This window comes from Elgaria multicarinata, chromosome 14, assembly GCF_023053635.1.
Source record: "Elgaria multicarinata webbii isolate HBS135686 ecotype San Diego chromosome 14, rElgMul1.1.pri, whole genome shotgun sequence".
Lineage (NCBI taxonomy): Eukaryota > Metazoa > Chordata > Lepidosauria > Squamata > Anguidae > Elgaria > Elgaria multicarinata.
The window spans coordinates 34,416,756-34,634,802 of NC_086184.1; the positions used below are offsets into that span (position 1 = coordinate 34,416,756).

Consider the following 218,047-nt stretch of genomic DNA (forward strand, 5'->3'; position numbering starts at 1 on the left):
AACTGCAATCCTGCCCCCTCAACTTGTGCTTTATTTTTTCTAGGGGGGTCATAGACCTGCTTTTGGGAGAAGACTGAGCCAAAGTAGGAATTGAGCACTTCAGCCTTTTCTTTGTCAACAGTTATCAAATTGCCATCCTCATTAAGCAGTTGAACCACCATTTCTTTCCTCTGTCTTTTACTACTCATGTATTTGAAGAACACCTTTTTATTGCTTTTAGCATCCCTTGCTAATCACAGCTCATTCTCAGCTTTAGCCTTCCTGATGCCATTTCGTCACTTCTGTGCTACCTGTCTGTACTCTTCTTTTGTAGCCTGGCCTTCCTTTCACTTCCTATAGATGTCCTTTTTTTGTTTTCAGGTCATCTCCAAGTTTTTTGTGGAGCCACGTTGGTTTCTTCTGTTGTCTTCTATCTTTTTCCTTGTTGGAATTGTTTGTAATTGTTCCTTAAAAATTTCCTTTTGTAAATACTCCCACCCATCATTAGGCTCACTTGCTATGTGACCTTACTTATCATAGTTCTGAGTTTATTAAAATCAGCATTCCTAAAATCCAAATTACGTGTATGGCTACATTCAGCTTTTGCTTCCTTTATAATCAAGAATTCAAGTATGACCTGAGGCTTCATCCCACCAGCCTTATATTGTGCTGCTTCAGCGAATTCTATGCAATGGACTCAAATGATGCGGACGTTATAGCCTGCTGTGATTGCGATTCTTCTGCTCCTCATAACAAAATATTTTGGTCTGCAGAAAATCTGGTTCTTCTGGTCATGTGAAAGCACATCACTCAAACTTTAACATGTATTTTCAAACATCATTTCATTGCGCTGTTTTGTGAGTGTGGTTTTAAAGGGGGTGTTGCTGACGAAAGAGAGGGGTGTGTCAATTGAAAACCTTTCCTTCTCCTACTTCCAAAATCCCCCATTCTCACCTTGTGAGGGAAACAGGACTGGCTAATTCCCAGTTTAACAAGCAAAAAGCAGCAGAACCCTGGATGATCCCAGGATAAACCTTAGGTCTAGCTGTGGCCTTACATAACATTCTACTTTGGTGTTCAGTAATAAGAGAAGCAAATCCCACTCCCTGTTGCCAGAGGGGAAGTAGTCACAACTTCAAACAACTAATAAATGGTAGGAGGAGGTCCAGAGAAGATCTGGGAGGTGGGGATAAGAACATGTGTGAGTGAACATAATGGATCTCCACAACGCACTACAGCAGAGGTGTAAGTTTAAAAGTTTTCAAATGCTATATAAGCACTATATAAGCACTATAAAACCAAAATGGGATAATTTGAGGGTAAACCAGAACAAAAGTATACGTGGGATGAACCTTATGGTCACTATCCCCCAGAGTTCCCATAACTGCCACTTTATCCACTAAGTCATCCCTATTGGTTAATATCGTCAAGGATTGCCGGTCCTCTAGTTCCTTCCTCAACTTTCTGTTGGAGAATTTATCACCCACACATGTCAGGAATTTCTTGGAAAGACCAGTTTTGGCAATATTTGTCTCCCAACAGATATCAGGGTAATTGAAGTCCCCCATCACTACATCACACTTCCTTGAAACACTGGCAATTTGTTTCTCAAAAGTTTCATTCTCCTGTTCTCCTTGATTGGGTGGTCGGTAGTAGACTCCGATTATCATGTTCTTTTTATTCCTTGCCTCACTTATTTTAATCCAGATACTCTTGATGGGGCTCCCAGTCTCTTCCGCCAGTATTTCTGTGCAGGCATAGGTATTTTTAACATATAATGCAACTCCGCCTCCCTTTCTATTTCTTCTGTTCTTTTTGAACAAGTTATATCCTTCAATTGCTATATTCCAGTCATGGGAGTCATCCCACCAAGTTTCAGTTATACCTATCAAGTCGTATTTGCCTTCATGTATTAAGAGTTCAAGTTCATTCTGTTTGTTTCCCTTACTCTGGGCATTAGTATATAGATATCGCAGACCATGGGCTTTATAGTCTGGTTTTGTTCCTACATTGTTGTGGACCCTATTTTGGGGCACTATTGGAGCTGTTCTCTGTATTGTGGTGCATGGGCCTTCATCCATTGTTGCCTCAAAGTTTATGTCTCCTGCCCCCGTAACATTCAGTTTAAAGCCCTCCTGATCAAGTTCTTCATGCTGTGGCCAAACACATTCTTTCCTGCCCTTCTGAGGTGCAACCCATCTCTTGCCAGCAGTCCATCTTCCAAGTAGCATAGCCCGTGGTCCCAGAATCCAAAACTCTCACGTTGGCACCACCTTTGTAGCCAGTCATTCACCCGGAGTACTTTTCTTTCCCTTTTTAATCCTCTTCCAAGAACTGCGAGGATGGATGAGAAAATGACCTGGGCCCCAAAGTTCTTCAGTTTCCTTCCCAGATCTTCAACGTCTGACATGATTTCTTCATACTTGATATGTGATCTCCAGATGTTTCTTTCTTTCTTTGACTAAAATTACCCCCTGGCCCACAGTTTGGAACAGGGCTGCAGCACTTGGTGTGAAAGTGTTTAATGTTACAAAGAAGATGCAGAGTACAAACTAGACACAGAGCTCCATCACACCAGCAGTTCATAGAATCATAGAATCATAGAATAGCAGAGTGGGAAGGGGCCTACAAGGCCATCGAGTCCAACCCCCTGCTCAATGCAGGAATCCACCCTAAAGCATCCCCGACAGATGGCTGTCCAGCTGCCTCTTGAATGCCTCTAGTGTGGGAGAGCCCACAACCTCCCTAGGTAACCGATTCCACCGTCGCACTGCTCTAACAGTCAGGAAGTTTTTCCTGATGTCCAGCTGGAATCTGGCTACCTTTAACTTGAGCCCGTTATTCCGTGTCCTGCACTCTGGGAGGATCGAGAAGAGATCCTGGCCCTCCTCTGTGTGACAACCTTTGAAGTATTTGAAGAGTGCTATCATGTCTCCCCTCAATCTTCTCTTCTCCAGGCTAAACATGCCCAGTTCTTTCAGTCTCTCTTCATAGGGCTTTGTTTCTAGACCTCTGATCATCCTGGTTGCCCTCTTCTGAACACGCTCCAGCTTGTCTGCATCCTTCTTGAATTGTGGAGCCCAGAACTGGACACAATACTCTAGATGAGGCCTAACCAGGGCCAAATAGAGAGGAACCAGTACCTCACGTGATTTGGAAGCTATACTTCTGTTAATGCAGCCCAAAATAGCATTTGCCTTTCTTGCAGCCATATCGCACTGTTGGCTCATATTCAGCTTGCGATCTACAACAATTCCAAGATCTTTCTCGTTTGTAGTATTGCTGAGCCAAGTGTCCCCCATCTTGTAACTGTGCCTTTAGTTTCTATTCCCTAAATGTAGAACTTGGCATTTATCCCTATTAAATTTCATTCTGTTGTTTTCAGCCCAGCACTCCAGCCTATCAAGATCACTTTGAAGTTTGTTTCTGTCTTCCAGGGTATTAGCTATCCCACCCAATTTTGTGTCATCTGCAAATTTGATCAGCATTCCCTGCACCTCCTCGTCCAAATCATTAATAAAAATGTTGAAGAGCACTGGGCCCAGGACTGAGCCCTGCGGCACCCCACTCGTTGCCTCTCCCCTGTTTGAGAAGGTTCCATTGATAAGTACTCTTTGAGTCTGATTCTGTAGCCAACTGTGAATCCACCTAATAGTTGTTCCATCTAGCCCACTTTTAGCTAGTTTGTTAATCAGAATGTCATGTGGTACTTTGTCAAAAGCTTTGCTGAAGTCAAGATATATGACATCCACAGCATTCCCACAGTCCACAAGGGAGGTTATCCTATCAAAAAATGAGATCAAATTAGTCTGACAGGATTTGTTCCTGACAAAAAAAGTTCAACGCACTCTCGCCACACCTGGTATCTGGTTTTGCAGCGCAGGACGTCCATTTTGCCTCTTTTCCTCTATTTTGCATATTATTTTAAGCTCCATCACACCTAATTTTTTATCCAGTTTTCATCCACGGTTTCCCCCTCTTTTTCCTTAGTGAGTCGGGTACTGGGCACTTTCACGTCTGCTGCGCTCTTTCAGCTCATGTATCGCTCAGGTATCTTTTCACCTGGAGCACTACTATGATGGCGAAATCTCCTGCGCCTCCCCCTACATTCTCCTTTCCCCTGCAGTTATTTTTTTTATTTTTAAAAAATATTTATTTCTGCACAAATACAATAGTACAGCAGCCTGAAACTTCTGTTTACTTCTGAGTAAACAGAAGTAAGTTTGCTGTTTCAGACTTTTTAAAAAACCTTCTGAGTAACCACACTATTAAAAGTCAGTTCTATACGTGTTTACTCAGAAGAAAGTCTCTCTCTGGCCTTAGCTGGACCTAAGGATTATCCCAGGCAAATGGAGGAGTCGTCCCTGCCTGCTCCCGGTATACCCTGTGTGTCATTTAGATGTACAGGAATGACCCCGGGACAATCCCAGGATATAGGTCTGGTCTAGCCATGGCCTCTGTTCAATGGGGTTTACTCAAAGGTAAGCATGCATTGGATTTTAGTATGACTTGGAAGTAAATGCAGTTGAAATCAATGGGATTTACTCTTCAGTAAGGGAACCAGCAGATCTCTATTTTATGAACTGGAGATGCACAGCTTTGCATTATCAAAGTAAAAGAAAATTGATCCTCCACAAATGCAAACAGATGGAATTTTGCATTGGTGAACTATCAGGACAATGGCTTAAGGGGGAAAATTAAAAAAAAATCCTAAAAAAATCAAACATGGCATGCCTAAAGTTCTACTTAAGAGCTCTCAAGGTCCCAAGTTTCATCTCTTTATCTTTTAAAAATGAGGGAGCTGTAAGCATTTTGGTCAATTCCCATAGGAGCTCCAGTGAGTGAGGGGGAAGGCTGCCACTTCCATCACAATGTCCATCAAGGACAAGAACCAATGAACTGGAGGGGGAAGGAGAATGGGCGGGGCAAGCACAATAGCAGCGAGAGAGCAAACAAGTGGAAAGAGAGTTCACCGGTATAGCTACGATCACTTGCAGCACTTATGAAATGGAGGTAAAAAATGCGGAGACAAACCGGGCCAAAAAATCGGTGTGATGGAGATGTGCCCTAAAAGCCATCTGCTTTTAGGGAAGGAGATTAATCTTACCCTGTTTTTCCAGTCAGAGGGCATTTCACTATCATACAAATCAAAACAGGAGTCCAAATTATGGCAGATATGGGAAGTAGTTACATCTAAATAGGAGAGGAAGAGAGGTCTAGATGGAGGTTCAGGCTTTTATAAAGCACAGAAATATTTTTGAGTAATGGTGGCAGCAAAAGTGTCTTTTTGCTAAAATGTTGGAAATCACTATATTAGATATTTCTGACCTTCCTCCTTTGAATTCCAGAAAAATCTTCACAGTTTTGTGGAAAGTCCTTCATTGCCATAGTCCAGGTGGCTGCATCCTGGCTCAGCCTCTAGGCCCAGGCCATTTCCAAAGCTCATTAATGATTGTTTGTCTGGGAGGCAGAAGAGGATTCTGGGAAGAGATTAGTACCTAATGAGAGAGGCAGCCCCAAAGTGCCTTGAAAGCTTTTCAATCTGCAGAAGGAATGTTTGATTTATGTGCTTCCCCAACGTTCAATAAAGGGTTTAATGCCCCTCCACACAGCCGCTTCCTGAAAGAGAGATGCCCACAATAGCAAGAAAACAGGCCAGTAAAGTACACTTGGTTTACAAAGCATGCTTCCACCCCTAAAATCTGAGGACGGGGGGACATCATTGTTCCTTCCTTCCAGACTAGTGATTGTAGTTCCAGGAATATTTCCCTTTGCACATGGACATTTTGATAGATGGAAGGGACTTTCTTCTAAAACTGGTACATTTCTTAGGAAACCACACACACACCCTTATGCCAGGCCACCACTCTCCTCAGATTGGGCAATATTTCTGCCTGAAGAATGAACAGAGATGCTTTGTTGGTGACACATGCAAATGCAATCACATTTGGAATATTGAGTACAGTTCCTGTCACACATTCCCCACCTCCACCTCAAACACGGCAAATGAACTTCGGGGTGGGTGGGTGACTCCCATTGGTGAATTTGGTTTAATTCTTAAACCAAACTTTCCTCCAAGATGGAAACAAAGGAAGGGGAGAGGGAGAGAGATTGCTAATTGCAATTGCTAAGAAATTACTGGGGCAGGGTGCAAATGAATTGACGAAGCAATTTCATTTGATGTGATTTGGGTAAGAAATTAATTGGATTGCTTTGACTTCTGTGAAATTTAAATAAATCCTAATAACTATATCTAAATTTCTATATATAAGATATAAATTAGTATATGCAAATCTTTACTCAGATTTGTGTCTTATAGGCTTGGGTCCCAAATCTTTTAACTAGGGGCTGTATGAGAATTTCCATGCAGTTCTCAAAGAATCCAACTTTACCCAATTCCATACCCTCAATGTGAACACAAATGGGAATGCAGCACTTTGAAAAATGTCTGCATATTCCCAAACTTGTGATCACATTTTAAAACACAGACACACTTGTAGAAATGCACACTTTGATATGTTCATTTTCCAGAAAATGTGTATTTTCACACTTTAGTCAACAAGAAGTATGCAATTTTGAAAAATGTGCAAAGACATTTTCCCATTTGAAATGTGGTTCTGCTTGAAAGAGCCAAAACACAGGCCACAAATGAAAATGAGAGTGAGTCAAACAAGGTTTGAACTGAAGTTCAGGGAATTTCAGCCAAGCTCTGGTTCTCCCATCCCTATTTTAACTGCCTAGCAACACCCTGTGTGGAACCTGGGTACTACATGCTGAGGCTGCCCTGTCAGGAGCGGCTCAGGACTTCATGTCTGCCATGACAACCAAGGGTCTGTCCCAAATAATATCTGTCCCCAACTCAAGCTGCTGGGCACACTTTGGACCTTCTTTTCTGTGATGGATGGGGTGACGGATCCTAATAGTTTACTGATGGCGCTTGGGCATTTTCCCGTTGCCTCGGCAGGTGACTCTGTCAAAGCCCTGGTTGATCTCTGGAATGGAGAACTGGCCAGGGTGGTGGACATGATTGCTCCTGAGTGTCCTCTCTCACAGAGTGGAGCCACACCAGCCCCCTGGTTTTCCAGGGAGCTGGCGGCAATGAAACAAGTGAGAGACTAAAGCAACGTTGGTGGAAAACTTGGGGTGAATCCAACTGAACATGGGCTAGAGCCTATTTGAAGGCCTACTCCATGGCAATACGGGCAGCAAAAGAACTTTTTTTCTCTGCCACTATTATGTCTGCAAAGAGCCATCCAGCACAGCTGTTTTCGGTGGTCAGGGGTCTTCTACACACTGGCCCTCAAGAAGAGATTTCAGACCTTTCAACAGCCTGCTGTGACCAATTTGCCCAGCACTTTGCAGACAAAATTGCTCGTACCTGCTCATCTGCTGGAGGTAACTTTGGCACCTGCTTGTCCAGTATTATTGGATACTTTTCAATTTACACAGTCCAATGATGTGGACAGGGTCCTTGGAGAGGTGAGAGCCACCACATATATACTAGATACTTGCCCTTCCTGGCTTATAAAAGCAGCCAGAGGGGGTCTGACTGAGTCAGTAAGTCATTTTTTCCCTTCACCAAGGTAGGGTGCCAGCCTGCTTGAAGGAGTCAGTGATAAGACCCCACATTGAAAAAGCCTTCCTTGACCCCCACTGTATTGAATAATTACCGGCCAGTCTCAAAAATTCAACTTTTGGGCAAAGTATTGGAGCGTGTGGTGGCCTCCCAACTCCGGGGATTCCTGGATGAGACAGATTATCTAGACCCATTTCAATCTGGCTTCAGGCCTGGTTATGGGACAGAAACAGTTTTGGTTGCTTTGGTGGATGTCCTATGCCAAGAACTCAACAGGGGGACTGTGTCCCTGTTGGTTCTGCTGGACCTCTCAGTGGCGTTCAATACCATCAATAGTGATCTCTTCCGGCAGGCCTAGCCAGTGGAATTTTAAGATGTTTCTAAAATGTTTTTAGGATGTTTTTTAACAATGTATATTATGTTTTAATTGAGTATTATGTATTTTATCGTTTATTGTTGTTGCCCACCTCGATCAAAATGGAGAGGCGGGCAAGAAATATTATTATTATTATTATTATTATTATTATTATTATTATTATTATTATTATTATTATTATTATTATTATTATCCTTCTGGGCTGCCTTGCTGGGATGGCACTTGGAGGCACTGTTTTACAGTGATTCCATTCCTTCCTGGAGGGGTGGACCCAGAAGGTGGTGCTGGGGGGACTCCTGTTCAATTCCTTGGCCATCAGCTTGCGGAGTCCCTCAGGGGGCTGTTTTGTTCCCCATGCTATTTAACATATACATGAAACCGTTGGGTGAGGTTATCCAGAGTTTTGGGGTGTGGTGCCACCAGTACGCTGATGACACCCACCCAATTCCAAGGAAGTGTTTTCTGTGCTAAACCGGTGTCTGTTGGCAGTACTGGATTGGATGAGGCTGAACAAATTGAAGCTAAATTTCCAGGGAAGATAGACTGGCTCCCTCCTTGATGTGCTTTCAGAAGTAGGCAAAAACTTCTTTGTTCCGGCAGGCCTTTGGTGAATAATCTGGGCATCCGTCTATGTTAAGGACTTGTAAAATTGCTGTCTATTTTAAATGTTTAATGTTATAATATTGTGATATATTTAATATATTTTAACTTTTGTATATTTCTTTTCATAGTTTTTAAAATGTATATGTTTTAAATTTTGTAAGGCTGCCTTGAGGCCCAGTATTGGGCAAAAGGCAGGATACAAATAAATATAATAATAATAATAATAATAATAATAATAATAATAATAATAATAATAATTTATTTATATATACATCCCTGGGAAATTTTTGGAGCAGATTATAAAGAAATCAGTCTGTAAGCACCTTAAAAACAATGCAATGATTATTAGAAGCCAACATGGATTTGTCAAGAAAAAATCCTGTCAAACTAATCTGATCTCATTTTTTGATTGGGTAACCTCCCTTGTGGACTGTGGGAATGCCGTGGACATAATATGCCTTGACTTCAGCAAAGCTTTTGACGAAGTGCCCCATGACATTCTGATTAACAAACTAGCTAAAAGTGTACTACATGAAACAACTATTAAGTGGATCCACAGTTGGCTTCAGAATCGGACTCAAAGAGAGTACCTTCTGAAACTGAGGGGAGGTAACGAGTGGGGTACTGCAGGGCTCAGTCCTGGGCCCTTCAACATTTTTATTAATGATTTGGATGAGGAGGTACAGGGAATGCTCATCAAATTTGCAGACGATATAAAATTGAGTGGGATAGCTAATACCCCAGAAGACAGAAACAAACTTCAAAGTGATCTTCTTAGGCTGGGCTAAAAACAACAGAATGAAATTTAATAGGGATAAAGGCAAAGTTCTACACCTAGGAAAAAGAAACCAAATGCACAGTTACAAGATGGGGAATACTTGGCTCAGAAATACTACAAGCAAGAAGGGTCTTGGAATTGTTGTAGATCACAAGCTGAATATGAGCCAACAGTGCGATACGGGTGCAAGAAAGGCAAATGCTATTTTGGGTTGCATTAATAGAAGTATAGCTTCTATTCTAGATGAGTTCCCCTCATCTTGAGTATTGCGTCCAGTTCTAGGCACAGCACTTCAAGAAGGATGCAGACAAGCTGGAGGATCTTCAGAGGAGGGCAACGAGAGAGTGAGTGATCAGAGTGAGCGAACAGGGCAGGTCAACAGGAGGTTGACAGGAGGAGTTCAGCAGGGGAGGACAAGGGGGAGGTCTCTAACAAAACAAAACAAAAACAACGGGGGGGGGGGGAACCAAACCAAACAAAAAAACAACAACCAAAAATTATTTTTCTTCTCTTAAGACATACTCATATAGTTGTGCACCTTCAGAGAGGACAGGACCAAGCACAGGCAATTCCACTATAATCAGAAAGGAAAAAACAAAACAGAAATAGACAATATGGACGGAAAGGAGTCTCTAGCAGTGGTGACCTGCAAAGTGTGTGCAATGTTTGTGTTCCTGCCTGAGATCGACATGGTGTATTGCTGCAACAAGTGCAAACTGGTGGCACTATTGGAAGAAAAAGTGAGAGGAATTGAGCAATGAGTGTCCACCCTCCAAGGAATTAGAGAAAGCAAGGAGTTCTTAGACAGAATGGTGGAACTGCAATGACAACAAGAAGCACAAGAGATTGAAGAACAACAGCCAATTGAAGCAGAAGTGGAGTATGCTGAGGTGAGGAAAGCCAATGAAGAGGAAACTCCCTGGAAAAGAGTGACAATTAGGAGCAGAAGAACTAGAAGACATTCTGCACCGGTGTAACCACTAGAGTTAAACATCCGCTTTCAGCTACTGGAGGCTCAGACTGGAGGACAGTCTGCAGAGGAAGAATTACAGCAGACACCAGGCAACAATGAAGAAGAGGCAGAAGGTTGGTTGACCAAGAAGAGAAGAGTAGTCGTTGTGGGAGACTCCCTGCTGCGTGGCATTGAAACCCAAGTATGTTTTGAAGACCCATGGACTCACCTGGTATGCTGTCTCCCTGGAGCACAGGTTAGAGATGTGACTGAAGGATTACCAAAGCTCATAAAGCCCACAGACACATACCCTTTTCTTCTCATCCATGTGAGAACAAATGATGTTGCCAAGTGGAGCTATGAAGAAATCATTTCAGACTTTGAAGCTTTGGGAAGGAAACTGAAGAACTTTGGGACTCAGGTCATTTTCTCATCCATCCTTCCAGTTCTTGGAAGAGGATTAGAAAGGGAAAGAAAACTACTCTGGGTGAATGATTGGCTATGAAAGTGGTGCCAACGTGAGAGTTTTGGATTCTGGGACCACGGGCTACGCTACTTGGAAGATGGACTGCTGGCAAGGGATGGATTGCACCTCACAAGGGCTGGAAAGAATGTGTTTGGCCGCAGCATGAAGAATTTGATCAAGAGGGCTTTAAACTGAGCCTTCCGAGAGCAGGAGACGTAAACTTCAAGGCAACAATGGATGAAGGCCCATGCACCACAATACAGAGAACAGCTCCAATAGTGCCCCCAAATGTACAATGTAGGAACAAAGCCAGACTATAAAGCCCATGGTCTTCGATATCTATATACTAATGCCCAGAGCATGGGAAACGAACAGAACGAACTTGAACTCTTATTACATGAAGGCAAATACGACCTGATAGGTATAAATGAAACTTGGTGGGATGACTCCCATGATGGGAATATAGCAATTGAAGGATATAACTTGTTCAAAAAGAACAGAAGAAATAGAAAGGGAGGCGGAGTAGCTCTATATGTTTAAAATACCTATCCCTGCACAGAAATACAGGCTGATGAGACTGGGAGCCCCATTGCGAGCAGCTGGACTAAAATAAATGGGGCAAGAATAAAAAGAACATGATAATCAGAGTCTACTACCAACCTCCAAATCAAGGAGATGACGAGGATGAAACTTTTGAGAAACAAATTGCCAGGGTTTCAAGGAAGTGTGATGTAGTAGTGATGGGGGACTTCAATTACCCTGAGGGGAGTAATTGTTGGGAGACAAATATTGCCAAAACTGGCCTTTCCAAGAAATTCCTGACACGTGTGGGTGATAACTTTCTCCTACAGAAAGTGGAGGAAGGAACTAGAGGATCAGCAATCCTTGACTTGTGTCGGGGTCCTCAGAGTCCAGCACCTTTGAAGGACATGGTGTAGCTTCTCCATCAATGCCAGAGCTGCCTATGGTCTCACTAGGGCCAGTTCTTTAGGCTCTGTAGTGTCAGGGTCTTTCTCTGAAGATCCATCATGGCCTGGGCTTGGGTCAGGCATGTCACAGGCCAGGGAAAAAGGGCAGCAGCATGAGATCAGAACCAAGGCCAAGGAAGTAAGGCTTCAAGGTAATGAGAACTCAAATAAAGGTGTTGCTCCAGCAGCTAGCAGCTCTGAACTGAAAGCTTATATAGCCAAGTCTCCCAGTCCACTCCCAAGCCCAGCTGCAGCACAGCAGACGGTTCTGGAAGAAGTCCTTTTCATGAGGAGGGCTCTGCTCATGAGGAACCTTTTACTCATAATGCACCTTCCTCTGCAGTAATTTCAGAGATGGTTCTGGCATGTCTTTTGAGATGATAACAGTCGTGAGGGCTAAATTGTTCAGCCTCCATCTCAATGGTAGACCTCTCCTCTACAGGCACCACAGACTTCTCCAAGGCTCCAGGCTCCACCTGGTCTGCCTCTTATCATGGGCTGCTCCTCACTTGTTTTACCTCTAGGAGCTCTAGCTCTGGCTTTCTGGTTACCGCTTGAGCCAGAATTCAATATGCAAGGACAGTACTCTAAGTGCTAACCTGGACCTGGGTGTCTCTGTTGTGGGGCTACTGTGGCTTACTCAAGGGGCTGTTCTACCTTCAAGCTTATGTCTGGGAAGGGGACTGAGTTGGGTAGGGTGCCAAATGCCCCCTGACTTCCATCACCCAGATAACATAATAGTGCATGGCCATGCCCTGTGATGTCATCATTCCCCTGCTAAGCTCCAGCCAGGGTTTTGTGTCAGGGCTGCTTTCCCTGATGGGAAAAGCACTTTGTCCTCCCTATTATCTCCCATTATTGATTGGAGTCTATCCTGTCACCTTCACAAGCCTTCTGTAGCCTCTAGGGGCAGGACTTTGGAAGGCAATGGGGAATCCCCCTGTAGACTCCCATCAATGATTGGAAAAAATGGGGGATGTTCACCCCCTTCCCAAGTGACTGGTAGAAACCAAAGCCTCTGCATGCCAGAGCCTGCTCTCTGGGTTAGCCCCACATGCTGGAGGTTTCCCTTCCCTGGTTTATGTGAACCAAGGTGATCTTACCGTGAGGGAAAGTGAGGCAGAGCTGCTGTTAAATTAAGCTGAATGACAGGCAGACAAATCTCTTGGGCACAGTCCACCATTGGGAAGGTCTCCTGCACAAGTCACATAAAATGAATAGAAGCTGCAAAAATGACATATCAGTATGTCTGTGGACCTTGGGATGCTTAGCTCAGGAGCAAAAGTATCATCGTTCCACTTTGTGTGCCGCTCTTTTCAGTCACTGAGAGGCCAAAGAGAAGTTTCTTGGAAGTTATTAGCATCATTGCAAAGAAAGCAGCCTCCCCCAACCCCCACTCCTACCCCTGCTCTGAAAGCTTTTTAATCTGCAGGACAACACCAGGCATATATTCTGCTCCTGCCATTAAATAAAAGGCTAAATGAAATCTCCTCTGTTCCATACAGCCACTTCCAGGAAAAGAGGAGCCCCAAATAGCAACTAAAGTGCCCAGCCTGGTCAACAAGGCAACAAGGCCTGTTTTTCTGAAACCTGGTGGGCGGTGAGTTAAAGGAAAAACACAACAGCCTGTCCCCGGTGAAGGTTCTCCCCAGTGCTCTTTCTCTTCCTTGTGGACCCTCTGGAAGGAGGTGTTGAGGTCTGGTCTTCTCCCCTTGATGGTCCATTGATTTAGTACATTCTTTTTGACAGGTATAGGGCACCTGCCCTGGTCAATCACTGTCCCTATTCTGTCCCATTTTTGTCCTTTGGTGAAAATGTTATTAATGTGAGTTGCCAACATGGTACAGGGAGTTCAGCTCGCTTCCTTGGAGGGTAAATGTACAAATGCATCTTGTCTCTGGAGATGTGCAGAGTAGAAAATGTGAGGGTCCTTCTTGGATGGAAAGATTCTTCTTTCCCTCCCTCGAAAATCCATGGATTTGGGTTACTCTTTTTATTCCTCCTCCCAGAATTTAGTAATTAAAATAAAGCAAAACAAGTTCTTCCTCTGAGGTTGCTCATGGATGTTGTAAAATTTATTTGTCAACTCTGAGAGAAGGAAAAAGTCAAGGACTTTCTTTTGTTGTTGTTGTTTGGGTCATATTTTGTATAAATATCTGTGACTGTCACAGGTTCAGGTGGGCAAGATAGCCAGGAGGATTTTGGAGACTGTCTTTAAGGTGAGAAAAGAGTCATGTAGTCACATCAGTTTATACAATATTGGGGGTTGGGGTTGGGGTCTAACGGCTGTGGCTGATGCCCTAAGGAAACATCTGAAATTAGCGAGTGTTAATACAGAGGAATTTTTTTAAAACCGCAATTTCTCTGCCCTAAAAAAACACAGAAAATGGAGGGGAAGAAGCGAGATTATTGTATTACAGGCGCAACGTCATGTAAAAATCGCAGGGCAAAAGGGTAAACAAGACAGCATGAAAGTGCAATAAAACACTGGTGTGATAGAGCTATATAATGCAAAAGTCATAACACCCCTCCCACTCCCTTATGCTGTGATCGTAACTCTATCCTACAGGACGGAAAAGACTTTTTTGCCAAACAAAGGAAGGGGCCATGACACACTACCAGAGCACACTGACAGCAGCAGCCTCCCGTGGCTCACTGCATAGGACACGGGGTTGGGAGTCAGGAGAGAAGAGCTTGAGGACAGAGAGGACACGGCCTCAGAGCCCACCCACACTGGTCCCCTCCCTCGGAGACCCAGCCCGAGGCCAGCTGAAGACATCACATACTAGGGTGGGGGACAGGAATCCCCATCTTCCAGGAACAAAGAAGCACCATGTGTGGTAACGTCAAAACCAGTATCCTGAAAGGGACGGCTGTGCTGGGGTGGCATTGCCACACAGGCATGGCTCCATGACTAAACCATCAGTACAGCGCTAAGAATATATGTACATAACAAAACACGTAGGGAATCCCTGGCAGCCACAGGGGCAGTCTCCTAGACCCTTTCACGTGTTTAAACAGACAGTTGTACAACAGGTGAAGTGTAACTGAATGAGGCGAACTGCACACCAACCAATTATACACCTGCTTAGTGTGAGGTCTCAGTAGAGAAAGTTAAAACTTCAATCTAAAAGGCACTAGCAGCACTTTTTGGTTGCACATATTCTAAGGCCACGTTGGCACAGAACCCAAGTTGTTATGAAGGTTGTTCTGGAAGTATGTGTCACTTTCATCACAGTATCCTAGGCCTTCTCCTGGATTTTGAGAGTGTCCACCCACTCCTTTGACATGGTGTCACACTGTTTATTGATTAGTCATTTCATACAGGAGATCAGAGTCGTTTGGCCACCTTTCATGGGTTGAGCATGCTTGTGCACCATACCTGGACTGTCATTATCATCAAATGGCTCAGCATTGACCATTTGAATTCTGACAGCAAAAGAAGATTTCAGATCTTGCTCTGTGTCTCCCTGAGTGTGTGTTCTTAACCATTATAACTGTTAGCAACTAAAATGATTAAAAGGTTGGAGCAACTCCCCTATGATCTGAGCTAGCAATGACTGACCAAGAAAGAGACCTTGGGATTGTCTTGGACACCTCAATGACAAGGTCAACACAGGCCTTAGCTAGACCTAAGGTTTATCCCTGGATCGTCCCGGGGTCATCCCTGTTCCTGTAAATAACACACAGGGGATCCCGGGAGCAGGCAGGGATGACCCGGGGACGATCCCGGGATAAACCTTAAGTCTAGCTAAGGCCCCAGTGTGTGGCTGCTTCAAAAAAGGCAAATTCCATGTTAGCCATAATTAGGAACAAAATTGAAAATAAAATTGCCAAGATCATACTCCACTTGAACAAATCTATGGTGAGACCACACTTAGAATACTGTACCTAAAAAAGGATATTGTAGAGTTGGGGAAAGTGCACAAAAGGGCAACTAAAATGATCAAAGGGCTGAAGCTATGAGGAAAGGTTGCAGCAGTTGTGATTGTTTATCTTAGAAGGAGGCTAGGGGGAGTCATGATGGAGGAGTACAAAATTATGCTTGTTGTGGAGAATGTGGATTGAGAGACATTTTTCTCCCTCTCTCAAAATACTAGAACCTGGGATGAAGAACCATGAAGCTGATTGGCGGGAGATCCAGGACAAATAAAAGGAAGTACTTCTTCACACAGCGCATAGTTAAATTATGGAACTCACCACCACAGGATGTAGTGATGGCCACCAATTTGGATGGCTTTAAAAGGGAGTTGGATACATTCCTGGAGGTGAAGGCTATCAATGGCTAGCAGCCTTGATGGGTGTGTGCTATCACCAGTATTCGAGGCAGTAAGCCTGTGTGCACCAGTTGCTGGGGAACATGGGTGGGAGGGTGCTGTTACACCATGTCCTGCCTTGTTGGTCCCTGGTCAATGGCTGGTTGGCCACTGTGTGAACAGAGTGTTGGACTAGATGGATCCTTGGTCTGATCCAGCCTCAGGACTCTTCTTATGTTCTTAAGACAGTGGGGATATAATAGCATTTTGCAAGAACCTAAAGAGTTGTTACACAGAGGAGGTCAGGAGAACTGCTCAACCTGTTCTCTCGCATCCAAGACTCGAAATCCAAGTCACGAAATCACAGGATTCAGTTACAGGAGGGCAGGTTCGGACTGGACATCAGGAAAACTTCACACTGGCCCGAGCACTCCCACCAGGCACCCAGCTGCCCTTGGAGGTGGCGGGCTCTCTGTCATAAGAGGCATCCATCCAAGACAGAGACTGGACAGTGGCCTGGTCTGTGATGCTTGAAAGGGGTTCTGCCTCAAGCAGGGCCTCACAGCCCCTGCCAGCTCCCCAAGGGCTCGAAGGCCAGCTTCATGGGAATTTGGCCAAGTCGTGTTCATGATTGCGCTCAGTAGAAGCATAAAATCATAGAATATTAGAGTTGGAAGGGGCCTACAAGGCCATCGAGTCCAACCCCCCCCCCCCCCGCTCAATGCAGGAATCCACCCTAAAGCATACCTGATAAATGGTTGTCCAGCTGCCTCTTGAATGCCTCTAGTGTGGGAGAGCCCACAACCTCCCTAGGTAACTGGTTCCATTGTCATACTGCTCTAACAGTCAGGAAGTTTTTCCTGATGTCCAGCTGGAATCTGACTTCCTGTAACTTAAGCCCGTTACTCCATGTCCTACACTCTGGGCTGATCGAGAAGAGATCCTGGCCCTCCTCTGTGTGACAACCTTTAAGTATTTGAAGAGTGCTATCATGTCTCCCCTTAATCTTCTCTTCTCCAGGCTAAACATGCCCAGTTGTTTCAGTCTCTCTTCATAGGGCTTTGTTTCCAGACGCCTGATCATCCTCTAAATACACTCTAGCTTGTCTTCATTTTTCTTGAAGTATGGTGCCCAAAACTGGACGCAATACTCAAGACCTAACCAGGGCTGAATAGAGAGGGTGCAGTACGATTTGGAAGCTATACTTCTATTAATGCAGCCCAAAATAGCATTTGCTTTTTTTTGCAGCCACGTCACACTGTCGGCTCATATTCATCTTGTGATCTGCAACAATTCCAAGATCCTTCTCGTTTGTAGTATTGCTGAGCCAAGTATCCCCCATCTTGTAACTGTGCATTTGGTTTCTATTTCCTAAATGTAGAACTTGGCATTTATCCCTATTAAATTTCATTCTGTTGTTGCTCTTCTGTGCCGAGGCGGGGCCGGGGTGAGCGAGGGAAGGGACCCGCTGGCCTTCTGGGCTCCGCGGAAGGAGGCCGGGCGAGCGAGAGCAGCTGCGGCTCTGCACCGGCAGCGAGGCGCGCGTGCCTTCCGGGGCGGCAGCTGCTGCTGCTGCACGGCAGGTCGGGTCGGGCCCCTTTAAGCCGCCGCCGCCGCCGAGCTGCTTGACGTCAGCCGGCCGCGGAGCGCCCTGCGCAGTGGCCGCAGCGCCGCCGCGGCCCCGGAGCCTGGTGAGTGCCTCGTCTTCGCCCCCGGTGCCAGGCCCAGCAGCGCGCTCTGCCCGCAGGTGCCCGGACAGGCGCTTGGCTCCGCGGGGACCGCTTCGCCCGGAGGCGCTTCTCCGCGACTGCTGGCTGCCCAGGTGGGCGTCCTCGGAGCTGGGGCTGGCGGGCGGCTTCGTCCCTTGGAGCCCCGCGCGGCCTGGCCGCGTCGGCCGAGCAACCCCTGGCGCTGCGCCTCCCCGCCCCTCCCCGCCGCCCGTGCAGCCCCGGGGGGACAGCCCTGGCCAGTAGCGGCGCCCTTGGCCTCGATGCCCCCTTGGGGACGGACCGCGAGCGCCCACGGCTGGCTTCCCAAGTGAGGAGGCTCCGCCCTTCTCCTGATTGCGGCCTTGGCGCTGGAAGCCCTTATCCCTAACCCTGGATGTCAAGGAGACGGGTGGCCGTTCCTTAGTGCTGAGGGAGTGGTGCTCTGCGCGTGTGCAGAGGCAAGCTTTGCATTATCCATGCTGGCTTGGAAAAATGGAACTTGGGACTGGATGCTTGAAAGGACTCCCTCATACCCCTTCTCCCCCCCCCCCCCAATTCTTTGGCTTGTCTTGAGATCGTTGTAGGCCTCTGAAGGGCCAGCAGCACCACCACACTGGAGCGCCACTGACTTCTCTGCATCCAAGGGGGCAGCTCTTCTAGCAAGGCGGGATGGTCCCTTGAGGGGCCAGAGGCGCATTCACACAGCCTCTGGAGGTGCCCGAGCTCCATGGTGCCTCTGGGAAAGGGAACTGTCTTCCAACACCCTCTTTCGGAAGGAGAGAGCAGTGAATAGGACTGTCTCTCTGTTTCTTGTCCGTAGCAGAAATTGCGCTCCTTTTTTGTTCAGCATATCTTACTGAGACAACACTGAGCCTGGTTAGTCCCTCTCAAGAGACTAACCAGGCTAGGTACTTTTGGAGGGTATTTGGTGGTTCCAGAAGGTGGCAAGATGGGCAGGGGCCTGGGCCCCAAGGACAGGGATGGGGGCACTGAGGCAAACTCAAGGCGCTGCAGTAGCGTTTCAGACAAAGGCACCATGTAGTCTTTGCTGTGCACGTAGCCCTAACAAGCCCTTAGTTGAAAGGAAGCTGTGGCAATTTAGATGGCAATGGTCCCATTCATGATGTGACTTGGCTCACTTGTATGACTCGTCTGGGCAGCTGGCTCTGGAATGCTCCCTCAGGTTGTGCATCTCCATGAGTTCACAGCTGCTCCTGGCTTGTGGCCTCTAAGAAGTGGTTGGAGGGGCGGGGAGGCAGGAAGGAAGGCAGTTTCTCCCCTCCTTCATGGTTCTATTTCTCCTTGCAGCCCCATCCATGCCCTGGCGTCTGTGAGGCAGCACACACAGTGGAGATGGCCGGGGCCCGGCCCTTCTCGGAAGGCAAGATTGCCGGCCTCTATGATCTGGAGCGCACACTGGGCAAGGGGCACTTTGCAGTGGTGAAGCTGGCACGGCACGTCTTCACTGGGGAGCGGGTGGCAGTCAAGGTCATTGACAAGAACAAGCTGGACAGCGGGGCAGCTGCTCAGCTCCTGCAGGAGGTGCGCTGCATGAAGCTGGTGCAGCACCCCAACGTGGTGCGCCTCTACGAGGTCATTGATACCCAGGCCAAGCTCTACCTCATCCTGGAGCTGGGAGACGGCGGGGACATGTTTGACCACATCATGCAGCACGAGGGCGGCCTCGACGAGGACCAGGCCAAGCACTACTTTGCCCAGATTGTCCACGCCATCTCATACTGCCACCGCCTCCACGTGGTCCACCGGGACCTCAAGCCTGAGAACGTGGTCTTCTTCCAAGAGCAGGGCGTGGTGAAGCTCACTGACTTTGGATTCAGCAACTGCTTCCAGCCAGGCACCATGCTCACGACCAGCTGTGGCTCCTTGGCCTACTCTGCCCCGGAGATCCTGTTGGGAGATGAATATGATGCGCCTGCTGTGGGTAAGAGCCCCCACACACCGCCGCCCCCCCCCCCCTCCTAAAGCTGGGCTTAGCATTGTCCTAACCGGAATGACAAGGTGGGAGATGGAGACTGATAAATAAACATTCCGTTCACTTCCCTGAGAAGTGACTGTCTCCCTTAGCTTAGGAGATTTTGGTCAAACAGCCGCTGGACACATTCACAGCAGCCAAGTCTGTTAGCTGCGATAGCTGAATGGAAAGAATGCAAAAAGAAAAACTAATTCTTAGAAGTGCCAGCAATTTTTTTTTAATTGCAGCAATTAAACAGTGTACAAAGACTGTGACTCTCTTTCTTGCACCATCTGAGTTTTGCTGATGGTGCAAAAAAGATGACCACAATTTCTATAGGCTGGTTTAGCCTGTTTTCAGAATTTAGAGGCATATGGTTACTCCTGAAGAAGGAGCCTGCGGTTCTGAAACCTGCTGGGCTGCAAGAATGTTCACTTAACATTTTTAAAATTATTTTTTTTTGCATTTTTGAAAACTATTTCTCCCTCCACATTTTTGGTGCCTGCCTTTTGGTTTTCAATAGCTAGAAGGAACTTCCACTTTCAGAGGAGGGTGCCCCCCTGCATGGCAGATGCTAGAGATGTGAGATGCCACAGTGTGATGTGGCTGCAAAAAAATCAAATGCTAGTTTGGGCTGCATTCATGGAAGTATAACTTCCAAATTGCAAGAGTTACTGGTTCCCTCCTATTTGGCCGTGGTTAGGCCTCATCTTGACTATTGCATCCAGTTCTGGGCACCACATGTCAAGAAGGATGCAGACAAGCTGGAGCGTGTTTAGAGGAGGGCAACGAGGATGATCAGGGATCTGGAAACAAAGCCCTATGAAGAGAGACTGAAAGAACTGGGCTTGTTTAGCTTGGAGAAGAGAAGATTGAGGGCTCATATTCACCAAGCAGGATATTCCACTATGAAAGCGGTATATAAAAGGCAGGAGCCACACTACTGCTTTATAGCGGCATTGAAGTGCACTGACAACTGTTGGGGCCCATTGAGACATACCATATACTGCTTTCATACCGCTATATCCTGTTTGGTGTGGCTCCCACCTTTTATATACTGCTTTCATAGTGCAATATCCTACCTGGTGTAGATGAGCCCTGAGGGTTGACAGGATAGCACTCTTCAAGTACTTCCTAAAATCCAGCTTTCCTAAAATCCAGAGTAGGTGGATTTAAAATGAGGAGTTCAGGTATGACGTGGTCACTTTTCCCCAGAGTTCCCGTAACTGTCACTTTATCCACTAAGTCATCCCTATTGGTCGGTATCAAGTCAAGGATAGATGATCCTCTAGTTCCTTCCTCCACTCTCTGTAGGAGAAAGTTATCACCCATATATGTCAGGAATTTCTTGGAAGGGGCACTTTTGGCAGAATTTATCTCCCAACAGATATCGGGGTAATTGACACACACACACCCCATTACTACTACATCGCACTTCCTTGAAATAATGGCAATTTACTTTTCTAAAATTTTATCCTCATCTTCTCCTTGATTGGTTGGTGATTGATTGGTAGTAAACTCCAATTATCATGTTCCTTTTATTCCTTGCCCCATTTATTTTAATCCAGATTATGTTGATGGGGCTCCCAGGCTCATCCTCCTGTATTTCTGTGCAGGGATAAGTATTTTTAGCACAAAGTGCGATTCCACCTCTCTTTATATTTCTTCTGTTTTTTTTTTGAACAAGTTATACCCTTCAATTGCTATATTCCGGTCATGGGAGTCATCCAACCAAATTTCAGTTATATCTATCAAGTCACATTTGCCTTCATGTAATAAAAGTTCAAGAACTTGCAGTACCCCCATTTATATCAAAATATTCAGTCAATTGAGCAGTAATCTGAGATTGAAACCTCTCATCATTTAAAAGGGAAACATTAAAATGCCAAAGTCCAGAAGGTCTTGGAAAATCTGAAAATTGGAGCTCCAAGCATACTGGGGTATGATCTGAAATTACCAATGTATTAATCCTGCAAACCTTTACATACTGCAAGCGAAAACAATTATGATGTACTGGTGAAATGAAATTATACTATCCTCAGGATGCAGCAGTCTCCAAATGTCAGTCAAACCTAAATCACTCATATAGGTCTGAAGAGCTTCTCTCACCACTGTTTGGGTCTAAGGGGTGGATGTATTTCTATCCAAAGAAGGATTTAAAATCTCATTAAAATCCCCACCAACAATCAAATAATCATAGGTCACTTCAAGCAGGTGGCTAAAACATTCATGAAACATAGCAGGAGAATCCGTCTTTGGACCATATACATTTATTATTGAAATTATTTTATCCAAATACTTCCCAAACAAAATTAGAAAACGACCATCAGGATCAGTAATCACTTGCTGCAGAGAAAAGGACAGTTTTTTATGGATTAAGATCACCACTCCTTTAGAACATGTTGAAGTGTCTGTTACAAAAACCTCACCAACCCAATCCTTGTTTATCAAATAAGCATCTTCAACAGTCAAATGGGTTTCTTGTAAAAATGCCACATCAACATTAAGCTCTTTTAGCTTTGAAAGTGCAGTTTTTTGCTTATTAATGTTTCGGAGTCCCTTGACATTCCATGACGTCACATTAAGCATTGGACAGGAAAAGAAACATGTATTTTGCACCTCCATATAGACAAATCATATCAATATTGCAAATATTTCTCACATTTAGATCAAAGACCACATTAAACCTTAGCATAATACATATTGGTCTGTAAAAATAAAAAAAATCCACAATAATATTTGTCTCTCCCAAATCATAATAAAAATAAAGGCAATGAAAAACCACCCTAAAACAACAACAACAAATTCATGCCTTCTGGTTGGGATCACGGTGCACCCCCTCATCCTGCCCTACAATCAGAAAAGGCAAGCATTATTAAAGTGTTAACAGACTGCCTTGAAAAAAGGGTGGGGGGAGGAAGGAAACCAAAGACAAGCCAGTAATTGAAGAAAAGTCGTAATAATAACTTATCTAAACCATTAGTGTTAAAACTTATGCTAAGTACCTTGCATGTAATTAACAAAAGAAATTAATAAGTGTGTATATTTATTGCATTGTAAATAGCAACAGGAACAAGAAAAAATGGGGGGAAAGGGATAAAAAGAAAAGCTGGAACAGAAGTATTGTAAACATAATAATTGGCTCAATGCCTGGAAATTCTTATCAGCAAAAGACTAAACACAAGAGAGGAAGGAAAGAAGAGGGGTGTGGGGAGAAGAAGAAAAAAGCAAGCTGGTGAATAACACTGGATCACACCATTTTTGAGATTTAAGTCCAATTAAGAATGATTCTGCTGATTCAGGGATACGGAACTTGGTGATTTGATCATCATGATGGACACACATTGTGGCTGGAAATTGTAAATAATATTTTAAACCGAGACCTTTAGCTAAGAACCTTGCCTTGGTAAACTTTCTTCTTTGATCTGACACAGCCTTTGAGTAATTAGGATAGATCATTATTTTTATTTTATCTGGACTTCAATGGAGATCACCTTTCTGCCAAGCTGTACGCAGAAGAAATTCTTTAGCTGAAGCACGTAATAGCTGGATAATATCAGGTCCACCTCTGGGTCCCTGATTAGGACCACCTGGAACACAGTAAGCTCTTTCAATATCCATCTGAAAATCTTCAGGCAGTGCAAGCAGCTCACGTAGAAGTTTTTCCATGAAATCTGCTAGGCGCATCTGTTGAGATTGTTGAGGAACACCCAAGAATGCGCAGGTGGGATTTTCGAAAATCATTTTCCAAATGGATGATACTGGCAGATAACACACTATGCGATCCAGTAGTTGCTGTTTCATGAGCAATTACCCGATCTTCCAGCTTGCTAAATTTAGACTTCATTTGCTTGAAACGGATGTACATTGAATCCACAGTCCCCTGTAAAGTACCAATAGAATCCAAGCTCGTTTGAAGCTGATCCAGCCGTGCTGACTGCTGTAACAATATATTTTTCACCAAAACACTCAAATTTTCTTCACCGTCTGTCCGAGAAGTCTTGGCAGACTTTGCAACTGAAGGCTCCGAAGACTTGGGTGGAGTCTCTACAGCTTTTTTGTTTTCGGTGGGGCCATCCTCAAAACCTCCCACAAAATACAGCAAGAAATTAAGCAGAGAGTTAAAGCAAGGAAAACAAAGTCCGTGCAAGAAGTTAATTACATAACAAGGCAGTCAGAAGGCTTTTAAAAGAAATAATGGGAATGGAGCAGAGCAGGAATGATCTGACTACGCCGTCATCTCAAACTGGAAGTTGAAAATGTTTAAGATGACACAGTAAATTTGGTGTAATCCTGAACATGTTTCCCCATCCACAGATTCTCTGTACCCCCAGTTGCTACCCCCAGTTACCCCACATCATATCCTGTACCCTCCCCATTATCTTTTCCTAGTCCACAGGTCTATAACCAAATATTTGAAAGGTGGACACACAGAGGAGGGCCAGGATTTCTTCTTGATTATATGGGCAGAGTGCCTGCCGGACACGGAATAATGGGCTTAAGTGAAAGGAAGCCAGATTCTGGCTGGACTTCAGGAAAAACTTCCTGACTGTTTGAGCAGTATGAAAGGGAACCAGTTACCTAGAGAGGTTGTGGGTGTAAATTTGGTCCTTTTTAACCTCAGGACCTACATCAAATGGGTCCGAAACACCTCAGTGGGGAACCAGTACTAATCCAAATAGACAAACATTTAATCCCAGCCGATAAGCATCACCACAGACATGTTTGTAACTAAGAATCTATTTATTGTAAAAATTGCAAAATGAAACAAATTGGCATGGTGGTTATATAAGTATACAATCTCTCTGTGGTTGCAAGAAAAGAGAGTAAAATGTAAATATCAGATTAAATACAAGAATTGCAATTGCAAAAGCAGGTATTACAAATTTAGCTAATAAGATAACAACTTGAGCTTCTAGCATTATTATGACTTCTCCTCATTATCCGCTTCTGTTTACTATTTGTGGTTTAAAGCTAAACTATACTCTTTCAACTATATTAAAACATAATAGTCAACCTTCTCTATGCTTTCTCTTAGCTTACTATCTGAATCTAAAAGCTATGCTAAAGTTCCTCTGGGCATGTAAAGAGTAAAAGTAAAAGTCAGAGAACGTCTAAGACTGGGAAATAACTCCCAAGTTCCAGCTTCAGAAACTAAATCCAAGTCTTAGAGGCTAATGGTACTCTAAGGCCCAACTTTCAGGAAAATACTCTGAGTCCTAACTTCTAAAATTGTAAAAAGATTCATAATTACCCAGCTCTGTCAAGTTCCAGTCCGAGGTGAGGTTGAAGAGAAAATAAAAAATTCCAAACTTACAGTTCCACTACCTGTGCTTTTATACACTTGTTCTGGCTCAAAGGTGGGGGTCAATGAGTGATGAGACCACCGTCTTCCAATCATAATTGGCATGAATAAGTTATTAGACCACCCATTCACCAGTCAGAAGTTAGGTGTCTCCCCCTTCCCAATATTTCACGTGTTATACTCATGGGGTCCTAGACAACATGGCTGCTATATGGGTGTCTTATCTTGATTGGTGTATAAGACATCTTCTTTGAGCTCGTGTTCCTCATTAGGTCATGATAGGTCATATTCCAGGTGTCCTGTTTGCTCAGTATTGTCACTTCTCATGCCCAACTTCGAGTGAGGACATTTCTTATCAGCAGGTGCCACCACAAGATCTCAAAACAACTTTCCCTCCTAGTGGACACCATCTGAGCATGCTCCGCTTTCTGCCAGCACACTCACACACTCTCACAGCATACTGTGGCCTTGGCCGTACTCTGAGAAGCCGCTTTTTAAAATGTCCACTGTGGTTTCCCGCCCCCCCCCTTTCTTCAAAGACAGCCCTGCACAAGTCTTAGTTATTGGTATAACATTGATAAGCATAGAATCAAACTTCAAGGTCTTCATGTCCATGGCTCAGGAGTCTGGAATATACTCTTGGGGCTATTTCAGATATGAGTCTGGGGTCTTTTTAGGGGTTCTTCTTGTAAATCTCCCCAAAACCCTCACTCAAGCCACCCCATTCCAGATCAGATCATCCATATCTCACTTGAAGTAGCCTCCTTTTTGCAGCATATTTTAACCCTTTTAGCACCAGATTAACAGTGAGCTCTCCTACACTAGAGGCCTTCAAGACGCAGCTGGACAACCATCTCTCAGGGATGCTTTAAGGTGGATTCCTGCACTTAGCTCAATGGCCTTATTGGACTGAATGGCCTTATAGGCCCCTCCCAACTCTACTATTCTATGATCCTATGATTCTATGTCCCTAACCCAAGATATTTTGCTGCCTGGGGCAGGGCAGCAAATGACGCCTCCCAGCCCAGTACACCTTGCCCCAAATCCAGACATTGCTGCTGATTCAAACCCATTTTGCAACCAAACCCACTTCTGTTTTTCCCCAAGGTAAGCAACAGATGAAGAAGGTTTCTTGTACTCCATTTGATATGTCAGCAGCTCTTCCGCTTGTCAGCTTCCCCCTGCCCAAGTCACTAGTGCAATTGCCTGGTAGCAATTGGCTTGTCGGTCTCTGCAGAGGCAGATACACTCTGAGAAGGCCAGGTGAAAGTGCTGCTGTTTGGAAATTTTAGACTCTGAACATTGAAAATAATGAGTAGACTGTGGAAGGAAAGGTGGCTATCTCCCCTCTAGTTTGCAAGGCTAGTGCCATCATTCTACACTCCCTATTAGTCTGCTAAGGCAGTGGGTCCTATAGTCTCCTAGTAAGTACAATACTACTGAGTTCAGAGGGAAGAAGCAGACTTGTATTAAGGCAGGTAATGGCAATTGGGGCAGCTCTAAAGATCCAGGGCCTAGCTCAGAAGATCCAGGGCCTATGCCCAGGTGAGCCGTCCTAACACTGCCCATAGTGTGCACCCCTTTCCCTTGGTGGAATATCCTGGGCTCTTTCTGTCCCAGCTTCTGTCTTGTTACTGGTGGATGCTTGTAAAACCCACAGGAGGCTGTGGCAAGCGCTATCTGGAGAGAGAGGTGAAAAAATTCCTGCCTGCCTTCTCTAGAAGAGGATAAAACATTCTTGGCCAGTTTGCATGGTTGTGGGGAGGGGGGTATCCCAACTGTGTGTTACTCTTGCAGGAGCATTATAGGATATGATAGAAAACCAAAGGAAATTCAGACATGAAATGGATTTTAGATTAATACCAATTTTTTATCCTTTATTATAAGCTTTTTACAGAGAGAGCACAGGGTCTTTCTCACTTCGTATTCTTAGGAGATGCACTGCTACAAACAGTCAAGAATAGATAGAGCGGCTGCTCTCTGTGGCCTGTGTTGACCACAGAATGTGACTTTGTTTCCTGTTTTGCTGCATCCCTGGCAGATGGTTCTGAGGGGAATGCAGGAAGTCTTAGAAGATGTTCTCTGTTTGACCTCCTTTCCTTTGCAAAGCTTGTACCAGGGTGGGGAGCAGCCTGGCCTTGGGTGTGTGTGTCAGGGTGGGGAGAGACACTTGTGCTGATAACACCTCTGTACCATTCACATGTGTGATTTCACAACCCCATGATTGACTGTGTGTAGGAATGTGCGTATTCTGCATGGCCACTACTTAGCATTGTTCTGAATCAATGAAAGCATTTCAAACATGCATTCTCAGTTCTTAAAACAGGCCCTGTAAAGTCGGTCACTTTTATCAGTGTCTGGGAGAGTGTGAACACCATGGGCTTGTTGTGGGCCACCTTCATGCAGAGGTGAGAGTGAACTGGGAACTTCCCGGCTCATAGCTGCCTTCCTTTGCCAGGGCACCCCATCAGATTGGTCTGGTCAGACGTCAGCAAAATGAGGATGTTGTTGTCTTTTAAAATAAATTAACAAGTTCTAGCCCTTTTTGCTATGAAATGACTTGGAAAAAATTAGGGCAGATCTCTATTTTATGAACTGGAGGTGCACTGCTGCCCTTTATCAAAGTAAAGGAAAATAAATCCTCCACAGATTCAAACAGGTGGAATTTCACATTGGTGGACTATTAGGACAATTGCTTAAGGGGATTTTTTTAAAAAAAAAATCCTAAAAAATCAAAGGATGAACCAAACTGATTCAAACTTGGCATGTCTAAAGCCCTACTTAAGACCTATCACTCTGTCGAGTGTCATCTTTTTACCTTTAATAATTACGCAGATGTAAGCATTTTGGTTAATTTCCATTTAAAAATATCCTAAAACTGAAGGGATGAACTGATCTGATTTGAACTCCCTAAAGCCCTACTTAAGAGCTCTCAGGGTCCCGAGTTTCATCTCTTTATCTTTAAAAATGAGGGAGCTGTAAGCATTTTGGTTAATTCCCGTAGGAGCTGCAGTGAGCAAGGGGGAAGGCTGCCACTTCCATCACAATGTCCATCAACGACAAGAACCAATGAACTGAAGGGGGAAGGAGGTGGGGTGGGACAGGCGTAATATCAGCAGGAGAGCAAACAAGTGAAAAGAGAGTTCACTGGTATAGCAACCATCATGAAAGGGAGGAACACTTGCCCTGCTTAAGAAACAGAGGTAAAAAATATGGAGGCAAACCAGGGGGGGAAATAGGTGTGATGGAGCTCAATTGTCTGTGTTTTTTGCATGTTGGAGAGATTGTAGGAGAAGGGGGGAGGCGCCAGCCCACAGCAGAGCCAACATGTTAAAAAGTCTTCTTGCAGCTGCATTACCCCACTCCAGTGCTTCAGCCTAGGAGGATCCCCCTTGGATGCATTGTGGAGGCTGTGCTGAGAAGGCTTTGCATTGCGCATGGGCCTTCCAGGAAGAAAAGGAGAGTCTGCAAAAGAGCCCAAGATCAGAAGGGGCTCCTGGACATTGGGACTGAGGGTCAATGGCAACAACAAAGATGCTCCGGGACAGGCTCTTGCACCATGGAGCACCACCTCCAAAGACTGAAAAAAGGATGGCTGCACAAGTAGAAGTGGTTCCCAGCACATTTCAATCACGTCCTCCTTAGTGAAGGCTACTTTGGACTCATTTTCAGCTGCAGAACACCTCAGCACTGTTGGCCCCACTGCAGTGGAAAACGTGGTGACGCGCTTCGGGAGCCAGATGTGTCTTTGGTGTTTTTCTATGGCTGCTTTTAACACTCTTTTATGTGGCTTCTCTCACACGCAGCCGGACACCATAAGCTGTGACAATTGACAACAACCAGATAGTCCCTCCTCCTATTTAGCAGAAATCTGCTTCCCTGAAATTTCCACCCATCACCGGTTTTACCCTTGCCAGCTGGCCCCTTTTCTGTGTGACAGCCTTTCAGATATTTGAGCACCACAATCACATCTCCCCTTCATCTTCTTTTCTCCAGGCTAAGCAAATCCAGCTTTTCAAGCCTTCCTTGAGGGACAGCAGTGGGCAATTGGTGGCCTTACAGATGTCTTGGCCTACAATTCCCTTCAACACTCACCATTGGCTAGGGCTGATGGGACTTGCAGGCAAATTTAACCACCAGCTGCCCACCCAGATTGTAGGTCTCCGTTTCAAGACCCATCAACATCCTTGGTTGCCCTTCTCTGGGCATGCACTAGCTTGCCAGTGTCTTTAAATTGTGGTTGTCATTACCATCCTGGGCCTCTCCTGTGCTTTATTACAATTTCTGCAGCTTTATTTGTAATGGGAATAATGAGCTATTAAAAAAAGGGTGAAGTTGTGCTATAACCATAGTGGCATAGAACTTGCAGATAAAGGAACTCCCCAGGGAAGTAGGGAACCCCAGGAGAAGTGCATTTAACGAACTGCAAGAATTGGAAAGCAGAAGCCCCAGTAAAGTTGAAGGATAAAAAGCCTGGTGTGGAGAAGCCTTTAGAGTGGAAAAGGGGACAGGAAGGGAGTATTAACCCTTTCTATGCCTGTTGCATTTCTACTCGAAATGAGCAGTAGAGCACTCCACAGGGCAGGGCAGGTAATTTGAGTTGAACTATTGTTGTCCCCTAAGTGAGGGGAGCGGTTTGTTACCCCGGCGCATAATTCCCAATTAAACACACAAGGCTGGAGGACTGAACTTAATCCATTTACTTCCGATACTGCAGTATGGGGTGCTCTCTGGTTCTATGCAAAATGGAGGCACCCAGAACAAAGGGAATCTTGCAGTATATATATGCTCTGATTACACAGGGGGTGTTAGGCCTTAGCTAGACTTAAGGTTTATCCCTGGATCATCCAGGGGTCAAACCTGTTCAGGCAGGGGTGAACCCTGGATGATCCCAGGATAAACCTTAGGTCTAGCTGTGGCCTTAGTTTCTAACCCTTTGATTGATCAGGGCGGGGTTAGCAAGTTAAGTTACATTCAATTACCAAGTTAAGGTGCATAATTTCAATAAGTCGTAGGTTACATTCGATGCTCCATTGGTTGAATTTTTTCCTCTTTGTCTGCTAGCACGTTATGTCCACCATTGAGGAATGTTTGGCATGTGGCCACTTTTGGCAGAGGGGCGGTGGCAGAGGGATGGTTCTCAACCCTTTCCCTGGCACAATTACGTTCTTTCACAAGATGAAATCCCCCCTGCAGCCATCACTATGATACAAAGGGAAAGGATCCTGTCTGGCATCGCCACTCCATGAGGCCAGCCCTCCACAAACAAAGCCGCTGTCAGCATTTTTAAAATCCAGGCTTGGCTCCCCATTTGGCCTTTGGCTTCTTATCCCCACAACATGCCTGCTTCTGTTGGTTTTCAGTGGGAAAGGGAGGCATTTGCCTGCCTTCTTCAGAAGTACTGAGTTGTGTCCATTGCTTCGCAAGTCCCACAGACTAAACCCAATAGGAGAGAATCATCTCAATGTGCTGGGAAAGGTTTTTATTAGTACAAAGCCCGGCACATTTTGGCCTCTTTTGTTGTAAGGCCTCCTTCCAGGGATTATAAAAGGCCTTTGCAAGAAGGGCCTCTTTTCCCAAGCGGAATCAAGGAAGCCTGCCTGCTTCTGGAGAGCTCTGGGGGGAGGCTCTGCTTGGATACTTGAGCCATTTATGGCAGGGTGGCGGTGGCGGTGTTTTGCATGCTTGAGCAGGCTTCTCTTGTTCCTTTTCCTGGCTGGCCTAACGTTCTCCAGGAGCAGCCACTTGAGTAGGGAAGGTAAACGAGGCCGTAAGGGGAGAGGGGAAGCTAAGGGGAAATGAGCTGCTTGCCTTTGCTCTTTAGTCAGAGGGGTTCTTGTTCTGTTGAGTCTTTGGGATGCCTGGCTCCATGCCACGGGTGGGTGGGGGTCATTCTTGACACGCCTCGCCTCAGGCTCTTTCACACCCCATGGTTCTTGTGGGAGTTGGCGAGGGTCTGTGCGCAGGATGGCCACAAGGTCAGTGGCCTGTTCTTTCTGCAGCATTACAAACTTCCCTTGGTGGGAGAGAAGAGATGAGGAGGCCAGAAGCATAGCACTTCACCTAAGAAAGGGGGTGGATGGGCAGAATTGGGAGAAAAAATGAGCTTAGGGGATAAATACAGCAAGTTATGAAGTACGAGGTTCAGTTCATGACAACTGTAGATGTGGACGAGTGTCATTTGAAAGATCATGGGCCTGCAGCAGCAGCTTGTGTGAAGTGTCTGAACAGGGTGCTGTTCCCAAACAGATTATTTCTAACTCTTTTTTAGTGTACTGAAGAATTATTTATCAGATGTAGTTCCATAAAAGAAACAGCATTCCTTGAAACTGAAATAATCTGCCTGGCCTGGGTGCCTTTCTGGCCAGCAGGGGGTATCAAGTTGCCACTCGCCTCTCTCTGCAGGAAGCAACGATGGTGCTTTGGAGCGCCCAGCCAGCCCCAAAGGTGACATGGCATTCATTCCCCCCTTGGTGGGGGAATAAAAGGTGGCCATGGCCAGATGATTGTGGTGGAGCTGTGTTGCTGAGGGGGAATTTGCTTTGGGCAAATGGAAAAAGTCTTGCTCATGCAACCCCCTTCAGCCAGCTGTGACACCTGCTCATGTCAGTGCATGAAGGGGTGGGGTGGGAGGGGTTAATGATTTGAATCTACCCACCCACAGCTCACAATGTCCCACTGAATGAGGGTGTCTTTGCATGTCAAGCAATGCATTAAGTGAATGAGGGTGTGCATGCCTCAGGCCTCTGATGGCCCATCCAAGAAGCCTGAGGCATGAGCCAGGAACCTTTGGAAGAGATCACCTTGCTATCAAATGCAAGGAAACCGCTTTTGGGTTCCATGTGCCTTGCCAGTCTTGCTTCAGAATTTCAGAGCACCCTTTATTCTGTCTCAGCTTCCCTTCCTTATTGTTGAATCATGGGTTGCCATTATGAGCAATCCCTGCACTATGGTTTAACTACAAACAACCCAGAGTTCACAACCCAACAACAAACCATGTGTCCTTTTCCTGGGTTGTTTTTGGTTAAACCAAAGTGCTGACTTCATATGTATTCAATGACAACCCATGCTCAATCCATACACTGAGTTGCCATTACATACAAACCAGGCCATACTCTCTCTTCTTCACCCAGCATGCTGTGCAGATTTCCTGTGGGTTGCAAAACGCAGCCAACTTGTGAGCTGGAGGGGCAAGCAGTCAGGCCTGGTTTACTGTTTGCGATCCATTGTGCCCCCTTTTTATTGTTTTAATCCCTGAATGTTCTTTGGGTGCAGGGAGGAGATGAGGGGCAGCCCCAGCCCCTTTCTGTCTTGGCAGAGAGCCCAGGCCCCTCTGCAGCACCGGCCAGCTCTGTGCTTCTCCTGTCCCCACATGTTCTCTGACCATGCTGTGTATGTCCTTAGGAGCTTATGCGGTCTCCCCCTCCCTGATCCAACTAGTGCGGCATGGGCTGCTCCTCCAGGTCTTCACTGGCCTCCTGTGGTAGCTGCAGCAGGCTGTTGGAGGCCTCTGAGACATTCCCCACTGCATGAGTTGGTTCCTGTCGAAAGGGGGGCACGTGCCCAGGCCCGCCAGGCAATCTCAGCCAGAGTGGGCTTTGTTCTGTTCCCCATTGCACAGCCTTGTTGGCCAGCCCTGGGGGTGGGAGCATTGGGCTTTTGTCAGGGACCCCCCACTACCCAGACAGCACTGCCACTCTTGCTGTGCACAGAGGACCTGAGAAGTCAGCGGCTTTGCTGGACCTGGTAAGCGAAGAGCAGCAAGAGGTTTTGCTGCTACACTGGGGAGATGGGGGCTGAGGCACGGTGGCCCACAGCTCTCCTCCACAAGGAGACTTGCTGGTGCTGAGGGATGGGTTGCTGCCAAAGCCATGTGGACCCCTGTTTGCACAGAGGGGCTCCATCTGGTTCCACTCTGCAAGGAACCTTAGGGTGAAAATAACGTTTGGGTATATGGGCAAGAAGTCCAGGCCCTGCTTCAGCACATAACCGGAGAAGGCGGAATGAATTCCTTGCGGGTAGGAAGAGGGCTATTGATGCAGGGCAATGCTGGCGACAATGCAATCACTCCCGGCCCTCTCCAGTGGAGCCTCTGAGAACAAACTACTCAACTGCTGCAGCTCTGGGAGGAGCAGCTCCTCTGCACTTCTAGCTGGAAGGCCGTGGCAGGCTGATTGCCCTTGCCTAAGCACTCCCCTTTTGGAACTGTGCCCCGTGTGCCACGGCCAAGGGACACGGAGGTCTGCTGCCTGTCCCATTGGCCAGGGGAATGTCTGGGGAGCAGCTGCTTCCTGCCAAAGTCTGCCCACCCCTCTCCAGCTGGAGCTTCCTCGGACATGACCCCATTTCAGGAGAGACTTAACTGTCCATGTGGCAGTCTGCTTGTTCGTTGTTTGGTCTGTCTTGAGGGCTGAGCCAGTTCCAGCTTTGGGAGGTGTGTGTGGGGGGGGGGGGGGAGGAAGGGTCATGGAAGGCTCCCCTGGCTGAGCCGCTGGTGCTGAAACACAAGGCTTCATCCCACCAGCCTTATATTGTGCTGCTGCAGCAAATTCTATGCAACGGACTCAAATGACGCAGGAATGCTGTGGACGTCATATATCTTGACGTCAGCAAAGCTTTTGACAAAGTGCCCCATGATATTCTGATTAACAAACTAGCTAAAAGCGGGCTAGATGGAATGACTATTAGGGTCATTCTAATAGTCAGTTGGCTACAGTGCTTATCAATGGAACCTTCTCAAACTAGGGGGAGATAACGAGTAGGGTGCCGCAGGGCTCAGTCCTGGGCCCAGTGCTCTTCAATATTTTTATTAACGACTTGGATGAGGAGGTGCAGGGAACGCTTATCAAATTTGGAGACTACACAAAATTGGGTGGGATAGTGAATACCCTGAAAGACAGAAACAAACTTCAAAGTGATCTTGATAGGCTCGAGTGCTGGGCTGAAAACAACAGGATGAAATTTAATAGCGATAAATGCCAAGTTCTCCATCTAGGAAAAAGAAACCAAATGCACAGTTACAAGATGGGGGATACTTGGCTCAGCAATACTACAAATGAGAAGGATCTTGGAATTGTTGCAGATAAGTTGCTGAATAGGAGCCAACAGTGCAATATGGCTGCAAGAAAGGCAAATGCTATTTTGGGCTGCATTAATAGAAGTATAGCTTCCAAATCACATGAGGTACTGGTTCCTCTCTATTCAGCTCTGGTTAGGCCTCATCTAGAGTATTGCAGCTAGTTCTGGGCTCCAAAATTCAAGAAGGATGTAGACAAGCTGGAGCATGTTCAGAAGAGGGCAACCAGGATGATCTCTGGAAACAAAGCCCTATGAAGAGAGACTGAAAGAACTGGGCATGTTTAGCCTGGAGAAGAGAAGATTGAGGGGAGACAGGATAGCACTCTTCAAATACTTAAAAAGGTTGTCACACAGAGGAGGGCCAAGTTCTCTTCTCGATCCTCCCAGAGTGCAGGACATGGAATAACGGGCTCAAGTTACAGGAAGCCAGATTCCGGCTGGAAATCAGGAAAAACTTCCTGATTGTTAGAGCAGTACGACAATGGAACCAGTTACTTAGGGAGGTTGTGGGCTCTCCCCCACTAGAGGCCTTCAAGAGGCAGCTGGACAACCACCTGTCAAGTATGCTTTAGTTGGATTCCAGCATTGAGCAGGGGGTTGGGTTTGATGGCCTTATAGGCCCCTTCCAACTCTACTTTTCTATGATTCTATGCTTTCCCTGCAAAGGTCTCCGATGATGTCGACTATGTCCTGTTGTGATTGTGGTTCTTCTACCCCACATAGCGAAATATTTTGGTGTGTGGAAAGTCTGGTTCTTCCAGTCATGCGAAAGAACGTCGCTCAAACTTTAACATGTATTTTCAAACGTCATTTCATTGCGCTGTTTTGTGGGTGTGGTTTCAAAGGGGTGTATTGCCGATGAAAGAGAGAGGTGTGCCAATTGAAAACCTTTCTTTCACCTTCTTCCAAAATCCCCCATTCTCTCCTTGTGGGGTGGGGGAGGACCAGCTAATCCCCAGTTTAACAAGCAAAAAGCAGCAGCAACAACCCTCACAGGACTGTGAGGGAGGAAAGGAAGGTGAGGGGGGTAGAGAGACTCTTTAAATTTGTGTGTGTTTTAATGGAGCCTTTGCTTCAAAGCATGTGGAAAATGCAGCCTCTTTGCCAGCTGCACCCTCATTTTTAAAGATAAACAGATCCAAATTGGCACAGTGGAAGGTCTTTAGGAGTGCTTTCAGTATACCAAATTTTAATCAGATTGTTTCATCCGTTGATTATATATGCTTTTAAAAAATTTCCTCCCTTAAACCCTTACAGTTTATAGTTTTCCACTGCAAAGGAATGTCCATAGTTCCATAACAGCACTATTCAAAGAATTACAAGGCTGGTCAGTTTCACCCAAATGTCTGGTCAGTTTCAAGCAAAGTCCTTTGGCTGCTTCTGAATTGTGCCTGTGTGTGTGTGTGTGTGTCCCCTTTTCCATCCTACTCTGCCTCATTCCTCTACCCCTCCTTGCTCTCCATGGGGGTGGGGCTCCTCCCAACATCACAGACACAGACTGTGTGTCTCTTCCCTTATTGATTCGTCTCCCTAAAAACATGTGTTGCTCTTGTTCTTATTTGAACCGGAGTTGGTGGGGGAAGGACACAGATCGTACCTTTGAGCATGTGAAGCTGAGTGGGGGGGATGGCAGGAGACACAAACGGGGAAGCAGAGATGGAAACTTTCTCCATGGGGGGGGGAGTTCCTGCAACTCCCCATGGGGTCCAGTTTTTATTGGGAGCCCCCACATGGGAAAGAATGGCAACTTCCTCTCACGAATTGTGATTTCCCTCTCAATTTCTGTCATTGGAGGTCCTGGCGCTGCATTTGAAGTCTCCTCCTCCGTACACTGGGAGTTGAGATGGCCACTTCCTACCTCGCTTCACTCCCCCACCCCAGCCGCCCATCCCATTTCCCCCCTTTTTAAAGTTGCGAAAATTGAGATTGCAATCCGAGGGGCTCTAATTTGGAAATGCATTCTGTTGAACTCAGTGGGATTTATTTACTGAGGAAGCATGCAAAAGAGTGGTTCTACTTTGGTGTTCAGTAACAAGAGAAGCAAATCCAATCCCTGTTGTCAAAGGGGGAGTTGTCCCCACTTCAAACAACCAATAAACGGTAGGAGGAGGTGCAAAGAAGATCTGGGTGGGGTGGGGTGGTAACAACATGTGTGAGTGAACCTCAATGGATCTCCACAACGCGTTACAGCAGAGGTGTAAGTTTACAAGTTTTCATATGCTATATAAGCACTATAAAACTGAAATGGGATAATTCGAGGGTAAACCAGAACAAATGTGTACGTGGGATGAACCTCACAGAGAGGGCCACTGAAGCAGCTCTTGCAAGGAGCCTGAGCTGATTACGCACAGGGCAGCAGCTGTCTGGATGCTCCCAGGGGTTGGAAACAGATTATCTCCACCATCTGGGCTCGGCTTCCTCTTGAGCAGGAGAATGCCAGCAGCCTCACTGCCCCTCTGGGCTGCTGCATTTCTCTCCCTCCCTCGCATGGGGGAAGTGAAGGAGCCAAGCCCAGCCAGCGCCTTGTCCCTGTGACCCAGACGGGCTGCCAAGCAAGGGCCCACCTTGGGTGGAGCTGCTGGGACCTCCGGATGGGTGCCGGCTCTCAGGCAGCCACGTAGATGGCTGCTGTTCCTTGCTGCAGCCCTCCAGCAGCTCCCCCCTCCCCCCTTGCTGTTCCCTTCCTCCTCCCCCCCTCCTGTCCAACCCAGCTACAGCTCTGCTCTTGGCCCTAGACAGCCTCCTCCAGTTCTTAAATGAAAAAGTCATGCTAAATCAGTGACATTTAAGTGCACAATTTTGGGGGGAAGCCTGTGATGGGTGTGGGTCATATAAATGAGTGTGGGTCATATAATTTTTTGTGAACCGCCCAGAGAGCTTCGGCTATTGGGCGGTATAAAAATGTAATAAATAAATAAATAAAATAAATAAATGATCCAGGCACCATGGGGTGCACAGGGCATATTGAGAGCCCCCCTACGTACCTCTACAGCTCCATATAACCAAAAACAGGAGACGGGGATTCTGTCTTTGGCAGCATGTTCCTTCTTGCTCTGGTCATGTGAGGACAAATCGCCCACATGGCATTGATTGTGTGTCAGCAATTCATATGCACTTAAACATGTACATTGCCATCATGCAGTGAGAGGCTGGTTAGCATCAAATCTGTGGCAGGCAGGGGGGGCTTAATCCTTCCCTCCCCCAATAAAAATCGGGGGGATATTCACTGGGACAATAGCAGAGAAAGCTTCCCACCATGACCCCAGTGCTGCTTTCTCTCACTCACTCCTGCAATTATTGACATTCTTTAAGTGCATATTAATTGACTAATGCCTGAAGTTTGGCCTTGGCCACAATACAGCTTTCTTTTGATTTTCTGCCAACGTTACAGTTAAGGGTGTGGAACTGAGATGGGGCTATCCTCTAGAGGGACTGTTCCCATTCACACTCCATGCCTGGCTTGATAACAGGCCACTATTTGGGGAAGCAAGTGGAGGCTGCTGCTGCTGCTGCAGGGTGATGCAGAGAGCCTGGGGATCTGGGCTCACCGCTGTTTTTCACGAGGAGAGGGTGCCTGGGAGAATGCTGTATGGCTGGGTGCCTGCCTGCTTGTGGTTCCCTCTATTTCAGCTCCATCTGATCTGCCCCTCTTCCGCTTACTCCTCACAGATGTCTGGAGCTTGGGCGTCATCCTCTACATGCTGGTGTGTGGGCAGCCACCGTTCCAGGAAGCCAACGACAGTGAGACACTGACCATGATCCTTGACTGCCGCTACAGCATCCCGCCTGGAGTCTCCTCTCAATGTGCAGAGTACGAGGCACTCCCTTCCCTCTCAGATGGCGCTGGGTGCCCCACCAAGCCCCTCCAGCACCCTCTGGCTGGAGGTGGCGAGGGCAATGCCACATGCCAAGGGGCTCTTTGACTGGGCTCCCCTTAGATCTGCGTAGGGCGGAAAGGAGAGGGAGGCCTCTTGGCCCTGCCCTCCCTTCCCCATCGCCCCCCCCTTGGCACGTCCCCTCTGTCTAGTAGACATCATGCAGGTGTACAAAACTATGCATGGTGTGAAGAAAGTGGATAGGAAGACATTTGGAGGGGATTGTTCACACCGCACATATTTAAACAAGAGAATTCATTACCACAAGATATGGCAATGGCCAACAATTTGGATGGCTTTCAGAGGCGGTTGGATAAATTCCTGGAGGAGAAGGCAATCAATAACTACTAGCCCTGATAGCGATGTGCTGCCTCCAGTATCCAAGGCAGTAAGCCTCTATGCACCAGTTGAAGGGGAACATGGGTGGGAGAGTGCTGTTTGTTTATTTATTTATTTATTTATAGTATTTTTGTCCTGCTCCCAGAGCGGCTTACAATCAATCAGTGAAGAAGACAGTCCCTGCTCTCAGGCTGACATTCTAAAAAAGACACGATAACCAAGGAAAAGGCAAGGGGGAGGGAAGAGGGGAAACGAAAAAGAAACTAAGGAGGCTGTTTGGCAGGGCTAGTGGGACGGCCCTGATATCCCCCCTCTCATCTCCCAAAGGAGGGGAAGACCAGCAGCTGCTCCTTCTTCTTCCCCACAGGGTCATGAGGGCAGTCAGCCCTGTGGGTGGGGGCTGACTGGCATCAACTGGAACTGCACTCAAGCCCTGCTTGTGGGCTCCCGGTCGCCAGCTGGTTGGCCACTGTATGAGCAGAATACTGGACGAGATGGACCCTCAGTCTGATCCAACATGGCTCTTCATATTTCTGCCATGGTGCCACCAGCTCCACCCCACCCCCTCATTCTGGGACAGTAGGAATTGGGAGGTCAGCCATATAGCCTGGTGCACCATTTGCTTGCCTGTGCTCCCTGCAGCAGCAGCAACAGCCATGGCAGGATCTGGCTCCCCACAGGACTATTGGCTGATTCCCTGCTTCAGTTCTGCCCACACTTCAACCTGCTGTTACCTGGGGTTTCTGCAGAACTCTGCCAGGGCTGGGCTGGGCTGGGCTGGGGAAGCTGGCCAGGAGTGGTGGAGCATGGTGGGACCTCTGGGCCCCTGCTGGTGTTGAGTAACCCCCCCTCTCTTGGACAGCCTGATTGCCCAGATGCTGCAGCGGGACCCCCAGCATCGGGCCTCCTTGGAGCAGATCGAGAGCCACCCGTGGCTGCTGGGTGTGGACCCCTCCCCTGCAAGCCACTGCCTCCTGCCTCTGACATCACACAGGCGGGTCTCGGAGGAAGAGCATGACATCATCATCCAGGCCATGATGTGTGGCAACATTGCAGACCGGGAAACCATCCAGGAGTGAGTGTGCCTCAGCTGCCCTTGCCTGTGGGAGGGGGGAATCTGATTGGTGGGGGTGGAGGCATCATCGGCATTGGTCAAGAGTGCCACCTGAGCTCCAATTAGAATCATAAAATCATAGAAGAGTAGAGTTCGATGGGGCATAGAAGGCCATTGAGTCCAAACCCTCTGCTCAATACCAATTAGCCTGCTGGACTTTGCTGAACTGATAGTGCTGATGCCTTGGCAGCTCTTCTGCGCTCAGATGAGACCAAGGCTTGCTCTTGAAAAGTCCCCTGAAGTTGCGGCCATGGGGCATTTGAACAGAGCGCAGGCTGGATTTAAATGAGGGTGAGGCCCATTTGCCTAGGGCATGGGGTAGCAGCTTGTCTAGAGCTGGGAGCCACATGGAAGCCCAGCTGCTGTACAGAGCCTGCCTCCAGGAGCCTCCACGGTGGGCAGAGGCAAACCAACCAATTCAGCAAGGCTGGTTCTGTGCATGTTTATTTGGACATGAGCCACATGGAGCTCCTGTGGCCCGCATGACTCCGTGCTCCACCCCCTCCCAACCTAGCAAAGGCTCCTCACCAGTCAAGAGGAGATTGGAAGGCAACCCACTTGCTGAAGGTCTCTGGCCAGAGCAATCTGCCTTCTGGACAGAACTTGGCAGGGAGCAAGTGGGTGGAGAATGCTTTGGGGGGATTTGGGTGAAGGGTGGCTGGGCCTAAACTGCACTGGTCCACTGGCCCAAGCAATGGAATTCCTGCCTGTAGCAGGTCTTTGTTTCCAGGCAGGCAAGAGCGCCTCTGCTCTTGTGCCGCCTTCTGTCCAGGAGAGCCCTTCTGACTTTTGCCTCTTGTGTTCCTGCAGAGCCCTGGAGGCCAACCGTTACAATCACATCACAGCCACCTATTTCCTGCTGGCCGAACGGATCCTCCGGGAGAAGCAGGGCCCCAGTGCTAGCCTGGTCTACAACTTGGCCCAGCATGTCCAGAACAGGCAAGTTCTCCCCTCAGTCTGAGCAACCTCCCCTTCGTGCTGGTCTTTGCCTAGGGACGCGGGTGGCCACTGAACTCCTCTCACTCCCTCTCATTTATTTAATGCAGGAGCCCACTGATGCCTGTGAGGGGTCCCAGCCACCCTCCACCTACAGCAGGCAAAAACCTTCAGCCTCTGCCTGCCACCAAGAGTGCACTGGAGAACTTGGCGGAGCATTCTGGGAAGACCCTCCTTTCATTCTCTGCTCTGGGGGGAGACGAGAGACCCTCCAGTTTTCATGGATGCGGGCAGCCAATCCGAGCGCTGATCCGGCCCTCCCTCATTGAGACCCCCATTGCCAAGAGCACCCCAGCCTTGCAGCAGATTTCAGAGGAGGAAGAGGAGGAGGAGGAAGAAGAGGAGGGGAAGCCTGGCCTCTTCCGCAGGAGGACCTCCTCCCTGAACCAGGAGCAAATGAGTGACTTCCAAAGCGCCAAGGCTTCCTTGCTCTTCTGCCGAAGCCTGGCAGCCCACAGCAAAGCAGGGAAGAACCTGGCTGCAGTGTTTGCCAAGCCACGCCCCCTGGAGCTCGGGCCTGAGGCGAGTCTGGAGCGGGCGGCTTCACAGCAGCCTCCAAGGGGCGAGCAAGGCTCTTGCCGAGCTGTGCAGCAGCCAGAGGCCACCAGCACGTGCAGCTTGCAAAGGGAGCAACCTGCCCCTGAGCCCCCAACTGAAGCGTCCCTCCAAGGCTGCATGGAGGGTGGGCAGGGGAGAGCAGGAGCAGGGGTTGGTGAAACGGAGCCACACATGGTCCAGAGAGAGGGCAGCAGCAACAACAACACTCCCCCGATGGGCGGAGACCCTGCTGAAGAGGAGCTCCTGAAGAAAGAGGCTGGGATCCTCTGTGTGCCTGCTAGAGAGGATGCTCTTCCTCAACAGAGCTGCATTCAGAGAGTGGCCAGGGTCCACACGGGATCCGACCCAGAAGACAAGTCCCGGAAGCAGGAAGTGGGACCAGCCCATGGGCCAAAGCAGCTTCAGGATGGCCACAGCAATGGCGGGGGCAGCGAGAGCCTGGCAGACAACATTATCAAGCTTGACCCTGGCAAAGGCAAGAGTGCCAACCTGAAGGACCGGATCCTGCAGTTCCCACTCTGTGAGAAGGCCCTCGCCTTCCGGATGCGACCCACCTCCAAGGACAGCCTCCTCTCCTTGGGGCAGTTCAACTGTTGCCATGTCATCTAGTCATCTTGCATTGTGTCTGCAATGAGAGAAACAGTTGGAGGAAGATGGTATAGATGGAGAGTGCAAAGTACTGGCCAGAGACAAAGGTTGCCTCTGTTCCCATGATCCTCTGCTCTCACTGAATAGCTGTCACCATCCTGGCTGAACAAGGTGGGCACCCGCCTGCCTGCCTGCCCACCCGAGCATATTTTTCAGCTCAAGCTCTCCGTAGTTTTTCTTGAGGTGGAGGAACCAACTGGCTGCCCTTCCTTCCTTCCCCCAATCCTAGCTGAAGCTCTCCAAACTCAGCACTCCCACCCCCTTGCTCACTGCATGCTAGGCCTAAATCTCCTCAGAGGACAGGGCCTCTGCTGGCTGGGCTGGGCTGGGCTGGGCTGGGCTGGGCTGGGGGAACATCTCTGAACAGCAAGGAAGTTGCTCTGTCCACCCAACGTTCTGCGCAGCTCAGCCAACAGAAGTGGGAGAGAAGCCAGTGTGCCTGGAGGGGCCCTTGGTAGGGTGTTCCTCAGCCACGGTTTGGCCTCTCTGTTACAGAGGCCAAGGCACTCTTCTCCCTGGTCTTGGCATAACCCATTGACAGGCATCCAGCAAAGTGTTGCTCTGCATTCTCCAGTACTGTTCCCTTTCCTCCTCCTCCTCCCCTTGGCTGATGCCAGTGGGCAACCTTTCTGTCCCCCACTCCCTATTTTGATTCACTGAGTGGCAAGTGGGCTAGCTTTGCTGCTTAAGGTCAATTCAGATGGTGGCCAGGGAGTTGCCTCTGCTTATTGGCCCTGGAGTTTGGGTTCCCACCTTGCTGCAGCCCTTGCAGGGTGTCCAGATCTTTGCAGTGGTAGCCTGAATCCTGGCTGTGTCCCCCGCACCCCAATTCCTGCCAGGGAAAGCCACCAGTAGCTGCCATCCTCTTGATGGACGGGGCAACATCCATACTGGGGATGTCAGCATGAGGGGGGTAGAGGAAGGGGCTGCAGCCTGGCACCTTTTCAGCCTCTCTGGACCCCCACTCCGTTTGCTTCACTGGACTAGAAAACCCCCTTGTGGAGCAAAGTTTGTTCCCACACACCCAATCCACATTTCACGTGGGGTGTGTGACTAATTTTGATACCCAAAGGGCAGCTGACCCTCCCCCACCTCCTGTTGCTCATCCCTGGAATTGGGGCCAGGCTGGCAGTGGGGTGGGGGAGAGTTCAAGCAACAGCCCTCAAGTAAAGAGGGCTCAGTTGCCTTAAATGCTAATCTTGCCCCCACCACCACACACACACATTGGGCCTGTTCAGACAACACTTCAGGCTCTGTGGTGAGCGAAACTGTGGTTAGCACTAACCACAAGCCGTGCTGTCGTGCACATCACTTTAAGCCATGGTTAGAGCTGCTAAACCTGCTGCAGACAGTCTGACTGTGGTTAGTGAGTGAGCAGGATTTAGCAAAAGGCACCTTAAACCCTGATGCTTAACCAAAAGCCAGCAGGGTTTAAGGTGTCTTCTGAACAGGCCCAAAGACACACACACACACACACACACACACACACACACACACACACACACACACACACACACACACACACACACACACACACACACACACACTTTCTATGTGAACGGGCTAGGCAAGTGCTTCTGCATTCGTGTCTCCTGCAGCCAAGCCCCTGGGGTCTCAGTCAATGGCGGGGTGCAGCCCCCAGGGAGAGGGCAAGGCCTTTCCTTGCTCCTTGACATGGCACATCGAGCCAGAAGGGGCAGGCATTGCTGACATGCCCAGGGGTTGGGGCTGCCTTTTTAAGGGCAGCAGCCCACTCTATTCTGCCATTCATGCTGTGGCTGAGCTGGGGAGATTCTGCTGTCTTTTCTGCCTCCGTCATTTTTGCCCTTTCGTTTATGAACCAGCTTCTGGTAAAGCAGTGAGTCCTTCAGGCCAGCTCTGAGTTGATGTTGTCTGATCCCGCGCTTTTGCGGCCGTTTCCCGAGGAGCATGCGTATTCCTAGCTCTGCCAATCCTGAAGAGGTGAGGTTTTTATAGCAAAATATTTTTTAAAAATAGTCTATTTTAATGTAATCTAGAGATGGTTCTGTATCCCTTTCCCCTCAAGCCCAGATGCTTCTTGGGCAGCAAATGCACTTTTTAGGAGTGAACTAGCCATGTGATTGCCCCCTCCCTTGGCCAGCAGTGCCCCCTGCTTCTTTGCCCCTGCCTGTGGCTGCCCAGAAGCACCTCCGCCAGTAAGGTGCACAAGGTCTCTTCCTCCCTCAGGGCTGGGCAAGGGAGAAGCAAACCAGAGTCCCTGGGCACATGTGACACACACACACTCCCCCCCCCCCGGTTGCTCTTGCCCCACCCCCTCTGCCCTTCCCCTGCTAGGCATCACAACGCGCAAGCACAGATTCACATTCATCCATTCTCTAAACCAAAATGGTCACCCTCAATCTGAAACTTCCAGGAAAATAAGCTTTCTGTGTATTTATCCTTTCTTGCTGGCAAGAAATGAATTGGGAATTTGATTGCTGAGCTCACTGGGTTCTGTATACAGTGCACTGACTGGATCTAAGACAAAGCAAGTTTCATCCAATAAAATAACTGTTCTGGATTTTGAAGCAGTGTGTGGTTCCTTGCTCCAGGGAAAGGTGGATGGATGATCTGGCATTGTCTCCCTCAGGTGGAATAGCTGCCTCTCAGTAGCAGGTTACAGAAGTCATACTTTGTAGCTGACACATGGAGCTTATTTGCCCCATGGTGGCTGCACAGTGGGGCTGCATCAGTTATATGACACAGCTGCCATCTTGCAGCCACCGCGGGCCTTTTCCTCCAAGCAGAGATTTTAAAAAGTCAGGGGCTTACCCCAACTTTTTCCTTTGAAGTAAGATCACCACAACCCTTCCACCGTGTGACCTCACTTTGATGTTGAGCTGGGCGGCATTCTGGGGCGGATGGCGACTGTTGATGGGTCACCAGAAGCCTGGCACAGGACAGGGGGTGGGGCCGACGAGCTGAATGGCCACCGGAAAGCCATCTGGCATGGGGATTCCCCCACCCCCCGCAGCAACAATAAAGATACCTTTATTCTGTAATTTGTTTAGTTTTGGTTTAGTTTGATCTTTATACCCTGCTTTTCTGATAAATTAAAGCAACTTGCAATGAAATAATACAAAAGCAATAAAACCAAAGTAAAATCACATGAGTTAAAATATAACAAAGATCAATCATAGTAAAGAAGAACAAGACATGGAAGAAAGGCAGAGCAGAACTGCATAATGCAGCATAAAACAGCTTGAGAAGTAAAGTGTTACCTGCTGGCAAAATAAAAAAGAAATTACAAAAATGAAATAAAATGGGAGAGGCCAGTGAATCTCCACCAGGAGGCAGCTCTGTAATTGGAGCCACCACTGAAAAGACCCTACTTATTTATTCTTTATTTGATTTATATCCTGCCTTTCCACTAAGAAAATGGTAAGCTAACAATCATAAAACATTTTTAAAAGATAAATACTTAGTTAAAAACAAGAATAAAACATGCTTTTCAAACACAGATAACAGTGCTAAAAATTTACTGGACATATCCAACCAAACAGGCATAAACAGCAATGCCTCGGAGCCACCCTGAAAAGGCTTTTCCCCCAAACATGCCTCTGAAGTCATCGGAAGAAGGACCTTCCTTTCATGAAGGTATTAAAACCCAGGCAAGCTTCTAAGGGGAAAGGTCTGTAACCATGAGCTTGGAAACAGACTGATGTAAGGAGGGACTCATGATCCCTGTAAGTCTGGCCAGTTGAAGTTTCCTAATAGTTTTTCAAAGGCCGCCCAACATAAAGCACGTTGTTGCAGTAGTCCAAACGGGATGTAACTAAAGCATGCATATCTGTGGCCTGGGAACAGGCACAGTTGGCACACTGGCCTCAGCTGTGCCAACACATTCCTGGCCACCACCGAGACCTGAGCACCCAGGTTCAGGGTCTAGTCCAGGAGTACGCCTAAATTGTGAGCCTGAGACTTCAGGGGGATTCCCTGATCTACCTTTTGACTAACCAGGAGCACTTCTTTCTGGTCTGGATTACCCTTCAATTTGTTAACTCTCATTTTGCCCATTACCAGCATCAGGCACCGTTTTAGAACCAGAAGAGCTTCCTTGGCTTTAGATGGAGAAGTGAGATAGAGTCTGCTGTCATCAGCATACAGGTGAAACCAAGCCCCCAAATCCTGGAAATCTCTCCCAGTGGTTTCATGTTTATGTTAAATAGCATGAGGAGATAATATAGAAGACTGAGGGCCAGCAGCAGGATACCATGGTCAATGGTTTTGAAAGCTGCTGATCGTTCCAACAGAATCAACAGGGACACATTCCTGCTGTCCAGTTCCCAGTGTAGTTGGCACACTGAGATGACCAAAGCAGTCACTAAGCTTCTTCAGATGAGCATTTTATCGCATGCTCATGATGACCACTCATGGATCTTTACATTGTCATTTTGACAATGACGTGTTCCTTCAGATGTCTCCTGCTGGCCTCCCACTCCTTCCACCATTCTTTTCGTTGTAAAATAATCCTCCAAAAACTCGACTCTTCTGAGTTACAACATTTGTCACTATTTCCTGCCATATGCAGGAGAAGTTTCACTATAGGATGCCCATTAGAGGGCAATGTCCCACTCCACTGAATGGGCCAACTTGCCACTGCTGTCTTACCCTTTCCCTCTCCCGCCCCTCCCCTCCCCATAGAATCATAGAATAGCAGAGTTGGAAGGGGCCTACAAGGCCATCGAGTCCAACCCTCTGCTCAATGCAGGAATCCACCCTAAAGCATCCCTGACAGATGCTTGTCCAGCTGCCTCTTGAAGGCCTCTAGTGTGGGAGAACCCACAACCTCCCTAGGTAACTGATTCCATTGTCCTACTGCTCTAACAGTCAGGAGGTTTTTCCTGATGTCCAGTTGGAATCTGGCTTCCTTTAACTTGAGCCTGTTATTCCGTGTCCTGCACTCTGGGAGGATCAAGAAGAGATCCTGGCCCTCCTCTGTGTGACAACCTTTTAAGTATTTGAAGAGTGCTCTCATGTCTCCCCTCAATCTTCTTCTATTAAATTTCATCCTGTTGTTTTCAGCCCAGCACTCCAGCCTGTCAAGATCATTTTGAAGTTTGTTTCTGTCTTCCAGGGTATTAGCTATCCCACCCAATTTTGTGTCATCTGCAAATTTGATAAGCGTTCCCTGCACCGCCTCGTCCAAATCATTAATAAAAATGTTGAAGAGCACTGGGCCCAGGACTGAGCCCTGCGGTATCCCACTCCTTGCCTCTCCCCAGTTTGAGAAGGTTCCATTGATAAGTAGATAAGGTTCTCTGTCCTCTGGCTCATTTCCTTCTGCTTTTAAACATGCTACAGTCTCTCCCATTCTCAAGAAACCTACTCTTGATAGGCTATCTCTGTCTAACTACCGACCTGTCTCTTTGTTGCCTTTTGTTTCAAAGATCCTGGAGCGTGTGGTCTACTCTCGCTGTCTTGACTTTCTTACTAGTAACTCTGCTCTAGATCCTTTTCAATCCGGATTCCATCCTTTGCATTCCACTGAAACAGCCCTTACTAAGATCACCAATGATCTTCTTACTGCCAAGTCTAAAGGCCTTGATTCCATTCTTAATCTCCTTGATCTAACTGCAGCCTTTGACATGGTTGATCATGACCTTCTCTTAGATTCCCTTCATGACCTTGGACTTCGTGGCTCTGTCTATAACTGGTTTGCCTCCTATCTAGCGGGTCGCTCCTTCAGCGTGTTGGCTAATGGCAACTCGTCTTCCTCTTTTCCACTTTCAGTAGGGGTTCCGCAAGGCTCGGTGCTTGGCCCGTTGTTGTTTTCTTTATACATGTTGCCCTTGGGTAATCTTATTCAATCTCATGGCCTCCAATATCATCTGTATGCCGATGATACACAATTATATCTTTCATCTCCGAAACTTTCTCCTGATGTTCATGATCGTATCTCGGCATGTCTCTCAGATATCTCAGCCTGGCTGCTTCATCGTCGTCTGAAACTAAATATGGCAAAGACTGAATTGCTTGTTTTTCCGCCTAAACCTTCTCCTCATCTTTCATTCTCTCTCACTGTCAATGACGTTACGCTTACTCCGGTCAAGGAAGCTCGTAGTCTTGGCTTTATATTTGATTCCTCGCTCTCCTTTATTCCTCATATTGAGGCAGTAGCTAAATCCTGTCGCTTTTTCCTGTATAATATTGCCAGGATTCGATCATTTCTGTCTGTCTCTTCTGCCAAGACGCTTGTTCATGCGCTGGTTATTTCACGGTTGGACTACTGCAACCTTCTTCTCACATCACTCCATTGGTTTCTGTCCACCACTCTGCCGCAAAGATCATCTTCTTGGCTCGCCGCTCTGACCATGTTACTCCACTTCTGAAATCTCTTCATTGGCTTCCAATTCACTTCAGAATCCAATATAAACTTCTCCTGTCGACCTTCAAAGCTTTTCACGGTCTAGCTCCTTCCTGTCTCTCCTCTCTCATCTCACACTATTGCCCCGCTCGTGCTCTTCGCTCCTCTGATGCCATGTTTCTCGCCTGCCCAAGGGTCTCTACTTCCCTTGCTCGGCTTCGTCCATTTTCCTCTGCTGCCCCTTACGCCTGGAACGCTCTTCCAGAACATCTGAGATCCACAAGTTCAATCGCAGCTTTTAAAGCTCAGCTAAAAACTTTTCTTTTTCCTAAAGCTTTTAAAACTTGACGTTGCTTGGACTTTATACTGTTAGTTTTACCCTACCCTGTGCCTGTTTACCCTAGCCAGTGCTTGTTGCATTCTCTTTCCCTCATTATTGCTTTACTATGATTTTATTAGATTGTAAGCCTATGCGGCAGGGTCTTGCGATTTACTGTTTTACTCTGTACAGCACCATGTACATTGATGGTGCTATATAAATAAATAAATAAATAAATAAATAAATAATAATAATAATAATAATAAGTACTCTTTGAGTCCGATTCTGTAGCCAACTGTGAATCTACCTAATAGTTGTTCCATCTAGCCTACTTTTAGCTAGCTTGTTAATCAGAATGTCATGTGGTACTTTGTCAAAAGCTTTGCTGAAGTCAAGATATATGACGTCCACAGCATTCACACGGTCCACAAGGGAGGTTACCTTATCAAAAAATGAGATCAAATTTATCTGACAGGATTTGTTCTCGACAAATTCATGTTGGCTTCTAGTGATCACCGCATTGATTTCAAGGTGTTTACAGATTGACTTCTTTATAATCTGTTCCAGAATTTTCCCAGGGGTGGATGTCAGACTGACTGGTCTGTAGTTCCCAGGTTCCTACTTTTTGCCCTTTTTGAAGATAGGGACAACGTTAGCACCCTTCCAGTTGTTCGGCACCTCACCCGTCTTCCATGATTTTGCAAAGATAATAGACAAAGGTTCTGAGAGTTCTTCCGCTAGCTCCTTCATTACTCTAGGATGCAGTTCATCGGGCCCTGGAGGTTTGAACTCATTCAAGGCAATTAGGTGTTCTTTGACCATTTGTTTATCAGTCTCAAACTGTAATCCTGCCCCCTCAACTTCTGCTTCACTTTTTCCAGGGGGGTCATAGACCCGCTTTTGGGAGAAGACTGAGGCAAAGTAGGAATTGAGCACTTCAGCCTTTTCTTTGTCATCTGTTATCAATTTGCCATCCTCATTAAGCAGTTGAACCACCCATTTCTTTCCTCTGTCTTTTACTACTCACGTATCTGAAGAAAGCTTTTTTATTGCTTTTAGCATCCCTCGCTAATCTCAGCTCATTCTCAGCTTTAGCCTTCCTGACGCCATTTTGGAACCTGATCAAGTTCTTCATGCTGTGGCCGAACACATTCTTTCCAGCCCTTGTGAGGTGCAACCCATCCCTTGCCAGCAGTCCATCTTCCAAGTAGCGTAGCCCGTGGTCCCAGAATCCAAAACTCTCACGTCGGCACCACCTTCGCAGCCAGTCGTTAATCCGGAGTATTTTTCTTTCCCTTTCTAATCCTCTTTCAAGAACCGGGAGGATGGATGAGAAAACTACCTGGGCCCCAAAGTTCTTCAGTTTCCTTCCCGGAGCTTCAAAGTCTGAAATGATTTCTTCATAGCTCTGCTTGGCGACATCTTTTATTCCCACATGGATGAGAAGAAAGGGGTATGTGTCCATGGGCTTTATGAGCTTTGGTAACCCTTCAGTCATGCTCCAGGGAGACAGCACCTGGCGAGTCCATGGGTCTTCACGACTTACTTGGGTTTCAATCCCACGCAGCAGGGAGTCTCCCACAACGACTACTCTTCTCTTCTTCTTGGTTGACCTACCTTCTGACTCTTGTTCACTGTTGCATGGGGCCTTACTAGACCTGCCGGCTTACGCCGGCAGGGAGGCGGGGCCGAGGCGCGCTAACGTTAGCGCGCCTCCCCCAGGCTACCACACGTCGGACGCGCAGGGACGTTGCATCCCTGCGGCATCCGCCATTTTTTTTTATTTTAAAGGGGCCGGGTGCGGCCCGAAGACGTAGGACTGGTAAGTCCGGTTGTTTTGGTTATTTTTACGGGGGGGTGGGGGCGAAGGATGGCAGGCATTGCCCGGGCAAGCGCCGCTCGGCTGCTTGCTCGGGTGGTGTGCGGCGCGATCTCACCCGCCTTCCCCCGTGCCACCCAGCCTGCCATCCTTCGCCCTCCCCTCTCTTCCCCCCCCCCACCGATGGGCACAGCGCTCCTATGAGCACTGTGCCAGGCAGGTCCGCAGCTTTTCGCGGCTCCTCGCAAGTAAGCGAGGAGCCGCGAAAAGCCGCAGAAGTCACCACACTTCCCCCGGCCTGAGGCCGGAGCTGGGGAAAAAGCGCGCCATAAGTGCATTCGCTTATGGCGCGTTAGACCAGGCCTCAGCGCGACCTGCCTCCGGATTCCCCTGTGCGTCATCTGGACGCACAGCAGGGAAACCGGGTCAGAAGGCGCGCTAAGGCCTCGTCTAGTAAGGCCCATGGTGTCTCCTGTACTTCTTCCTCTGCAAACTGTCCTTCAGTCTCATCCTCCAGTAGTGAAAGTGGTTGCTTAACTCTAATGCTTCCACTGGTGCAGAATGCCTTCTAGTTCTTCTGCTCCTAACTGTCACTCTTTTCCAGAGAGTTTCCTCTTCATTGGCTTTCCTCCCCTCAGCATACTCCACTTCTGCTTCAGCTGGCTGATGCTCATCAATCTCATGTGCTTCTTGTTGCTGTTGCAGTTCCACCGTTTGGTCTAAGAACTTCTTGTCTTCTCTTATTCCTTGTGGGGTGGACACTCGCCGCTCAAGTCCTCTCACTTTTTCTTCCAAAAGTGCCACCAGTTTGCACTTGTTGCAGGTGTACACCATGTTGAGCTCAGGCAGAAACATGAACATTGCACACCCTTTGCAGGTCATCACCTCTAGGGACTCCTTTCCATCCATATTGTCGATTTCTGCTTTGTTTTTTTCCTTTCTGATTATAGTGGAATTGCCTTTGGTTTGTCCTGTCCTCTCTGAAGGTGCACAACTATATGAGTATGTCTTAAGAGAAAAGAAGATTTGTGTGTGTGTGTGTGTGTGTGTGTGTGTGTTTGGGCAAGATGCTGCAGCATGTAGTGGCTCTTCACCTCCAGGATTTTTGGATGAGAGACTATATAGATCATTTCAATCTGACTTCAGGCCTGGTTATGGGACAATGAGCTCTTTCAGATGGGGAGAAATCAAGTTTCCTTACTGTCACTCTTGCTTCTGCTTCTCTTCCGCAATGGGGACAGGAAGAATAACATGGACGAAATTTTGAGAAACAAATTGCCAGTGTTTCAAGGAAGTGTGATGTAGTAGTGATGGGGGATTCAATTACCCTGATATCTGTTGGGAGACCAATACTGCCAAAAGCGGCCCTTCCAAGAAATTCCGCACATGTGTGGGTGATAACTTTCTCCTACAGAAAGTGGAGGAAGGAACTAGAGGATCGGCAATCCTTGACTTGATATTGACCAATAGGGATGACTTAGTGGATAAAGTGACAGTTATGGGAACTCTGGGGGAACGTGACCACGTCATACTTGAATTCTTGATTATGAAAGAGACAAAAGTTGAGTGTAGGCATACCCGTACTATGGATTTTGGGAAAGCTGATTTTAATAAACTCAGAACTATGATAAGTAAGGTCTCATGGCAAATAAGCCTAATGAGAAAAGGAGTGCAGGATGGGTGGGAGTATTTAAAAAAGGAAATTTTAAAGGCACAGTTACAAATAATTCCAACAAGGAGAAAGAGTGCTCTGGAACTCTCTTCCCGGGGAAGCTAGGCTGGCCCCCTCCTTGATGGGCTTTCGGAAGCAGGCTAAAACTTTTTGGTTCAAGCAGGCCTTTGGAGAATAATCCAGCCCTCCATCTATGTTATTGTCTTATAATTTTGTTGTGTATTTTTTAATTGTTTATGGTTTTGTTTCCCTCCCCCCCATGTATATTTTAAACTTTGTAAGGCCGCCTTGAGGCCCAGCATTGGGCAAAAGGCGGGATTCAAATAAATATAATAATAATAAGATGGGGGATACTTGGCTCAGCAATACTACAAACGAGAAGGATTTTGGAATTGTTGTAGATTGCAAGCTGAATATGAGTCAATAGTGTGATATGGCTGCAAGAAAGGCAAATGCTATTTTGGGCTGCATTGATAGAAGTATAGCTTCCAAATCACGTTAGGTACTGGTTCCTCTCTATTCGGCCTTGGTTAGGCTTCATCTAGAGTATTGCGTCCAGTTCTGGGCTCCACAATTCAAGAAGGATGTAGACAAGCTGGAGCGTGTTCAGAGGAGGGCAACCAGGATGATCAGGGGTCGGGAAACAAAGCCCTGTGAAGAGAGACTGAAAGAACTGGGCATGTTTAGCCTGGAGAAGAGAAGATTGAGGGGAGACAGGAGAGCACTCTTCAAATACTGGAAAGATTGTCACACAGAGGAGGGCCAGGATCTCTTCTCGATCCTCCCAGAGTGCAGGACACGGAATAATGGGCTAAAGTTAAAAGAAGCCAGATTCCAGCTGGACATCAGGAAAAACTTCCTGACTGTTAGAGCAGTATGACAATGGAATCAGTTGCCTGGTGAGGTTGTGGCCTCTCCCACACTAGAGGCCTTCAAGAGGCAGCTGGACAACCATCTGTCAGGGATGCTTTAAGGTGGATTCCTGCATTGAGCAGGGGGTTGGACTCGATGGCCTTGTAGGCCCCTTCCTACTCTATGGGGAAGGAGAGTGGGCATCTGTGGGAAATTGCCTCCTGGAGATTTCCCCATGAATGTCTGTCCACCACCTTAAACTGAACATGGATAAAACTGAAGTCTTGATTTTCCATCTTGAGCACCTTTCCTCCTCCTCCTCCTTACCTCCCCTCTGTTGGGTTGTGTTTATACTCTTTCCTCACCCAAGAGGAAGGAGTCAGCAGATTCAAGCTTACTCCCTCATGCTGCTGTAAAGATAAGTTCTTATGCCAAATAGGTTAATAGGAGTATAGCTTTACTTTTCATCATTGGCAATAGAACAACATACAATTCATTGCATATTCAGATTGCATAGTTCTTCTTCCTTTCTTCTGAGAACTTTTAAACAATCTTTCCTACCAGCAATTAGTCTCTGGGAGTTTCAGTTTTCAGACCTTTTGCTTTGAAGCTTTCCTCCCATGCCAGCCAAACAATGCAGTATCAGCAACCTTGCTTCCAACTCCTTTCTACAGCAATGTTCCTATCAACAATTCTTTTCCTCCTACCAACTGTTTAAGACACTCCCTTTTTAAACTGTTAGCAAACTGACATCAATTAACTCAGGTGTTTCTTGCCTTCATTACAGACACCTGCCTAATTTGCTGCTGCACTTCTCTACTTTCAATCTTTAACTACATCCATTCTTTGTAAAATATACATTTGATTATTTACACAATTTCAAAATATCAACACCCTCGCTCTTCAAGGTCCCCAGTTGGTCCCCAGTACCTGCTGCTGGAGACCTGGGAGTCCTGGTGGATGACCATCTCTTGCTGTGTTCCCTTATTGAGAACATAGCAATGGCCTGCAATTTCCATCTTTTGGTTCTCCAGGTTCACAGATTCCTGTCTCAAGTGACTGTGGACCACTTAGTTCAGACCTTGGTTGTCTCATGCCTGGATTATTGTAACAGTCTTTCTCTTTCCTCTCTCCACCCTTTGATACTGGTCCAGAACAGTGCTGTTAGGACTGTTCTGGACCTCCCCCAATTTGCCCATACCTCCTTCCATTGTAGGGCCTTGCATTGGCTTCCATTAAAGGCCAGGTCCCAATATAAGATCTTACTCCTGGACTTTAGGATCTTTATCCTGGACTGTGAAGGGTGAGAGAGAGAGGGGGCCCATTTAACTCTATGTTCATACTCCTGAGAAGCCATGCAGAAGAAATGTGGGAAATGCACCGGGACAGGGGTGGTGGTGGTGGTTCACCCTGCAAAGCTTCACAGCTAAAGACTTGGTTTTTTTAGAAATGGAGCAAGGCAGTGCACGGTCCTCCACCCTTGTAGTTCGCTGAGTTGGTCCATCATACTTTCGGTCCTCCAACTTGGTTTATAAGGATCCTAGGAAAGTATTGTGTGCTCTTTTTCTCCCCTCTCCCTTCTCCTAAATTTTACAGTGCAACAATACTTCGTTGAATCGATAGGTAGACCAGTCCATGGACACTCAGGGATTGGCTTTCCCTAATCCCTTGATCCATTAGGTACACTATTGCATCATTACACATCTTCACATTATCAAAGTAAAGGGAAATAGATCTTTTGCAAATGCAAACACGTGGACTTCCGCATTGGTGGACTATGGGTTTAGGGGGGAATTAAAAAATTCCTAAAATGTCAAGGGATGAACCGATCTGAATCAAACTTGGCATGGCTAAAGCCCTTCTTAAGAGCTATCACTGTGCTAAATTTGATCTCTGCACCTTTAAAAATTACACAGATGTAAGCAAAGCAAAGCAAAGCTTTATTGTTACAGTCAACAGACCATCAGACATATAAACAGGCAGTTTACAGTAAAACCGTAAATCTACATTTAATTAAAACCACATAGAGTTAGGTTAAAAAGAAAAAGGTCCCATTGTTGGTCTTATCTGGATAACCAGATTAAGAAATTTCACCACCTGCTCGGTAATTGTTTTGTTATAGCCTTGAAGCAGGATAGAATTCAGGTCCTTTATAGAATGGCCTGGGTAGCACTGAATAATGGGGAATAAAAGATCATTTCTGGCTTCTTGGTAGAATCTAGAATAAAATAATACATGGAGGGTAGTCTCCACTTCCATATTGTTACAGGGACAACATCTTTTTGTAAGTGGAGTTTTATTAAATCTGCCCTCCATTACCCTGGAAGGAAGGGTGCTAACCCTTGCCAGGGTAAAGGCTCTCCTATATTTGGGAATAGTCAGCCAGGACAGGTAGGGTGCTGCCCCACCACTAGGAGGGCCTGGTACTCCCATGGACTGAGTGGAGCAGGGTCCACATGCTGCTTGTTGTAGCTCCTGGAAGTCAATGTCCATGCATCGCTGCTTAATTGCTAATTTTGTTCACCCTGGGACCAAAGAAAGTAAATAGGGAGGAAAGAGACCTATACTGAGTAATTTTTGCTGGATTACTTTGGACTGGGGGGGGGGGGGGAATATATGAATCACGCCCAACCAGCAAAATCAGCGAATTTGGAGTAGGTGATATATAGCAGCGCAGCTAGTAATAAAATGAGTGTATCCAGGCTATACATTTTAATGTAGTCAGGCCGGCTTCCTGATTAAGCACAGCATTTGACACACATCTGGGAACTCCAAAAATAGATCTTAAGAAACGTGCTTGGGCAGCTTCAAATGAACCATTAAAAAGGGGGAACCAAATTGGGGCTCCATATAGAAACTGGGGAACAACCTTGGATTTAAATACACGAATGGCAGCTGGAATAAACTGGCCTCCCCTAGAGAAAAAAACTGGGAAAGCTCCGAAAGCTTGTTCCAATTTATCTTTACTGTAGCTCAGGTGCTTGTTCCACCTGAGAGTTGCATGGAACCAAATACCAAGATATTTGTACAAATTGACCCGACTGATTTTTTCCCCACCAATGACCCCAAAAAAGGAGAGCTTTCTCTGGGAAAAAACAAGACATTCAACTTTGTACAATTGATTGAGAGGGCATTATTAAGGCAGAAATCCACAAAGCCGTTCACCAGCCTCTTTAGGCCGAGTCGTGTCTGGGATATCAGCACTGCATCGTCCGCATATAACAGTATTGACACTTTGGATGACCCAGTCTTGGGCGGGTGTGATTGTATCCAGGCTAAAGCAGATGGGAGGTCTGCCACGTATAAGTTAAAGGGGGTAGGTCAAGGACACAACCCTGTCTAACCCCACAGGAGGAGGGAATCTCCTTGGTCAGATGTCCATATTTAGAATAGCGAATCTGTACTGATGTGTTGGAATACATTGTCTGTATCAAAAACAGAAGTCTCGGCTCCATACGTAATACTTTTAATTTTCCCCATAGCAGGTCACGCGAGATTGAATCAAAGGCAGATTTTAAATCAAAGAAGGCCACAAAAAGCTTGCCACCTTTGGGAGCCATATATTTATGCGCTAAATGGGCCAGAACCAAACAGTGATCCAGGGTACAGGAACCAGCCCTAAATCCAATCTGCTCTCTGCCAATGATGGCCTTGTCCTCAATCCACTCTTTGACCTTATCATTCAGTAGGCTTGCATACAGTTTCCCTACCATGATAGGAGACTAATGCGCTGATAATTAGAGGGATCATCCCGCGGACCTTTCTTGTATATAGGGATGACAGTAGCTCTAAGCTATGCCTCCGGGAAAAGCCCTGTTTTGTTGATTATAGAAAATAGGGGTACAAGAATTGAGGTCCACCAACTGATATTGTCTCTCAATATCTCTGGGGGTATTCCGTCAGGACCAGGAGCTTTTCCAGGTTTTAGCTGGAGAATAAGGTCTTCTATAGTATTGGTCTCAACATCTGGCCATTCCAGGGTACCTGGGGGTAATTGAGGAATGAGCACACTCCTAAGTTTGTCAGAGAGGCTAGAGGAGAAGTAAGAATCCCAGACCTTCGCTGGGATGTGGCAGTCGATACTGGCTGTTCATTGACTCAATGCTTTTGAGACAATTTGCCAGAAAGATTTATAATTGTTGGTGTGAGAAGCCCCGATCAGAAGTTGCCACGATTTCCTATTTTCCTCATTTTTTTTCGTAGGATCAATTTCTTATATTCCTTTTTTAGTTCAGAAAGACAGTCGGGGAGAACTGTTGTTAAGCATGGTATATAGAGTGGATACTCCTCCTAAGGTGTGCACATTTCCAATCAAACCAGTTGTTATGAGAAGACACAGAGGTAAGCATTTTTGTTGATTTCCATTTTAAAAAATTCTTAAAATCAAGAGATGAATGGATCTGATTCAAACTTGGTGTGTCTAAATCCCTCCTTAAGAGCTATCACCATGCCAAGTTTGATTTCTTTTTCTTTAAAAATTGTGCAGATGTTAACATTTTGGTTACCTTGGAGCAAAGGAAGAGACCTGACCACCTTTACAAAAGAAATTAGTAAAAATTATGGTTCATCTGTCCACCCTTTGAAACGAGCAAAACAAACATTTGCTCCTTCTTCCTTGTAAACCTTTCCCAAGCCAAGGGGCAGCAACAGTCTTGGCCATACTCTCCCTCCTGCTTCCTACAAACGGCCTCCCTTCCTTGGAGTTTGTTTAACATGATCTTAGGGGAAAGTATAGTGTGTTGCTTTACCGTAATTGCGCAGTTTCAGGCTGCTGTACTATTGTATTTGTGCAGAAATAAAGAAATATTTTTAAAAATAAAAAATTAACTGCAGGGGAAAGGAGAACGTAGGGGGCGGGGGTGGGAGATTTTGCCAGCACAGTGGCGATATAGGTGAAAATATACATGAACTGAAAGTGCAACAGTGCACAGACATGAAAGTGCCCGGTGCTCGACTCACTAAGGAAACAGAGGGGAAACCGCAGATGAAAACTGGATAAAAAAGTAGGTGTGATGGAGCTCAGTGTTTCCAGATTGTCTTTAAAGGCAGCCTCACATACCTGGAGGGAATGAGGGCATGAATAAGCCATGCCAGGTCCATTTCCTCCAAGTAGGACTGCAGCAAGCAAACTAGGAAAAGCTGGTGAATGGCACCCCCTGCCACTCCAGGCACCCAGGGAAAGCTTCCAGTTGAGGACCACCTTCAAGCTGTGCCCCTGCTTTGTTGGGGGAGTATAGCCCAGTCCAGAGCCAACTACATGTCCTCTCCCAGCACATCCATCTTTCCTAGATGAAGTTTCAGTTTGTTCACCTCTACCCATTCCAGAACTGACCTCATGCCCCACATGGCCACCTCCACGGCTCCTTGAGGGGTGACGATGCTTCTGATAAGCAAATAAACAAGACTCCCTCATGGACAACCTCTCTCATTGGTTGGATGGGAAGAAAGTGGAACCTTGTGCTCACCCCCATGAGGGGTTTGGAAGCAGCCCCCCAGCAACACTTCATTGCTCTACATTCACTTCTGCTCTTTGTTCAGAGATCAGCATGACCTTAGTCAACAAGCTGTGTTGAGGCAATAATAGCGTTCCATGAATTAGTTGGCTAATCTGCTTAAAGAGCTTTTTATGCCACTTCTCAGAGCACCCCCCCTCGCCCCAAAGCAGCTTGCTAAAGAGAAACTCACTTCATATACCTAGCAGGGACACCATGCTTCCAAATTCCTTAGAAAATTCACAATGCTTCTGGTCCTGGCCCTGGGGATCTCCCATTCATCCCCTCACCTCTGACCCATTCTGCTGGGCCCATCCTCCACAGTGGCCCCCAGCCCCAGGCCTCCCCCCAGCATTGCTCCACTTCTCTCCTTGGATGGTCCAATGCCTCAAGCTCTCAAACTTTGTTCTAGCAATGGAAATGTTTTGGAATTTGAACAGCACACTCCCTTTCACGTTAAGCTAGTCTGTCTAGACATTCTGTTCTCCAAAACCCTTCCCATGTGCACGGCTGGCAAGAATTTGCAGGTCATAGGGCTGGAACTAAGCACACTGGAGGGGGGCAGCTGCTTCTCCCCCTGGAGGAAACTGGAGCGGCTTCACTGCGGCTTCCTCCCTCTGATGGCCTCTGCAGTGGCTCCTTGTAGGGGGAAGGGAAGGCAGAGGGAAAACAGACAAACAGAGTGATGGATCTTGACTTCCTCCTTATGATGCTCTGAAGCCATTTGCTGAGACCACCTGCCAATATTTCAGACATAGTGCATTAAAAGAACTGACTGCAACTCACTCCTTCAAAGAAAAGGAAACCTGAGATTCTGTCAGGAATCCACTATGTGCCCCTGGTGACATCTTTGTCAGAGGAAATGGATGATAAAAAGGTGTCCTAATTCAAAGTGCTCTGTTCTACCGGATCTTGCTATCTCCACAGGATTCATTCCGTTTGCCTTGTTAAAAATGACATGGTCGAGGCAGCATTTGATGATACTATGCTCCAGTGGACAGTATTCTGCACCCCTGCACTTCTGCTAATATAAACTCAGCAGCTATGAGGTGGTATCTTTTTGTGAAGTGGTATCTTTTCTTCAGTGTGTTTGTTTTACAAGCCAGAAAAGTGTGGAATACAAGCCAGAAAAGTGTGGAATACACCTGCAGCGGATTGCCCAGACACTGAGTGAGAGTGGGTCTTTGCTGCAAACAGATGTTCTGTTTTGGCAGGCTTTTGGCTTGCAAGTAAACTGGGAGGTATGTGGAACTTTGGAAGGGATTGACATATGCACAGGACCCTCTGGCCCCATCTGGCTTTGATTATTCTGGACAGACGTCAGTATCCACCTAGTCAATACAATGGCACTTGTGGGTTGTTGTTTTAAGAACTAGGCCTTCAATTCTGGGAATGCAGCTCACATCCTGCACCGCCTATTACCGGAGGGGTTGGACCCAAGACAGCCCATTTGGGCAGCTCTACACCCAGCATCTGCTAATGATTCCCCACCTTCCCTCCCTTCTCCCTCCCTCCAACTGTGTGCTTGCTACAACAGCAGGCTGCTTGTTAGACACCAGGCTGGCCAGCTGCAGCACACAGCACACTATGGGGAGCTTGGCCGGACCCACTGTGGCTGCCCTGTTTCTTTCCTTCTTCCAGTCAGGAAGTGCCTTCTGGCTTTTCAATGTCCTCTTTCCACCCAGTGCCACCCCAGAAGCTGCGCTCTCCAACAACACCCCCCCTGTGGTGCTTGGTAAGTTGAGCAAAACTGGGGATTGGATGTGTAGCAAGCAAGGCAGGCAAGGCTTCCTTTGCATGGCTTGGTGTGGGGCATCGTGGGGGAGGAGGGATTGGCCTAGCAAGCCTTTGGTAAACCACAAACTGACAGGTGTGGAAATCTAGGCTCTGCCTTCCTTTACTAATCATAGACTAGTAAAGTTGGAAGGGGCTTATAAGGCCATCGAGAGGAATGGCTCTACTCACAGATGGCTCCTGTGCTGGAGTTTTAGGAATCTTCCCTCACCTCATACCACAGCTCACCCATTCAGCAGGATTTCCTGACTCTCTGAACTGATTCACATTCCATGGCACAGGTCCTGGGTTGTTTTATGGTGTGCAAACCAACAAATTGTTTATGGGTTAAACTATCCAAAGTTAAACCAACAACAACCCATGAGCAATTGTTGGATTAACTCTCAGTTGTTTTACTGGGTCCACATATCAGGAAACAATCCAAGAATGGGGATATGTGAACCTGGTCAATGTCTAGCATTTTCAGGGGACTGAAGGAGCTGCCATGGGAAGGAAGGAGCAGGGAAGTCCACATTGCATCCAGTGTAAATCTGGGTTCAACCCATAGATTGGGCTGGCAGATGCCATACTGGGTATGAAGTTCAAGCAAAGTCCATGTAGGTTGCTTGAATACGATTGTGCTCCTCCTAAAACGTTTCAGGCTAAAACCTTGAATGGAGAAGGGTTGAATGGACGGGGTGAAGCATGTGTAGCCCTTCTGATTTGGTTGGACTGCAGCTCCCATCAGCCCCAGCCAGGGATGATGGGAGTTGAAGTCCAGCAGCTTCTAGAGGGCCCCAAGTTGTGTACCCCTGGTGTAGAGATAGGCTGCATGGTTGACCCTTTGCTTTAAGGTCTGCCCCTTTCCTTGACGTGAGCCAGTGTGGAGGTTGCTAAGCATGTAAAAAGGTCTGAGATGGGCTGCAGTTTGGCAAAATTGTGACTGATGAGATGTCACAAACCACTGATGGGTCCCTAAAGTGGAGGAAAGAAGTGATGTCTCCCATGGAGGAAGGAGAGTTTGTGGGGGACCCTCCCTGAGCAAAGGTTGCAGATTCCCCAAAGTCTTTTGCCTTCCTCTCCCTCTCAGCATTCTGAAAGGGAGGTTGGACTCGATGGCCTTATAGGCCCCTTCCAACTCTACGATTCTATGATCCTATGATTCTAGGATCTCTCCCATCTCTGACCCTTGCTGGCAAAACAGTTTTGGAGAAAACAGGTAAACCAACAGCCTCACACACATTTGGACAATATTATAGAATACGTGGGCAACTAGTGCACCCGTACACACTCATGCACACCCAGACTGATCATATAGAAGAGGGCCTACACCCCTGTCCTTGATCAGCTTCTTTCCCACCCCAGGCATTATGCAGAGGCCTTTCCTCCTCCTTCCCAGTGCCTGCTCAAGTGAGGCTGTCACTGGGAATAACTTTGATAGTTCCACCAGCCACCAGGTGAAGCTGCTCCCCTGCCTAGTTATGAGCATCATCATTAGATGTTACTTCCCAGTTGTGTATTTGTCTTTTCCTTTTAGCCCAAACTTGGTGCTAATCAATCAGCAATTTCTAAATTTGTATGTACATTTGAGCAATTCCTCCCTCTGAAAGAATTGGCAACCTCACACAAGATAGAATGGGGAGAGTGGAGCAGAAGGAAATTATGGCTTCGTGAGTTCATGTCTGTTTGGCAAACAAGAACCGGGTGTGAGAGAGAGAGCAGTTTTCATGACTCCACATGGGATCATCGAAGGGCAATGCAGGGAAGGGCAATTTTTGCTGGTGCCTCTAGGTCAGAAAAAGCTGCACTTCCCCTAATGTTCCCCTCTGTGCCTCTGTGAAACGCACAGGAGCTCCATCCCAGACTGAATCTGACAACTCTAGCTTGGCTACCTTTGGCCTCCTGCACTCATGCACTAGAGTCTCTGCTGGGGACCCATGCCTGTTGATCCTGCCTGAGGCAATCTCCTTGCACTACTGTACTGAATGGCACCGACTGGACTTTGGCTTGTTTGCCATCCACTTTGAAAGGTTGCATTTGTTTGCCCAAAGAGCAAACAGTTCAAGTTGGCATGGTGGCCCATGCACTCCTGGGAAAGGGCCAGAGTCTGGAGGGGTGTTGAAGCCCCCCTCCTTGCCAGCCATCTACCATAAAGGGGTCCCAAGAGGGCAATGCTTGTGGGATGGCCTTGGGTGAAGAGGTACTCTTCCTTCCAGAGGTCAGAACTCAATCAACATCTTTTATTAAGGGCACTCTAAAGAAGCCCAAAGGAGAGCACCACAGCACCACCTGTAGTGGATGATAAAAGAAATTATGAAGCCATTGCTGGGGGGAACGTAGAGAGGGAGAGAACCAGGGTTGTTTTAAAATATTCATTCAATAAACAAGAAAAATGCAATAGTTAGCACAACAATTCATGTTACTACCATTTATTCATTTATTTACAAAATTCCTAAACCACTCTATAAGCTCCATCACACCAATGTTATAGTCTGCTGTCACGATGAATTGCATGCAAAGGACTTAGATTACGTCGACCATGTCCTGTTGTGATTGTGGTCCCCCCCCCTCCGCTTTTGCGATGTATTTTGGCAAGCGAAAAGTCTGGTTCTTCCGGTAATGCGAAAGCATACCTCTCAAACTTCATCTGGTTTTTACACCCATCAATTTCAATCCACTGTTCTGTGGGCGTGTTTTCAAGGGGCAGTATTGCTGATGAAAGAGAGGCGGGTGCCTTTTCTCCAGTGAGTGTTTTTAAATTTCAATTCAAATCCTTTCCTCCTCCTGCTTCCTGGCTGCTGGGTTGAATGAAAGAAGGGTCTATTGTACTTTCTTTCTTTTCAGCATGCCCAATTTGAATCTGACTGAATCATCTCTTGATTTTAAGGGATCTTTAAAATGGAAATTCAACAAATTCTTACACCTGTGTAAGTTTTAAAGATAAAGAGATCCAAACTGGCACAGTGATAGCTCTTAAGGAGGGTGTTCAGCATACCAAATTTGAATTAGATTGGGTCATCCCTTGTTTTCTTATGATTTTTTAAATCCCCCCTTAAATTCTTTTCCTCTGTTTTGCATCAGTGTGAAGGATTATAGGATCGATCTTCCATTCCTTTGATCATGTGAAGCTGTGCAGCTTCAATTTCATAAACTACAGATCTGCTGGTTCCCTTACACAAAAGTAAATCCCATTGATTTCAACTGCTAAAGTCACATGCAGGCTTACCATTGAACAGAGAGAGACTTACTTCTGAGTAAACACATATTCCAGTTCTAGACAGCCATGGAGGGCTTGTGTGTGTTTGACAGATGGAGTGTGTATGAGAGGTGCACCGTGCGAGGCAGGGAGAGGAAGGGGGCAAGGGGAACCAGGTTTGCCTGGTGCCCTTTCTGCAGTTGGCTGAGGATACCAATCCTGGGAGGGCAGCAGCGATGGCTTCTTTTCTTATTCCGGGGGGGGGGGGGGTCGGGTCTGTTTTGCATCAAGGGGAAGCAGAAAGGCAATCTTGAGTCAAGCAGTGGGGAAGCAAGAGCCCCGTATCTCTTTCCATCCAGGTGGGCACTTTACTGAAGTGGGATTCTCTCTCTCTCTCTCTCTCTCCATACACAAACCCACACACAGTGTTCTGTGCTCCCAATTCTGCGGTGCTCTTTCTCTTTCCCTGAAGATCTGGCCCCAATCCTAGTAAGGATAGTTATATTTATTACTTTTGGGGGGGAAGCCTTAGGCAAGTCATAAAAAATCATAAAGTCATAAAAAATCAACCAATGACCCAATTTGATTCAAATTTTAAGGCAGGATGCATGGGAGTACTTCACAATAAAAGCAGATTCTAAGGTGGAAAACTTCTGAGTCCTTTGCATGCATTTGTCAGTGACTGCACAGTATAATGCTGGTGTTATTTATCTGCTATAGCAGATAAGATAGCAAACGGGGCGAAGGAAGGAGAACAGGAAGTGGGCAGAGCAAACCCAGCAGCTCTGGGTTGGGAGAGGAAAATTACCGGTAGAACGAGGCACATGAATCTGTAGCCACACTGGAACTAAGAAATAGAACCTGTAAGTACGACTCATTTACAACGTTGGAGACCCAGGGTCACGTGATGCTGTGCATCACAGTAACCCATTCAAAACGTTAGAATAACACCAGTGTAGATTCCCACCAGGTCCAACCACCCAGAGAGCTTCGGCTATGGGGCGGTATATAAATGTAATAAATGTAATAAATAAACTCCCTGCTTGATGCAGGATGCAGCTCCAATGCAGACAACATAAAGGCACAAAACAGCCAAGTCACTACAGGGCATTTAATTTGGTTTAAGGCAAGCTGCCATCTTCTTTTCTCTGGTTCCTTGCAGTGCCTGGTTGCCTTGGGAACCAATTAGAGGCCAAGCTGGACAAGCCCGATGTGGTGAACTGGATGTGCTACCGCAAAACTGAGGACTACTTCACTGTCTGGCTCAACCTCAACATATTCCTGCCCCTGGGGGTTGACTGCTGGATTGACAATACCAGGTATGGGGCCCAGAGCTATTTCATAGCTTTTTCCTGCCATCCCAAAGCAGACCTCCCACAACACCACAAGGCTGTCTGGTCCCTCCTCCTCCCCTCCCCTCCGCTTTCTTTCTTTTTACTGGGCGCAAAGTGTCAACCCAGTCTCCATCTACACACCATCTGTATTTCCCCAGAGTGCTTCACCTGGGCTCTTACTTCACAGCATGCCCAACTGCTCAGGAAAAAACAGTAGAAGCAAAGAAAGAAGGACTAGCAAGCTTGTGGGTGGGCAGGGCAGCTGTAAGGAGCAAGGAAAGGATGAGAGGAACTGGGGGTGGGAGGAGAAGCGGGGGGAAGATTGGAGCCAGGGGGAAGGAAATTTATTATTTATTTATTTATTTTATTACTTTTATATACCGCCCCACAGCCGAAGCTCTCTGGGCGGTTTACAACAAATTGGAGCCAGGGCAGGGGGATCGGAGCTGGGGCAAGGGGATTGGAGCCAGGGCAAGGGGATTGGAGCCAGGGGCGGGAAGAGCAGAGCCGGGGGCAGGAAGTGCGGAGCCGGGGAGAGATTGGAGCCGAGGAGATCGGGGGAGAGATTGGGAGCAAGGGGGGGGAGCAGGCAGACTGATGTGTTTTTTTAAAAAAAAGTTCATGCGCATCCCACTCCTTTAAACTAAAAAAATGTGTTCGTGCACATCCCACTCCTTTAAACTAAAAAAATAATGGCGGACGCGATGGGGCTTTCCTGCAGCCCATCATGTCTGACATGTGGATAGGAGCAACAGCCCACGCTACTTCTATCACAGGCTGGTTGCTTCTCACCAATGGATTATGCAGTAGATCTAGCAAGACCCAGAGAGAGAGAGAGAGAGAGAGAGAGAGAGAGGGAGGGAGGGAGCACAGATAAAGCACTTTCACAGTTAGAGAGAAAAACCTCCTCCATGTACACAGTTTGCTTTTCCATGGGGTCTGGGCAAAAATCCAATTCAATCAAATTAAGAAATAAGAAGAGCCATTCTTGGACTGATCAAAGGCCTTATCTAGACAAACAATCTATTCCCACAGTAGCCAACCAGATGCCCCAATGGGATACCCATCAGCACAATAGCACCCTCTCGCCTGTGTTTCCCACAAACGGGGTTCTAACTCTGACTTTGGAGGAAATACATAACCATCACGTCTAGTAGTTGCTATTGGTAGCCTTATCCTCAATGAATCTGTCTACTTCCCTTTTAAAGCTGCCAAAGTTGGTAGCCATCACGCCATCTAGTGGTAGCAAATTCCTCAGTTTTACTATGTGCTTTGTGAAGAAGGCCTTCCTTTTATCTGTCCTGAAGCTCCCACCATTCATTTTCATGGGATAATCCCATTGGTTTTTTGTATTGTGGGAAATGGAAAACACTTTCTCCACACCATGCATAATTTTGTACGCCTCTATCAGGTCTCCCCTTACTCACTTTCTTCCTAAGCTAAACAATCGCAGACATCACAGCCAGCCCCACTATAAGCGGGGGTGGGGGAATCACCTGCATGAGACGGCAGAGCAGGAAACAGTGGCGAATTCAGCTGCACTCCCCACCCTGCTCCTGCTGGAGATGGAGCCGCCACCTGTTCACTCGCATGGCCAGAGCTGCTCCTTCCTACCAGCTGCCCTGGCCAACCTCTTGTGATAGTTGCTGCACAAGGCGGGAGCAGCAGCCAAGCTGCAGGGAGGAAGGAACACATGGAGGCATGTGTGGGGATGGCAGAGCAGCTGCCAAGAAAAGCAGTAGGCTGCCGCTGCTGCAATTTAGCCCCAGGTTCCCTCCCTGACATTGGCGTGCAGACAGGGGGTTCAGGGGGTTCAGCTGAACCCCCTAATATGCTGCCGGCGCCATGTTTGCCCCGTCCCTGCAGAGCAACTTCAGGGAGAGAGGACAAGCAAGGAGCCGACTCTAGCCCGCTCCGCCTCCGGAAGGCTTTTTTTCAGGGTGCAGCCACTGCACACACACACACACACACACACACACACACAGAGCTCGCTCGTTCTTTCACTCACTCAGCTGCTCCCAGCTGCTCTGCCTGAGCTCTCGCAACAGTTGCTGAACAAGGTGGGAGCAGCAGCCACGCTGGAGCCAGGAAGCAGCACGTGGAGGAGCCGAGGACGGGACTGTTTGTAAGACAGATTGCCCGGAGCTGCGGATTGGGGCCCTCCCCCCTTCGGAGCTGCTGCCCTCCTCTCCCCATCAGCCCTGCAGGTACTGTAATGTTTGGGAGAAAGAGGGAGAGAGAGAAGCTGCATGTTTGCGTGCCTTCTCTCCTCATCGCTGCCCCACCGCCCACCCCAGTCTGGTCTCCAGCAAGAGAAAAGAAAGGGGGAAGGGGGGAGAACTGCAATGCCCCCCCCCCAGGACCTCCTGGCTAAGGAGGGTTCATTCAGCAGCACCTTTTTCAGAATGCATGCTAAAACAATTCCTATCTGCCCTTGCTTATTTTAGGGTGTCCATCCCCTCTTTTCAAGCCATTCTTTTGGTAAACATTGGATGTGTGCATCCTGTGTCACTTTAAAACAGAGCTGCAGCACAATCCTATGTATGTCTACTCAGAAGTAAGCCCCACTGAGATCAATCAAACTTACTCTGAGGTAAATGTTCACCGGATGCAGCCTGAAAATGAATAGAGGATGAAGAAAGGACAGGAGAAAAAGAATTGTAGAAATAGAATAGCAAGGTAACTGGGATATTTAACCATATTTAAAGACAATAAGTACATCCCACACTGGGATATTTAACCATATTTAAAGACAATAAGTACAGCAAAATTAGTGCCCCTCTACTTCAGTCCCAATCAAATAATTACAACAGTGAACCAGCCAGGTCTTCCATAGGAAAACTCTGTACCAGGTGATAGTTATTTTTAAATTTTAATTAAAAATATATTATCCTTTTCTAATAATATATTACAAAATGGTACTTACTCCTAAGTAAGTGTGTCCCACTGAAGAAGGAAATCCTATTTGATTCCTGTATTCCTGTTAGTGTGACATGATAAGTTAAAGGCACAATTTTATGCATGTTTAGACAGAAAAAAGTCCTTCAACTCCTAGAATCCCCTAGCTGGCATGGCTGGCTGGGGAATGCTGAGAATTGTAGGACTTCTTTTCTTTCTAAATATGCACAGGCTTGCACCTTAAATGAGTTTAAAATGTGAAACTCCTCACATGTGTTGAATCATATATATACTATTGGTCTAGTATCAGGAATGTAGCAGCTGTCAGTGTGGAAGATATATCTGCCATTTGAACTGAAGCAATGCATTTTAAGACATAAAGGGGTCTATAAGACTATTACATACGGTTTCTAAAATTGCTTAACACCATTGTAAGCTGCTACCTGATTATGCAGAGAGAGATGCCCAGGCAATTACGATACTTTGCCATTATAGGCAGCGTGGCTCCTGGCAAGGGGAGGAGTGGGTAGACTGGCTGTTGACATGTTCAGTGGAGTGCCAGAGGCCTTCTTTACTTGTTGCTTCTTCCAAGCTGCCCAGGCCCCTTATCTGGGTCAAGGGGGCAGGAGTGGCACTGCAGCAAAAAGGGATATGAGCACCAATGTTTGGACTGGGGCAAAATAATACAGTATGTGGGTATGTGGTGTGGTTTGGCTTGAATTGCTTGTGTCTGGATTTCCTTTCTGGACTGTACTTGCTGGTTACATGACCCAAAGGCCAGGTTGTGGTATAGTCCTCTTCTTCTTTTGTGTTCAAAAGCCGTAAAGTATCCTGTGAGATCTGGAAGACTCACAACTTTATTATGGCATAATAAGCTGTTGTCCACTGGCCTCAAGTGCCAAAATGACTTTACTGGCTTTGCACTGTGAGTTTGGGGGTGGGGTGGGGGGTCATGTCATTTGCTATTCCACTTTGGGCAGCAAAATGTCTTGGGCCAGCCCTGGCAAGAGCTGGCTATAATTTAGATACTGAACAACATGCATTGGGTTTCCTAGGTGTACAGGGCCCAGGTGTCTCAAGCAGGATCTACACTACTTGTTTTCATAGAATCATAGAATAATAGAGTTGGGAGAGGTCTATAAGGCCATCAAGTCCAACTCCCCGCTCAATGCAGGAATCCAGCTTAAAGCATCTCTGACAGGTGGTTGTCCAGCTGCTTCTTGAATGCCTCTAGTGTGGGAGAGCCCACAACCTTCCTAGGTAACTGGTTCTATTGTCATACTCTAACAGTCAGGAAGTTTTTCCTGATGTCCAGCCGGAATCTGACTTTCTGTAACTTGAGCCCATTATTCCGTGTCCTGCACTCTGGGATGATCGAGAAGAGATCCTGGCCCTCCTGTGTGTGTCAATCTTTCAAGTATTTGAGGAATGTTATCATGTCTCCCCTCAGGCTTCTCCTCAAGGCTAAACATTACCTCTGTTTCCTCTCCCCTCCGGGACACTCCTACCTCTCCTGTCTGCACCCTCTCTCCCTCTTCTACCCCCACACATAGGGGCATTTCTCTCTCTTCTTTCCCCAGGGCTCCCCCTACGCCAATCCTCTTCTTCTGCCCTTATTTTATTTAGAGTATTTTTATTTAGAGTATTTTTATCCCGCACCTCAGCCTAAAAGGCTCCCGGAGCGGCTTACAATTGATCAGTAAAAAAGACTGATGTGCCCTTGTGACGGTTTCCCATCCTCTCTTTTCTCCTTCATCTCCTGTCTTCTGCCAATAGCCCCTTCGCGGCCTTCCAGAGATGTCCCTACTTCCAGATCTCCTACACTCCCCCAAGTTCTCCAAATCTTGCCAGCCAGCCCTCTCTTATGCTAGGCTCACAGCCACCCCTCGTCCTCACTATATTCACCCCAGACGTCTCTCTCCTGGACCTCATTCCAAATTCTTTGCTCAGCAGCACAAAGGGCAATCTTTTAAAATCATTATTAGGGGATTTTAGGTATGGTGTATTCTATGTATGGTGCTGGAACTTAAGATGACACTCGTTGTTAATGTGATAGAATCTGTTTTAAATGTGAATCTGTTTTAGTAAGTTTGGATTAGGTCATTATCTGATTAAATTTAAAGATGGTGAAAATTGACTGTATCTTTATATATGCCTGGTTATCACTACAGCAAAAAAATAGTATTCAGAGTCTCCATTTTAAAATGTGTATTTTTAAAGTACAGATTACTTGTTAATTAAAAAAATACAGTTTACTTCAGTTTTCATTTATTTTGTTTGTTTGATGAATGAAAAAAAGTCCTTTATTACTGTATATTTAATCAATGTTTACCTTAAAAAAAATCCCTGGCTGAATCCCCTAATGAAATGTGCTGCGCACGCCTATGCTCCCTGATGCTATCATCAGGAGCTGTCACTTGGGGCCATCTCTTCTCCTGAACTGCTGCCCTCCTGTGCTAATCAGCCAGGCAGCTACTGTGATGTTAGGGGGACAGAGAGAGTCACTGGCGGGGTTTGGACGACATGATAAGCAACAGTTTATTAATTATGCAACCGTATTGTGTCTGGTGGCAGGCAACACACAACGCACACACAACTGAGAGTACATTGTTCTGCCATTTTAAGCAATGGAGAAAAACAACAGGCTGCTCAGTTTATTATCCAAACACCAATTGATTAACGTGTCTTGTGGTGGGCTCTGTTGCCTAATTTCATGCATCGAGTGCACTATTTTGGAAGGCCATAGAGTCCTCTGGCAAGAGCGGTTCCATTCTTTGAGTCCGATTCTGTAGCCAACTGTGAATCCACCTAATAGTTGTTCCATCTAGCCCACTTTTAGCTAGTTTGTTAATCAGAATGTCATGTGGTACTTTGTCAAAAGCTTTGCTGAAGTCAAGATATATGACGTCCACAGCATTCCCACGATCCACAAGGGAGGTTACCTTATCAAAAAATGAGATCAAATTTGTCTGACAGGACTTGTTCTTTTTTATTATTATTAAAAAAATATATTTTCTACAATACTTAAACATACACCATTATAATTAAAAAATATACTACATAATTATTAATTAACATTAATATCTTATCTATATAACATAATCAAACTTAACATATAAGTGCACCCCCCACCTCGGGATCTCATTCCTGGTTCCAAAATCTCATACTTTCTTCTGCTGGTGGTTTCCCACTTCCCTTAGAAAAGACAAATATTAGGAACTGCTTCCAGATTCCTTCAAAATCATTTGTTTTAGCTATATCTCTTCTCACTTTAATATTACAAGTCAATTTGTCATTAATAGCTATATCCCATACTTCTTTGTACCATTCTTCAATACAATAATCTCCTTGAATCTTCCAGTTCCTAGCTACGACCAATCTTGCTGCTGTCAGCAAATTCGATATCAATTCCTTAATTTCTTTTTTACATTTTAAATCTTCAAGTAGTGACAGTAATGCAACTTTTGGTGTTTGCTTTATCTTCATTCCCACAATTTCTTCAATCTCTAAAAACACCATCTTCCACAATTTTTGTACATATTTGCATTCCCACTACATATGTAAATATGTTCCTTTCCCCCCACATCCTCTCCAACAATTTGCTGAATGCTGATTATTTATCTTATTTAATCTAACCAGGGTTAGGTACCACCTCCATATAATTTTAAAGTAATTCTCTTTTATTCTCACTGACATATTTCTCAATGCTCTTTGTTTCCATAGTCCCTCCCATCTCTGTTGTCCTATTTGTACTTTCAAATCTGTCTCCCAAACCATTTCCCCTAAACTATCCAACGGCCCTTTCTCCAACAATATTCTGTATATTTCACTCATTAACCCTTTTGACGCTATTCTTTTTCCTTTATCATTTTCTTTTTTAACTATTAATTCCTCAAATTTCGTCACCTCTCTACAATCTCCATTTTCTCTTACCCACTTTTTGGTCCACTGTTCTAATTGCCAATAATTTAACCAAGTTAATTTTTTATCTTTAAAACCTCTTCCAAATCCTCTCTTGTATTCATTTCTCTTAACCAATCCCTTAATTTCATTTTATTTTTTTCTATTAAAACTTTACTTAATCTACTCTTTAATTCCTACGGGAAATTCTTTAACATTATTACCAGTGATAAAGGGGAGCTGCTTTCGAGCAGCTCCCCTTTATATTTACTCCAAATCTCCCAGTGAAACCTCAAGAGCGGATTACCTATACTTTCAGCCCATTTTTTTCCTCCTTCCCTAAAGAATACATTTTCCAACTTCATCTCAATATTGCTTGTGGTTTTATCCTCCATCCAACCTAAATCTCCTACTCCTATAATCGCTTCCACAATATGCCTTAACCTATTAGCTATATAATATAGGTTAATATTTGGGAGACCCAATCCTCCCTTTTTTTGACTTAAATACCATTTATTCTTGTTTACCCTCGCTTTCTTATCACCATTACAATAATTATTTATGATATTTTGCCAACTTTTTATCTCTAATTCTGAAATTTTTATTGGTAACATCCTGAGCACAAAGTTAATCTTTGCTAAAATCTTCATTTTTATTAATGCAATTCTTCCAAACCAGGATAAATTTAATCTTTTATATTTTTCCAATTTTACTAAAATGTCTTTTTTAAAACTATTTAAGTTCTCCTTCTCAAAACTCTCTATTTTTTTTGTAGTTTTGATTCCCAAATATCTAATCTGTTCTTTAACTCTCATTTCTATTCCTTTTCCTTCCCATTCCTTCTCTTCCTTTTTAGTATAATTGAATAACATCATCTCTGATTTGGACCAATTTATTCTTAACCCAGTAATTTCCTCAAATTCTCTCAGTTGCTGTTTAATTCTTTCCATCTTTCTTATTGGATTTTTAATAGTTAGTAAAGTATCATCCGCAAACATATTCAATTTTTTTTTAATATATATATATCCCCTATTCCTTCTATCTCCCCATCATCTCTTATTGCATTCGCCAATAATTCCATAACTATTACAAACAGGACAGGCGAGAGTGGACATCCTTGTCTTGTCCCTCTGGCTAGTCGTATCTTATCCGTAACTCCATCATTCACTACCACTATGGCTGTATTTTGAGAGTATAGTTGTTCTATTATAGCTTTAAATTTATTTCCAAATCCCATTTTTTTTAAAACCATCTTTAATGCTTGCCAGCTCACACAATCAAAAGCCTTGAAAATATCCAGTGCCAAAATTCCTGCTTTAACCTTAGAGTTTTTTATCACCTGTATTACATTTAAAACTCTTCCCACTAAATTATGCATTTGTCTACCTGCTACAAATCCACATTGGTCTTCCCCTATATATTCCACTATAAATTTATTTAACCGTTTTGCTAAAATAGTTGAGAAAATTTTTGCATCTTGATTTATTAATGAAATAGGTCTGTTTGAATCAGGGACAGTCAAATCCTTATCTAGTTTTGGAATTAAAATTATCAATGAGTGTTCCCATGATTCTGGTATCTTCTCTCCCTCCAATATGGCGTTATACAGCTTCAATAATTTCGGTACTAAAAACGTTTTAAAAACTTTATAATATTCCGGTCCTAAACGTCAACCCCAGGTGATTTACCCACTTTCAAATTCTTAATTACCTCTTCAATTTCTCTCTGCGTTATAACCTTCTCCATTAACTCTTTATGTTCTATTTTTATTCCCTTCTTTATATACTTTTCTATATAAGCTTCCAACTTCTTTTTTTGGATATCCTGTCCCTTATATAATTCTTGATAAAATTCTTGAAAGATTTTTATTTTACCCTTCATTATATGACAATAATTCCCTTGCTTATCTTTCAATATTCCTATCCCATTCCTAGCTTTTTCCTTTTGTGTGAGTCTGGGTAGCAATCTAGAGTTTTTATTACTATTTTCAAAATACTCCCTTTTCATATAAATTAGATTTTTCTGAACTTGCTCTAAATTTATGTTCTCTAATTCTTTTTTCTTTGCTTGTATTTCTATTAATTTATGTTTATTTTTGAATTGCCAATAATCTTTCTCCAAATTCTTAATCTCTACCTCCAACTTTTCCTGCGCTGCAAGCTGTTGCCTCCTTAAATTACACATTTCTCTAATACAAATCCCTCTTGCTACTGCCTTCATAGTATCCCAAACAACTGCCCTTGCCGTTCCACCCTTTTCATTAATTTCCCAAGTCTCTGACAGTTCCCTCTGCATTTTTTCTACCACTTTATTATACTTCAATATTTTTGTATTCATTTTCCACCTATACGCTTCTTTATAATTCTTCCTAACTGTAAACTCTAAACTTAGCAATGCGTAATCTGTTACCTTTATTACCCCCATTTCCATTTTACAAACCTTAGTTGCAAACTCTTTTGAAACAAATATATAGTCTATCCTAGAGTATGCATGATGAACTGGAGAGTAATAAGAAAAGCCAGGATTCGCCCCACTAAGTAAACGCCAACAATCCACATAATCTTTTTCTTTTACCAATTTGTTGAATATAGTAATATTATTTCTCTTTTCAGCACTAGTGGGGTTTGACCTGTCCAATCTATTATCCATAACCATATTAAAGTCCCCAGCTAAGATAACATACCCCTCCTTAAAATCTTCTATTTCTTTAAATAATTCTGTATAAAACTCTCTATGTCTCTCATTAGGGGCATAAACATTGACTAATGTATACGCTTTGCCTTCAATTTGACCCTTTATCATAAGATATCTACCATTATCATCCTTTTTTATAGTTTCTAATATAAATCCACTTTTTTTAAAAATCAAAATAGCCACTCCATTTTTTTTAAGTCGCCAGTGACTTTTCATAATAAACTGACCATTTTATGCGTATTTCGTTTACGCCATCGAATCCCTGGTGTGTTTCTTGCAGCAGGATAACATCAGATCCTTCTCTATTTAACATTTGTTCAATTCTCCTCTTCACGACTGCCCCCAGACCTTTTACATTAAGCGTTGATATTTTATTTTCTTATCCATATTCAACCTTTTGATACTCCTTCCGATCCCATGTGTTCTGCAACTCCAATTCACATACATAAAAACACAAAAACCATAAAACCCCTTCAAATCCCTCCCTCCCACCCAATCAGAACCCCCTCCCCCACCCCCCACCTCTTTACCCCCCAAATCCCCGTAAGTCTATCACTCCGGCCATTGTCTACCCTTAGGGGAGGGGGGAGAGGCAGTGCTCCGCCTGACCGGCAAGACCTCTATGTTTTAACACAATTTATATACTGTTATCTCATTGTCAATTTATCGAGTTTATTACATCCCAGACGCCCCAGCTTCACTTCCGTTCCCACCTGCTTCTTTCAAACTTGCACCATTATACAAACCCAAACTCTTCAGCAACTCCTTGCCCTGATCCAAGGAGGTTACTCTGTATTGCTTCCCACCATGTGTGAACCTTAAAAAAACAGGGTAACCCCAGGCATACTTTATTACATTCTTTGTTAATATTTCAGTTATAGGTTTGACACTGTGTCTCCATTTGAGTGTTTGCTGACAAAGATCGTTGTAAATTTGCACTGAAGTGCCTTTGTATTGTATCAGAGCCATAGACCTCAATTTCTTCATAACTTGCTCTTTTTTGTAGTAGCTGCCAAATTTCAACAGGATGTCTTTAGTTGCTCGTCTGTAGTTTGATTCTCCCACTCTATGAATCCTGTCCACCTCACAGTCCTTTATTTCCAGATCAGGCATCAATTCTTTAAACCACCGCAAAATTACTTTTCTCAAGTCCTCTCCTGATACTTCAACAAAATTCTTAATTCGTAGCGTAGATCGTCGATTCTGGTCTTCTAATTGGATCAGCCTTTTCTCTTGGTCCTGAAACTGTACATTACAGCTTTTTTCAAAAACATCTTGCTGTTTCTCCAATAAATTTACTCCTGCTTCTAGTGTCTTTATGCTCCTGTCATTCTGAGCAATCTTGCCAGCTAACACATCCATTCTCTTGCCTGCCTTTTCAGAATGTTCATCCATCTTTTTAAAAAGTGTAGCGTTGTTTGCTAATATGAAGCTCTTAATTTCATCCATAGTAGCTGGCTCCTTGCCAGCTTTCCCCGCCATCTTGTCACTATCACTACTGCTATCAGCGTCTTCTTCTGAGGACACCTTTTCAAGGCGGCCGAGATTATGATTTGAGGAGCGTTTACAGCATTGCCAGGTCGCTTTTTCAACTTCCCCCCCCTAATGTTTGGCATAGGGCATAAATCGGTTGCTTAATATTCCAAGTAACAATCAGAACAGTCTCTCATTCCATGCAAGTAAACAACTTTTCTCTCTCACTGCTTTCTGATGGTTAAATTTATTACCAATTGCTCGCTCTACACAGATAAGGAGTGATATATCACTGCAATTTAACTCAGCAGTTGCTAGAAGAGGTCCAACAATAACAAAATCTTTAGTTTCGATTTAGGCTCTTCGCTCCGACAGACTGAATTGCTGAGCCCAAAAGCCGCGCTGATTTCCCCACTCCATATACAGATTATACTTTCAAAAAAGCCATCATCACCATCAGTTAAAGGTCATAAGCATTTTTATTAATGTTCATTAGAGATTCATGCCCATTTAAATGAGATAATTGGATTTTCGGCTGTCCCGTCTGGGAGCCTCACAAGAAATCTTATCAGTACATGGCCGTCAGGCTCCGCCCCCCCCCCCCCCCCGGACTTGTTCTTGACAAATCCATGTTGGCTTCTAGTGATCACCGCATTGATTTCAAGGTGTTTACAGATTGTCTTCTTTATAATCTGCTCCAGAATTTTCCCAGGGATGGATGTTAGACTGACTGGTCTGTAGTTCCCAGGTTCCTCCTTTTTGCCCTTTTTGGAGATAGGGACAACGTTAGCCCTCCTCCAGTTGCTTTAGGAGTGACTCCTAAAGTCACTCCACTGGGTGATTTTAGGCCAGTCAGAGACTCTCAGGGCTGCTGTTGTGAGGATAACATGGAGAGGAGGAGGATTATGTATGCTGCCTTGGGTTCCTTGGAGGAAAAAAGGCAGGATATAAATGTAATAAATACATAAATATAAATAAATATGAATCCAGCAACTGGAGTGGCAAGTGGGGTGGCAAGCTCCTTGTTTGGGGTGTGTGTGCTTGCCCCCCTTCGCCCCCCGCCTGGCACTGCCACTGACTGTCCACCAAGAAGACCCTCTGGTGCATCACCACCAAATGCACCTCTGAAGGCAGCAGGACTGAGAGAAGTGCCTCATATTGGAGAAGGTGGCCTTTCAGGTAGCTGGCTGCTTGTAGTAATTTTTAACATATATCAAAGAGATGTTAATTGTTGAGAGTTGAAATCCTGAAATAATGTTTGTGTTTTGCACCTTCCTGGACCTACTTTCTGCATGCAGAGTGGTGTACAACAGGACCACAAGGAGAACATCTAATGCTCCAGGAGTGCACATCCGAGTCCCGGGGTTTGGCAAAACCTACTCTGTGGAATACTTGGATAAGAGTAAACTGGCAGGTAAGAAGAATGGGGACTATTCCCTCCGTTGTTGTTGTTGTTGTTGTTGTTGTTGTTGTTACACATTTGAATTTGTTTCTGTGCTAGGGCCTTTAAAAAGTCCATTAAATCAACTGAAATGTCTTGTCCTTTATACAAATTTGAGTAATACTGGTGAAAAGCTCTTTGTATATCATAGAATCATAGAATAGTAGAGTTTGAATTGAAAAATGGATTGAAACTCAATCCAGACAAGACGGAGGTACTGTTAGCGGGTGGTTCTTCTGTCCGGCGAGGTGATGTTTGCCCTGTCCTGGACGGGGTTGCACTCCCCCTAAAAGATCGGGTCCGTAGTTTGGGGGTGCTCTTGGATCCAGAACTGTCACTTGAGGCACAGGTGAACTCAGTGGCAAAGAGCACCTTTTATCAGCTCAGGCTGATATACCAGCTGCGCCCTTATCTGGACAGAGATAGCTTAGCTACAGTTATCCATGCTCTGATAACCTCTCGTTTGGATTACTGCAATGCGTTATGCGTGGGGCTGCCTTTGAAAACGGTCCGGAAACTTCAACTGGTGCAAAACAGGGCAGCACGCTTACTAACAGGGACTGGCCGACGAGACCACATTACGCCAGTCCTTTTCCAGCTTCATTGGCTGCCAGTCCAGGTCCGGGCCCGATTCAAAGCCCTAAACGGCTTGGGGCCAGGTTATCTGAAGGAACGCCTCCTCCCGTATGTACCTGCCCGGACCCTAAGGTCATCTTCATGGGTCCTTCTCCATGAGCCCCTGCCAAAGGAAGTGAGGCAGGTGGCTACCAGGAGGAGGGCCTTCTCTGCTGTGGCACCCTGGCTGTGGAATGAGCTCCCTAAGGAGGTTCGCTTGGCACCTACATTATATGCTTTGAGACGCCAAGTGAAGACCTTTTTATTCTCCCAACATTTTAACAATCTATAAATTTTAAATAACATGGTTTTAAATTTGTAATTTTGCATTGCTGCTGTTTTTATCTGGTTGAGCTTTTATATTGTATTTTATATTATGGTTTTATACTGTTGTTTTATATTTTGAATGGTTTTAATTTTTGTGAACCACCCAGAGAGCTCCGGCTATTGGGCGGTATAGAAATGTAATAAATAAATAAATAAATAAATTCGAAGGCTCCTAAAAGGCCATCAAGTCCAACCCCCTGCTCAATGTAGGAATCCACCCTAAAGCATACCTGACAGATGATTGTCCAGCTGCCTCTTGAATGCCTCTAGTGTGGGAGAGCCCACAACCTCCTTAGGTAACTGGTTCCATTGTCATACTGCTCTAACAGTCAGCAAGTTTTTCCTGATGTCCAGCCAGAATCTGGCTTCCTGTAACTTGAGCCTGTTATTCCGTGGCCTGCACTCTGGGATGATTGAGAAGAGATCCTGGCCCTCCTCCGTGTGACAACCTTTCAAGTATTTGAAGAGTGCTGATTCCATCCCAAAACTGGGCCTGAAAGGATCCAGATAATCAGTTTCATCTCAACTGCAGTTGAGATGCCACTACTCCCTTGAGCACCTTACTCAAAAACGGGGTGTTTTCCACTGGACAATAATTAGCATAGATCTCTGGATCAAGGGAGGTTTATTTTCAGGAGTGGTCGTAGCAGGGACTGCAATGATACATTCACCACTCCCCCAATCCATCCAGTCAGCCCTCTGAAATTCCTCGAATAAGCCATGACGGTCAAGGATTGAGAGAGCCCATGATAGGTTGAACAGATGCAAGTGTCATGTCCGCATGTTTTGTGACTGTTCTTTAGAAAAATGCTTTTCATTTATGCTGTTAAAGTGGCTTTAGTTTGTAGTGTGTAGAAACGCCCCACCCCTACTCTGTAGATTGCCACCACCAACACCACTACCAGGGCTCTTATGCCTTTTAAAATGTACATAGCAGTCAAAAAATCAACTGATAAAGCTTTTGATAGAGATGTGAGAGAAATTGCCTCCTGAATTTCTACTAGGGGTGCAGTTGTTAAAAGAAGGATTCCTAAACAAATGGACATATAATAAACATGCAAAAGGAAGAAGGGATAAGGGGATCATGTGTACCTCCTTGACCCCCAGTATATGTCCTGCAAAATGTATATGCCCTGAAGGAGGATGTGAATTAAGTCAGGGAAGTAATGTATTACAATGAAGGATGCTGTGTTATTATTTCCCTACTTTCTGGAAGACATTAAAAGGAGAAGGCATCTTTGAAAGAGGCAACATGTATTCTACATAAGCATGATGGCCTCCTGTCCATTTTTCTTCCAAAAGCCTCTTCCTTTGTTCCCTCTTTCCTTCCTGCCAGGGGAGAAAATGCAGCCACACATGTTCAAACTCAGCTCGACCTTTTGTCCTCTTTTGAAAATAACTTTGCTTTGCAAAGGGAAAGTATGTTGCACATGCTAGAATATGGTGGGATCCTGGCAGGGGTTGTGATGGGGAAAAGAGTGTGCAACCTTCCTACTGCCTCCCCATGTACTGAGCTCAACTGCTCTGTAAAGCTTGGGGGGAAGCCAGGAGTTTGGAAAGGTACAACGAGATGAGGTACTTGTGTAGACTTCCTCATATACTTCTCCAAATACTAATCTCTCTCTCTCTCTCTCTCTCTCTCTCTCTCTCTCTCTCTCTCTCTCTAGGGTACCTGCACACATTGGTGCAGCATCTTGTCAATAATGGCTATGTGCGAGACCAGACAGTGCGAGCTGCCCCTTATGACTGGCGGATTGGGCCTAGTAAGTACATGTTGAGGGGCCTGGTGGGACGCAGATGGGACACTGTTCCACTGAGTCCTGCCTTGTTTGTCCTGGCCAACAGCTGGTTGGCCACTGTGTGAACAGAGTGCTGGATACAATGGAATCTTGGTCTGATCCAGCATCAGAGCTCTTATGTTCTTAGGAGAGAGGGCTCAGCCTCCAATCTCCCCTGAAGTGTTCATCATGGGCTGGGAAGTGGTGGCAGAAAAAGGGTGGACCGATGCCTTACTGAGTGGCATAGGGACCCCAGGAGAGTCGGATGGAATTTCCACTGCCCATGTTGTAATGTCAGCCCCACGCCTAAAGACTACAGCAATCAGGAGGATGAACTCCCCTATGCTATTCTGTGGGCAACAGCTGTTTTCAGGGAAATTGCATGAGAGAAGAAGGCCAGTCTCTTCTAGCCCACATCACATCCTGATGCATCTCTCCCTCCCATGCCCACTGCTCTCCTATGGCTTCTTATAAGCAAAGGGAAAAAGCATTCTGAGATCCATGATGGATTTCCCATATCACATCTTGTTTGGCTCTCAGATATGCAAAAGGTTTTGATATTTTCAGGAAGGGAGTGTCAAGAACTGAGACAAAAAGTGATGAAGTTGTAGATCTTGGTCTGGATCCAGAATCTGACTTCAATAAGAGGAAGGGATTTCCTGTGAGAGGAAGTGCTCCACTCATGCAAGGACCCTCAGCCTGATTTTGGGGAGATCCCCACCAAACTACAGCTCACCCCATTCAGCAGGGTTTCCTCAGCTTGTGTGTAGCATTTTCAGGAGGCCAGAGGAGCTGCTGTGGGATGGAAGGGAGCATACTTCTGCCAGCACAGTTGATCTTGTATAAATCTGGATCCAACCCCCTAATAAGAATTTTAAACAAATAAATCACTGAGTTCAGATGATGTATCCATCTGAGAATTCTTAAAGAATTCCAAAATGAAATTGCTGATCTAAACAAAATATGTAAGATCAACCTCTGTACCAGAGGACTGGAAAGTGGCCAACGTGATACTAATTTTTAAAAAGTAGATTACAGTTTGGTTAGATTAATGTCTGTTCTGGGTAAATTGATAGAAAGCATTGTTAAAAATAAAATGATCAAACATCTAGAAGGACAAGTCTTGTTGAAGAAGAATTAGCATGACTTCTGCAAAGGTAAGCACTTTCTCACTAACATTTTTGAATTCATTGAAAGTGTCAAGAAATAGTTAGGGATGATCTGATAGACATAGTTGACTTGGATTTTCAAAGGGCTTATGACAAAATTCCTCACCAAAACCTCCTTAGTACTAGTTAAAAATTAGGAAGCAGAAGTATAATCTCTCGATCCAAAGGGAGAGGCGGGTAAGAAATAAATTTATTATTATTATTTATTATAAATGGAAAGGGATCTTGGGGTTGTGGTGCATAGACTCCCCCCCCCAAATTTATTTATTTATTTAATTATAACCAAAAAGTGACCAGTCCCCTAACAGTTGATGTCTAAACAGCTGTTATATGAAATTAATTAATACAATTTTAGGGGTGGAAACAATACAAAAAAGGAAAGAAAAGAGAACAAAAAAGGGAGGAAAAATAGAAATAACTAAATAAACAATATACTAATTAATAAGTGTGCTGTATGAACTTCATTTGTTGTTATAATGTCCAAATGGTCAAAGCTGAAGCAGGCATATATTTTTCTAAGTCCAGTTGTGATGAATGTTGAATAAATCTCCTGTTTTTCCTTGGATTAGAAGCAAGTCATGAGTTATTTTTTCTGACATTACCACTGACCATATATTTCAGTACCATTCTGATAAGCTCAAATTGTCCACTGCTGTGTAATTGTCTGGTGAGCAGCAAATAATAATAATAATAATAATAATAATAATAATAATAATAATAATAATAATAATACTCTACATTTCAAACTTACATTAGATCCTTTGTAAAAATAATTATAAATAATGATAATAACCATTAATTCTCTATGTACTAACATCCAGAATCCCTGTATATGTGGACAAGTCCACCATAAATGAAAATATCCCGGAGCCTCTCCAACAACGGGGTTTGCCTATTGAAGTAAAATGTGCTAGCTATATTGGTGTGCGATACCACCTGTGCAATATTTTCAGAGAAGTTTCTTGAATCGCTGATATTGACCTAAAAGGTCTATTGTTCCATAATTTATTCCAGGTAGTGTCATCTGATTGCCTTCCAAAATCTCCTTCCCACACTTTCTTCAAGCCCACCATCGAACTCTATTAGGAAAGCATAAACTAAAGATACAATTCCATTCCCTCCTTTATTAGCGTTGCTCATTCTAATCCTGTTAAGGTTCTGAGTGCATGTGTTTTTGTGTTGGAGTCTCTAAGGAGGTGGGATAATTGTACTTCTCGAAGGTATCCTAGGCCTAGATCTCCTAAATCAGCTCTGAGTTGTTCTATTGTTTTTGGCTTATCCTTGGCATAAAAATCTCTCAATCAAAAATATCCCTTTTTCCCCTATTCAGAGATTTTAGTGATGACAGTTGTATCTAAATTACTTGGCTGTATTTGTAATACAACTATATGGTGTGACCACACTTAGAAATACTGTGAAATAGCTCTGATCCCCACATCTCTAGGAGGATATTGTAGGAAAAGATGCAGAAAAGAGCAACCAAAATTATTGTCTCCTGTGATGTAAAAAGGGACATAAGGGACAACATGCTAGAAGTGTATAAAAGTATGCATGGTGTGGAGAAAGTGAATAGAGAGGTGTTTTTCTCCCTCTCTCAAAATACCCAAGGGAGTCACCAAATGAATCTGAATGGTGGGAGATTCAGGCAAGATAAAAGGAAGTAGCCCTTCACACAGCACATAGAGTGTCATGAGATGAGTGTTTTAATGCATTCTTGTTGCTGGGCACTCATGGGTTTTCACCAGTCCTTCTCATGATGTTGTCTGCCTCCCGTGCTTCTCCTGTCCCTTCTACCCTCCTTTGCTAGAAAACCCCCAGTAAGTCTGGCTTATTTTTTGAGACAGAACTTCCTGCTACCTCCTGTTGTGTGCAGGAGAAGCAGCGGGATCAAAACGGCCCACTTAATAGGCCACATGCAGGTTGTTTACTTCATCTTTTGAAAGAGGAAATGAGGGACAAATGTGCGGGTAGAGAAGTGACATTAAGGAAACATGATTTTCTCCCATGCGATGACACTCATAACTGAACTATTGAATTCACTTCCTTGAGTTGTTGTGGTGGCAAAAGTTGCTGAGGTCCAAGATGCAATTGGGACATCTATGTGCCTGGACCGTGCGGCTGGCAGGATTCTGCCCTGCCAATACTCTTTCCACAGATGAGCAAGAGGAATACTTCCAGAACCTGCGCACCCTGGTAGAGGAAATGTATGCGGACTACCAGCAGCCTGTCTTCCTTATTGGCCACAGCCTGGGCAACCTCAACATCCTATACTTCCTGCTCCAGCAGCCTCAGGGGTGGAAAGAACGTTTTATCAAGGGCTTCATTTCCCTGGGCGCTCCCTGGGGTGGAGCAGTGAAATCCATGAGGGTCATAGCCTCAGGTGAGTTGCTTGCCAAGCAGTCATCCTTCCACTCCGCATCCCAAGTGTGCCTACGGCCTCCAGGGTTATCACCAGGCCTCCTCAGGCTCTGTCAGTGCCTTTCCCAAAAGTGTGGTCTCCATGCTCTACTTCTAGCTGATCTCTCATGCCAGAATGATCACCCACTTTCCTAACATGTTCTCCTATGGATTTATTATCCCTGGACTGGCGCCTACCTCTAGGACCCATGGAAAAGCCATGATCAGAGTGGAAAGATGGTGGGGTGGCCAGGAAAACAGGCACCCCTGCTGTATATGCCTTTTCCCCTCTACTGCTAACAGCTCTCCCCACCAGTTTTCCCCCACCATCCCTTGAGTCAAGCTGCAGCTTTAAAGGTTCAATTTTTGAACACCCCCAGTGGTTCACTTTGTTTGGGGTGGGGGTGTTCAAAAATGGAACCTTTAAGTCTGCAGCTTGACTCAGGGGAGAGGCTTCTTCATCCTTTCTTCCCTTTGGGCTATTCACCCACTAAAAATCACCACACCAACAGCTTTTCCCCATTATTTCCTAGGAAAGAGGTACATCCTGTGTAGTTCTTCCCTCACAGGAAACAGAGGATGGGGAAAGTGGGCTATATATGTGTGTGTGTGTGTGTGTGTGTGTGTGTGTGTGTGTGTGTGAAATGTTAGAACAGTGTGAGCCAAGAGGGGATGGGCTTTCCCCCTCTCACTGGCTTCTGCCTCCACACCTTAAGATTTTACCCCTTTCCATAGAGACCCAGAGGAAGAGCTGTAGCTCAATGGTAGAACTTTGCATGTAGAAGGTCCCGAGTTCATCTCCAGGTAGGCCTGGGGGGAAAACTGCCTGAAACCCTGGAGTGCTGATAATAATGGGTCTTGCTCAGGATAAGGCCACTTCCTGTGTTACTAATATATTACACCCAATAGTGCAAAATGAACCATACTCACTTGTGACTTGATTCAATTATTTATTTAATCAATTTATAGGTCGAAAATACCCGAAAATATACCCTCCACAAAAAACAGACGTTACAATCCAAAAACTAAAACAAAACCCAGACAATCCAAAACATCATCATCATCATCATCATCATCATCATCATCATCTTAAACATTTGAAATTAGCAAAGTGGGCAGCCAGGGGAGGTCTGGGTAAAGAGCACGCCACAGCTGGCACCTCTCAAAAGTCAGAGGCGATGATATTCCTTCTTCCCCCTCTTTTTTTTTTTTTTTTTTTTTTTGACTCTAATGAGAAAAGGAGTCCAAGGTGGGTGGGAGTTATTTTAAAAAAGGATTTTTAAAGTCACAATTACAAACAATCCCAACAAGGAAAAAAGATAGAAGACAACAGAAGAAGCCAATGTAGCTCCACAAAAAGCTTAGAGTTGACCTGAAAACAAAAAGGGATACATATAGGAAGAGGAAGGAAAGCCAGGCTACAAAAGTAGAGCATAGACAGGTAACACAGAAGTGCAGAAATGGTAACAGGAAAGCTAAAGCTGAGAATGAGCTGAGCGCACCGAGGGATATTAAAAGCAACCAAAAGAAAACTTTCTTTAGGTACGTGCGTAGTAAAAGACAGAGGAAAGAAAATGCAGGTTGTTTACCTGTAACCGTAGTTCTTCGAGTGGTCATCTGTGCAGTCACACAAAATGGGCTCTGTGCCTGCGCGGAGTCTCGATCGGGAAAAACTTCTATAGCTGAGGCGTTTTTGGCGGGAACCCCTCCCCCATGCACTGAGTGCGCATGCGCAAGCTGAGGGGTTCCCGCCCTGAAGCTCAGTTCCTGGAGACCAACATTGTGGCTTCGGGACCGAGAGTAATAAAAACTGTCAGTATCGATGGAGACATCGATACCAAAAAACAAGTGTTGTTACATTAGTACTATGTGTCGGTATCGATACCGAACAAAAAGCTTCAATAACTCGATATCGATGTACCCCCAATTGTAGCTAAACTTATATAGAAACATCATTAAGAAAGGAAACAAAGTTACTATACATAACACACCGAAGTGGGGATGTTAGGGTGGGTTGTGTGACTGCACAGATGACCACTCGAAGAACTACAGTTACAGGTAAGCAACCTGCATTTCTTATTCGTGGTCTCTGTGCATCACACAAAATGGGAGATTAGCGAGCTGACTTACCGGAGGTGGGTCGGTGTCGTTATGTCAGTATGGATGAAAGGACGGCTCTCCCGAAGGAACAATCGGTTCTCGCTCTCGTATCCAAGCGATAGTGCTTAACGAAAGTCGACGGTTTCGACCAAGTCTCAGCACGGCAGAGGTCAGGGATGGAAATGCCTTTGCCGAAGGCTGTCGAAGTAGCCATCGCCCTGGTGGAATGGGCTCGAACGTTGGCGGCCAAAGGAAGTTTGGCAAGTTGGTATGCCAACTTGATAGTCTCAACAATCCATCTCGCAAGTCTCTGCGATGAAATAGTCATGCCCTTATGTTGTCCAGAGTAGGAGACAAATAAACGGGGTGATTTGCGAAAAGGTTCTGTACGCTGTTTGTAAAAAGCTAAGGTCCTACGGACGTCGAGGGTATGAAGAGTGGTTTCCATCTGTGACGATGGAGAGGGAAAAAACGCAGGAAGAACAATATCCTGGTTCAGGTGGAACTCTGAAACGACCTTGGGTAGAAAGGATATGTCAGGTCTTAATATTGCCTTATCCTTATGGAAAGTTAGATACGGAGGATCTATACAGAGAGCCGCAAGCTCACTCGATCTCCGAGCCATAGTAATTGCTATTAAAAAGGCTGTTTTAAAAGAGAGTAACCGGAGGTCCATTGTGGCCAGTGGTTCGAAGGGTTTTGAAGTTAATGAATTGAGTACCACTGAAATGCTCCAGGATGGCATATGGGAACGGATTGGTGGGGTTAAATTATTAAGTCCCTTCAAAAAACGTTTTGACAGAGGATGTGAAAATACAGTTGAACTTTCTATACTAGGATGGACTGCTGAGATTGCTGAGAGATACACACGTATGGAAGATGTAGATAAACCCTTGTCTGAGAGAGATAGAAGAAACGTAAGAATTTGATCTATGGTGGAAGACAAAGGGTTGAAATTATTGTCTTTGGCAAATTTCTCAAAGATAGTCCACTTCTGTGTATACGATTTTCGAGTGGATGGTTTCCTAGCTGCATCTAGGATGTCCTGTAATCTAGTGGAGATTACGTTGGATTGGCGAACTGGATGTACCATGCTGTTAACCTCAGGGTTTGAAGACTGGGGTGTCTGATTTTGCCCTGTTGTTGTGTCAGCAATGTTGGTGATAGTGGAAGCCATCGGTATTGGCCGTTCGACAACCGTAGAAGTGAGGTGAACCACGTTTGCCTCGGCCACCAGGGAGTGATCAAGATGCAATTGGTCTTGTCGGCAATTATCTTGGTGATTACCCTCGGTATGATGGGAAATGGAGGAAACGCGTAGAAAAGGGCGTTTGTCCATTGCAAGGTGAAGGCATCGCCCAGGGAGGTCCTGCCTAGACCTGCTCAACTGCAAAAACTGTGGACGATCCTGTTTGTCCGTGTGGCGAAAAGATCGATGTCTGGTATGTTCCACATTTGGAAAATTGCTTTGGCCACTTATTATTATTATTATTATTATTATTATTATTATTATTATTATTATTATTTATTTATTTATATAGCACCATCAATGTACATGGTGCTGTACAGAGTAAAACAGTAAATAGCAGGACTCTGCCGCATAGGCTTACAATCTAATAAAATCATAGTAAAACAATAAGGAGGGGAAGAGAATGCAAACAGGCACAGGGTAGGGTAAGCAGGCACAGGGTAGGGTAAAACTAACAGTATAAAGTCTGCGCAACATCAAGTTTTAAAAGCTTTAGGAAAAAGAAAAGTTTTTAGTTGAGCTTTAAAAGCTGCGATTGAACTTGTAGTTCTCAAATGTTCTGGAAGAGCGTTCCAGGCGTAAGGGGCAGCAGAAGAAAATGGATGGAGCCGAGCAAGGGAAGTAGAGGCCTTTGGGCAGGCGAGGCCCTTGGGCAGGCCACAGACCTGTTGAGCTGCCATTCGTGTGCGAGATGATGGGATCGACTTAGGAAATCGGCCAGAGTGTTTTCGGTACCGGCGATCTGGATGGCAGTAAAAGTTACATGCCTTGGGATACACCAGTCGAAAATTCTGATTGTCAACTTTAGCAGACGCTCCGATTTGGTGCCACCCTCCTTGTTCAAGTAGGAAACCACTGTAGTCTTGTTTGTGGTTATCTGTATAAAGTGTCCCGCAACCTGGGCTTCGAACGCAACCAGGGCTCTTTGAACTGCTCTCAGTTCGAGAAGATTTTTGTGTTGTCTGGCTTCTTTTTTGGACCATATGCCCTGGACAGATAGGGAGCTTAAATGTGTGCCCCAACCTCTCATTGAAGTGTCTGTGGTTAATATCTTTGTTGGTTGTTCCTGGCTGAAAGGAATTCCCCGTGTCAAGTGATCGGCTATTGTCCACCATATAAGGGAGTCCTTTACTGATGGTGGTGGGTACAAGAAGAGATTTTTTGAGTCTTTTTGAGGGTTGAAGTGCTTCAGCAGCCAGGATTGAAGTGGTCGCATTTTTAGACGGGCATATTGAACCACTGCAGTGGTAGAGGCCATAAGGCCTAATAACTGTTGCACTTTGAACGCCGATATATGGGATCGACGTCGAAAAGTCTGAGCGAGATGGATGATGCGTGCGCATCGTGTGGCTGGTAAGAAGGCTCGGGCGGCTACGGAATCGAGGATTCCCCCAATAAACTGGATGACCTGTGAGGGGTTTAATTGGGATTTTTCATAGTTGATATAAAGGCCTAATTTACATAATAAACTGCAAGTAATTTGAATCAAATTTTGTAGTTGTTGTTTTGTTGGTGCTACCAAAAGCCAATCATCAAGGTAGGGATAGACTTCTACTCCCTTGAGACGAAGGTGGGCACAGACTGTAGACATACATTTAGAAAAAATTCTTGGGGCCGTGGATAGGCCAAAAGGGAGAGTTCTGTATTGGTAGATGTTATGGCCAATTATAAAACGTAAATATCTTCGGTATGTGCCCTCCATTGCGATGTGGAAATAGGCATCGCGAAGGTCAATAGAAGCGAACCATTGTCCCTTCAATAATAATGGGATAATAGAAGCCAAGGAAAACATTCTAAACTTTCTGGTTGCAATATGTAAATTTAACAAACATAAATCCAAAATAGGGCGAAGTCCTCCATCTCTTTTTGGTACGGTAAAGTACCTCGAGTAGAAACCCTTTTTAAGTTGACTCCATGGAACAGATTCGATGGCACCTTTACCAAGGAGCATATGGACTTCCTGGAGTAAGGGTGTTGTAGGTGGTGTAACCTTTATGTTACCGAGAAGAGGGAGGGTTTTAAATTCTATACGGTATCCTCTCTGTATTATAGAGAGGACCCAGGTGTCGGTAGTGATAGTCTCCCATTGATGGAAATAGTGGGAGAGCCTATCATCAAAGAAAATGGGGAAATCATTTACTGGTGCGGGTAAAAAATCAAAGACGCCGTTTAAAACCTGCGTCGTTCCTCCGAGAGGTGATTCTGCCTCTGTAATTTGAGAATTGCTTACGTGGCTGGGACGCTTGTTGTTGTTGTTGTGGTTGCTGGCGAGGTTGGAATTGTTGGTATTGTTGCCTATTGGCATAATATGAGGAACGCGGGCGGACCCATCGACGTTGGAATTGTTGTTGGTGGGGTTGGTTGAACCCCATACGGCGGGCTGTAGTTCTCGCCTTTTGCACGGTATCGAGCGAGTTGTCGGTGTTGGCATTGAAAAGCCCGATACCGTCGAATGGTAAGTCCTCTATTCTAGAGCGAGCCTCTTGAGAAAGGCCGGCCGAGCAGAGCCAAGCATGTCGACGGAGCGCTATGGTTCCCGTGAGAGTCTTTGCTATGCAGTCAACTTGGTGTTTTGAAGTATGTATTTGTTGACGAAACAGCTGTGATGCTTCGGAATGGAAGAGTCTGGCCAAATGCTTTTTATCTTCAGGTAAGTGTTCCATTAATTTCCCCATCTTGTCCCAGAGTAGTAATTGGTAACCCGACATTGCTGCTTGGTAATTTGTGATCTTTAACCCCAAGGAGGAGGAGGTATATAACCTGCGAGCAAGAAGGTCTAAACGACGTCCCTCTTTGTCTACAGGTGAGGAATGCTGGTGCCTACTTTTGCCCTGGGCTGTCTCGACGACGATGGAGTTCAGAGGCGGGTGCTCATAGAGGAACTGTACATCTGCGTTTTGGATCTTGTACATGCCCTCCAACCTTTTTGAAGTCGGTGGAGCAGTTGAAGGTGACTTCCAAGACTGTTTAATAGTTTCCAGCAAGGCTGGTAACATTGGAATGGCCACTGGTTTAGAGGTGTCGGACGTGATGGAATCGAAGACCGGGTCCTGTACAGTGGACGCGGCTTGTTCGACTTGGAGACCCAATGCCTGAGCCATTCTAATAATTTGGTCAGAGAAATGGCCCAAATCCTCTGATAGAGAGATGCCCCCTTGCGGAGCAACCTCTATGTCTGGGGACGCAATAGATGGTCGTGCTGATGACGAAGAAGAAGAATCAGATTCATAATCGTCATGGGGGGACGACGGAGAATTCACTCTAGGAATTGGCACGTGAATGAATGGTTCTGGTTGCTTTGGTTGGGATGCCTGTAAACTGAGAGGTAGCGATGAAGGCGGTTGCATTGGTTGTGTGCTGGCATCAATAAGACTGGATTGAGGGTTAGGCATTGTAGCTGAAGGTCTAGCTACAGGCTCAGCCTGTGGGTGTCCCGTAGAATATGGCAGTCGGGTGTAATAGGTTTGCGGAGAATATCCCCATTGTCCTTCATAAGGTCTTTGGTAATACATATCTCGACCATAATATTGGTCTCTGTAAGGATGCCGTTCCCATCTCTCATGGTGTGGTGAACGGGACCTGTCTCTCGGCAGTGGTGGTCTATCATAGTAGTAGTAGTCTCTCCCTGAGCGACCCGAAAAGATGGAGTCTGGGGAGTCGTGTCTATAACGTCTGTCCTCAGTTCGCGCCTGTCCAGGCGGTATGGGGGCTGGAGATACATCTCTTATCTCCCCTTCAGATGTTGATGTCAGCCTCGGGGCGTGTGCCGACTGTGGCCTTAGTGACGGTATAGGCAACAGCAATAGCGGCGGCGGTGGTGGTAGAGGCTGTGCCGGTGTCGGCATCGATGCCGAAGGCTCGGCCGCTGAAGTCTGCGGCAAAGGATCATTCCTCGATGCCGAGGGAGATTGTACGGTATCAACCGTCAGCATCGGTATATTAGTCATCGGAGGAGGAGAAGACGGCCGAGTAGGGTTCGGCACACTCTTTTTAAGAGATTTTTTATTTCTCTTTTTCCTGCGCTCCTCCGGATTTGAGGCAGTATGCTTTGCCTTTTTTGCTTTCTTTGCTAATCGTTTGGCAATAGAAAACGTAACACTTCTCCCAGGCGTCACAGGTATCTCCGGCTGTTGCTGTTCCTGAGTCAATAAAGGAGATTTTGGGGAGGTTTCAACAGGCTCCATAGTGCTGGAAGTCGATGTCGAGGGTTTTTCGACTGATTGTAAGGCTTTGCTCCAAAGGAGGGCTTTTAGCCTATCTGACCTGTGTCGTCGTGTTTGCTTGGAAAAGGCTTGGCAAAAACGACAGGTCTCGACAATATAGGCTTCACCCAAACACAAAAGTCACCAGGAGTGTCTGTCTGAGGGGGGAAGTTTACTTCCACACTTGGTACACTTCCTGAACGGGGCCATGCGCCCTTTCGGGCGTTTTCGCTTTTTCGCGAAAATTAGGAAAAGAAAAAATGGTAAAATAACAATAATAATAATAAAGAAGAAATATGAGAAGGATAGAAAGAAGAAGAATAAAACGCCTCTTACAATTTATTTTCTACAGAGAATTTCCCAACGAGGTCACCACAATGGCGGTCGAAAGAGAACTGAGCTTCAGGGCGGGAACCCCTCAGCTTGCGCATGCACACTCAGTGCATGGGGGAGGGGTTCCTGCCAAAAACGCCTCAGCTATAGAAGTTTTTCCCGATCGAGACTCCGCGCAGGCGCAGAGCCCATTTTGTGTGATGTACAGAGACCACGAAGAAGAATGGTGGTTCAACTGCTTAATGAAGATGGCAAATTGATAACAAAAGACAAAGACAAGGCCAAAGTGTTCAATTCTACTTCGGCTCAGTCTTCTCCTAAAAGCGGGTCTATGAGCCCCCTGGCAAAAATGTAGTACAAGCTGAAGGGGCAGGATTAGTAGTCAAAGAACACCTAACACCTCTCCCACACTAGAGGCATTCAAGAGGCAGCTGGACAAGCATCTGTCAGGGATGCTTTAGGATGGATTCCTGCATTGAGCAGGGGGTTGGACTCGATGGCCTTGTAGGCCCCTTCCAACTCTGCTATTCTATGATTCTATGATTCTAATTTCTTTGAATGAGTTAAAATCTCCAGGGCCCGATGAACTGCATCCTAGAGTTATAAAGGAGCTGGCAGAAGAACTCTCAGAACCACTGTCTATTATCTTTGCAAAATCATGGAAGACAGGTGAAGTGCTGGATTACTGGAGGAGGGATAATAATAATAATATTTCTTATCTGCCTCTCCTTGTGGGTCAAGGCGGGAAACAACATTGAATACAAAATACTATATTATTAATAATAATATTTATTTATATAGCACCATCAAAGTTCATGGTGCTGTACAGAACAAAATAAAACAGAATACAAACCACCCTGCCATATGGCTCACATTCTAAAATCACAATAACAAACAAATAAACAAACAGGAAGGTGTTACAAAAACTGTGGATTACAACTTAATTAAATCCAATAAAAGCAATCCGGATGCGTCGTTTCAGGTTCAAAGAAAAACTTTATTTTCCACTTCAGGTACCAAGATATCTCTTTGCACAAAGGTCCCCTCTCCCGTGCCAATCTAGAGGGATAAGGGCATGGAACGGAGAGAGAACTATTTGTACACATACAATTGGTTGCTAGCTCAAATCGCCACCCCTTACGTCACTCGACATGCTCAACTGGGAAGGGAAAGGGTTAATTCTGCACAATCTCCCTTCCTGCCTAACCCCCTTCATGATGTCCCACCTTGCCTACATGGCAGAAACTTTCCTGCTTCACCTCCCCCCAATCTAATCAGTATTCACTATCCTTTCCCAAATTCCCACCGGAGCGTGTGGAAAGGAAGGTGAAGAAGAAGCCCCCAGCCTCCAAAAATGGTGCCTAACATTCCTTTCGATGGGCGAGCTTCCCACCTCTTATGGTTTCCCACCGACCCCTGGAGAAAGGAAAAAGAGGTATGTGTGTGTATGCCAGCTGTGCAAGCAAGTGCCTGGGGATTTTAACCAGCGGCTAGGACTCATCCCTTACACTTGAGTAAGTGACCTTACCCAAATAGGTAAATGGGGCTTTTCTTCCCTACCTGGGAGTAGAGGGTCTACTCTACTCATCTAAAACTAAAAGATGGTAATTCAGGGCAGGGAAGAAGGGAAGGGGAGAAATGGACGAAGGGAATCATTGGAAATTAACCAAATTTACATGACAGAGGGGAAAGGCTATAAAATACCTAAAACTGATTAAAACATATAAAACTAATACATTATTAAAATAACAGCCAGACATCTTAAAAGTCGACTGGGTAGGCCTGCCAGAAGAGATTAGTAGTTTCTTAAATTTGGAAGGACTGTTAAATTGGTGAATCTCTCTTGGCAGGCCATTCCACAGTCTGGGAGTGGCAGAAAATAAGGTCCTCTGAGTAATGGTTGTCAGCTTAGTTTTGGCTGTCTGGAGTATCTTCCAAAAGGGCAGAAAGAAAGAAACTGGGAGCTTGAGACCAGTCAGTCTGACATCAATCCCTGGGAAAATTTTGAATATTATAAATCTGTAAGCACCTTGAAAACAATGCAGAGATTACTGAAAGCCAGCATGGATTTGTCAAGAACAAAGCCTGCCAGACTAATTTGATCTCATTTTTAATCTCCCTTGGGGATGGTGGGGATGCTGTAGTAGGGTGACCATATGAAAAGGACAGGGCTCCTGTATCTTTAACAGTTGTATTGACAAGGAAATTTCAGCAGGTGTCAGAATGACACCTGGTGAAATTTCCTCTTCATCACAAGTTAAAGCTGCAGGTGCCCTGCCCTCTTTTAAATCTGGTCACTCTAGTATAGCTCCTGCAGCTTTAACTGCTGTGATGAAGAGGGAATTTCACCAGGTTCTCCATATATACAAATGACACCTGCTGAAATTCCCTTTTCTATGCAACTGTTAAAGATACAGGAGCCCTGTCCTCATTTTCCTATGGTTACCCTATCTGTGGACATAATATATCTTGACTTCAGCAAAGCTTTTGACAAAGTGCCCCATGATATTCTGATTAATAAACTAGCTAAAAGTGGGCTAGATGGAACAACTATTAGGTAGATCCACAGTTGGCTACAGAATCAAACGCAAAGAGTCCTTATCAACGGTATATTCTCAAACTGAGGAGAGGTAACGAGTGAGGTACCACAGAGCTCAGTCTTGGGCCCACTGCTTTTCAACATTTTTATTAATGAGTTGAATGAGGAGGTGCAGGAAATGCTCAAATTGCAGATGACACAAAATTGGGTGGGATAGTAACAGAGATAAATTCCAAGTTCTACACTTTGGAAAAAGAAACAAAATGCACAGTTACAAGATGGGGGGATATTTGGCTCAGCAATATTACAAGCCAGAAGGATCTTGGAATTGTTGTAGATCGCAAGCTGAATATGAGGCAAAAGTTTGATATGGCTGCAAAAAAGCAAATGCTGTTTTGGTCGGCTTTAATAGAAGTATACCTTCCAAACTGCGTAAGGTACTGGTTCCCCTCTATTCAGCCCTGGTTAGGCCTCATCTTAAATATTGCGCCCAGTTCTGGGAACCAATTTCAAGAAAGATGCAGACAAGCTGAAGGAGATTCAGAGGAGGGCAACAAGGATCGAATGTTAAGATGTCAATCACAATTGCATATTCTCAAGTAGAAGTCTGAAGCCAGCCTGGGCTCGTTTTAACATTTTAATGGAGGTTTTGTTTTTTGAGCTCTGTTCCATTGCTTCATTTGCAGTTTGAGAGGTCTCTGTTATCGTTTTGGTCAAAGTGGCTAAACGTTGCCTAAGGAGTTGCAAGGCTTTAGCCCAGTTCCAGCATGGTGTCTGTGGCCGTTGCTAGACGGGGCTGTAGCGCGCGTTACATACCGTCGTCGTCTTGACAGATCCACATGACGTTCACCAGGATCCGTGTTCATTGTGTGGTGAAACCTCTGTTTTCCCGTGTTTTATGAAACGACTTTAAGCGCGACTTTTCCTGTCGGCGCACGCTAATTTGGATACGGGAGGCGGAAGTGTGGGACGAAATGATGTCAGCGCAGTTTCCAGCGAGGTCAGCACTGGTCAGGAAAAGGTGTGCTAAGGGGAGTGGTCAGCACCTTCGGCCAAACCTCATCCGCCGTTTGCGCCTCATGAGCAGCTGTGGCTGCAGTGCGGCGCCTTTTTTTTTTTAACCAAACGGGTCTGCTTTGCGCATGAACGGAGGGACGAAAAAATGTCTGGGGAGTGGTTGGGGGTATGTGGTGGATGTGTGGGATATGTGCAGCTCGGTACCTCTGTGTGGGTCACTTTTCGGGAAGGAGGGCGTCCAACTGTAATGGGAAGTTGGTGACCCATCGCGGTGGGCAGCCACAGGTACTGTCCTAATGCCGGTGGTTTAGGCTGCGCGGAAGATGTGAAGGCGAGCGGGGAATGAAGGGCACGGTAGAGGCACGCAGGGCTGTGTGCCTATTGGTGTGGGTACGCAGCAGCTGGCTGTAAGGGGGCAACAAGCGAGGCTGGGCGGCCATCTTCCATCGGCCACGTGGCAGCAGGCGGAAGGTCAGGAAAGCATCAGCCCAGGGGTGGGCACGTGCCCTGGGCCCCCCTTGCACTGTGTGAACACACTCCCCTGTCCTACTGACTGCATTTGCCTGGGGGCGGGGAGTAGTGATGGCGGCAGGCTGCTGACGCCGGTTTCGGACCTGTGCTGCTGCAGAAACTGACGAGCCCCCCTTCTTTCTGCTAACGATGCCAATGAGCAGGGTTTGCCCTTTGGGGTAGACTCAGGAAGACTAGACATCGTGCAGTTTGAATGTATTTTATTGAATACATGTGGTGCAAAGGACGTTGGGATGGGGGGGAAGGGCACAGGGCCGGTCATCGCCAGCAAAACTCAGAGGCATGATGGGAGATGTAGGCACAGAGTGCCTACATGCAGACGGCTGTCCTCGGATCACAGTACACCTGTCATCACCCCCAAAAGCAAATGACAGCATCCCTGCCTTGTCAATGTTGCCGCTCAACAATTCCACTCGTTCCCATCCTCCTGCCACTGCTGGCCATGCCCCCTGTGGGTCATCCCCCAATCCCAACTGGCTCCCCTGTGCCCAGAGGGGGGCCCGGCATGGAACAACAGCAGCAGCGCCACTTCAGCCGCCGCTGCTCCTGCTGCGGCTGCCGCCGATCTACACAGATTGCGCTCTTTCACACTTGCGTAAATGGTGCGGTGGGCAAAAAAACCCCAACCACCCGGAAATCAGGCCAGTGTGGCTGCGCAACCCGTGCTCGACCTGACAGCAGCACAACCGGAGCAAACTCCCGCAGCCAGCCCCCTCCAATACCGGGATAATCCAGACAAGGTGTGGACCATGAGGCGTCACACCTAAACAGGAAAATCCGGTTTCACCCCTCCTCAACCATGGAACACCTGGTAGGTCTAGCAAGGCCCTGTGTCTGCTTGTTGCTCTGATTCTTCTCCCCTCTATTGGCCTTTGTGGCCATTTTGAATCTCACAGAGGTTGCTGCTGTCAGATCTTGAGAGGATTTGTTAGGAAAATCCAGGCCTCTAAAGTTCCTTTTTTAGCCCTGCAGCTGCTTAATAGCATATCCCATCAGGGGGTATCTTTAGATTTGCAAAAGGTTGAGTAGTGCTTTATATTTCTCCAGTGTGAGAGGAAGCTGCAGGCTAAGCTGATGATGTCACTATCCCATTTGCAGGATTTGTTCCTAACAAATCCATGCTGGTTTCTAGTAAAACTGCATTGTTTTCAAGGTGCTTACAGATTAACTTCTTTATAATCTGCTCCAAAATTTCCCCAGGGATGGATGTTGGACTAACTGGTCTGTAGTTCCCAGGTTCCTCCTTTTTGCCCTTTTTGAAGATGGGGTCAACATTAGCTCTACTCCATTGTCTGGCACTTCACCCATCTTAGGGTGACCATATTTTGGAAACCAAAAAGGAACACAACATGGCCAGCCCCCAAGGGGGCATGCCCAATCAACATGGGTGGCCCCCAAGGGGACATGTCCACCCAAACATGACCTTGGTCACATGTCTGATTTCACAGCAAACAATTAAGACAAACCTGTTCTTCATAACATCTTAATGTTAATACCACTGAAATAGGATTGCAGGCTCTTCGCATCTGTTCACCTTTCTCTAGCGAGTGCAAGCGCCTCCTGTCAAGAAGAACTGTGCACTTATGAGAACCTGGCCTCGTGGATCATACAACCAGCAGATGTTCTTCTGTAAACCACCCAGAGACCTCTAGCTATGGGGGCGGTATATAAATGTAATAAAATAAATAAATAAATAAATAAATAAATAAATAAATATGCTTTCAGACTCTTGTCTGACACACTCAGACAAGCCAAGACAAGCCACGCTATGCACTAACATATTATCTTGCTGAGATAGAACAATTCTGGGACAATACTTTGCAATTGAGCAGACATAATAGTCATAAACAAGAAAAATACACCTAGCAATACCTAATGACAAAAATGTTGCAGAAAAGGAAGAGAAAAAGAGAGGAAAATATGCACCAAGGGCTATGGAATTTAAAGAACTGTGGCAGCAGGAAAAAGTTACAATTATTGTGTTAGTCACATCAGTCACCAGCATCACATCAAAATTTTTACATAAAACTTTCAGAAACTAAGCCTACCAAAATACATCCACACCAACATCCAGACAGCAGTCTTACTTAAAACATTGCGCCAGCCAAGGGAAAGCACGGATGGCCCATGGGAGGGCTTGTTTCCGCACTTCCAGAAACGAGCCCTTCCAGCCCCTCCCGCCTGGCGATCCAGGCCTTTCTTTGGCCAGATTATTATTATTATTATTATTATTATTATTATTATTATTATTATTACTATTATTATTACTATTATCTGTACCCTGCCACGCGTTGCTGTGGTTCAGTCTGGTTAAATTGAAAAGAAAGAAAAGACAAAGCGGATGTTTCTAATATGTTTAATTTCACAATGCTTGTGGATATACAATATTTTTAGTTGTTCCATTATCTGTGTAGATATAGAGATTGTCTGGTTTGCCGACTCTAGAACACGCAACATATAATTGTCTATGTGAGAAGCAATCTGTGTCTAGATCTAAACCGCACAATTCTAAAGATTGGCCCTGAGCTTTGTTGATGGTGATTGCAAACGCCAATCGAATTGGGAATTGCAATCTCTTAAATTGAAATGGCATATCTGTTGGAATCATAGGAATGCGAGGAATGAGGACATCTTCACCTTTGAAAGGTCCTGTCAAGATTGTTCCTTCTATGACGTTGCTCAGTAATTTTTTTACTGCAAGCCGCGTGCCGTTGCAAAGTTTTGGCTGGTTGATATTTCGCAACATGATAATTGGCATGCCGATTTTCAATTGCAGTACGTGCGGTGGCATCCCTGGCAGATCGAGTGAATTCAAAAATTCTGTTGGATAATTAACTGCTTCATCTGCTTCCACAACAGTGTCGATGGACTTGTATGTGACTGCCTCGCTTTGAATGTTAGATTGAATAATATTGTTAAGTTCGTAGACATTTTTGTTCTTGGCCGCAAGAATAGCTCGTTCACTCAGCCAATCTTTTGAACAAATGTACTAAATTGTGTTTTTTTGTGAAGTAGCTGTTGCAGTTTTGAAACGATGGACCTTTTTATGCCGGTATAAATTCCGCAGCGTGCATTCAATTCATCATTGCCATCACCAATGAAATACATTTGTAGGAATTTATGTTGACTATCTTGAAATGGAAGGAAGGAGCAGGCTTTATGATAAATTTGTCCTTTGACTTTGAAAGTTGGCATAAATGGAGCTGTGATGATTTCTGCACCGAACGACGTCATTTGGAAGCATGAGTTGTATTTCCTGATGTTAGATAGGAAATGCTTTGATTCTGCGGTATATCCGGCAAGCAAAGTTTGTAATGGCTCTGGTGGTTCTCCAAGTTGAGGCAGTTTAATTTTTCCAGCAGCGCAACACATTCCTTTTGTTTCTCCATTAAATTTAAGAGCCTTGCAATAAGGACACACTTCAGTCATAGTGCCGATGAGAACATGCCGCCTCAAACTTATCGGGGTAATGTCTTACCCTAAAATTTAGCAGAGTGCGAGTAGCAGCAGCAGCGTGTAGCTGGAAATGGTTTCAGCTTGGAGTTAGGAACAAAAAATGAGCACTCACGGTCTTTTGGTCAGTAAGAAACTTTACTGACACTAAATAAATTACTTACAGAATAAATGGTCATATTTACAGTTTTCACCAACAGTACAGCAATAACAACCTGACAGCAATAATAACGCAGCAGTAATAACGCAGCAGTAAAGAAGCCTTACAACATGGACTTCTTAAATGCACTTTTCTCCTTGGCCCAATTAACCAATAGTCTCTTCTTCATGTACTTCTCGTATCGCACGTAGGCCAGGGAAGAATCTGCTTCAAACTGGACTTCTCCTGGCAGTGACAATCTAGCCAAGGACACCTTTTTAACTCTTTAGAGTCCTTTTCTTTCTGTGGGTAAAAACCTAACCCCAACACCCTTTCATTTTTAACTACAGAAAAATACAACTTTACATTTCATTACATTTCACCTGTAAGAAAAACAACTTTGCATGTTTACAACAATCCCAACATTGTGTACCCCTTTTTCTGTGTGTTTTAAATTTCCCCAGCTTTATTTATATGTAAGCTTTTCTCTTCTTCTTCTTCTTCCAAGCACTGTTGAAAAACTTGGTGCTTTGGGGCGTTGAACTTCTTTGCAATCTTCCAACTTGCAAACCTTCAGCAATTTTAAAACTTTCTGCTTCTGGCTTTTTTAGGCAGTTTCCCTTGGAAACTTTTCCTACCTCTACACCAAGGCAGCACCTAACTTTCCCCAGAGACTTCAGTTTTAACTTTTCCTGCAGTTGGGCTGAGAATTTTTGAATGTGATCTTGGGAACTCCCTGCCACCAATAGATCATCAACAAATACAAGCACAATCATGTATTCTTCTCCTTGCCCCTTTACATACAGACATGGATCGGCCGTGCTGCGGCTGAAAAACATTTCTTGTTCTAAAGCTTTGTTCAGACAATCATTCCATGACTTTGCTGATTGTCTGAGACCATACACTGCTTTATGCAACAACCAAATTTTTCCATTTTGTTTTTCAAAACCTTGTGGCGGCTGCAAATAAATGACCTCTTGCAGGTTTGCATGTAGATAAGCAGCGTCAAAATCAAACTGATTTAAGCATAAATTTTTCTGTGCTGCCAACTTTAGAATAAGTCTAAAGCTTTCTGCCTTGCACGTGGGTGCGAAAACTTGATTATAATCTTCTCCTTTTCGTTGGGAGAATCCTCTAGCAACCAGTCTAGCTTTGTAAACAGTTTCCCCTGTTACTAAAGTTTTCTTTTTATACACCCAACGAGATGAGATGGTTCTTTGCCCTTCAGGCAAATCTGTTACTTCAAACACTTTATGTGCTTTAAAATTCCTCATCTCAGTTTCCATTGCATGAAACCACTTTTCCTGCTCTTGCTCAGGCAATTTCAACACATCATTGTAACTCTCAGGTTCAGATTTCACGTAATACACACTGAACTCATCTGAAAACTTTAAGGGTGGAATTCCTTTGTTTTCCCTCTGTGAATGGCGAAGCACACTGGGAATTACCTCCTCCCTTTCATTTCCCTCCTCCCTTCTGCTTCTGGGAGTGGAAACACTTTTCTCAGAGATGTGAGGCCTCTGAGAAGTTAACCCCTGAGTTGCTGTTTTTTCCTGGTTGTTCACTGTTTCTAACAGAACGTGGGAACCTTGAATCCTGTTCCAACCTGCCTCCTGAAAAGTAGCAGACCTAGAAACAACCACCTTCCCATGACTTAGGGAAAAACGCCAAGATTTGGATTGCATGCTAGAGTAACCCACAAAATGTAACCTTACAGATTTGAATTCACCTTTGGATCTTTTGGACTTTGGGATATGCACGTATGCCCAAGACCCCCATGTTCTCAAGTGAGACAAATCTGGCTTTGAACCAAAAAGAAGACAGTAAGGCGAACTGCCTGTAACCCTGCTCCAGGTTCTATTACACAGATAGTTTGCGGTTAAGAATGCTTCTCCCCACAAATCTTGCTCAGCGTTTGCATCAGCCATGAGAGAATCTTTTTTCATTTAGAGTACTCCAATTCTTCTCTCAACTGATCCATTTTGGAATGGAGTTTGAGGATCTATTAACCTGTGCGTGATTCCTGTTTTCTTGAACCACTTACAGAACCCTTCTGAAACAAACTCACCCCCTCGATCCAACTGCACCGAAACAATGGGCTTGTTAAAAAACTTTTCCGCCCAAGTTTTCAAATCCCTAAAAGTTTCAAAAGCTTCTGATTTTCGTTTCAGTAAATAACACCAACTGAAACGCGTGTAATCGTCCAGAATTACAAGCACGTAACTGGAACCACCTTGTGTAGGCGTAAATGGCCCTACCAAGTTGATAAACACCAATTCAAAAGGCTTGTGACACCCTGTCACTTTTCCTGCAGATGTTCTGCACCCGGGATTTGGTTTGATGACAGATTGAACAATCTAGGAACTTCTTGCAGCTTTGCAAGTTTAACCCTGTACACACTTGAGGCATGTGACTTAAAACTTTAAAGCTTGCATGACCTAGACGTCTGTGCAATTCATGGACACAATTCTTATGGTCTGGCACGTTACCTGTCTGTGCCACCCTTTCTTTACCTGCACCCATGTAGAACAGTCCATCTTTAACATGTCCCAGTGCCATTTTTTGTCCCTCCTTAATCACTTGGCACTCATCCTTCTGAAACGTAACAACGTAGCCTTCAGACGTTAGAGCGCTAACAGAAAGGAGACAAAACTCTAATTCTGGAACATACAGAACCTGTTCACACTCCTTCTGCAGACACGGAACATAACAGCAGCCAATTCCTTCCACACTCGACGTTCGTCCATCTGCAAGCGTGACTGACTTCACCTTGCTTGGTTCCAACTTCCGAAACGCCTCTGGATTGTTTGAAATTGTTCTTGAAGAAGCCGAATCTATCAGCCACACCTCCTGGGCCTCGTTACATCTCACTGTGGCCGAGACAAATGCATTCGAGCATTCCTTCTCCTCTCGAGCCTGTGTAATTCCTTGTTTAGATTTCTTCTTCCTACAAAAACGCTTAATATGGCCTGGCTGCCCACAAGCGAAGCACTTTCGCACAGTAGCAGCGACTCTCTCTACTCCGTCGCCTTGGAAACACTTATCTTTTTGCATTCTTTCTCCGCTGCCAAGGGCTGACTGCTTAACCCTTTCCTGGCAGTTTTCCTCCTTCCTGGAAAGACTCCGTTTCTCTTCTTGAAGCAAACGACCCGTCAAATAATGAAGAGTGAGCTCATCAGTCTTCATACTTTCCAGACTGGTTGTCAGGATGTCCCAGCTTTGAGGCAATGACCCCAAAATCAGGTAGCATTTATGTTCCTCCGTAAAAACGATGCCAACCTCCTGCAACTGGACAAATAGAGATCTCACCTGTTGGAGATGATTTGCCAAACTTCCAGCCTCCTCCAACTTTAACCGATACAGCTCTCTGGTGAGGCTCAGCCGTGTGCTTGCTGACGCACGGACATAAATCTGTCTCAGCGCATTCCAGCTGTCTCTTGCCGTCTCATCTCTGGTGATATGGACCATTTGCGAGTCCTCCATACTCAAGACAATGTTTGCTTTAGCCCTTTCATTCTGCTCTTCCCACACTTGTGCTTCTTGAGCAGTCTGACCAGCCGGCCTCGGGACACTCACGACGTTCCAACATCTGTCCCGCTTCAAAAACATTTCCATCTTGAATGACCACGTCAAGTAATTTCTCTCATTCAGCCGTTCCACCGGAATACCGGATGCCATCTGGACCTGGGCCATCCTCACCGGCTGGGCTGGAGCGCATCTCACACTGGATACAGACCCGTCTGAGCTCGATGAACTGCCTGAGCTAGACTCCGTCTTTACCTCCAGCGTTCCTCTGCTCTCAAGCTTTCCAGCAACCAAAAATTATGCCTTCCAGACTTTCTCTGGGCGCATAACCTATCGGGGTAATGTCTTACCCTAAAATTTAGCAGAGTGCGAGTAGCAGCAGCAGCATGTAGCTGGAAATGGTTTCAGCTTGGAGTTAGGAACAAAAAATGAGCACTCACGGTCTTTTGGTCAGTAAGAAACTTTACTGACACTAAATAAATTACTTACAGAATAAATGGTCATATTTACAGTTCTTTCACCAACAGTACAGCAATAACAACCTGACAGCAATAATAACGCAGCAGTAATAATGCAGCAGTAATAACGCAGCAGTAAAGAAGCCTTACAACATGGACTTCTTAAATGCACTTTTCTCCTTGGCCCAATTAACCAACAGTCTCTTCTTCATGTACTTCTCGTATCGCACGTAGGCCAGGGAAGAATCTGCTTCAAACTGGACTTCTCCTGGCAGTGACAATCTAGCCAAGGACACCTTTTTAACTCTTTAGAGTCCTTTTCTTTCTGTGGGTAAAAACCTAACCCCAATATCATCATCAGCTGGGTTGTACCGGAATGCAAGGCGATTGTAATCGTGTGATTGTTTACCATGGAGTCGTGTTTGATGCTGATGTGCTGTTTCTCGTTGACATCTTTCAGCCACTCTCAGCCTGTCGCGTTCATTCTGTTGAGAACAAAGCAGATCTGAAGCTGTAGAACGCGATTGCCGTGCTCGCAATCGTGCATCTTCAAGTCTGGCTGAACGTTGCTTGCCTGGTGTAATTGTCACAGGTGTGACATCTGTATTCACTCAGCCAAGGCAGTGGATTGGCCTACTGGTTGGCGATGTCACAATGACCTATAAGAGCCAATAGGAGAGGACATGCAAATAAGAGAGGAGGCAGAGGCAGCGGATTGGCCTACTGGTTGGCGATATCACAATGATCAGCAGGACTGGTTTTGAGGAGGCCTATTTCTTTGATTTTAAGACAAACCTTTGACCCCATATAGAACATAGTTACGTAACAACGCTCGCGTATTCTAATGCAACATTGTGTCAAAATTTCAAAGCAATCGGTGAAGAGCTTTCGGAGATCTAACGTCTGTTTCGAACGGACATTTACATTTTGGGTAACTGTCACAGGTGTGACATCTGTATTCACTCAGCCAAGGCAGTGGATTGGCCTACTGGTTGGCGATGTCACAATGACCTATAAGAGCCAATAGGAGAGGACATGCAAATAAGAGAGGAGGCAGAGGCAGCGGATTGGCCTACTGGTTGGTGATGTCACAATGATCAGCAGGACTGGTTTTGAGGAGGTCTATTTCTTCGATTTTAAGACAAACCTTTGACCCCATAGAGAACGTAGTTACATAACAACGCTCGCGTATTCGAACGCAACGTTGTGTCAAAATTTCAAAGCAATCGGTGAAGAGCTTTCGGAGATATAATGTCTGTTTCGAATGGACATTTACATTTTGGGTAACTGTCACAGATGTGACATCTATATTCACTCAGCCAAGGCAGTGGATTGGCCTACTGGTTGGCGATGTCACAATGATCAGCAGGACTGGTTTTGAGGAGGCCTATTTCTTCGATTTTAAGACAAACCTTTGACCCCATAGAGAACATAGTTACATAACAACGCTCGCGTATTCGAACGCAACGCTGTGTCAAAATTTCAAAGCAATCGGTGAAGAACTTTCGGAGATATAAAAGCATGTTTTTACAGTGAGGAGGTTACTGGAAACTCCTGGCAGTTACCTTTCTTCAGAACGTGTAACTGTCACAGGTGTGACATCTATATTCACTCAGCCAATTGCGAGAGTACATGCAAATAGGAGAGGAAGCAGAGGCAGCGGATTGGCCTACTGGTTGGTGATGTCACAATGATCAGCAGGACTGGTTTTGAGGCCTATTTCTTCGATTTTAAGACAAACCTTTGACCCCATATAGAACATAGTTACATAACAACGCTCGCGTATTCGAACGCAACACTGTGTCAAAATTTCAAAGCAATCGGTGAAGAACTTTCTTGAAATGGAAGGAAGGAGCAGGCTTTATGATAAATTTGTCCTTTGACTTTGAAAGTTGGCATAAATGGAGCTGTGATGATTTCTGCGCCGAACGACGTCATTTGGAAGCATGAGTTGTATTTCCTGATGTTAGATAGGAAATGCTTTGATTCTGCGGTATATCCGGCAAGCAAAGTTTGTAATGGCTCTGGTGGTTCTCCAAGTTGAGGCAGTTTAATTTTTCCAGCAGCGCAACACATTCCTTTTGTTTCTCCATTAAATTTAAGAGCCTTGCAATAAGGACACACTTCAGTCATAGTGCCGATGAGAACATGCCGCCTCAAACTTATCGGGGTAATGTCTTACCCTAAAATTTAGCAGAGTGCGAGTAGCAGCAGCAGCGTGTAGCTGGAAATGGTTTCAGCTTGGAGTTAGGAACAAAAAATGAGCACTCACGGTCTTTTGGTCAGTAAGAAACTTTACTGACACTAAATAAATTACTTACAGAATAAATGGTCATATTTACAGTTCTTTCACCAACAGTACAGCAATAACAACCTGACAGCAATAATAACGCAGCAGTAATAACGCAGCAGTAAAGAAGCCTTACAACATGGACTTCTTAAATGCACTTTTCTCCTTGGCCCAATTAACCAATAGTCTCTTCTTCATGTATTTCTCGTATCGCACGTAGGCCAGGGAAGAATCTGCTTCAAACTGGACTTCTCCTGGCAGTGACAATCTAGCCAAGGACACCTTTTTAACTCTTTAGAGTCCTTTTCTTTCTGTGGGTAAAAACCTAACCCCAACACCCTTTCATTTTTAACTACAGAAAAATACAACTTTACATTTCATTACATTTCACCTGTAAGAAAAACAACTTTGCATGTTTACAACAATCCCAACATTGTGTACCCCTTTTTCTGTGTGTTTTAAATTTCCCCAGCTTTATTTATATGTAAGCTTTTCTCTTCTTCTTCTTCTTCTTCCAAGCGCTGTTGAAAAACTTGGTGCTTTGGGGCGTTGAACTTCTTTGCAATCTTCCAACTTGCAAACCTTCAGCAATTTTAAAACTTTCTGCTTCTGGCTTTTTTAGGCAGTTTCTCTTGGAAACCTTTCCTACCTCTACACCAAGGCAGCACCTAACTTTCCCCAGAGACTTCAGTTTTAACTTTTCCTGCAGTTGGGCTGAGAATCGGTGAAGAACTTTCGGAGATATAACGACAGTAACGAACGGTCTTTTTCATTTTTATTTATATAGATTATTATTATTATTATTATAGCACCATCAGTGTACATAGTGCTGTACAGAGTAAAACAATAAAATAGCAAAACCCTGCCACATAGGCTTACATTCTAATAATGCCAGAGACTTGCACCGGCCAATGGAAGGCCCGGATGGCCCATGGGAGGCAGGGCGATGATTTTTCCGGACATTTGGGGGAGTTTAAAATCTCCCCCCGGATCTTGGAAGGGGAGGTGGGATTTCCGGACATGTCCGGGCATTTCCAGGCATCTGGTCAGCCTACCATAAGTTGTTCTGCCAGCTCCTTTATTACTCTAGAATGCATTTCATCAGGCCCTGGAGATTTGAAATCCTTTAAAGAAATTAGGTGTTCCTTGACCATTTGTTCATCAATCTCAAGCTGCAAACCTGCTCCTTCAGCTTATACTTCACTTTTTCCAGGAGGGGCCATATACACGCTTTTGGGGAAAGACTGGGCCTAAGTAGGAATTGAGCACTTCTGCCTTTTCTTTGTCATATGTTATCTATTTGCCATCCTCATTGAGTAGTTGAACCATCATTTCTTTCCTCTGTACTAGGCACATACCTGAAGATATATTTTTTGTTGTTGCTTTTAGCATTTTTGGGTTGCTGGGCACCTCTCTGCTCATTCAGGCACCAGCTTGCAATGGTATTGTTAAACAATTTTGGATGCTGGATGTAATGGTCTTACATGCATCACTTCAGTTCCACATTGCACAGCTACTACATTTCTGATGAGGAGAGGGCTCCTGTATCTTTAACTGTTGTATAGAAAACGGAATTTCAGCAGGTGTCATTTGTATGCATGCAGCACCTGGTGAAATTCCCTCTTCATCACAATTCCCTCAGGAAGCTACCGAGTGATGCAGTGCAATGCCCTGCTGTCTTTTGGCTGGCTCAGGAGGCAGCGGGTTGGAGTGCTAGGAAGACGCGTAGCTTGGTGGCTTCCCTGGAGCTCCCACAAGTGTCGCAAGATATCCAGCAGAGCTGGGATGTCAGGATCTCCTTGGACATTTTTAAAATATATTTTAAAAAACCCAGATGTCCCAGAAGGGAGCAAATTCCTGGACATATATTCACCCTACTTCTGGTTTCCCCCACATGGCAATCTGCAGGTCACAGCACATGCAGCAAAGCCCTCCCCAATGATGGCGTTGCAAGGCAATTAAGAAATTCAGGGCTCAGGATTCTGGATATGCATATTATATCTATATATATATATATATGCAAATCTAGAAATAATTCCTCAGTTTAATTTAAATTTCACAGGAGATTAGGCCAGCCAGTAAATTTCTCATCTAAATCATCTCAAATACAATAATTCTTCAATTAATTCCAATCATTCTAAATCAATGGAGAGTTTTGTTCTAAGCTTAATTACTATGCAGGGAAGTGTGTGTGTGTGTGTGTGTGTGTGTGTGTGTGTGTGTGTAGCAGCATGTGAGAAGGGGAGAGTTAACCAACCCTTCTTTCCCCACCCTTGAAAATTGCCTACTGCATAGCCATGAAGTGGAGAATAAAAATAACTTCCCACAGGCACTAACGGATACTCAGGCGGTTGGGGAATAGAGCCGGGCACTGGGAAATAGATTTGGGGCCAGGGCACCATTGGGAGAATCCAACTGAAGTTTTACATAGTATAGACCTACTGAAAGTCCCAGGTTTCAATGGGACTTTAGTTGGATTCTACTTCATGGGCCCATCCCTAGCAACACCCTCTGGTGGAAGGTGGTCTTTATATGCCAATAACAAAAACCTTGCATGTGGTTTAGTAATAATAGGCAGTCAATGTAATAGGTGCAGTCAGGCACCCACCGCAGCATCCTGGCTCCTGCCTTCTGCCCCAGATTAATGGGAAAGAGTTAACCTCCCCACCCCATCCCACCTCTGCCCTGATCCAACTTACCCCCAGCTGCTTTTCACAAAAGTTGGACAGATGCATAAGATACATTTACACACCTCTGCCATCACATCCAGTTTAGCCCCTGAAGACTCAAGCTATTCAGCAGCTGTTCTCAGCTGCTGAATAATATCATAAAAAATATTTTTGAGTTACTAAAGAACAAAATTGAGATAGCAAATCAACAAACACAACTCCTAAAGGGTGAGGGAAACAGGGATTGCTGTGTGGGGAAAAATGTACAAATTAACATCACTTGTGGTACAATTATATCTCTGTCAATGCCTATTCCAGAGGCGGGGGAATGTTTAAGAAAAAAATAGATCCGCTTCAAAGATAAGACAGATAGTGAGGACAGTGTGGTTTGAGGGGCCATGTAGATAGTGCAGTTGGCCTGACATGTTGGTTTCCATCTCAGGTGACAACCAAGGCATCCCAGTCATGTCCAGCATCAAACTACGTGAAGAGCAGCGCATGGCCACCAATAGTCCATGGATGTTCCCGACCAGGGCGGCTTGGCCCGACACACACATCTTCATTTCAACTCCTTTGCATAACTACACCTACCGGGACTACCAACGCTTCTTCATTGATGTTAACTTTGAGGATGGCTGGTTCATGTGGAATGACACCAAGGACTTGCTGAAAGGGCTGCCCCCACCAGGCGTGGAAATGTATTGCCTGTATGGCACTGGGCACCCCACTCCAGAGACTTACATTTATGATGACCGCTTCCCCTATGAAGATCCTGTGGACATTGTGTATGGGGATGGGGATGAAACCGTCAGCAGGCGCAGCATGGAGCTGTGCAAACAATGGCATGGTCAACAAAAGGAAAAGGTGCATGTCCTGGAGTTGCCCGGAGTCGACCATCTCAACATGGTCTTTGACAACCGCACTCTCAATCACATCAATGAAATTCTGCTCCGAAGCTTTGAAAATGCAACTGTTGCAGAAGATGAACATGGAGCTGGAGAGAGTCTCCCACCTGCAATCCACCCCAAAGCTAACCAAAAGAAGTAAAGGCCCTCCATAGGGGGGCAGTTTGCGTCTCCTCCTCAGAGTATGAGAACTCATGTGTTCCCACCACACTTTCAATGCTGCATGTACATACACACAGACTATGGGCACATTCCTGCCCTCCCACTGTTTGGGGGGAAAGGCTCGTGCAAATTCCTCACCTTTACAATATTTTTTTTGTCAATGTGATGGGACCCTGAGAGAGATTTTTCCAACCTATTTTCAGTGGGATCCTTTAGGTGAGCAGGTGACCCATCCCAAACTTCCATTCACTCTATGTAGACACCTGAGAAGTAGCAGATGTTTTTCCAGAAGTGCAAAGTGTTCCAATTTTTATGTGTGTTCGGATGACTGTTGACCCTTTGGGGGGCACCCCTTAATTTCCCTGTCTTAACAATTGGGCCACTCCACTGAGTTGTGTGTTGCCACAGAACATGTGCCATAGACTGCTCTATTTTTATCAAGCATGGCCAACCTCTTGAGCTCAGGGGGCTGGAGGAAGAGTATTTGCCCCAGACATGATGTGATTGCCCCCCTTCGCCCCAGACAAGGGGCATCTGCTTCCCTTGGTTTAAGAAGCCAGAAGCAGGTACTCTTTCCTCCAAGGAACAGGATGCCACCTCCAGTGGCATCCTTTTGTGTCCTACTCAGTTTGAGTGCACCATTTGACCTAGTCAGGGCTTTTCTGATGCTTCTCCCAGAGGCTAGAGAGCTGGTTTGATTCTCATTTATGTTTTGCATATGTTCAGAGGTACTCTTCTTTGTGGATCCTTGGCTGGGAGTCAGCTCTAGTTCTCCTGCTGAGGGCCAACTTCCCCCGGGGGATGGGGATTGGCTTGGGTGGCATATACAGTTCTCAAATGAAGGAGAGGCCACAGGTTCCATTGTCAAATAGCTCATCCCTTCAGAACGTTCTTCCTACTGTTAGCCAAAATCTCCTTTCTTGTCATTTAAACTCAACAGTTCTGGTCCTACCCTCAGAAACTGCAGAAAACAAACTTGCTCCATCATCTATATGATGAGCAATGTAAAATTTCCAGAAATTTTGAAGCCATGGGGAAAAAACGTTTTTTTTCCAAGGGTGGTGGAGGAAATTTTCGGGGAAATGCAATATTAGCACTTTTTACAGATTGAAAGATTCCAAGACACACTTCCCCCCCCATATAAACATCTCTAAAAATGGGGTGCGTCTTAGAATCGTGGGTGCGTTTATTATTTCTAACAATCAAAGCTTTTTTCTGTTGGTGGTACTGAAATTAGTGTGCGTCTTACAATCGATGGCGTCTTAGAACTGAAGAAATATGGTCCTTTAGGAACATAAACTGTAATTATGTACAAGTTGGTTTGGCATAAAATTATCACAGTTGGTATATTAAAAGTACAGTGTATTCAAACTATCATTACAAATTGAATTTACTTTTTAATTTTTTTTACCCTTTTTTGTAACAAATGTAAGAAACACCTGAACTGCAAGGAACTGCTTTGGTTTTGCCAGTTTATGAGGAGCAGGCAATTTTTTTAAAAAAAAAAACACCCCAATTTAAAAACCATGTTTTTTTTCTGAATTTTTCCGGGGTAGGTGGGTGGGTTCCGGGCCTTTACAACTCTTTATGTGTTCTTTGAGGATTTGAAGGTGGCCATCCTACCACCTTTCAATAATCTTTTCACACCCAACTCCTTCAGCTGTTCCTCACAGGATGGGGTGTCAACATCTTCGTCACCCTCTGCAGGACACACTCCAATTTGCCAATTTCCTTCTTAAACTGCAGTGCTCAGAACTGGACACATTAATCCAGCTAAAGTCTGGAGGAGGGGAGGAAGGCAGATAGTGAGGCCTTGGTGCCATGAAGGAACTCCTTATCTACACCAAGGCCATAAACCAGCCCAGTGGCCAAGGAAGGTGCAAGAAGAGCCATCATCATCATTTATTATACGGTCACAGACCCAATGAACCGAGGGAGACGTGAAACCGAGGTGCCAGGCTGATGCCAATGAAGGACGGGGTGTGTGTGTGAGCCAAAGATGAAACGAGAAAAAGAGTATATAGGCAGGATCCCGCCCCAAGCCTGTTGTCATGTCTTTTGCCAAAGGATGTGCAGAGAGCTGGAGGGGTGGGATGGGGGGCACGGCAGGGCCCTACTTAGGAAGAAGTAGTAATAGTTAGAATCTTCGTGTTTTACCAGTGTACTGGGTTTTTATGCTATGCATGCTTTTAGTGGTTCTTCCCATATGCACCCTAGCCTTATTCTTAATAAAGTCTTCTCTCACTTTGGTGAGTTGTTTATGTCTTGTTCCTTGGGGTCCGTGCTAAATCCAGTCACTGAGGTACTTGTTCTACCTTTACAACCAGTACTTCCTGCGAACTGGACACCAGCCCGATATCTCGCAACACCCTTGAATCAGAGTTCTTCGTTTTCATGGCACTGTGCAGCTCATTTCAGCGGAGCAAACTCAGGATAGAGCCGAACCAGCAGGAGGGGGCGGAGGTGCACGGCCTGCAGCCGGCTCGACACCAAGGCCCGCGTCCCACCAAAGCTGCTGTTTCCAGGTGTTTGAGATGGAGCGGCCGCCTGCTGCTTCTGCGCCTGGCCGTTGGCTGCCCGGAGCCATCAGGACTAGCCGGAGCCGCTGACACAGCCCGGGGCGGGGGTCTTGCGACATGCGCAGCACACTGAGCGGGTGTGGGTGTGCGGTGCTTTCCAACCAGTCCAAGGGTCCGTCGTCCACTTAGCCGCGGATGAAACAAGGGGATACCGCAGGCCGGATTCTGCCGCAGGCTGCCCGGGGCTTTGTGGTGGGGGCGGGGGTTCTGCGCAAAAGACAACCGGGGGCGGGGGCGGCTTCAGCCGCGCGGCAGGCAGGCTTACCGATGGCCCCCGCCCCGCCCCGCCGCCCTGGCTTGGTGGAGGCAGCAGCCTGACTTGGGCCGGGAGGGGAGCGAGGCCGGCGCTGGACACGAGGCCCGGCGGCGGAACCGGCTCCCGAGTAAGAGGTACCTGCTGCAGGGGGCTGCCCCGCACCGCGCCCCACTTCTTGCTAGGAAACCCCCGCAGGGCGCCCGCGAGGTTGCCGGAGCCCCGCGCTTGCTCGCGAGTAAACAGGCGGAGGAGGAGGGTCGCGGCGCCAGGGGCTGCCCTCGGGGCCTGCATTGGCCCGAGTCAAGGCCGGGTTTCGGGGAGCGCTGGGGCGAGAGAGGGCAGCAGAAGCGCCTGTACAGACCCGACTGGGCCTGCTCGGGGCGCAAAGGCCCCTTCGCGCGCGCCCTCCCCGCTCCAGCTGCGTCGTCGAGGCGGAGTTGGTGCGGCCGCCGGGCAGGTAACGGGTGGATGGCGGAGCAGCGCGGTGGGGAGGGAGGGGGCCAGTAGGCATTCTCGGGGGCCCCGCGCCGGTCTTGCCGTCCCGCGGTCCCTACCCGACTGAGCGCTCCGGCCCGGGGCTGGCTGGGCGTTCTGGACAGGTGCTTGCTTGATACCCAGCGGTGCGAGGTCTGCCCTTGATGCCGCAGAATGGCGGTGGGTGGGACGCCGCCTGGTTCTGCGCTCGGCGCCCCACCCCAGCCCGCTCCTGCTGGCCCTCAGCAGCTCACCGCCACTGATTTCAGAATGAGACCCCACCCCATCGGGCATGTCCCGAGCAGTCTGGGGCACATGCCCGGAGACTTTGCGGACTGGGCTCCCCCTGAAGTCCCGAGACGGTCGCGATGGCCCCTGGGAACGACTTGGAAGGTTACAGCCGACCGCAGCCTCGCCAGTTCCGACCGGTGGAGTGGTCTAGGTAGGGCTGGGCTGCGAGGGCTGCTGTCCAGACGAGGAGGCCTGGACTAAATGCAAACGCCGCTTGTCGGCCCACGGGCCTGGGACGAGCCCCCCTGCCGTTGCTCGCCTTCCATTCCTGGGTGAGGAGTGGGAGCCCGTGGTGACTTCTCAGCTCCAGGCACTATGGAATGGTGCTCATGATATGGAACCACTCCTGTCCAGTTCCAGATCTGGTTTGGGGAATTATATGGGCTTGGTTGCCCTGGCAGATGCCAGGCTCCTGGGAATGGGGTGGGGTGGGGTATTGCAACATTGGCTCTCCTGGACCCCTCCACTAGGGTATCCTTAGGGACTGTTTGCCCTTAGTGAGCTAAGGAAAGCTATCCTTAGGGAGCTCATTCCACAGCTGGGGTGCCACAGCAGAGAAGGTATCTTGGGAGTGGAGTGGTAATACACAAAAGGCAAAGAGTTACGACTTGCTATCACATATTTTCCATCTCTAGGCATCCATACCTTGCCAAAAAATCATATTCAAACCCATCCCCCCAAGTGGTACCGATAATATGGTAGGTTCAAGGCCTATCCTGGCTATCCTCCCATGAACACCATTCTTGTTTAGTCTTTTTCTGATTGTAGATTCTTGGATGTTACTCTGGGGTTCTTTTCGCTTCCTGGATGATGCACCAGTTTGTTTGTTTTTAAGAGATTTTGGTAGGACCTTTTCCATTTGTAGATTATTTGTCAGACAGTGGATTGGTGGAGCCAATTAGAAATGGTTTTGTAACCCTTTCTAGACAGATGAGCAGCAATAACTGCTTTTCCAAGGTCCTCAAATATGTCTTTTTATTGTGGCATGACATGTTTCCACATAATTGTATGGTGAAGACCAAACTCACAATGTTTCTGATCCTTTTATAGGAAGGAGCCTTCTAAACTCACCCTGAAGATTTTTTTAAAATAAATTTTATTTATTTTACAATTGTAATCAGAAGATTATCAGCCCCCTAACAAGTGATGTCTAAACATCTGTTGTATAAGAATAAGAAAAAAAAATAATTAATACAATTTTAGGGCAGGGAACAATACAAAGGAGGAGAGAAAAGAGGGGGAAGAAAAGAAAGAGAGAAAAATAGAAATAACTATATAAACAAATCTATTAATTAATAAGTGTGCTGTATGATCTTCATTTGTTTTTATTATGTCCAAATGCTCAAAGCTGAAGGGGGCATACTCACCCCTGAAGATCTACCTAATTACTTCAGCATCTGATTCTAATTCCTTTAATTGAGCTGATGTAACTTACTTTTGCACATACCCTGACTCTTATGTTTGCCTAATTTATTTATTTCACCTGAGACAGAATTTGTTAATATCAACCCTATTGGGTTTTTAGAAAAGGACTGGTTTTGATTCATAAAGGCTATCATGGTAGAACTATGGAATTTTCATAATTATCATTAGTGTTCACAAACCTTTTCTCACCACTGTAGGTTGGTATGCCAACTGCAACCTTATCTGGAGAGGTGGATGGTGCCTCAGTTACCCATGAACTAGTGAAATCCAGGATGGACTACTATTAGCAGTCCAGGCATGCTATTAAAGACAGTTGTCTCTATGGAGCTGCTGTTAAAGACAGCTCAGAAACTTAATCTGGTGCAAAATGGGGTTGTTTGTTTACTGAGGTGGTCAGATCATAAGACACTCATATTGGACCAGTTACACGGGTTGCCAGTTTATTTTGGGGCCCAACGTCTTTCTTTATTTTACTGAAGGCTGGCCACCCTCCAATGCTATCTTTATTTGGTTCAAAAGAGTGGATTTGTGTTTTGGAGCTCAGCCCTGACTTTTGCCTCGTATTTGGGCAAGTTACTTCTGGGGAATGAGCACTTTGTGACCAGTCATGCCCAGCATGGTGACCATTTTATGAATGAGCTTCCCCTCTGCCAGCCATTTTGTGTGAACAATCACAACACTATTCCTAAATTTCAAATGCTCTCAAAAGATTGGGAATCTGTGCTTTAAAAGGTTTGGGAACAGATCACTTGGGAGACCACGTAATTTGAAATCAGACTGCTGGGTTTGAGGGAGAGGGTGCGGCCCCACTTGTGGAACTCTGTTCCCATTCGGATTAGACAGGCTCCATCATGACAGGATTTAAAGTGGTCATTGAAAACTTGTTTACCACTGCCTTTTCATAATTTTAAGAAATTTAATTGTATAGCTGTGATTGTAGTGTGGCTTTATTTTGTGATCTCTGTTTTTATTGGGTTGAGTACAGTTTTAATGTTATCACTGGCTACTGGTTAATTTGTGTTTTAAAGTATGATATTTTATATTGTTATAAATTTGTTGAATTGGCATGATTTCCAAAGGGGTATCCATGTTACTCTGTTGCAGTAAAACCAATGAAGTACCTCAAAGATTAACACATTTATTCTGGCAAGGTTTCATGAACACTGCCCACTTTATTAGAGGCATGATGTGTTAACCTCAAATTGGCAGATCCATGTACAGATGCATGGAGGTGGGGGGGATGTAACCTTTATTTATTTATTTATTTATTATTACATTTTTATACCACCCAATAGCCAAAGCTCTCTGGGCGGTTCACAAAAATTGTCAGATAGCATTGAAATGCAATGATGATTATCTTTATATTGCTGGATGATAATACAGACATCATTGTGACAGTGAGTTAAATAAAGCATGCAGAATGATTTTAAAAAATACTCTTCTCCTTATTCAGACCACAGGAAATAAAGTTCAATACAACTCTGAGTGCCACTTTTGGTAGAAAGGTGGAGATCAAATCAATCAATAAATTAAATAAACAAATAAATAAATAGAATTGCACCATTTAGGGTGACCATATAAAAAGGAGGACAGGGCTCCTGTATCTTTAACAGTTGTATTGAAAAGGAAATTTCAGACGGTGTCATTTGTATATATGGGGAACCTGGTGAAATTTCCTCTTCATCACAACAGTTAAAGCTGCAGATGCCCTGCCCTCTTTTAAATCTGGTCACTCTAGTATAGCTCCTGCACCTTTAACTGTTGTGATGAAGGGGGAATTTTAGCAGGTTCTCCATATATACAAATGTCACCTGCTGAAATTCCCTTTTCTATGCAACTGTTAAAGATACAGGAGCCCTGTCCTCCTTTTCATATGGTCACACTACTCCAAGTCTTAAAGTCTAGAAATACTTTAAGTCCCAAAGTCTAAAAGCATAGAGATTCTTAGTTATCCAACTCCTTGGGTCCATCAATCCACAAGTCCAAGGGGAAGTTGAAGAGAGAGAGAAAATAAAAAAATCTGCCTTGCAGCTTCTGCTATACTTGTTCTGGCTCAAAGGTGGGGGTCAATGTGTGATGGGACCACCATCTCCCAATCACAATTGGCATGAATAAGTGATTAGACCACCCATCCACCAATTAGAAGTTAGGTGTCTCCCCCTCCCCAATATCATGTGTTATACTTATGGGGTCCAGAAAACATGGCTGCCATATGAGCGTCTTATCTTGATTGGCATATTAATGTCTAGCATATCTTTGAACTCACATTCCTCTTCGGAAGAATATTAGGTCATATCCCAGGTGTCACATTTGCTCAGTATTATGACTTCCCACGCCCAACTTCGAGTGAGGACATTCTCTTATCAGCAGGTGCACACCATGAGATGTTAAAACACTTTCCCCCCCTCCTCTTAGTGGACGTCTGAGCATGCTCTGTTCTCTCATCCAGCTTGCTCACACACTCTCCCGGCACACTGTGGCCTTGAACGTGCTCTGAGAAGCCACTTGTAAGTCCACTGTGATTTCCCCCCTTTTTCTTCTAGTCTTAGTTAATGGTATAACATCAATTAGCACAGAATCAAACTTCAAGGTCTTCATGTCCATGGTTCAGGGGTATGGAATACACCTCTGGGGGTATTTCAGATATGAGTCTGGGGTCTGTTAGAAATGCGATTTGAAATAAAGATTCAAGGACAATGGTGAAAGCACTCTGTTCCTTTCATTGATACAGAATTGCAAGTCTGGGTGCTCTAGCAAAGTAGGCACACACCCCAAGCACATGTGTAGCCATTTTTATACTCTATGCTCGGCCAAAGAGGTCCCTCCCCGTCTCTTTATTGGTCAGAGACTCAAGGGTTACAGCCTATTCTAGCAAGCTTCTTTGTCTCGCCTCTGTTTACTTGCTTTTTTATTTCATTTGATATTCCACCTACTATTATTTACTTATGTCCATATAAAGAATTAATTCTCCATGATTACTCTAATTATTCCTCCCACCTTCCTATTAGCCAAACCACAAGGTCATGAGTTCAGAAAATAACAGATGTTGTTATCAACTACTATTTTCGGTTGATACTATTTTTCATTTCTCTGATTAGCAGTCCTAACCACAAGTTCCTGCTATCTTCTCTTTTACTCCTTCTGAACCATCTAACAGCTCTTGCACCTGTTTGGGGTTTTTCTTGTTCACTAATTATACTTTAGTGAAGATAACAGTACCTTTGGGCTGGGGCTGCTTTCAGCCATATATTTTTAATTATATTATATTTCTTTATATCATCCTTTTAACATATATAACATTGCATCATCATTGAAAAAGTAACATGTCTCTCCATTTCTTACAATCCCTCCTCTTTATTTATTCTGTGTTGTTGTTTTTTACATCAGTATATAAAGGTGTATTCTTGACTGGACCACATGTTCTTAGACCATTTCTTATCTCTGTGCACACACTCTCACTGTTAAAGAATGCTATGGCGTTGTTTTAAGTTGTTTTCTTAGCGGTCTTCATTGAATGGCGCAAAGCCCGCATTCAGACTTTTCATTGCGAGGATTATTATACTTCGTTATCTCAGGAATATCTCTGATCTGAGTTTACAAAGACAGCCATGCTGATTGATCAGATGTTGTTCTATGGAGGGGGCTCTTCAGCAATCTTCTTCTACTGGACACCTGTCTTTAGTGCTCACAGGGGGCTTTCTAACTTCTTGGCAGCTTGCTTCGTCTTTTAACCTCTCGATCAGATTTGGACAACTCTCAGTCTCTGGTACAGATGGGTCATCTGGATCACTTCTATGGCATCTAAGGTTCAGCTTTTCACATATGTTGCTTGGACTTTTTAGATTTGGGCTATCAGTCTGTGTAGGCTTAGAACACAACAGATTATTTCTTCTTTGGTAGAGACAGTCTTACAGCTTTAGATTTTCCAAACATTTCTATATGTGTTGGACAGTCAAATACTTGTTAGTTGTTCATGTGCTTTGAACAATTACAGTGGTCAGTCAGGAACAAGGGTCCAAACTCTCTTGCTTCTAGCTTATAACTTTGTTGTTTTAGTTTGGCATCAGGCAGCAGACCTGTGGCTTCTAGGTCTGGTGCTGTGAAAAACCTGTGAAGAAATCTTCTTGCACACTCATTATTTTGTGATTTCTCGTCAAACAATCTTATGGTTCTAATTATAAATCACTCTGTCTTCTATTCAGTCTATTTCTAAGACTTATTAATACTCAGGAAAGAATTAAAACTAGTTTCTTAGATTCAAGGTGGTACTAAAAAAATCACTTTATACAAAGGTCTCTCTCCCCCCTTGGCAATGTAAGGGAAAAGGCTCAGAACAGTGCTTGTTTAGATCGTCACAACTGATCCTTCTCTCTGCCTTCCTGACATGCTCAGATGGGTGAGTGAACCCATCAACCTTGCAAACTTCACTATCACATGATTCTTCTAGCAATGAATCTTGAGACCTTCTTGTCACATACTCCACCATCCTCAACCAATACTTGTTAACCACTCCCTCCCCGGTTTCCCTTTTTGGCGCTTGACTTTCTTTCTAATGGGCAAGCTTCTTACCTCTTATTTCTCTTCCTGGTTTCCCACTGAGCTGTAGGGAAGGAGAAACAAGAGGTATGTGTGTGTGTCAAGCGCCTGGTGATTTAACCAGCGGCTAGGGCCCGTTCTCACCCCTGAGCAACCGACCCCACCCAAATAGGCAAATGGGACCCCTCTCTCCCACCTGGGAGCAGGGGGTCTATTCTACTCATTTAAATCACTTAGAAATCACCCAAGGGTGGCATTTTGGGAAAGGGAAATGAGGGATCTTGGAAGAAGGACGAGAGAGAAGAGATTGGGCAAAGGGAGTAGTGGGAAATCAGTTAATTTATCATAACAAAGGTAGTTAAGGTAACTGAACATTCAAGTCTCTCTACAGCATTAGTAAATTCAATTACTTTTAAAAACTCTATACATATTACATAATTCTTAATTAAGTCTCAGGATGCAATTGGCTTAACACCACAAGATATCCACACACTATTTTTTTTAACTTCTCCATTTTTCTTTTACAGCTTTATTTTTGAAATTAAGATTCTTTCAAGCAATTTCTCAATGAGAGGGCTATTTGGCCATTGGGCCTCCTACAGCTGTCATGAAATTCTTAGGTTTACAAATTAGTCTAGCTACGTAGCAAATTGAAAAGGAACATTGAACATTAGTGTGGATATTTATAGATAAGCCCTTTGCTTTATTAAAAATAATCTATTTTATGCTTCATACTTGGGACAGAACAAACACAACCTCTATTAGGGAGGTTGTGGTCTCTCCTACATTGGAGGTATTCAAGAGGCAGCTGGACAACCACCCGCCAGGAATGCTCTAGGGTGGATTCTTGCATTGAGCAGGGGGTTGGACTTGTAGGCCCCTTCTAACTTTGCTATTCTATGATTCTCTATTACAAGTATTTACTTCCTCTTTTCTGTCAGCTTGAAGAAACCACAACATTTTTTGCTGTAATTTTTTTCTCTGGGTATGCTTTTTGCAATCTGGTGTTATCAAGGCAACCTCAATCCTGCTTGGGAGTGGTTTTTAAATTTCAACTTTTCAATCATGTGGATCTCAGATATGTTGCTCTCAACAAAGAAAACAAGATACCTGGATTCAAGGTAGTAGATTTATCTGGATTCTCTATGCAATATCTATTCATATCAAGTCAATCTCTGATTTGATAAAAAAAACTTTTTACACACAATGCAGATGCAGCACCTGCTCCCAGACAAGGCGGAAACATGCTACTGGCTGCTGTTGAACAATCACACCACAGCCATGTCAATAAATCATTCTCTGCAAGTTGCAGGAGTTTGGGGTGTTTTAATTCAACTACAATTTCATAACCTTGTTAAATGTTAACACTCCAAACTGGAGGGTGTAGTTTTTGGGGTTCAGGATTGCTCATCTCTAGGCTCTGGGGCTTGTGTCTCAGGACAGTATTTACTTTGACCCCACTTCTCTGCCCCAGCCAGCACTGGTTTTGGAAATGGCTTTTTTTTTATAGTAATAACATTTAGGTCTATCTCCTCGGCTTCTTTGAGGCCCCTCCCAAAAAGCCTGAAGCCGCTGCAACCGCCTAGTTCACAGCTCTGTTTCTAACTGTTCTTTCTTCACATATCATCCCAGCACCTGGGCAGGATCTACACCACTGCTCCAAAGCACCTTAAGGTGCTCCCCAACAGTTCTGACAACTGTTGGGGCCCAGGACACACTGCATATACAGTTTTCAAAAGAACGTTTTCAAAGCGCTTCAAAACGCCTTAAAAGCAGCAGTGCAGATTTCTCTAAAATTTCACTGAAAGGCTCATTCAGGAGCAAATCAGTTATTTGCAGGCATTCTGTGGATCACTTGATAGCACATTTCGTCCAGATCTGTTCTTAGATGTGCTTTCATCTTTAAACTGTTTTGTATCTAGTCAGGGCTGGTGCCAGACTAATTTGCGCCTTAGGCAAAGCGAGCTACTGGCACCCCACGCCCCCCCAATTGGTAACTTTGATTTTTAAGAACAGATGTTTTATAGAGAAAAAAAATAAAAAGCAGAAAATTTGAAACATAAGAACATAAGAAGAGCCATGTTGGATCAGACCAAGGGTCTATCCAGCAGCACTTCTATTCACACAGTGGCCAACCAGCCATCAGCCAGGGATGAGCAAGCAGGACACGGTGTAACAGCACCCTCCCACCCATGTTCCCCAGCAACTGGGGCACACAGGCTTATTATCTTTAATACTAGAGATAGCACACAACCATCAGGGCTAGTAGCTATTGATATATTTTTTTACTTCCAGGAATTTATCCAACTCGCTTTTGAAGCTATCCAAATTGGTGGTTATCAGTACATCTTGAGGTAATGAGTTCTATCCTGGATCTTTTACCACTCAGCTTCATGGGATGATTCTACTGAGTTCTAGTATTTTGCGAGAGAGAGAGAAATGTCTCTCTGTCCATATTTTCTATACTATGCGCCATTTTATACACCTCTATCTTATCTCTCCTCAGCCTCCTCTTTTCTCTTTTCTAAACTAAACAATCCTAGTTGATGCAACCTTCTCTCGTAAGGGAGATGCTCCGGACCCCCAATAATTTTAGTTGCTCTTTTCTCTGCACCTTTGGCAGGAAACATACCAGGGGAGCAGGCATTTCTTTAGTGGTGCTTGTCTCTCCTTGAACACCTTAGAAGGGAAAAAGGGGGGGCTCTACATTTTCCTCCTACTCCATCTCCCTCCTTAAAAACAGAAAGAGTCATGGTGACTTTCTCTCACTCCCAAGGACAGAATCTAACTCATAGAATCATAGAATCATAGAATAGCAGAGTTGGAAGGGGCCTACAAGGCCATCGAGTCCAACCCCCTGCTCAATGCAGGAATCCACCCTAAAGCATCTTGAATGCCTCTAGTGTGGGAGAGCCCACAACCTCCCTAGGTAACTGATTCCACCGTCGCACTGCTCTAACAGTTAGGAAGGCCGCAAGCGATACGGCCTAAAGCCTGCCAATCCCACGGAAGAAGGCCTGGCGAGTCTGCACAGTGTCCTCTTCCGCAAGCAGCCCTTTCTTTGGAGGGCAGCGCTTCTCTACTACACCATCTATCAGGCCAGCCGCCTGTCCTTCTGTGACCTCTTCCATGACCTGGCGCGCTATGTGCAGGATGCTGGTGTGCGGTGGGAGTACTGCGTGCGAGCCAAACGGGGCCAGGCAGACACTTCATGGCCAGGTAACAAATGATGGTTGCCTTAGTGGATGATCTAAGCTTGCCTATTGACAGGGAGAGTTTGTCCCTGCTGGTGCTTTTGGACCTCTCAGTGGCTTTTGATACCATCGACCATGATATCCTTCTGGAACGCCTGGGAGGTTTGGGAATCAGGAGCACTGTGCTTCAGAGGTTCCAGTCCTATCTCTCGGGGAGGTTCCAGGTGGTGATGCATGGGGATAGCTGCTTCCCAAAGGAGCTGTCCTTTGGTGTACCACAAGGTACACCAATGCTGCATATTTTGCACTAGTTGAAGTTTCCAAACTAGGCACAAAGGTAGCCCTATGTAGAGCACATTGCAGAAGTCAAGCCATGTAGTTACCAGCGTGTGCACTACTGTCTTTAGATCTTCCAACTCCAGGATGGGGTGCAGCTGGCTTATCAGCGGAAGCTGATAGGAGGCACATGAAACCACTGGGAGATCACCCAGAGGCATGGGGCAGGGTGCTATCAGTATGCCAATGACAGCCAAATATATTTCTCTATGCCTTCAACAACAGTGTCAGCTAAGGATAGTGTGTCTCCTCTGAATGAATGCTTGGAGGCGGCAATGGGCTGGATGAGGAAAAACAAACTGAAGCTCAATCCAGACAAGACGGAGGTGCTTGCTGTCAAAGGCCAGAACCTGGGTTTGGAGGTGTGTCAACCGGTTCTGGATGGGGTTACACTGCCCCTGAAAGACTGCGTTCGCAGCTTGGGGGTGCTCCTGGATCCGTCGCTCCAAATAACAGTTAAGATAGATGGACAGTGAGAGTGCCTCCTATCAGCTTTCGCTGATAAGCCAGCTGCGCCCCATCCTAGAGTTGGAAGATTTAAAGACAGTAGTGCACGCGCTGGTAACTACACGGGGCTTGACTTCTGCAATGTGCTCTACATAGGGCTACCTTTGTGCCTAGTCTTCAACTAGTGAAAAATATGGCAGCCAGGTTGGTCACCAGTACATCTAGGGGTGACCACATTACATCAGCTTTAAAATGACTCCACTGGCTGCCAATTAGTTTCCGGGCGAAGTATAAAGTGTTGGTTATTAGCTATAAAACCCTACATGGTTTGGGTCCAGGTTACCTGCGGGATCGCCTTCTCTCATACAATCTGAATCCTAGAATCCTAGAATAGCAGAGTTGGAAGGGGCCTACAAGGCCATCGAGTCCAACCCCCTGCTCAATGCAGGAATCCACCCTAAAGCATCCCTGACAGATGGTTTTCCAGCTGCCTCTTGAATGCCTCTAGTGTGGGAGAGCCCACAACCTCCCTAGGTAACTGATTCCACCGTCGCACTGCTCTAACAGTCAGGAAGTTTTTCCTGATGTCCAGCCGGAATCTGGCTTCCTTTAACTTGAGCCCGTTATTCCGTGTCCTGCACTCTGGGAGGATCGAGAAGAGATCCTGGCCCTCCTCTGTGTGACAACCTTTGAAGTATTTGAAGAGTGCTATCATGTCTCCCCTCAATCTTCTCTTCTCCAGGCTAAACATGCCCAGTTCTTTCAGTCTCTCTTCATAGGGCTTTGTTTCTAGACCTCTGATCATCCTGGTTGCCCTCTTCTGAACACGCTCCAGCTTGTCTGCGTCCTTCTTGAATTGTGGAGCCCAGAACTGGACGCAATACTCTAGATGAGGCCTAACCAGGGCCGAATAGAGAGGAACCAGTACCTCACGTGATTTGGAAGCTATACTTCTATTAATGCAGCCCAAAATAGCATTTGCCTTTCTTGCAGCCATATCGCACTGTTGGCTCATATTCAGCTTGTGATCTACAACAATTCCAAGATCTTTCTCGTTTGTAGTATTGCTGAGCCAAGTGTCCCCCATCTTGTAACTGTGCATTTGGTTTCTATTTCCTAAATATAGAACTTGGCATTTATCCCTATTAAATTTCATTCTGTTGTTTTCAGCCCAGCACTCCAGCCTATCAAGATCACTTTGAAGTTTGTTTCTGTCTTCCAGGGTATTAGCTATCCCACCCAATTTTGTGTCATCTGCAAATTTGATCAGCGTTCCCTGCACCTCCTCGTCCAAATCATTAATAAAAATGTTGAAGAGCACTGGGCCCAGGACTGAGCCCTGCGGCACCCCACTCGTTGCCTCTCCCCAGTTTGAGAAGGTTCCATTGATAAGTACTCTTTGAGTCCGATTCTGTAGCCAACTGTGGATCCACCTAATCGTTGTTCCATCTAGCCCACTTTTAGCTAGTTTGTTAATCAGAATGTCATGTGGTACTTTGTCAAAAGCTTTGCTGAAGTCAAGATATATGACATCCACAGCATTCCCACAATCCACAAGGGAGGTTATCCTATCAAAAAATGAGGTCAAATTAGTCTGACAGGATTTGTTCCTGACAAATCCATGTTGGCTTCTAGTAATCACTGCATTGATTTCAAGGTGTTTACAGATTGACTTCTTGATAATCTGCTCCAGAATTTTCCCAGGGATGGATGTCAGACTGACTGGTCTGTAGTTCCCAGGTTCCTCCTTTTTGCCCTTTTTGAAGATAGGGACAACGTTAGCCCTCCTCCAGTCATCCGGCACCTCACCTGTCTTCCATGATTTTGCAAAGATAATAGACAAAGGTTCTGAGAGTTCTTCTGCTAGCTCCTTCATTACTCTTGGATGCAGTTCATCGGGCCCTGGAGATTTAAACTCATTCAAGGCAATTAGGTGTTCTTTGACCATTTGTTTATCAATCTCAAACTGTAATCCTGCCCCCTCAACTTCTGCTTCACTTTTTCCAGGGGGGTCATAGATCCGCTTTTGGGAGAAGACCGAGGCAAAGTAGGAATTGAGCATTTCAGCCTTTTCTTTGTCGTCTGTTATCAATTTGCCATCCTCATTAAGCAGTTGAACCACCATTTCTTTCCTCTGTTTTTTACTACTCACGTATCTGAAGAAAGCCTTTTTATTGCTTTTAGCATCCCTCGCTAATCTCAGCTCATTCTGAGCTTTAGCCTTCCTGACGCCATTTCAGCACTTCTGCGCCACTTGTCTGTACTCTTCTTTTGTAGCCTGGCCTTCATTCCACTTCCTATATGTATCCCTTTTTGTTTTCAGTTCATCAATAAGCTTTTTGTGGAGCCACATTGGTTTCCTCTGTTGTCTTCTATCTTTTCTCCTTGTTGGAATTGTTTGTAACTGTGTCTTTAAAATTTCATTTTAAAGACTCCTCAAAGTCTTGCTTCTAGGGAGACCGACAAGGGCAGGGGTGTCAGGCAGCACCAGTCCCTTTGCTCTCGATCTCCGAAGGGGGGCGTTTCTTCGGGAGCAAGTCCCCCAGACCTGGACAGCCCCTGCTCCCAAGGAGACCAGCCTAGGCGTAGAGGGCAAGCGTCCCCCGCCATCCTGCTTCTTGCGCGCGCACACGCAGTGCCTTACGCGTGTCTCTCCTCTTTATCTTTCTCCTCCTCAGATTGGGTCCAGTGAGCTCCCCTCCCCTCCTGAGGAGGCAGAGCTGTGCAGCCAACCAGCCAGCCAGCGTCTGCCTCGCGAGCCCCCCCCCCGCTGCATGAGAAGGGGGGCCAGGCTGGCGAGATCTGCCGCTCCAGGTGGCTACTTTAGATCATTCTATCCTTCAACTTTCTGTAATTTCTTAGCCACGTCTTGTCAACTCTTGGTGACAAAACTAATTTTAAAAAGACCTTGTGTTACCGGATCATCTGGAGACAATCTAGAATATTGTCTCATTCTTTCTCTCGAACGCTGGAGAAATTTTGGGTTTTAGGTGTGGCTTTTTATTTCTCTTTTCACAAATCTGACAACTGGAGGTCTGCTTCTGTTAAAACACATTCTCCAGTGGGGAAGGGTTTTCTAGATAGACCATAAGGCCTAAGTAATCTCTGTTCAAAATTCTAATTATCAGCTGAATTCCAAAGCTGGTAAGCTCTGACTGGAGCTTGATTTGGGGCAGCAAAATTTTGGCACAAGAAACAATTTAGAGGGAGCATTTTTCTCACTTTTCCTATCATGACTCTTTGGATCTTGGCCAAGGACTCCTAAAGGACAAGTCCAAATAGAATGCTTGCATTTGCTTTTCAAAGACTTTTCAAGCTCACTGTTCAAGTAGCCCATCACATTTGGTTGGGCCACCTGTCCAGCAAATAACCTAGCACTTTTATTTCTGGGAGTTGGCATGTTGGCTTGAAATCTTTTTACTTTTGGCAATCTAACCACAACTGCTGCTAGTACAGGAAAAGGAGAGGGTTTCCCCCCACTCCTTCTAAATAATGTTTCAAGTGTGTGAGCCTGTCTATTTCAAATAAACCTTCGGCAGGCCACAGTAATGTATGTTACTCTGGTGAAGAGTGGCCAATCTTCTTGACTCAAAGTCACTAATCTTTTTAACTTTAACTTAGATGGCATCTTATAAATTTTACATGTTTTCTTTATAATGTTTTTACTATTTCTGGGCAGCCTGACTTTAACTTGGTGAATCTAGCTGCAATGTTCGTATAACCACAATCAAACCACATACAGGGCTCTTGCATATGGCAATTTCTAGGTTTTGACACAGGCACACACCTGGAGTTTCTGTTTCTTTCTCTTCTATTTTTCTCCCTCCTCTTCTGCTCGTGGCGCATTTGGTATTATCCCGCCAGGTTGGTTAGGTATAGGTACATAGGGAGGAGGCAGGCAATTTAAGGGCTCCCATTTAAATTTCTCCCTTGTCTTTGATATTTTAATTGGTTTCTTTTCCTTCTGGACTTTTAGGGACATTAGTTGTACATTATTGTCACTACCTCTCTAACAAGAGGCATATTCAGACTCCTCTTGTGATCTTGGACTTTTATTGTTAATATATATGTTTAAAGTCTGGCACAACCATACTTCATCAGACCCATATTTTGGCCAGAACACACTAGGTGGTTTTATGGTTTTCTTTGGCCATTCTAAACAGCAATATTTAATCATCTTTTTCTTATCTTTCTTTCTTGTACAAGATAAATATTCCCAGGACATCAACATCCTCCCCAACAGACTATCTAGAGGAATGTCATGGGCCAGGATCAAAGACTCATCATTACATGGTCTTTTCCCATTCTTAGGCACTTTATTTCCCATTGTGGACCCCGGGACTAAGCAACAACTGCAAACCGTCTATCTGACTGTCAACCCGGATTGTGGATTTCCTTGGGGCTAAGCAACAAATGCAAACCGTCTACCCGACCGGTCAACCCAAGATATGGATGTGTCACACGACTCCTCAACCGCTTTGTCTCTCTCCGGCCATTTTGCTCGCGGACAAATGGAACCGCGGATCCGAGACTCCACACTCGTTTCGTGCCTCTTGGACACGTCTCAAACACTCGTCAACACACTCCACTCCACAGTCCACCCCGACCACCAAGGCAATACTTAATAGTCAATTTTCTTACCTTGGTTCGTGCACGAAGTTGCTTGGTCGATGTAGTGCTTACATTTGAATCCCTAAGTGGTTTCACCAGTCCAAATGTTCCAGGAGTTTGCCAGTCAGACCACTGGCCCTCGGTGTCGCCCAAAGGGACTGCTAGAACTCAGCAGGATGCGTCTTCCCTGTGTCTGGCACCGATTGTTAGTGGCCACGATGGCTGTATCCCGGACGAGCCCCCAAATTGTTAGAAATGCGATTTGAAATAAAGATTCAAGGACAATGGTGAAAGCACTCTGTTCCTTTTATTGATACAGAATTGCAAGTCTGGGTGCTCTAGCAAAGTAGGCACACACCCCAAGCACATGTGTAGCCATTTTTATACCCTATGCCCGGCCGAAGAGGTCCCTCCCCGTCTCTTTATTGGTCAGAGACTCAAGGGTTACAGCCTATCCTAGCAAGCTTCTTTGTCCCGCCTCTGTTTACTTGCTTTTTCATTTCATTTGATATTCCACCTACTATTATTTACTTATGTCCATATAAAGAATTAATTCTCCATGATTACTCTAATTATTCCCCCCACCTTCCTATTAGCCAAACCACAAGGTCATGAGTTCAGAAAATAACAGAAGTTGTTATCAACTACTATTTTCGGTTGATACTATTTTCCTTTCTCTGACTAGCAGTCCCAACCACAAGTTCCTGCCATCTTTTCTTTTACTCCTTCTGAACTGTCTAACAGCTCTTGCACCTGTTTGGGGTTTTTCCTGTTCACTAATTATACTTTAGTGAAGATAACAGTACCTTTGGGCTGGGGCTGCTTTCCGCCATATATTTTTAATTATATTATATTTCTTTATATCATCCCTTTAACGTATATAACATTGCATCATCATTGAAAAAGTAACATGTCTCTCCATTTCTTACAGGTCTTTTAGGGGGTCTTCTTGTAAATCTCCCCAAAACCCTCACTCAAGCCACACCATACCAGATCAAATCATCCATATTTAACTTGAAGTAGCTTTCTTCATGCAGCATAATTTAACCCTTTTAGCACCAGATTAACAAAAAGGAAAGCTGGGAATCTGGGCCTCATGCTGCCTACACAACTGTTAACCCACACAGCCTTGATGTCGGATTGAGGTCCTTGGTGGTTGCCTCTTTCCATTTGGGAAACAATTCTGACTATCCCATCTGAATTGACTCTGCTGCATCAGGAACACATAGGAGTTTGTTGCGCTGTTACTCATGAGTTCTTGCTGTTCTCCCTCTCCCAACTGCCCATTATGATGACACAAGAATTGTCTTTCTGGGTTAGACCCAAAGCTGCTCAAGGTCAGCATTCTGTTTGCAGCCTCTGCCACCAGATGCCTTTGAGAAGCTCAGAAGCATGCAGGACACATAGCCAACCTGTGTTGTTTGCTTGCCCATGGAGCATCTGAAGTCTGCTGCTCCTGTACAAGGAAGCTTCACTCTCATGGTTCATGGCTCTTGATGAAGCCAGTGTGGCCAGTAGGAATTTCTCCAATTCTTTGGATCATCTGGGTGAATCAGAGCCAGAGTCCATCTAGCCAGGCAGGGTGCAGAGGGTGGGAGGGGAGACAGGGAGGGACAGCTTTCATCCCTTGCCCACCCACCCCAGCATCTCAAATCATTTGTTAACGTTTATCCTTTTTTGTGAGTTGTATTTATTTATTATGTTTCTATACTGTTTTAAATATCTAAAATAAATGTATTGCCTCTTTATTTCATTGGCTTAATACTCTCTCTGAGTTTAAGACAGCTATAAAGACTAGTCTCTTCCGGCAGGCCGACCAAGATGAATTTTAAACCTAAAAATTTTAAGACGTTGTGATTGTTATTTTAATATCATATTTGTTTATATGCTCTTTTAACTAGTTTTATGTATTATATTGTATTTAATGTTGTTCCCTGCCTCGATCCATCTGTCAGGGATGCTTTTAAAGCTTTTAAAGCTCAACTAAAAACTTTTCTTTTTCCTAAAGCTTTTAAAACTTGATGTTGTGCAGACTTCTACTGTTACTTTCTACTGTTAGTTTTTCCCTACCCTGTGCCTGCTTACCCTTCCCTGTACCTGTTGGCATTCTCTTCCCCTCCTTATTGTTTTACTATGATTTTATTAGATTGTAAGCCTATGCGGCAGAGTCTTGCTATTTACTGTTTTACTCTGTACAGCACCATGTACATTGATGGTGCTATATAAATAAATAATAATAATAATAATAATAATAATAATAATGCTTTAGGGTGGATTCCTGCATTGAGCAGGGGGTTGGACTTGATGGCCTTGTAGGCCCCTTCCAACTCTGCTATTCTATGATTCTATGATTCTATGATCCAGAGGGAGAAGCAGGTAAGAAATAAATAAATAAATGTATTATTATTATTATTATTATTATTATTATTATTATTATTATTATTATTATTATTATGCTCCATCTTGGGTGTCATAGCTAATATTTCCCTTGCTTTTAGAAATATTTACCCATTTTATAAGCCATCTAAGCAGTTGGCCACTGCCAGGCTGAGTAGCTCTGATTTCATACAGAAGAGTGTCTTGCTATGTGCGGACTGACATCTTCCTATCTGCCCTGAGCGTCCTGCCCGGCAGCAGCATGGAGAGTCTGGCTTGGCTTTGCAGCTGATTTGGAAGGGGCAGGCGGGCGGGGTGGGTGGGTGGGGAGAAATCCATGGCTCCATGGCAGAGCCCCTGCTATGCATGCAGGAGATTCAGTCCTGGGCAGCATCAACAGTTTCAAAAAGGGGTTGGGCAGCAGGTGACAACAGGGCAGAGAATCTGGCCCTGTCTCAAGCAATGTCTTCTGTTCCAGAAAGAGCCTTCTTGACAGTCCCAGAATTGGCCAGAACAGAAACGTGGAGCTGATTTTCCTGCAAGGAGCACAATCGCCACGTGTGGCTGACAGCTACCTGTTGCTGTCAGTGTTTTGTGCTTACTCTCTCACAGAGGCTCAGGGTGGTGCCTGCCTTGCAGCTTTTTGGGCTTGGTGGGGGCAATAGCTACTTTTCTTTTGCAAATGCTCTTTCAGGGAATCTGACTGAAGGCCGCTTCTTTGTCCTTGCCTGCAGACTGAAGAAGTCCCACAGCTGCCTGGATGATGCCTCTCTGAGTTCTGTCGCAGAGCAAGATGGTGCTGGATCTTGCACAGCCCTATCAGCCGCATCCTGATGTCTTTGGCACAAACCTGCAGCCCAGGAGAGGTGGGAAGACCGGGGGCTCCCCTCCATATGATGAGCTGCTTTACCCCTTCTTGTCTCCTTCCCCTTCTCTGGATTTGGACTCCTCCAGCCCAGGACCAAGGGCCCGCCCACCCTCAAAGCCCAAGGGGCTCCGAAGGTCAGGTGCCAGGCCGCCCTCGGACCTCTGCCCTGCCTTCCAGAGTCCCTGCAACTGGATGCGACGGAGCGAGAGCATCTGTGTGGTGAATCGGAATGGCCGGGGCCAAGGTCAAATCCGCAGCGCCACATCCCTACCTCATCTCTCCAAAGCAGAGGAGGAGGGGGAGACCAGGAGCAGGACAAAAAGCCCTTGTTTGCTGGTGGCCCTGAGGCCAGTGAATGTCGAGGAGGAAAAAGCCCGGTTCTTCCAGTCGTCTTATACCTACAACCCTCAGTTTGAATATGGGGAGCCTGTACCTGAAACAGTGTTGGAGAAATACAAAGAGGCCTCAGGCCAGTTTATTGCGCAGGTAAAAATCCCTCCCTCCCACTTTCATGTTATGAGCTACGGCTGGGTGAAGGGCTTTTCCTCATGCAGCTGCTACTCCTTTCTGCCCACCCTGCTCTGCGCAGTGAAGGGTGAGCTGCATCACTCTGCTTCTCCAAGGGAGAAAAGGTGCAGCCAGAACAGGATTTGGCGGAGTGATATTTATGCTGGCATTCAAAGCACTGTCATTCCAGTCATGTTTGGGGGCATGTATGGGGAGTGCACAATCTAGAAGCTAGCCAGGTTTTCTAGGGTCCAGCTTGGAAGGAGACCTGAGTGCCACCACTGAAGAGAGAGACCCTCTTCCAATGATACACAGACACATGCATACCCTTCCAGGCATTGCTTGAACTCAGAGCTATCAGGATTCGACCTGGAAGTGAGGACAGGCTGCTGTCTGCCCAGCAGAGGTGGCCTTAAAAACTAGCATTTTTCCTAGAGACAAAGGCATAAAGTGCAGAACTTCAGATGGTTAAATTTAGGCAGCATAGCACAAAGGTTTCTCGGGGAGCAGCAGAGATGAGATCAGAGCTTTTCCAGAAATGGAGTTGTATTGAGAAAGTAAATAAAATTGTAATTTAATAATTCTGTGTAGACAGCCTAGAGAAGAGAAGGCAAAAAAAGGGGAGGAGAAGAGATGTGGCACTGAGGATAGGCAGTGATTGCTTCAAGATTATAGGAGGGGAAAGATTGCAGTGGGCATATTTTTATTTTTATTACATTTCTATACCACCCAATAGCTGAATGGAAAAGATGGAGGGGGAGGGGGGGGAAGAATCAGAACCACAGCACAGAGAAGTGAGGATTCTTAGCATCAGACTAAATCCAAAAGGAAGGCAAAAGGAACATTTTTTTATTACAAGTAATGAAAAAAGAGCCCTGGAAGTTAGGATTCCAGATTAAGTCAAGCTATGTTGCACAGCAAGAGCCTATTCTTGAGTCACAAGGTGTTTTGGAGGGGGGGTGCCACAGGTACAAAAACAGATACCCAGTCAAGAGCCCCAGAACTTACATGGGCAGAGTGTGCTAGCAAAGCTGACTCTCTCTTGGAGGGCCCTGGAAGGCTTTGAGTTTTAGGATCTAAGAATCATAGAATAGCAGAGTTGGAAGGGGCCTACAAGGCCATCGAGTTCAACCCCCTGCTCAATGCAGGAATCCACCCTAAAGCATCCCTGACAGATGCTTGTCCAGCTGCCTCTTGAATGCCTCTAGTGTGGGAGAGGCCACAACCTCCCTAGGTAACTGATTCCATTGTCGTACTGCTCTAACAGTCAGGAAGTTTTTCCTGATGTCCAGCTGGAATCTGGCTTCCTTTAACTTGAGCCCGTTATTCCGTGTCCTGCACTCTGGGAGGATCGAGAAGAGATCCTGGCCCTCCTCTGTGTGACAACCTTTTAAGTATTTGACGAGTGCTATCATGTCTCCCCTCAATCTTCTCTTCTCCAGGCTAAACATGCCCAGTTCTTTCAGTCTCTCTTCATAGGGCTTTGTTTCCAGACCCCTGATCATCCTGGTTGCCCTCCTCTGAACACGCTCCAGCTTGTCTGCGTCCTTCTTGAATTGTGGAGCTCAGAACTGGACGCAATACTCTAGATGAGGCCTAACCAGGGCTGAATAGAGAGGAACCAGTACCTCACGTGATTTGGAAGCTATTCTTCTATTAATGCAGCCCAAAATAGCATTTGCCTTTCTTGCAGCCATATCGCACTGTTGGCTCATATTCAGCTTGTGATCTACAACAATTCCAAGATCCTTCTTGTTTGTAGTATTGCTGAGCCAAGTGTCCCCCATCTTGTAACTGTGCATTTGGTTTCTATTTCCTAAATGTAGAACTTGGCATTTATCCCTATTAAATTTCATTCTGTTGTTTTCAGCCCAGCACTCCAGCCTATCAAGATCACTTTGAAGTTTGTTTCTGTCTTCCAGGGTATTAGCTATCCAACCCATAGACTAGTAGAGTTGGAAGGGGCCTATAAGGCCATTGAGTCCAACACCCTGCTCAATGAAGGAATCCACCTTAAAGTATCCCTGACAGATGATTGTCCAGCTGCCTCCTGAATGTTTATAGCCTTTGATTACAAAGACACATAAATGACTGGGGGGCAGGGGAGTCATGGGATGGGGATTTTCAGGTATAAAATATTATTTTGGAGAAAGATGATTGTTTTTCCTACTTGAAAACACACAAGGGCAGCAGTTGATAATGATCAAATAACAAGAGTGCCAGAAGGCACACAACTGCACCGTAAATTTGGCAATGCATTAAAGAATAAGTATACCGAGTCAGACACTGACTTCTATTTACTATAACGATTCAAATCCACAAATTCAAAACCCCTTCATATAATGCTTTCTGTACCAGAGTGGATTTGTTCTGCCTGTTTAGACAACTTACATTAAGAGTTTTTTTGGAAATAAAACATCCGTCTCTTCCTCTTTTTGTCCCTATTCTTCATTCACTCCTGTTACCATCAACCCTCACATTAGGGTGTTTGAACATCTAATTGAGAAGGACTTATGTAAGCTGGAACAATCTTCACTCAAGACATGGCATAATCTATCCAAAACAGACCAGCAAATCGTCCATGAGTTATCCAAAGATAGCTCCATTGTTATTAAGGAGGCAGATAAAGGGCCCCCCATTGTGCTTTTGGATAGGAAGTATTACCTACAGGAGATCTATCGACAATTAAATTACTCCTCCTGTTATAAACCCATCTCCTCGGACCCTACAAAACATGTCTTGTCAGTTATCAGGACTACTGTGGTGGAAGCAATGTTACTGGGCTTTGTTGATGAAAAAACATCTATTTTTTTACAGAACCTTTATCCGTGAGTACCTATTTTCTATATACTCCTGAAGATTCATAAGCCTGGGTTCCCACCAAAGGGACGCCCGATAATTTCTGGGTCAAATTCAATATTGGAACCCTTGTCCAAATATGTGGACCACTTTTTACACCCCTTTGTTTTTCAGATCCCTTTGTACTTAAAGGACACAAAAGATTTTATCAAGAAAGTGGAGGGCCTTCTAATTCCATCTCAATCTGTCTTGGTTACCATGGATGTAAATTCATTATATACCAGCATCCCCCATGAGGAAGCACATACAACTGCTCAACTGTTCCTTGATAAGAGGGAAGATCTTCTCCCTCCAACATTTTTCCTTCTCAGTCTGATGGAGATTATTCTAGAAAAAAATTACTTTAGGTTTTCTGACCAATTCTATTTTCAAATCCAAGGAGTGGCCATGGGTAGTCCTTTTGCCCCCAGTGTGGCTAACTTATTTATGGCACATCTTGAAGAAACTGTCATTTGCAATGCTGAAAATAATCCCTTTTATCAGGAGTTCTTCTTCTACAAATGTTATATAGACGACATTTTCCTGATTTTCTCAGATGAATCCAGGATGCAAGAGTTTTTCAAATGGTTAAATACCATCCATAATAACATTAAATTTTCCTTTCACACACATGAATCACAGATTCCTTTTTTGGACACTATGGTATACCATGAGCAGGACAGGTTATTTATCACAGCGTATACCAAACCAACTGATAGAAATTCGCTTTTACATTTTTCAACTCATTCACCTCAGTTATGATCTAGTCTACCTTTTGGACAGTATTTACGCCTTAAAAGGAATTCTTCCTATCCTGATGAATACACGAAGACCAAAGTAATGATGAGGCAGCAACTTATGGATAGGGGATACCCCAGTTATGTCATCAATAATGCAGAGAGGAGAGCGGCCATGGTTCCATGGGAGACTTTGTTACAGAATCAGGAGCCCAATCCTGTAAAAAGGATTACATGCTCCCTTACTTATTCTCACTTGGCACATGCAATTATGAAGACAATAAAGAAACACTGGCATATTGTAAGAGATATACCAGGGTGTGGCACTAGCAACTTGTGATACCTTTTGGTGCATTCAGACATCAATCCACCCCATGCCACAGGCAGTACAGTATATGCTCATTTCAAATGTGTGGGGGTGCTCTGTCTGTACACTAACCTTACAAACCAAGGCATTTGAACACCCCAGAGATCAACGACTTTTCAAATTGCATCACTTTTCTAATTGCGCCACCAAATGGGTGGTCTACATAATCATTTGTCCTTGTGGACTCCTTTACATTGGTACAACCTCACGGAGCATTAGAACACGCATCTTGGAACACCATTCCAAATTAAAACATAGAGTAGCTGATGTACCAATGGTTCAACACTTCATGGAGAAGTCTCATGGATATGATGAATTCCGGTTTCTTGTTATAGAAATAATATATCTGCACAAATATAATTGGAATGACCATGACAACATTCTTCTAAGAAAAGAAGCCGAATGGATTTTTAAACTTAATGCTGTATATCTCGATTGCTTGAACGTTAGCCTGGAGTTATCACCTTTCCTTGGAAAGTGAATCCAATTTGCAGCTTGATTGTGCATCAATTTGTATTCACAAGACCATAATTGCTTGCTGTGCTTTTAAGCCTCAGATATATAACACCAATGAATAAGCCTGAATGTGCGCAGCTGATGGACTGTCCTCTTGCCTCCTGGAAGCTGATGTACTTTTAGCTAGCGCAATGGTTTGATTTTTAAACTTTCCTCCATAGTAGGTCTCTTTACACTCATTAGGTAGCTAAAGAATTGTTTTGTATTATCTAGAAAGAATTCCCCTTTTCTGTTTGCTGGAATCAACTCAGGGAGTACTATCTCCTGGTGACACCCCATGGCTCATTACAGCACACGGCGGTGAGTGTGTTATCTACGTGTTATACTTATAAGGAACCTGTGTGACTTTTTGAATGCTTTTCTCTGGATGTCTGTTTTAAAAGTTAATGCTGTCACTCAGCCAGTCTATTTATTTAAGTAACGTTTATTTACTTTTTGACAGACCTGAAAGAGTAAACGTCTCAAGAAGTTTTGAAATAAAATGGGAAAATACTGGAATCCTATTACAGTATATTAATCTGTACAGTACATCTGTTGCTACATATTGTATTGTTTAGGTGTTACAAGAAGCAATTGCTTGCCTTGTTTTGTCACTAGTATCATTTCGTGTATTCAAATTGTTATAAAAAACAGAAGTCAGCGTTCTTGACTCTGTAAAAAACAGTACATTTCATCTGTATTAATTTGTGGATTTGAATTGTTATAGTAAATAGAAGTCAGTGTCTGACTTGGTATACTTATTCTTTAATGCATTGTCAAATTTACAGTGCAGTTGTGTGCCTTCTGGTACACTTGCTTTTCCTACTTAACAGAATAGAGCAGTTTAGCCTTTAGGTAAAGTTTGAAGTACTTATAAAAATGTGCCATTTTTTGGCAGAAAGGTGGGAGATTTGGATGAGGAGGTGCAGGGAATGCTTATCAGATTTGCAGATGACACAAAACTGAATCTTACGGGGGTGGGAGACGTAAATTTTGAGGCAACAATGGATGAAGGCCAATGCACCACAGTACAGAGAACAGCTCCAACAGAGTCCCAAAGTAGTGTCTGCAACAAGGTAGGAACAAAGCCAGACTATAAAACACATGGTCTTCGATGTCTATAGACTAATGCCCAGAACATGGGAAACAAACAGAATGAACTTGAACTCTTATTACACGAAGGCAAATACGACTTGATAGGTATAACTGAAACTTGGTGGGATGACTCCCATGACTGGAATATAGCAATTGAAGGATATAACTTGTTCAAAAAGAACAGAAGAAATAGAAAGGGAGGTGGAGTTGCACTATATGTTAAAAATACCTATCCCTGCACAGAAATACAGGCGGATGAGATTGGGAGCCCCGTCGAGAGCGTCTGGATTAAAATAAATGGGGCTAGGAATAAAAAGAATATGATAATCGGAGTCTACTACCAACCACCCAATCAAGGAGAAGACGAGGATGAAACTTTTGAGAAACAAATTGCCAGTGTTTCTAGGAAGTGTGATGTAGTAGTGATGGGGGACTTCAATTACCCTGATATCTGTTGGGAGACCATTACTGCCAAAAGCGGCCCTTCCAAGAAATTCCTGACATGTATGGGTGATAACTTTCTCCTACAGAAAGTGGTGGAAGGAACTAGAGGATCGGCAATCCTTGACTTGTTATTGACCAATAGGGATGACTTAGTGGATAAAGTGGCAGTTACGGGAACTCTGGGGGAAAGTGACCATGTCATACTTGAATTCTTGATTATGAAGGAGACAAAAGTCGAGCGTAGCCATACACGTACTCTGGATTTTAGGAAAGCTGATTTTAATAAACTCAGAACTATAATAAGTAAGGTCCAGTGGCAAGGGAGCCTAAAGAGAAAAGGAGTGCAGGATGGGTGGGAGTATCTAAAAAATGAAATTTTAAAGGCACAGTTACAAACAATTCCAACAAGGAGAAAAGATAGAAGACAACAGAGGAAACCAATGTGGCTCCACAAAAAGCTTATTGATGAACTGAAAACAAAAAGGGATACATATAGGAAGTGGAAGGAAGGCCAGGCTACAAAAGGAGTACAGACAAGTGGCGCAGAAGTGCCAAAATGGCGTCAGGAAGGCTAAAGCTGTGAATGAGCTGAGATTAGCGAGGGATGCTAAAAGCAATAAAAAGGCTTTCTTCAGATACGTGAGTAGTAAAAGACAGAGGAAAGAAATGGTGGTTCAACTGCTTAATGAGGATGGCAAATTGATAACAGACGACAAACAAAAGGCTGAAGTGCTCAATTCCTACTTTGCCTCAGTCTTCTCCCAAAAGCGGGTCTATGACCCCCCTGGAAAAAGTGAAGTAGAAGTTGAGGGGGCAGGATTGCAGTTTGAGATTGATAAACAAATGGTCAAAGAATACCTAATTTCCTTGAATGAGTTCAAATCCCCAGGGCCCGATGAACTGCATCCAAGAGCAATGAAGGAGCTAGCAGAAGAACTCTCAGAACCTTTGTCTATTATCTTTGCAAAATCATGGAAGACAGGTGAGGTGCCGGACGACTGGAGGAGGGCTAACCTTGTCCCTATCTTCAAAAAGGGCAAAAAGGAGGAACCTGGGAACTACAGACCAGTCAGTCTGACATCCATCCCTGGGAAAATTCTGGAGCAGATTATAAAGAAGTCAATCTGTAAACACCTTGAAACCAATGCAGTGATTACTAGAAGCCAACATGGATTTGTCAGGAACAAATCCTGTCAGACTAATTTGATCTCATTTTTTGATAGGATAACCTCCCTTGTGGACTGTGGGAATGCTGTGGATGTCATATATCTTGACTTCAGCAAAGCTTTTGACAAAGTACCACATGACATTCTGATTAACAAACTAGCTAAAAGTGGGCTAGATGGAACAACGATTAGGTGGATCCACAGTTGGCTACAGAATCGGACTCAAAGAGTACTTATCAATGGAACCTTCTCAAACTGGGGAGAGGCAACGAGTGGGGTGCCGCAGGGCTCAGTCCTGGGCCCAGTGCTCTTCAACATTTTTATTAATGATTTGGACGAGGAGGTGCAGGGAACGCTGATCAAATTTGCAGATGACACAAAATTGGGTGGGATAGCTAATACCCTGGAAGACAGAAACAAACTTCAAAGTGATCTTGATAGGCTGGAGTGCTGGGCTGAAAACAACAGAATGAAATTTAATAGGGATAAATGCCAAGTTCTACATTTAGGGAATAGAAACCAAATGCACAGTTACAAGATGGGGGACACTTGGCTCAGCAATACTACAAACGAGAAAGATCTTGGAATTGTTGTAGATCACAAGCTGAATATGAGCCAACAGTGTGATATGGCTGCAAGAAAGGCAAATGCTATTTTGGGCTGCATTAATAGAAGTATAGCTTCCAAATCACGTGAGGTACTGGTTCCTCTCTATTCGGCCCTGGTTAGGCCTCATCTAGAGTATTGCGTCCAGTTCTGGGCTCCACAATTCAAGAAGGACGCAGACAAGCTGGAGCGTGTTCAGAAGAGGGCAACCAGGATGATCAGAGGTCTAGAAACAAAGCCCTATGAAGAGAGACTGAAAGAACTGGGCATGTTTAGCCTGGAGAAGAGAAGATTGAGGGGAGACATGATAGCACTCTTCAAATACTTCAAAGGTTGTCACACAGAGGAGGGCCAGGATCTCTTCTCGATCCTCCCAGAGTGCAGGACACGGAATAACGGGCTCAAGTTAAAGGAAGCCAGATTCCGGCTGGACATCAGGAAAAACTTCCTGACTGTTAGAGCAGTGCGACGGTGGAATCAGCTACCTAGGGAGGTTGTGGGCTCTCCCACACTAGAGGCATTCAAGAGGCAGCTGGAAAACCATCTGTCAGGGATGCTTTAGGGTGGATTCCTGCATTGAGCAGGGGGTTGGACTCGATGGCCTTGTAGGCCCCTTCCAACTCTGCTATTCTATGATTCTATGAATTGGGTGGGATAGCTAATACCCCGAAAGACAGAATCAAACTTTAAAGTGATTTTGATAGGCTGGACCACTGGGCTGAAAAACAACAGAATGAAATGTAATAGGGATAAATGTTCTTCACCTAGGAAAAAGAAACCAAATGAACAGATGGGAGATACTTGGCTCAGCAATACTACAAACGAGAAGGATCTTGGAATTGTGGTAGATTATAAACTGAATAGGAGCCAACAGTGTGATGTGGCTGCAAAAAAAGCAAATGCTATTTTGGGCTGCATTAATAGAAGTAAAGCTACCAAACTGCATGAGGTACTGGTTCCCCTCTATTTGGCACTGGCTAGGCCTCACCTTGAGCACTGTGTCCAGTTCTTGGCACCACATTTCAAGAAGGATGCAGACAAGCTGGAGGGGGCTCAGAGGAGGACAATGAGGATGATCAGGAGTCTAGACACAAAGCCCTATGAGGAAAGACTGAAAGAACTGGGCATGTTTAGCCTGGAGAAGAGAAGATTGAGGGGGGAGACATGATAGCACTCTTCAAATACTTGAAAGGCAGAGGAGGGCCAGGATCTTTTCTCGATCACCCCCGAGTGCAGGACACGAACTAATGGGCTCAAGTTACAGGAATTCAGATTCTGGCTGGACATCAGGAAAAACTTCCTGACTGTTAGAGCAGTACAACAATGGAACCAATGTCTTAGGGAGGTTGTGGGCTCTCCCACACTAGAGGTGTTCAAGAGGCAGCTGGACAGCTATTTGATAGGGGTGCTTTAAGGTGGATTCCTGCATTGAGCAGGGGGGGGGTTGGACTCGATGGACTTATAGCCCCCTCCCAACTCTACTATTCTATGATTCTATGAGATATGCACATGGATGGATGCTCAAAATCTTAGGGTTCTCTATAACCAAAATTAGCTACAGAGAAAGGTTGAGCGTTAATGATTTGAGGAGTTCCAACACCAGTCACTCCCTACCTGGTACCCTCCAGGTGTTTTGGACTACAACTTCCATCAGCCCTAGTCCAGCATTTGGAGGGCACCATGGTAGACTGGGTGGTGAGTTGGACAAACATAGAGGGTAGTGACACTCCATTGTCCATTTCCATAGATGGTTTCATCAAGAAATTTGTGGATTCTAGCTGACCATTTAAGATAAAATTTCACCTTTTGGGCCAAGTGCTCATGGAAAGACACACAATGGAGGCAGCCGGCCCTCTGGCAACAATCACCAGCATAGGCTCTACACTGGGCCCCCTTGTGAGAGATGCTGCTGTGCTAGTATTTCTCTCCAACATAATTGCTGTTCTGCGGGCACATGTTAATTAGCACAACTATATTGTTGTAATTGTGGGAGAAATAAGTGAAGCTTGGAAGGTCAGGCATGTTTTATCATTTGTTTATAGTACGAGCTTATGCCGTAAGCCACAGTATAGTGCTGTTATTGCAAGAGGAGTGGAAGAACATGCTGCTGTTTCAGATTGCTTAAAAAAAAGTGATAACTAACTGCATGTGCAGCTTCATAGCTACATAGGAATACAGGTGTCAAAATAAAGTATGTGGTTATTCACAGCTTTGCAGCTCTGTAAGTGCTCAGTAAAAAAAAACAACAACATGAATTTCCTGCCTGTAAATCCCTCTGAGGCTATCTCAGAGCAGAGGGCTTGGCTTCCTAGCAACCCTGAGTCTCTTAGAGATTAACCTTGTGCTGCTTCCTATCCTGCTGGGTGAAGGGATTGCATTTATTTCCTTTCCTTATTATTTATCTCCTCCCCACCCTTTCCCTTCTTTTTTCATTGGATTCCACTGTGGCGCTTGAAGGAGATGGAGCAGCCTTAGCCCTACTCACAGGCAGGCAGTCTGGCTCTCTCTGGAAATACATGGGGGTGGGGGTTAAGGGGAGGGAAATGATGCAAAACAGATCCTGTAGTTTTTAAAACTACACTCACCTGTAGGAGATATAATAGATACTTGATATGTGCCTAAAACTTCAGTCACTGGAAAAAAATGTCTTGGAAAAACAGAATATTGAGCTCAAAATAGCAGGAGGATAATGGCTGGGGAGTTCATGGTGGGCATGCAAGTAAGGCAGTTGTTGCAGAAATGATTTTAAACACCCTGGAGTAGAACTGTCCTAGGTAACTTCACCTTCTGCAGGAAAAGGACAGCAGGAATAGACGGGTGCAGAACTTGGCCTGGGAAGCTGCTTTAGTTCACCCAGCCAAGTACGGCCTCTTGACGGGCAGGCCGGCCATTCTGTACAGTCTCAAGTAGAAAGGGGTTTTCTGAAGATCCTTTTCATTGAACCTGGGATCTTCTGCGTGCAAAGCAGGTGCTCTGCCACTAAGCCACTGCCCTCCCTTGACAGTTGAGGGGATGGAATCCCCAGGCCCCTTTGAAGAACACCATGGTCTTGCTCGCTCTGTCCAAAGCCCCACTGAGTCCAGCCTTCTCTTTCCCTCTGTGGTCAGCCGGATGTCTCTGGGAAACCGCCCAGAGAGCTTTGGCTATTGGGCGGTACAAAAATGTAATAAATAAATAAATAAATAAATAAGCCCCCTCCCCTTCATGTAGCTACAAGGCATAATGGCTGTATATTTCCTCCAGGATCAGAGGCAGGATGCTTCTCAGTACCAGTTACTGAGGAACATGAGCAGGAGGGTGCTACTGCACTCGTACCTTGCTCATGGGTTTCCCCAGAGGGCGTCTGGTTGGCACAACTCTTGTGTTGCTTACCCTAGGAAACACCAGCCACACCTGTGTCTACTTGATCCTCGTTTGCAATTGCCAATTTGCCAAGTCCCCTTGGAAGTCTGTGCAGCTGTGGTGCAACACAACTGCAGGTTGTTGACTGACGGGCTTTTGAGTGCCATGAGGTAGGGGAAGGACTGGTTTTGTGATGGAAGACTGCCATATATGTGTTGCAGGCTGTTGGAATAATTAATGCTGTCTTGGAAAAATATGGCACCTATGAGAGCTTTGAGGCATCCAATGGTGGGAAGCTGCTCAGTAAATGCCAAATCTGGTCCATCATCAGGAAGTACATGCAAAAGGAAGGCTGCTCTGGAGAGGTGAGTCCAAAGCTGGCTACTGTGCTGTCTAAGAGGTACATGCAAAAGCCCTTGAAATGTCTTTGAGGCTGCAAAAGTGGAATTCTGAGACCATGCAGAATTTCCACCCCAAGCAATAATTGTTTGCGGTTGCATTCTTCGTGAGTCAAGTGTTCAGAGGTGGCTCTTCTGCAGTCAGTGAAAGCTACACTTCAATTTGACTTAAGAGAGGGTCTCCGCTTTTCATTAACATCTGTACAGTGCACAGTGTTGTTGTTTTTAAATAAAAAGATTTTATTAAACCAGACTTGAAAGAAGTCACAGTAATTAAATGCACCTAACAGTTGTTCCAAGTGCATACTGTACATCACCAACCCAAAAGGATTATCTTGCAATCTTATAAATGAAAATGAACATATTTACAGTGAGAACAGTGAGAAAAGGTGTTATTAAACATTAACATCCTATCAAAGAAAGGCATAAGACTTGATTACTACGAGCTTGGAAAGTTACATTAGATATTACATTCCAGGAATTACAAAAAAATGAATAAATGGTTCATTTGTTACTGTGGCAATTCAAGCCTGTATCCAACCATTATTTACTGTCAAATCTTATATCTTCATCTAACAGCTTTTCAAGAACCCTGTACTGTGTAGAAACTTATAACAATTTTCTCTAAAAGTGGCTAATGACAGAATTTGTATTATGCAAGTTAGCCTCTAGAGACAAAATAAAGAGGTTTTATATTTTAGTTTAAGATCATCTTCATATGTTAAATTAATGAAATCAGGACCTATATAGCAGGATTAGGAACTGGTTCTATAAAAATATAGAATTTAATTCTATATACATAATATGCATCCTACAATGCAGTGTTCTCTTGATGGCCTGGGCAGATGCTGAGGTTTGCTGGGGGAAGTAGAATTGGAGGCTGCTCATCGGCTGTTGAATGCCAATCTGGAACTCTGTCTGCAGCTCATCCATTCTGTGTGTGTGTGCAGGAATGCCCCACAGAAAGGCAGTTGCATCAGCCAGACAGCAGGACTACACACCTGAGAAGGCCCTATGTTCATCCCTGACCACTGCATGGACTGGCAGAGACCTACAACCCAGGGCTAGAGAAAGCTGAAAATGAGAGCGTGAGCGCGTGCACACACACACACACACACACACATCCCCCTTGTCTGAACTGCATGGTGTCCAGGGGGCAGGTTTCATTTTCCATAATTGGGCTGTTAGTATTTGAGGATAAGTATTGGTATGTTCTTGGCTAGGTGCCTTTCTGGATACAGTCAATGTGTCTGGAATTTTCATATTTTATTTCAAAATTGCTTGTTACCTATCCTGAGTCCAAGCAGAGCCAAACTGCACTTCCAAGGGCTTGTGAAGGAAGCCTCTCGCAGTGTAAAGCGGTTTAAATTTGTAGTGGAAATGCAGCCCTTCCTTCTGTCTTTTTCCAGGTGGTGGTTCATCTCACAGAGGATCTGCTTTCCCAGGCAGTGATGATGGTGGAAAACAGCCGCCCAACTTTAGCCATCAACTTGTCTGGAGCTCGTCAAAACTGGTTGGAGGGCGTGTTGCGCCATGAAATAGGTCAGGGACATCTCTTATGCCCCTCTGTCCACCCCAGTACTTTGGAATTACATAAAATGAGCCAGCATTAGAGGTGGGGGTTAGAGAATGAAATATCGTGATTTCCCAACTCTGCTGGATTACCCAGATGGAGGGCATGCACGGAATTTTGAAATTCAGAATGTTTTGGTATTTTGATGGGGAGATTTTGGCAATAAAAATGTACTATAAACAAGGAATCGGCTGGCTAGTTCAAATTGATATGTGAAAAAAAGCCCTCTGTTTCCTTTTTCTTAGTCCATTGCCAACTATACTGCACCCTTCCTTTAGCTACTTTGCCTCTGGGTTCCATGCTGCTTTGCTTCTGAACACCCTGCCCCCGCACTCCCGGCAGGACTCCTTTGCAATCCTCAGCCTGTTCCACAAACATATTCCTATGAAAGGCTTTAAATCCAGCTAGATTTGATTCTTTCCCTCACAGGATCTGGACTGCAAACATTCTGGCTCTTTTTTTCCTGAGTAGCTGGAATGTTCATTCCAGCTCAGCCAATCAGGCTTCATTGCCATGTGCAATACAGTATAAGCAGAAATGCCATCTAAGATTTTTTGCTGCAGCACGAACTCTGCAAAGGGACAGCTGAAGGCTATGGATTGACTCTTGATGGCCTGTTCCAGTTTGCTCCTCCTTCCTTTGTTGAAGTGCTTGTTTGTCGTTGCATGATAATGGGGGCATAATATTACATGTGGTGGAGGCTCCTCATATACTTTCCATGCTACAGAGACACACCCTAAAGAACAGAGGAAGCCTGAACATAATGATCACGCCACAAATTTTGCTTCACCTTGGTGGCCAAGGAAAGGATGGCACCTTGAAGTCCATCTCCATGAGGCTGCTGCAACAGTATAGGAATCATTTTCAAAACCTACTGAATGAACTTTGTAACAGTGACTTGGACTTTATCCAGTTTAATGAAGTAACTTTTTAAAAAGTGTTTAATCTGTAATTCATTTCATGCCTTTGAATGTTTTTCCTTTCCAATTTTTAAGGCAACCCCCCAATATTATTTTATTAAAGCCTCCTCAAAAATGAGGCAACATTTACATTTTCTGATACAAAATCCAAACTCTGGAGGAAGGAAAAGTCTGAATTTTGGCCACTAACACTTCCTTGTCTGTGAAGTGTTACTGAGAAAGAATGAGTCGTTTTTCTCAAACAGCCTTACATTTATATTTATTGATTTCTTGGCACTCAAGGCACCCAGCCTTATTCTACCACTTCTGCAGCAATTTCAGCAGGCATGTGACATGAACACAGCCCTGGATGTAGTTTCTGTTGGTGAAGTTTATTGACTTGCAGAACAAGCCGGAAGTGGCTGGTGAATTTGAGGAAAGCCAGTTGTCAAGGAGGAGTACTGTGTTGTAATAATACATCTCCTCTTTCCTAGGCACCCACTATATCCGCGGGGTCAACAATACCCACCAGCCCTGGCACAGCATGGAAGGCCGCAAGCGATACGGCCTAAAGCCTGCCAATCCCACGGAAGAAGGCCTGGCGAGTCTGCACAGTGTCCTCTTCCGCAAGCAGCCCTTTCTTTGGAGGGCAGCGCTTCTCTACTACACCATCTATCAGGCCAGCCGCCTGTCCTTCTGTGACCTCTTCCATGACCTGGCGCGCTATGTGCAGGATGCTGGTGTGCGGTGGGAGTACTGCGTGCGAGCCAAACGGGGCCAGGCAGACACTTCATGGCCAGGTAACAAATGATGGTTGCCTTAGTGGATGATCTAAGCTTGCCTATTGACAGGGAGAGTTTGTCCCTGCTGGTGCTTTTGGACCTCTCAGTGGCTTTTGATACCATCGACCATGATATCCTTCTGGAACGCCTGGGAGGTTTGGGAATCAGGAGCACTGTGCTTCAGAGGTTCCAGTCCTATCTCTCGGGGAGGTTCCAGGTGGTGATGCATGGGGATAGCTGCTTCCCAAAGGAGCTGTCCTTTGGTGTACCACAAGGTACACCAATGCTGCATATTTTGCACTAGTTGAAGTTTCCAAACTAGGCACAAAGGTAGCCCTATGTAGAGCACATTGCAGAAGTCAAGCCATGTAGTTACCAGCGTGTGCACTACTGTCTTTAGATCTTCCAACTCCAGGATGGGGTGCAGCTGGCTTATCAGCGGAAGCTGATAGGAGGCACATGAAACCACTGGGAGATCACCCAGAGGCATGGGGCAGGGTGCTATCAGTATGCCAATGACAGCCAAATATATTTCTCTATGCCTTCAACAACAGTGTCAGCTAAGGATAGTGTGTCTCCTCTGAATGAATGCTTGGAGGCGGCAATGGGCTGGATGAGGAAAAACAAACTGAAGCTCAATCCAGACAAGACGGAGGTGCTTGCTGTCAAAGGCCAGAACCTGGGTTTGGAGGTGTGTCAACCGGTTCTGGATGGGGTTACACTGCCCCTGAAAGACTGCGTTCGCAGCTTGGGGGTGCTCCTGGATCCGTCGCTCCAAATAACAGTTAAGATAGATGGACAGTGAGAGTGCCTCCTATCAGCTTTCGCTGATAAGCCAGCTGCGCCCCATCCTAGAGTTGGAAGATTTAAAGACAGTAGTGCACGCGCTGGTAACTACACGGGGCTTGACTTCTGCAATGTGCTCTACATAGGGCTACCTTTGTGCCTAGTCTTCAACTAGTGAAAAATCTGGCAGCCAGGTTGGTCACCAGTACATCTAGGGGTGACCACATTACATCAGCTTTAAAATGACTCCACTGGCTGCCAATTAGTTTCCGGGCGAAGTATAAAGTGTTGGTTATTAGCTATAAAACCCTACATGGTTTGGGTCCAGGTTACCTGCGGGATCGCCTTCTCTCATACAATCTGAATCCTAGAATCCTAGAATAGCAGAGTTGGAAGGGGCCTACAAGGCCATCGAGTCCAACCCCCTGCTCAATGCAGGAATCCACCCTAAAGCATCCCTGACAGATGGTTTTCCAGCTGCCTCTTGAATGCCTCTAGTGTGGGAGAGCCCACAACCTCCCTAGGTAACTGATTCCACCGTCGCACTGCTCTAACAGTCAGGAAGTTTTTCCTGATGTCCAGCCGGAATCTGGCTTCCTTTAACTTGAGCCCGTTATTCCGTGTCCTGCACTCTGGGAGGATCGAGAAGAGATCCTGGCCCTCCTCTGTGTGACAACCTTTGAAGTATTTGAAGAGTGCTATCATGTCTCCCCTCAATCTTCTCTTCTCCAGGCTAAACATGCCCAGTTCTTTCAGTCTCTCTTCATAGGGCTTTGTTTCTAGACCTCTGATCATCCTGGTTGCCCTCTTCTGAACACGCTCCAGCTTGTCTGCGTCCTTCTTGAATTGTGGAGCCCAGAACTGGACGCAATACTCTAGATGAGGCCTAACCAGGGCCGAATAGAGAGGAACCAGTACCTCACGTGATTTGGAATCTATACTTCTATTAATGCAGCCCAAAATAGCATTTGCCTTTCTTGCAGCCATATCACACTGTTGGCTCATATTCAGCTTGTGATCTACAACAATTCCAAGATCTTTCTCGTTTGTAGTATTGCTGAGCCAAGTGTCCCCCATCTTGTAACTGTGCATTTGGTTTCTATTTCCTAAATATAGAACTTGGCATTTATCCCTATTAAATTTCATTCTGTTGTTTTCAGCCCAGCACTCCAGCCTATCAAGATCACTTTGAAGTTTGTTTCTGTCTTCCAGGGTATTAGCTATCCCACCCAATTTTGTGTCATCTGCAAATTTGATCAGCGTTCCCTGCACCTCCTCGTCCAAATCTTTAATAAAAATGTTGAAGAGCACTGGGCCCAGGACTGAGCCCTGCGGCACCCCACTCGTTGCCTCTCCCCAGTTTGAGAAGGTTCCATTGATAAGTACTCTTTGAGTCCGATTCTGTAGCCAACTGTGGATCCACCTAATAGTTGTTCCATCTAGCCCACTTTTAGCTAGTTTGTTAATCAGAATGTCATGTGGTACTTTGTCAAAAGCTTTGCTGAAGTCAAGATATATGACATCCACAGCATTCCCACAGTCCACAAGGGAGGTTATACTATCAAAAAATGAAGTCAAATTAGTCTGACAGGATTTGTTCCTGACAAATCCATGTTGGCTTCTAGTAATCACTGCATTGATTTCAAGGTGTTTACAGATTGACTTCTTGATAATCTGCTCCAGAATTTTCCCAGGGATGGATGTCAGACTGACTGGTCTGTAGTTCCCAGGTTCCTCCTTTTTGCCCTTTTTGAAGATAGGGACAACGTTAGCCCTCCTCCAGTTGTCCGGCACCTCGCCCGTCTTCCATGATTTTGCAAAGATAATAGACAAAGGTTCTGAGAGTTCTTCTGCTAGCTCCTTCATTGCTCTTGGATGCAGTTCATCGGGCCCTGGGGATTTGAACTCATTCAAGGAAATTAGGTGTTCTTTGACCATTTGTTTATCAATCTCAAACTGCAATCCTGCCCCCTCAACTTCTGCTTCACTTTTTCCAGGGGGGTCATAGATCCGCTTTTGGGAGAAGACCGAGGCAAAGTAGGAATTGAGCACTTCAGCCTTTTGTTTGTCGTCTGTTATCAATTTGCCATCCTCATTAAGCAGTTGAACCACCATTTCTTTCCTCTCTCTTTTACTACACACGTATCTGAAGAAAGCCTTTTTATTGCTTTTAGCATCCCTTGCTAATCTCAGCTCATTCTCAGCTTTAGCCTTCCTGACGCCATTTTGGCACTTCTGCGCCACTTGTCTGTACTCTTCTTTTGTAGCCTGGCCTTCCTTCCACTTCCTATATGTATCCCTTTTTGTTTTCAGGTCATCTCTAAGCTTTTTGTGGAGCCACATTGGTTTCCTCTGTTGTCTTCTATCTTTTCTCCTTGTTGGAATTGTTTGTAATTGTGCCTTTAAAATTTCATTTTTTAAATACTCCCACCCATCCTGCACTCCTTTTCTCTTTAGGCTCCCTTGCCACGAGACCTTACTTATTATAATTCTGAGTTTTTTAAAATCAGCTTTCCTAAAATCCAGAGTACGTGTATGGCTACGCTCGACTTTTGTCTCCTTCATAATCAAGAATTCAAGTATGACGTGGTCACTTTCCCCCAGAGTTCCCGTAACTGCCACTTTATCCACTAAGTCATCCCTATTGGTCAATAACAAGTCAAGGATTGCCGATCCTCTAGTTCCTTCCACCACTTTCTGTAGGAGAAAGTTATCACCCATACATGTCAGGAATTTCTTGGAAGGGCCGCTTTTGGCAGTAATGGTCTCCCAACAGATATCAGGGTAATTGAAGTCCACCATCACTACTACATCACACTTCCTTGAAACACTGGCAATTTGTTTCTCAAAAGTTTCGTCCTCGTCTTCTCCTTGATTGGGTGGTTGGTAGTAGACTCCGATTATCATATTCTTTTTATTCCTAGCCCCATTTATTTTAATCCAGACGCTCTCGACGGGGCTCCCAATCTCATCTGCCTGTATTTCTGTGCAGGGATAGGTATTTTTAACATATAGTGCAACTCCACCTCCCTTTCTATTTCTTCTGTTCTTTTTGAACAAGTTATATCCTTCAATTGCTATATTCCAGTCATGGGAGTCATCCCACCAAGTTTCAGTTATACCTATCAAGTTGTATTTGCCTTCATGTAATAAGAGTTCAAGTTCATTCTGTTTGTTTCCCATACTCTGGGCATTAGTATATAGACATCGAAGACCATGTGTTTTATAGTCTGGCTTTGTTCCTACCTTGTTGCAGACACTATTTTGGGACACTGTTGGAGCTGTTCTCTGTACTGTGGTGCATTGGCCTTCATCCATTGTTGCCTCAAAATTTACGTCTCCCACCCCAGTAAGATTCAGCTTAAAGCCCTCCTGATGAAGTTCTTCATGCTGTGGCCGAACTCATTCTTTCCAGCCCTTGTGAGGTGCAACCCATCCCTTGCCAGCAGTCCATGTTCCAAGTAGCGTAGCCCGTGGTCCCAGAATCCAAAACTCTCACGACGGCACCACCTTCGAAGCCAGTCATTCATCCAGAGTATTTTTCTTTCCCTTTCTAATCCTCTTCCAAGAACCGGGAGGATGGATGAGAAAACTACCTGGGCCCCAAAGTTCTTCAGTTTCCTTCCCAGAACTTCAAAGTCTGAAATGATTTCTTCGTAACTCTGCTTGGTGACATCATTTGTTCCCACATGGATGAGAAGAAAGGGGTATGTGTCCGTGGGCTTTATGAGCTTTGGTAACCCTTCAGTCACATCTCTAATCTGTGCTCCAGGGAGACAGCACACCTGGCGAGTCCATGGGTCTTCACGACATACTTGGGTTTCAATCCCACGCAGCAGGGAGTCTCCCACAACGACTACTCTTCTCTTCTTCTTGGTTGACCTACCTTCTGCGTCTTGGTCACTGTTGCATGGTGTCTCCTGTACTTCCTCTTCTGCAAACTGTCCTTCAGTCTCATTCTCCAGAAGCTGAAAGCGGTTGCTTAACTCCAATGGCTCCACCGGTGCAGAACGCCCTGTAATTCCTCCTCTCCTAACTGTCACTCTTTTCCAGGGAGTCTGCCCTACACACTCAGGTCCTCTGGACAACTGTTATCCAGTGGACCTGCCGCTCCCAGACTGTGGAATGGCCTGCCGGGAGAGATCCAACTCGTCTTTCTGAATATAAAAAAGCAACAAAGATTGATCTCTTCTGGCAGGCCTACCCAGTTGAATTTTAAGATGTTTGGCTGTTATTTTAATAACGTATTAGTTTTATATGTTTTAATCAGTTTTATGTATTTTATAATATTTTTGTATTCTATGTTGTTCCCCGCCTCAATCCAGAATCCAGCGGGTAAGAAATGATCTTTGGCTGGTTGTGGTGTGAGCTACTGTGAAGGAGACCTGGCAGCATCTAGCAAATTTGGCAGTGGCTGTGGTGGTTCTTCATACTGGCTGGGTGTTTAATATTTGTAGCCCTGATGAAACTGGCCATTTGAAAAGTGGTTTCCCAAAGTTCCTTTGCTTTTTTGGATCCTGGTGCTTGTCATTCAGGGCTGCATTCATTTATTGGCTGTGTTCAGATAACATATAACAAACTACGGTGGATTATTTAATCCATCATGGGTTATTGTTTCGTCTGTTGGGGATTTATTTAATCCACAATGGCGTATTTGCTCAAAATAACCCACTCTGATAACCAACGATCTGCAGTAGAAGGTATTTCACCCATTGTGTACTATCACATCACCTGTCAACCACTCTGGAGTATTTTGGTTGCCTAGAGTTGTGCAGCAAGAGCAGTTCAGATTGCTGCTCCTGTGCTCCTCATGGGTGTTCTCTGAAATGGAAACAGCTTACATAGGCTGTTTCAGTAGTGTGTATGGGGTGGGTGGGGATGTGCAATTGGGAATACTTAGGCCTGTATGTCAGCAATGTCTATTGGGGGGAAATGCACAATTCAGGGTTCTGAGGATGCACAAGGTGCCTCACTTTTTCTGAAGAGTTTCTTTGTGCCACCCCCTTTTTGGTGCACAAGGGTTTTTCACTCCTCTATGTGTATCACACAGGGTTTTATTTATTTATTTCATTTAAATAAATAAAATGTTCCTTGTTTTCCTCCAAGGAACTCAAGGCAGCATACATAATCCTTCTCCTCTCCATTTTATCCTCACAACAATCCTGTGAGGTAGGCAGGAATGAGAGTTTGTGACTGGCCCAAAGTCAACCAATGGGCTTCCATGGCCGAGCGGGGACTAGAACCCAGATTTCCTGACTCCCAGTCCAACACTTTAGCCACTACACCACACTGGCTCTGATGATGCATTGGGTGCCACCCAGCTGGGAGAGAATGTGTTGTCCCGATCCTACAAACTTCCAGAACTTTAGAGCCACCATCACCTCTCACTGGGCTGATGCTGGAAGCACTGAATTAAGCCCCTGCATTTTACCCCACACATCTCCCCTCTCATTGAGATGTTGTAGAAAGTTTAAACAGATTGCTGAGATGTTGTCAATGGATGAAACAGCACCACTGCTGGATCAGGAGGGCTTCAGCAGGACAGGGAGGGCAGAGGGTTGGCTCAGATTAAACACAGTAACTTACTTGGTCATGTGAGGGATAACAGTAGCTTATTTTAGGTTACATCATGGAGTAAAGTAATATCTGAACCTGAGCACTGGAAACCATCCAGGGTGTGTTTGTGTTCCACTGCTGGCTGAATTTGGGCTTTTAAAAATCCTAATTGCCATGCATGGGGGAGGGTTAGCCCTCTCTCTCTCTCTCTCTCTCTCTCTCTCTCTCTCTCACACACACACACACACACACACACACGTCCAGTAGTGCAAGAGGAGACTTAAAAAGCACAATTGCTGGCAGGGCCAGTGTGGGACGCCTTGTGGGCTGATGAGTCCGCTACCCTGCTGTAGTTGCATTTTTGAAGGGCACCACCAGTTTTTGTGCTTTGTTATACAATAGGGATTACACTGGAGATGTTCCTGCTAAATACCAACCTTCAGAATTAATTTCCCCTCTACTGCATTTCTTAGTTACCCAAGTCAGTAGCTATAGACTCAGAAGCAGAAAACCTCATACATACACAGCGGCCTTCAGGAAACTCATGGATACCTTTTTAAGAGGGGATTTTGTGTAACACTTTCTAGTCTCCTGCAGCAAAACTAACAAGAGTCTTGTGGCACTTCAAAGACCTGCAACATTTGTATTTTGTGCTAGCTGAGTCATTTCTGGTGGATATCAAATAAAAGCCAAGTCTGAGGTGTCTTGTTTATATCAAACAGGTTGACTGTTCTCCTCTTTCAGGGTGTTTCAGTAAAGATCAAGTGTACCTGGATGGAATTCTCCGGATCCTGAGACATCGGCAAACCATTAACTTCCAGTTACTGGCTGCACTGGGGAAGGTAACACATCATCCTTCGACATCATCTTTCTGTTGGAGCATGTGGGTCCTGTCCATCTCATAGGGAACTTATTTATTTACATTATTTATATACTGCTCAATTACCTAACAGATTCCAGAATGGTGAACATGGAAAGATTAAAAAAGCAAATTAAAATTGTTCAATTTAAAACAAATGAAAATGAAAATCAGTGGCTAGTCAGTTGAGGAAGGTTTTTCGAAACAGTTGTTTTCAGTAGGCGCTGGAAGCAGCCTAACGTTGGCAACTGCCTGACCTCCAGGGGCAAAGAGTTCCACAGAGAAGGGGCCCTTCTCATGGTGGATTCCAATTGGGAAAAAAGGGGGAAAGCACCATGAAAACACTATAAGGAAAAGAGGCTACTAGCTCTGGTGCTAAGAAATGTCAAAAGAAATTTCTTTATTTTTATCAGAAATATAAAAATGTTCAAAAAAAACTTTAAACCAAACTTGTACAACGCTCAACATTTCGGATCCGGAATTGGGCCATAGATCCATATGGAACACCAGGAGCATGCCCTCCGATGACCTCGGTGATTGGGCAGGTTGGTAAGGGAGAAGGCGCTCTCTCAGGTATCCTGGTCCCATGTTGTTTAGGGCTGTGTACACTATTACCAAAACCTTACACCTGCCCCAGTAACCAATAGGTAGTCAGTGCAGTTCTCTCAGCAAAGAAGCTGCATGCAAGAAAGAGGCAGCTCCTGACAACAGCTGAACTGCTGCATTCTGCACTAGCTCTAGCTTTCGAAGCAGACAAGGACACCTCTACATAGAGTGCATTGCAGTAATTCAGTCTTAAGGTTACTAATGCCCATATCACTGTGGCCAACCTATTCCTGTCCAGAAGCGGCCATAGCTGGCGAGCCTCCGCCATCACTCGGGCCTCCAGGAGTACCCCTAAACTATGAACCTGTTTCCTGGACTCGGGAACCACTCACCCACAGGGGTTCCATCTTGCCAGGATTCAGCTTCAGTTTATTGGCCCTCATCCAACCCATTACTGAGTTTAGGCACTGATCTAGGACTTGCACAGCCTCTCCTGATTCAGATGTCACCGGGAGATAGAGCTGTGTGTCATCAGCATACTGATGGCATTTTGCTCCAAATCCCCTAATGATCCCATAGCTTAATTGCCAAGGGGCCAAGAAATGATCATGCAATGTTACTGTTGTTTTTTTTAAAAAAATTATTATTAAACAATATACAACAAACACAAAAACAACAAATAAAATCACTTAATACATAAACATAAAATTGCCTTAATATCATATATTCAAATTTAACCTATTAAACATATTTATAGTAAACATAACAGTGCTCCCCCCACCACGGGATCTCATTCCTGTTTCCAAAAACTCATAGTTTCATCTGTTGGTGGTTTCCCACTTCCTTTAAAGAACACAAATTCTAGGAACTTTTTCCATATACCCTCAAAATCATTCGTTTTTACTATACCTCTTTTCATTTTAATATTACATGTCAATTTATCATTTATAGCAATGTCCCACACTTCTTTATACCATTCTTCAATACAACAGTCTCCTTGAATCTTCCAGTTCCTAGCTACTATCAACCTCACAGCCGTCAGCAGGTTAGTTATCAGTTCTTTCGCTTCTTTATTACATTTAAGTTCTTCTTGCAGTGAGAGTAATGCAATCCTTGGTGTAACCTCTACTTTAAATCCCACAATCTGCTCAATCTCAAAGAACACCATCTTCCACAACTTTTGCACATATTTACAATCCCACCACATATGTAAATACGTTCCTTTTTCACCACAACCCCTCCAACAATCTGCTGAAAGCTGCTTATTAATCTTATTTAATCTGACTGGAGTTAAGTACCACCTCCATACAAGTTTATAGTAATTCTCCTTTATTCTTACTGACATATTTCTCAACACTCTCTGTCTCCATAGTCCTTCCCATCTCTGCTGTCCTATTTGTGTCTTCAAATCGGTCTCCCAAACCACTTTCCCGACACTATCCAACACTTTCTCAGCTAATATATTATATAGTTGACTCATTAACCCTTTTGTCCCTGTATTTTGTCCCTTGTCCATCTCTTTTTTTCCGATTAATTCCTCAAATTTCGTTCTCTCTCCACACTCTCCATTTTCTCTTACCCAATTTTTAGTACATTGTTCCAATTGCCCATAGTTTAACCACGTTAATTTCAAATGTTTTAAAACTTCTTCCAACCTCTCTCTTGTATTCATCTCCCTTAACCATTCACTTAATTTCATTTTATTTTTTTCTTCTAAAACTTTACTTAGTCTATTCTTTAAATTTTCTGGAAAATTCTTTAGCATTATCACCGGTGTTAAGGAGGAATTACTTGAAAGCATTCCCTTTTTATATTTATTCCAAAGTTCCCAATGGAACTTCAAAAAGTGATTATCTAAATCATTAAGCCATTTGCCCTTCCCTTTTTCCTTAAAAAATACATTCTGCAATTTTAACTCAATATTGCCTAATGTATTTTCCTCCATCCATTCTAAGTCCCCTACCCCTAAAATTGCTTCAGCCTGTTTGCTATATAATAGTACTCAAGGTTTGGGAGACCCAATCCATCCTTCTTTTGGGTTAAATACCAATTACTTTTATTAATCCTTGATTTCTTCTCAGCATTACAATAATTATTTATAAGATTCTGCCAACTTTTTAACTCTAAATCTGAAATTCTTATTGGTAACATCCTAAAGAAAAAAATTAATCTTAGGTAAAATTTTCTTCTTTATTAAAGCTATTCTTCCAAACCAAGAAAGATTCAGTTTCTTATACTTCTTTAACTTTTCTACTATCTCTTTTTTCAATCCATTTAAATTCTCACTTTCCAAATCTTCTAAATTTTTAGTAACCTTAATACCCAAATATTTAATTTTTTCTTTACTTTTCAGAACTGAAGCCTTCCCTTCCCATTCCTTTTCTTCCTTTTTGGTATAATTAAATAACATCAATTCCGATTTTGCCCAATTTATTCTTAACCCCGTAACTTCTTCAAATTATTTCAACTGCTGTTTAATTCTTTCCATTTTACCTATAGGATCTCTAATAGTCATCAATGTGTCATCTGCAAACATATTCAACTTTATTTTATTACTGCTACCTATCCCCTCTATCTCCCCATCTTCTCTTATTGCGTTTGCCAACAATTCCATCACCAATACAAACAGGACTGGCGAGAGTGGGCATCCTTGTCTTGTCCCTCTGGCTAGTCGTATCTTATCCGTTATTCCATCGTTTACTACCACTACGGGTGTGTTTTTAGAATATAACTGCTCTATTATTGCTCTAAATTTAATACCAAATCCCATTTTATTTAACACCAACTTTAAAGTTTGCCAACTCACACAATCAAAAGCCTTAAAAATATCTAAAGCTAAAATACCCACCTTATTCTTTGACTTTTTTATCCCCTGTATTACATTCAAAACTCTACCTATTAATGTGTGCATCTGTCTACCTGCTATGAAACCACATTGGTCTTCCCCTACATATTTAGCTATAAATTTATTTAACCTTTTAGTCAAAATAGTTGAAAATTTTTTAGCATCTTGATTTATTAACGAAATTGGTCTATATGAATCAGGGAGAGTCAAGTCCTTATCCGGTTTCGGAATTAAAATTATTATAGAATGCTCCCATGACTCTGGAATTTTCTCCCCTTCCATTATTGCGTTATATAACTTCAACAACTTTGGCACTATTAATGTTTTAAATTTTTTATAAAACTCTGATCTACCCCCGGTGATTTCCCTGCTTTAAGCCGGTCTATGACCTCCTCTATTTCACTTTGCAGTATCTTATTGTCCATTATTTCCTTATGTTCTTTTTCTAATCCTTTCTTCAAAAATTTACCCACATACTCTTCCATCTTCTTCGTTTGGGTATCTCTTTCCTTATATAAATCTTCAAAAAATTCCTGAATTTTTTTTATTTTATCCTTCATCATGTGACAATAATTACCCTGCTTATTTTTTACTAGCCCTATCCCATTTTTAGCTTTTTCCTTTTGTGTGAGCTTGGCAAGCATCTTCGAATTCCTGTTACTATTTTGAAAGTATTCCCTTTTCATATAAATTAAATTCCTCTGGACCTCTTCTAAATTAATATTTTCTAATTCCCTTTTTTTTGCCTGTAATTCTATTAATTTATATTTTTTCTTAGTTTGCCAATATTCTTTTTCCAACTTTATTATCTCTTTCTCTAATGTAACCTGCCTTGCCTCCTGTTGCCTTTTTAGATTACACATTTCCCTAATACAATTCCCCCTAAACACAGCCTTCATGGTATCCCAGACCACTGCAATTCTTGTTCCCCCCTTTTCATTTATTTCCCATGTTTCTGACAATTCCTTCTGCATTTTCTCAATTACTTTATCGTGTTTAAATATCTTAGTATTCAATCTCCACCTTAATGCATCTTTGTAATCCTTAATAACTGCAAAATCCAAACTTACCAATGCATGATCCATTACCTTGATTACCTAGTTCCATTCTACATGTCTTAGTTACAAAATCTCTAGACACAAAAATATGATCAATCCTAGAATATGTATGATGGACTGGAGAGTAAAACGTAAATCCTGGATCTGCCCCTCTAAGAATTCTCCAACAATCAACAAAATTCTTTTCTTTAATTAATGTATTTAAAATAGTGATATTGTTTCTCTTTTCTGCCTCAGAGGGATTTGACCTGTCTACTCTATTATCCATAACCATATTAAAGTCTCCAGCCAAAATGACATACCCCCTCCTTGAATTCTTCTATCTCTCTTAATAACTCTTCATAAAATTCTTTTTGTTTGTTATTTGGTGCATACATATTGATCAGAGTATACATTTTCCCTTCCATTTGACCCTTAATCATGAGATATCTCCCATTCTCATCTTTTTTAATATTCCCACTTCTTATAAACCCACTTCTTTTTGAAATCAAAATGGCCACTCCATTTTTTTTTGACGTCCCCAAAGACACTTCATAATAAACTGGCCATCTCAAGCGAATAACATTGTTTTCATTAAATTGATGAGTTTCTTGCAGGAATATTATGTCAGAACCATCGCTATTTAACAATTGTTCGATCCTTCTCCTTTTCACGACTGCCCCCAGACCTTTAACATTGAGCATTGAGAGTCTTATCTTCTTATCCATATTCAGTTCTTTGATCTTCTTTTCGATCCCGTACGTGTTGAAAACCTAACTTACATACATAAAAATATAACAACCTAAACATACCCCTCCCTCCCACCCCACTTCCCCTTTCCCTCCCAAATCTTTTCCCCCCATTATATCCCCGGGAGTCTAACACTCCGGCCATTGATTTAACCCTTGGAGGGGGGGTAAGGCAGCCAGGAACCCAGAGCCAGCAGGATCTAATATGATTATGCATCTTATCATCATTATATTATCTACTTTACACCCCTCCCCCTGCTGCACCTCTTTCTTCTTCATCATCACTCTTCGCGTCACCACCAGCTTCTCCTTGTGGACCCAAACCTAAGCTCTCAAGAAGCTCCATGCCTTGCTGAAAGGAGAAAACCTTATGATTTTCCTCCTTATATGAGAAACGCAGAAAAATCGGGTATCCCCAAGCATAGGGGATTTTCCTCTTCTTCAATTCCCCTGTTATAGGCTTGACACTGCGTCTCCATTCCAAAGTTTGTTGGCACAGATCATTAAAGACCTGCACTGTTGCTCCTTGGAACTTCAACTCCCCCAATGCTCTTAACTCCCTCATCAGTTGCTCTTTCTTGTAATAGCTTGAAAATTTCACCAGAACATCTCTGGGAGTTGAGCCGCTTCTAAAGCCGCCAACCCTGTGAACGCACTCCACATCTTCTTCACTTAGTTGCAGGGTTGGGACTAGTTCTTTGAACCAGCTTAGGATGTTCTTCCTAAGGTCCTCCCCTTTCTTTTCGCCCATATTACGAACGCGAAGATTTGCTCTTCTCGAATTGTCCTCCAAGGAGATCAGCCTCTTATCATGATTGTTAAATTTCACTTCTTGCTCATTTTGGGTCTTTTGAATTTCCTTAACTTGATTTTTCATCTGGTCAACTTCTGTCTTCAAAAAGCCTAATTGCTTGTCTCTTATAGCCATTTCTGCAGACAAGTCATCAACTCTCTTATTAGTTTTGCTAACTTCCGTTTCAATTTTCATAAATATCTCATCTTTGAGTCCCTTCACCAGGGCTGAAATTTGCTGCATCATCACTTCCTGCCCTGCTGGCTCTGGGCCAACTTTGGCAGCCATCTTAAGCTCTTCCGTTGCTTTTGCAGAATCCTCTTGTTTATCTTGTTGATTATTCTCTCCTAAGTCTGCTTCGGCTACTCTTTGTAATCTCCTAATCGTGTTATTTGAAGCGTGTGAAACCCACCTCGGTTTCGCCGCAGGCTTCTTGGGTGGCATATAGTCTCACAAATAGGCTGGTGTTAGTTAGTTTCGCTTTTAACTCAGACCGTCAGCGAGCTCCGAAGGGGTTTATTGCCGTGTTTAACAATATTTACTGCTTGCTAATGAAGGGGCTATCAATCAGTCTCTCCCGATGCTGGCTTTCAATTAAAGTTCCCTTTAAGATAAGCACTCCGTCTCGGAGATTTCTTATGAAACCGCTCTTTGAAGTTCTTAGAGGAACTCCGCTTGCCCCCCTTGCTTCGCCTTTGAAAAAACGTTCATTACACAGCAAAATGCTTTATTCTTTAAAACCCCGTCTGCAGCTCAAAGCTTCCTACACATTCTTCACCATCTCCAGCCCAGATACTTTAGATGATAAGGTTGTTTTAAAACCTACCGACAGGCAGGAGTAATTCGTCCTACTGCTCCATTGGCTCGCTGGCTCCGCCCCCCCCAATGTTACTCTCTGAAATTGACTCTGCAGGTAGGACCAGAATCACCATAACATAGCGCCTCCAACACCCATGTCACGGAGTCAGTCGAGGAGGATACCATGGTCGATGGTATCAAAAGCAGATGAGTGATTGAGCATGATGAACAGGGTTGCACTCCCCTGTCCCTCTCTCGATACAGGTCATCCATCAGGGCGACCAAGGATAATTCAGTCCCATAACCAGGTCAAACCACAGATTGAAATGGGTCTAGATAATCATCGTCTTCCCAGAGTGCCTGCAGTTGTTCCGCCACAACCCTTTCCAATACCTTCCCTAAGTAACTGGGCAATAGTTGTCTAATACCATTGGGTCCAGATGCCATTGGGTCCAGAGTGAGCTTCTTCAGGAGTGGTCATGCTACTGTCTCTTTAAAGATGTCAGGGATCACCCCTTCCCGTAGAGAAGCATTCACCATACCCTGACTCACCCGGCCCCTAGCTTTTATTAGCCAGGAGGGGCGGGGATCAAGAGGGCACATGGTTGGTTGCATTGCTGCAAGTACCTTGCAAACATCATCAGGCCGCAGCCGCTGAAAGTGATCCCACAAAATCGGGCTGATGGTGGAGTTCCACCTGATCAAGTTCCACTTCGACTGGAACTGCACTAATAACATCTGTCAAGTTTGCTGCAGAGACAAGCAATTTTGTCCTCAAAGTGAGATACAAAATGGTCACAGTGGGTCCTTTGAGGGAAACAGGGCACCATTCGCTGTGGAGAGTGTTAACAACCCCCAGACCACTCGAAAATGCTCTGCTGGATGGCTACTTGAAGACACAATGGAGGCAGCAAAGTAAGCCTTCTTTGCTGCTCGCACCACCACACAATAAGTACAATTATGTGCTCTCATGCGCGCTTGGACATCTTTGTTTCTTGCTTTATCTCTGGTACAGCTCCCAAGTTGGCACAGCAAGACTTTTTGTGTGTTTATACCAACCTTGTGAGTTTGGGGGAGTTGTTGTGAAAAGTGGCGGGGTAGGGAGAACCATGTGTACCACCTCTGTAGGAACCCAAGAAATAACATAATTCCATACAACAGTGCTGTAAAAGAGGCCGTGCTGAGCTTTGTGCCTTAGGGCAAAATTAAAGAAGGGCGCCCAAGTGGTTTCCTTTCCATGGCAAAGAGCAATTTTGGGGTCTATTTAATTTGGGGAGAAAGGCATGTATTTGGGGTGGAAGGGCTCAGCTCCGCTCCCCCAGCCAGTTTTAACTAAAGAAAAAGCAAGACAATTAGGAGGTCCAATCGCAGATCTCCTACATGCTATCTAGTTCGACCGCTTGTGGTGGTCTGAGCCCAGGGAAGTCCCCTCCACCCAACTGGCATTCTAGTTATGCAAAGCTACCTAATCCTGCATCACAAACAAACTGAAACCTGCTCCAGAAATGGTGACTTAATGTGCCGGGCTTCTTTTGACCAGGTCTCCTATGAAGATGTGGATCACCTTAAGAAATATGGGGTACTGGAGAAGGCCCGGATCCCCCACTTCATGCAGGACCTGGAGCGGTACATGCAGCACCTCAACCACATTGTCACCACCAACTGCCTTAATGACGAGGAGCTGGAACAGCTGCTGCCAGACTGAGCAAGTTGTGGGGTGAGCTGTGACTCATACAGCCCTAGCTGGGCAGGTCGTGCTGCAATTATGGAGCCTTTGGCTCCAAAGGACATTTGTCTGGCTGGTCTGCTGAAGACAGTTCGATGGCACACAGCTTGCTATTTATTCTTTATTTATTAGTATGTCTGGTTGAATATTAGGTGATGAACACCAAACTGAGGCAAAATCTGTCAGCTGTTCCAGAGGAAATCCGTTGTAAGAACAGCTGATTGCCTTTTTGCATCTGACATAGGATCATCTAGGTCAGGGGTAAGCAGAAGCTGCATTGGGATCTACTGGTAGATCTCTGGGTGAAATGCAGTAGATTGCCAGGGGGGTCTGACACCCAGTTGTTTAACAATGACAAAAGGGCTTCCCCCTCTTCTAAATTAGGCTGCTGAGGTGGAGGAAAGCTTCAGGAGAAAACCAGGAGTAGTTTATAGACAAGCTGAGAGTTCAGTTCTAGCACTGAAAACAAATTCCTGGGTTGAGCATGTGTTTGAGACACTATATTGCATAGTGCACTTTAGGATTCTAGTAAAAAAAAAACCAAATTGGATCCTGCAAGCAAGCCTTCCCTCATCCCTTATTATGGACAGGGTCATTTCCAGGCACTGACTTATGTATTACTTTAAATCCCTGAATACAGAAAGCTGCCTTCTACAGAGTCAGACCACTGTCCCCAGATAGAAGCAAGAAGCTCCAGTCCTTTGACAAGTTTTTCTTTGTGGTCCATGTGTCTGGTATAATCCATGTGTAGGGTGCATTCTAACAAGGGTGCATTGTGGTAGCTTAAACTGTGTGTTTGTAACAATTACATTTGTTTGTGCCCAAGGTCCTTGGAAGAGTAACAGTCTAGAGTGCAGAGAGATGGTCTTCTAGAGACCACTAGGCAAGGTGGACGCCTGAGGTGAGGATGGGTGGCAAAGGGAGCCAGCAGTTGAAAAAAGGGTGAGAGTGGGGCATAGTCCAGGTGAAGAAAACAACTAACCAATGGCATGAGCCCCAAATGGAACTTCTCTCAAGCAAGAAGAAAAAGAACAAAGCTTAGCACACGCAAAGCAGAAATGATGGGACTGGAGCTGTTGCTTTCAAACCAGTGTTGAAGTGTCAGCTGCCACAGCCTTTAGCTTCAGCTCGCAGCAGCCGCTCCGTGGCCATTAGGCTTAGGAAAAACACATGGAATCTTTTCCCCTCAGCCTAATGGCTGCTTTGGGGGAAGGGAGAAAGAAAACAGGTGGCTCACTGCTTTGGAAGTTCCCACTATCAAATTACAGCCCTCAATATCAAAGTGGTTTCTCACCCCCTGATGTGCAACAGTGGGCAGAAAGATCTCCAGATGGTTTGGATTTCAATCCTCAGCATTCCTGACATTTGGCCATGCTGGCACAGGCTTCTGGGAGTTGAGTTCCATCTACAGATCTACCTTCTGCCTGCCCCTGCTGTAGAATCCTGTCGTTGTCCACATCCTTTAGCCAGGTAGTATTGTTACCTCAGTGGGGGTGATGCGATCTTGATGGGAAATTAGGAGCAATTTCCTTTTTTGTGCTCCTTTGGTGTAAAAAGGATTTTGATCCCTTCAATAAAGACTTCTCCTCTGTGCTTGTTGTGCTAATAGCAGGATTTTTTATGGCCAGCTAAGTTCAGATCCCTGCTCAGGCCTAAAATGGGACAGTTGGTTTTCTTGCTACCTGAAAAGTGCTCTAGAAGAAAGCTTCACATTTGCATGAACCAGCAAATCTATAACTGTTTCTAAACTGCAGTTACCAACATGTCTATTTCATCTGGCATAACTGACGGATTACTAAATTCTGTCCAGATTGAAACTTGTTTGGGAAATGTCTAAAATCAATTAACAAGCAGATGCCTCCTGCTTCCAACATGAGTTCCAAAATGAGTTTTTACTTTGATTAGTTAAACCTCTTTCCAAATGGTTGATGTTTTTCCCCTTATTTACTAATCCATCCAAAGACAATATTGATACTTTGTCAGTGGGAAATGTGGCGAAACTAGGATCATTCAAACCTTTATTTAAACTATTTTGGCTTTATAAGAGATCCATGTTCATTTTACAGACCTACAATTACATGATGAATGTATTCTCTCTTCGAGACCCAAACAGTTCTTAACTTTTATAATGAGTTTTACAGATTCACATTTACTTCGAAGCCAACATCTTTAAGCCAGTATTGCAAATGAACTACAATTATTCTAGTACAAGCGTATGGCAGTATCTTATATAGATACAGAGCTGAACTGCAGCATGCCCTGCCCCCACTCACACTGACACGCGCATCAGGGCCGTCCAGCCAAGCACTGGTTCACCACTTCCAACAAATGGGTGTTCTCCAAAGCAGCCGCCACCCTCTCTTTGTCAGCGAGTTGCTTGTTTACTGTGGAAAACAATCACATGAGAGTTCAGTAAAAATATCTACCCATCTATGTAGCAGAAGGGGCTGAAGAGCTAGTGCAACACTCACCTGCCTATTCAAGTGATATTTAAGATTTTTCCCTTTCAGCATGGGTGTGTTTCTTTGAAAACCTCCACAAGACAGCACTATTTCCATGCTGGGCAGTTTATTTCATTGCAAGTATTGTTCAAAAATTGGCTAACAAAAGCTTTTTACAACCCAACCCCCACATTTAGCATGTGCTACATCAACAGTCTGAAAGAAAAGGACCAACTTGTCCAATTTGCAGAAAGATCCTTGCTTACTTGCCTGAAGACAATATTCACTTGTCACTAGTGTCTGCCTTTCAAATCCTGGTGCTACTCTGCTGCTCAGTGCTGGTTAACAGAATCCATGAAGCAAGAAAACATGCCCTTAAAGAAAAGCATTTACTGCACCTTCTCTGCAGTAGCAGTACTCGTGTTAATTTTCAGGTGCCTTAATAGCAGTCATGAACAGGATTATTTGTGCATTTTTATTTGACAGCTGTATTAGCATAAAAACACACAATGAAAATGGCTGATTTTGTCATCTGATGGAAATACCCAAATTCAAGCTCAAGCAGCATTCAGTATTCTCAAACCCTTATTTCTTTAGTGACACTTTCAATCAATTTACTCACACCAGACATTAAGCTAATCAGCCTGCAATTTCCTGGATCACGCTTTTTAAAAAATGGTGTTAAATTGCCCACTTCATTTTACGTTTTTCTATTAGTTCAGCAAGCTAATGAAAAAGTTACTCAGCAAAGACACATTCTGGGAGTGAGACTGAATTTGGACCTGGGCTCAAATCCAATGTCCATGTCATGAAGCTCCCTGGTGGAACTTGGGCCAGTCTCTCTCTCAACACCTCCTTTCTCACCGGCTTGTATGGAGGATAAATTGGAACAACCCCCTTGCATGCTGTCCTGAACTATTTAGAGGAAAAGTGAGATATAAATGTTACAACTAAAATTGTATCACTGAACAAAGCAGTGAATTCTGATCACAATACAGCAAAGAAAACTTCTTGAAACTGAATCTGCTTCCTGGTCATTTAAAGATGCTGCTACTGTTTGCTGCTGCTGCATCCACAAAAAGTTAGGGTCATCTTCTGGTCTTGTTTCAGCATCAAAAGTACAGAACAGCCTTTCCGTGTGGTTTGCCAAATCCCCCAGAAAAAGATCCAGGTACCCTGGTACTTTTGCTGTACCTGGACTGCAGTGAAGACATGGGGGTGGGGGAAGGGGCTGAAAAGCTTTTTTCATTCATCAACTTTCAGACCTTATTTTTAAGGGCATACTGCTACCAGGCTTCCAGGAACAGTGTGAGATGCATATCTATATGCAAATGTAGGCAATTTATTCTGAGCTGAATTGCCTGGAGAATTAAAGCTTACCTGCATACTCTGAGGCATGAGTCCCAGGTGTTATGTGGACATCTACCTGGAAGGGAGAAAAAAAGACCAACTCATCTGGGTCACCTAGTATAAAATCCAACATAAATCCTACTCAGAGTAAACCCACTGAAATGAATGGAGCTTAAGTTAGTCATAGTCCCCTTCATTTTAGTGGGTCTACTCTAAGTAGAACTTACATTGGATTTTAACCCAAACGTCCTCACCCCTCAGAGCAACCTCAGGATTGGGCTTCTCCCTCTCCATCAATAACATCCTCTCAATTCACCTACGGCATACTTGAATTTTGCAGCTAGTCAATGAACATTTGCAGGCAATCACTAAGCAGAAGGATGGAGACTAGGTTGTATCCATGTTCCCATGCAAGCCCATTGAGCAGAACACGCCCACTGCAAATTTCTAACAGCGAAAGACAGATCTATTCTGTCAGCCTATTTAATCCGCAAGGCTTTCAGGTGGCAGAGAGACAAGAGCCAGCGATCCAGAAAAAGAAATGAGACTTTCCATGTTCCATTCGGATCTGCATGCCTCACCATCCACTTTTCAACTCCCAAGCAAAGCAACTGGCCATGTTTTCTAGTCTTGCACTGTGAGACTAGTAACTCAAATCTCCTGGAAATGTTTCCTTGCCTGCACTTCACATCCCAAGCTTTTCTTCCAGGATCATACAAAGTCTATGGAACTGCCATCTTTCCTTCCATCACTCTTTGCAGAGAATTGCTAGCTTTTTGCATTCCATCATTTTCTGAGTTGTTTGCACATTCTTCTCCCCACCCTGATCTGGTTTCTGGTGCTTTTTCAGAGTCTGAAAACAATTGCAGCACATGACAAAATGCCCTTGCAGCCCCTACCTGAGGAGGGTTCGTGGTGATGTTGTCAGAGAAGAAATGCTATTTCCTGCCTGCCTTGCCAGGAGTCCCCTTCCCCCATTCCTTTTAAAACAGCACCTTTCAAACTCCAGAAGGATCATGGGCTGGGGGAAGCAGGGATGAACACAGTGATTTCTTCCCCTCCTCCACCACCCTCAAGTTTTTTTAAAAAAATAAATAAGCAAGACATGGGAAGCAAACCTTCTTCTTTCACCCCATTTGCCTGTCAAGAGCTTCTGCAACTGGGAGTCTGTGGAAGCAGCGACTGCAGGAGCAAAGCTCTGATTCCCCTACGGCTCAATAAGTGATATAGCCCAGGTACTGTATCATATTATTTTATTATTTTATTTATTTCATTTATATACCATCCCATAGCTGAAGCTCTCTGCTAAGTATCTTAGTCTCACTGATGAGCAACTGACAATTAATAGTATTAAAATACAGTTTCAAAGAGGAGCCATTAAGAACCGATGGTGTTTGTGCTACAGTTCCTCCAACAGCACCAGGGCCAGCAATCCAGCCAAGCAGGGGCTGTGCTCCAAGGGGATGGGGAGGAGAGGGTGGGCTCTTGAATGAGGTCCTTCCTAAGCAGTTCAACCTGCCTGGCATTTCTGTTTGTTGTAATTTCTAGCCACCTCCCCTTCATTTCCTCCTATTAAGTTTTAAGCAGTTTGCAACATTTTAAAATGTGCCAACACTACAATTTGAAATCTTGCTTGATTCAGATTTTAGTCCTGGTGGACTTAGTTCTGAGTAGACAGTGAATGTCATTCCACTCATTTATTACACTTCTATACTGCCCAGTAATGAAAGCTCACTTTGGATCTTGCTTTAAGGCTACAATTCTTAGTCAGTACTATGCCTCCCACTTTCTTCTTTGCCATGAGGGCTAACACTGCAGGTTTGCTTACAGTACTACTGCAGGTGGGATGACAGATCACCCAGAAATAATGCCTCAGCCGCACTAGAAGGCCATGGGACCTACTCTAGGCCACCAAGCTTCATCCAAAGTTTAAAAACATTTTTCCTCCTGCGCCTCATTTGGCCATTTGCACTCACCTTAAACCTTTCAGGAAGGGATCTAATCAGCTTCACTTTGATCGACAGGCCGATTAGCGTTGCCATGCTGCAGTGTGGAATTGTGGGAGTGAACTCCACCGACACGGCACTTTCAGCATCATTCACCTGTAAAACCATCCCACCACCACCAAATAAAGATTTATTAAAGAGAAGTTTGACATTTAGGTATTTAAAAAAGCAGAGGGAGGTGAGCATCCGAAGTAGGTCACAAAGAAGATAAAACAAGTTCTTGAGATGAAAAAAATCAGTTTATTAACAAAAAGCCCAATGCGTTTTGAGGCTTGCTTCAGGGAACTAACATCCCTATCAGGTTGGTCACCAGTACATCTAGGGGTGAGCATATTACCCCAACATTAAAATCACTCCACTGGCTGCCAATTAGTTTCCGGGCAAAGTACAAAGTGTTGGTCATTATCTTTAAAACCCTAAATGGTTTGGGACCAGGTTACCTCCGGGATTGCCTTCTCCCATACAGTCCGCCTGCACACTCAGGTCCTCTGGGGAGAACTTACTTCAGTCAGCCAAGACTAGGCTGACATCAGTTTCCCAGAGGACCTTTTCTTTTGTCACCCTTGGATTATGGAACAGCCTGCTAGAGGAGATTCGTAATATTAACTCTTTCTGTGATTTTAAGGCAGCTTTGAAGACTAGCCTTTTCCGGCAGGCCTACCCAGATTAATGTAAAATCAATAATTTTTATGATGTGTTAATTACTGTACTAACGTTGTTCCCCGCCTCGATCCAAAGGGAGAAGCGGGTAAGAAATAAATATTATCAGGTGTTTCCATGTTAGTGAGCCTAAATCAAGGTAAAATTAACTAGACTGTGTTGCTGTAGCTAGGGAGTGTCTGTCAATCACCCATAAGTCATAGAAGTGGTAAAAATTCTAGATCTAGATCTTCATTTAAACGACATGGAGACAAGAGTTTTTAGTCTCAAAATCCACTCCATTTCCCTTCTTAACAGATGTGTCATCTTTTGTGTTAAGCTTATCCAGTGCCCAAAATTTTAAATCTGTAGAATGCTGTTGCTGTGAAAATATCTTTGGAACAACACCAAACATGAAGAAAGAAAATGGTTTATTCATTTGTATCTTACCAGCTTTGCACTTAAGCAGGGATTTCCTAAAACGTAGCATCCCTCACTCCAGAGGTGACCCAGCAATCTGGGTCTCAGTTCAGCACTCTGTGTCTGATAATACGGCCACTCAGAGTGGGGTGAGGGGGGGGGGAGAGGGCTGGTTAGCCCCTGTGTGAACAGAGTGCTGGACTAGATGGACCCTTGGTCTGATCCAGCATGGCACTTCTTATAATGGCAAAAGCTTTGGGATGTCATGGCTAGTCACCACTTTGATGCCATTATATAAGAAGCCCCATTTGGTGGGGGAGGACAGCATTTTCTTATTTAGAACCTACAGGAAAAGTCAACTGCGGGGTTGGCGCCAGAGCCAAAAGCAGAGTTTGCAGCACTGCAACCCTCTCCAGTAGTGTCCAGTGAGCAAGACGACATTGTGGTCTGCATGAAAAGGCCTGTTCTCCCTGAAGGAGCTGTTTTCCCAAAGGCCAGTTTCCCAATATGGGCTGAAACCCAAATAAGCCTCTTTGGGGTTTTATTGGGCCTCTGGAGAAGAACACTGCACTCATTTCTCTCAGAATTACCCCTCTAGTTGGGATGAGGCTAGGCCACTAACACTCACCTTGACTCGAACTTGTTCCACAACATTCAGCTCTTCCAGAGTTAAGGGATGTTCTGGGTCATTTATGGACCGAATGAGATGTGTAGGAAGTCAAGAAAAGCACCCCCGGTTCTCAATATTGTCGGTGGAGGGGGGTGGGGAAGAGGGGGCAAAGCAACAGGCATTGCGGGGACTCTATTATTCATTTCAGACAGGAGCTTCCCAAACATCCCCCTAGGAGGTCTTCACGAATCTAGTGTCCTGATGTTTTTTGGAGTTCAATATCCCTCAGACCCAGTCAACATGGCCAATGGTCAGGAGTGTTGGGAGTTGCAGTCCAAACTATCTGGAGGGCTAACCAGAGTGACAAAGGCTGCCCTGCAAGAAAAGCAAATTGGCTGAGCCTCCCCGAAGGTAATAAAAGCAGGGAATAGGCGAGCCGCGCCTCTCTAGTGGCCAATTGCATCCCCCTGAGAAAGCATCTCTCACCAACACCCGTCTTCACGTGAGATTGCAGGTGGGCTCCTGCCGCTCACACGGAAGAGGCCACCAGCTTCCCTGTGCTGCGCTTCTGGTGTCGCCCCATGCAGGCCAGGCCAGGCCAGGCCAGGCCAAGCTGCCCATCCACCCCCTTGCCCCGCGGGGAGCGGTCTCCGGCCGCCGCCCTGCAAGGAGCCTCTTTTTCCCTCGGGCGCCCGGCAGGAAAGGCTACAGGAAAGACCCCCGGAAGCAGGCCGGCCGGCCGGCCGGGCCTCCTCCGCCCCACCCCCGCTGGGGCTCGAGGGCGGATATCGAAGATCTCCCGGTCGTCGAAGGCGTCGGGCAGCTCGTCGTCCTCCTCGCGCGCCGTGACGGGCCGCTCGCCCTGGCGCCGGTAGATGAGCGGGTTCGCGTTCTCGAGGACGGCGCCGGCCGGCGAGGAGGCGGCAGCCGGGCCCACCATGGCGACGGCAGCCGCGAACCCCGGTCCGCCGCGCCGGCTCCGGGCTGCAGCACGGCTCCCGCTTCCGGAAGCAGCAGCGCAGCCCGCAGACCTGCGAACAGGGTGAGAAGCCCGCGCGGGCAACTTCCGGGAACACAAGCACTGACGTCGATACTGCCTGGCCTGACGCCCGCTCGCCTCCGCAGCCGCCACCGCGCCCAGTCCCGCACCCCAGACGCTGCGGGTGCAGGGCGGAGGGAAAGGCCGTCGTGGTGTGGCAGCTGGGATCGCCTTGTGCCCTCAGAAACCTCGTCCTCCGCGCAGGGCCGGTGGCAGGCTATTTTGCGCCCTAGGCAAGGCGAGCTAATTGCACACCCAGGCGCACACACCCACACCCAATTGCCAACTTTGATTTTTTTAAAATACTATTTTTATTGATTTTCAAGTAAGGACAAATACAATAAACACACAGAGTAAAAGAAAACACTTAACAACAATATAAGTGTTCCCACAGCACCACTATAAAAAAACATGGGTGTTCATTCCTTCAATAAGCACTTGGTACAGAAAAAGATGCAGGTTATTTATTTATTTATATTTATTTATTTATTACATTTTTATACCGCCCAATAGCCGAAGCTCTCTGGGCGGTTCACAAAAATTAAAATCATCATAAAACAACCTCTGACCAAAAGGATTCCTGAGTCATTGGGGGTCTAGGTTCGCCAGGATTCATATTAATAAATGTGAAAAAGTCCAGCCAGGTTTCCACAAATGTGTCTGATGTTATTTCTCCTCTTGCTAACCTGCTATGTTGTGTCAATTTATCATTTAAAGCTAGTTTCCAAATCTTATCAAACCAGCGTTGATGGTCAAAAGCTCAGCCGCTTTTCCAGAATTGGGCAATTTCCCACCTGGCTGCAACCAGCAAATGGGTGACCAAGGCTTTGGGAATAATGTTTCTATTGGCATTCCTAAAAATAGAAAGTAGAGCCAGTGCTAGGTCAGTTTCTACTTCAACATGAATAATGTTTGTAATGGTTTGGAAAACCCTTGACCAAAAAGTTTTGACCTGTTGACATTCCCACCAAAGATGCCAGGAACTGAGCAACCACGCCAACAGAGTGGGGATATATTACCACTAATATGGTGCAGTTTAACAGGGGTGATATACCACCTGTGAGTGATTTTCAGAGTGAGCTCTTTAACTTTTGCTGATATTGTTTTATATGGTGCTGATTGCCACAAGCTTTTCCATTCACCTTCAGTGAAACTGGTGCACAGATCATGTTCCCAAATCATTTTTAACCCTCTCTTATCTGGGAATTGACAATTCAACATCATGTTGAGAAGCTCCCCCTTTAATCTTTCTAGAATAAGTCAGGCAAGCTTTCTCAAATATAGTAAGCGAGCGTGGAATGTTATGGAATTGATATAGAGCATTTGCAAAAGAGACTATTTGCAGTTTTTGGAGCCAGGTACAAGGGAGTGGGCTCAGTTTTGCCTCTAATTGTTGCATTGATATGATTTTTCCTTGTATAAAGAGATCACGAATATGGAAAAAAACCTTTTTCTTCCCAACCTGCAAATTGTCTATACTTAAATTGATCTCTGAATCGGGGGTGGTCGAAAATCGGGGTTAGAGGGGAAGGGGATGGTGCAAACCATTTTGCCCACTTTGCCCATACCTTTAAATTTGCTTTCAAAAATGGGTTATTAATTGTTTGAATATGTTTTTTCAGTGTTGGAAGGAATGGGATCGCCCTGATCGTAGGGATGCAGGGGGCGCTTTCAATTGACACCCACGGGATTGCTGTCTCATTTCTAATTATTTTGAGTAGTTGCCTCAATTGAAAAGCATCATGGTACAGCCTAAGATTTGGGACACCAAACCCCCCTAGTTTAGTTGGTCGGAATAGTGTCGCTTGATTGACACGGATGCGCTTGCCCCCTCCACTGAATGTGGATAGAGCTTGTTGCCAACGTTTGAACTCATTTCCAGGAATCTCTACTGGCAGGGTATGAAATAAAAAAGACAGTTTAGGCAACAAAGTCATTTGCAGGGCTGCATTCCTCCCTAGCCAAGATAATTTAAGTTTCTTCCACAGTGTCATATCTTTTCTTAGCGCATTCTATAAAGGATCAAAATTGCGTATACGCAGTTGTTTGATTTCCTTAGTGATCTGAATGCCTAAGTATTTTAAACTGCCAAATCTTAAAGTGACTTTTGAAATTTGTTGAATATTTTTCTGTTCAGCCAAAGGGATATTAACACAGAGCAAATCAGATTTGTCATAATTGACCTCCAGACCAGCAACTTCCTTGAAGGTATCCAGTATTGACCGTGGTTAAAAGCCTTGGTTTAAGGTGTCTTCTGAACGGGGCCTGTATGAAAACAATAATAACCTGTTTCAAGGAAGCCATGCAAAACGCACGGATAAATGCACTTTTCCTTATCTGGGTTCAGGATGTGAGATGTTTGTTCCTGTGTTTGGTTTAGCTTGCACATGTGGTTCCTAGGTTTCTGGGCATAGCAGGAATTAACACAAGGGTGTCATTCAGTGGCGATAATTGCCCATGGAGTCAACTTTTCTCTCATCTCAGGCCCATCTTGTCCAGCGGTGGTTTGAACATGTTCAGGAAACCAAGCCAACTATCATGGTGACTTACAACGGAGACTTCTTTGACTGGTGAGAATTGAGCGGACTTGGGTCTTTTGAACCCCACAATACACACACATGCGCACACGCACACACACTCTCCCCAAATCAAACCAAACCCTGCAGATTTCATTGTGGAGAAATGTGTATCCAAATCCGTTCTTGCAAAGAAACCTGTTCTAGCAGCCACGTGGTATACATTCTGCTTTATCCTATACGTCAAGGATGTTCAGGCTCCTCTGGGGCTCCGAATCCAGTCCTAAGGAGTTCCCCAGAAGTCCACAGCCCCTTCCCAGGCCCCCTTCTCTGTTTCCCCAGCAACCCATAGTTTGGTTCTTTCCTGGCTTTTCACGCTTTCCCCATTCTAAAAGGTTGAAATTCCCTTCCTCCGGCTTAGCTACTGCCAGGAGGAGGTTTAAGCTAAAATATGCTGGGTTTGTTTTGTTTGGGCGTTTGGGCTCCTCCCCTTTTGCCCCACCCACCACTGGCAGGAGCTGCTTCTCAGTGGCCACGAAATTCTGACTGACAGCTCGGAGTGAGGGATGGAATGGAATGGAGTATCCTAGGAGTGGGCAGGGCTGGTTGGAAGCCCAACCTGGAGCATTCCATACTGCAACGTTTGATGTTATGTAATGTATTAAATTTATAATACCAAAATTGATGCTCCAAGCAGCTAACAGTAATAATATCGGTCAAATCAAGAACGTTGGTTTTGTTTCAGGTCCCCCCTTGCAATGCTTAGTTTTGGAATCCTCCTTGTAAGGCAGTCTTCCCCCAGCCTGGTGCCTTTGCGACTCCCATCATTCTCAACGGCCATGCTGGCTGGGAATGATGCGAGTTGCAGTTCATCACATCTGGAAGGCATCTGGTTTGGAGAGGTGGTAGCGCCTAAGGAGTGAGAGCTGCTAAGACTCTCGGGTGGTCCTGGCTGAATGATCCATCTGTCTCCAGGCCCTTTGTGGAAACCAGAGCCGCAGCTCACGGGATGAATATGCAGCAGGAGATTGGGTTCCAAAAGGACAGCCAAGGTGAATACAAAGCTTCTCAGTGTATCCACATGGATTGCTTGGAGATGTGACTGTTAATGCTTTCTGGCACTCCTGCAGAATCTAGAACAATTTAGGTTTAATTTAAAATACAACCTAATTTCTAGCTATAGCAAAAAGGTTGGGGCAATTTCTGCTTTAGGCTTAGAAATAAGGAAGCTCTGAGTGGGGTCCGTGGCGGGAGGTGGCTTCTGTTGGTCAGCGCTCAGCCTCAGTTTCTGTCTCTTTGCCTCTATATATCTGTTGCTCCCAGACCATTGGAGAGATGCTTTGTTTGTTCCAGTTGTAGGGTCTGGCTGTGCTACATAATGCTAGATCTCTGCATGTCAGGAAGTGTTGCTTCCTGAGGATTTCTTGGTCATCTATTTTTGTTAAGTGCCTCAGAGGTGGGCAACTAGTGGCTATCCAGATGTTTTTGGCCTACAACTCCCATCAGCCCTAGCCAGCATAACTAATTGTGAAGGATCATGGGAGTTGTAAGCCAAGACATCTGGGGGCAGGGTAGCATGTCTGCCATGGGCAGGCAAGGGGATTGTGGAACATCTGGACAGGAGTTTGGGGTCTGGCTATGGCATGGTCCTATCTTGGCTCTCACCTGCCTCTCACGGTGTGCTGCTGCTCTGTGGCCTGGCAGACTAGATGCCAGACCGCAGCAAGGCACAGGGCAACAGTGTATGTATATAGCGTAGCATGCACCAAACTGCTCCACCTTATCATGCTTTGGTCTGACTTGCACCACACATGCCCCCAAAACGAGGTCAAAAATGCTGTAAAATTAGCCTTCAGTTCAGAAACTGTTTCCTAAGCTCTGAAACCTCCCCTCACCCCCTGGAATAAAATCACCACCTCTGCTAACATCTTGGTGTGGAAGCACGTGGCCAAGGATCCACCCAGGCCTTTTGTTGACAGTGCTGCTAATAAAACGGAAGGCTTAGCTAGTCTTTGGGCCTACAATACCCAGATCTTTTTGTTGGGCTGGGAGGGGTTGTTAATTAGAATTACCTCTCTGCACCCAAATATTCAGGATTCAGGGGACCAGGCCCTAGGAGAGTGAAACTGGTTCCATTCTCTTTCTTCCTGTCCAGACTCTGGCCACCTACTCGGTGTCCGATGCTGTTGCTACCTACTACATGTACATGAAGTACGTGCACCCTTTCATCTTTGCCTTGTGCACCATCATCCCAATGGAGCCTGACGAGGTGAGTCTGGTGGAGTTTCAGGCTTGCTATGGCAGGGAGCGATTGGCCTTCCCACGAAGGAGAACTTCAGCTGAGCTAGCTGAGCCCTTGGCTGTAGCGTAACTATCCCGTTCCCCTGCCTTGTGCCAGTCTCTTGATGTCCTGCCCTGCAGCTCTGAGTTTAAGCTGTTTCAGCCCTGACCCATCCTGCCCAGAAAGTTCTCGCGTGTAAGAAACGGCGCCATAGAAACGGCATATGTCACAATGGTGCCTGTGTGGTTTCTATGGCCTTTGTGCAGGCAACTTGCCATATGTTTGAAATGGCTCTTAGTGGCTCTTGGGTTGTCATGTGATAGAGGAGCAGCCCTTGCCACGTAGGAAGGTGAGGTGGCTGCCTCAGGCAGCAGATTTGGGGCACTGTTTAAGGTGGTAGACTAATAGAGCTGACTCATAGGTATCATGTAGTGGGAAGTTCTTCTGCTTAAGCCCACTGAAATGGATGGGAACTCAGTGGTGCTCCTGCATATCTCCTTCCCAGGGGATCATGGCCCATGTCGATTCACGGGATAAGATGCCATTGTCGGACCAAGGCAGAGCTCTGAAGCTGAAAGCAGAGCTAGGCAAAAGCAGAGGCAGTGGGCAGGCAGGTGGTCTCTAGCCAGCAAGAGCAGGTCTTCTAGTTGCTCAGATTCTCCAGAATAGAGCAGCCAGCCTGCTTGACCCAGGAGTTTTTACAGAGATCAGGAAGTATTACCTGAACCACTGTAGTCTCTCGGTGCAATGAGGCTTCCTTGGCTAGTGTGGTGATCTTCCTGCAGTTCTGTCCTTCAGCCGGATGGCAGTGCATGGGCCGAAACCCTTCCTGGTATTCCTCAGGTCACTCGTTCAAGATCCTCTGCATACTCAGGTCTTAACAGCCATGCAGACCCCTCCCCTCCTCAAATACAGATACACAGTCAAAGCGGAGAGGCCATTGGTTCAGAAACTGAAAAATTGTAAGGCTCCTAGAGAACCATTTTTGCATGCAGAAGATTGAAGGTTCGATTGCTTGCTTTTCTAGAAAAAGTATCTCAAACAGCTAGGGATGGTCTGTCTGACACCTTGGAAGCAGCCACTGTCAGAGTAACCAATGCTAATGTAGGTGGCCTGACTCGGTATGTAGTCACTTCATCAGACCCTGCGGATTCAACATTCACCTGTAGGATGCTGTCGTTTTTCCCGTATCCCAGGCCTATGTTTCTCTCCCTGCAGGTGCTCCGGAAGGGCTTAGGGACTCTGTGTGAGGTGCTGCTCATGGTCCAGGCCTATCACGCCAACATCGTCTTCCCCAACAAGCAAGAGGAGGAGTTCAACAAGCTGACTGAGGATGGGCACTTGCTTGACTCGGAGACGTACGTGGGGGGCCATGTGGAGGCACTGGAGTCTGGGGTCTTTGGAAGTGACATCCCCTGCCGGTTTAAGATGGTAAGAGCTTTGGGGCGAGCTCTCCTGCCAGCTCAGCCCAGCCCTTGAAGTAGGCCTCTCTTGCTAGTTAAGTCACTCGTCCTTTAATGTGGGGATTCATGAGAAAATGCCCCTGTGTTTGCCAAACCTGTGCTTGGCTGCCAGCGAGCTAGTAGACCTAATCCAGGATGCTGGTGCTAGTACAAATCCCGTAATGGCTCAGGTATTTCAAAAACCACTTTCCCCACTACCAACTAAATGGAATTTAAGATCGTCCAGGGAGTATTTGCTTGAGGTGCCCTTGAGGAACGTGGCCCGTGGGGAGCCCACATGTGGCAGGATCTTCTCAGTGGTGGCACCCCAGCTGTGGTACTCCCTTCTGGTAGAGATTTCGCTCCCCCACCATGCTGCTGTCAAGGGTTCTGTCTGTGTGTTTTGATGATTTTAATGTATGTTATGACATATTTGTGATTTCAGGAGTGTTATTTTAATGGTGTATTGTTCTTATACATGTTGTTAGCCATCTTGGGTTCCTTGGACAAAGGACGGGTTATCAATCGAATAAATAAGTAATAAACCCAAAGCAAATGGGTACGACAGAATCCAAGTTGGCCCATGATTTCCAGCCAGCATAACCCTCCAATGAAAAGGGCATGCTTAGAATTTTTGGGGTAGAAAGAACATAAGAACTGCTTTTGAAGAATCAGAGCAAGGTGGGTCCTTCTAGGGCAGCATTGTGTCTAGTCCAGCTAGATGACTCTGGGAAGCTCACAAGAGGTTGTCTGACACCACTGATAATCTGAGGTTCTTCTTCGTGGTCTCTGTGCATCACACATATGGGCTCTGCGCCTGCGCAGGGCCAGCTTCGGAAACTTCTATAGCTGAAAACGTTTTAGGCGGGAACCCCTCCCCCACCGTCCACTGAGCATGCTCAGGGGTTCCCGCCTAATCCCCTCAGTTCTCTTCAACCGCCTGTAGGGTCAACAGCTTGTGGAGACTTCTCGTGTGTGGTATACTTTACCTCAGCTGAAAATATTCTATTTTCCTTCTTGTCTTTTCTCTCCAGTTTTCTAATCTTTTCTATTTAGTTATTATATATATATATATATATATATATATATATATATATTAAAAAAAAAGAAAGAAGAATTCTTTTGTTGTTAGTTAGCCTTGTGGCTTATGGCACATCAAGGCCTCTTCAAGAAGTGCCCCTTTGGGGGCTGAAGATCACGCTATCTGACGGACATTCCCTTTGTTTGCTTTGCTTGGGGGACACACATTGTGGAATCTTGTGTGTTTTGTCTAAAATTCTCGAGGCAAGCGAGAAAAAAACCGATCAGACCGCCTTCGGGCGTTGTTCTGAAAAAAGGCGTTGGAGGTAGTGGAGGTACCGAGAGGATCTCGACGCTCCAAATCTCCTATTATAATGGAGTCTATGCCCCAACCTCCCGTGCGGAGTGAAGCCTTATCGGTTCCCCCTTCCTCCTCTCAGTCCGCATCAACAAAGGCGGCAAAGAAGATTTCTAAGAGAGTGAGAGAGCATTCTGGGGCTGACAACCCCAGAAAGAAAAGAGCAAACTTAAGACGAAAAATGGGAAGAAAAAACCGTTGAAACCGACTTCGTTGGTACCGAGGAGCCCGGTACCAAGCACTTCGGTACCAAGGCATCTGACAGGGCACAGGAGCCCGATGTCAAGCCTTTCATTGCAAAGGTCTCCTCTGGAACCGATAAGCCCGATACCGAGGCTATCGCTACCGAGACCATTTTCGATACCGAGATGGGCAACACCATCCGCACCACCGGTCTCTGCCCCAAGCAGGGCACGGTATTGGCTCACCGATACTTTCTCCGCTGCAGATCATCACGGTACCGACAGATGATCCCAGCGTAAGAGCATCGATTTCGGAAGGCGAAATTAGAGGTTCCTCCCTGGATAATACCGTACCTGATCAGGGTCCCAGTTCCCCTCGGTACCGAGAGGAACCACAGCCCATCGATACCGACGGACATCGGTACCGACAAGTGCCCCAGCAAACGCCGGTCGATACCGAAGGCTATCGATACCGACACACGCCTCACCAGCAACCGCCGGTCGATACCAAAGGCTATCGATACTGACATACACCTCCTTACAGATGCGACCGGGGTCATTCACCGGCTTTAGCTCATTCAGGTCCTCAATATATGACCTATGACGAGCGACATCTGTCCCCTCCAAGAATGTGGGACTATTACGCTGATTGGCAACCTCCCTAGTATCCTCCGTATTATTACGAGGATTGGAGACACAGAAGGCACCAAGATTACTATTATCAGTATCCGTAGGAACGGCAACACGAGCTGTACCCGCGTTTCCGCCAACCACCCTTCAAAGCGATCTTCCCTCCACCCCTCCCAGAGGATGTCTTGGCCATGCCACCGCTGCCTCTACCATCGGTACCGAAGTGCGCTCCGCAACCATCGCAAACCGCAGTACCAACCGCTTCGGTACCGTCGGAAGCATTACAAACGTTGCCTACATCAGACATGGGACTGGATGTTCCATCGGAGGAGGATTACCAATCGGACTCCTCACAAGATACATTACCACCAGATGACCTCGTGGTCACTGTAGACGTGGTGTCCCCTTCAGAGGACTTAGCACACTTTACTGATCAGGTAAAAAGAATGGCAAGGTCCCTAGGGGCTCAAATATCCCAACCTATAGAGAAAATTAATGACCCAGTTTACGATGATGTATACTGTGGGTCATCAACCCCAGTGGCTATTCCATATTTGCCTGTGCTGCTGCGCAAAGCACAACAATCATGGAAGCTGCCCTCCTCTATGCCACAACGTCGAGGAGGCTAGACAACATATATTTATAAGATACAGGACTAAATTGTCCCGTTCCTATTTACATTTCATTTCATTTATTGCATTTTTATACCGCCCAATAGCCGAAGCTCTCTGGGCGGTTTACAAAAATTAGAACTACAACAATATTTAACAATATACTAATCAACAACATCACAATAATACTCAAAAATATACTAAATACAAGTTCACAGCAAAACAAACCAGATAAGATAAAAAGAAAAGAAAGCTTGGTTGGAACAGCGTTTCTCCCCTTCAAGCAGCGCCTCCCAACCTTCAGCTCCAGCCTTGCTTTTAAAGTCTCCGGGGGGGGGGAGGGGAGCAGGTGGAATAGCTCACCCTTGGTGGAACAGCGTTTCTTCCCTTGAAGCAGCGCCTCCCAACCTTCAGCTCCAGCCTTGCTTTTAAAGTCTCCAGGTGGGGGGGAGGGGAGCAGGTGGAATAGCTCACCGTTGGTGGAACAGCGTTTCTTCCCTTGAAGCAGCGCCTCCCAACCTTCAGCTCCAGCCTTGCTTTTAAAGTCACCAGGTGGGGGGGAGGGGAGCAGGTGGAATAGCTCACCCTTGGTGGAACAGCGTTTCTCCCCTTGAAGCAGCGCCTCCCAACCTTCAGCTCCAGCCTTGCTTTTAAAGTCTCCAGGTGGGGGGGGGAGGGGAGCAGGTGGAATAGCTCACCCTTGGTGGAACAGCGTTTCTCCCCTTGAAGCAGCGCCTCCCAACCTTCAGCTCCAGCCTTGCTTTTAAAGTCTCCAGGTGGGGGGGGAGGGGAGCAGGTGGAATAGCTCACCCTTGGTGGAACAGCGTTTCTCCCCTTGAAGCAGCGCCTCCCAACCTTCAGCTCCAGCCTTGCTTTTAAAGTCTCCAGGTGGGGGGGAGGGGAGCAGGTGGAATAGCTCACCCTTGGTGGAACAGCGTTTCTCCCCTTGAAGGAGCGCCTCCCAACCATCAGCTCCAGCCTTGCTTTTAAAGTCTCCAGGTGGGGGGGAGGGGAGCAGGTGGAATAGCTCACCCTTGGTGGAACAGCGTTTCTCCCCTTGAAGCAGCGCCTCCCAACCTTCAGCTCCAGCTTTGCTTTTAAAGTCTCCAGGTGGGGGGGAGGGGAGCAGGTGGAATAGCTCACCCTTGGTGGAACAGCGTTTCTCCCCTTCAAGCAGCGCCTCCCAACCTTCAGCTCCAGCCTTGCTTTTAAAGTCTCCAGATGGGGGGGAGGGGAGCAGGTGGAATAGCTCACCCTTGGTGGAACAGCGTTTCTCCCCTTCAAGCAGCGCCTCCCAACCTTCAGCTCCAGCCTTGCTTTTAAAGTCTCCAGGTGGGGGGGAGGGGAGCAGGTGGAATAGCTCACCCTTGGTGGAACAGCGTTTCTCCCCTTCAAGCAGCGCCTCCCAACCTTCAGCTCCAGCCTTGCTTTTAAAGTCTCCAGGTGGGGGGGGGAGGGGAGCAGGTGGAATAGCTCATCCTTGGTGGAACAGCGTTTCTTCCCTTCAAGCAGTGCCTCCCAACCTTCAGCTCCAGCCTTGCTTTTAAAGTCTCCAAGTGGAGGGGGGAGGGGAGCAGGTGGAATAGCTCACCCTTGGTGGAACAGCGTTTCTCCCCTTGAAGCAGCGCCTCCCAACCTTCAGCTCCAGCCTTGCTTTTAAAGTCTCCAGGTGGGGGGGGAGGGGAGCAGGTGGAATAGCTCACCCTTGGTGGAACAGCGTTTCTTCCCCTTGAAGCAGCGCCTCGCAACCTTCAGCTCCAGCCTTGCTTTTAAAGTCTCCAAGTGGGGGGGGGGGGAGGGGAGCAGGTGGAATAGCTCACCCTTGGTGGAACAGCGTTTCTCCCCTTGAAGCAGCGCCTCCCAACCTTCAGCTCCAGCCTTGCTTTTAAAGTCTCCAGGTGGGGGGGAGGGGAGCAGGTGGAATAGCTCACCCTTGGTGGAACAGCGTTTCTCTCCTTGAAGGAGCGCCTCCCAACCATCAGCTCCAGCCTTGCTTTTAAAGTCTCCAGGTGGGGGGGAGGGGAGCAGGTGGAATAGCTCACCCTTGGTGGAACAGCGTTTCTCCCCTTGAAGCAGCGCCTCCCAACCTTCAGCTCCAGCTTTGCTTTTAAAGTCTCCAGGTGGGGGGGAGGGGAGCAGGTGGAATAGCTCACCCTTGGTGGAACAGCGTTTCTCCCCTTCAAGCAGCGCCTCCCAACCTTCAGCTCCAGCCTTGCTTTTAAAGTCTCCAGATGGGGGGGAGGGGAGCAGGTGGAATAGCTCACCCTTGGTGGAACAGCGTTTCTCCCCTTCAAGCAGCGCCTCCCAACCTTCAGCTCCAGTCTTGCTTTTAAAGTCTCCAGGTGGGGGGGAGGGGAGCAGGTGGAATAGCTCACCCTTGGTGGAACAGCGTTTCTCCCCTTCAAGCAGCGCCTCCCAACCTTCAGCTCCAGCCTTGCTTTTAAAGTCTCCAGGTGGGGGGGGGGAGGGGAGCAGGTGGAATAGCTCATCCTTGGTGGAACAGCGTTTCTTCCCTTCAAGCAGTGCCTCCCAACCTTCAGCTCCAGCCTTGCTTTTAAAGTCTCCAAGTGGGGGGGGGGAGGGGAGCAGGTGGAATAGCTCACCCTTGGTGGAACAGCGTTTCTTCCCCTTGAAGCAGCGCCTCCCAACCTTCAGCTCCAGCCTTGCTTTTAAAGTCTCCAGGTGGGGGGAGGGGAGCAGGTGGAATAGCTCACCCTTGGTGGAACAGCGTTTCTCCCCTTGAAGCAGCGCCTCCCAACCTTCAGCTTGAGCCTTGCTTTTAAAGTCTCCAGGTGGGGGGGAGGGGAGCAGGTGGAATAGCTCACCCTTGGTGGAACAGCGTTTCTCCCCTTGAAGCAGCGCCTCCCAACCATCAGCTCCAGCCTTGCTTTTAAAGTCTCCAGGTGGGGGGGAGGGGAGCAGGTGGAATAGCTCACCCTTGGTGGAACAGCGTTTCTCCCCTTGAAGCAGCGCCTCCCAACCTTCAGCTCCAGCCTTGCTTTTAAAGTCTCCAGGCGGGGGGGGAGGGGAGCAGGTGGAATAGCTCACCCTTGGTGGAACAGCGTTTCTCCCCTTGAAGCAGCGCCTCCCAACCTTCAGCTCCAGCCTTGCTTTTAAAGTCTCCAGGTGGGGGGGGGGAGGGGAGCAGGTGGAATAGCTCACCCTTGGTGGAACAGCGTTTCTTCCCTTGAAGCAGCGCCTCCCATCCTTCAGCTCCAGCTTTGCTTTTAAAGTCTCCAGGTGGGGGGGAGGGGAGCAGGTGGAATAGCTCACCCTTGGTGGAACAGCGTTTCTCCCCTTGAAGGAGCACCTCCCAACCATCAGCTCCAGCCTTGCTTTTAAAGTCTCCAGGTGGGGGGGAGGAGAGCAGGTGGAATAGCTCACCCTTGGTGGAACAGCGTTTCTCCCCTTGAAGCAGCGCCTCCCAACCTTCAGCTCCAGCCTTGCTTTTAAAGTCTCCAGGTGGGGGGGAGGGGAGCAGGTGGAATAGCTCACCCTTGGTGGAACAGCGTTTCTCCCCTTCAAGCAGCGCCTCCCAACCATCAGCTCCAGCCTTGCTTTTAAAGTCTCCAGGTGGGGGGGAGGGGAGCAGGTGGAATAGCTCACCCTTGGTGGAACAGCCTTTCTCCCCTTGAAGCAGCGCCTCCCAACCTTCAGCTCCAGCCTTGCTTTTAAAGTCTCCAGGTGGGGGGGAGGGGAGCAGGTGGAATAGCTCACCCTTGGTGGAACAACGTTTCTTCCCTTGAAGCAGCGCCTCCCAACCTTCAGCTCCAGCCTTGCTTTTAAAGTCTCCAGGTGGGGGGGAGGGGAGCAGGTGGAATAGCTCATCCTTGGTGGAACAGCGTTTCTCCCCTTGAAGCAGCGCCTCCCAACCTTCAGCTCCAGCCTTGCTTTTAAAGTCTCCAGGTGGGGGGGAGGGGAGCAGGTGGAATAGCTCACCCTTGGTGGAACAGCATTTCTCCCCTTGAAGCAGCGCCTCCCAACCTTCAGCTCCAGCCTTGCTTTTAAAGTCTCCAGGTGGGGGGGAGGGGAGCAGGTGGAATAGCTCACCCTTGGTAGAACAGCGTTTCTTCCCTTGAAGCAGCGCCTCCCAACCATCAGCTCCAGCCTTGCTTTTAAAGTCTCCAGGTGGGGGGGGAGGGGAGCAGGTGGAATAGCTCACCCTTGGTGGAACAGCGTTTCTTCCCCTTGAAGCAGCGCCTCGCAACCTTCAGCTCCAGCCTTGCTTTTAAAGTCTCCAAGTGGGGGGGGGGAGGGGAGCAGGTGGAATAGCTCACCCTTGGTGGAACAGCGTTTCTCCCCTTGAAGCAGCGCCTCCCAACCTTCAGCTCCAGCCTTGCTTTTAAAGTCTCCAGGTGGGGGGGAGGGGAGCAGGTGGAATAGCTCACCCTTGGTGGAACAGCGTTTCTCTCCTTGAAGGAGCGCCTCCCAACCATCAGCTCCAGCCTTGCTTTTAAAGTCTCCAGGTGGGGGGGAGGGGAGCAGGTGGAATAGCTCACCCTTGGTGGAACAGCGTTTCTCCCCTTGAAGCAGCGCCTCCCAACCTTCAGCTCCAGCTTTGCTTTTAAAGTCTCCAGGTGGGGGGGAGGGGAGCAGGTGGAATAGCTCACCCTTGGTGGAACAGCGTTTCTCCCCTTCAAGCAGCGCCTCCCAACCTTCAGCTCCAGCCTTGCTTTTAAAGTCTCCAGATGGGGGGGAGGGGAGCAGGTGGAATAGCTCACCCTTGGTGGAACAGCGTTTCTCCCCTTCAAGCAGCGCCTCCCAACCTTCAGCTCCAGTCTTGCTTTTAAAGTCTCCAGGTGGGGGGGAGGGGAGCAGGTGGAATAGCTCACCCTTGGTGGAACAGCGTTTCTCCCCTTCAAGCAGCGCCTCCCAACCTTCAGCTCCAGCCTTGCTTTTAAAGTCTCCAGGTGGGGGGGGGAGGGGAGCAGGTGGAATAGCTCATCCTTGGTGGAACAGCGTTTCTTCCCTTCAAGCAGTGCCTCCCAACCTTCAGCTCCAGCCTTGCTTTTAAAGTCTCCAAGTGGGGGGGGGGGAGGGGAGCAGGTGGAATAGCTCACCCTTGGTGGAACAGCGTTTCTCCCCTTGAAGCAGCGCCTCCCAACCTTCAGCTCCAGCCTTGCTTTTAAAGTCTCCAGGTGGGGGGGGAGGGGAGCAGGTGGAATAGCTCACCCTTGGTGGAACAGCGTTTCTTCCCCTTGAAGCAGCGCCTCCCAACCTTCAGCTCCAGCCTTGCTTTTAAAGTCTCCAGGTGGGGGGAGGGGAGCAGGTGGAATAGCTCACCCTTGGTGGAACAGCGTTTCTCCCCTTGAAGCAGCGCCTCCCAACCTTCAGCTTGAGCCTTGCTTTTAAAGTCTCCAGGTGGGGGGGAGGGGAGCAGGTGGAATAGCTCACCCTTGGTGGAACAGCGTTTCTCCCCTTGAAGCAGCGCCTCCCAACCATCAGCTCCAGCCTTGCTTTTAAAGTCTCCAGGTGGGGGGGAGGGGAGCAGGTGGAATAGCTCACCCTTGGTGGAACAGCGTTTCTCCCCTTGAAGCAGCGCCTCCCAACCTTCAGCTCCAGCCTTGCTTTTAAAGTCTCCAGGCGGGGGGGGAGGGGAGCAGGTGGAATAGCTCACCCTTGGTGGAACAGCGTTTCTCCCCTTGAAGCAGCGCCTCCCAACCTTCAGCTCCAGCCTTGCTTTTAAAGTCTCCAGGTGGGAGGGGGGAGGGGAGCAGGTGGAATAGCTCACCCTTGGTGGAACAGCGTTTCTTCCCTTGAAGCAGCGCCTCCCATCCTTCAGCTCCAGCTTTGCTTTTAAAGTCTCCAGGTGGGGGGGAGGGGAGCAGGTGGAATAGCTCACCCTTGGTGGAACAGCGTTTCTCCCCTTGAAGGAGCACCTCCCAACCATCAGCTCCAGCCTTGCTTTTAAAGTCTCCAGGTGGGGGGGAGGAGAGCAGGTGGAATAGCTCACCCTTGGTGGAACAGCGTTTCTCCCCTTGAAGCAGCGCCTCCCAACCTTCAGCTCCAGCCTTGCTTTTAAAGTCTCCAGGTGGGGGGGAGGGGAGCAGGTGGAATAGCTCACCCTTGGTGGAACAGCGTTTCTCCCCTTCAAGCAGCGCCTCCCAACCATCAGCTCCAGCCTTGCTTTTAAAGTCTCCAGGTGGGGGGGAGGGGAGCAGGTGGAATAGCTCACCCTTGGTGGAACAGCCTTTCTCCCCTTGAAGCAGCGCCTCCCAACCTTCAGCTCCAGCCTTGCTTTTAAAGTCTCCAGGTGGGGGGGAGGGGAGCAGGTGGAATAGCTCACCCTTGGTGGAACAACGTTTCTTCCCTTGAAGCAGCGCCTCCCAACCTTCAGCTCCAGCCTTGCTTTTAAAGTCTCCAGGTGGGGGGGAGGGGAGCAGGTGGAATAGCTCATCCTTGGTGGAACAGCGTTTCTCCCCTTGAAGCAGCGCCTCCCAACCTTCAGCTCCAGCCTTGCTTTTAAAGTCTCCAGGTGGGGGGGAGGGGAGCAGGTGGAATAGCTCACCCTTGGTGGAACAGCATTTCTCCCCTTGAAGCAGCGCCTCCCAACCTTCAGCTCCAGCCTTGCTTTTAAAGTCTCCAGGTGGGGGGGAGGGGAGCAGGTGGAATAGCTCACCCTTGGTAGAACAGCGTTTCTTCCCTTGAAGCAGCGCCTCCCAACCATCAGCTCCAGCCTTGCTTTTAAAGTCTCCAGGTGGGGGGGAGGGGAGCAGGTGGAATAGCTCACCCTTGGTGGAACAGCCTTTCTCCCCTTGAAGCAGCGCCTCCCAACCATCAGCTCCAGCCTTGCTTTTAAAGTCTCCAGGTGGGGGGGAGGGGAGCAGGTGGAATAGCTCACCCTTGGTGGAACAGCCTTTCTCCCCTTGAAGCAGCGCTTCCCAACCTTCAGCTCCAGCCTTGCTTTTAAAGTCTCCAGGTGGGGGGGAGGGGAGCAGGTGGAATAGCTCACCCTTGGTGGAACAGCCTTTCTCCCCTTGAAGCAGCGCCTCCCAACCTTCAGCTCCAGCCTTGCTTTTAAAGTCTCCAGGTGGGGGGGAGGGGAGCAGGTGGAATAGCTCACCCTTGGTAGAACAACGTTTCTTCCCTTGAAGCAGCGCCTCCCAACCTTCAGCTCCAGCCTTGCATTTAAAGTCTCCAGGTGGGGGGGAGGGGAGCAGGTGGAATAGCTCACCCTTGGTGGAACAGCGTTTCTCCCCTTGAAGCAGCGCCTCCCAACCTTCAGCTCCAGCCTTGCTTTTAAAGTCTCCAGGTGGGGGGGAGGGGAGCAGGTGGAATAGCTCACCCTTGGTGGAACAGCCTTTCTCCCCTTGAAGCAGCGCCTCCCAACCATCAGCTCCAGCCTTGCTTTTAAAGTCTCCAGGTGGGGGGGAGGGGAGCAGGTGGAATAGCTCACCCTTGGTGGAACAGCGTTTCTCCACTTGAAGCAGCGCCTCCCAACCTTCAGCTCCAGCCTTGCTTTTAAAGTCTCCAGGTGGGGGGAGGGGAGCAGGTGGAATAGCTCACCCTTGGTGGAACAACGTTTCTTCCCTTGAAGCAGCGCCTCCCAACCTTCAGCTCCAGCCTTGCATTTAAAGTCTCCAGGTGGGGGGGAGGGGAGCAGGTGGAATAGCTCACCCTTGGTGGAATAGCGTTTCTTCCCTTGAAGCAGCGCCTCCCAACCTTCAGCTCCAGCCTTGCTTTTAAAGTCTCCAGGTGGGGGGGGAGGGGAGCAGGTGGAATAGCTCACCCTTGGTGGAACAGCGTTTCTCCCCTTGAAGCAGCGCCTCCCAACCTTCAGCTCCAGCCTTGCTTTTAAAGTCTCCAGGTGGGGGGGAGGGGAGCAGGTGGAATAGCTCACCCTTGGTGGAACAGCGTTTCTCCCCTTCAAGCAGCGCCTCCCAACCTTCAGCTCCAGCCTTGCTTTTAAAGTCTCCAGATGGGGGGGGAGGGGAGCAGGTGGAATAGCTCACCCTTGGTGGAACAGCGTTTCTCCCCTTCAAGCAGCGCCTCCCAACCTTCAGCTCCAGCCTTGCTTTTAAAGTCTCCAGGTGGGGGGGGGAGGGGAGCAGGTGGAATAGCTCACCCTTGGTGGAACAGCGTTTCTTCCCTTGAAGCAGCGCCTCCCAACCTTCAGCTCCAGCCTTGCTTTTAAAGTCTCCAGGTGGGGGGAGGGGAGCAGGTGGAATAGCTCACCCTTGGTGGAACAGCGTTTCTTCCCTTGAAGCAGCGCCTCCCAATCTTCAGCTCCAGCCTTGCTTTTAAAGTCTCCAGGTGGGGTGGGGGAGGGGAGCAGGTGGAATAGCTCACCCTTGGTGGAACAGCGTTTCTTCCCTCGAAGCAGCGCCTCCCAACCTTCAGCTCCAGCCTTGCTTTTAAAGTCTCCAGGTGGGGGGAGGGGAGCAGGTGGAATAGCTCACCCTTGGTGGAACAGCGTTTCTCCCCTTGAAGCAGCGCCTCCCAACCTTCAGCTCCAGCCTTGCTTTTAAAGTCTCCAGGTGGGGGGGAGGGGAGCAGGTGGAATAGCTCACCCTTGGTGGAACAGCCTTTCTCCCCTTCAAGCAGCGCCTCCCAACCTTCAGCTCCAGCCTTGCTTTTAAAGTCTCCAGGTGGGGGGGAGGGGAGCAGGTGGAATAGCTCACCCTTGGTGGAACAGCGTTTCTCCCCTTGAAGCAGCGCCTCCCAACCTTCAGCTCCAGCCTTGCTTTTAAAGTCTCCAGGTGGGGGGGGAGGGGAGCAGGTGGAATAGTTCACCCTTGGTGGAACAGCGTTTCTCCCCCGAAGCAGCACCTCCCAACCTTCAGCTCCAGCCTTGCTTTTAAAGTCTCCAGGTGGGGGGGGAGCAGGTGGAATAGCTCACCCTTGGTGGAACAGCGTTTCTCCCCTTGAAGCAGCGCCTCCCAACCTTCAGCTCCAGCTTTGCTTTTAAAGTCTCCAGGTGGGGGGGAGGGGAGCAGGTGGAATAGCTCACCCTTGGTGGAAAAGCGTTTCTTCCCTTGAAGCAGCGCCTCCCAACCTTCAGCTCCAGCCTTGCTTTTAAAGTCTCCAGGTGGGGGGGAGGGGAGCAGGTGGAATAGCTCACCCTTGGTGGAACAGCGTTTCTTCCCTTGAAGCAGCGCCTCCCAACCATCAGCTCCAGCCTTGCTTTTAAAGTCTCCAGGTGGGGGGGAGGGGAGCAGGTGGAATAGCTCACCCTTGGTGGAACAGCCTTTCTCCCCTTGAAGCAGCGCCTCCCAACCATCAGCTCCAGCCTTGCTTTTAAAGTCTCCAGGTGGGGGGGAGGGGAGCAGGTGGAATAGCTCACCCTTGGTGGAACAGCGTTTCTTCCCCTTGAAGCAGCGCCTCGCAACCTTCAGCTCCAGCCTTGCTTTTAAAGTCTCCAAGTGGGGGGGGGAGGGGAGCAGGTGGAATAGCTCACCCTTGGTGGAACAGCGTTTCTCCCCTTGAAGCAGCGCCTCCCAACCTTCAGCTCCAGCCTTGCTTTTAAAGTCTCCAGGTGGGGGGGAGGGGAGCAGGTGGAATAGCTCACCCTTGGTGGAACAGCGTTTCTCCCCTTGAAGGAGCGCCTCCCAACCATCAGCTCCAGCCTTGCTTTTAAAGTCTCCAGGTGGGGGGGAGGGGAGCAGGTGGAATAGCTCACCCTTGGTGGAACAGCGTTTCTCCCCTTGAAGCAGCGCCTCCCAACCTTCAGCTCCAGCTTTGCTTTTAAAGTCTCCAGGTGGGGGGGAGGGGAGCAGGTGGAATAGCTCACCCTTGGTGGAACAGCGTTTCTCCCCTTCAAGCAGCGCCTCCCAACCTTCAGCTCCAGCCTTGCTTTTAAAGTCTCCAGATGGGGGGAGGGGAGCAGGTGGAATAGCTCACCCTTGGTGGAACAGCGTTTCTCCCCTTCAAGCAGCGCCTCCCAACCTTCAGCTCCAGCCTTGCTTTTAAAGTCTCCAGGTGGGGGGGAGGGGAGCAGGTGGAATAGCTCACCCTTGGTGGAACAGCGTTTCTCCCCTTCAAGCAGCGCCTCCCAACCTTCAGCTCCAGCCTTGCTTTTAAAGTCTCCAGGTGGGGGGGGGAGGGGAGCAGGTGGAATAGCTCATCCTTGGTGGAACAGCGTTTCTTCCCTTCAAGCAGTGCCTCCCAACCTTCAGCTCCAGCCTTGCTTTTAAAGTCTCCAAGTGGGGGGGGAGGGGAGCAGGTGGAATAGCTCACCCTTGGTGGAACAGCGTTTCTCCCCTTGAAGCAGCGCCTCCCAACCTTCAGCTCCAGCCTTGCTTTTAAAGTCTCCAGGTGGGGGGGGAGGGGAGCAGGTGGAATAGCTCACCCTTGGTGGAACAGCGTTTCTTCCCCTTGAAGCAGCGCCTCCCAACCTTCAGCTCCAGCCTTGCTTTTAAAGTCTCCAGGTGGGGGGAGGGGAGCAGGTGGAATAGCTCACCCTTGGTGGAACAGCGTTTCTCCCCTTGAAGCAGCGCCTCCCAACCTTCAGCTTGAGCCTTGCTTTTAAAGTCTCCAGGTGGGGGGGAGGGGAGCAGGTGGAATAGCTCACCCTTGGTGGAACAGCGTTTCTCCCCTTGAAGCAGCGCCTCCCAACCATCAGCTCCAGCCTTGCTTTTAAAGTCTCCAGGTGGGGGGGAGGGGAGCAGGTGGAATAGCTCACCCTTGGTGGAACAGCGTTTCTCCCCTTGAAGCAGCGCCTCCCAACCTTCAGCTCCAGCCTTGCTTTTAAAGTCTCCAGGAGGGGGGGGAGGGGAGCAGGTGGAATAGCTCACCCTTGGTGGAACAGCGTTTCTCCCCTTGAAGCAGCGCCTCCCAACCTTCAGCTCCAGCCTTGCTTTTAAAGTCTCCAGGTGGGGGGGGAGGGGAGCAGGTGGAATAGCTCACCCTTGGTGGAACAGCGTTTCTTCCCTTGAAGCAGCGCCTCCCATCCTTCAGCTCCAGCTTTGCTTTTAAAGTCTCCAGGTGGGGGGGGAGGGGAGCAGGTGGAATAGCTCACCCTTGGTGGAACAGCGTTTCTCCCCTTGAAGGAGCACCTCCCAACCATCAGCTCCAGCCTTGCTTTTAAAGTCTCCAGGTGGGGGGGAGGAGAGCAGGTGGAATAGCTCACCCTTGGTGGAACAGCGTTTCTCCCCTTGAAGCAGCGCCTCCCAACCTTCAGCTCCAGCCTTGCTTTTAAAGTCTCCAGGTGGGGGGGAGGGGAGCAGGTGGAATAGCTCACCCTTGGTGGAACAGCGTTTCTCCCCTACAAGCAGCGCCTCCCAACCATCAGCTCCAGCCTTGCTTTTAAAGTCTCCAGGTGGGGGGGAGGGGAGCTGGTGGAATAGCTCACCCTTGGTGGAACAGCCTTTCTCCCCTTGAAGCAGCGCCTCCCAACCTTCAGCTCCAGCCTTGCTTTTAAAGTCTCCAGGTGGGGGGGGAGGGGAGCAGGTGGAATAGCTCACCCTTGGTGGAACAACGTTTCTTCCCTTGAAGCAGCGCCTCCCAACCTTCAGCTCCAGCCTTGCTTTTAAAGTCTCCAGGTGGGGGGGAGGGGAGCAGGTGGAATAGCTCATCCTTGGTGGAACAGCGTTTCTCCCCTTGAAGCAGCGCCTCCCAACCTTCAGCTCCAGCCTTGCTTTTAAAGTCTCCAGGTGGGGGGAGGGGAGCAGGTGGAATAGCTCACCCTTGGTGGAACAGCATTTCTCCCCTTGAAGCAGCGCCTCCCAACCTTCAGCTCCAGCCTTGCTTTTAAAGTCTCCAGGTGGGGGGGAGGGGAGCAGGTGGAATAGCTCACCCTTGGTAGAACAGCGTTTCTTCCCTTGAAGCAGCGCCTCCCAACCATCAGCTCCAGCCTTGCTTTTAAAGTCTCCAGGTGGGGGAGAGGGGAGCAGGTGGAATAGCTCACCCTTGGTGGAACAGCCTTTCTCCCCTTGAAGCAGCGCCTCCCAACCATCAGCTCCAGCCTTGCTTTTAAAGTCTCCAGGTGGGGGGGAGGGGAGCAGGTGGAATAGCTCACCCTTGGTGGAACAGCCTTTCTCCCCTTGAAGCAGCGCTTCCCAACCTTCAGCTCCAGCCTTGCTTTTAAAGTCTCCAGGTGGGGGGGAGGGGAGCAGGTGGAATAGCTCACCCTTGGTGGAACAGCCTTTCTCCCCTTGAAGCAGCGCCTCCCAACCTTCAGCTCCAGCCTTGCTTTTAAAGTCTCCAGGTGGGGGGGAGGGGAGCAGGTGGAATAGCTCACCCTTGGTGGAACAACGTTTCTTCCCTTGAAGCAGCGCCTCCCAACCTTCAGCTCCAGCCTTGCATTTAAAGTCTCCAGGTGGGGGGGAGGGGAGCAGGTGGAATAGCTCACCCTTGGTGGAACAGCGTTTCTCCCCTTGAAGCAGCGCCTCCCAACCTTCAGCTCCAGCCTTGCTTTTAAAGTCTCCAGGTGGGGGGGAGGGGAGCAGGTGGAATAGCTCACCCTTGGTGGAACAGCCTTTCTCCCCTTGAAGCAGCGCCTCCCAACCTTCAGCTCCAGCCTTGCTTTTAAAGTCTCCAGGTGGGGGGGGAGGGGAGCAGGTGGAATAGCTCACCCTTGGTGGAACAACGTTTCTTCCCTTGAAGCAGCGCCTCCCAACCTTCAGCTCCAGCCTTGCTTTTAAAGTCTCCAGGTGGGGGGGAGGGGAGCAGGTGGAATAGCTCATCCTTGGTGGAACAGCGTTTCTCCCCTTGAAGCAGCGTCTCCCAACCTTCAGCTCCAGCCTTGCTTTTAAAGTCTCCAGGTGGGGGGAGGGGAGCAGGTGGAATAGCTCACCCTTGGTGGAACAGCATTTCTCCCCTTGAAGCAGCGCCTCCCAACCTTCAGCTCCAGCCTTGCTTTTAAAGTCTCCAGGTGGGGGGGAGGGGAGCAGGTGGAATAGCTCACCCTTGGTAGAACAGCGTTTCTTCCCTTGAAGCAGCGCCTCCCAACCATCAGCTCCAGCCTTGCTTTTAAAGTCTCCAGGTGGGGGGGAGGGGAGCAGGTGGAATAGCTCACCCTTGGTGGAACAGCCTTTCTCCCCTTGAAGCAGCGCCTCCCAACCATCAGCTCCAGCCTTGCTTTTAAAGTCTCCAGGTGGGGGGGAGGGGAGCAGGTGGAATAGCTCACCCTTGGTGGAACAGCCTTTCTCCCCTTGAAGCAGCGCTTCCCAACCTTCAGCTCCAGCCTTGCTTTTAAAGTCTCCAGGTGGGGGGGAGGGGAGCAGGTGGAATAGCTCACCCTTGGTGGAACAGCCTTTCTCCCCTTGAAGCAGCGCCTCCCAACCTTCAGCTCCAGCCTTGCTTTTAAAGTCTCCAGGTGGGGGGGAGGGGAGCAGGTGGAATAGCTCACCCTTGGTGGAACAACGTTTCTTCCCTTGAAGCAGCGCCTCCCAACCTTCAGCTCCAGCCTTGCATTTAAAGTCTCCAGGTGGGGGGGAGGGGAGCAGGTGGAATAGCTCACCCTTGGTGGAACAGCGTTTCTCCCCTTGAAGCAGCGCCTCCCAACCTTCAGCTCCAGCCTTGCTTTTAAAGTCTCCAGGTGGGGGGGAGGGGAGCAGGTGGAATAGCTCACCCTTGGTGGAACAGCCTTTCTCCCCTTGAAGCAGCGCCTCCCAACCATCAGCTCCAGCCTTGCTTTTAAAGTCTCCAGGTGGGGGGGAGGGGAGCAGGTGGAATAGCTCACCCTTGGTGGAACAGCGTTTCTCCACTTGAAGCAGCGCCTCCCAACCTTCAGCTCCAGCCTTGCTTTTAAAGTCTCCAGGTGGGGGGAGGGGAGCAGGTGGAATAGCTCACCCTTGGTGGAACAACGTTTCTTCCCTTGAAGCAGCGCCTCCCAACCTTCAGCTCCAGCCTTGCATTTAAAGTCTCCAGGTGGGGGGGAGGGGAGCAGGTGGAATAGCTCACCCTTGGTGGAATAGCGTTTCTTCCCTTGAAGCAGCGCCTCCCAACCTTCAGCTCCAGCCTTGCTTTTAAAGTCTCCAGGTGGGGGGGGAGGGGAGCAGGTGGAATAGCTCACCCTTGGTGGAACAGCGTTTCTCCCCTTGAAGCAGCGCCTCCCAACCTTCAGCTCCAGCCTTGCTTTTAAAGTCTCCAGGTGGGGGGGGAGGGGAGCAGGTGGAATAGCTCACCCTTGGTGGAACAGCGTTTCTCCCCTTCAAGCAGCGCCTCCCAACCTTCAGCTCCAGCCTTGCTTTTAAAGTCTCCAGATGGGGGGGGAGGGGAGCAGGTGGAATAGCTCACCCTTGGTGGAACAGCGTTTCTCCCCTTCAAGCAGCGCCTCCCAACCTTCAGCTCCAGCCTTGCTTTTAAAGTCTCCAGGTGGGGGGGGAGGGGAGCAGGTGAAATAGCTCATCCTTGGTGGAACAGCGTTTCTTCCCTTCAAGCAGCGCCTCGCAACCTTCAGCTCCAGCCTTGCTTTTAAAGTCTCCAAGTGGGGGGGGGAGGGGAGCAGGTGGAATAGCTCACCCTTGGTGGAACAGCGTTTCTCCCCTTGAAGCAGCGCCTCCCAACCTTCAGCTCCAGCCTTGCTTTTAAAGTCTCCAGGCGGGGGGGGAGGGGAGCAGGTGGAATAGCTCACCCTTGGTGGAACAGCGTTTCTCCCCTTGAAGCAGCGCCTCCCAACCTTCAGCTCCAGCCTTGCTTTTAAAGTCTCCAGGTGGGGGGGGGAGGGGAGCAGGTGGAATAGCTCACCCTTGGTGGAACAGCGTTTCTTCCCTTGAAGCAGCGCCTCCCATCCTTCAGCTCCAGCTTTGCTTTTAAAGTCTCCAGGTGGGGGGGGAGGGGAGCAGGTGGAATAGCTCACCCTTGGTGGAACAGCGTTTCTCCCCTTGAAGGAGCACCTCCCAACCATCAGCTCCAGCCTTGCTTTTAAAGTCTCCAGGTGGGGGGGAGGAGAGCAGGTGGAATAGCTCACCCTTGGTGGAACAGCGTTTCTCCCCTTGAAGCAGCGCCTCCCAACCTTCAGCTCCAGCCTTGCTTTTAAAGTCTCCAGGTGGGGGGGAGGGGAGCAGGTGGAATAGCTCACCCTTGGTGGAACAGCGTTTCTCCCCTTCAAGCAGCGCCTCCCAACCATCAGCTCCAGCCTTGCTTTTAAAGTCTCCAGGTGGGGGGGAGGGGAGCAGGTGGAATAGCTCACCCTTGGTGGAACAGCCTTTCTCCCCTTGAAGCAGCGCCTCCCAACCTTCAGCTCCAGCCTTGCTTTTAAAGTCTCCAGGTGGGGGGGGAGGGGAGCAGGTGGAATAGCTCACCCTTGGTGGAACAACGTTTCTTCCCTTGAAGCAGCGCCTCCCAACCTTCAGCTCCAGCCTTGCTTTTAAAGTCTCCAGGTGGGGGGGGAGGGGAGCAGGTGGAATAGCTCATCCTTGGTGGAACAGCGTTTCTCCCCTTGAAGCAGCGCCTCCCAACCTTCAGCTCCAGCCTTGCTTTTAAAGTCTCCAGGTGGGGGGAGGGGAGCAGGTGGAATAGCTCACCCTTGGTGGAACAGCATTTCTCCCCTTGAAGCAGCGCCTCCCAACCTTCAGCTCCAGCCTTGCTTTTAAAGTCTCCAGGTGGGGGGGAGGGGAGCAGGTGGAATAGCTCACCCTTGGTAGAACAGCGTTTCTTCCCTTGAAGCAGCGCCTCCCAACCATCAGCTCCAGCCTTGCTTTTAAAGTCTCCAGGTGGGGGGGAGGGGAGCAGGTGGAATAGCTCACCCTTGGTGGAACAGCCTTTCTCCCCTTGAAGCAGCGCCTCCCAACCATCAGCTCCAGCCTTGCTTTTAAAGTCTCCAGGTGGGGGGGAGGGGAGCAGGTGGAATAGCTCACCCTTGGTGGAACAGCCTTTCTCCCCTTGAAGCAGCGCTTCCCAACCTTCAGCTCCAGCCTTGCTTTTAAAGTCTCCAGGTGGGGGGGAGGGGAGCAGGTGGAATAGCTCACCCTTGGTGGAACAGCCTTTCTCCCCTTGAAGCAGCGCCTCCCAACCTTCAGCTCCAGCCTTGCTTTTAAAGTCTCCAGGTGGGGGGGAGGGGAGCAGGTGGAATAGCTCACCCTTGGTGGAACAACGTTTCTTCCCTTGAAGCAGCGCCTCCCAACCTTCAGCTCCAGCCTTGCATTTAAAGTCTCCAGGTGGGGGGGAGGGGAGCAGGTGGAATAGCTCACCCTTGGTGGAACAGCGTTTCTCCCCTTGAAGCAGCGCCTCCCAACCTTCAGCTCCAGCCTTGCTTTTAAAGTCTCCAGGTGGGGGGGAGGGGAGCAGGTGGAATAGCTCACCCTTGGTGGAACAGCCTTTCTCCCCTTGAAGCAGCGCCTCCCAACCTTCAGCTCCAGCCTTGCTTTTAAAGTCTCCAGGTGGGGGGGGAGGGGAGCAGGTGGAATAGCTCACCCTTGGTGGAACAACGTTTCTTCCCTTGAAGCAGCGCCTCCCAACCTTCAGCTCCAGCCTTGCTTTTAAAGTCTCCAGGTGGGGGGGAGGGGAGCAGGTGGAATAGCTCATCCTTGGTGGAACAGCGTTTCTCCCCTTGAAGCAGCGTCTCCCAACCTTCAGCTCCAGCCTTGCTTTTAAAGTCTCCAGGTGGGGGGAGGGGAGCAGGTGGAATAGCTCACCCTTGGTGGAACAGCATTTCTCCCCTTGAAGCAGCGCCTCCCAACCTTCAGCTCCAGCCTTGCTTTTAAAGTCTCCAGGTGGGGGGGAGGGGAGCAGGTGGAATAGCTCACCCTTGGTAGAACAGCGTTTCTTCCCTTGAAGCAGCGCCTCCCAACCATCAGCTCCAGCCTTGCTTTTAAAGTCTCCAGGTGGGGGGGAGGGGAGCAGGTGGAATAGCTCACCCTTGGTGGAACAGCCTTTCTCCCCTTGAAGCAGCGCCTCCCAACCATCAGCTCCAGCCTTGCTTTTAAAGTCTCCAGGTGGGGGGGAGGGGAGCAGGTGGAATAGCTCACCCTTGGTGGAACAGCCTTTCTCCCCTTGAAGCAGCGCTTCCCAACCTTCAGCTCCAGCCTTGCTTTTAAAGTCTCCAGGTGGGGGGGAGGGGAGCAGGTGGAATAGCTCACCCTTGGTGGAACAGCCTTTCTCCCCTTGAAGCAGCGCCTCCCAACCTTCAGCTCCAGCCTTGCTTTTAAAGTCTCCAGGTGGGGGGGAGGGGAGCAGGTGGAATAGCTCACCCTTGGTGGAACAACGTTTCTTCCCTTGAAGCAGCGCCTCCCAACCTTCAGCTCCAGCCTTGCATTTAAAGTCTCCAGGTGGGGGGGAGGGGAGCAGGTGGAATAGCTCACCCTTGGTGGAACAGCGTTTCTCCCCTTGAAGCAGCGCCTCCCAACCTTCAGCTCCAGCCTTGCTTTTAAAGTCTCCAGGTGGGGGGGAGGGGAGCAGGTGGAATAGCTCACCCTTGGTGGAACAGCCTTTCTCCCCTTGAAGCAGCGCCTCCCAACCATCAGCTCCAGCCTTGCTTTTAAAGTCTCCAGGTGGGGGGGAGGGGAGCAGGTGGAATAGCTCACCCTTGGTGGAACAGCGTTTCTCCACTTGAAGCAGCGCCTCCCAACCTTCAGCTCCAGCCTTGCTTTTAAAGTCTCCAGGTGGGGGGAGGGGAGCAGGTGGAATAGCTCACCCTTGGTGGAACAACGTTTCTTCCCTTGAAGCAGCGCCTCCCAACCTTCAGCTCCAGCCTTGCATTTAAAGTCTCCAGGTGGGGGGGAGGGGAGCAGGTGGAATAGCTCACCCTTGGTGGAATAGCGTTTCTTCCCTTGAAGCAGCGCCTCCCAACCTTCAGCTCCAGCCTTGCTTTTAAAGTCTCCAGGTGGGGGGGGAGGGGAGCAGGTGGAATAGCTCACCCTTGGTGGAACAGCGTTTCTCCCCTTGAAGCAGCGCCTCCCAACCTTCAGCTCCAGCCTTGCTTTTAAAGTCTCCAGGTGGGGGGGGAGGGGAGCAGGTGGAATAGCTCACCCTTGGTGGAACAGCGTTTCTCCCCTTCAAGCAGCGCCTCCCAACCTTCAGCTCCAGCCTTGCATTTAAAGTCTCCAGATGGGGGGGGAGGGGAGCAGGTGGAATAGCTCACCCTTGGTGGAACAGCGTTTCTCCCCTTCAAGCAGCGCCTCCCAACCTTCAGCTCCAGCCTTGGTTTTAAAGTCTCCAGGTGGGGGGGGAGGGGAGCAGGTGAAATAGCTCATCCTTGGTGGAACAGCGTTTCTTCCCTTCAAGCAGCGCCTCGCAACCTTCAGCTCCAGCCTTGCTTTTAAAGTCTCCAAGTGGGGGGGGGGGAGGGGAGCAGGTGGAATAGCTCACCCTTGGTGGAACAGCGTTTCTCCCCTTGAAGCAGCGCCTCCCATCCTTCAGCTCCAGCTTTGCTTTTAAAGTCTCCAGGTGGGGGGAGGGGAGCAGGTGGAATAGCTCACCCTTGGTGGAACAGCGTTTCTCCCCTTGAAGCAGCGCCTCCCAACCTTCAGCTCCAGCCTTGCTTTTAAAGTCTCCAGATGGGGGGGAGGGAAGCAGGTGGAATAGCTCACCCTTGGTGGAATAGCGTTTCTCCCCTTGAAGCAGCGCCTCCCAACCTTCAGCTCCAGCCTTGCTTTTAAAGTCTCCAGGTGGGGGGGAGGGAAGCAGGTGGAATAGCTCACCCTTGGTGGAACAGCGTTTCTCCCCTTGAAGCAGCGCCTCCCAACCTTCAGCTCCAGCCTTGCTTTTAAAGTCTCCAGGTGGGGGGGAGGGGAGCAGGTGGAATAGCTCACCCTTGGTGGAACAGCGTTTCTCCCCTTGAAGCAGCGCCTCCCAACCTTCAGCTCCAGCCTTGCTTTTAAAGTCTCCAGGTGGGGGGGAGGGGAGCAGGTGGAATAGCTCACCCTTGGTGGAACAGCGTTTCTCCCCTTGAAGCAGCGCCTCCCAACCTTCAGCTCCAGCCTTGCTTTTAAAGTCTCCAGGTGGGGGGGGAGGGGAGCAGGTGGAATAGCTCACCCTTGGTGGAACAGCGTTTCTCCCCTTGAAGCAGCGCCTCCCAACCTTCAGCTCCAGCCTTGCTTTTAAAGTCTCCAGGTGGGGGGGGGAGGGGAGCAGGTGGAATAGCTCACCCTTGGTGGAACAGCGTTTCTCCCCTTGAAGCAGCGCCTCCCAACCTTCAGCTCCAGCCTTGCTTTTAAAGTCTCCAGGTGGGGGGGAGGGGAGCAGGTGGAATAGCTCACCCTTGGTGGAACAGCGTTTCTCCCCTTGAAGCAGCGCCTCCCAACCTTCAGCTCCAGCCTTGCTTTTAAAGTCTCCAGGTGGGGGGGAGGGGAGCAGGTGGAATAGCTCACCCTTGGTGGAACAGCGTTTCTTCCCTTGAAGCAGCGCCTCCCAACCATCAGCTCCAGCCTTGCTTTTAAAGTCTCCAGGTGGGGGGGAGGGGAGCAGGTGGAATAGCTCACCCTTGGTGGAACAGCCTTTCTCCCCTTGAAGCAGCGCCTCCCAACCATCAGCTCCAGCCTTGCTTTTAAAGTCTCCAGGTGGGGGGGAGGGGAGCAGGTGGAATAGCTCACCCTTGGTGGAACAGCGTTTCTTCCCTTGAAGCAGCGCCTCCCAACCTTCAGCTCCAGCCTTGCTTTTAAAGTCTCCAGGTGGGGGGAGGGGAGCAGGTGGAATAGCTCACCCTTGGTGGAACAGCGTTTCTCCCCTTGAAGCAGCGCCTCCCAACCTTCAGCTCCAGCCTTGCTTTTAAAGTCTCCAGGTGGGGGGGGAGGGGAGCAGGTGGAATAGCTCACCCTTGGTGGAACAGCGTTTCTTCCCTTGAAGCAGCGCCTCCCAACCTTCAGCTCCAGCCTTGCTTTTAAAGTCTCCAGGTGGGGGGAGGGGAGCAGGTGGAATAGCTCACCCTTGGTGGAACAGCGTTTCTTCCCTTGAAGCAGCGCCTCCCAACCTTCAGCTCCAGCCTTGCTTTTAAAGTCTCCAGGTGGGGGGGGAGGGGAGCAGGTGGAATAGCTCACCCTTGGTGGAACAGCGTTTCTTCCCTTGAAGCAGCGCCTCCCAACCTTCAGCTCCAGCCTTGCTTTTAAAGTCTCCAGGTGGGGGGGAGGGGAGCAGGTGGAATAGCTCACCCTTGGTGGAACAGCCTTTCTCCCCTTCAAGCAGCGCCTCCCAACCTTCAGCTCCAGCCTTGCTTTTAAAGTCTCCAGGTGGGGGGGAGGGGAGCAGGTGGAATAGCTCACCCTTGGTGGAACAGCGTTTCTCCCCTTGAAGCAGCGCCTCCCAACCTTCAGCTCCAGCCTTGCTTTTAAAGTCTCCAGGTGGGGGGGGAGGGGAGCAGGTGGAATAGTTCACCCTTGGTGGAACAGCGTTTCTCCCCCGAAGCAGCACCTCCCAACCTTCAGCTCCAGCCTTGCTTTTAAAGTCTCCAGGTGGGGGGGGAGCAGGTGGAATAGCTCACCCTTGGTGGAACAGCATTTCTTCCCTTGAAGCAGCGCCTCCCGACCATCAGCTCCAGCCTTGCTTTTAAAGTCTCCAGGTGGGGGGGGAGCAGGTGGAATTGCTCACCCTTGGTGGAACAGCATTTCTTCCCTTGAAGCAGCGCCTCCCAACCATCAGCTCCAGCCTTGCTTTTAATGTCTCCAGGTGGGGGGGAGCAGGTGGAATAGCTCACCCTTGGTGGAACAGCATTTCTTCCCTTGAAGCAGCGCCTCCCAATCTTCAGCTCCAGCCTTGCTTTTAAAGTCTCCAGGTGGGGGGGGGAGCAGGTGGAATAGCTCACCCTTGGTGGAACAGCATTTCTTCCCTTGAAGCAGCGCCTCCCAACCATCAGCTCCAGCCTTGCTTTTAAAGTTTCCAGGTGGGGGGGAGCAGGTGGAATAGCTCACCCTTGGTGGAACAGCATTTCTTCCCTTGAAGCAGCGCCTCCCAACCTTCAGCTCCAGCCTTGCTTTTAAAGTCTCCAGGTGGGGGGGGGAGGGGAGCAGGTGGAATAGCTCACCCTTGGTGGAACAGCGTTTCTCCCCCGAAGCAGCACCTCCCAACCTTCAGCTCCAGCTTTGCTTTTAAAATCTCCAGGTGGGGGGGGGAGCAGGTGGAATAGCTCACCCTTGGTGGAACAGCATTTCTCCCCTTCAAGCAGCACCTCCCAACCTTCAGCTCCAACTTTGCTTTTAAAGTCTCCAGGTGGGGGGGGAGCAGGTGGAATAGCTCACCCTTGGTGGAACAGCGTTTCTCCCCTTGAAGCAGCGCTTCAACATTATTACATACAAATAATGCACCAGTGGACAAAGAAGGCCGTAGGTTGCACCGCCTGGGGAGAAGAGTATACTCTTCTACAGCTTTATCCCTTCGTGTGCACAATTACCAAGCCACAATGGCAAAACGTAAGCTCTTTTTATGGGGGAAGATTACATCTCTCCACATTCTTGCCAGATGACCAAACGGAACTGGCAGATGTTTTTGTATTGAGGCGATGAGACTTTCTCGACAATAGCTTAATACAGCACGCCACGCTACGGACTGCACCTCAAAGCCGTGGTAGTTTCCATTGCGCTATGAAGGCATGCGTAGCTGAGGTCCGCCCCAGCAGGCACGCACCCGCATAGAGGATCTGCCGTTTGATGGAAGCCAGATCTAACCACTACTGTTAGAGTCCCCATGGCTGGCCTCCTCGGTAGCAATAATAACTAGGTTCTTCAGTACACTGAAGCCTCTCGATACCGAGACTTGCAACAATATAACTAGCTTCGTCAGTGCCTAGCCTGTGACCTCTCGGTACCTAGACTGCTCTCAATACCGAGATACAATATAACTAGCTTCTTCGGTACCGAGAATGAATCCCTCGATGCCGAGACTGGCAACAATGTAGCTTCTTCGGTACAGACTGGAGCCCTTGATGCCAACAGTGGCAATTACATAACTAGCATCTACAATGCAGACACTGGAATTCTCTATGCTGACACTGGCAATGAACATAACTGGCTTTTTTGGTACCAAGGTGAAATTTTTGGTACTGAAAATGACAATAACATAACTGGTTTCTTCGGTTCCAAGGCTGGAACCCTTGATACCGAGATTGGCAATAACGTTAATAGCTCTTTGGTACAAACGCTGACACTCTTGATACCAAGAGGGCATCTCGCATGCAGCTTCAATGTGAGAGGGTGAGATGTAATATCTCTCCCCTCCAAAGCCAATGGACATCTGTCCACCACATCAGGCAGTGTATACCTTGCAAGCTAACCACCTATTTCAAGGTCCCCATTCCAGAGTCTCTACGCTCTGAGTGCTTTGCTTTCAGTGGAGAGCATTTTATTACCATGATGTCTGATGTCATCATTCTTGGGGTTCTCCCACTCCTTGGAATAGGAGGGCATACAATGTTAAACGGGCCACGTCTCCTGAGAATACCATACAAGCATGGGTACTGGCTTTAGTACCGTCATGGGGATATGTACAACCGTGATCACTGTAATTGCGAGCGATACACAGGGCTCAGCTGTTACAGCAACAATGCGTCAGCACAATTACTTAGCTCTTCCCCATTCCACCCCTATTCCATGGGACATTAGGAGATCAACTTGGGGAAGATGAGTTAGAGCATAAGAATTAGGCATGTGCTCCGCTCCGATTAGAAGCGCAGAAGCAGGAGCGAATTGGCCTGCTCCGCCTTGCCCAGAGGCGGAGTAGAAGCGGACCGCGGACCCCTAGAAGCAAGGCGAAGAGAAGCGCCCATTTTCGGAGCACTCCGGTTTCCGCGGTCCGGTCCGATCGCCATCTTGAAACATTTCGCCCATAGGATTGCATTGCGGAAAAGAAAGGGGCATAACTGTGTTGTTTTTGAAGCTATCTTTCTGAAAATTCTTGTGCTCAGAAAGTCATGGATGGGGGTCATTTTGAGACTACTCTCAGCTCTCTGTGTGGTGCGGTTCGCAAGCTAGAATTTTTTTAAAAACCGATGGGAAAAATACCTTTTTCGAAGGGTTGAGGGGAAGAGTCAACTCCCGGTCATGATCACATGATTCCAAAGTTGGAGGAGGGGATAGGCAAAATGGGTAACTTGGGATTCTGGGAAACTTCTCTTTCTTAGTCTGAACGGACTTTTCCCAGTGTTTTTTAAAACAGTAGCCCCACCAAATGCACAAACACAACCTGAAATCATATACTAAGCCAATAATAAGAGAGCACTGCTACCCACCCTAACTTTGGGGAACAACTGAAAAGATGTGGTGCAAGGGGATGAGCTCCCCTAGGGCATGCCATGTGGACGTGCCCCCACTCTCTCCTGTACTTGGAGAAGTAACATCGGGGCCTGCTCCTGCTGGACTCTTCCCCCCCCCACAGGGCAAACTGCCATCTTGGCCCTGTGGGGAAGAAGAAGGACCGAGGGGACAGGAGCAGGCAGAAGTAACATCGGGGCCTGCTCCTGCTGGACTCTTCCCCCCCCCCCCACAGGGCAAACTGCCATCTTGGCCCTGTGGGGAAGAAGAAGGACCGAGGGGACAGGAGCAGGCAGAAGTAACATTGGGGCCTGCTCCTGCTGGACTCTTCCCCCCCCCACAGGGCAAACTGCCATCTTGGCCCTGTGGGGAAGAAGAAGGACCGAGGGGACAGGAGCAGGCAGAAGTAACATCGGGGCCTGCTCCTGCTGGACTCTCTCTCTCTTTCTTTCTCTCTCCTCCCTCCCTCCCTCCCTCCTTGACTCCTTTTCCTTGTGTGTCATGTCTTTGTTAGATTGTAAGCCTGAGGGCAGGGACTGTCTTTTTTGCTAAGTGTAAGCCGCTCCGAGAGCCTTTTTTGGCTAAGGAGCGGGGTATAAGTATGATAAATAAATAAATAATAAATATCACAGCCCTCCAAAGAGAGTAACCCGGTGGAGCAATGCCTATCACGAGTTGAAGTGAGCGGTCTACTTCTTAGTGGTGGAGCAATGTCTTTCATGAGTTGAACTGACAGCGTTGCTTCTTAAAAGACTGGTCACTAGGACCAGTCAAATTGGCAGCTGCTTCCCCCTCCCCCGGGCACGTCCCCCTGTTACTGGTGAAAGACAGATATAGCCTTTTTAAAAAAGTTCTTCTTGTTTATTCAGCAACACTGCTGCTTTTAATTCCACCCCTCCTTTGTTTATTTATTTATTTATTTATTTATTCCATTTTATATGCATTACTGGCTTATCCTTGGCTCACTTCCTTATGCCCCCAGAAATGTCTGCTGCCTGCCTGCCTTCCCTCCCTCCTCCCCTGCCCGCCTCGCAGGGATGTTGTGTGTGTCTGGCTTTGACTCAGGGGAGAAGTCCTTCCTGCGCTCAATTAGACTTTTGGAAGTTCCAAATCCATTTTTCAAGTGTGGAAGAAGATTCATAGGTTTATCTCTACTCCCCAATTCATGGCATGTTGGGATTTCCTTTGAAATGGCCCCATTGAGATGTCTGCAGGTTTAAGCCCCGCCAAAAATCAGGGGATGATGGGACTGCCTTGAGTCTCGGCATGCGTGTGCACCCCTGGATAAGCTTTCATGGTGGTGAGTTTGAGATTTTTAACGTGCAAATTGACGGAGCAATGGAAAGGGGTGTGAATGGGGTGTTGGATTTTCATAAATTCCCCAAAAATCAGGGGATGATGGGACTGCCTTGAGTCTCGGCGTGCGTGTGCACCCCTGGATAAGCTTTCATGGTGGTGAGTTTGAGATTTTTAACGTGCAAATTGACGGAGCTATGGAAAGGGGTGTGAATGGGGTGTTGGATTTTCATAAATTCCCCAAAAATCAGGGAATGATGGGACTGCCTTGAGTCTTGGCGTGCATATGTATCCCTGGACAAGCTATCATGGTGGTGAGTTTGAGATTTTTAATGTGCAAATTGACGGAGCTATGGAAAGGGGTGTGAATGGGGTGTTGGATTTTCATAAATTCCCTAAAAATCAGGGGATGATGGGACTGCCTTGAATCTTGGCATGCGTATGTATCCCTGGACAAGCTATCATGGTGGCGAGTTTGAGATTTTTAATGTACAAATTGACGGAGCTATGGAAAGGGGTGTGAATGGGGTGTTGGATTTTCATAAATTCCCCCAAAATCAGGAGATGATGGGACTGCCTTGTGTCTTGGCGTGCGTGTGCACCCCTTGATAAGCTTTCATGGTGGTGAGTTTGAGATTTTTAACATGCAAATTGACAGAGCTATGGAAAGGGGTGTGAATGGGGTGCCCGATTTTCATAAATTCCCCAAAAATCAGGGGATGATGGGATTGCCTTGAGTCTTGGCATGCATGTGTATACCCCCATGAGGTGTCATGGTGCCAAACTTGAGGTTTCTAACTTTAACAGAAAAAAAGTTGTATACTTTTTTAGCTTAATGCAAGCCTATGGGGGGGGGGAACGGAGCTCCGATCCGGATCCGGAGCTCCGCAGCGGAGCGGAGCGGACATAGGCGGAGCGGGGGCAGGGCGGAGCGGGCCGATCCGCAAATCGTGGATCTGGAAGAGAAGCGGAGCGGGGGGTCCGTGCACACCCCTAATAAGAATAGACCTGATTCCCTTCAATCCTTTGAGGACTATCAGTCAGTCTCAACATTGCTCTCTTCTGCATCACCTACACAGGGCAGAACCTCCTTTGGAGGACTTATACCACTTCCCGGTCATTGAGGATGACCAGGCTTGGTATTGAGACACATAACTGGGAAAATAAAGTGCAGGGTTTTGTATCTCATGCAGTATGTACTGAGAAGCCAACTCCAGTGTCGATATTTTTCCTCCCAGCACTGCTTCTGATAGTTAAAAATTCCTGGAAGGGCCCTTCTTTGATGGCTCTGACATTGGAAAGTGCAGAATCTTTACATAAGGTCCAGTAATGGACATGGGGTTTTTTCTTTATGCACCCGTGTTCCAATTCTATATTAGTTCTGTTAGCCCCAAGGGGAGTTTTCAGAACATATTCATCTGCTTTGGGCCCCAGAGTCATACATTATCTAGTTATGATGTCCAGATACAACTTTTCCTCTTGTCAGCAACTTACATGACCCGTCACTTCACTGTGAGTTGAGAGCGATGGTGCGCGCTCTTGCGCTTTGCATGCATACCTATTATTAGCAGGTCTCACTCTGTGAACTAGATTGAGGACCTACCATCTGATGGTGAAGGATTGTTCAATCTCATTGCTCATCTCGTTTACTGCATCAGAACCAGCAAATTACGGATGACACACTGTCTTTCTTAATGCCGCTTCTCAACAAGGGAGTAGGTTTGTCCCATACACATAAGTATGCATACTTCCATATAGCCATTCAGAACACTCGCCAGAGGTACCTTGGGGTTATCATAGGAACCGATATGTCCCAGTTTGGGTGTGTCTATTGGACTTAAGTACAGCCCACCGAATGTTTGCAAAATATATGGCAGTTCTTTTGCCTACACAGGGTGAAAGTCTACCTATATTTAGACAACTGGCTTCTCGTGGCATCTTAGAAGAGGATGCTATCGAAGACAGTGGGACTAATCCTCAATTTATTGAGCTCTCTGGACCTCATAGTAGAAACCACAATATTAGACTGTCAATCCTTACCCCCTGATATATGGGACATAATTCTAGCAGCTAAGAAGCTAGCGACTAGAAAATCATATGCTACCAAATGGGAAGATCACTCCTCCTTTGCCCTAAGCAGGAATGAGAAACCCCTTTCAAAGCCTATTTCCACCATCCTCACTTTCCCCTTTTCCTTGTTAAAGGAGGCCTTAAGTTTCCTCACTTAGAGTTTATCTGGCAGCGATTCTGCCTCACATTTATGGATTCAGCGCTGTCCGGTCTTCACTCATCCACTGGTTAAGCGCTTTATGAAAGGGATGAAAGATACAGTTCCACCCTTCATTCCTTTGTTCCGCAATAGAGCCTTTCCGTGGTGTTCAAAGCACTGTCGGCCAAGCCTTTCAAACCATTGGCAAAGACAGATTTGCGTTTACCGACTTTTAAGGTGGCATTCCTTGTTGCCATAACATCTGCTAGACGTGCATCAGAGTTAGCGGCACTCCGTATGGACTCACCTTATACGGGTTTTCATGCCGACAAAGTGGTCCTTAGACCGGACCCAGCTTTTTTCCAAAGGTTGTTTCTCCTTTCACCTTGGGCAGGATTTTACTCTGCCAAGCTTTTTCCTTGCGCCGTCAACTCTTCTTGAGTCGACACTACATACGCTGGACAGAACAGTGACTCTCCGGAGATCCCTAAGATTTTTTGTTTGTTATGGGTCAAACAAAAGGGACTCCAAGCATCTCTGCAGAGAATATCTGCTGGGGGTTTTTCAGTCTATCAAATTAGCCTATGAACTTGCTGGCCCCCCGCTGAAGGGGAAAGTGCGCTCTCACTCCACCAGAGGAGGGGCCACTGCTACAGCTTTTGAAAGAGGTATTGCCATACCGGACCTCTGCAAAGCGGATATCTGGTCGACACCTCTGACTTTTGCCAGTCACTACCATCTGGACATCAGAGTGCGTAGAGACTGTGCCTTTCTTATCGGCAATCCGTTGAATTTTTCATCCATCACCTGACACCACCCACCTCCGGGTAGTCAGCTTGTTATTCGCCCATATGTGTGATGCACAGAGACCACGAAGAAGAAAGACAGGTTGCTTACCTGTAACTGTAGTTCTTCGAGTGGTCATCTGTGCAGTCACACAACCCTCCCACCGTCCTCACTATGGTGTCATTAATTTTTGATCACCTGGTGGTTCTCCTCAGTGAGACTGCTTAGGCGGTTTCAGGAACTGAGGGGATTAGGCGGGAACCCCTGAGCATGCTCAGTGGACGGTGGGGGAGGGGTTCCCGCCTAAAACGTTTTCAGCTATAGAAGTTTCCGAAGCTGGCCCTGCGCAGGCGCAGAGCCCATATGTGTGACTGCACAGATGACCACTCGAAGAACTACAGTTACAGGTAAGCAACCTGTCTTTTTCTGCCTCAGTCCATAGAGGTTTTATAAGACTCCCTCTATGAATTTGTCTGATTCTTCTTTCTTTTTTTTATCATCTAAGCTGGAGGCCATCAGTACTCTTGTGGTAAATGTTTCTTCCCATGATCCAGATGTCAGTGCATCCCTCTGTCCTGCTGACCGTGATGGTAGAGAAGTGTTGTTGCCAAAGGGGAATTAGGATCCTTCTCCCAGGAAGAGATTACTGCCTCACCTCTCTTGGTTCCATGTGTAATTCTCCTAACCTCTGGTAGGAGGTATAAAGAAACCAAAGTTTCATCACCAGCTCTTGTGGGACGAGGCCTTTCCTATCCCTGCTGCTCAAGCTTCCACATTGCTGCTCTCCGGTCTGCTCCTCCTTCAGCCTAACCTGCTCTCTTTTAGGTTGTTGCACTGGCTCTTTGTGTGTCGGATGGACCAGTATTTCTCTTGGGCAACAACTTCATTTCTCCTCCACTCGTTTCTGCTGCACTGGCTTTTGGCGAGAAGAGAGTTTGCCACAATCGTAACGGTAACTTCCTGCCCGGCTGTGTGTCTTTTAGAATCCTGCTGCCTTTGACTTCCTTCTGCAGCGTGTGGAGAAGACTTTGCGCCATGCCATTGAGGAAGAAGAGGGGATACCCTTAGACCAAGTGACCAATTTCCAGGAGGTAACCTTGACTTTGCCTTGTGTGGGCAGAACGGCGTTGCCTGGTCCTGGATAGGAGACCAGGCATTGTTTGGATTGTTTTAGGATGTTTTTTTTAGGATGTTTTAACAATGTATATTGTGTTTTTAATCAGTATTTTATACTTTCTGCTGTTCCCCGCCTCGATCAAAATGGAGAGGCGGGAAAGTCATAAAATTATTATTATTATTATTATTCCATACATCCTTCCCTCAAGTTTGTTTTGACCCATACCTCCTGCCCTGTAGCACAGAACTCCCCTGTTCAAACAGCTCCACTGGCTTCCAATCTGTTTCCAGGCACAATTCAAAGTGCTGGTTATGACCTATAAAGCCCTATATGGCTCGGGTCCGGGTTATCTAACAGACCGTCTCCTCCCTTACGAGCCTGCCTGGGCTTTGAGATCTTCGGGGGAGGCCCATCTCTCAGTCCCACCACCATCACAGGTGCACCTGGTGGGAACATGGGGAAGGGCCTTCTCGGTGGCTGCTCCAGGGCTCTGGAGCTCCTTTCCCAGGGAAGCTAGACTGGTTCCCTCCTTGGTATGCTTCCAGAAGCAGGCAAAACCTTTTTTGTTCTGGCACGGCTTTGGGGAAGAGTCTGGACCTCTGTTTATGCATTGGACTTGTTAAAATTGTTATTTGTATTTTAAATGTTCTAATATTGAAGCATATTTAATTATATTTGTAACTTCTGTATATTTCTATTTATACATTTTAACTGTATATGTTTTTAATTTTGTAAAGCCACCTTGAGGCCCAGTATTGGGGGAAAAGGTGGGGGATGATGATAATAATAATAATAATAATAATAATAATAATAATAATAATAATATATTTCTTACCCGCCTCCCCATTCTGATCGAGGCGGGGAACAACAACATACGGTAAAGTACATAAAACCGAATTAAAATATAATCTACATTGTTAAACTATCCTAAAAAACACTCTAAAATCATCTTCGAATTTCACCGGATAGGCCTGCTGGAAGAGATCCATCTTTATAGCTTTCTTGAATGTTAGTAGGCTGTTAAGTTGACGAGTCTCCTCCAGCAGGCCATTCCACAGCCTGGGAGCAGCAGAAGAGAAGGTCCTCTGGGTAACAGTTGTTAATGTAGTTTTTGCTAGCTGAAGTAGACTTTTCCCAGAGGACCTTATTAATAAGAATAAGATGAAGAAGAAGAAGTTTGTGTCCATGGTAAATCTTGACTTTCCTTCCGGTTGCCCTTCTGCTGTGCCTGCCACCTTCTGTCTCTTCCCCTGCTTCTTCTCCCTTTTTTTCCTCCCAGCCTTAGCTTCTGACCTGCTGACACACTTCGTTGAAGTCTCTGGGAGCCACATGTGGCCCATGACTAACACTGTGTCCACCCCTGGTCTTGTTTGCGGGAGGCACCATGTTTCAGTGGTGCAGCCCCTGCTTTGCATGCAGAAGGTCCCGGTTCGATCCCTGGCATCGGCAGGTAGGGCTGGAAAAACTCCTGCCTGGAACCCTGGGGAGCCACTCCTGCCAGTCACTGTGAACACTGCTGGGCTAGATGGACCAAGGTTCTGACTCGGTAGAAGGCAGCGTCCTGTGTTCCTTCCTTCTGGGTTCTTGAGTGACTTGCATTGCCTTTGGAAGAGCCCAGTGAAGCATTGTATCCCTGGCAAACCAGTGTTTCCTTCTTGCCACAGGTTTGTGATGAATTCAAAGTTAAACTGAATTCCCTGAAGGACGTTCCCAACAGGATTGAGTGTCCTCTTATCTACCATCTGGATGTGGGGGCCATGTATCCGAATATCATCCTGACCAACAGGCTGCAGCTGAGAAGTAGCTCTCCAAAGAAGCAAGGAGTTCGTTCTATGTTCGTATCCATGAGTGTTGGACATCAAGGACTAATTATGTGCTGTAGGAATTGAAATCTATTGGGTGAGGAACTTACAGTTACCTTGGGTCATAGGTGAGTCTACCCAAGGAAATGGGAACTCTATTATGGTCCTGGGGTACCATATAAAAGCTCAAAGTGTTTACCTTCTTGATAAGGAGCGATATGTACGGAAGCCTCCCTGATCCTGCAATGGCTTCCAGTTCAGGTAGGCACTATAGCTGGCTACCTTTTTGCTTCCTTCAGAGGGAACAAGAAGGAAAGTAGCCAGTGCTATAATGATATCCTTCCATAAGAGAGGCTGCTGAGAGGTAAATAGGTGGCCGGTGGCCACTCTTTTCTCTCTGGAAGTGTGCAGTGCGGAAGAGCAGGCAAAGGCTGGAAGGGAAACTCTCCAGCCACTGCTGTGTTTGGAACGGGAAGCGCTACTGAGACAGCGGTGCTTCAGTAGACCTTAAAAGGGTAATGTGAACTGGATGAGCTTGGGGTACATCTTCTTGGCTCGCCGCTCCGACCATGTTACTCGGCTTCTGAAATCTCTTCATTGGCTTCCAATTCACTTCAGAATCCAATATAAACTTCTCCTGTTAACCTTCAAAGCTTTTCACGGTCTAGCTCCTGCCTATCTCTCCTCTCTCATCTCACACTATTGCCCCGCTCGTGCTCTTCGCTCCTCTGATGCCATTTTTCTCGCCTGCCCAAGGGTCTCTACTTCCCTTGCTCGGCTCCGTCCATTTTCTTCTGCTGCCCCTTACGCCTGGAACGCTCTTCCAGAACATTTGAGAACTACAAGTTCAACCGCAGCTTTTAAAGCTCAACTAAAAACTTTTCTTTTTCATAAAGCTTTTAAAACTTGATGTTGTGCAGACTTCTACTGTTACTTTCTACTGTTAGTTTTACCCTACCCTGTGCCTGCTTACCCTACCCTGTACCTGTTTGCATTCTCTTCCCCTCCTTATTGTTTTACTATGATTCTATTAGATTGTAAGCCTATGCGGCAGGGTCTTGCTATTTACTGTTTTACTCTGTACAGCACCATGTACATTGATGGTGCTATATAAATAAATAATAATAAATAATAATAAAAAAAATAAAAGCCCTCTTGTGTTCACCTGCTGCTGCTCTCCTGGGGATGGGATCCAATCTCTTGTGCTGCTTTCCCCCCAACGCGCTTGTACATTCTGCCTCCACTTTCTCCCCTCTTCAGCCCTCGGCGATGGTGGACGAAGCTACGTGCGCCGCCTGTGACTTCAACAAGCCAGGTGCTAATTGTCAGCGGAGGATGACTTGGCAGTGGAGGGGAGAATTCAGTGAGTTTTGGGTTTCTGCCTCCCTCTTGGCTTGGCCCTCTCACAGCACTCTCACGGCCAGGAGTCTCCAGTCCCGTGCTATCCAGAGGTCTTCTCAGCAGTCTCTTTTCCCATTTGCAGTGCCTGCAAGCCGCAGCGAGTACCACCGCATCCAACAACAGCTGGAGTCGGAGAAGTTCCCCTCTCCCTTCCAGATGGGCCTCCCCGGGCGTTCCATGTGCTGTCCCGAGAGGAGCAAGCTAAATACGAGAAGAAGCGCTTGGCAGGTGAGAACAAACTTCTAAGTGCTCCAAGCCGGAGCTGTACGTGAGCGTGGCTTCATGTGTCTGAAGATCCTAAAAGGAGGCTGCCCTTCCAACAGCATTCCATCCAGGTGAGCAAGTCAAAGAACTGCCCCGTCGTACAGAAGATGGAACTTGGGTTGTAGAGAGCTGTCCCGTTCTGTGCTTTGGGGATCTCGGCTTTCTTTTTCAGAGTTGCAACCTTCCAGCTGGTTTTGGGGCACTGTGGATTCTAGTCAAGCTAGGGCTTTCTTTTACTTGATGTTCCCTGTTGTGGCAAAAATAAAAATTAGGGGGAGGGGAGGGATGTACAGCTCTTGTGAGGGCAAAGTCCAAATCATATCCAGAGAGACCCGCTTGAGCAATAGAATGGAGAGGCAGTTAACGTTTGCTGCTTTTCACTGTTTCGTAGGACGTGCCTTGCTAATCCTAGCTTGTAGAGCAGCGGTCCCCAACCGTTTTGGCACCAGGGACCAGTTTCGGGAAAGACAATTTTTCCACAGACCAGGGGTGGTGGTTGAGGGGATGGTTTTGGGAAGCCCCCCCCCCCACTCCAGTGTCCTGGCTTCGCTTCGGCTGGGCAGGTGAGATGGTGCCCCGCACCCAGGTACGCTGGGGTGGGGGGTGGGTGAAATCAGCTCACCTGCGCGGCCCGGTTCCTAACAGGCCACGGACCAGTACCGGTCCGTGGCCGGGGGGTTGGGGACCTCTGTTGTAGAGGGCTCAGCTTAGAGTGCAGCTGTTTCAAGCCCATTCATTCTGCTGCTTCCTGACAGTCCTCTATCCATATTTTGCATGCCAAGAAGCCCTCTTGCTGCCCTTGTATGTTGTTCGCTGATGTTGCGCAGGTCTTTTCTCAAAGTATTACCTTGACAGTTACATCCATAGGCTACTGTTCCTTCCCCTAAAATAATGCCTTGCTGGGTGAAGATGAGAACGTGTTATTTCCTTCTGCAGCATATTGGGAGGAGTTGTGCCTTTCAGAATCAACGGTTTCTGCCACATCTCTTGAGCAGATTACTGCCGCAAGGCCTACAAGAAGATCCACGTGACCAAAGTGGAGGAGCGCATCACCACCATCTGTCAGCAGGAAAACTCCTTTTTTTAAAAAATTTATTAAACAATATATAACAACAACAGAACATCAAATAAAAAATCACTTGATACATAAACATAAAATTACCTTAATATCATATGTTCTAATTTTGCCTATTAAACATTTGTACTAAACATAACAGTGCTCCCCCCACCTCGGGATCTCATTCCTGTTTCCAAAAACTCATAGTTTCTTCTGTTGGTGGTTTCCCACTTCCTTTAGAGAACACAAACTCCAGGAACTTTTTCCATATACCCTCAAAATCATTTGTTTTTGCTATACCTTTTTTCATTTTAATATTACATGTCAATTTATCATTTATAGCAATGTCCCACACTTCTTTATACCATTCTTCAATACAATAGTCTCCTTGCATCTTCCAGTTCCTGGCTACAATCAGCCTCGCAGCCGTCAGCAGGTTCGTTATTAGCTCTTTCATTTCTTTATTACATTTAAGTTCTTCTTGCAGTGAGAGTAGTGTAATCCTTGGTGTAACCTCTACTTTAAATCCCACTATCTGCTCAATCTCATAAAAAACCATCTTCCACAACTTTTGCACATGTTTACAGTCTCACCACATATGTAAATACGTTCCTTTTTCACCACAACCCCTCCAACAATCTGCTGAAAGCTGATTATTAATTTTATTTAATCTAACCGGAGTTAAATACCACCTCCATACCAGTTTATAGTAATTCTCCTTTATTCTTGCTGATATATTTCTCAACACTCTTTGTCTTCATAGTCCTTCCCATCTCTGCTGTCCTATCTGTATCTTCAAATCAGTCTCCCAAACCACTTTCCCGCTACTATCCAACACTCCTTTCTCAGTTAATACATTATATAGTTGACTCATTAACCCTTTTATCCCTATATTTTGTCCCTTATCGATTTCTTTTTTTTTCAATTAATTCCTCAAATTTCGTCCTCTCCCCACACTCTCCATTTTCTCTTACCCAGTTTTTAGTCCATTGTTCAAATTGCCCATAGTTCAACCATGTTAATTTCAAATCTTTTAAAACATCTTCCAACCTCTCTCTTGTATTCATCCCCTTTAACCATTCTCTTAATCTCATTTTGTTTTTTTCTTTTAAAACTTTACTTAATCTGTTCTTTAAATTTTCAGGAAATTTCTTTAGCATTATCACCGGTGTTAAGGGGGAGTTAATTGAAAGCAATTAACAAAATTCCTTTTTGTGGAAAAAATCCAAATTAAATAACATCAATTCGGATTTTGCCCAATTTATTCTTAACCCCGTAACTTCTTCAAATTCTTTTAACTGCTGTCTAATTCTTTCCATTTTACTTATCGAATCTCTAATAGTCATCAATGTATCATCTGCAAACATATTCAACTTAATTTTATTTCTACTACCTATCCCCTCTATCTCCCCATCTTCTCTTATTGCGTTTGCCAACAATTCCATCACCAATACAAACAGGACTGGCGAGAGTGGGCATCCTTGTCTTGTCCCTCTGGCTAGTCGTATCTTATCCGTTATTCCGTCGTTTACTACCACTACGGCTGTGTTTTTAGAGTATAACTGCTCTATTATTGCTCTGAATTTATTACCAAATCCCATTTTATTTAAAACCAACTTTAAAGTTTGCCAACTCACACAATCAAAAGCCTTAAAAATATCTAACGCTAAAATACCCGCCTTATTCTTTGACTTTTTTATCCCCTGTATTACATTCAAGACTCTCCCTATTAATGTATGCATCTGTCTGCCTGCTAACCGCATTGGTCTTCCCCTACATAGTTAGCTATAAATTTATTTAACCTTTTAGCCAAAATAGTTGAAAATTTTTTAGCATCTTGATTTATTAACGAGATTAGTCTATATGAATCAGGGAGAGTCAAATCCTTATCCGGTTTCGGAATTAAAATTATTATAGAATGCTCCCATGACTCTGGAATCTTCTCCCCTTCCATTATTGCGTTATATAATTTCAACAACTTTGGCACTATTAATGTTTTAAATTTTTTATAAAACTTTGGTCCTAGGCCATCTACCCCCGGTGATTTCCCTACTTTAAGCTGGTCCATGACCTCCTCTATTTCACTTTGCAGTATGTTATTATCCTACTGCCCCTATCCCATTTTTAGCTTTTTCCTTTTGTGTGAGCTTGACAAGCATCTTCGAGTTCCTGTTACTATTTTGAAAATATTCCCTTTTCATATAAATTAAATTCCTCTGAACTTCTTCTAAATTAATATTTTCTAATTCCTTTTTTTTTGCCTGTAATTCTATTAATTTATATTTATTCTTAGTTTGCCAAAATTCTTTTTCCAGCTTAATTATCTCTTTCTCTAAAGTAACCTGCCTTGCCTCCTGTTGTCTTTTTAGATTACACGTTTCCCTAATACAATTCCCCCTAAACACAGCCTTCATGGTATCACAAACCACTGCAGTTCTTGTTTCCCCCTTCTCATTTATTTCCCATGTTTCTGACAGTTCCTTCTGCATTTTCTCAATTACTTTATCGTGCTTAAATATCTTAGTATTCAATCTCCACCTTAATGCTTCTTTGTAATCCTTATCAACTGCAAAAACTAAACTTACCAATGCATGATCCGTTACCTTGATTATCCCCAGTTCCATTTTACATATCTTAGTTAAAAAATCTCTAGATACAAAAATATGATCAATCCTAGAATATGTATGATGGACTGGAGAATAAAACGTAAACCCTGGGTCTGCCCCTCTAAGAACTCTCCAACAATCAACAAAATCCTTTTCTTTAATTAATTTGTTTAACATAGTGATATTGTTTCTCTTTTCTATCTCAGAGGGATTTGACCTGTCTAATCTATTGTTCATAACCATATTAAAATCTCCAGCCAAAATAACATACCCCTCCTTGAATTCTTCAATCTCTCTTAATACCTCCTCATAAAATTCTTTTTGTTTATTATTTGGAGCATACATATTGATCAAAGTATACATTTTCCCTTCCATTTGACCCTTTATCATGAGATATCTCCCATCCTCGTCTTTTTTAATATTTTCCAACACAAACCCACTTCTTTTTGAAATCAAGATGGCCACTCCATTTTTTTTTTATGTCCCCATGATACCCAAAATTTTTATACTCATTAACTCTTCCCTTCGTTCCTCCCTTCGTTCTATGTTTTCTCTCAACTCACCTTCTCCGGAGTCATTTTTAATTTCCTCTCCTCGAGTCGCCGTAACGAGCTCACGTAACGTCTGAAATTCAATCTTCTGCGCTCCACTCCTCAAATAATAAACATTACTCTTACTTTGATTCACCACAGCACCCGAGGCTTTACCGTAACCGTCTAGGTGACTTCTTCTTCTGTCCATTTCTTTAGGGTCCGACAAAAAGACATAGACATCGTCCGCATGAGCTATGGCCTTCACCGTCGGCCCTCTTACGTCTTCGCTCAAACTCCCAAATGGCAAAAAAAACCTGATGCCTCCGTCTTGTTGAATCAAAGCCAACAACGGGTCAATCGCCAAGATATACAGAAGGGGACTGAGAGGGCATCCCTGTCGGAGGCCCGATCATAATTTTACTTTTGCTCCTCGCCAACCGTTGATCTGGGGGTTAACCGAAGCCTGCTTATACAAAACTTGCAGATGACTTACAAAATCATCCGGAATGCCCTTTAACCTCAAGGCCTCCCACAAATAAGTCTGATCTACCCGATCGAAGGCCTTAGATTGGTCTAACTGCAAAATCCCCTCTTGACTCCCCGTGACTCTTTCCTGGTGGAAAAATTCCCTAATCAAAAGCAGCGAATCCGACATGCGTCTTCCCGGGACCGCACTCGTCTGCGTTCCCACAACCAATTTTGAAATGACTTTGGAAAGTCTGTTGTTCAGGATTTTTGCTAAAATCCTGTAATCGATGTTAGTCAAAGTGATGGGTCGCCAATTATCCGGGAGCGTTAAATCTCCTCCTTTTGGAATAAAAATTAAAGTCCCGCTATAAAAACTGTCTCCCAAGAACCGAGATCGTAATGCCTCATTGTAGACCTTCGCTAAGGAGATCCCCATTTTTTCTTTAAAAATTTTATAAAAAGAATACGTTAACCCGTCCGGGCCGGGAGCCGCTTTTAATTTCCCTTGAGCGATGACCGTTTGGACTTCCTCCTCCTCGATCGGAGCTAACAACCTCTCCCTCTCTTCTGCTGTAATTTCCCCATAATTGTTTTTATCTACTCTTTTTAGGAAATTTAACATTTCCTCCTTCTCCAACGCCTGTCCTTTGTAAATATCGTCATAATATTCTTCCATTATTTTAAGCATTTCCCGAGGTTTGGTCGCCACCCGATCTTCACTCTTCCTTCTAAGTCCTTTCATACTTTCTCTCGGTTTTGATAATCTGTCGCCTTCCCACTCTCCTTTCTCTATCAGGGGTCCTCTCGCCCTATTTGTTTGTTTTTCCAACCTGAGTCTTCTTTGTCGGTGGTGGTATCCTTCGATCACTTCCACCGCTTTTGCCAATTGCCCTGGGTTCCATAACAAGCCTCTATTTATTTTAAGATGTATTTTTAGAAATTCTTCAGTTCCACCTTATAATATCTCCTCGTGAGATTCAGAGAGGTCGATCTGATGGATCTCTTTAACTCCTCCCACCATAAATTGAGATCCATCTCTCGGTGTCCCCTCAGAATCTCTAACATTTCCAAATTCCTCTCCATTTCATCCTTATATTCTCTAATCTGTAAAGCGGCCGGTGGAAATCTCCAATTGGGTTTACCACGAACCGTGACTTCTCATGAACTACATTCCATCAAAAGTATACCGTGGTCGGACCATGGCGTCACCAAAACATTAGCCGAGTTCACTAGCATTTCTTTGACTCCCCAGATTCTATCTAGCCTGCTGGCAAATTTAGGATGGTAAAAGGTATAAGTCACTCCTTCCAATTTGGGGAAATTACTCACGTAAGTCTTTCGACTCCATACCGGGAAAAAGTCTAAACCGTTTTTAATTTTTAAAGCCTTATCCTCTAACCGTAGATCTTTTTGTAAAAGTTTTTGCAGCTCCCTTTCTTCCGGCGTCAAAGGTCGTTCTTTGTTTTTCCCTTCCCGGGTGACCAAATTACAGTGATCGCTTAATTGGGTTCTGTTATTAAAATCACCCATGATCAACAACGTTTTATTCGTGGTCACGTAATCTCTTAAAGTTTGCCATATTTTTTTCCTATAAGAGACTAAAACCGGTGCATATAAGCCACAAAGTCTGAAATGTTTAGTTTCCACTTGACCGTCCTGTCTTTTAAACTAAAGTCTATTATTATTAAGTATCCCGGTTCCGCTTTAACGGTTCTTTTAATTTCTAAATCCGGTCTCCATCTCATCAATACTCCTACCCCACCCTTCCCCTTCTCGTTATAAGACCATAAGGACGGGCCCCAAGTCCAAAATCACTGCACGAGACTCCGTTCTTTCTCGGAATCAAAATTGAGTTCTTGAAGAACTATAATGTCAATTCCTAATCGTGCTAAATTGGATAATATTTCTTCCCTTCTTTCCTTTTGTTTTAAACCTCTACAGTTCCACGTGGCTATTTTGAAATTTGGCATGGTTTGTAAATTGAATTTTATAAATGTAAGAAAAAATATTAAACCTATGTAAACTACCCTGAATATTATTATAAATATAAATAACTTGAATTATCCTGTCCCAAATTTAAGAAAACTGGAAGATTGACCATTTTCACCCAATTCAACGATAATTATATCTAATTCTTTTTAAGGTGTACAATGTAACACAGAAAGGTGGCCGACGTCCTATTCTTTCTCAGGTCCCTGAGAGCATGACGATCTCCTCCCTGCCAATCGATGATTCTACCCCCTCAATTGCTGGTTGAGGTGTAGCCCTACTTGATGCGGTCCACCGAGGCTCCAAAACAGGATCCTGTAGCGGAGGGGAGCTGTCCGAAGGGAGAGAAGGGAATAGCAGAGGGGAGAAGGCTCCTTTCTCTTCACCCCCCTCCCCTCCCCCGGCCTCCCCTCCATTATTTCCCTTATTTTCTATTCTTTCCTCCTCTCCCCTTTTTAATGTATTCTCATTAAATTCATTAAATTCCTCCCCCTCAGCAACTAGTTGTACTTGTTCCAGTTGCCCTACTTGTTCCTCCCTCCTTTTATCCTCGTCTAATTTCTCCTTAGCCCGTATTTCCTTTAATGTACTGGTTATGATTTGCATTTGCCATTCATACTCCACTATTTTCTTTCTGAAATGCAGTATAGCATCTAACTTCTCACCCGAAGGGTCTGAGTTTTGCTCTTTCTCCAATCTCTGCAGTTCCTCCTTATGCATCTCCCAGTCCATCCCAACCATCGCTTCGGTATCCTCTAATTCTTCTACCGTCACCTCTTCCACAAAAGTTCTCAAAGTTTCCTGCTCCTTCAATTTCTTATGCCTTTGTTTTGGCGACCTTTGCTCTTTGGGGCATAAAATTTGTCCCCCCGTCTGCTCCCCCTGGCTATACTCATTCTTTCTTTTCCTGGAGTTGCGAGAGGAATCAGGTTGGGCTTTTTCTTGTTGCCTTCCATTCCGGCTCTCCCTTTCCTCCTCCATCG

At 46.3% G+C, this 218,047-nt stretch overlaps 4 protein-coding genes and 1 pseudogene across 8 annotated transcripts; 4 read left to right on the plus strand and 1 right to left on the minus strand.

Moving 5' to 3' along the window:
* The first annotated feature begins 17,606 nt into the window (after positions 1 to 17,606).
* LOC134408659 (SNF-related serine/threonine-protein kinase-like) lies at positions 17,607 to 44,097 on the plus strand. Of its 2 annotated transcripts, XR_010026121.1 has the most exons (7): positions 17,607 to 17,645; positions 18,972 to 19,605; positions 37,688 to 37,829; positions 39,095 to 39,307; positions 40,157 to 40,285; positions 40,393 to 41,659; positions 43,393 to 44,097. XR_010026121.1 is itself a non-coding variant. In XM_063141019.1 (6 exons), the coding sequence occupies exons 2-6, from the start codon at positions 19,017 to 19,019 to the stop codon at positions 41,507 to 41,509; spliced, it is 2,190 nt and encodes a 729-aa protein (XP_062997089.1). In that variant the 5' UTR covers positions 17,607 to 17,645; positions 18,972 to 19,016; the 3' UTR covers positions 41,510 to 44,097. The 2 variants fall into 2 exon arrangements, 1 of the variants encoding a protein (XP_062997089.1); XM_063141019.1 differs by having other exon boundaries at positions 40,393 to 44,097.
* Positions 44,098 to 59,542: 15,445 nt separating this feature from the next.
* On the plus strand, positions 59,543 to 110,825 carry LCAT (lecithin-cholesterol acyltransferase). 3 transcript variants are annotated; one of them, XM_063141379.1, is made up of 6 exons: positions 59,543 to 59,765; positions 64,162 to 64,318; positions 76,597 to 76,712; positions 79,349 to 79,444; positions 82,784 to 83,008; positions 107,973 to 110,825. In XM_063141379.1, the coding sequence occupies exons 1-6, from the start codon at positions 59,618 to 59,620 to the stop codon at positions 108,575 to 108,577; spliced, it is 1,347 nt and encodes a 448-aa protein (XP_062997449.1). In that variant the 5' UTR covers positions 59,543 to 59,617; the 3' UTR covers positions 108,578 to 110,825. The 3 variants fall into 3 exon arrangements, with proteins under 3 accessions (XP_062997449.1, XP_062997452.1, XP_062997450.1); XM_063141382.1 differs by lacking the exon at positions 107,973 to 110,825 and adding an exon at positions 89,178 to 89,311; XM_063141380.1 differs by lacking the exon at positions 82,784 to 83,008.
* Positions 110,826 to 111,502: 677 nt separating this feature from the next.
* LOC134408997 (microtubule-associated tyrosine carboxypeptidase 1-like) lies at positions 111,503 to 161,132 on the plus strand. Of its 2 annotated transcripts, XM_063141532.1 has the most exons (7): positions 111,503 to 111,566; positions 129,857 to 130,476; positions 141,809 to 141,952; positions 143,395 to 143,527; positions 144,952 to 145,257; positions 152,326 to 152,423; positions 160,749 to 161,132. In XM_063141532.1, the coding sequence occupies exons 2-7, from the start codon at positions 129,916 to 129,918 to the stop codon at positions 160,911 to 160,913; spliced, it is 1,407 nt and encodes a 468-aa protein (XP_062997602.1). In that variant the 5' UTR covers positions 111,503 to 111,566; positions 129,857 to 129,915; the 3' UTR covers positions 160,914 to 161,132. The 2 variants fall into 2 exon arrangements, with proteins under 2 accessions (XP_062997602.1, XP_062997603.1); XM_063141533.1 differs by lacking the exon at positions 111,503 to 111,566 and having other exon boundaries at positions 129,941 to 129,988.
* A 1,803-nt stretch (positions 161,133 to 162,935) lies between these two features.
* Positions 162,936 to 169,378, minus strand: CIAO2B (cytosolic iron-sulfur assembly component 2B). The gene is made up of 5 exons (XM_063141536.1): positions 169,188 to 169,378; positions 168,419 to 168,496; positions 166,702 to 166,827; positions 164,756 to 164,801; positions 162,936 to 163,318 (listed from the first exon to the last, which is right to left on the minus strand). The coding sequence occupies exons 1-5, from the start codon at positions 169,338 to 169,340 to the stop codon at positions 163,221 to 163,223; spliced, it is 501 nt and encodes a 166-aa protein (XP_062997606.1). The 5' UTR covers positions 169,341 to 169,378; the 3' UTR covers positions 162,936 to 163,220.
* A 4,286-nt stretch (positions 169,379 to 173,664) lies between these two features.
* LOC134408718 (DNA polymerase epsilon catalytic subunit A-like) lies at positions 173,665 to 211,498 on the plus strand (annotated as a pseudogene).
* Positions 211,499 to 218,047: the final 6,549 nt, after the last annotated feature.

What these genes read in the sequence shown, in the direction of transcription:
- LOC134408659 (XM_063141019.1), top strand. Translation starts at nt 19,017, where the DNA reads ATGGCCGGGGCCCGGCCCTTCTCGGAAGGCAAGATTGCCGGCCTCTAT. An exon ending in ATATGATGCGCCTGCTGTGG is followed by an intron (nt 19,606 to 37,687) that starts GTAAGAGCCCCC and finishes TACTCCTCACAG; the next exon opens with ATGTCTGGAGCTTGGGCGTC. An exon ending in GTCTCCTCTCAATGTGCAGA is followed by an intron (nt 37,830 to 39,094) that starts GTACGAGGCACT and finishes TCTCTTGGACAG; the next exon opens with CCTGATTGCCCAGATGCTGC.
- LCAT (XM_063141379.1), top strand. Translation starts at nt 59,618, where the DNA reads ATGGGGAGCTTGGCCGGACCCACTGTGGCTGCCCTGTTTCTTTCCTTC. An exon ending in TGCTGGATTGACAATACCAG is followed by an intron (nt 64,319 to 76,596) that starts GTATGGGGCCCA and finishes TTCTGCATGCAG; the next exon opens with AGTGGTGTACAACAGGACCA. An exon ending in CATGAGGGTCATAGCCTCAG is followed by an intron (nt 83,009 to 107,972) that starts GTGAGTTGCTTG and finishes TTTCCATCTCAG; the next exon opens with GTGACAACCAAGGCATCCCA.
- CIAO2B (XM_063141536.1), bottom strand. Translation starts at nt 169,340, where the DNA reads ATGGTGGGCCCGGCTGCCGCCTCCTCGCCGGCCGGCGCCGTCCTCGAG. An exon ending in ACGACCGGGAGATCTTCGAT is followed by an intron (nt 168,497 to 169,187) that starts ATCCGCCCTCGA and finishes CTTCCTACACAT; the next exon opens with CTCATTCGGTCCATAAATGA. An exon ending in CCCTTCCTGAAAGGTTTAAG is followed by an intron (nt 164,802 to 166,701) that starts GTGAGTGCAAAT and finishes TCTCCCTTCCAG; the next exon opens with GTAGATGTCCACATAACACC.
- LOC134408997 (XM_063141532.1), top strand. Translation starts at nt 129,916, where the DNA reads ATGGTGCTGGATCTTGCACAGCCCTATCAGCCGCATCCTGATGTCTTT. An exon ending in CGTGTTGCGCCATGAAATAG is followed by an intron (nt 143,528 to 144,951) that starts GTCAGGGACATC and finishes CCTCTTTCCTAG; the next exon opens with GCACCCACTATATCCGCGGG. An exon ending in TACTGGCTGCACTGGGGAAG is followed by an intron (nt 152,424 to 160,748) that starts GTAACACATCAT and finishes TCTTTTGACCAG; the next exon opens with GTCTCCTATGAAGATGTGGA.